Source organism: Maylandia zebra, linkage group LG4 (assembly GCF_041146795.1).
Source record: "Maylandia zebra isolate NMK-2024a linkage group LG4, Mzebra_GT3a, whole genome shotgun sequence".
In the NCBI taxonomy this organism is placed as follows: domain Eukaryota; kingdom Metazoa; phylum Chordata; class Actinopteri; order Cichliformes; family Cichlidae; genus Maylandia; species Maylandia zebra.
Window position 1 is genome coordinate 24,481,886 of NC_135170.1, and position 267,703 is coordinate 24,749,588.

Consider the following 267,703-nt stretch of genomic DNA (forward strand, 5'->3'; position numbering starts at 1 on the left):
ACATCGTACCGTGCTCAGCTGTCTCTGAATGATCAAATGATATGAACTGAAACATTTCCATTAAAAACAGCAGGTCCATTTTATTTTACAGGGAGCTTATTTGCCATTTACTTGAGTTACTAAGACCTGCAGGTGCATCCTGGAAACGAAGAAACAGAAGCACAGAGAGGTGATGCTTCACTAACCGAGAGTGAAGATACATTTGCAAATCTACAACCAACATTTTAAACCAGTGACACTTACCTTCTCTCTTACTCTTATGAAGAAATATTAAATGATGCTCTCTAGTGGTCAAATATTACTTAGTCTGTATGTCAGAATATACTTGTGTTTTAACTATGGGAGCAAGAAAATTGAAAATTTTGTGCTTATGAGTGTTGTTTTCCTCGGTGTGCCCCTCTCTAAAATGTAACAGTTCATTTCAATCACCTTAAATTTATGTTAGTGCAAAACAGTGGCACAATTTCCCATTTATTCACAAAAAAAACACATTTTTAAATCAATGCTTTTATTAAGTTAATGCAAAACATGAATTCCTGAAAATACTTGTTAAAAACCAGCTAATGAATACATGACTTAAACCTTTTGCATTATTTTGATTTCTAACACGTAAAGACTGTAATGAGCAAACAGCACAAGCAGTAAAGAAGCAGATTTTAAATGCACATTCTGATCCTCGACTATTCAGTGGGACATTCTGACTTCTTGATGGTTTTCTCTGAAGTCTGTGAGCCCAAAGACACTTTACATGTATAAACCTTATCCATGTTCCAGTCTGATGTCTGGATGGTCAGAGAGCTGCTGATTTGGTAAGTCTGGTCTGATCTCTGAACAGCAGTGCTGGTAGAGATCCCACTGCTCACTGGACTCCCACCAGCCAACCAGCTCACATCTGCAAAAGGCACAGACTGACTGGACAGACAGACCAGAGAAGCTGTGTCGGACTGGAGCTCAGCACTGGACGGAGGGAAGACTGTCAGGACAGGAGGAGAGAGGCTGGAGCCTGAAAATACATGAAGGACAAACAAAAAAAGAGAAATGAAAGGAAAGAAGGAAATTGGACATGAAGTCATAAAACCAGAAGAAATCAAGAAGACTCAATATGGAATAAATATAACAATTGTTATGAAGTTAGAAGAAAACAAAACTAATGTATAAAATATGAACTAAAATATATGGATCCAACATATCATTTGAATTTCTTTTTGTATTTTTACAGTATAAAATATGATCAGTCACTGTTTAATTTTCCATGTAAGATATATTTGATTTAATTCTACACATTTCTGCATAACATGTCAGCTAATGTGGGTAATTTTCTTTCATATCAAAGAAAAGTTCTAATCACTTCAAAGTAATTTTGAACTTTAGTAACAGTGTTAACTACTATTCAAGAAAGAGAAAACGGGCCTATGTATGTTTTTGAAATTCCAACCTAAACATAAATTAAAAGCAATAAGAACAGAAAAACAACATATTTCACACCATTTTCATAGAACTGGTTTGACACCATTTCACATTTTTTAAACATAAGTCATTCATGTCTCCTGTATATGTGACAACCTGAAACTATTTCAGATTGTACAAAATCGTAAAAAATTATGCAGAACAAGAAACATATTGATTTAAGTAGTCATCAGCAGATTTTTGCAAAATCTCTGTTGTTTTATGATCAGTTAAAAAGTACTTACTTGTCACAATCAGCTTGGTGCCTTGTCCGAATACCACAGTGATTCAGTTTGTATACATGGCTGTACAAAAACCTCCTGACTGTCACTGATGAGGGGAGAGGAACTGAAACATCCTGTAGAGACTAACTTTCACTGTCAACATCTCATTCACTTCATCTGTTTGTATTTTATAACTGTGTCTCTCTCTGTGTAGTCATGTTTATTCCTTCATGTCACTTGTTTTGTGCAAGATTTAATAAAGTTCTCATTATTGGCCAGCATTAATCAAAGCTGTACTGTCTCTCAATAAGATTTTGGCCACAGTCTGCTTCTCTATGAACCAGCTTTCTTGGGAGAGTCTTCCAATGTCTAACAGGAACTCACTGCAGAGTCTCCTGTCTCTGCATGATTGATAATAGACTTGAAATCAGTGTTTGGTCAGGATTTAGATATTAATCTGTCTGAGGAGAATCCTGCAGAAAATGCAGTTGACCTGTAAGAATGATGAAATCTCAGAACTGAGAACTGGTTAATTGGGTCAACACTTTTGCTGAATCCCCACCTCTCAGAAAATAAAAACAGATTAAATAATTTTATTTAATGTTTTTTGTCTTGTACAGGCTATAAAATGAAGTAGACATGTTCTAACATGTAGGATCCACCATGTTAGAGCAGATAAAAGAGAGCATCGGTCGCATAGTGTTTGACAACCATGTCTTACAAAGAAATCAAAAGTTGTCCTAACATTTCTTCATTTCCATTTTTATAAATGTGTTTCTGATTAATCCAAATTAAGCTTCTTTAAATTTTCTCAATCTAGAAGCTCTAATCAGAGTTTAGTGTAGGCTTAATTTTAATAGCTGCATCTTATTAACGTTCTTATTAAGTATTAAGTGTTAAACAAAGTGTAACAGTGATCAAATTTGAGTAATCTAAATACTATTACATTTACTCTAGCTATTTTTAATAATGAAGGTTTAAAATAATTTTTTAAAAATTTGATAGCCGTTGTTTAATAACGGGTTATTTGAAGGTTATATGTTACCTAGAGTTTTCTTGATGGGACTGTGTTAGATTTGTATTGTTGATTGTCATTTATGCTTAGAAATATTTACTTATATGTGCTTAGAGTTTTGTAATTAGTTGTAGATTGGTAGAGGTTTTGATCCTTGATAGTCTGCAAACTTTGTGTGTATTAGACAGCACTTTGGGAGCATGAGAGGTCATACCGTGTCTTATTGTTTTATGGTAGGATTAACGTAGCTACGTCTGTTCTAGTCTAAGTGCTCTTTGTTTAGATGAACTGCAGGACTTCCTCACCGTGTTATCTAGGATGAACCATCTAGGGTGAGGGGGAGGCTACCCTCTTCCTGACCAAGGATGTTTAACCCTTTGATCAGCAACACACACACACACACACACACACACAGGCAAGGTACTCTTTGTTTGTATGTAGACGTCGTATGTTAATGAACCTATGCATATTCATGTAACCTCAATAAAAGGGCAGTGTTACAGGAGGACGGACGAGACCAACTGGAGTCAAGCGGTTGTCCGGTTCTCTCCCGTGCACGAGTAACATGAAGAACTTTGCCTATTTGTGTCTTGCTTAGCAGTGTAATTATATTGTCTTAACGTTCCAGCGAATAGGTTTATGCTACAAACCTAACAGACTGTCTTCAAGTAAAAGATTCAAAGAAAGCAAAGACAATGCTGAGGAAATTTTTTCCCACAATGTAAATAACTGATATGGAATCATCAGCAGAGTCATCCCATGTCTGACATTAATGCACTGCTCCTGTTTCTGTCCGCTTGATATTTTAGTGATAATCAATAATTCATTAGGATGTAGAGTTGAATCTGTCTGCATCTTGTTTCAAAGCTGTGTGAGCTCTCAGAATAGTGAAATCTTAAAGCATACCGAGGAAGCCCTCTAGGAACTTGTTTATAGCAGCTAACAGAATTCCTATCATCTCTCTCAATGTTGCAGTTGACAACAGCTTGTTGACCTGAAGAAACTGTGTGGACAGCAGCCGTCTGGGTCAACGCTATCACTGCATCAACATCTGCCAGTCACTTTCTTAATTCCTCATCCTCTTCTGTAGAGCTAGCTAGATTCTGTAGTACCTGAAGACACCTGCACTCCTTCCAGCCTATAGCGTGAACGCTATAAATGAACCAAATGCAACAATTCTGTTTTGAAAATGTACGGAGTAGAAAGTAGATATATTTGTGTTAAAAAGTACAGCTCTGGGGATAGAGGTTCGGAAGCCAAGTAAGCTGCCATAATGACTTTGACAAATGCTGCAGCTCGTCTTCTGACCCGAACCAATAGACATGAACATATTTCCCCGGTGCTTGCCTATCTTCACCGGCTCACTGTTCACTTCAGAATTGATTTTAAAATTTTATTGTTGACTTACAAAGCCCTGAATTGGATATTTGTCTGACCTCTTACAGCCTTATGTGCCCTCTAGATCTTGTTGATCAAATAATCTTTTGCTTTTAGCCATACCAATGTCAAGGCTGGTTCACAGAGGCGATCGAGTGTTTGGGGTTGTAACGCCTAAACTGTGATATAATCTACACCAGGGATAGGCAACTGCAGGCCTCGACGGCCAGTGTCCTCCAGGTTTTAGATATCACCCTGGGTCAACACACTTGAATCTAGTGATGCACGAATCATGAACGAATCGTTCAATACTCGAGAATCACTTTACTAACTCATGAATCATGATTCACAAGCCCAACTGACTCACTGACTCATCCCTGTTGCTGTTAGCAGCAATGTATCTAGCTTATAATTAAAATTGTGGAGAAAAACACAACATCCAGTATCTTTACAAAAAAATTTCTGCTCTGAACTGGAAGAAAAAACCCTGAGTAGAAGCTCACATCAAGAAAATAGCTCCTCGGTTCACAGTAGCATCGCTCTGCTAACATGCTAACAACACATTTGCGCTACTCACCCCCTCCCTTCCTGTGCTGAATCGTAAGCTTAAGCAAATCACCCAGGACTCGCTCACCCCCTCCCAGTGGCGTGTCCAGCGGCCCCAACCAGACTGGCCACCCCAGGTGCCACCCCGAAGCTAAAACAATAAAATTTAATGAAATATCAAATGTACGATTATGGTTTCACAGTGAAGCTCAGATATCCGAGGGTAAGTGAATGCAGCACCGGCTTCTGCACTGTGAGCATCATGTTAGCAAAGGTAGGAGAGCCAAGCACGAAACACAGCACCGCAGAACACATTTTTTCGGCGACTAGCCATCGGACATTTGCACGGTGGGCTGATGACTTATTTATTTTTATTTTTTTTGTAACGGCATGAACAATGAGAGGTGGTGGATTGGCCAGATGCTGGCCGATTTGTAAAAATAACTCAGTTGTTTGGTGGTGGCTATGGTGGAGCTTCCACAGAGCCAACAGGTGGATGAGGGAAGGGGAGGCAGGAGGAGGAGAGCCACGAGGCAGCCGCCGGTCCGAGTATCAGGTGAACTGAACTTAAGGTAAAAAGTTATGACCTGCAGTCTATCTCGGTCAGATATAAACCAAGTTTAGGTGGAGTTTATATTCGTTGTGCTGACTTTTTACAGTCAGTTACAATAACTCGTACTGCGTGAGCTAGCATGACGAGTTTATACAACTGTTCGGTTGCTATGATGTTACTGATAGTGAACTTTATTTTATTCATAAGGTTAGTTAGTAGAGTTGCCAACGGCTCCTTAAAAATGGAATGGTCCCTCATTCAGAGAAAATATTACGCGTTTCGTATTGAGCTGAGAAGAGACGCAGTTTGTCTCGTACTTTAGCTAGAATGGAAAAAGACACAAAGCTGGAGTTATTCTGTCGTTATGCTGCACAGCTGCCTCTTCTCTCCCCCCCCCCCCCCGTCTTCTGTTGCTACTTCAATCATGAAACTGATCAATGATCAGCTGATCGGCTTTTCTCCCTTGTTTGTTTATTGCCCACTTTGCGCCAGAAACAGGAAACCAGCGGATGTCACGCTAAACAACAGCAGCACGTTTAAGCTTGATCAGCTGTTGTTAGAATTTATTTAATATTAATTTCTAGTATCAGCTGATGTTTGCTGGAGCCACAGCTGTAAAGCTGCTGGTCATGATATCGGTTTGGATATGTGGTGAGAGGGAAACATGAAGATGAAACCAGGAGATGTCCTTACTGAACCATCAGAGCTGAACAGGTGATGGAGAAACAGGTTTACCTTTTAGGTGACATGAATGAGTTGAAGTTATGAACTATTTCAGAGAGACAAATAACACCAGGATCCTTTTCTAAGTAGCTGACAGCTGGTAACTGTGCAGGGGCGGATCTAGCAAAGTGTTGCCAGTGGGCCAGGTAGGGCATTAATGGGGAGAGGGGGGCACAAAGAAATACTTTTCTTTCTTATTCTCATTTAAAATATCTAGCTTTTATTAAATAATTATCTGAATCTTGCGAACAAAGTTTTTATCTGACGTAAAATGTATAGAAATCATACATATACCAAAAAGACAGTGTACATCACTGTCACAACAGCATTTGTTTTCATTCAAAGGCTTTATGGCTTTAATACCTGGTGGGCCGGTCTGTAGTGAAAATGCCCAATTTTTTGTCCCAGTCCATCCCTGCAGGTTAATACTGGCAGTGTCACCATGCCAGCTGACTGTAATTCATCATCAGCCAGTGTTGTTCTTTATACATCAATATTACCAAAGTTTACCATAAGGCAGCATATAAAGTATTTACTTGCTTTCAGGTTTTATTCAAATGTTAGTCTTTTCATTTGTTTCCCCACTTTTTTCCTGTTTCAAAATCAAACACCAGATTGTGAGAAGATTAACTTCTTTTTTTAATAGGCATTGGTTTTGCATAGACATTGGCTAATTTGCCAATTGTATGTTAAAAATGTTCGTATTTTGATATTCAAAAATGATTTTGCCCAAAACATATGTGCACTACATGTCAGTAAAAATACTATGCAAATATTGATGTCCTTGACTGCTGAATAAACACTGACTGATTGTATCTCTTGTACTTTATCAACGCAGTATCTAAACACTTTGCACCGTAGTGGTTAAAATCTCATTCTAATAAGGTTACGGTTATTAGGTTTATAGGGTTATTGAATTATGGTTAACGGTTGGTAGAATTGTTTTTAACATTATCTGCCAATTACATCTGCCACCCTTCTCCAAATCTGTGCCCCTACCTGGCCCCCCCAACAAAAATTTTCTAGACACGCCACTGCCCCCTCCCTCCTGTGCTGAATCATAGAGCGAACGAATCACTCACTCACTCACTCACCCCCTCCCTCCTGGCTCACAACTTCTTTTTCCTCTTGGTTGGCAACCAATGTGAAGGCGCATTACTGCACCCTGGCTCACAGCTCAGTGGACATTTAGATGAGAAAATATATATTTAATACATTTAAGGAAAATGCTAATAAAATAAAAATAAACAAAATAAATGTTTATTAAGCAATTTTGATAGGAAATTGCTTAATTTTAGAAATGTTTTTGGTCTTTTTTGCTCTATAAAATAGTTTTTTTTTTTTTTTTTTTTAGAATCGTTCATCTTAGCAGTGGGATTTACATGAAAAGAGAAACAAATTAAGTTTGAGTGAAAATGTACATTTTTTGCACTCTCTGGTCAACTGACTCAGTGAATCAAATGACTCAAAAAAGCCGATTCACTTTGGTGAGTGACTCATTAAAACTCGATTCAGTAAAAAGAATCAAATTTACCATCACTACTCGAATCAAATGATATCTAAAACCTGCAGGACACCGGCCCTCGAGGCCTGGAGTTGCCTACCCCTGATCTACCCTTACACATCAGACAGGCTCCTACTGTCAATCTTTTTAAATCTCATATTAAAACACTTTTGTATTCATTGGCTTTTAATACAGTAAGAGAGTTATTTGATATTTATTTGGTGTTTGGTACTAGTTATTTTGTATTTTTATACAGCACTTTCGTCAATTGCTGTTGTAATTAAATGTGCTATATGAATTTAAAAAAAGAAACTAATGTTTAGACCATCTAACATAATTCAACCATTTCTCTGTGTTGCAGCTGAGAACACCTTCTTTACCTAGAGTGGACAGCAGGTATCTGAATAAACACTAACACTGCATTAGCATCTGCCAACAAACACATAAAGAACATGTGTGAAATGTCTTTCTCCAAAAAGATGGGCTATGAAACAGATGAGAAGAACACTCTCATCTGAATGGGTCTTTTGTCAGCTTGTGAAAAAAATGAGCATTAAAAAGCAGAAGTATCAGTGAGGAGGTTTTTGTCACAGTGTAAATCACTGTGATACAGCAGAGTTAGAGCTGTCAAATGTCTTACAGTAATAGACTGCAGAGTCTCCCTCCTCCACATTTTTGATAATCAAACGATAATCTGATGTTGACTGATGAGTGGATGTGAATTTTGGAGAGGAGAACCCAGAACCATAGCTTGGAGAACTATATCTATGAGAAAACTTCAGTACATACTGAGGAACTCCTCCTGGAATCTGTTTATACCAAAAGACAGTGTTATCAATAGTCCCCAGGTTACAGTCCATGGTGGCTGTCTCTCCTTTCCTCACTGATAAAACAGGAGGTTTCTGTGTCAGCACCGTCACACCACTCACACCTGCAAACAACAATAAGACATGGAGTCAAGAGAAACACAAACATTTATGAATCCAACAAATAACTACTAATCTGAAATATAAATGAGGTTCCATACATGTTAGAGCAGTGACGAGAGCACAGAGAGTCACCAGCATGTTGTCACTGTGTGTTGAGACTTGGAACTTGGAAAGTGATAGAACTGCTTCTGTAGGATGAGGAGAGGAGGTGTGAACCATTAAATATGACACTGAAACTCAGAGAGACTGACAGGAGGAGGAGCTAAACCTGCACAGTGTGTGATGTTTTGGGTAACTTGTCTTTAGTAGAGGTTAATTCAGTTTTTGTATTAATAATTATTGGTGATAGTGATGTCTCCCTCCTCTCCCTTAAAATTGTGGTGTTATATTTTATTATTATAAGTTGGTTTCTATGTTCTTAAGATTTATTATTGATGCTTTAACCATTACCAGTTTTTATATTTGGACAAAAACAGAGCAGAACCCCACTAACTGTTACAATTAATTGTTATAATTAGTCAACAAACAAAATGCACAACCTTTTGTGTAACATCACATGAAACCAGAGTGGTTAGGGTTAGGAGAACATTTTATAAAAGGTTACGTCATTAATGAATATTGAACAACTGAACAAAGAGTTCAAATACAGATCACTGTGATACAGACATTTTATTATAGTTTCTCTCATCTACATCTTGAGAGTTAAACAATCTGATTATCACTGTGACACATATTATTGCAAACTGATGAAACTGAGCACCACTGTTACTAACACTCAGGATGTAACTCTTCTAATCCTGGTGCACAATGCTGGTGGTGAATACCTGTTTGCACACAGGTGAGTACAAAAAGGTACTCACAGACATACACCATTGATTGGCTGCTGCCTCTAAACATATTGTGATTTGTCGGTCTTGTGTGCTGCTCAGTAACATTCATTATTTATTGTTTACTGTTATTTATGCTTATGTTGGTTGTTGCTGTGGGTTCCATACTATGTTGTTCTCTTTTTGCTTGTTTTTTTTTTCCCCAGCAGGTGATCAAACAGATTTTTAGTGTCTTTTCTCTCTGTCTCTCTGTTTTTCTTTCCCTCTCCTTCTCTTGAGCCTCTTCCCAACTTCTCTTTTCTTCGTCTTTCCTATCCCCTGGTTCTGTCCATTTAGATTGTAAGAACTTAAAATTAAAAAAAGAAATCAATACATAAATAATAAATATCGAACAAACTGTGACAATCAAGTGGACCATTATGGCAAAAGCTGTAACGATCAGCTTGCAAAAAATACATCTGTTGGACATTTTCCTTGGCCTTGAGACAATACAAAAAAACCCCCCAAAAAAACGAATTGAGTCTGATGTCTATTATATTACTTATAGATAACAGCATACAGTATTGGTCTCCTGTTTTGTATATCATTATTTGAGTAGTTTTGACTGAATAGTCCCCTCTTGGCTTTTTTCATGATTTTCCTGATTAATATTAAAATAAAAAAACAAAACAAATAACACAGTATTTGAAGGTGGTGGGGTTTCAGTGAGTTGTTGGAGGAGTCTTATTAGGATACCAAAAAGCAGAAGTATCTGTGAGGAGGTTTTTGTCACAGAGTAAATCACTGTGATACCCCACTGCTAGCAGAGTCATCCCATGTCTTACAGTAATAGACTGCAGAGTCTCCCTCCTCCACATTTTTGATGATCAAACGATAATCTGTTGTTGACTGATGAGTGGATGTGAATTTTGGAGAGGAGAACCCAGAGCCATAGTTTGGAGAACTCCAGCCATGATAAAACCTCACTACATGCTGAGGAACTCCTCCTGGAATCTGTTTATACCAATAAGCAGGATAGTTATCAACAGTCCCCAGGTTACAGTCCATAGTGGCTGTCTCTCCTTTCCTCACTGATAAAACAGGAGGTTTCTGTGTCAGCACCGTCACACCACTCACACCTGCAAACAACAATAAGACATGGAGTCAAGAGAAACACACTGACATTTAAATGTAACATGAGGTCTTTTCTTCAGTATCTTTTAGACTCTTTACATGTTAGAGCAGTGATGAGAGCACAGAGAGTCACCAGCATGTTGTCACTGTGTGTTGAGAATGGATTTGTAATTTGGAAAGAGATTTGACTCCTTCTGTAGAGGAGAGGAGGTGTCAACCATTAAATATGTCACTGAAACTCAGAGAGACTGACAGGAGGAGCAGCACTGGATCCCCCCCCCCCCCCCTTTCTCTAAGCTGTATTATTAACATTATTTTCATGAACACTGATGTTGGTAATGTCTTGTTTTTTTCCTTCTTTTTTCCCCTTTGTTCATTTATTTATTGTTTGTTCGTTTGATTGTTGTTTTGAATTTTATAATGGTTACTTTCTCCACATCTAAAATGAGACAGGATTATAGTTGGTTATATTTTACTTAAACTTGTGTTTTATTCAAAAAATACGCCAAGATCTAAAATTTGCTAAATTTGAATTCATCACCATCTAGAGAACACTGTTAGATATTTTTAATGATGCTGAGTGTTAGATTTGTATTGTTGATTGTCATTTATGCTTAGAAATATTTACTCATATATGCTTAGAAGTGTATATAATCATTGGTGGATTGAAAGGATGTTTCATCCTAAAGTAACAGCTCTGTGTGTTAGGGAGTGCATCCGTTCTTCTAGAGTGTCCTTGGTATAAATCACATACTCCCTAGGAGAGTTTCTCTTTTCTTGTTGATTTATGGTATAGCAAGCACACGTATATCTGTTTAAGTATAAGAGCCTTTTGTTCAGATGGACCGCTAGACTCCTGGCACCAGCTTTGGGGAGTCTTCACAGGGTCACATCTGGACACCACACACACACACACACACACACACAGTATTCTTTGTTCACATGTATACCTATGTAAGATGTCATATGTTAATGACCCTATGCATATTCATGTAACCACAATAAAAGGAGTGCTATGGGGAGCCTGGCTGAGAGTCTGACGGAGGTCAAGTGGTGGAACGACACTCGGCTCCAGCCAGCTTTCCCTCATGCATGAGTAAAACCAGCCTGCTTGTGTCTTGCTTTGCAGTGTAACTATATTGTCTTCAACGTTCCAGCGGATAGGTACAAGCTACAAACCTATCACTGAGGTTCTTGTATATTTACCTCACTAAACGTTACGTTAGTGAATACTTTCACACTAACTTGATCAGACTGCTTTTGCAGCTTTTTCTCCCAGCACAGCTCTCTCCTCCAGTCTGAGTCACCTCCTGATAGAGGGAGAGCCTCATTAGCTGATCAGCCCCAGCTGCAGTTAAGTAGCAGAGGGGGTTGTTAATCAGCACAGGAGCACAGAGGCTGCAGCCAGAAAATACACAGTGTTCAACAGCTATAAATGCCATAAAAGTCTAAAAGTCTAGAAAATGACAGTAATGATATTAGCATTATTTGTAGAAACATTAAGTTTTCAGCTTAAAAGTTCCAAACTATGAAAAACCATTAAGAACATCCAGTGAAAGGGAAGCACAGGAAATATATGGTGTTCCAAAAAAATTAAAGAAACACTTTTTAAGAGTATCGCATCAAGTATGTTAAATTTCTGGTCTGATCAGTCAAGTAGCAGAGGTTTGTTAGATTGTTAATCAATTTCAGCTGCTTTAGTCTTAATGCAATCAACAACAGGTGCACAACACAGGCAATGGTGAAAGAACAATCAAAACAAATGATTTTACACGTGGAAGTCACTGGCATTTTCCCCTTTTACTTTTTCTGAGTGTTTCTTCACTGGTTTTGTATTTGGTTATGGTCAGTGTCTTAGCTGGTAGAATGAAGAAAAACATGGACTCCAGCTCCTCCAGTACGGTGGAGGAGTGTGTGTCTCTGGTCCAGTGGATTCTGAGTTCCTACTGGTGCACGACCAGTGTTGGTCAAGTTACTTGAAAAAAGTAATCAATAACTAATTACTGATTACTTATTTTCAAAAGTAATTAATTACTTAGTTACTTAGTTACTTTTTAAAAACACGATTTACAACCTGAATAGGTGATAAAGCGATAGATCTTTCAGCCCAATTCTACTTTTTCTACATAATCCATCATACAAAATGTAATCAAATAGAAAAGTCTCTTTTTTTAACTTGTTTTATCAGTTTTAATCTTTTAACTTTATGCATCAAGCAAAAATTTAATTATATGCAACATTCTCTGACTGGAAGAAATTTGTTTAACATTTAAACTATTTTCTGCACATTCCAGCACATAAAATAAAATATTTTTTTTCGTGTTTACACTCACTCTTTCAAATAGATGCAAGTAAAACACAGCAGAAAATAAATAAAGTCAAAGACTAGCGGTCTATTTTCACCTGTAAAGCAGGAGTGCGGTAGGCGGAGGTTTACCTTGGTGCAGGTGTGCCGCAGCGGTCAGTTGAGGAATCCGCGAGTTTCTCTGTGAGTTTCCCATTACGTCGTAGTGCACTCGGTGCTTGCTTGGAAGTTTAGGGGTTTTTTCGCTGTAAAAAGAAGTTTTCTTCCCACGCACAACTGACGCTAATGTTTTTGTCACTTTTTATGGAATCAAACTTAAAATAACGTCAGTACTTCCACGCTTTAAACGCTGCACGCTCATACCCTCTCCCGCACTGATATATTATCCACTGTTGATCTGCACACAGCTGTTGTCATGAACGTCGCACTTGCTTACGTCACTGTCATGAGACATTCTCGCAAAAAAATCACGGTTTTAGTAACGCAGTAACGCAGCGTTCCTACGGGAAAGTAACGGTAATCTAATTACCGTTTTTGCAATAGTAATCCCTTACTTTACTCGTTACTTGAAAAAAGTAATCGCGTTACAACTAACGCGTTACTGCCCATCTCTGATCAAGACTAATGTGATATATTAGATAATTTCTATATTGGTTACAATTAAGATTATTTTTACTTTTCCAGTTCACGAGGACTGTTTTCTTGGCAATGCATAGGGCAGCCATATGGGCTATATTCTTTTCTGTAGTGACATAATCTAAGATGCCCAACAAGCACACTAAAGGGGAAGTTGAAATGTAACATTTCAGACACTTTGATAAGTATTCACATATCTCGCGCCAAAACTTCTGAACTGGTGAACAGAACCAAAGAGCATGGATGTAATTGTCCGGTGTATTGGCTTGACAGTGTGAACAGTTGTTGGAGAACATAAAGCCCATCTTGAACATCTGATGACCTGTATAGTGCACTGTATGTAATATTTTGTAGTATTGAAGTAATTGAAGACTGGGATTTCTAATTAAATAAAGGGTTTTTATGCATACCTGAGACCAGGTCTGGACTGGGACACCGGCCCACCAGTTATTATAAGGAAAAGCCATAAAGCCTTTGAATGAATACAAATGCTGTTGTGACAGTGATGTACACTATCTTGTTGGTATATATGTATTAATCCAATAAACTTAAACCTACACCATCCTCCCTATTCTGGTATTTTAAACAGTACTTAGGGGAAATATCAAACAATCTAATCAATATTTACATATACCTAACTAGCAGTGTTGCCAACTCCCAGCAAGAAAATAGGGAACAACCCCCCACTCTCTGCCTCATGATGCTTAATTGACTTAATAGACTGTAATTTATTGCCAGGGTAAAAAAAAAATGCACAGAAACCAATTATTTTTCTACAGTAATTAAATACATTCAACATCTTTCTTCAACCGAATTGTAGACTGCACACATGGTACCTTCCCAAAGGAAAAAGTACCATCTGTATTATTAATAATAATAATAATAATAATAATAATAATAATAATAATAATAATAATAATAATAATAATAATTTAACTTAATTTAATTTAATAATTTAACCCATTCACTCAGTGAAGCAGTATATTCCTCTTTCATAACAACAAATTAGATACATTGATTATCTAAAAAAAAGAAAAAAGAAAAAACAATAGGCATACACAAACACAGTTTGTCTATCTATAAATGTTTACATTCTCTTTCTACCTCACTAACATGCTTCTTCTCTCTGCAACTAGAGGCTACAGCTTGGAATCTGATTCAGAAATAACATGTTGACAATGTTTTTGATCAAACGTATTTTACACCACAATGGTATTGAAAGCTGAAGATGTGAGACTTTATGAGTGAATAATGTGTGTATATTTTGGTGCTTGTTTTTTAATTTAAAATGAAAGTGCAAATGAAAAAAAATTACAATGAATAAATTCAATAAAGCAATGTTTAAGAACTAATTGTGTGCCTTTGGTGCACTGAGTTTGTGCACAAAAAGCAGAAGTAAGGAGTGAGGAAGTTTTTGTCACAGTGTAAATCACTGTGATACGTACTCATTAACAGAGTTGTCCCATGTCTGACAGTAATAGACTGCAGAGTCTCCCTCCTCCACATTCTTGATGATCAAACGATAATCTGTTGTTGACTGATGAGTGGATGTGAATTTTGAAGAGGAGAACCCAGAGCCATAGGTTGGAGAACTATAGTCATAACGAAACCACAGCACAAACTGAGGAACTCCTCCTGGAATCTGTTTATACCAAAAGACAGTGTTATCAATAGTCCCCAGGTTACAGTCCATGGTGGCTGTCTCTCCTTTCCTCACTGATAAAACAGGTTTCTGTGTCAGCACCGTCACACCACTCACACCTGCAAACAACAAGAAGATATGAAGTCACGAGAAACATATTGACATCAGTATACATGTGTGCAATATAAATCAAAGTGTTTACATGTTAGAGCAGAGATGAGAGCACAGAGAGTCACCAGCATCATGTCAGTGTGAAGTACGAACTGATTTGGAGAAAAGCTGCTGGAGAAGCCATTTAATAGAACTATCAGGAGGAGGAGCTGTGCCTCCTCCTCTCCTTTTTTTCTTTTGTCTTAATTTGTTTTTTTATTAGCAACATAATGTATATATTTTGATTGAAGCGTATAATCAGAATAATGAGAAAATAATACCAAGGCCTCCAGAAGAACAAAGGGACTAATACTTACATTAAAACAAAATGGGGGAAAAGAACTAGGCATACAAATAGCAAAGGAGGATTGGTCATGTGGGTGACACACAAGCTCAACAAATTGAAGAGAACTTACTTGGGGAAAATTGAATTTGTGTGTTTCTTAGACCTTAAAAGCAAGGAATGTGGGTGACAACAGCAGTAAACGAAATGAATGCCACCCACTCACAAAATCTTTGGGTAGGCAACAAAATTCAAATATACTGGGACAGTGCATGTCTAACACTAAGAAAAAAAACTAGACTGTGAAATCCCTGTAGATGCCATTGTGCTGTATCTTGATCTTGTATCAGCTGAGAACAACTTCTTGACCTGGAGAAACCTTGTGGACAGCAGGTATCTGGATAAACACTTCCGCTGCATTAACATATGTCAACAAACACAGAAAGAACATGAGTGAAATGTCTTTCTCCAAAAAGATGGGCTATGAAACAGATGAGAAGAACGTCTTACACTTTAGAGAAGTGATGAGAGAGCAGACAGACCCCAGCATGTTGTCAGTGTGAGGTGTAAACATCCTTTAATATTCAGCTGAGATGTGAAAACGATTGTAGTGAGAAGAGAAGCAACAGATAAAATGCAATTTAGCTGCATTTTCACTTCATATGAAACATTTTTAAACCTATTATGCAACTTTATCAGTATCTGTTTAGGTTGATTAATGTCATTTACTGCAGCTAGAATGTGACAGTTATCAGAGTTTTAGGAAACCGTTTGTCAAATTGCTGTTATTTAAAAACACACACATAATAGGTTTAATTGTGTTAGATGCACATAATTTAAAATGCACATAATTGTGTACATATATATGGCAATTTGTGTTGTTGGTGGTCATTATACTCCTCAATATTTTATACTTTCAGTGATGAATGTAAAAATATATCAAAACAAGTAATTCAGTATTTATTAGCAGACTGTCTGAAGTGGATGAGTTTTCAATGATGAACATTAAAATAAATTAAAAAAAACAAAACAAAACAAATAACACAGTATTTGAAGGTGGTGGGATTTCAGTGTGTTTGTCGGATGTGTCTTTTTTTCAGCATGTGAAAGAGCATCAAAAAGCAGAAGTATCTGTGAGGAGGTTTTTGTCACAGTGTGAATCACTGTGATACCCCACTGTTAGCAGAGCCGTCCCATGTCTGACAGTAATAGACTGCAGAGTCTCCGTCCTCCACATTCTTGATGATCAAACGATAATCTGTTGTTGACTGATGAGTGGATGTGAATTTTGGAGAGGAGAACCCAGAGCCATAATATGAAGAACTGTAGCTGCGATGAAACCTCAGCACATACTGAGGAACTCCTCCTGGAATCTGTTTATGCCAGGCAGCAACATAGCCAGTAACAGTCCCCAGGTTACAGTCCATGGTGGCTGTCTCTCCTTTCCTCACTGATAAAACAGGAGGTTTCTGTGTCAGCACCGTCACACCACTCACACCTGCAAACAACAAAAAGACATGGAGTCAAGAGAAACACACTGACATTTAACTGTAACATGAAGTCTATTCTTCAATATATTTTAGACTTTACATGTTAGAGCAGTGATGAGAGCACAGAGAGTCACCAGCATGTTGTCTGAGTGGGCTGAGAACTGAGTGGAGAGGCGATGGTGGAGGAACTATTTAATACAACTAACAGGAGGAGGAGCTTTGGAGTTTTCTTTTTTCCGCTTGCCTGTGTTATTAATATTAATAACAATAATAATATGTCTTGTATATATAGTTTTTTTTTAAAATTATTTTGGAATGGTTAATAGCCATTCTTTTTCCATGGTTGGTTATATTTTATACTTTTAACTTGTATTGTATTTATAAACTATAATTAGATTAGCATATTCTGAAGCAACATAAAGTTTACAATTTCAGCTTTAGCTCTGTAAAAAAATCATTTTCACAGAAAGTTATTCTCTCACATGTCAAACTTTGTGGTGACTTTGCACAACAGTGGGATCATCTAATTAAATAACTAAATATCTGTAAATAAGATGGGCCTGTTTAAAATGTGATGTATAAAAACAGTTTTTTAAAAACAGAAGCAGTTTGCTGCTTGAAATTCCCACCCTGTGATAAACTATTAAGATTCAGCAGCAAAATAAAAATTATATAATTATCTCAAAATTTCTCACAGCAGTTGCATCATGACAGCTGACGGCATTTTGCTGTGAGACAAAACTGCAGATTCCAGGGTGGCCTTTTGTTGTGGGCAGTCTGAGGTACACCTGTGCACTACTCATGATGTCAGATCAGCATCCTGATGTGGCACACCTGTGAGGTGGGATGGATTATCTCAATATGGCAGATGTGCCCAATACCACACATTTGGACTGATTTGTGACCACTGTTTGGGAGAGATGGTTATATTGTGTATCTGGGATGAATTTTAGGTCTCTACGTCCATCCCATGGGGAATGGGAGCAGTAACAAAGGTGTTGCGTTTATATTTTTGTTGAGTGTAATAATGAGGAGGTTTTTGTCACAGCCTGAATCACTGTGATACGGGTGCGGAAGCAGAGTCATCCCACGTCTGACAGTAATACACTGCAGTCTCCTGTCTCTGCTCGCTTGATAATGAACTGGTAATCAATATTTGATGAGGATTTAGAGTTGAATCTGTCTGAGGAGAATCCTGTTCCAAAGCTGAGTGAGCTGCCAGAATGAAGAAATCTTAGAACATACTGAGGAACCCCTCCAGGAACTTGCTTATACCAGTTAATATAATTCCTGGCTTGAAATCATATTCACAATTAGCATGTTTTTGATCAAATTCTAAGAAGCTTGGAAAGAAGATGACCTGGATGACTGAGAACCTTCACAGTTTTTGATCAGACATATGCTACAGTACAATAATAATAAAAGCTGATGATGTGAGGCTTTGTGTGTGAATAATGTGTGTGTATTCTGGGGCTTTCTTTATTTAAAGTGAAAATTTAAATGAAGATAAAAATAATATCAATAAAAATAACAGAACAATGTTTAAAAATTAATTGTGTGAGTCTGGACCAAAAAAAGCACAAGTTGCTAGTTTTGAGTTGCTACTAGATATTAGATATTATATTATTAGATATTAGTCATATTTCAATGACTGTCTTTATAGGGTGGTGAAAAATTTACATTCATTCATCCCAGAATTGAAGTGACTGACTTACTATTCATGTTTTGGCGAATGTGAAAAGGTTGTTGTTGTTTTAATTGTTGGGGTGTCCTGTGCACAGGTCTGTGTCATAAAAATGCCCTAACTGCTTGTCAGAACTGCATAATGAGTGTTATGATGATTGACAGAGAAAAACTACAAAATATTATCTGCATAATGTGTTGCAGATAATGTAAACCCACCACTTTATCTTGGTGGGTTTATACTGAGTTTGCTTGATCTCTCTGTTATCAGGATGTGGAAGAGTGTCAAAAAGAAGATGAAGAGAAATAAAAAAGGAAGAAAGAATACCAAACGATGGGAGGGGGGGATCACTGTCCCTAAATAACATGAGTGAAATATGCATTGGGTAGCTTTTGTCTGCTGCTTCTTTCCTGTCTGTCTTTTGGATGTGTTTGTGTTTGTGCTTTAAGGCTCTACACCCCGGGGTTGCTTCGCTTTTGTTTGTGTTGATTGCTATGTGTTATTTTTGCTGTAAATGCACTGTTCTGCTGTTCATATGACAATGTTTAATAAACTCTGTTTTAAGTCTGCTCTGCTCTTTTCCAGAGAATCAGCACGAGTGATTTGATTTTAATTGTATTCAAAAGCTTCAAAATTTGTGACCTGACAAAACCTTTTTCTCCAGTTTAGGTTAGGGAGACAGGTAAGAGGCCAGTATTTTCTTTTGGGTTTCTCGTTATAGGTAGGTCAGTTCTGTTTCATTTCTAGACTGTTTTGCTTGTTGTTTTGACCATGCCCATCTTGATGCTTGCTACCTTTTGAAATTAACAAAATATCTGGTTGTTGTGAAAGCGCAACCCTGTGGCAGCATTGGTCTTTCTTTGGGAGATTAGAGCGGGGGCGTTATCTTTCCTTTTTTATGTGTTTTGGGGTGTAACACATTTCATTTCATAACTGGACTCTATTTAGTGTTCCATAACAGTAAATAAAGTTGTGTTTAGGCAAAAATCAAACAGGATTCAGCTAACTGTCTCTGAATGATCAAATGGTAATAATTAAAACATTTCCAGTAAACAGCATTTTCATTTTATTTTACAGAGAGCTGATACTTCATTTACATGAGGTTATAAGACCCGCAGGTGCATCATGGACATGAAAAAACAGAAGAGCAGAGGTTATGCTTCACTAACTGAGTGTGAAGATTCATTTGCAACATTTTAAACCGGTGACACTTGCTCTCTCTGTTACTCAGGAAGAATTATTAAATGATGCTCTCTAGTGTTCAAATATTACATAGCGTGTATGTCAGAAAATACTTATGTTTTAACTATGGGAAGAAGATATTTTAAAAAGTGGTGTGCTTATGAGTGTTTTTTCCTCTCTGTGCCCCTCTCCAAAATTTAACAGTTCATTTTAATAACCTTAAACTTATGTTATTTATAATACAGTGATACATTTTCCCATTTACTCACAAGAAAACACATTTTTTAATTCAATGCTTTTATTAATTTAATGCAAAACACAAATTCCTGAAAATACTTGTCAAAAACCAGCAAATGAATACATGACTTAAACCTTTTGCATTATTCTGATTTCTAACATGTAAAGACTGTAATGAGCAAACAGCACAAGCAGTAAAGAAGCAGATTTTAAATGCACATTCTGGTCCTCGACTATTCAGTGGGACATTCTGACTTCTTGATGGTTTTCTCTGAAGTCTGTGAGCCCAAAGACACTTTACATGTATAAATCTTATCCATGTTCCAGTCTGATGTCTGGATGGTCAGAGAGCTGCTGATTTGGTAAGTCTGGTCTGGTCTCTGAACAGCAGTGCTGGTAGAGATCCCACTGCTCACTGGACTCCCACCAGCCAACCAGCTCACATCTGCAAAAGGCAAAGACTGACTGGACAGACAGACCAGAGAAGCTGTGTCGGACTGGAGCTCAGCACTGGACGGAGGGAAGACTGTCAGGACAGGAGGAGGGAGGCTGGAGCCTGAAAATACATGAAGAACATTCAGGAAATTGAAAAATCAAAGGAAATGAAATGAAATAATGAAAACAGAAGAAATCGAGACATCAATAAGAGTCAATATGGAATAAACATAATATTTGTTATGAAATTAGAAGAAAACAATACTAATGTGATTTGGAAAAATATACAGACATAACAACCCAACATATCAATTGATTTTCTTTTTAAGTTTTCCTAAAATAAAATATGACTAGTTACTCTTTAACTTTTCATGTAAGATGTTTTTGATTTAATTCTGGAGGTTTCTGCATAACATGTCAGTTACTGTGAGCAATTTTCTTTCATTAAAAAAAAAAACTGTACAGCCCGTTTCTAATCATTTAAAATTAATTTTTAACTTTAGTAACACTGTTAACTACTACTGAAGAAAAAGAAAACAATCTTATATATGTTTTTGAAATGCCAACCCCAATATTAAATAAAAACACTATGAGAATAATAAGAACAGAACATATCATATTTCACATAATGTTTAGTGAACAACATTTATATAAAAATATACAAATTTGGTTTGACACCTTTTCAATTTTTTTAATATAAAGAATTCATGTCTCCTGCACATACAACAACCTCAAACTATTTCATGTTGTATAAAATCATAAAAATTATGCAGAACAAGAAAAATATTGAACTAAGTAGTCATCAGCAGAGTTTTGCAAAATCTCTGTTGTTTTATGATCAGTTAAAAAGCACTTACTTGTCACAATCAGCTTGGTGCCTTGTCCGAATACCACAGTGATTCAGTTTGTATACATGGCTGTACAAAAACCTCCTGACTGTCACTGATGAGGGGAGAGGAACTGAAACATCCTGTAGAGACTAACTTTCACTGTCAACATCTCATTCCCTTCATCAATCTGTTTGTATTTTATAACTGCATTTCTCTGTGTGTAGTCATGTTTTTTCCTTCTTGTCACTTGTTTTGTGTAAGACTTAATTAAGTACTCATTACTGATCTGAATTAAACAGAGATTCACTGTCTCTCAATGAGATTTTGTTTAGTCTGGTTCACTATGACGGAGCATTTTTGGGAGAGTCTTCCCATGTCTGACAGGAACTCACTGCAGAGTCTCCTGTCTCTGCATGATTGATAAAAGACTGCAAATCAGTGTTTGGTCAGGATTTAGATATTAGTCTGTCTGAGGAGAATCCTGCTGAAAATGCAGCTGACCTGTGAGAATGATGAAATCTCAGAAATGAGGCAAAGAACCAGGAACCTGCTTGTACCAGCCGACATAAAAGCTTTCAGCTTTTTTGATGCTGTATTTGAGCAGGTTAAAGGTAAAAAAAAAAAAGGATTTAAAAAAATGAGCAATCCAATGTTTAATAAGACATTATCTGGAGGTTGTATGTTACTCTGCATTTTCTTGATTAGACTATACTCAAGTGAATGAGTCTAAGAAAGCATATGTACTGCCAAGAGGTTTGTAACACATTGTGATAAGTACAGTGTCTTCTATTTCTGCGAACTTGATAGTTAAATGATAATTAATGTTTGATGAGGACGTAGAGTTGAATCTTTCTGAGGAGAATCTTGTTTCAAAGCTTTTGAACTGTCAGAATGGAGAAATCTTAGAACATACAGATGATCTTCTCTAGGAACTTGTTTATACAGCTAATAGAATTCCTCTCAATGTTGCAGTTGAGAACAGCTTGTTGAAAACTTTGTACTTAAGTACAGTAAGTAAGTATTTGTACTTGGTTACTTCCCACCTCTGGGGACAGAAACCTGTTCCAACGCCAAGTGAGCTGCCAGAATGAAAACTGAGGAACCCCTCCAGGAAGTTGTTTAGACCATCTAATATAATTGAACCATATTGCAGCTGAGAACGACTTCTTGACCTGGAGAAACCTTGTGGACAGCAGGTATCTGGATAAACACTTCCGCTGCATTAACATGTGCCAACAAACACAGAAAGAACATGAGTGAAATGTCTTTCTCCAAAACGATGGGCTATGAAACAGATGAGAAGAACGTCTTACACTTTAGAGAAGTGATGAGAGAGCAGACAGACCCCAGCATGTTGTCAGTGTGAGGTGTAAACATCCTTTAATATTCAGCTGAGATGTGAAAACAATTGTAGTGAGAAGAGAAGCAACAGATAAAATTCAATGTAGCTGCATTTTCACTTCATATGAAACATTTTTAAACCTATTATGCAACTTTATCAGTATCCATTTGGGTTGATTAATGTGATTTACTGCAGCTAGAATGTGACAGTTATCAGAGTTTTAGGAAACCGTTTGTCAAATTGCTGTTATTTAAAAACACACACATAATAGGTTTAATTGTGTTAGATGCACATAATTTAAAATGCACATAATTGTGTACATATATATGGCAATTTGTGTTGTTGGTGGTCATTATACTCCTCGATATTTTATACTTTCAGTGATGAATGTAAAAATATATCAAAACAAGTAATTCAGTATTTATTAGCAGACTGTCTGAAGTGGATGAGTTTTCATTGATGAACATTAAAATAAATCAAAAATAACAATAAACACACTATTTGAAGGTGGTGGGTTTACACTGAGTTTGCTGAATGGGTCTTTTGTCTGCATGTGAAAAATAGAGCATCAAAAAGCAGAAGTATCAGTGGGGAGGTTTTTGTCACAGTGTAAATCACTGTGATACTGCATTATTGCTGTCCCATGTCTTACAGTAATAAACTGCAGAGTCTCTCTCCTCCACATTTTTGATGATCAAACGATAATCTTTTGTTGACTGATGAGTGGATGTGAATTTTGGAGAGGAGAACCCAGAACCATAGCTTGGAGAACTATCGCTATGATAAAAATACAGCACAAACTGAGGAACTCCTCCTGGAATCTGTTTATACCAATAGACAGTGTTAATAACAGTCCCCAGGTTACAGTCCATGGTGGCTGTCTCTCCTTTCCTCACTGATAAAACAGGAGGTTTCTGTGTCAGCACCGTCACACCACTCACACCTGCAAACAACATGAAGACATGGAGTCAAGAGAAACACAAGCACATATGAATCCAACAAATAACTACTAATCTGAAGTATAAATGAGGTTCCATACATGTTAGAGCAGTGATGAGAGCACAGAGAGTCACCAGCATGTTGTCACTGTGTGTTGAGACCTGTGACTTAGAAAGAGTGCACTGCTTCTGTAGGAGGAGAGGAGGTGTGAGCCATTAAATATGTGACAGAAACTCAGAGAGACTGACAGGAGGAGGAGCTAAATCTGCGTAGTTTGTGATGTTTGGGTAATTTATGTTCAGTGGAGGGTAATTCTGTTTTTGTATTAATAAATATTGGTGATTGTTATGTCTCCCTCCTCTCCCTTAAAATTGTGCTGCTGCATTTTATTATGAAAAATTGTTTGCTATGTCTCCTGGGTGAGGTGTTCCAGGCATGTCTGACTGGGAGGATTCCCCGGGGCAGACCCCGGATATGCATCTCTCTCGGCTGGCCTCAGAACACCTTGATGTTTCCCCAGAGAAGCTGGAGGAGGTCTGGGGTCCTCTGCTTAGGCTGCTGCCCCTGAGACCCGGCCCTGGATAAGTGGAAGAAGATGTATGTATGGATGGATGGTTGCTATGTTCTTCAGGTTTATTACTGATGCTTTTACCATTACCAGTTTTTATGTTTGGACAAAAAAAAAAAAAAAGATCAGAATCCCGCTAACCCTTACAGTTACCTGTTATAATTACATAATCAACAACCTTGAAATGTATGAACTTCTCTGGAAATTCACATGAAACTGGAGTGTTTAGGATTAGGAGAACATTTGATAAAATGTTACGCCATTTATGAATATTAAACAACTGAATAAAGAGTTCAAAAAAAAGAATAATTTTAGTACTAGAACTGTGTGGGCTCCTTTTTCAATGCAAACTTGAGCCACATGAGTTTTATGGTATTTCTCACAAATGAAATCACTGTGATACAGCCGTTTTGATATAGTTCCCCTGATTCACAAAAACAAATACCAGTGTCGCTCATCTACATCTTGAGAGTTAAACACAACAATTAGAGGACTGACTAATTTGCGTTTACTAAAACATTTTGGTTTTAGACACTCAAATTCATTTTTGTATTCATTTGTTTTGTTCTACAATTAATGGTTGGAAATGTTAACTCTTCAGAATTCATAAAAGCTGTAGTGTCACTCAGTTGTGTTTTGTTTGTTTTTTGTCTCAGTATTCATGATTGTGTTATGTTCTACGCAATAGAGTCTATGTTTCAGTGCAGTACAATGCTTACCCTCCTCCTTTTAACTCTAAATCCAGGTCTAAGAATGATGTAGAATTTAGTCAGTCTGAGGAGAATCCTGTTACAAAGTAAAGTGAATTGTCCTCATTTAAAAACTCTCCATCAGCTCCATCAGAGATTTGAACCATTACAGGCAGTTCCTTGAATGGTTTTAGTTTAAATGCAAATGTCCTTATCGTCACACATCACACATTTTCTTCTTTTCTTACATTTAATGATGCTGAATCTATGTTTATAACTATTTAAGAGTTGAGTCTGGTGTCTAAATTTATATTACTTATACGTACATGCATAAAATGTAGGTCTGCTTTTTGTATATGATTTTGCATATGAGTAGTTATTGGCTGACAGCTGGGATAGGCTCCAGCGCCCCCCGCGACCCTGAAAAGGATAAGCGGAAGCCAATGGATGGATGGATGGATGAATATGGATTTTCCCCAGTTTTCTTTGTTCATGATTTCAATGATAAATATTTAAAAAAAAAAATGAACAAACAAATAACACACTATTTGAAGGTTTGTTTGTTAGAGGTGTCTTTTACCAGGTTGTGAAAGAGTCTTAAAAAGCAGAAGTATCAGTGTGGAGGTTTTGTCACAGTGTGAATCCCTGTGATACTCCACTGTTAGCAGAGTTGTCCCATCTTACAGTAATAGACTGTGAGTCTCCTGTTTCTGCCTGTTTAATTATGAACTAGGAATCAATGTTTGATGAGGATTTAGAGTTGAATCCGTCAGAGGAGAATCCTGTTCCAAATTCAAGTGAGCTGCCAGAATAGTCAAAACTTCGACCAAATACTTATTTTCCACCCTGATTTACGAATAAATTCTTTACAAATCCTACCATGTGGATTCATGGATTTATTTTTCACATTCTGTCTCTCACAGTTGAAGTGTACCTCTGGTGCAAATTACTGACCTCTGTCATAATTTTAGGTGGGGGAACTTGCACAATCGGTGGCTGACTAAATACTTTTTTGCCCCACTGTATATGTCACAGTACTGGGTCTGCGACTCATATTTGTCTTTCAAGTTTTAGATTTATAATCTTTGATTACTGTTGTTCATGATTTTGGTTTCCTTTTAAGTTTTCAGTGACCTTAGTTCTCCCTCAGTGTTTATCTCAGCCTGTGTTTAGTCTCTGCTGCTGTGTTTTCTCTGTGCTGTTCCTGTGTTCACCGCTTCATGTCGAGTCACCCTTGTCTCTGTGTTCGTTCATCTCCTGTGTCTCCCCAGTCAGTCATGTCTCTCTGTGAGTGTTAGTTACCCTTGTCTCTGTGACCCATGTTCGCTCTGTCTTCGCTGTCAGTTGGATCTTCGTGTCAAATCTGTGTCTTTTACTTTGATAGTCTCGCATCCTTTGTAAATATTTCCAGTTTTGCTTCCTCCATGTCCCTGTGTGATTGCTCCCAGATGTGTCTGATCCCTCGTTACTCCCTGTGTATTTAAGCCCTGTGTTTTCCTCCGTCAACAAACAAAAAAAGCAATAGAAATAAACACAGGGAAATTACCTTATCTGTATATGTTTACATTCTCTTTCTACCTCATTAACATGCTTCTGATGAACTAAAGCTGATTCAAAATAATAAATCTCTGCAACTAGCTGATCTGATCTGAGTCTTGGTTTTTTTTTTTTGACTGAATTTTAGTGAAGCATGAATTAGTGAAATTATTGAACTGTAATATAAAGAGGATTTGTGTGGTCTCATTTTTCTTCGTACTGTGGCTTGAAATCAGATTAACCAGTTAATATGTTGAGAATGTTTTTTCATCAAACATGTTTTACAGTACAATAACATTAAAAGCTGATGATGTGAGGTTTTATGTGTGAATAATATGTGAATATTCTGGTCCTTTGTTTATTTAAAGTGAAAGTGGAAATAAATAAAGAAATACAATAAATACATTTAAAAGAGCAATGTTTAAGAACTAATTGTTTATATGGTGCACTGAGTTTGTACCCAAAAAGCAGAAGTAATAGTGAGGAAGTTTTTGTCACAGTGTAAATCACTGTGATGTGTACTCCTTAACAGAGGTGTCCCATGTCTTACAGTAATAGACTGCAGAGTCTTCCTCCTCCACATTTTTGATCATCAAACGATAATCTGTTGTTGACTGATGAGTACATGTGAATTTTGGAGAAGAGAATCCAGAGCCATAGTATTGAGAACTCCAGTCATGACGAAACCTCACTACATACTGAGGAACTCCTCCTGGAATCTGTTTATACCACCAAGCAGGTTCATTAGTAACAGTCCCCAGGTTACAGTCCATGGTGGCTGTCTCTCCTTTGCTCACTGATAGCACAGTTTTCTGTGTAACCACTGTCACACCACTCACACCTGCAAACAACAAGAAGACATGGAGTCAAGAGAAACACACAGACATTAGTATATATGTGTGCAATATAATTCAAAGTGTTTACATGTTAGAGCAGTGATGAGAGCACAGAGAGTCACCAGCATGATGTTGACGTGAACGAAGAACTGATTTGAAGAAAAGGTGCTGGAGGAGCCATTTAATACAACTAACAAAAGGAGGAGCTGTGTCTCCTCCTTTCACCCTGTTACATCATCATATTTTTTTCTTTTTTCTTCATTTGTTTCTTAATTGGCGCCATAATCTATATATTCTAATTGAAGCATAAAATCAGAAAAATGGGAAAATTATGCCAAGGCCTCCAGAAGCACAAAGGGAATAATACCTTTATTAAAACTTCATTGGAAAACAACATTGACATTTCTCATTGACTTTGACAAATGCTGCAGCTCGTCTTCTGACCCGAACCAATAGACGTGAACACATTTCTCCGGTGCTTGCCTATCTTCACTGGCTCGCTGTTCACTTCAGAATTGATTTTAAAATTTTATTGTTGACTTACAAAGCCCTGAATTGACAGGCTCCGGGGTATTTGTCTGACCTCTTACAGCCTTGTGTGCCCTCTAGATCTTGTCGATCAAATAATCTTTTGCTTTTAACCATACCAAGGTCGAGGCTGGTTCACAGAGGTGATCAAGCGTTTGGGGTTGTAACACCTAAACTGTGATATAATCTACATCAGTGGTAGGCAACTCCAGGCCTCGAGGGTCGGTGTCCTGCAGATTTTACATATCACCCTGGGTCAACACACTTGAATCAAATGATTAGTTCATTACCAGCCTCTGGAGAAGTTCAACACATGTTGAGGATGTAATTTAGCAATTTGAATCAGCCGTATTGGATCATGGACACATCTACAACCTGCAGGACACTGGCACTCGAGGCCTGGGGTTGCCTACCACTGATCTACCCTTACACATCAGACAGGCTCCTACTGTCAATCTTTTTAAATCTCATATTAAAACACTTTTGTATTCATTGGCTTTTAATACAGTAAGAGAGTTTTTTGATATTTGTTTGGCATTTGGTGTTTGGTACTAATTATTTTGTATTTTTATACAGCACTTTCGTCAATTGCTGTTGTAATTACATGTGCCATGTGAATAATAAAAAAAGAAACTAATGTTTAGACCATTTAACATAATTCAGCACCTTCTTTACCTAGAGTGGACAGCAGGTATCTGAATAAACACTAACACTGCATCAGCATCTGCCAGCAAACACATAAAGAACATGTGTGAAATGTCTTTCTCCAAAAAGATGGGCTATGAAACAGATGAGAAGAACATCTTACACTTTAGAGAAGTGATGAGAGAGCAGACAGTCCCCAGCATGTTGTCAGTGTGAGGTGTAAACATCCTTTACTATTCAGCTGAGATGTGAAAACGATTGTAGTGACAAGAGAAGCAACAGATAAAATGCAATGTAGCTGCATTTTTATTTCATATGAAACATTTTTAAAACTATTATGCAACTTTATCAGTATCCGTTTGGGTTGATTAATGTCATTTACTGCAGCTAGAATGTGACAGTTATCAGAGTTTTAGACAACTGTTTGTGAAATTGCTGTTATTTAAAAACATGCACATAATTGTGTTCATATATATGGCAATTTGTGTTTTTGGTGGTCATCATATTCCTCGATATTATATACTTTCAGTGATGATAGTTAAAATGTATCAAAAAGAGAAATTCAGTGTTTATTAATAGACTGTCTGAAGTTGTTGAGTTTTCAATGATGAACATTAAAATAAATGAAAAATAACAATAAACACACTATTTGAAGGTGGTGGGTTTAAACTGAGTTTGTTGAATGGGTCTTTTGTCAGCATGTGAAAAAAAGAGCATCAAAAAGCAGAAGTATCAGTGGGGAGGTTTTTGTCACAGTGTAAATCACTGTGATACAGCAGCAGAGCTGTCCCACGTCTTACAGTAATAGACTGCAGAGTCTCCCTCCTCCACATTGTTGATGATCAAACGATAATCTGATGTTGACTGATGAGTGGATGTAAATTTTGGTGAGGAGAACCCAGAGCCATAGTTTGGAGAACTCCAGCCATGATAAAACCTCAGCACATACTGAGGAACTCCTCCTGGAATCTGTTTATACCAATAAGCAGCACTGCCAGTAACAGTCCCCAGGTTACAGTCCATCGTGGCTGTCTCTCCTTTCCTCACTGATAAAACAGGAGGTTTCTGTGTCATCACCGTCACACCACTCACACCTGCAAACAACAAGAAGACATAGAGTCAAGAGAAACACACTGACATTTAACTGTAACATGAGGTCTAGTCTTCAGTATATTTTAGACCCTTTACATGTTAGAGCAGTGACGAGAGCACAGAGAGTCACCAGCATGTTGTCAGTGTGTGTTGAGAATGGATTTGTATTTTGGAAAGAGATTAGACTCCTTCTGTAGAGGAGAGGAGGTGTGAACCATTAAATATATCACTGAAACTCAGAGAGTCTGACAGGAGGAGGAGCGTTGGATTCGTCCCCCTTTCTCTAACCTGTATTATTAACATTATTTTCATAAACACTGATGTTGGTAATGTTTTCTTCTTCTTTTTCCCCTTTTTTCATTTCTTTTTTGTTTGTTTGTTTGATTGTTATTTTGAATTTTATAATGGTTACTATCTCCACATCTAAAGTGAGGCAGGATTATAGTTGGTTATATTTGTGCTTTATTCAAAAACTATGCCTTGATGTAACTCTTGATAAATTTGAATTCATAACCGTCTGAGGTTCTTGTATATTTACCTCACTAAACTGACTACTTTCACACTAACTTGATCAGACTGCTTTTGCAGCTTTTTCTCCCAGCACAGCTCTCTCCTCCAGTCCGAGTCACCTCCTGGTAGAGGGAGAGCCTCATTAGCTGATCAGCCCCAGCTGCAGTTAAGTAGCAGAGGGGGTTGTTAATCAGCACAGGAGCACAGAGGCTGCAGTCTGAAAATACACAGTGTTTAACAGCTATAAATGCCATAAAAGTATGAAAGTCTACAAAATGACAGTAATGATATTAGCATTATTTACAGAAACATTACGTTTTCAGCTTAAAATTTCCAAACTATGAAAAACCATTAAGAACATCCAGTGAAAGGGAAGCACAGAAAATATATGGTGTTCCAAAAAAATTAAAGAAACACTTTTTAAGAGTATCACATCAAGTATGTTAAATTTCTGGTCTGATCAGTCAAGAAGCAGAGGTTTGTTAGATTGTTAATCAATTTCAGCTGCTTTAGTCTTAATGCAATCAACAACAGGTGCACAACACGGGCAATGGTGAAAGAACAATCAAAACAAATGATTTTACACGTGGGAGTCACTGGCATTTTCCCCTTTTACTTTTTCTGAGTGTTTCTTAACTAGTTTTGTATTTGGTTATGGTCAGTGTCTTAGCTGGTAGCATGAAGAAAAACCTGGACTCCAAATCCTCCAGTACGGCGGAGGAGTGTGTGTCTCTGGTCCAGTGGATTCCGGGTTCCTACTGGTGCACAACAATACTCATGAGGAGAGAGCATACAGGGACTTCCTGAAGACCAAGTGAACTGTAAAGGAGTAGAGCTGCAGTAAAGATTAGTTACAGAGCTGGACTCCATTTAGTTTATTTTATTATGAGAAGTTCAAAGACCAAACCAAAGAGGTAAACTGCCTTTAATTTACCAAATTATAGTGAAATGCAGCCTGAAAATATAATAATACAAATCACATTTTATAGTCAGGGAAAGTCTCATCTAATGTTACAGAGAGCTGACACGACTTCATTTGCATGAAGTTATAAAAGATACCGAGACCTGCAGATGTATCCTGGACAGGAAGAGAGGGAGGAGTAGATGTGATGCTTCATTAACTGAGTGTGAAGATTTATTTGCAAATTTACAACCGATGTTTTAAACGAGTGTCACCTTTCCCTTTGAGTTTTCAAGCAGAATTGTGTAATGATACTCTCCAGTCTACAAATATGGAAAAACAGGCACTTTCAGAGCATTTCTTTAGAGTAAAACAGTTAAATGTGGTTACACATTGATTATGTTCTCATATCTACACCTTACTAAAATGCAACAATTTCAGGTTAGTCATTCTGAATTTATGTTAGTGGCTACTTTGAAAGTGTATTCTTGCTCACTAAAAAAGTAAAACAAATGTTGTATAGCCAATGCTTTTATGATATATGAAAAATAGCAGTTTCTCTGAATATCTGCAAATAAACACATGACTTAAACATTTTGCTTTACTGTGATTTCTAACATGTATCATATCAAATTATAACAAAATTATGTGTATAGTACATTTAAAGACCAAAGTACACCAAAGTGCTTCCCAGTAATACCATAACACAGAAAATCACAAAATAAAAAATATAAATTACAGATATAAAATAATTACATAATTTAAATGCAGAGCCGGATGAAAATCACTCTAATTAGCCTCGGATGCTAGGTTAAACAAGTAAGTTTTTAGACATGATTTAAAAGATTGAATAGAATCAGATACGCAAACGTCAAGAGGAAGATTATTCCATAATTTGGGTGCGGCAACAGCAAAGGCACGATCTCCTCTAGTCTTCAGCTGAGATCTAGGTTGCACTAAGAGCAGTTGACCCGATGATCTTTGTGCTCTCTAAGGGCTATACTGACAGAGGAGATCAGCTAAGTAATTTGGCGCCCTATTATTTCGAATTTTATAAGTAAACAACAAGATCTTAAAATCAAATCGATATTTAATAGGAAGCCAGTGTAAGTTGGCTAGAACGGGGCTAGAACTTCAACATGTTTTGAAGTTCTCCAGGGCTGGTAATGAACTAATCATTTAATTAACCCACCGGGCCTTGAGTCCTGGAGTTCGACACCCCTGGGTGTGTACCTGTACCTCAGGTGGCAGAGCAGGTCAGCCACTAACCAGAAGGTTGGTGGTTCGATCCCAGGCTGCTCCAGTCTGCATGCCAAATATCCTTGGGCAAGATACTAATCCCATGTTGCTCTCCGATGCGTCCATCGCAGTGTGAATGTGTATGAATGGTAGATACTTAGCACTTAAGAGCTCAGAAGAAAGTGCTTGTGTGAATGGGTGAATGAATTAGTTGTATAAAGTGCTTTGAGTGCTCAGAAAGAGTACAAAAGCGCTATATAAGAACAATTTACCCCTGGTCTATTGTGTCAGCTGTTTCCTCACGTGTTTCCACTTCCCCTAATCTCCCTTCTTTATATTTAGTCTGTGTGTGTCCTTTCAGTCTTTGTCGGCTCATCTGTGTTACCTCCCTGCAGGTATTCATAGTTACCATATCATAGTTGTCTTAGTCCATTCATAGTTCCTCTGTCTCATCTCTGTCTCAGTTATTTCAATTCTTCCAGTTTAGGTTTTCATTTAGCTCTCGGCCCTGTTTGCCTTCGTTTGAGTTCATGTTATCAGCCACAAAAAATGCTTGCCTTTTGTTTACCTCTGAGTTCCATATCCCTTTGTGTCTTCACTTGCGTCCATTCAACAAACACACTGGCATAACCGGCATAACCTGCCATGACAATTACATTTATTGGCAATAGTTTGTTGTAAAATAATCCCATTCAACACAATTCTAGAACTGTATTGTATTCTTTTTTTTCTTTTTATTTATCAGTCATCAATAATAAAGTATGTTTTGTGGGGCTCCATCAAGCTTGGTTGTCTGTTGTCTTTGTGTGTTTGGATTAAAGAATGTTAGCTACCGCTCACCGCTCGTCTGCAGGCTTTATTTAAGTGGAAAACTTCCACCTGGACTATACTGTTATGCGTTTTCTTTGTCTGTTTTCTCATGCATAGAGTTTGACGAGTATTATTTTGCTCTTCTCCATTTCATCAGTTATGTAAAGTTTCAAAGACATTCTTCACATTTCATTTTTGTTCTACATTAAGCTTACTCTCTGCAGAACTCTATCAAAGGTCAGTAATATTTTGAAGAAAAACAAAAACTAAACACTTTGATGACTCTGTAGTGTAGTCAAAGTTTTACATTCATTCATCACAGAGTTTAAATAATTGACTGACTGTTGATGTTTTGACAAATGTGAAACAGTTTCATTGTTGAAGTGTCTTTTGCACAGATGAGTCTGTGTTATTAAAAGTGTCCTAACTGTTCTGAGACAAGCATGCACAGTGGGCTTTTCTGCTGTGAGAACTGCACCAAATTGATTGACAGAACATGTAATTTGGTTTATCTGATAATTTGTGAATTTGTTTCACTGTTTTCCTTTTTATATTTTTAATTAAAGAACAAAAACTAGAAATCCAGTATTTAAAAACACAGTATCTGAAGGTGGTGCGTTTTCTTTAGAATTTTCTTGATGGATCTATAATCTGTAAGTTACAGAGTCTCAAAAAGCAGAAGTACTAATGAGGAGGTTTTTGTCACAGCCTGAATCACTGTGATACGGGTGCAGAAGCAGAGTCATCATATGTCTGACAGTAATACACTGCAGAGTCTCCTGTCTCTGCTCGCTTGATAATGAACTGGTAATCAATGTTTGATGAGGATTTAGAGTTGAATCTGTCTGAGGAGAATCCTGTTCCAAATTCAAGTGAGCTGTCAGAATGACGAAATCTTAGAACATACTGAGGAGCCTCTCCAGGAACATGTTTAATACCATCTAACAGAATTCCCATCATATCTCTCTATGTTACAGTTGAGAACAACTTCTTGACCTGGAGAAACTGTGTGGACAGCAGGTGTCTGGGTCAACACGATCACTGCATCAACATCTGCCAGGAAACACAGAAAAAAGTGAAGATAAATTTTAGCTCTAAATATGGAATAAAAAAAATAGGAATGAGAAGAAGATCTTACATGTTAGAGCAGTGATGAGAGTGCAGAGGGTCCACAGCATGTTGTCAGTGTGAGGTGTAAATGATCTTTACTGTTCAGCTGAGATGTGAGTGGGATTGTGAGAAGAGATACTGGAGCTTATAAAGACACAGAGGAAACCAAAGGAGGAGGAGATTCAACAAAATTACTTTCATTCATAGATCAAATGATTTATGAGGAGTTTCATATTCATCATTTACACTCATGTTTGTCATAAGAAACTACTCTTGAAAAAAGTTGTTGTAAAAGAAACAAATGTTTATCACTGATGTCTTTATGCTCACACGTTACATTTTCTTTCTACCCACAGGTGTTTATGATTGATTACCAACTAAACTTTAATTTAGCTGCATTTAAAACTTCAATATAAAACGTTGTCTTGACAGTTGACAGTTCTTCATTTACATGTATCTATTTTACACAACATCATTGTGTAACAAACACTATCCTTGGAATGTAACAGTTATCAGAGTTTACCACTATAGACTAGTATACATCAAATTTATATTATTAAAACAAATCACATACAGCAGCATACACATTTTTGTGTTTGTTAGCATTGTGTGTATGATCATTTGTGTTGTTGTAGATGAATGTGCATATTATTGCAATTCCTTGCTTATTTATACGCTCAGTGATAAACGTTAAAATGAGTCACAAAAAAGTAACTCAGTGTTTATTTCAGTTTTTTTCTCCTGCATTTGGGTCGTAATCCTGCCTGTCACAGCCATAACATGACATTATATGGTTTATAATAATAATAATAATAATAATGTATACTTTATACTATTGATCCCCATGGGGAAATTCCTCTCTGCATTTAACCCATTCACTCAGTGAAGCAGTATATTCCTCTTTCATAACAACAAATTAGATACATTGATTATCTAAAAAAAAAGAAAAGAAAAAAAAAGAAGAAAAAACAATAGACATACACAAACACAGAGAAATTCACTCAAGGTGAAGGTAGAAAGAGAATGTAAAGATATTCTCTTTCTACCTCATTAACATGCTTCTTCTCTCTGCAACTAGAGGCTACAGCTTGAAATCTGATTTAAAATTAATTTGTTGACAATGTTTTTGATCAAACATATTTTACACCACAATAATATTAAAAGCTGATGGTGTGAGATTTTATGAGTGAATATTTTGTGTTTATTTTGGTGCTTTGTTTATTTAAAGTGAAAGTGCAAATGAAAGAAATACAATGAATAAATTTAACAGAGCAATGTTTAAGAACTAATTGTGTGCCTTTGGTGCAGTTTGTGCACAAAAAGCAGAAGTAATAGTGAGGAGGTTTTTGTCACAGTGTAAATCACTGTGATACCCCGCTATCAGCAGAGCTGTCCCATGTTTGACAGTAATAGACTGCAGAGTCTCCCTCCTCCACACTCTTGATGATCAAACGATAATCTGTTGTTGACTGATGAGTGGATGTGAATTTTGGAGAGGAGAACCCAGAGCCATAGTATGGAGAACTCCAGCCATGATACATCCTCAGCACATGCTGAGGAACTCCTCCTGGAATCTGTTTATACCAATATGCAGGTGCATTAGTAACAGTCCCCAGGTTACAGTCCATGGTGGCTGTCTCTCCTTTCCTCACTGACACAACAGGAGGTTTCTGTGTCACCACCGTCACACCACTCACACCTGCAAACATCAAGAAGACATGGAGTCAAGAGAAACACACTGACAATAACATATATGTGTGCAAAATAAGTCAAAATGTTTACATGTTAGAGCAGTGATGAGAGCACAGAGAGTCACCAGCATGATGTCGACTTGAACTAAGAACTGATTTCGAGAAAAGTCGCTGGAGGAGCCATTTAATACAAGTCTCAGGAGGAGGAGCTGTGTCTCCTCCATTCTCCCTATTACATCATCGTAATGTTTTTCCTTTGTCTTCATTTATTTCTTTATTAGCATCATAGTGTATATATAAAGACTGAAACATATAAACAGAATAATTGGAAAAATATACCAAGGCCTCCAGAAACACAAAGGGAATAATACCTACATTAAAAAAAAAGAACTAGACATACAAATAACAAAGGAGAATTTATCTTCTATGTGGGTGACACACAAGCTCAACAGACTGGAGAGAAATTAGTTAGAAAAAATTGAATTTGTGTCTTTGTTACACCTTAAAAGCAATGTGAGTCACAGCAGCAGGAGGCAATGTGGTCACATGAATGACACCCACTCACAAAATCTTTGGACATGAAAGTTCAAACATTTTGGGACGATACATGTTTAACTCTAAGAAAGGAAATAGGTTCTAAAATTCCTGTAGATCCCATGATGCTGTATCTTGGAGTAATTAAAGGGTATATAAAGGATATCTGTATGAGAGGATGGGTTTCTTGCAAAGGTCTAAAGGAGATGCCTTTTCACAAAAGTGGAAGGAATGGATTGCATTCATGCGTCATGGTCCTGGGTCTTCTGCACAGTGTTTTGTGTTTTTCATTCAACTTCTGTTCTTGTTAGATATTACCGACTGGTTATATGTAATGGTTTTAATGTTCAATGCAAAACAACAAATGACAGCAGAAAGATGCAGAAAGGCTTAGTTTCATAACTGGACTTCATTTAGTGTTCTTTAACAGTAAGTAAGTTAGGTTTAGGCAAACATCGTACCGTGCTCAGCTGTCTCTGATTGATCAAATGATATGAACTGAAACATTTCCATTAAAAACAGCAGGTCCATTTTATTTTACATGGAGCCTATTTGCCATTTACTTGAGTTACTAAGACCTGCAGGTGCATCCTGGAAACGAAGAAACAGAAGCACAGAGAGGCGATGCTTCACTAACCGAGAGTGAAGATACATTTGCAAATCTACAACCAACATTTTAAACCAGTAACACTTACCTTCTCTCTTACTCTTATGAAGAAATATTAAATGATGCTCTCTAGTGGTCAAATGTTACTTAGTCTGTATGTCAGAAAATACTTGTGTTTTAACTATGGGAGCAAGAAAATTGAAAATTTTGTGCTTTTGAGTGTTGTTTTCCTCGGTGTGCCCCTCTCTAAAATGTAACAGTTCATTTCAATCACCTTAAATTTATGTTGGTGCAAAACAGTGGCACAATTTCCCATTTATTCACAAGAAAACACATTTTTAAATCAATGCTTTTATTAATTTAATGCAAAACATGAATTCTTGAAAATACTTGTCAAAAACCAGCAAATGAATACATGACTTAAACCTTTTGCATTATTCTGATTTCTAACATGTAAAGACTGTAATGAGCAAACAGCACAAGCAGTAAAGAAGCAGATTTTAAATGCACATTCTGGTCCTCGACTACTCAGTGGGACATTCTGACTTCTTGATGGTTTTCTCTGAAGTCTGTGAGCCCAAAGACACTTTACATGTATAAACCTTATCCATGTTCCAGTCTGATGTCTGGATGGTCAGAGAGCTGCTGATTTGGTAAGTCTGGTCTGGTCTCTGAACAGCAGTGCTGGTAGAGATCCCACTGCTCACTGGACTCCCACCAGCCAACCAGCTCACATCTGCAAAAGACACAGACTGACTGGACAGACAGACCACAGAAGCTGTGTCGGACTGGAGCTCAGCACTGGACGGAGGGAAGACTGTCAGGACAGGAGGAGGGAGGCTGGAGCCTGAAAATACATGAAGGATGTTCAGAAAACAAAAAAAGAGAAATGAAAGGAAAGAAGGAAATTGGACATGAAGTCATAAAACCAGAAGAAATCAAGAAGACTCAATATGGAATAAATATAACATTTGTTATGAAGTTAGAAGAAAACAAAACTAATGTATAAAATATGGACTAAAATATATGGAAAACAAAAACAAAACTATTGTACAATACAAAATATATAGATCCAACATATTGTTTGAATTTCTTTTTATATTTTTACAAAATAAAATATGATTAGTTACTGTTTAACTTTCCATATAAGATATCTTTGATTTAATTCTACAGGTTTCTGCATAACATGTCAGCTAATGTGGGTAATTTTCTTTCACGTCAAAGAAAAGTGTACGGCCAGGCTCTAATCACTTCAAAGTCATTTTGAACTTCAGTAACAGTGTTAACAACTATTGAAGAAAGAGAAAACGGGCCTATGTATGTTTTTGAAATACCAACCTAAACATAAATTAAAAGCAATAAGAACAGAAAAACAACATATTTCACACCATTTTCATAGAACTGGTTTGACCCCATTTCACATTTTTTAAACACGTCATTCATGTCTCCTGTATATGAGACAACCTGAAACTATTTCAGATTGTACAAAATTGTAAAAAATGATGCTGAACAAGAAACATATTGAACTAAGTAGTCATCAGCAGATTTGTGCAAAATCTCTCTTGTTTTATGATCAGTTAAAAAGTACTTACTTGTCACAATCAGCTTGGTGCCTTGTCCGAATACCACAGTGATTCAGTTTGTATACATGGCTGTACAAAAACCTCCTGACTGTCACTGATGAGGGGAGAGGAACTGAAACATCCTGTAGAGACCAACTTTCACTGTCAACATCTCATTCACTTCATCTGTTTGTATTTTATAACTGTGTCTCTCTCTTTGTAGTTTATTCCTTCATGTCACTTGTTTTGTGCAAGATTTAATAAAGTCCTCATTATTGGTCAGAATTAATCAAAACTGTACTGCCTCTCATCAATAAGATTTTGGCCACAGTCTGCTTCTCTATGAACCAGCTTTCTTGGGAGAGTCTTCCCATGTCTAACAGGAACTCATTGCAGAGTCTCCTGTCTCTGCATGATTGATAATAGACTTGAAATCAGTGTTTGGTCAGGATTTAGATATTAATCTGACTGAGGAGAATCCTGCTGAAATTGCGGGTGAGCTGTAAGAATGATGAAATCTCAGAACTTAGGAGAAGAACCAGGAGCCTGTTTGTACCAGCCGACATAAAAGCCTTCAGCTTTCAGCATTTGAGCAGAACCTTTTGTCTGGAAGAAATTGTTAGGAGGTTGGTTACTTGGGTCAACACTTTTGCTGAATCCCCACCTCTCAGAAAATAAAAACAGATTAAACAAATTTAATGTTTTTTGTCTTGTACAGGCTATAAAATGAAGTAGACATGTTCTAACATGTAGGATCCACCATGTTAGAGCAGATAAAAGAGAGCAAATGGTCGCATAGTGTTTGACAACCATGTCTTACAAAGAAATCAAAAGTTGTCCTAACATTTCTTCATTTCCATTTTTATAAATGTGTTTCTGATTAATCCAAATTAAGTTTCTTTAAATTTTCTCAATCTAGAAGCTCTAATCAGAGTTTAGTGTAGCCTTAATTTTAATAGCTGCATCTTATTAACGTTCTTATTAAGTATTAAGTGTTAGACAAAGTGTAACAGTGATCAAATTTGAGTAATCTAAATACTATTACATTTACTCTAGCTATTTTTAATAATGAAGGTTTAAAATAATTTTTTAAAAATTAGATAGCCGTTGTTTAATAACGGGTTATTTGAAGGTTATATGTTACCTAGAGTTTTCTTGATGAGACGGTCTTCAAGTAAAAGATTCAAAGAAAGCAAAAATAATGCTGAGGAAATTTTTTCCCACAATGTAAATAACTGATATGGAATCATCAGCAGAGTCATCCCATGTCTGACAGTAATGCACTGCTCCTGTTTCTGTCCGCTTGATATTTTAGTGATAATCAATAATTCATGAGGATGTAGAGTTGAATCTGTGTGAGCTCTCAGAATAGTGAAATCTTAAAGCATACAGAGGAAGCCCTCCAGGAACTTGTTTGCAGCAGCTAACAGAATTCCTATCATGTCTCTCAATGTTGCAGTTGACAACAGCTTGTTGACCTGAAGAAACTGTGTGGACAGCAGCCGTCTGGGTCAACGCTATCACTGCATCAACATCTGCCAGTCACTTTCTTAATTCCTCATCCTCTTCTGTAGAGCTAGCTAGATTCTGTAGTACCTGAAGACACCTGCACTCCTTCCAGCCTACTTTGACTCTCGAGCATAAATGCTATAAATGAACCAAATGCAACAATTCTGTTTTGAAAAAGTTAGGAGTAGAAAGTAGATATATTTGTGTTAAAAAGTACAGCTCTGGGGATAGAGGTTCGAAAGCCAAGTAAGCTGCCATAATGACTTTGACAAATGCTGCATCTCGTCTTCTGACCCGAACCAATAGACGTGAACACATTTCTCCGGTGCTTGCCTATCTTCACCGGCTCGCTGTTCACTTCAAACTTGATTTTAAAATGTTATTGTTGACTTACAAAGCCCTGAATTGACAGGCTCCGGGGTATTTGTCTGACCTCTTACAGCCTTGTGTGCCCTCTAGATCTTGTCGATCAAATGATCTTTTGCTTTTAACCATACCAAGGTCGAGGTTGGTTCACAGAGGTGATCAAGCGTTTGGGGTTGTAACACCTAAACTGTGATATAATCTACACAGTTTTGGCGTGTAGATTATATCTACACCCCTGGTTTTAGATGTGTCCATGATCCAATACAGCTGATTCAAATTGCTAAATGACCTCCTCAGCATGTCTTGAAGTTCTCCAGAGGGCTGGTAATGAACTAATCATTTGATTCAGGTGTGTTGACCCAGGGTGATATCTAAAACCTGCAGGACACTGGCCCTCGAGGCCTGGAGTTGCCTACCCTTGATCTACCCTTACACATCAGACAGGCTCCTGCTGTCAATCCTTTTAAATCTCATCTTAAAACACTTTTGTATTTATTGGCTTTTAATACATTAAGAGAGATATTTGACATTTGTTTGGTATTAATAATAAAGTAATATTATAGGTTATTTGGTACTAATTGTTTTGTATTTTTATACAGCACTTTGGTCAACATTGCTGTTGTAATTAAATGTGCTATATGAATAAAAAAAAAAAAAAGAAACTAATGTTTAGACCATCTAACATAATTCAACCATTTCTCTGTGTTGCAGCTGAGAACACCTTTATCTAGAGTGGACAGCAGGTATCTGAATAAACACTAACACTGCATCAGCATCTGCCAGCAAACACATAAAGAACATGTGTGAAATGTCTTTCTCCAAAAAGATGGGCTATGAAACAGATGAGAAGAACATCTTACACTTTAGAGAAGTGATGAGAGAGCAGACAGTCCCCAGCATGTTGTCAGTGTGAGGTGTAAACATCCTTTACTATTCAGCTGAGGTGTGAAAAGAATTGTAGTGAGCAATTAAATTTGATCTGTTGCTTGCTTGCAACAGATCAAATTTAATTTTGCTGCATTTTCACTTCATATGAAACATTGTGCAACTTTAACAGTATCTATTTAGGTTGATTAATGTGATTTACTGCAGCTAGAATGTTACAGCTATCAGAATTTTATCACATTGCTGTTATTTAAAAACATGTACATCATTGTGTACATATATGTGACAACTTGTGTTGTTGGTGGTCGTCATATTCTTTGATATTTTATATACTTTCAGTGATGATTGCTTAAATGTATCAAAAAGAGTAATTCTGTGTTTATAAAAACACTCTCTAGAGTTGGTGGGTTTTCATTGATGAACATTAAAATAAATAAAAAAGAACAATAAACACACTATTTGAAGGTGGTGGGTTTACACTGAGTTTGTTGAATGGGTGTTTTGTCAGCATGTGAAAAAAAGAGCATCAAAAAGCAGAAGTAACAGTGGGGAGGTTTTTGTCACAGTTTAAATCACTGTGATACGTACTCTCTCACAGAGCTGTCCCATGTCTTACAGTAATACACTGCAGAGTCTCCCTCCTCCACATTTTTGATGATCAAACGATAATCTGTTGTTGACTGATGAGTGGATGTGAATTTTGGTGAGGAGAACCCAGAACCATAGTTTGGAGAACTATGGCTATAATAAAAATAGAGCACATACTGAGGAACTCCTCCTGGAATCTGTTTATACCAGCGCGCCTCACTATTAGTAACAGTCCCCAGGTTACAGTCCATGGTGGCTGTCTCTCCTTTCCTCACTGATAACACAGGAGGTTTCTGTGTCACCACTATCACCCCGCTCACACCTGCAAACAACAACAAGACACGGAGTCAAGACAAACACACTGACATATGAATCCAACAAATAACCACTAATCTGAAGCATAAATAAGATTCCATACTTGCTAGAGAGCACAGAGAGTCACCAGCATGTTGTCAGTGTGCGCTCAGAATGGACTTGTAACCTGGAAAGAAATTTCAACGCTTCTTTAGGATGAGGAGAGAAGGTGTAAACCATTTAATATAACACGGAATCTCGAAGAGGCCGATAGGAGGAGGAGCTTTAGTTTGTGCTCCTCCTCCTGCATAGTTTGTGATACTTTTAGGTAAATTATCTTCAGCGGAGGGTAATTCTGTTTTTGTTTTTATAATTATTGGTGATAATGATGTCTCCCTCCTCTCCCTTAAAATTGTGGTCCTGATGTTTATTGTAATAAATTTCTTCCTTCTCCAGTCCTTCAGATGCAGTATTGGTGCTATAAAGTGCTGTCTTATGTACACTGGCCTCAGGATAAATGTGTCAATGGAAAAAAAACCTCCCCAAGCTCATCACATAGAAACTTAGAACACAGAAGTTATGATCCACTCCTCAGGCTGGAACATTGCAGGAAAACATGTATCACAGTTTTACAAGCACCACAAAAAGGACAGCTCTCCCCATGGTCCCCTTTGAGTTTAGCTGGGTGAAAAAAGATATTTATAGGTGAATAGTTTTCAGCTATAATACTAGGACTGACTGAGTTATGTTAGCTAAAACATTTTAGGTGTAGACAACTGTAATCATTTTTGTATTTCAACGTTTTGTGTCACACTGAATGACTGAAAATATTAAATCTTAAGATTTCACAAAAGCTGTAGTGTCACTCATTCAAGTTTTTTGTTTGTTTGTTTGTTTGTTTGTTTTGTCACAGTCCTCCCATTTAATCCCAATGCAACAATTGTTGCCAGTGGGATTAAATGTGTTAATAATGTCACTCAGTGTTTGAGAGTCAGAAAGCAGAAGTATCTGTGAGGAGGTTTTTGTCACAGTGTGAATCACTGTGATACCCCACTGCTAGCAGAGCTGTCCCATGTCTGACAGTAATAGACTGCAGAGTCTCCCTCCTCCACATTCTTGATAATCAAACGATAATCTGATCTTGACTGATGAGTGGATGTGAATTTTGGAGAGGAGAACCCAGAGCCATATCTTGGTGAACTCCAGCCATGATACATGCGCAGCACAAACTGAGGAGCTCCTCCTGAAATCTGTTTATGCCAGGCAGCAACTTTATTTGTAACAGTCCCCAGGTTACAGTCCATGGTGGCTGTCTCTCCTTTCCTCACTGATAAAACAGGTTTCTGTGTCACCACCGTCACACCACTCACACCTGCAAACAACAAGAAGACATGGAGTCAAGAGAAACACACTGACATTTAAATCTAACATGAGATCCATTCTTCTTCGTATATTGTAGACTCTTTACATGTTAGAGCAGTGATGAGAGCACAGAGAGTCACCAGCATGTTGTCAGTGTGGGCTAAGAACTGAGTGGAGAGATGATGGTGGAAGAGCTATTTAATACAACTAACAGGAGGAGGAGCATTGGAGTTTTTTTCTTTTCCCCGTTTTATTGATATTATTATTATTGTTGTTATTATTATTATTAATATTATTATTATTAAGTTTAGAATGCTGTGAAAATTATTTTCACGGCAGGTTATTCTCTGGCACCTCAACATTTGTAGTGACTTTGCACAACAGTGGGATCGTCTAATTAAATAACTAAATATCTGTAAATAAGATGGGCCTGTTCACAAATGTGATGTATGAAAACAGTTGGGGTTTTTTTAAACAGAATTCCCACACTTTGAAAAGACATTAAGATTTAAAAGTTAAAATAAACTGTAAAAATAAAACTGATAAATATGTCAAAATTTTTTCACAGCATTTAAATTACATCATGTCAGCTGAAGGAGATGCTATCTTTTTGTAAGTGACATTGTTACCAACAATCAGTTTAATCAAAATTTAAAAATTACTAAATAAAAAGTAATAAATAAATTAAAAAAAACAATTGTGATTGGTTTTATTTATATTTGGTTATTTTAAATTAGATTGCAAATTTCCTCAACAAGTGATATTAAGTTTAAATTTCAGCTTCAGCGCTCTGTATGCCTGCTCTCTGTACATGAACATTTTGGGGACAGATTTCATTTGGTGCCATGCTACAACAGCCAGAAGCTCTGCAAGTTTGATTCGGTGGGGGGCACTGGATGCCCTTCCTGATCCCACCCCAAAGGGATTAATGTGATGTCTTAAGCGGTTAATGGAAATTCACTTGTTACAGCAGCACAAGGTTCAGAAAACAACAGAAAAATGAATATAGACTTTATTACTTTATTTAGACTTTCTTCACAATACATAAAGTTATGTTTGTCCAAAAATAAAACAGTTTGTGAATGACCAAATGACTGCAACTGAAATTTTTTTCAGTAAGCAGCAATTCACATCGTAGGATCAGTTTAGTTGACAGAAAGCTGAAAACATGAAGTTATGAATGAAAAACTAAGACCTGTAGTTGCATGCTGGGCAGGAAGAGAGGGAGGAGTTTAAAGGTGATGCTTCACTAAATGTGAAGATATTATTGAAGCTTACAACCAACATTTTAAACCAGTGAGACTTGGCCTCTCCTACTTAATAATGAAATCTAGTGTTCATAGCATGTATTTGAGAATATACTTATGTTTCAACTATGGGAAAAATACATTTTAAAAATGATGTTCTTATGAGCGGATTCTTTTGTAATGAGCAAACAGCAAAAGAAGTAAAGAAGCAGATTTTAAATGCACATTCTTGTCCTCAACTATTCAGTGGGACATTCTGACTTCTTGATGGTTTTCTCTGAAGTCTGTGAGCCCAAAGACACTTTACATGTATAAACCTTATCCATGTTCCAGTCTGATGTCTGGATGGTCAGAGAGCTGCTGATTTGGTAAGTCTGGTCTGGTCTCTGAACAGCAGTGCTGGTAGAGATCCCACTGCTCACTGGACTCCCACCAGCCAACCAGCTCACATCTGCAAAAGACACAGACTGACTGGACAGACAGACCACAGAAGCTGTGTTGGACTGGAGCTCAGCACTGGACGGAGGGAAGACTGTCAGGACAGGAGGAGGGAGGCTGGAGCCTGAAAATACATGAAGGATGTTCAGAATCTCCTACCTCTGCCCACTTGCCCACAGATCGCATGAAGCGAGGTGTGGACCCATGCACAGACAACACAGGGAAACAGGAAACTTGGAAACAGAAGATGAGCCATTTATTTTGGGCTGAACACCAGAATATAAAATAAAGAGAAACCAGAATGCAAAAATAGCCTAAACTTGGAAAACTACTGAGACACAGTCAGAGAGTCGGATGAGGGACAAGGGACGACTGACACAATATATACACAAAAGTCTGATAAAGAAAATTGAAGCAAAGCAGGAACAAATTAAACATGACATCACAGCGAAAGCAAGGGGCCATCAAAATAAAACAGGACGTGGCACGAGTGTGATTAACCCCGTCTTTTCCCCCTGGATTCCCCGGAGCCCCTACCCCTGCACATTTGTACATAGCACTTGGTGTTTGTAAAGATAAAATAAGATTAAAATATTGTGTTGTTATATTTCTTGAAAGTATCTGGATTTAGATCAGCAAAAGAAAATCTACTGTTAACTTTATCATTTTATATTTAATTGTACTCTCATTTTCTCTCACGTTCTCTTGGTGGTTTCTGAGCACTAGTAATAACCATTTAGAAAATAGGATTAGGTCATTCTGAACAACATTCAAGTGAGGTTAACAGAAATGCATCTAGAAGAGAAGAGATATGAAAGCTCCTGAAGACACTGGGTATAGAGAAAATCACAGGGAAGAGTTTCAACAAAAAAAGCTTACATTCACAGGTCAGATATTTCAAATATTGATTATTAGATTAGAAAAAGCCTCATGAATGTGTTTCTGATTAATACACACTAAATTTAGAAGACGATTATCTCACTATGATCTATAGTCACTATAACATTGTTTTTGATTAGCTGCATATTAATGAGACACTCTTTTGTCACAGCTGCTCTTCCAAATTTCCTTTTCAAGCATGTTTCAAGGTTGTTCTACTGGACTGAGATCTGGTTACTGCAGTCATTCGAGTTCAGTGTTTTTCAGTCTTCTGTTGTTTAATGTTGGTGAAACAGTGCAAATTATAGCCCCAGTTTCCTGTTCCTAGCTGACAGGTGTAGTCTTCTGTTCCTGTAGCCCATCAGCTTCAAGGTCAGATGTGTTGTGCTTTCAAAGATACTCTTCTGCATAGCTTGCTTGTATTGAGTGGTTATTTGAGTTTCTTTTACATTTCTATCAGCTCAAAGTAATATGGTCAGTCTTCTCTGACCTCAGCAAGGTATTTTCACCAAAGAACTGCTGATCACTGGATGTTTTCTCATTTCAGTGCATTCCCCATAAACCCTAGAGGTGGTTGAGCAGGAAAGTCCCAGTACATATATATATATATATATATATATATATATATATATATACACCCAGCACGCCCCTGCGGGCAGTTTATCCTTCAAGCTCGGGTCCTCTACCAGAGGCCTGGGAGCTTGAGGGTCCTGCGCAGTATCTTAGTTGTTCCCAGGACTGCGCTCTTCTGGACAGAGATCTCCGATGTTGTTCCTGGGATCTGCTGGAGCCACTCGCCTAGCTTGGGAGTCACCGCACCTAGTGCTCCGATTACCACGGGGACCACCGTTACCTTCACCCTCCACATCCTCTCGAGCTCTTCTCTGAGCCCTTGGTATTTCTCCAGCTTCTCGTGTTCCTTCTTCCTGATATTGCTGTCATTCGGAACCGCTACATCGATCACTACGGCCGTCTTCTTCTGTTTGTCTACCACCACTATGTCCGGTTGGTTAGCCACCACCATTTTGTCCGTCTGTATCTGGAAGTCCCACAGGATCTTAGCTCGGTCATTCTCCACCACCCTTGGGGGCATCTCCCATTTTGACCTCGGGACTTCCAGGTTATACTCGGCACAGATGTTCCTGTACACTATGCCGGCCACTTGGTTATGGCGTTCCATGTATGCCTTGCCTGCTAGCATCTTGCACCCTGCTGTTATGTGCTGGATTGTCTCTGGGGCATCTTTACACAGCCTGCACCTGGGGTCTTGCCTGGTGTGATAGACCCCAGCCTCTATGGATCTTGTGCTCAGAGCTTGTTCTTGTGCTGCCATGATTAGTGCCTCTGTGCTGTCTTTCAGTCCAGCTTTGTCCAGCCACTGGTAGGATTTCTGGATATCAGCCACCTCCTCTATCTGCCGGTGGTACATACCGTGCAGGGGCCTGTCCTTCCATGATGGTTCCTCGTCTCCCTCCTCTTTCTTGGGTTTCTGCTGCCTGAGGTATTCACTGAGCACTCGGTCAGTTGGGGCCATCTTCCCAATGTATTCTTGGATGTTCGTTGTCTCATCCTGGACTGTGGTGCTGACACTCACCAGTCCCCGGCCCCCTTCCTTCCGCTTAGCGTACAGCCTCAGGGTGCTGGACTTGGGGTGAAACCCTCCATGCATGGTAAGGAGCTTTCTTGTCTTTATGTCAGTGGCTTCTATCTCCTCCTTTGGCCAGCCTATTACCCCAGCAGGGTACCTGATCACGGGCAGGGCGTACGTGTTGATGGCCCGGATCTTGTTCTTACCATTCAGCTGACTCCTCAGGACTTGCCTGACCCTCTGCAGGTACTTGGTGGTTGCAGCTTTTCTAGCGGCCTCTTCATGGTTCCCATTCGCCTGCGGGATCCCCAAGTACTTGTAACTGTCCTCTATGTCTGCAATGTTGCCTTCTGGTAGTTCAATCCCCTCAGTTCTGACTACCTTCCCTCTCTTTGTTACCATCCGACTACACTTCTCCAGTCCGAACGACATTCCAATGTCATTGCTGTATAGCCTGGTAGTGTGGATCAGTGAATCGATGTCTCGTTCACTCTTGGCATACAGCTTGATGTCATCCATGTACAGGAGGTGGCTGACAACTGCTCCGTTCCGTAGTCGGTATCCGTAGCCAGTCTTGTTAATGATCTCACTGAGGGGGTTCAGGCCTATGCAGAACAGCAGTGGGGACAGAGCATCTCCTTGGTAGATCCCGCACTTGATGGTGACTTGTGCTATGGGCTTGGAGTTGGCCTCTAGTGTTGTATGCCACATCCCCATTGAGTTCCTGATGAAGGCTCTTAGGGTCCCATTGATCTTGTACAATTCTAGGCATTCCAATATCCAGCTGTGGGGCATTGAGTCATAGGCCTTCTTGTAATCAATCCAGGCAGTGCACAGGTTGGTCAGTCTGGTCTTGCAGTCTCGGCTGATTGTTCTGTCTACCAGTAGCTGGTGTTTTGCGCCTCTGGTATTCTCGCCAATTCCTTTCTGTGTCCCGCTCATGTATTGACCCATGTGCCTGTTCATCTTAGCCGATATGATGCCTGACAGGAGCTTCCATGTAGTACTGAGGCAGGTTATTGGTCGGTAGTTGGAGGGGACCGGTCCCTTCTTGGGGTCCTTGGGGATCAGGACCGTCCGGCCTTCAGTTAGCCGTTCCGGGTGTATCTCGTTAACTAGCAGCTGGTTCATTTGTGCTGCACAAATATATATATATATATATATATATATATATATATATATATATATATATATATATAAAATACTCACACCAGCTCATCAGACATGAATAATCATGCCACGTTCAGTCATCATTCTTCCTTATTCTGATCCTATGCTGCTGATGTGAAATGCCGGTTATTTGGATTAGAGTGACAAGCAGTGGAACAGGCTTAGCTAATAAAGTGGTTGCTGAATGTTTGCACTTTACTCGACTATAAAGTAGTTGGTGCTATATTCTCAGATTGTATATGCATCCCACTTAATCCCACTGACACGTCTTCCGAGGAGGAAGCAGAGTCTGGGGATGAGGGGAATGGCCCGCCAATTTCCGGGGGCGAGGTCACTGAGGCAGTTAAACAACTCCTTGGTGGCAGAGCCCCTGGTGTTGATGAGGTCCGCCCCGAGTTCCTGAAGGCTCTGGACGTTGTAGGGCTGTCCTGGTTGACACGCCTCTGCAATGTTGCGTGGAGATCAGGGGCAGTACCTGTGGACTGGCAGACCGGGGTGGTGGTCCCCATCTTTAAGAAAGGGGACCGGAGGGTGTGTTCCAACTACAGGGGGATCACACTCCTCAGCCTCCCTGGGAAAGTCTATGCCAGGGTGTTGGAAAGGAGAGTTCGTCCGATAGTCAAACCTCAGATACAGGAGGAACAATGCGGTTTTCGTCCTGGTCGCGGAACACTGGACCAGCTCTTTATCCTCTCGAGGATACTTGAGGGTGCATGGGAGTTTGCCCAACCAGTCTACATGTGTTTTGTGGACTTGGAGAAGGCATTCGACCGTGTCCCTTGGGGTGTCCTGTGGGAGGTGTTGCGGGAATATGGGGTGTCTGGCCCATTGCTACGGGCCATTCGATCCCTATACAACCGTTGCAAGAGCTTGGTTCGCATTGCCGGCAATAAGTCGGACTCGGTCCCGGTGGGTGATGGGCTTCGCCACGGCTGCCCTTTGTCTCCGGTTCTGTTCATAATTTTTATGGACAGGATTTCTAGGCGCAGCCAAGTGGCGGAGGGCTTTCGCTTTGGTGGCCTCAGAATCTCATCTCTGATTTTTGCAGATGATGTGGTTCTGTTGGCTTCATCGGGTGAAGGCCTCCAGCTCGCACTGGAACGGTTCGCAGCCGAGTGTGAAGCAGCGGGAATGAGGATCAGCACCTCCAAATCTGAGGCCATGGTTCTCAGCCGGAAAAGGGTGGAGTGCCCACTCCGGGTCGGGGATGAGTTCCTGCCACAAGTGGAGGAGTTCAAGTATCTCGGGGTCTTGTTCGCGAGTGATGGGAGAAGGGAGCCGGAGATCGACAGACGGATTGGGGCTGCAGCTGCAGTAATGCGGACGCTGCACCGGTCCGTCGTGGTGAAGAGGGAGCTGAGTGTAAAAGCGAAGCTCTCAATTTACCGGTCGATCTACGTCCCTACCCTCACCTATGGCCACGAGCTGTGGGTAGTGACCGAAAGAACGAGATCGCGGATACAAGCGGCGGAAATGAGCTTCCTCCGAAGGGTGGCTGGCCTCTCCCTTAGAGATAGGGTGAGAAGTTCGGCCATCCGGGAGGGGCTCAGAGTAGAGCAGCTGCTGCTCCACATCGAAAGGAGCCAGCTGAGGTGGTTCGGGCATCTGACAAGGATGCCCCCCGGGCGCCTCCTGGGTGAGGTGTTCCAGGCATGTCCCACCGGGAGGAGGCCCCGGGGCAGACCCAGGACACGCTGGAGAGATTATATCTCTCGGCTGGCCTGGGAACGCCTTGGTATTCCCCCGGACAAGCTGGAGGAGGTGGCTTGGGAGAGGGAGGTCTGGGCCTCTTTGCTTAGGCTGCTGCCCCCGCGACCCGGCCCCGGACAAAGCGGATGAAGATGGATGGATGGATGGATGTATATAGTTTGTATTAAACAATAAAAAAAGGAAGCATCCAGTATTTAATAACACACTATTTGAAGGTTGTGGGTTACACTGAGATGTCCTGATTAATCTGTAATCTGAATGTGAAAGAGTCTAAAAAACCTGAACTGCAATATCAAGAGGATTTTTGTAGTCATCATCACCAGCGAGTACTATGAGGGTCATGTTTTTTGACTTTTCCAGTGCTTTCAACACCATCAGGCCGACCCTCCTGGGTGATAAGCTGACAGCGATGCATGTGGATGCTTCTCTGGTGTCCTGGATTGTTGATTACCACCACAAGGGACTGTCCTCTCCCCCTTCCTCTTCACCCTCTACACCACAGACTTCAGCCACTGCACAGAGACCTGCCATCTTCAGAAGTTTTCTGATGACTCTGCAGTGGTTGGATGCATCAGCAGAGACAATGAGTCAGGGTACCGGGCTGTGGTCGACTCGTTTGTCAAGTGGTGTGAACAGAATCATCTGCAGCTCAACGTGGCAAAGACCAAGGAATTGGTTGTGGACTTGTTGAAGACCAGAAAACACTTGACCCCTGTTTCAATCCAGGGGGTCAATGCTGACATTGTGGATGACTAAAAATACCTCGGTGTATACATTGACAATAAACTGGACTGGGCTAAAAACACCACAGCACTTTACAGGAAGGGCCAGAGTCGACTCTATTTTCTGAGGCAGCTGAGGTCCTTCAACATCTGTTGGACAATGCTCAGGATTTTCTACAAGTCTGTTGTGGCCAGTGCTATCCTCTACACTGTTGCATGCTGGGGCAGCAGGTGGATGGTTGCTGATGATAACAGACTCAATAAACTGATCTGCAAGGCCAGCAGTGTTGTGGGGATGAAGCTGGACTCTCTTAGGGTGGTGATGGAGAGACGAATGTTGTCCAAGATCACGACAATATTGGATAATTCCTCCCATCCACTCCATGACATGCTGGCTAGCCACAGGAGCACGTTCAGTGAGAGACTGACATTACCAAAAAGCACCACTGAACGACACAGGAAATCACTCCTGCCTGTGGCCATCTCCCTGTACAACTCATCCACCTAACACACTGTACACTGCAATAGCTACACCCTTTTTGGACATGCTCTTCTTTCTTATTCAGATATTTATTAGTAAGTGACTTATATATATGTATATATTGTATATATTGTGCTATTTCTTATTTCTTGTATTGTCTGTTTTTGTTACTGTTTGTACTGGAGCACTGTAACCAACACAATTTCCCCCTAGGGATCAATAAAGTATTCTGATTCTGATTCAGAATCCAGAGCCATAGTCTGGAGAACTCCAGTCATGACGAAAACTCAGCACATACTGAGGAACTCCTCCTGGAATCTGTTTATACTAACGACCAGCATTACCAGTAACAGTCCCCAGGTTACAGTCCATAGTGGCTGTCTCTCCTTTCCTCACTGATAAAACAGGAGGTTTCTGTGTCACCACCGTCACACCACTCACACCTGCAAACAACAAGAAGACATGGAGTCAAGATAATACAGATGAATATAACATGGGGTCTAAGCTATTTTCTTTGGCTCTCGGAGGCACTTTTTCTCCTCTCCCTTATCTTCCCTGCTTATGTCCTTGTCTAGTCTCGTGGGTTTTTTTTTTTTTTGTATTTTCCCTGGAACATTCTCTCACAGTCTGTTCTCTAAAACCTAAAAGAGGAATTATGGATTGGATCAACTGGTCCCTAAATGCAATTGACACCCCTTGCTGAAGATATCTACCTATTCGGAACCATGATAACAGGGTTCTTGCTGATCAGAGCTGGCTTGGCCCTGACTTATCGAAGAATTAAGAAAGCGGAACCGGCTGTTCAAACCCCCACAAGGCTGCCCGCTGGGATTGGAACGATGGGAGAGGCGTGAGTTTCTCAAAATGGGCTCATTGAGTCAGCACGGATAAGATCTTGGAGAGGCTACGGCTGCTGTGAATACTCAGAATAAGATCTCTGACTGCAGACTGGATACATCTCGGAAGGGCTAGCCCAGAATAACATCTCTTGGCGCAAAATTGGAGGACATCTCGGGGAGGCACACTGCCGTGAGTTCTCAGAAATCGGCTCCTTGAGCACAAGAAATGACAACATCACAGAACGCAAGTATGGCGAAGCTTGCGGCTCTCCAACGGGACCAGTGTTGGACTGTAGAACTGCTTTGAAATTCATATGAGCTGTTCGCACTAAAGTAGAAAAATAACATCACTTCATGCGGATACCCTCTCGGCGCCAGCTGCAAGGCCGGAGCTGAATAAAACACCCTAATAACGACTGTGTTTAGTCTGTTCCTTCCCATTCCCTACAAGGCCACCTGGGTTGGCTGGAAGACTGTTTACTTAGCCTGGCAGGGCGAAGGACACTGTCTCAGCTGAACTATGGACACGCACACACATACATATACTGATACTGATAAGCACTCACGGACGCATCAACATCCCTACCCCGGATCCAACGCCACCTCCAACGCTTACCTCCCCTCTGATGTGGACATCGGGTCAGTTGGAGGCGCAGTCGAAAGATTGCAGCGGTCCCAGATCAGATGTACACACTGGATCTCTTTCCCATGTTGCTTGTCTGTGTTTATTGTGCTATGGTGTGTTGATATCTGTGCATTCCTGTATTATCCTTTTGTGTTACACATTTCGATGTTTTTTTCCTCGCTACCTAGCCTGACCTGTCTCCCCAATGTGATGTTTGTGTATTGTATGTACGGTCGGCAAGGTCTGTCATCTAGGTTGTGGGCAAAAGACCTGCAACTGACAAATAAAGGCTATCTCATCTCATCATCTCATCTATACTGTAACTCAGACTCTTTACATGTTAGAGCAGTGATGAGAGCACAGAGAGTCACCAGCATGTTGTTCATTTGAGCAAAGAATTGAGAAGTGAAAGATTTGGAAGAGCTATTTAACACAACTAATGGGAGGAGGAGCTGTTGGTATTTCTTTGTATTTCATTGGTTACTTTCCTTTCTTCTTAATCATCCATCATTTTTGATTGTTTATATATACTTTTTTCACTACTACTACGACTACTACTACTATTATTATTATTTTAAACAAAAAGTGAGTAGTTTTCTGCTACCATTCAAGGGAGCTGGACTGACCAAATTATATTACCTAAAACATTTTAGGTGTAAACTGTCACATTCATTTCAGTATGTCTGTGTTTTATTCCACACTGGGTGTTTGGGAATGTAATATGTTCAGATTCCACAAAAGCTATGGTGTCACTTAGTTTGTTTGTTTTTCTTTTTATGTCCTCCCTAATGTCTCTCCATGTTTCACAGTAACACATTGCTGAGTGTCCTGCTTTTAACTGTTAATTAACATCTGCTTGTCCCCACTGAAAAACTGTGTGCATACTGAAGAGCTCCATCAAAGATTCTTCTCTAATCTCTTAATTTTGCAGCTAGCAAAAAAAAAAAAAAAAAACGCTATTTGAAGGTGGTGGGATTACACTGAGTTTGTTGGGTGTGTCTTTTATAAAAAAGACCATCAAAAAGCAGAAGTGTCTGTGTGGAGGTTTTTGTCACACTGTAAATCACTGTGATACTATGTGCTCATTAACAGAGGTGTCCCATGTCTGACAGTAATAGACTGCAGAGTCTCCCTCCTCCACATTGCTGATGATCAAACGATAATCTGATGTTGACTGATGAGTGGATGTGAATTTTGGAGAGGAGAACCCAGAGCCATAGGTTGGAGAACTCCAGTCATGACGAAACCTCAGCACATACTGAGGAACTCCTCCTGGAATCTGTTTGTACCAACGAGCAGCACTGTCAGTAACAGTCCCCAGGTTACAGTCCATCGTGGCTGTCTCTCCTTTCCTCACTGATAAAACAGGTTTCTGTGTAACCACCGTCACACCACTCACACCTGCAAACAACATGAAGACACAGAGTCAAGAGAAACACACCGACATTAGTATATATGTGTGCAATATAAGTCAAAGTCTTTACATGTTAGAGCAGTGATGAGACCACAGAGAGTTGCCAGCATGATGTCGATGTGAACTAAGAACTGAAGAAAAGGTGCTGGAGGAGCCATTTAATACAACTAACAGGAGGAGGAGCTGTGTCTCCTCCTTTCACCCTATTACATCATCACAATATTTATTTTCTTTTTTCTTCATTTATTTTTTATTAACAACATGATGTATATATTTCAGTTGAAACATTAAAAAAGAATAATGGAGAAAAGTATACCAAGGCCTCCAGAAGCACAAAGGGAATAATACTGATATTAAAACAAAATGGGAAAAAGAACTAGACATACAAATATCAAAGGAGGATTGATCTGCTATGTGGGTGACACACAATGTGAAATAATTGAAGAGAATTTACTTCGAAAAAATTGAATTTGTGTTTTTCTTACACCTTAAAAGGAATGTATAAGTTACAAAGTCAAGAGACAGTCTGGTCACATAAATGCCACCCACTCACAAAACCTCTGGAAATGTAATAAAATCATAATATTTTGGAACAATACAAGTCTTACTCAAAGAAAAAAGCTATAGACTGTGAAATCCCTGTAGAGACCATGGTGCTGTATTTTGGAGTAATTCAAGAGGCTGTTGTGATTAAAAAAAGATCAATACTGTATTCATGCTAAATATTGCTCATTGTTTGGTTACAAAAAATAAAATAAAAGCTAAAACAAAGAACTGGAATATAAAGGGAAATCTTTATAAGAGGATGACCTTCTTGCAAAGGTCTAGGCGACTTTTCACAAAAGTGGAAGAAATGGATTGCCTTCATGTGTCATGGTCCTGGGCCTTGTGCCCTGTGTTTTGTTTTCATTCAATTATGTCCTTGTTAGATATCTATAGATAATATCTTATATTAATGTGTCATTATTCAGATCAGATCAGAATCTTTATTGTCACTGTCACAGGTACAACAAAATTAAAAATGGTCCCCGATCAGTGCATCATCCCTAACAATATCAAAATATAAATAAAACAATAAAATTCAATAAATAAAATACTTTGAATACTTAAAGTGCTTATAAGAAGCATCAGCAAACATTTACATACATTCCCACATACATGCTTCAGTCAGTGCATAGATTTTTTTTTTTTTTTTTTTGCCTGTCCCGTTTGGCTCTTTTGCCATCAGAATTGTTGTCTAAAGGCAAAGAAAGATGCCCAACGGATTTACTTTACCAAATTGACCATCCCAGCCTTGCCGTAATGGTCCATTTGATTCACCTTTTATTCTTTCTTTTATTTTCACTTACTGAATACGGGACAGACTTGACTGGGGGAAAGAAGGGGAGAAAGAAAGAGGGAAAGAGAAACAGCTGAGAAGAAGGACGGGGGAGAAGGGCAAAAGACAAAAACCAACAGAACGGGCAGAGAAGAAAAAAATGCATATATCAATCACCTGGGTCACCTGCTGAGAAAGAAAAAAGAAAATAAGCAGAAGAGAACAAGAGCAACAGAACAAACAACACCACAATGATACATGGGAATACGACAGCAAATACCAAACACTAAACACCACTGTGCAGCACACAAGACCAACAGAACACAGTGTGCCCTGAGGTAGGAGCCAAAAAGGGTGTAGTTTGTGGGTGTGATCACCCGTGTGTACAGTGCATAGATTAATACAAGAGTGGCGTGATGGACTTTTTTTTTTTTGTAGCATTCAGATGTGTTATTGCAGTTGGATAAAAGCTGTGTTTGAGTCTATAAGTCCTTACACTGATTGCTCTGTACCGTCTGCCTGAGGGCAACAGTTCAAACAGGGAGTGGCCAGGATGTGAGGTATCTTTTATGATGTTTTGGACTTTTTTAAGACAGCTGATGTTGTGTAGATCTTCCAGTGTGGGGAGAGGGCAGCCAGTGATCTTCTGGGCGGTGTTAAAGAACCCTTGGAGTGCTTTCCTCTGAGTCACTGTGCAGCTATTAAAGTTAATGATGCCATGACAGTGGGAACATCTAAATAACTAACAGAATAAATAGCAGAAAATGAAGAATACAGTTTATAGATAACTAAAAAATAAAAATACTGTTTGTAAAAAAAGCTACATCTGGAATGAGACAGACTTACCTACTGGTTATATATAATGGTTTAAATGTTTAAAGCAAAACAGCAAATGACAGTAGAAAGATGCAGAAAGGTTTAGTTTCATAACTGAACTCTACTTAGTGCTGCTTTACAGTAAATAAGTTATGTTTAGGCTCAAATCAAACAGTATTCAGCTAACTGTCTCTGAATAAAACAATGATATGAATTGAAACATTGCCAGTAAACAGCAGTTCCATTTTATTTTACAGAGAGCTGATACTTCATTTACTTAAAGTTATAAATGAGTTACTAAGACCTGCAGGTGCATCCTGGAAGAAACAGAAGAGCAGACAGGTTATGCTTCACTAACTGAGTGTGAAGATTCATTTGCAAATCTATAACCAACATTTTAAACCTTTGACACTTACCCTCTCTGTTACTCAGGAAGAATTATTAAATGATGCTCTCTAGTGTTCAAATATTACATAGCGTGTATTCCAGAATATATTTATGTTTTAACTACGGGAAGAAGACATTTAAAAAATAGTGTGCTTCTGAGTGCTTATTTAACACTTCATTCCAGTCATCTTACTGAACAGTGACGCAATTTCTTATTTACTGAAAAGAAAACACTTTTTTTTAAACCAATGCTTTTATTAATTTAATGCAAGACATGATTCCTGAAAATACTTGTTAATGACCAGCAAATTAATACATGATTTAAACCTTTTGCTTTATTCAGATTTCTAACATGTAAAGACTGTAATGAGCAAACAGCACAAGCAGTAAAGAAGCAGATTTTAAAAGCACACTCTGGTCCTCGACTATTCAGTGGGACATTCTGACTTCTTGATGGTTTTCTCTGAAGTCTCTGAGGCCAAAGACACTTTACATGTATAAACCTTATCCATGTTCCAGTCTGATGTCTGGATGGTCAGAGAGCTGCTGATTTGGTAAGTCTGGTCTGGTCTCTGAACAGCAGTGCTGGTAGAGATCCCACTGCTCACTGGACTCCCAGCAGCCAACCAGCTCACATCTGCAAAAGGCACAGACTGACTGGACAGACAGACCAGAGAAGCTGTGTCGGACTGGAGCTCAGCACTGGACGGAGGGAAGACTGTCAGGACAGGAGGAGGGAGGCTGGAGTCTGAAAATACATGAAAGATGTTCAGAGAAAAGAAAAAGAAAAATCAAAAGGAGATAATGATAAAAGAAGTAATAAAAACAGAAAGCAAGACATCAATAATAGTCATAATGAAATAAACATAATAATTGTAAAATTTGAAAAAATTTGAAAAGAAATGTTAATGTTTAAAATAATTTAAATCTGCAAAACAATATAGAAATAATAACCCAACATATCATTTGAATTTCTTTTTGAATTTTTCTGAAATAAAATATGATTAGTTACTGTTTAACTTTTCATGTAAAATATCTTCAATTTAATTCTAGAGCATATTTTCTGCATAACATGTCGGCTACTGTGAGTAATTTTCTTTCATTTAAAAAAACTTTTAACTACTATTGAACAAAGAGAAAACTTGCCTGTGTATGTTTTTCAAATTAACCTAAATATAAATTAAAACATTATGGGAATAATAAGAGTGAACAACAACATATTTCACATCATTTTCAGTGAACAACATTTATATAAATATATAAAAATTTAGTTTGACCCCTTTACACATTTTTTTTTTAAATAACGAATCCATGTCTCCTGTACATGAGACAACCTGAAACTATTTCATGTTGTACAAAATCATAAAAAATGATGCTGAACAAGAAACATATTGAATTAAGTAGTCATCAGCAGATTTGTGCAAAATCTCTCTTGTTTTATGATCATTTAAACAGCACTTACTTGTTAAAATCAGCTTGGTGCCTTGTCCGAATACCACAGTGATTCAGTTTGTATACATGGCTGTACAAAAACCTCCTGACTGTCACTGATGAGGGGAGAGGAACTGAAACATCCTGCAGACACCAACTTTCACTGTCAACATCTCATTTCCCTCATCAGTCTGTTTATATTTCAAAACAGTGCTGCAAATGAGTGGAAATTTTATTAAATGTTGTTCAGTGTCCTTAAAAGCTTTAGTATAACTCAGGTCCTGACCACAGTCTGAATCACTCTTCCATGTGAGGAGGAGTGTTAGTGAGACAAGGGAGGTTACTAGAGCTCACAACTGGGTAAATACATTTCCCCCAGACTAGTAAATGTTCTTCCTGTTTACCTAGCTGAGGCAGCTTTTACTCCTCATTTTATGGCAGGCAGACCCCCACTGTCAATAAATTCCTCAAACTATACACTTACCCATCAAGGTTTATACCTACACCCACTGATTTGGGATGTCAGGGGTCAGGGTTCAGCAACATAATCTCATTCTGGAGAGCTTTAAGGTCACATGAAATGCTTTGAGAAAAAAATTCCACTATTGTCCTTTAAACAGGGCTTGACAAAGTTATCCTAACAAAACACACGCTTACGAATTCCTGTTCCTCTGATCTCCAGCTGCTCCCTATTATCTGAGCAAACCTAAGCACATTCCATTCTAATCGTTGTTTAATTCTACTCACACATGTTACCTGTTTTAAGGGGATAGAGAGAGAGAAAGAGAGGGGTCTGGCTTACCTTACTTAAAAAGAAGATCACATCGTCCGGTTTTCTGAGATGCAAACATGTTAATCACCCTGTCATTGAAGTCAAAAGACACCAGGTCCTGTGCTTTCTCAAAGCGAGCCTTTGACTGCTCCATCATTATGTCACAGCACTGTGACTGCTACTGACACACTGTCAGCCCGCCGCATCTTGCGTGGCCTTGCTGTAGCTTCAGCTGCATCTGCCTCTGGTTGTGACGGTCACCTTGTTCTTCAGTTCACCTATGGAGTAGGAAAACTTCTCCTGTCTGCTTCTGAGAGGATCCGAGGTCAAAAAACACAACTTAGACATCCACATTACTCACACTCTCATAACACATACATATAGGGCCTGGGGGTGGGCAAGTTATACGGCGTCCAGAGAACGGTCTGTGTGTTCAACCTCACCTCTGGCACCAGTGCCCACCTCGGAGGGGCTGGGAGGAGGTGTTGGCTGTCCGATTGGGGTCTGGGATGCGGGACCTCCCTGCTGCTGCGGAGGGAGGTCCCGCAGGAGTAACATCTCCTGGGTCTGGGTGCGGTTTCCCCCTCTGGGGGCGAGGGTACCTGGACCTGGGGTATAGAGTATGTTTGGGGAGTATGATTGTGTGTACATAATGTGTATTTGTGTCTGTTATTACGTTGGGTGAGTGCTGAGTATTTGTATATGTGTGTATGAGGGTGGGAATGCACGTTTGTGCCTGTTTGTCTGTGTCTATATGTCAGTTCGGGTCTTAGACTCCACCTCTCTGGGAACATCTTAGGCCCTCCAAAGTATGGAGGCCTATCTCCCCTCACCAAACTCCCTGCTGGTGGCTGATGCCCTCAGGCATCAGTGCGTTGGTGGTTCTTGGTGTCCGGGGCTGGGCGCTCAGGTATGTACCGGCTCACTCCCAGTGGCTGCTTGACCGGGTCTGGCACTCGTGGCTCGGTTGGACCTCTTCCGGGGGGTGGGGGACCTTCAGGCACCTGACGGATCTTTTTAGTTTCTTGTCCGTAAACACTCTGCATACTATTTCACGTAATTCAGTTTATTTTGAAAAATCTCAACAGGATCTTCAGCTTCAGCCTTGACCATTGTCAAAGGTTTATGTGGAAACTAAACATGCGGCCCATGTAGATAAATCCTACATGCGTTTAAGCAGGTCTTTATGTAGCTCTCCAAAAGTGGTCCTTGGCTCTTGGAAAAGTCGTCTGATCATTCTTTTCACTCTTCTCTCTAAAATCATCCTGGTTTTGGCCAGTTTATCGTTGAATGATGTTCTTTTCACTTCTGTATTATGGCCCCACTGGAACCTTCAGTAGTTTAAAAATTTTCTGTAACCAATGCCGTCATTATGTTCTCTGCCAATAGGCTAAGAAAGGTGTAGAGGCCTCACTGGTTTTATGCATCCTGACCTTTTTTTTATTGTACTTCATTTGGGGAATGGCCTGATCCCCGTACATTTGGAATATGAAACAAAGTAAAGAGATAGTCTCAACGGGACAGACAGAGGTGGCAAAAGTACACACTTTCCTTACTTAAGTAGAAGTAAAGATACCCAGGTTAAAAAATACTCTGATTCACTCTTGATACTACTGATTCAAAAGAATCACAGTACAATAATTTCTAATATGAGCTTCAGTAGATTTTCTTAGAATACAGACTGTGATCAGCTGACCTGCTGCTCTTTGTGGATTTACACAACTGAATTCAACAAGATGCCATCAATTTCACAAGCTATAATGCCCATCCCCTACACTGAAACTACACTGCTTATACTGTCTTCGTACTAGAAAGTTAAGAGTCCAATAAAGTTGGAATTCAATGGGTTAATCTAAGCATCAAAATCTTAAATTCAAATTCATCTCAGCTACACTTGGTGTAACCTGCCTCTGACAGCGAGCACCAGAGGTGCCGTCTCTTTTCTTTTGTGTCCCTGTGAAATACAGCAGCTGGACCTTTAGCTAGTAACACACTGTGTGACAAACAGCACACAAAGAGTTTGTGTGTTTCCTGATGTTTATTGAGCTGATAAAAAAAGTTGAATTTGATATTACCTGTTACTTCTTTCACCTGACACTTCATTCTTTCACTTTCATGCCTGCTCCTCTTCTGTAGAGCTAGCTAGATCTGAAGTAACACAAACACAACTTACCTGCACTTCTTCCAGCCCACTTTTACTCCTGAGCATAAACTCTACAAATGAACCAAAAGTAACAAGTCAGTTTTGAAAATGTAAGGAGTCAAAAGTAAAGATATTTGTAATAAAATGTCAGGAGTGAAAGTAAAGAGTTTAAAAATAAATTCTAATTAAGTACAGTAACAAAGTATTTATACTTGGTTACTTCCCACCTCTGGCAATAGAGATCATGTTCCAAAGCCGAGTGAGCTGCCAGGATGACAAAACTGAGGAACCCCTCAAGGAATTGTTTTACACCATCTAACATAATTCAACCATTTCTCTCTGTTGCAGCTGAGAACAACTTCTTGACATGGAGAAACCATGTGAACAGCAGGTATGTGGAGAAAACCTACCGCTGCATTAACATGTGCCAACAAACACAGAAAAACATGCATGAAATGTCTTTCTCCAAAACGATGGGCTATGAAACAGATGAAAAGAACGTCTTACACTTTAGAGAAGTGATGAGAGAGCAGACAGACCCCAGCATGTTGTCAGTGTGAGGTGTAAACATCCTTTACTAGAATTGTAGAGAGAAGAGAAGCAACAGATAAAATTTAATTTAGCTACATTTTCACTTCATATGGAATATTTTTTTATCCTCATTGTGCAGCTTTAACAAAATCCATTTAAGTGTATTAATGTCATTTAATAGAGATAGAATGCAAAAGTTATCAGAGTTTTAGACAATTGTTTGACAAATTGGCATTATTTAAAAACATGCACATAATTGGTTGAATTATGTTAGATGCACATAATTTAAAATGCATATAATTGTGTACATATATGTGACAATTTGTGTTCTTGGTGGTCGTCATATTTGTCAATATGTTATATACTTTCAGTGATGAATGTTAAAAAATGATCAAAAAGAGTAATTCAGTGTTTATGAAGAGACTGTGTAAAGTTGGTGGGTTTTCATTGATGAACATTAAAATAACTCAAAAAGAACAATGAAAATAATATTTGAGGGTGGTGGGTTTACACTGAGTTTGCTGAATGGGTCTTTTGTCAGCATGTGAAAAAAAAGCATCAAAAAGCAGAAGTATCAGTGAAGAGGTTTTTGTTACAGTGTAAATCACTGTGATGCGTATTCATTAACAGAGTTGTCCCACGTCTTGCAGTAATAGACTGCAGAGTCTCCCTCCTCCACATTGTTGATGATCAAACGATAATCTGATGTTGACTGATGAGTGGATGTGAATTTTGGAGAGGAGAACCCAGAGCCATAGTTTGGACCACTATCGCTATAATAAAAATAGAGCACATACTGAGGAACTCCTCCTGGAATCTGTTTATACCAACGAACACCACTGTCAGTAACAGTCCCCAGGTTACAGTCCATGGTGGCTGTGTCTCCTTTCCTCACTGATAAAACAGGAGGTTTCTGTGTCAGCACCGTCACAGCACTCACACCTGCAAACATCAATAAGACATGGAGTCAAGAGAAACACAAGCACATATGAATCCAACAAATAACTACTGATCTGAAGTATAAATGAGGTTCCATACATGTTAGAGCAGTGATGAGAGCACAGAGAGTCACCAGCATGTTGTCAGTGTGTGTCGAGACTTGGAACTTGGAAAGAGATGGAACTGCTTCTGTTGGATGGGGAGAGGAGGTGTGAGCTATTAAATACGACACTGAAACTCAGAGAGACTGACAGGAGGAGGAGCTAAACCTGCATATTTTGTGATGTAGTTGGGTGACTTATGTTCAGTGGAGGGTAATTCATTATTTGTATTAATAATTATTGGTGATAGTGATATCTCGCTCCTCTCACTTAAAAATGTGGTGTTATATTTTATTATTTTAAATTGTTTACTATGTCCTTCGGATTTATTATTGATGCTTTAAACATTACCAGTTTTTATGTTTGGACAAAAACAGAGGAGACCCCACTAACTGTTAAAATGAACTGTTATAATTCAATAGTCAACATCCCTTAAAATGTATGAACTTTTATGTAAACTTACACGAAACCAGAGTGTTTAGGGTTAGGAGAACATTTTATAAAATTTTATGTCATTAATAATTATAGAACAACTGAACAAAGAGTTCAAATATAGAGAATAATTTTAGTACCGGTAATAGAATTGTGTGGGCTCCCTTTTTTGCTGCAAGCTTGAGTTACAGGGGTTTTTTGGTATTTCTCACAAAGTAAATCACTGTGATACAGGCATTTTGATATACTTCCCCCAATTCAAAAAAACCCAAATACGAGCGGCTCTCATCTACATCTTGAGAGTTAATCAGATTTTTACTGGTGAGTAGATAGAAGAAGAAGAAAGCAGAGCCATCTGTTGGAGGGTTACCACTGTGACACATATTAGTGCAGACTGAAGAAACTGAGCACCACTGTTACTAACACTCAGGATGCACCTGTTCTAATCCTGGTGCATAATGCTGGTGGTGAGTACCTGTTTGTACACAGGTGTGTACAAACAGGTACTGACAGACACACACTATCTTGGTTGGCTGTTGCCTCTAAACATATCGTGATTTGTCGGTCTTGTGTGCTGCTCGATAACATTCAGTTATTTATTTTTTACTCTTATTTATGCTTATGTTGGTTGTTCCTGTGGTTTTCATACTGTGTTGTTCTCTTTTTGCTTGTTTTTTTTCCAAGCAGGTTATCCAACAGATTTTCAGTGTCTTTTCTCTGTTTTTCTCCCCGTCTCCTTCTCTTGAGCCTCTTCCCAACTTCTCTTTTCTTGGTCTTTCTCTTTCCTTTCCCCTGGTAAAAGGGGATAGGAAAGAGCAAAAGCCATAATGGTCTGGTAAATCTGTTGGCCTTCAGACAATAATTCTGATTGCTTCAGTGCCAGACGGGACATACAAAGAGTTGAGTCTGATGTTTATTAAATTTATATTACTTATAGATAACAGCATACACTAACAGTTTCTTTTTTTGTATATCATTATTTGAGTAGTTGTGACTGAATAACATGAGAATATTCCCCTGTTTGCTTTGTTCATGATTTTAATAATAAATATTATAAGAAAAAAAAATAAAACTGTATTTGAAGGTGGTGGGTTTTCAGTGTTTGTTGGAGGAGTCGTTTATCAGGATGTGAAAGGTCATCAAAAAGCAGAAGTATCAGTGAGGAGGTTTTTGTCACAGTGTAAATCACTGTGATACGAATTCATTAACAGTGCTGTCCCATGTCTTACAGTAATAGACTGCAGAGTCTCCCTCCTCCACATTGTTGATGATCAAACGATAATCTTTTGTTGACTGATGAGTGGATGTGAATTTTGGAGAAGAGAACCCAGAGCCATAGGTTGGAGAACTATTTCTATGATAAAAAAAAAGCACAAACTGAGGAACTCCTCCTGGAATCTGTTTATACCAATAGACAGTGCTACAGTCCCCAGGTTACAGTCCATGGTGGCTGTGTCTCCTTTCCTCACTGATACAACAGGAGGTTTCTGTGTCAGCACCGTTACACCACTCACACCTGCAAACAACAAAAAGACATGAAGTCAAGAGAAACACACTGACATTTGAGGTCTATTTGTCAGTATATTTTAACTTTACATGTTAGAGCAGTGATGAGAGCACAGAGAGTCACCACTATGTTGTCAGTATGGTCTAAGAACTGAGTGGAGAGGCAATGGTGGAAGAGCTATTTAATAACAGGAGGAGGAGCATTGGAGTTTTTTTTTTTTTTTTGTCTTGCCTGTATTACTAATATTGTTATTATTATCACTAGTGTTAGTAATGCCTTGTCATCTTCTTCTTCTTTTTTCCCTCTGTTCATTTTTAGTTTGTTTGTTTGATTGTTGTTTTTAACAATCTAACAAAGCTCTGCTACTTAACTGATCAGACCAGAAGTTTAACTGACTTGATGCAAGTGTTTCTTTAATTTTTTGGAACAGCATATATTTTCTGTACTTCTCTTTCACTGGATGTTTCTAAATGATTTTTCATAGTTTGGAAATTTTAAGCTTAAAACTTAATGTTGTTGGAAATGTTAATGTTAATGTCATTGCTTCACTTGCTACATTTTCAGACTTTTTTGTTTTTTATGACCTTTATAGTTTTTGACATTTTTATGGCATTTATATTTTCTAAATGCCCTTTGTGTATTTTCAGGCTGCAGCCTCTGTGCTCCTGTGCTGATGGTCTTTGCTCCACCCAGCACTGATAAACAACCCCCTCTGCTACTTAACTGCAGCAGGGGCTGATTGGCTAATTAGGTTCTCCCAATAGGGCTTTGGAGTTGACGTCACGCCGCAGTGCATTGTGGGATCGCGGCGCCATGTCAGTAGGCCAGGAAGCAGAACAAGCGCACAGTGTTGGAGTGTTGGAATCGGGACTGCCAGAACCATGCTCAAAATCAGCGCAAAAGACTGGGGCTGTAAGGGGGTGTATCGCGACAGATTGCGCCCAGACGCCAAGAGACGGTACTTTGAAAAAATTGCGTGCATCGGTAATGTGGACCCGTATGAAATAAGGAAGTGTAGTGGAAACCCAGATGACCACTGTGACCTCGTTGTGTGGACACAGAGAGACCTTGCTGTGATACGCATCTTCCCTGATGTGGATTTCTGGGAACCGCGTTTAAGCCAAGCACAAGATTTCTTTCTTAAAGTGTGCCTTCCTGAACTTGTTGGGAAATACTTCTCCAAACAATGTGCTGCTCTAAATAGCCTGTAATGTTTCATTTTGTGGTTCAAGATTAATGCCAGCTGTGTGTTGCCATGCAAATAGTTTGCATTTCATTTTTATGTACTTGCTAAGTACATGTGAACAGATCAAGAATAAAAAAAAAAACAAATATACTATTCTTTTCTGTTTTATTGAAACCACTTCACACAAAGTACAATTATTCACAATGAACTACACATGCAACACAACAGCTTTATGAATACTCAACAAGAGCAGGTTTCATTTTGCACTGGTTTGACAACCACACTGGGGCACATATTCACCAAAACACAGCAAACCTTAACAATCTTATCAAGCAGTGTTGTGTCTTCACCCTCACATGATATGAGTAATCGGATTGGCATTGTAGTGTGTAGCATTTTGAACTTGTTGCGCAAACTACCTATTACTCGCTCAACATGAATTCTCAGGTGGGCAATTGCTCTCGTTTGTTCAAAGTCCCTTGCATCAAGTTGACAGTAGCCTTTTGTGAAAGCTGGAATCTTGACCTCCGCACACATCATTCCTACAGCATCTCTGATGTCAAAGCCTCTGTCAGCCAATACTACGTCCCCTGGTAACAGCTTTTGAAGAATGCCACATTCCTCTGTGATGTGTTTATCTGATGCACGCCCCCCCTCTCAGACGCATTAGTGTGAGTAAGAGCATTTGGAAACCTGTCAGTTTCTTCGATATTGGCAGGAAATCTTTGACAGTGTTGAAGAGGGACATTAAGACAGCATAACAATGTAGTCCAGTGTAATATCTTACTTTTTCAGTATCATCCTTTAAGAAATGTTCATTCAGCTCTGTCTTTTGCAACTGTGATTGAAGCAGTCTGTTCTCCTCCAACAGCCAGTTTATTTCTGCTCTGCCCTGTTCATTGCTCACACAATCCTTCGTCTGCCCTTTAGCTTCTGTGACGCTGTTTGTCCGATCACCACTGTCCACATTTGCAGCTGGTACCTCAACCTCCACTTGTCCAACACAACTGCTGTCCACTGCCTCCATGACATTGTAATTTTGTTGTTGGTCTTCTGTCAGATCTTCATCGATCACTTCTGCATGGGGCACACCTTCAGACTCTGCAGCTGCATAACGAAAGCCTGTAAGATAAAATTAGACATAAGGTAAATGTACACCAATATTCCAATGACAGGTGTGTGATTCATCTGGAAGTTATGTGCGGATTAGTGTACAGTGATAGCAATTTAGTATGTTTTTAGAGGGGGGGGGTTGTTGTTTACCTCCGATGGGTGCTCTTTTTCGCTTCCGTTTTGTACGCCTTGAGTGCCGGTCCGAGTCTGATACAGGTATGTCGTCGTGCCCCATGTGCAGTGTTGGTGCCCAGTCTGGATTTGTTACATCCATTTCATATGCTGGTTTGCCTGCAATAATGCCAAATCGTAAGCTACTCAGTCGACATGACGTGGTTCTGCAGCATCACACATTAGCATGTTTTATCTCATTATCTATGACCTCAGCACATTGAAAATAACACTAAAATCCTTTCAAGAGTGATATGAATTAATTTAGAACTCACCGGAAAGAAAATACCGTGAGAAAACCAAAAAAAAGCTGGGGATTGCAGAGAACTCGATATCCGCTCATCTCACCGCTGCAATCCAAGCCTGACGTCTTTGTTTAGTAATATCGGATACATGGGATCCCTCACGTTGCCTCCAGGACGGAAAACGATGAAAAGAGAGCCCATTATCCAGCTTCTTGCCTTCACGATCGTGTGATCTAACGTTGCAACCGACAACACAACACGTACGATCCATAGCTGAAATGGTATCCTTTGGCTGGCCTACTGTCATGGCAGACGGGGGCGTGGCCCATCTCCCGTGACATCACGCTCCAAAGCCCTATATCACAGGGGTGGGCAACTCCAGGCCTTGAGGGCCGGTGTCCCTGCAGGTTTTAGATGTGTCCTTGAACCAACACACCTGCATCAAATGATTAGTTCACTACCAGGCCTCCGGAGAATTTCAAGACATGTTAAGGAGGTAATTTTGCAATTTAAATCAGCTGTATTGGATCAAGGACACATTTAAACATGCAGGACACCGGCCCTTGAGGCCTGGAGTCCCACCACCCCTGAGCTAGACAGCTGAAAAGCTGCACAAGCAGTCTGATCAAGGAACTCGAAGTGTAAACAAAATGTCACCAACCCTGCAACATTGTATGCGTGTCAGGTCCTTTCAATAACATGGATTACCTGAATAAAAGCACTGAATTAAAAACATTCTTTTTCCTTTTTAGTGAACAGAATAAAGTTTTCAGTTAGTGTGAAAGTAGTCACTAATGTAACCTTTAGTGAAGTAAATATTCAAGAACATCAGCATCATCCAAAAATGTCAAAATGTCACATTAACAATATCTAACAGTGTTCTCTAGACAGTGATACATTTAAATTTAGCAAAATTCAAATCAAAGTTTAATTTTTGAATAAAGCACAAGTTTAAGCATCAACTATAACAACTATAAACCATTCCAAAATTAATCAATTTCAGCTCCTTTGGTGTAAATGCAATCAAAAACAGGTGCACGACACAGGCAATAATGAAAGAACAATCAAAACAGAAATGATTTTACACCTGGAAGTCACTGGCATTTTCCCCTTTTACTTTTTCTGAGTGTTTCTTCACTAGTTTTGCATTTGGCTATGGTCAGTGTCATAGCTGGTAGAATGAAGAAAAAAATGGACTCCAACTCCTCCAGTATGGCACATCAATATGTCCCATTGTCAGAAGGTTTGTTGTGTCTCCCAGCACAGTCCCAACAGGATGGAGAAGATTCCAGGAGACAGTCAGTTACTCTAGGACAGGTGGACGGGGGTGCAGAAGGTCCCTAACCCATCAGCAGGACTGATATCAGTTGTTTGTGTAGGGAAGAACAAACAGGATGAGCATTGTGAGAGCCCTGCAAGAAGCCTTTAAAATGTTAAGCTGCCTGTAACATTGTTCAGGATGACCATTTGTGACCACTCGTGTATATCCAAATAGTGACACACAGACCTCTACAGGCTAGCCAACAGCACCCTGACTGTCATTAGGTATCAGACATAATCCTTGGACACATTGTCGAATCCTGCACTGGTGCAGTCCTGTACCTACTAGTACTTACTGATACACGACAATACTCATGAGGAAAGAACAAACAGGCAGTTCCTGAAGACCAAGTGAACTGTATAAGAGTAGAGTTGAGAGTAGAGCTGCAGTAAAGATTAGTTATAGAGCTGAACTCCATTTAGTTTATTTTATCATGGGAAGTTAATGGACCAAACCAAAGAAGTAAACAGTTAACTGCCTCTAATTTACCAAATTATAGTAAAATGCAGCCTGAAAATATAATAATATGAATTACATTTTATAATCCAGGAAAGTTCCATCTCACTTAACAGAGAGCTGACATAACTTCATTTGCATGAAGTTATAAAAGACATCGAGAACTGCAGATGTATCCTGGACAGGAAGAGAGGGAGGAGGAGATGTGATGCTTCATTAACTGAGTGTGAAGATTTATTTACAAATTTACAACCAACGTTTTAGACATTTCTCTTTGTGTAGCCAGGCAGAATTGTGTAATGTTACTTGCCAGTCTACAGATATGGAAACACATACATTTTTGGAGCACTTATTTAGAGTAAGAGTGGAAATTTTACATATGTGGTTACACACTGATTATGCTCTCGAATCTTCATCTTACTTATATGTAACAATTTCAGGTTAGTCATTTTGAATTTATGTTAGTGGCTACTTTGAAACTGTATTCTTCGCTTTTAAAAAGGAAAACAAATGTTGTATATCTAATATCGAATGCTTTTATTTGATGTATGAAAAATAGCAGTTCATTTTAATATCTGCAAATAAACACGTGACTTAAGCAGTTTGCTTTATACTGATTTCTAACTTGTAAACTTTGCAATGAGCAAACAGCACAAGTAGTAAAGAGGCATATTCTAAATGCTTTGTCAACATGTCATTTCCCTCATCAATCTGTTTATATTTGCTGCAAATGAGTGGAAATGTTAAATGTCGTTCAGATTCCTTAAAAGCTGTAGTATATCTTATTCAGGTCTTGGTCACAGTCTGAATTACTCTTCCATGTGAGGAGGAGTGAGACAAGGGAGGTTAGGGGTGGGTTTTTATAATCGATTTATCAATTAAAATCGATTCTGGCTTGGATAACGTGAAATCGATTCATTAAAATCCTGAGTCTAAAAATCTGTTTTCTGCATTATTCGCTTGCTTGTTACGCGCAAGTCTACCATTGTTTACAGCCTGTCGGCTGTTGTTGTTTCTTTCCTTTTACTTACTTCCGAAAAGAAAACCTAATTTCTGCCGTTCAATATACTGAACAAATGTAAACTTTTTAAAATTATGCTAAATGCAAAACGCTTAGCTCTCTCTCTAATAAAACCGCTGTAACGTCAGAGGTAATGTTCATATGTTGATTAATGGTTTTCTTTCGTTTTTGATGTACTGCAGAATATTTTTATATACATTCATCCCAGTTTTGAAGTGATTGAAATGTGAAAAGGATTTTTTTTTTATTGTCGAAGTGTGTTTTGCACCGGTGAGCCTGTGTTATAAAAATGCCCTAACTCTTTTGAGAACTGCATAACGAGTGTTATAATGATTTTCCTGTAAGAAATGAGCAAAATCTTGACTGAGAAAAACTGCAGACAACACATTATCTGCAGTTGGTGGGTTTACATTGAGTTTTCTTGATCTCTCAGTTATCAGGATGTGGAAGAGTGTCAAAAAGCAGAAGTATCAGTGAGGAGGTTTTTGTCACAGTGTAAATCACTGTGATGCGTACTCATTAACAGAGCTGTCCCATGTCTTACAGTAATAGACTGCAGAGTCTCCCTCCTCCACATTGTTGATAATCAAACAATAATCTGATGTTGACTGATGAGTGGATGTGAATTTTGGAGAGGAGAACCCAGAGCCATAGTCTGGAGAACTATAGTCATGACGAAATTTCAGCACATACTGAGGAACTCCTCCTGGAATCTGTTTATACCACCGAGCAGACTGGTCAGTAACAGTCCCCAGGTTACAGTCCATGGTGGCTGTCTCTCCTTTCCTCACTGATACAACAGGTTTCTGTGTCACCACTGTAACACCACTCACACCTGCAAACAACAATAAGACATGGAGTCAAGAGAAACACACCGACATTAGTATATATGTGTGCAATAATAGTCAAAGTACTTACTTGGTAGAGCAGTGATGAGAGCACAGAGAGTCACCAGCATGATGTCGACGTGAACTAAGAACTGATTTGAAGAAAAGGTGCTGGAGGAGCCATTTAATACAACTAACAGGAGGAGGAGCTGTGTCTCCTCCTTTCACCCTATTACGTCATCATAACATGGGATGGAAAAGCATACCAAGGCCTCCAGAAGCACAAAGGGAATAATACTGACAATAAAACAAAATGGGAAATAAAAACTAGACATACAAATAGCAAAAGAAGATTGATCTGCTATGTGGGTGACACACAAGCTCAAAAAACTGGGGAGAATTTTGCAGGAAAAAATCAAATTTGTGTTTTTGTTACACCTCAAAAGCAATGTAGGTCACAACAGCAAGAGACGGTGTGGTCACATAAATGCCACCCACTCACAAAATCTTTGGACGTGCAATAAAATTGTAATATTTCGGGACAATAACTTTAAGTCTAAGAAAGAAGCCAGGCTGTGAAATCCCTGTAGAGACCATGGTGCTGTATTTTGGAGTAATTAAAGAGGATGTTGTGATTAAAAAAGGACTGGTACTGTATTCATGAAAATATTGTTCATTGTTGGTTACAAAAAAATAACACAAAGAACTGGTATAAACTTGTACTGCCAAGTCTTGAACAATGGATGAACATTGTAAAACAAGTCTTTATAAGGGAAATCTTTATGAGAGGAGACGCCTTTTCACAAAGCGCGAAATGGATTGCCTTCATGTGTCATGGTCACAGGTCTTCTGCCCAGTGTTTTGTGTTTTTCATTCAGTTTTGTTCCTCTTAGATATCTATGGATATCTATGGATAATTGCTTATATTACTGTCATTATTAAAGTTAATGATGCCAGGACAGTGAGATCATCTTATTAAATAATTAAATAAATACCAGAAAATGAAAAATACCATTTTTAGATGAATAAATAATAAAAATACAGTTTGTAAAAAAGCTACATCCTGAATGAGACAGACTTACCTACTGGTTATTTGTAATGGTTTTAATGTTCAATGCAAAACAGCAAATAACAGAAAAATGATGCAGAAAGGTTTGTTATGACCCAGGTCATGATCGTGTGTTGTTTGTGCATTTGTAAGTTCCAGGTGAAGGCGGATCATTGGCGGAGGATGGACTGAGGCTGGCTATAAAGTGGGACCTGTCAAGACTGGTGGCCTGTCTACTTCCTGCTTCCAAACAAGCTGTGCATTTAGCCCTGTGTCTTGTGTAGCGTGCTGTGTATGTGACCATTTCTGTAATGAGAAGAGCTTGGTTGTCTTGTATATATTGGAAATAGTGTAAATAGACCTTTTCTTGTTGATCTGGTAGCTGTAGGGGTGGGAAGCCTTTTTCTTTTAAGACCTTTATCTCCTGTTTAGGTTAGGGAGACGGGTAATAGGCCTGCATTTTCTTTCGGGTGTCTCGTTATAGGTAAGTCAGTTCTGTTTCATTTCAAGAGTGTATTTTTGTTGCTTTGGCCATGCCCACGCTGATGCTTTCAACCTTTCGAAATTAAAAAACATATCTGGTTGTTGTGAAACTTCAATACTGTGGCAGGATTGGGAGCAGGGAGCGGGGGCATTATAATTTCTTCTTTTTTTTTTCCCATAGGCCGGGGTGTAACAGGTTTAGTTTCATAACTGGACTCCATTTAGTGTTCCTTAGTAAAGTAAATAAAGTTATGTTTAGGCAAAAATCGAACAGTATTCAGCTTTCTCTGAATGGTCAAATGATATGAACTGAAACATTGCTAGTAAACAGTACTGTATTTTATTTTACAGAGAGCTGATACTTTATTTACTTGAGGTTATAAATGAGTTACTAAGACCTGCAGCTGCATCCTGGACATGAAGAAACATCAAGTCTACAACAATCATTTTAGACCAGTGACACTTGCCCTCTCTCTTACTGAGGAAGAATTATTAAATGATGCTCTCTAGTGTACAAATATTACATAACGCGTAATTCAGAACATACTTATGTTTTAACTATGGGAACAATACGATTAAAAATTGTGTGCTTGTGAGTAATTTTTTTCTTCTTTGTTCCCCTCTCTAAAATTTCCCAGTTCATTTCAGTTACATTAAATGTCTGCTGACAGTGACACAATTTCTTATTTACTCACAAGAAAACACATTTTTCAAACCAATGCTTTTATTGATTTAATACAAAACACGAATTCCTGGAAATACTTGTTAATGGCCAGCAAATGAATACATGACTAAAATATTTTGCTTTATATTGATTTCTAACATGTAAAGACTGTAATGAGCAAACAGCACAAGCAGTAAAGAAGCAGATTTTAAAAGCACACTCTGGTCCTCGACTATTCAGTGGGACATTCTGACTTCTTGATGGTTTTCTCTGAAGTCTACGAGCCCAAAGACACTTTACATGTATAAACCTTATCCATGTTCCAGTCTGATGTCTGGATGGTCAGAGAGCTGCTGATTTGGTAAGTCTGGTCTGGTCTCTGAACAGCAGTGCTGGTCGAGATCCCACTGCTCACTGGACTCCCAGCAGCCAACCAGCTCACATCTGCAAAAGGCAAAGACTGACTGGACAGACAGACCAGAGAAGCTGTATCGGACTGGAGCTCAGCACTGGACGGAGGGAAGACTGTCAGGACAGGAGGAGGGAGGCTGGAGCCTGAAAATATATGAAGGATGTTCCAGGGAAAAAAAAAACAGAAAAATGAATGATAGGAGGACATTTCAACCTTTCTTTCTGCCTTTTAAATGTGTTTCTGATTAATCCAAACTAAATTTCTATAAGTTCTCTTGATCTAGAAGATCTGAAGTCAGGGCAGCCTTGTAATTTGGATTAGCTGCATCTTATTACTCTACTTTAAAATGTTAAACACACCGTAACAGTAATGTATATTTATATAATGTCAATACTATCAAATTTATTCTGATTTATGTTTATTTATGTTCTTAGGGATGCGCTCTTCTGGACGGAGATCTCTGATGTTGTTCCTGGGATCTGCTGGAGCCGCTCACCTAGCTTGGGAGTCACCGAACTGAGTGTTCCAATTACCACTGGGACCACTGTTACCTTAACCCTCCACATCTTCTCGAGCTCTTCTCTGAGCCTTTGGTATTTCTCAAGCTTCTCGTGCTCCTTTTTCCTGATGCTGTGCAGGGTGTACCCCCGCCTCTCGCCCTATGACAGCTGGGATAGGCTCCAGCGCCCCCCGCGTCCCTGAAAAGGATAAGCGGAAGCGAATGGATGGATGGATGAATTTCAAATAAGCTCAATGTTTATTGTTTATTGTGCTTTAGTTATTTGTTGGCATTAGTTTATTTGTAAAATGATCCCATGCAATACAATTCTATTGTACTGCATTCTTTTTTGTTCTTTTTATTCATCAGTCATCAATAACAAAGTTTGTTTTGTTTGATTGGGGAATGTATTTTTTTGATCTGTTAGTTTTTGCAAATAAAAAAACTTTTAGTTTTTGTAATTTCTATTTCAGATAACAGAGAAGCATATTTTTAACATACCTGCTGTGTACTGTAAACAGTCGCTTTCAAGCACATTCACAGATCATTACGTTGTGGTTTATGAGCACTAGTGCTAATCATTTAAACAAGTAAAATACTTAAAACGCATTCACATATTCTTGACAGAATTGCAGTGTGCAGAAAAGACACTGAGTAAATACTGTATATTTCCTTCCCATGAGTATTATGTCAGTCAGTTTGATCGTCATCATTTTTACAAATGATAGAAAAATATATACCATAATAATACAATAGCTACAATAAATCACACCATGTTCTTAAAAATGGTTGTAAAAGAATCAAACATTTGTCACTAGTGTCCTTATCCTCACACTTCTATATTTTCCTTCTGCCTTAAAAATATGTTTCTGAATAATCAAAACTAAATGAACATGGTCTAGAAGTTCTAAACTAGCTTCAGTATAGCTTTATATATATTTTTTAAACTGCATGTTAATTACACTTTATTTTAAATGATAAGTTAAACTGCTGTTGGACAGTTAGACCTGTGAGTAGTGTCCATAAAATTTCTGTTATTAAAAATAGCTTGCAGCAACATATAATACTATATGTTGGATAGTTTGATTTATGTGATCTGTTCGGGTTGATGTGAGTAAATGAGATGTACATATTTCAGTGCTTTCCTCTTTATGCCTTTAATAATGAAGATTAAAAAGGATTTAAAAATGGAGGATTTACAGGGTTTTTTTTATGGGTCTTTTTTTTTTTTTTTGCATGTGAAAGTTTCTCAAAAAGCAGAAGTACTAATGAGGAGGTTTTTGTCACAGCCTGAATCACTGTGATACGGGTGCAGAAGCAGAGTCATCCCATGTCTGACAGTAATACACTGCAGAGTCTCCTGTCTCTGCTCGCTTGATAATGAACTGGTAATCAATGTCTGATGAGGATTTAGAGTTGAATCTGTCTGAGGAGAATCCTGTTCCAAAGCTGGGTGAGCTGCTAGAATGATGAAATCTTAGAACATACTGAAGAACCGTTCCAGGAACTTGTTTATACCAGCTAACATAATTTGCATCATATCTCTCTATGTTGCAGTTGAGAACAACTTCTTGACCTGGAGAAACTGTGTGGACAGCAGGTGTCTGGGTCAACACGATCACTGCATCAACATCTGCCAGGAAACACAGAAAAAACAGAAGTTTAAAGTTTAGCTCTAAATATGGACAAAAAATGGAATAAGAACAAGATCTTACACATTAGAGCAGTAATGAGAGTGCAGAGGATCCACAGCATGTTGTCAGTGTGAAGTGTAAATGATCTTGTTTGTTTAGCGATATGTGAGTAGGAGAAGAGAGCTGGAGCTTATAAAGGGGAGAGGCAAACTAAAGGAGGAGGAGATTCAAGAAGACTACTTTCACTCATAGATTAAATGATTCATGAGCAGTTTCACATTGTTGTTCACATTGTTTCACATGTTTCTGATTCATATTCATCATTCAGGCTCAAGTCTGTCATAAAATAATATTCTTGAAAAAGTTGTTGTAGCTGTTAGTGTGGCTCTCATTTTGGCCTTCTGTTGCTGTAGCCCATCTGCTTCAAGGTCAGATGTACGGTGCTCCCAAAGATGCTCTTCTGCATAGCTTGTTTTGAAACATTGCACCAAAAACTGCTGCTCGCTGGATATTTTCTAATTTGAGTCCTCCATCCCTGTAAACCCTAGAGATGGTTGTGCAAAAAAATAATCCCGGTACATTAACAGTGTCTGAAATACTCACGCCAGCCTGTCTAACATCAATAACCATCTCATGTTTAGTCATCTTTCTTCTTTATTCTGATGATCGGTTTGAACTTCTGCAGTCTGTCTTGACCATATCTAGATATGTACATTGCTAGCTTCAAGTTACTAGATATTAGATATTTGGATCACTATAATAAGCACTGGAACAGGTGTCCCTAATAAAGTGGTTGTTGAATTTATGTACCGTGACTGTACTGGACTATACATTAGTTGGTGCCACGTTCTCAGTTTTTTTATATTTTCTTTGCCTGCTTTCTGATACATAGAGTTTCATGAGTAACAATTTGCTTTTCTCCATTACGTTAGTTATGTAACGTTTCCAAAAGTTCCTTCATATTTTATTTCTAAAAAATGTTTGCACTACATTAGACCTGCATTAATGCAGAACTGTTTCCAAAGTTAGTAATGTTTTGAGAATTTTTTTTTTTTTTGATGACTCTGTCTTTATAGGGTGGTGAAAGTTTTACATTTATTCATTATCATGTTTTTTAGAACTGATTGGAAAGTGCTATGACTTTTCTCCTTTGAGAAATGAGCAAAAATTGTTTGAGAAAAACTGCAACACATTATCTGCAGTTGGTGGGTTAACACTGAGTTGCTTGATCTCTCAGTTATCAGGATGTGGAAGAGTGTCAAAAAGCAGAAGTATTAGTGAGGAAGTTTTTGTCACAGTGTAAATCACTGTGATGCGTACTCCTTAACAGAGCTGTCCCATGTCTTACAGTAATAGACTGCAGAGTCTCCCTCCTCCACATTGTTGATGATCAAACGATAATCTGATGTTGACTGATGAGTGGATGTGAATTTTGGAGCAGAGAACCCAGAGCCATAGGTTGGAGAACTAGAGCCATGATAAAAATACAGCACAAACTGAGGAACTCCTCCTGGAGTCTGTTTATACCACCGAGCAGCACTATCAGTAACAGTCCCCAGGTTACAGTCTATGGTGGCCGTCTGTCCTTTTCTTACTGATAAAATAGGTTTCTGTGTCACCACCGTCACACCACTCACACCTGCAAACAACAATAAGACATGGAGTCATATGAAGCACACTGATATGTGAATCCAGCACCTAAACTAAGATTAGTCTGAAGTATAAATAGGTCTCATACATGTTAGAGCAGCGATGAGAACACAGAGAGTCACCAGCATGTTGACAGTATGAGCTGAGAATGGACTTAGAAAGAGATTGCACTGTCTAAGTACGATGAAGAGAGGAGGTGTGAACCATTTAATATATAACTGAAACTCAGAGAGACTGACAGGAGGAGGAGCTTTAATATTACTTTGTTAATGTCCTTTAGCTGTATTGTTGATGCTATAACAATTACTTTTTTAAAATTATGGATTAGTGTCTTAGTATGTTTGGACAAACACAGAGCAGTATCTAGCCAACCGCCTATGTTTGACCAACTTAAAATTAATGAAATATTTCTAGGTGTGGGCAGCACATTCTTGATACTAAAAAGATGGAGCAATAGATTTAAAATTAGGACACAGTATAAATGTATGAACTTTGAGGAGACAAAAAAACAATAATATAAATAAAGAGTTGTTATCAAATAAAATAGCACAAACATATGAATGTTTTTTTTCATGTTTCACTAATTACAAGACAGAATAGTCAAAGTGCTATGCCTTACTACAGATCAATGGGATTATTACATAATCCAAACCACTAAAATGCCAGAACTTTTCCTTGAAGTTTCATGAAAGTGGAATGGTTAATGTAGTAGAATATTTTATAAAATATCACTTTATTTAGAAATACATACCCATATGGAAAAGAAATAGTAAAAACTTGCATAAGATGTGGCCTACTTCATATAGTGAATCATATAAGGCTTATATGATTAGTCATGAAAGTGGCCACTTTCTCATTACTTTCATATATTGTATTAATAAGTATCCAAAACATACAAGTTTCATTTATAAATTTTTTCAAGGGATCTTATATCTGTTTTCACTCTTGCTTTTCATACAAGTTTCACACAAGACAGATACAAGATAAGATTTATATATATCTTTTCCATATGGGTAACAACTGAACACAGGGTCCATACAGTATGTACACAGAAAAATTAGCTAATAGAGTCCCAGCTTATATTGTCACCAAGTTGTTTTATTTTCATGAGCAGTTACAGAACCAAAAAGAACGGCTAATCAGTAGATATGGGAGAGGCCCAGCCAACTGGTTGACACTGAAATTTAATTTGGCCTGTCCTCCTGCTTACTTTACTAAGTCATAATAGACTTGAGTAGAATCATTTAATTGATAGCTTAGCTTGATCCACTTGAGGTTGAGGAGTTACACTGAACTCCTCTGGAACCAATATCAATAACCATATACAGTCTGACCTTAATTCACTCATCAATACCTCAGGATGTATAATGTAATTTATCAGCTTTATTAAATGTAATGTAGAGAATATTTACAGAAAAATATGTCAAGCTTGGATAATTATTGAAAATAAAATGTGTGTGGACAGGTGAAATTGTATATTTAAAGAGAAAAATCATTTAATGTCTACGCTTTTCCTAATTAGAATAGTTTAAACATGTAGAGTGTTACAGAGTGCTGACACTTCTTCATTTACATGTACTGTAAATGTAAATAATAAATGAACTCTTGCAGGTGCATCCTGGGAAAAAGGGGATGAAGAAGTAGAGAAGTAATGCTTCACTGACTGACGATGCAAATTAATTCAGGGTCAGAAACATGTAGTTTCACCGTAACTTTGACCTTTATACATTTAAACCTATAAACCCTTGCTCACTAGTGTACAGTTTGTATATTATATAGTGGCAACACATGTTTTTCAAACTGTCATGACATAAGTTTTTCTAACAAAAATCTCTTCAAGCGGCTGGCCCAGGCTGTGAGTCGTTGCTTGGCAGTTTCCAAGCCTCAGGTATGGACAGGTTCCTGTACTTCTTAGGCACCTTCTTCATCACACCTTTCTGCAACTCCACTAACCTCCCTCAGTGCTACCTTGATGTTAGCCTTTAGCCTGCTTCTCCATGGAGGGTACTGCCCCTTGTGGCTGTTCAACTTGTAGATCAGCTTGTTAGTCTCGGTAATGGTAGCTGTAGGTATTGTCCGTAGTGCTGCATTAACATCATCTAGCAGACCTTCTGAGGGTACTTCACGTAGTCTTGGTAACTGGCTACAGGGGATCGAGGTTTCAAACTTGGCCATGATCCTATCTTTCAAGTCAGTTCCTCTCACACTGAACGATCCTTCTCCTATCGCGCTTGGGGCTTGGTACCCAATCTTGGGTGGGGGTGATGATATCTCGCCCCTGACCTGGCGTCCTGGCTCCCCATTGCCATAGCATTTATGTTGTACCTCATCAATCTCTAGCTGTGAGAGCAGTCCCTTCTTTCAAATATTGGAACACTGAGCTGCTAGTTGTTTCACCGTCATTTTGGATGTTGGGTATCGAAGAATCCATAGGTCCCTCATCCTATTCATGTAACCCCTACCGCCAGGGTTACATGGTTGCATACTAGCATTACAGCAACCCTATTTTCATCTCTTGCCCACTGATGCCTTCTTGTCAGGGTGCCCTGGTTCCTCAACACACTGATTTTATGTTTTTTGTCTGATTTTACATCAGATGTGTTAAGTATGTCAAAATGAAAAAAAAAGCAAAACAGTAAATTCAGACATGTGAGGTTGTGGTGAAAAGAGCGATACCAAACAAGGCAAGATAAATAGTTTTTAAAGGTGAAATATAGAGGTAAAACCAAAAGTAATCAAAAACAGCCAATTATATCCTTATTTTCTTCACTGAGCTGGGTCACATTCTCAGTTAGAGACTTGACCGAGTCCCACAGTGAGGCATTTTCAGCAGTGAGGCATTTTCAGCAGTGAGTGTTCCAGCGGTGCCTGCCGGGGAACTTCTCTAGGAAGATGGCATCTCGTTCTTGGCTGGGGAAGAGGAACTCTCAGCCTTCCTCAGGTCTACAGTATTTAGGCACCCGTCAATGTATCCCTGGAAAGCATCTCCTTGCTGTCCTTCGGGGTGTTGGAAATGATTTTGCCGTCTGTCAAATGTTTGGTGTAAATTAATCTTCAAAAAATGCTTGTTTAATTCTGAGCCACCGTTCATTTTTTATCTGCCAAGTACAGTAAGTCTGTCATCACTACAGCATTTTCGTTCTGCTCCTACTCATGGTCTTTCATGACTTTATATAAGATGGTGCTGTTGCCACAGTAGAGAAAATCCTTCCAACATGTACCATTTTCATTTACAGGTGTAAATGATGTCTCTTTCAATCGCTGCAGCATGTCACTGCTCAGTGGCACAGAGTCATGTGAGCATGGTGCAACTAAACACAGAACAACATGTTGTGCTTTGCCCTTCCTCGGCATGTGCAGGGGATGGGCAAAGCGTGCCTGCATGAGAAGACCAGACAAAGGAAAAGGAAAGGATGAAAGTAAAGTATCAATACTATTGATATCAGATCAATCTGCCAACCCCTTGTCTGTGTATTATTTGATGCATAGTGTAGTTAGTAAAAGTGAAAATAAATAAGTGAAAATCAAAAACAGCAATTTTTTGTTTGTAAATTGCAGCTATGGAGATATTACACTGAGTATACTTGACAGCGCTGTGATCAGTATAGAGTCTAAAAAAGCAGAAGGAAAAGTAAGAGGTTTTTGTCACAGTGTAAATCACTGTGATACATCCTCTTTGGCAGAGTCGTCATATGTCTTACAGTAATAGACTGCAGGGTCTCCCTCCTCCACATTGTTGATGATCAAATGATAATCTGTTGTTGACTGATGAGTGGATGTGAATTTTGGAGAAGAGAACCCAGAGCCATAATATGAAGAACTGTAGCTGCGATGAAACCTCAGCACATACTGAGGAACTCCTCCTGGAATCTGTTTATACCACCGAGCAGACTGGTCAGTAATAGTCCCCAGGTTACAGTCCATGGTGGCTGTCTGTCCTTTCCTCACTGATACAACAGGAGGTTTCTGTGTCACCACCGTCACACCACTCACACCTGCAAACAACAAGAACACATGGAGTCAAGATAAACACCCTTACAGATGAATATAACATGAGGTCTAAGCTATACTGTAACTCAAACTCTTTACATGTTAGAGCAGTGATGAGAGCACAAAGAGTCACCAGCATGATGTTGATTTGAGCAAAGAATTAAGAAGTGAAAGATTTGGAAGAGCTATTTAACACAACTAATGGGAGGAGGAGCTGTTGGTTTTTGTTTGTTTGTATTTCATTGGTTACTTTCCTTTCTTCTTAATCATCCATCATTTTTTATAATTTATATATAATTTTTAACTACTACTACTACTACTAATACTGATACTACTACTAATAATAATACATTGTTGTTATTATTATTATTATTATTATTATTATTATTATTATTATTATTATTGCTACTACTATTATTATTAATATTTTAAACAAAAAGTGAGTAGTTTTCTGCTACCATTCTATGATTCTAGGACTGACCAAATTATATTACCTAAAACATTATAGGTGTGGACTGATACATCCATTTCTGTATTTCTGTGTTTTGTTCCACACTGTGTGTTTGGGAATGTAATATGTTCAGATTTCACAAAAGCTGTGGTGTCACTTAGTTTGTTTTATTAGTTTTTTTGTCACAGTATTCACCACTGTGTTATGTCCTCCCCAATAAAGTCTCTCCATGTTTCACAGTAACACTTTGCAGAGTCTCCTGCTTTTAACTGTTAATTATGTTAAATATCAACACTTCACCAGGTTCTTTTGATTCCTCATAGACATCCGATGGAAGACAACACACTGCTCATTCTAGTCTAAACAACAGCATTTCAGTAACTTTCCACTAAAACACAGTTCCCCATTATCTACTCTCTACAAGCAAACGTGGGCGAAGGTCTACTACATTTCTATCCCCTAAGGACACATAGTCTAATGCCTTTATTTTTCAGGGCCGTGTCCACTTAATACTACACTATATGATTTTATGGCATTTTGGTTAATATTAGATTAATATAAGGCTCAGCATTAAAGCACTTCAGGTAACTTCATTCGAACAATTAGCATCTGATTGTCCCCATTGAAATACTGTGTACATACTGAAGAGCTCTATCTGAGATTCTTCTTTAATCTCTTAATTCTGCAGCTAGGAAAAAAACACTATTTGTAGGTGGTGGGATTACAGTGAGTTTGTTTTTTGTGTCTTTTATAAAAAGAGCATCAAAAAGCAGAAGTATCTCTGTGGAGGTTTTTGTCACAGTGTAATTCACTGTGATACGAACTCATCAACAGAGTCGTCATATGTCTTACAGTAATAGACTGCAGAGTCTCCCTGCTCCACATTGTTGATGATCAAACGATAATCTGTTGTTGACTGATGAGTGGATGTGAATTTTGGAGAAGAGAACCCAGAGCCATAATATGAAGAACTGTAGCTGCGATGAAACCTCAGCACATACTGAGGAACTCCTCCTGGAATCTGTTTATACCACCGAGCAGACTGGTCAGTAACAGTCCCCAGGTTACAGTCCATGGTGGCTGTCTGTCCTTTCCTCACTGATACAACAGGAGGTTTCTGTGTCACCACCGTCACACCACTCACACCTGCAAACAACAAGAACACATGGAGTCAAGATAAACACCCTTACAGATGAATATAACATGAGGTCTAAGCTATACTGTAACTCAAACTCTTTACATGTTAGAGCAGTGATGAGAGCACAAAGAGTCACCAGCATGATGTTGATTTGAGCAAAGAATTAAGAAGTGAAAGATTTGGAAGAGCTATTTAACACAACTAATGGGAGGAGGAGCTGTTGGTTTTTGTTTGTTTGTATTTCACTGGTTACTTTCCTTTCTTCTTAATCATCCATCATTTTTTATAATTTATATATAATTTTTAACTACTACTACTACTACTAATACTGATACTACTACTAATAATAATACATTGTTGTTATTATTATTATTATTATTATTATTATTATTATTATTATTATTGCTACTACTATTATTATTAATATTTTAAACAAAAAGTGAGTAGTTTTCTGCTACCATTCTATGATTCTAGGACTGACCAAATTATATTACCTAAAACATTATAGGTGTGGACTGATACATCCATTTCTGTATTTCTGTGTTTTGTTCCACACTGTGTGTTTGGGAATGTAATATGTTCAGATTTCACAAAAGCTGTGGTGTCACTTAGTTTGTTTTATTAGTTTTTTTGTCACAGTATTCACCACTGTGTTATGTCCTCCCCAATAAAGTCTCTCCATGTTTCACAGTAACACTTTGCAGAGTCTCCTGCTTTTAACTGTTAATTATGTTAAATATCAACACTTCACCAGGTTCTTTTGATTCCTCATAGACATCCGATGGAAGACAACACACTGCTCATTCTAGTCTAAACAACAGCATTTCAGTAACTTTCCACTAAAACACAGTTCCCCATTATCTACTCTCTACAAGCAAACGTGGGCGAAGGTCTACTACATTTCTATCCCCTAAGGACACATAGTCTAATGCCTTTATTTTTCAGGGCCGTGTCCACTTAATACTACACTATATGATTTTATGGCATTTTGGTTAATATTAGATTAATATAAGGCTCAGCATTAAAGCACTTCAGGTAACTTCATTCGAACAATTAGCATCTGATTGTCCCCATTGAAATACTGTGTACATACTGAAGAGCTCTATCTGAGATTCTTCTTTAATCTCTTAATTCTGCAGCTAGGAAAAAAACACTATTTGTAGGTGGTGGGATTACAGTGAGTTTGTTTTTTGTGTCTTTTATAAAAAGAGCATCAAAAAGCAGAAGTATCTCTGTGGAGGTTTTTGTCACAGTGTAATTCACTGTGATACGAACTCATCAACAGAGCCGTCCCATGTCTTACAGTAATAGACTGCAGAGTCTCCCTCCTCCACATTGTTGATGATCAAACGATAATCTGTTGTTGACTGATGAGTGGATGTGAATTTTGGAGCAGAGAACCCAGAGCCATAGTCTGGAGAACTATCGCTATGATGAAAATCCAGCACATACTGAGGAACTCCTCCAGGAATCTGTTTATACCAACAGACATAGCTATCAACAGTCCCCAGGTTACAGTCCATGGTGGCTTCCCCCCCCTTGCTCACTGATAAAACAGGAGGTTTCTGTGTCAGCACCGTCACACCACTCACACCTGCAAACAACAAGAAGACACAAGGTCAAGAGTAACACACTGACAAATGAATATAAAATGGGGTTTAAGCTATACTGTAAGTAAGACTCTTTACATGTTAGACAAGTGATGATTGCACAGAGAGTCACCAGCATGTTGTCAGTGTGGGCTAAGTATTCAGTGGTGATGGTGGTGGAGAGGTTATTTAATACAGCTAACAGGAGGCGGAGCTTATTTATTTTTTTTGTCTTGCCTGTATTATTAGTACTATTACTGTCACGGTCCTGGGTCACTTTGACCCAGCATTTTCAGTTCTTACATTCCTTTGTATTATGGTTTGGTATTCTGATCCTTTTGTTATGCTTTGTTTATTAGTATTATTCTATGTTCTTTGTGAGGGGTTAGTTCTTGGGTTGTGTCAGTGCGTCTAGCTTTGCTCCCCGTGTCTCGTTAGCCCAAACCCTCTCAGCTGTGTCTCCCTCCTGTTTCTCATTTCTTGATGACTCCCTCAGTGTATTTAAGCCCAGTGTGCCCTTGTGTCAGTGTCGTGTCGTTAATGTCAGTTCACCCTCAACCTGCTGTGTGTTTTGTCTCCCACGCTGGTTCTTTTCCAGTGTTTTAGTCCTTAGTTCCTCAGTCCAGAGTTTTGTTTGTCTTTTGGGGAGTTTAGTTTAGTGAGGTTTTTCCCCAGCAATAAAGCTGCACTTTAAGTTTTACTTCTGTGTCTGATTCCTGCATTTTGGGTCCACTTCCCCTACCTGCCTGCCACACTGCACAACATGACAATTACTATTATTGGTGCTGTTTTGTGCTTGTCTACTTAAGGCAGGCAAGATCATCCATTTTTTTCTATGTATTTGTTTGTTTGTTTCTTACATTGGAATGGTTACATTCTCCACGTCCTAAATGAAACAGGGTTATGCTTGGTTATATTTGATCCTTTTTTTGTGCTTTATTCAGAATTTTCAATTATATGTAAAATTTTTGAAGCAATGTAAAGTAGACAATTTCAGCTTTAGCGCTATTCTCTGACATCAAAATTTATGGTTTCCACAAAAATGCAATCATCTAAATATTTAAAAATGAGATGAAACTGTAAGATGAAAGAGAAATCTGCACATCTGCAGCCATTTCAATAGGAAGAGGTTGTTAGATAGAATGGGCACAATTAATAGGTGAACAGAATTTAGATGGAGATATTTGGAGGAGTAAGTACAGATCTTGTTATTGAACTTTATTGAACTGTTGAAATCTTCATAAGTCAATGAGACCAGACTTATTGTAAAGGTGATGCCCAAACACAGTTGATGGTCAAGATCCAGTGAAAGCAAACTCTGAAAATACAGAAAATATCTACAGCAATTCAAAACTTTCAAGCTATTTTCTGCTTTTATAGATAGTTGATACTTTATACATGAGATACTGAGGCCTGTAGGTGCATCCTGAAAAGAAGTTACAGACCTGGACTCAGTTTAGTCTTTCTTAACAGTACATGAGATGTGCAATCAGAGAAAAAATGTAAACGGTATTCAGCTAATTGTTTCAGGATGATCATAACTGAAGCATTTCCAGTAAGTAGCAGCTCTGTTTTATTTTACAGAAAGCTGATACTTCTTTATTTACATGAGGTTAGAAATGAGTTGCGGAAACTTGCAGGTGCATCCTGGGCAGGAAGAAACAGAAAAGGGTCGAGGTGATGCTTCGCTAACAGAGTGTGAAGGGGTTTTTTTGTAACTTGCAAGTCTGCAACCAGCTTTTTAAACAAGTGAAACATGTGCTTCATGTACAACAAATTATGAAATGATGCTCTCTAGTGTACAGATATTATTATAATATTTATTCATTCAATAATTGTGAGAATGGCTGAAAGACTTTCAAGAGTGATGTGATTACAGTTAAACTCCAAAGATAGAAAAGTATTTTCTTATTAAACTTTGCAATAATGCAGAAATGGTGCACATGTTGTATATTAAGCCTTTTAACTTGCTTTTATATGTAAATAACTGTAGTTTCTGTGACAGCACTAAATAGGTTGACAACAGAAATCAGCAGGTTGTCTTTGTGATAGTGATAACTCATATTTCCAGATGACATACAACTAGAGAACAGGAAGAAATTGTTCTCTATAATATGAATACTTTGGAAATGTAGTTCATCCAATTTAGGTCTTGGCAATTATATGTGCAGATTTCTTTCTAAAATTTGTTTCAATCCAAAAATTTAAACAGAATTGAGTGAGAACTTAATAAATCAGGTGATTACCTGAAGTTGAATCTTTCAAACAAGAAAAGAATCCATCAAAACTCTGCACAACTGTGGATCAAGGGTGTCCTGCAAACTCTTGGTCAATGCTGCCATCTGTCTCCTATTAGTGGAGGTGTTCTCCATCAGTTCTTTGCTGGCTTTAACCCAACTGAACAGCATTGGAAAGTAGTTGTGCAACTGTTGAGCAAACAAAAAAATTCCATTCAACACAAATCACCAGGTTATCAGATATGCTGTGCTTGCATTTTTAATTACAGAAGACATTTGTATGACTAGACATGGCCTCATTGCTAGATTAATACTCCTAAGTATGATAAAGTTGCCAATCCTGAGATATCATTTTATTATTAGTTTTGGATTTAAGGAAAAGGAAAGTGAAATCATGTTGACGGGTATCAATTATATGGTGATATGGTGATGATTCTGCAAATATTTTGTGATGGCTAAATACTAGCGGCTTGCATGTCTTCTTTTAACATTCTGAATTGTCCCACTGCCTAAACGAACAAACATTAGGAGCCTCAATGACTACCAACCAGTTGCTCTAACACCTGTTAAAGTGTTTCAAGAAGCTGGTTCCACACCACATCATGTCCTGCCTGCCACCTACACTCGGCCCACTCAGATGCAAAGCTAATAGATCAGCTGAAGGTGCCATTGTTACAATACTCCACACCACCAAAACCATAAGAAAACCCTGGAAAAAAAACCTCCAAAAGGTTATAAGCATCGGGATTTACAGCAGGAACTATGAAGATGAGGAAAAGGAAAAGGACAGTAAAAAGCAGGCACAAATGAAAAGACAAATTAGTCTTTAATCTAATTAGAAACATGTAAAGTATGCATTTTACTCTGTAATTCAGTCCACATTAAAGTCAAGATTTTCACCCCTAAAATAACCACTGCAAACTTATTACAATGTTACCGTCACTAACTGCCAAGTGACATCTGTGCTGTGGACAGGATGCACCTTTTTTTTCAATTAGGAACTAATTTCAAACCATCAGGTTTTAATGTTGTCGATAGAGGAAAAGAATCCAAAACAAGCCAGAAAGCACTAGAATATCCTCAGGGACACAGAGCCACATTACACACAGCAACAAACTTGCTGTGTGTAAAAAGACTTGACAAGGTGTCCTGAAACTTTTCGATGTGTCCCTGCTGCAACACACCTCAATAACACGAGTAGGTCATTAGTAAGACTCTATAGAACTTGACTGCATGCTGAGGTTGTAATTCACCCATTTGATTCATGTTACAGCAGCTCATGAGTTAATGAACATGGTGCAATAAAAGCACGTTTAGAAGTACATTTTTCAACGAGTCTTTACTTCACTTTAACTTACTTGAGTAGGGTTAGGGGTTGCTGCCTCAGCATGCAGCCATGTGAAGTTCAAAATGGCCAAGGGCCAAACCCCCTCAGTCATTGTAGGGCATTTCCCATCCATCACTAAGTGCTTCTCAACCTTCAGCACACCTATCCAAGTGGGACTGAAGACAAAACTTGTTAAATTCTCCTCAGCATACTGGTCCTTTGTTTTCCAGGCCCTCCTGTCAGTAACAGCATGTTTACATGGATACCTGCAGAAGGAGAAGTTTGATCGTGTTCAAGCAGTGACACACTTAGGGCTCCCCAAACCTCACTTTAACCGGTGACTACCCTACATTAATGTAACAGAAGGTTTAGTTACATTTCAAAGCCTGTACGTTTTCCACCTGAATCAGTACTTCAGATTTTGACTGGGTATTTTTTACACAAGTGTCTCTACTTCTATTTGTATAAAGAATGTCTGTACTTTCGCCGCCTCTGCATGAATGCAACACAGAAACACTTTTACACAAAGAAGGAACAGCGTTCACCTAAAGCGGCCATGAAACTTTCTAATAGGAGGTCAAGGACATGGACAACAAACTGTCATGGTGCCTCTGTCCTCTTTGTCTCCCTCTTGAGCACTCTACCTCTCCTCTGTTATCTGTGGGTGTGGGTGTGCTGGTCTATGTGCAATAGTGTGACTCATCCTAGTTTCCTGTCTTTTGTGTGCCACCCTGCTATCACCGATAACTTTATTGGAGATGCCACTAAAAGGAGTGGTTAAGCAATGGATTTAAAAAATAAATACATAAATGATATATATGTATGCATATAGCTGGCAACCTGGATTAAACCTGTAGAGAGAGACTTAACTGATATCTAAACACCAAATGAGTGACGAATAGTCCTGTTTAAATAACCAGCTAATGATAAAGTGCTAACTGAATGAGAAGAAGTGTATATATTGAATAATTTGTTCATTTAGAAATACAAATATATGATTAATACAGTGTGTTTAATGCAGACTTTATAAAATTGTTTGTTTGGTTTTTTGCAGGGTCCTATAAGTGAAGAACTTCAAGTCAGAGTGAAAGTTTTGTTTAGGAAATAGAAATGCTCCTGACAGTGGACGTGCTTGTGTATGTGAGGGGAGAAGGAAGGATTAAATGATCTCAGACTGGAGAAAATGTTCTTTCTCTAAATGGTTCCGTTGTGTAGTGGGTGATGATGAGCCAAAAATGCAAACACACCACTTCCTGACACAGCAGCTATATCAGTCATGTGATTATTTTATTTAGTTATTTAGTTATTTTACAAAAAAATACACTCACCGATACAGGGTTTCGCTCTTTGTGCTTGATGAGACCTGTGGAGAAATCCTGTGAGAGTTCTGGAGAGACTTTCTGTGGAGAAGCTGAATCTGGGAGAGTCACTGAAACTTGGGAATTGGGATCATCACTGCTGTGGATTTTGTGTTTGGATTATTGTTGCACTACACTTAAATAAAATCAGTGCTTCGCCTGGTGACACGTTGACTGTGGTGGCTAATTAATGTTTATTTCTTCATGTATTCTAAGTGAGAGGATGAGACCCACAGGTGCATCCTGGGCAGGAAGAGGTGGAGGAGTAGAGAGGTGATGCTTCACTGAAGTGTGAAGATTTGCAAGCTGCTGCACAACCAGCAGTTTAAACCAATTACATGTGTGCCTATGTATACTTAGAATTATCAAATGCTGCCACCTAGTAGACAAATATGATAAAGCATGCATTTTCAGAATTTTACTTATGTACTTTATGTGTTTTATATTGATTATACGAATAAGACTACTTGCATAATTCAAAAATGATTAAATTAAATTCTCCTGTGTGTGTTCTCTTTACTAAATTTAACTGAATCTCTTCACTGGTCTGAAGCTCAGCACTGGATGGAGGGAAGACCGTCAGGACAGGAGGAGGGAACCTGGAGCCTGAAAATTAATAGGTGTTCAGAAACCAGAAATGAGGTCTGAAGTAACAGTAAGTGATGTAGACAATAATCTGAAAAATCTATAATAATAATAAAAATAATAATAATTTCATCTAGAAAATCTGGTGCAGCAGAATTTTTTTAATTATGAAAAGGAAAGACTTTTTTCCCAAAAGCATCAGTTCTTTTTTAAATCATTACTGATATTATTAGTAGTACTCTAAAATTATACAGTAACAGTATGATCGCTTCGAGACCAATAAAATACTTCAGACACAATCAGATTTGATGTAAAACTTGGCCATATTAATAAGGTCAGATTGTAATGTTTTTACTTCATATATTAACGTCAGTAAACCACTTAGCAATGGGAGTAGATTGAATACAAGCATTTTTTTTCTTAAAAAAACAAACTAAACTTGAAATTAAATAATACAAATTTTTAAGACAAATGATATTGTATAAACGGTTCCAAATCAGTTTCTATGCACTTTAACTAAGTATCTGCAGATAAACGCACTCAAAACATTTATATTTTTTAATATTCAGTCCCGATCAAAAGATCACTTGAAAGATGGCAAAAAATCATATTTTGCCTGGATCTTAACAAGGTTTCCAGCTTCAACATCCAACAAGGATAAATGGGAGTGCGACAAAACATTTTTTGAACATGCAATTTCTTGAAAACAATGCTTAAACTAAAAGAGGCTGTTTTACAGCTGATCAAAAGTTTAGGACCACATGCCTTTAACAGGCCTAATCTGTGCAAAAATGTGGATTCATTGTCATTTTCTGTCAGGTTGTCACACTGTCATGACGTTCTGATGGCAAAGGCCAAAATATTTTCCCTTTTTGAACGTGGTCAGGTTGTTGAACTGCATAAGCCATAAGCAGGGCCTCCTGCAGCGTGCCATCACTGCTGAGGTAGGACGCAGTAAGACAGTCATTTGAAATTTGTTAAATGATTCTGAGGGTTTTGGAACAAAGACGTCAAGTGGAAAACCCCAAATAATCCCCCCTAGCACTGAGCTGGAGGATACAATTGGCTGTCCGTCAAGACACTGGACGATTAAGGCCGTTACTGGTGCCGAATGCCCCCCCCCGCCCCCCCCCAATAACCATCAGGCGGCATCTGAGACTGAAGGGCTTCCAAAACAAAAAATGTCTTCAATGTCCTAGTCTCCTTGAACACCACAGAACTGACCGTTTGGACTTTGCAAGAGAGCACCAAACATGAGACATTGAAAGATGGAAGATAGTTTTAATCTCTGAAGAGAAAAATGTAACCTTGATGGTCCTGATGGTTTCCAACGTTACTGGCATGAGAAGCAGATCCCACCTGAGATGTTTTCTACGCGACACAGTGGAGGGGGCACCATAATGGTCTGGGGTGCTTTTTCCTTCAGTGGAACAATGGAGCTTCAGGAGGTGCAGGAGCATCAAGCGCTTTAACTAACATTTATATTTATTAACAAGTTGTCTGTTTTTATTTTGATGCTTTTGATAATTAAAAAAGTTTCTTATAATGTCAATCTGCTTTAAAACCAACTAACAATTGGAATAAATTATCATAAATCTCTTCAACATATTGTGAAGATCGCTCTTTGCCATCTAGTGGTGAGAGAGAGAATTAGGCTGTGCATGCGGCTTGTATATAGCTGGAATTAAGTATGGGGCAGCACAACCAGTTATTAGGTTTAGGGGCAGTTCCTTGCACACATAGGGTCAGGCAGGTTTAGATACCGCCCCCCCCCCCCCCCCCCCCCCCCTCCTTTTTAATAAATGAAATCATCACTTTAAAACAGAATTTTGTATTTTCTTGCATTATCTTTATCTAATATTAAAATGTGGTTAATGATCTGAAACATTTAAACAAAAAAAATATGCAATAAATAAATATGGACGAAGGGGGATAAAAGACTTTTATTTTACTAATTAATTCTGGTTTTGGCCACAGTAAAACCAGCCTTTTACCATTCTGTGCAAAAATAATTAACATGTGACTTCAATTCCCAGCGCATTTTAACAGTTACAGGGCCTAATCATGAAACCATGATAGACCAAGCTACTACCTTCTATGGAGTGTATGGAGGCTGTTGAGCGTCTTTTCTTTGCCTCCTCCTGGGCATGCCTTGTTTCCAAGGCAGACAGTAAGGTAATGCAAATGACTTCAAATTAGGCTAAAACGTTTTCATTTAAGGTTGATCATGACCCAGTGCACGAACGGTCGCGCGCTTGCTCTACCAGCATTTTTTTTTTTTTTTAATTTAAGAAACGATTTTGTCAAGTGCGTCAGAGAACCCTTGGTCATTACGGAAGTCAAGCTAATTCCGTCATTAAAATAATTATAAAAATAGGTCTCTTAGAGAAACTATGTGATTGACTTCTTATTGTGAAAGTCTTAAACGGAAGTAGTTCTACAAACCTGGTCACTTGACAGTGGTGCAAGATGTCGCTCAGTCTTTCTTTACCGAAGCTGAATCCCAAATGCGCGTCGCTTACCGTCGCATCTTTTTAAACCCAAATCAACTGTTTTGCCATTAACTGGCATGTTACATGTAGTACAAGGCAGGGCGTTTAGAAGGTTTTTATTTTGAAAGAAACACACATGGGATATTTCCAAATTTTTTGGAACAATCCAGATTTTAGAGTGTATAAAATCGGTGTAAATAACAGAAGGCTTTCACTCGGTGACCGAGTAGATGAACTGATTCTGTCAAAAGATAGCCGAAAATAGAAAGCGCGTGGCATGATTCATGATTTTAGTGTTCAAAAAGTCAACACACAGATGTGTTCAAATGGAAACGACTGTCAACATCTGTCTCCAGGTCTGCTCGAGCTGAAGGTGAAGCAGGATTTTCGGGGGGCTCTCTATGAGGTGTGCTGGAATAAAATGCTGCGCATTATTGCTTCCGTTAGAGGTTAGGCTTCTTAAATTACACACGCACCTGAGTCAGGAATTTATTTTCTGACCCTTGTTTTCGGTTAGGCATTTGCTGTCTTCTGAAAAGCGACGAGGAGGATGGTCTTTGCTCTACATGTAATTGTCATGTCTTCGGCTTTTTTCAATCCCAGTTTTGCCTTCAGTTCTCACTTCGACACAGGTAAGGGTCAAAGGAGGATTTCCTATTTCTAATAAGAATGTTTATCCATTCACTGGAGAGCTGCTCGTTATTTATGTGCTTTTTATGATTTGCTTGAGTGATCACTGTTGGTAATATGTCATATATCATATGTACATGCATTTTCTTTCTTATCCAACAGTAGCATCAATAATATACCAGAGTATGTCGTGAAAAAACACAATGATCCTAAACCCTTACAGTCTATATATGGGTGGTTTTTTTCACTGTCATATCATAGCTTGGTGAAAAGAGGGTTAAAAGTTATACCTGCACTGAACCTGCATAATCCTACCTACACATACATCCCTGCAGTTGTTGTGTGCATGCATGTAGTGTATGTCTGTGCTGTGATCAGGGTGTGCGCCTGTAGGCTGACTAATACATTACAGCTATGCATGGTTCTGCTGTTTGAGGTTGCAGTTTTTGGTCCTCATTTGGATGCAGCATTTAATCGTCCCCAGCATGTCAAGTGACGGGATCTTGGCAAAGGTGAGCCCGTGTGCTGCTGCAGTGTTTTGTGACAACTGAGCAGAAAGACAAGCCCTCACACAGGATGGCAGGGATTGAATTAGAGCAGAATAAATAACTGTGTACAAATGTAAACAGGACTAAGAGAGTCCCTGCACTGGGTGCAGTGTGCTGAGCATACAAATGACAGCACTGAGCACAGTGGCTCTCAAGTTTCAGGCTCTATCTGTCCTCCCCACTCTGGACACTCTCAGTGATCCCTGATCCATTTCTGTCCAATTATTCCACCCTCTTCTATGTTCCCGTGACTCTCTCCATGTCTTATTTGGTGTCTCTAAGCTCTCTTGTCCTTAAGTCCAAACGTAGCACAAAAAGGGGGCTTCCATTTAAAATGAGGTTATATGTGATTATATGTCTTTCTTTTTGCATTTGCAAAGTTGTAAAATATTACATGAAGAAATTTCTGCCTTCATATACTTGAAAAATAAGTGGTGGGTGCTGATCTGGCCATCCCTGGGAATGTTTAGTGCAATATGATACAAACAAACCAAAAGAGTTCTTTTAATTTGGAAAAATGATAAATAGTTCCCAATTAAATTATGTGTAAAATGCCTGCTAAAGCTCTTGTGGGCCATCTGTAATATTGTTGCATTTGCATTTTTTCCCTACTGGAGAACACAGGTTTGTAAACCATTCCATCAGGATTATTCAGTGAAAAATATTTTCTTTCATCAGCTTGAAGCGGGAGAGCCTCTCTTACAGCTTTACATATATGAAGATTTCAGCTTATATGAGGTGGAAAGGGTGGGGTATGAGTGGGACTGTGAATGTGGCTTGTATATCACTGGAATTAAGTATGGGGTCTGGACTGTCACTCCTGTCAAAATGATCTATATTTCTCATGAGAGGAGGCCCTCACCACCGATCTGATTCCTTTCTAGTAATTGGACTGAGAATCAATGTTGCCTAGGAGATGGAGGGGGTGTGTTTTAGAAGGAACCAATCATTTCTGCAGCCACTGCTAAGGACAGAAAAATGCTAGAGACCCTTAAAGGGGAGGGACATACTCAGAGAGGAATTAGCTGTAGTCGCTGAATATGCTGTTTGCAGATTAATTAAACACACTCTCATTTTGGATCCACTAATTTGAGGGAATGGGGCAGTGAAATGAAACGATAGCCACACATACAAACTACTGGGAGGATGTAAATGTCAGATTCTCCATCATTCCACCATTTGGAGCTTTTCAAACTGACCATTTTAACAGTGTAATCGACTGTGCATGCACACACAAATTCAGCACACCTTCACTCACACAAACACTTGGTTAATTTGACATCAAAGCTAAAATTCAGGCAGCGTTTGAACTGCAGCACCCCTCGAGCCAACCTCCACAGCTGCATTTTGTCCCTATGCCCCGGGCTGTATAAGAACACGGTGTGCTCTACCTCTGCACGCTTTCACGCAAACAGTGACACATGTTCAAAAACACACATCCAGACATGAAAACAACCATGAGGCCAAGTCAACTGTCACATTGGCTGGCATTATATAAGCCATCAGCCAAGACAGACACACCGTAGCAGGTTTGAATTCATCAGCCTTCACATGACTGGATTGGGGTTCGGTCTGAGTGCAGCCAGGGGTAAAGTAGCACCCGGCTGCGCTCAGTAGAGTGTAGCATTCTGCACCAACAACTGCTGCCAACACCTGGCCTACTATTGCTTCAGCACCAAGGAGAGCGCTCCCATCAGGAGCGGTAGCAGATGTACGTGCGCGCTAACGTTTAGACCTGGCTGCATCCTTGATACAGACTAAATCTGCAGCGCATCACTGTCACTGCGAACAGACAATGGATTGATATGGAAGGAAGCACTGATACACCAACAAGCTGACAATGCAGCACTGTGGGAGGCTGTCTTTCAGCACTCACCTCTAATGCCTGGAGGTGGCAGTGGCATCGAGTGTACATGTTATAAATAGTGTCTTGGTGTACACATGTTCCATGCATGTTTCACATTGAGGAAAGCTTTCACGTGACCCACGTGACACATGGACACACTGCTGCAGGCTGTAACCAAGGCGTTGGTGATGCTGAAGGGAAGAGATTTTAAAAATGGTTTCTGTGTTTGCTCTCGAAGCTCCTCCCACTGACTGGGTCAGTACAAGCCAGTCACCGCGGACTATTTGATTATTCATCTCTTCATGTGTAACACCAAGCACTTTGGTTGCATAAGTCTTCCTCTGGGGGAACTAGAATAAGAATGAAGTGGATTTCAGCACTGAAGGGAAACCATCTATGTCTCCTCTGTGTGCTCTCTGTGTGATGATGTGGTGTGCCACAGTTGTTTAAAGCTCTGTGTGTAGTTGTTTAGGGAGGAAATACAGTGTTAAATTTTTCTGTGCACTGTAAATGTCAGATTGCACTGGTGGCAATTTAGCAACATCTCACATAACAAATGAATAGCGCTAGTTCAAAAACAAGGTTGATGTGTAGTCAGTTTTTAGAATTGTGTTATTATAAGATGATGACTAAACAGCTGCTGCTGGAATTTGGGTGTAAAGTGTGCTCATTGTGTGCTAGTGTGTTCACTGCATTTGGGTCAGAATAGGCACATGTTTAATAGAAGCAGACAAACACGGATGTACACGAGAACCAGCTTAACTCACATTAAATTGTTTTGTACGGGAATATTTGCATTTCAGCTTTTACATTTGCACACAGTCAAAAGCTATTGGGCATTAACTGCTGTGGTATGCATCACAAGACTCAGGCTGACTCTGTCATATAAAGTGCATATGGTTTGCACATGCATTAAATTTGTGTTTATCAGCCTGAGGCCTAAGTATACAAGTGTGGTGTCATGTGAGTGCAGAGTTGCGCTCTGTCAGGTCTGCATGCAGACAGCGCTGTCACTGATGACAATTTATACAATTCAGTAGCTGTAAAAGTTGTTTGACTCTAATCCTGCCATTTTTTTTACTAGAGTTTAGGAAAAACTGCATTGTATTCTCTGTATTGATAAAGACAAATGTAATTTAAATAGTATTGTTACTTGGTGTAGAGGAATAATCCTCTAAGGTTTTGTTTGACAGCTTTTGCATAGAGGACATACAATAATTTTCTTTCTGATGCGTCTTCTTTTGTGTGTAAAGCAATAGTGATGTTAGTTTAATGTTTCTAAAAGGCATTGACTCCTGTTTACATCAATTCTTCATTTCAGTACTTATAGCCTAGAGAGCAGTGAAATAGAAATGGTCAGATCATATCCACAATTGAACTAGATGATTACACCTATATATTTATCAATGCTAAGCCAATAGGAAAACATAACCTGGCCACTTTGTTGAGTCCAGAGCTGTTAGAGCTTAAATGAAATATGAGCTGTGTAGAAATTAAGTATCTTTTATATTCTCTTTCTCTGGCTAACAGGAAGAACTATTACAGTTTGTATCACTAAGCACAAAAACAGGCTTGTATACATACATGTCATAGAGGGGTTCGTGTGGTTACTTCATGATACTCTCTGTCCATTTACCTCAATAAAATCTCCGTACTTGAATATATGGCTGAGTGGAAACACATGCATCACACAATCCTCTGTTTCCCACTCTAGTGGACTCGAGAGGATAAACATATTTTCATCTCATTCATTCACGCAGCTCTCTGTTTGCCAGTTAATGATAAACTGTGAACAGCTTTTGTTCTATTTGTGAAGAACATCAGCTTTGATTCTATCGTGCTGCATAATAATTACCCCAAATTAGCAGTTTTCCTTCAAAATCTCAGCCATCAGCACACATTATAAAGTGCAGGGTAAAGGCCAGCAGAGGCTGCTAGTCCCCTCTGCAATGGTCTGTACATAAATCATAATAATGGCTCAAATAAATGAATTATTAATGTTAAATGTTGCAGCTAACACTTTTTCATTCAGTGCCCTGGTCTTGTAATTAGTCTGTCTTAAAAGATCCATCCATTATAAGCAGAGGTGATATTCAAACCCTTTTTTACAGTAGTGTGCCCTTGCCTGGGCTGTAGGCGGATGGACATGGCAGGCCTATAATGCAGATCCATAGTGGTCCTCCTGGGCTCTCACTCCCAGTTAATGACAGTTATCATGGCTCTCTGCAGGCCAGCTCATCCCTCTGCTATCTGCAGTCATGCACAGACAGTGTGACTACAGAACAGCAAAGAGGATGTAAGATGGTGGAGGATACCATATCCTGCCATTAATCATGTCATTCTGCTCCCTCTGCTCGCAACCCTTCCTTAGTCTGACATCTGTGCACATGTGTATTTGTTGCTTTCTCCTCTGTATGTTCCTGTGTTCATCCCTGTGTCATTACAGTCTTGCGATCCTCTAACTTTCTGATTTAACTTTTCTTGTTTCTTCAGAGCATTTTTATCTCTCTCAACTTGTCATTTGGTTTTCCCTTGAGAAGTCAGTCTGTGTCAAACTGCTACATCCCACTAGATGAAAAAGCAGGAACTAAGTCCAGCAACTTTTCATCCCCACATAAGAAGTCTCAAGTTGGTCCTCACATTAAATCTTGACATTAACTTGAAGAAAAGCAGCACAGAATGATCATATATTCACAAAGGCAGATCTCTGTTAATCACCTGAAACTGGAATTTTTCAGCTATTGCAATTAAAATGTCTTGATTGGTGATTTGCCTGTCACTGCTTTCAAATGCAGATGCCTCATGTGCATTTTTCTTTCTCTCCGCTATGCGATTTATGTGTGAAAGCGAATGGTATTATTGGATGCCACTTGGTACCGCCCAGGCAGGGCAGATGGAGATGCTTGTTTGGCCCTCCAGCATTGTCCTAAATGTAAATTTGGACTGTTTTCTGCTCTCCTGTCCTGTGTGTGTCTCTTTCACAGATTTTCAGCGTTTCCTCTCCGTAGAATTGAGCGACAGTAGAAGTGCATTAAGGGTGTAAAACTGGAAGAAACTAGTCTACTCTTGCATAAGTGGTGACACTTACTGCCACAGTCTAGGACTTGCTGCATTATTTTCAAAGCATACTAATATCAACTTAGTCGTTCGTACCTTTTAGAAATGTTCCTCTGTAAAATATTTCATTGTCATCCAAGATCATTTAAATGTTCTCTTTAATATCAAACGAAGTTGCAAATATTATTTCTTAATATAAGCTTCTGTATAGAAGGAATGGCTATAACATGCTGTGCTTAGGGCCTTCCTAACACTCACAAAACGCAGTGCTTGGCCACTGACCACACACAGACTTAACACACTATTTATTTAAATTAAAACATGCCCGATCTATTGAATTGCAGCTGAAACTGTATCTCACCCCGCTCTTTCTGGAGACAGTTTGATTGCAGTGGTGTGTAGTCTGGCACGCTGCCCACCCTGCAGGCCCCTTGGTAAAATAAATAAATAAATAAAAGTGAGAGCTACCAGAGAGACCAGCGAGAGACTGAAGCAAAGCGCTAAGCAGAGGTGCACAGCGATGAGACACGGCATCTCGCAGAGGGCGAAGCCCGCAATATTGTTTGTGTGTTAGTGCTCCTCCTCATGGACCTCATTAGTCCAATGTTATTTTATGGCGCTTAGTGCGCCACCTTTACTGGATTTTCTGCGTGGGTGCAAGTTCTTATGTCTGCATGCGAATATGAACACATGGCTCAGCTCTGGCCTTCATATGAGTGTGGGAGGGAGATCTTAATATTCTCACTCTGTCCTGAATAAAATACCTCGTTTGTCCCCTGTGTGTCCCGTTTCTGTCGATTTGGAACAGATTTTTTTTTTAATGCATGATGAACATGAGCACCGTGTAGTTACCCAGAGTTGCATTTAGGCAGCAGTAGATGTTTTTTAGCTGGTGAAGTGGGCCGTATAAGCTGCACAGCAACACAAGGCTCTACCTTATTGGTTTATTTATAATATACTGTTAAAAGCTCAGTGGTTGTGCTTAACACATCGTATCCTCATCCTTTGTATACATGCATGAACACACACACAGCCACATGTACATATGCTGAGCTTAGCTTTTCTCTTTACTTCGTGCTGTGGGCCTTGAGCTTTCTACATGTCTATTTTTCTTGCTCACTCTTTATTACTTGGTATCATTGCCCGCGGTATTTCATGGAGCACGGTCAGACAGTAAGATGGTTCATCTTGCTTTCATTACTATTGGTAGACCTTATTCCTGCACTGACACTTTGAGCAGTCAACTGTTTCTGATATAGCCAGTCTGCTGTTTGTATTTCATGGCCATTATGTAGTTTAAAACCTGCATTGTCAGCTCTATGATCGTGAAGGACTCAGCAGATTTTCTTTAGCCACTGATGTGACATGTGCACATCAATCCTAAACCTAGTATTAGATTGTTTGACCATCAACTCACAGCACAAGCCAGAAGAAACACTGAAGGTTTCCCACTATTGGGAAGTGCAAAGCAATGCAGATGGCCTCATTCATTCTGTCTTGTTATGCCACTACATTGTTTTTCTCTTTATCCCCCCCGTTATCCTACTGCATCCTTGCCATCATCAGTCTGAATTGTGGGGGTGGCATGGTGGCTCCATCACTCCCCCTCCTGTGTTTCAGGACATTTCTCATCTCTCTTCAGTCCTAAAGACAGCTTTTTAATAAAGTGGGTATGAGCATGGATTTAAGTGCTTTATTTTCATTTTGCTGTGCAGCTGGCGAAGTAATGTGTGCTTTTCTAATATTTATGAAGAACCACGAGTTGTCGCTCAGTTCGCGATTCCTCCAAGAGGAAGTGAGACGGCTTTTCAAATGTTGCACTTTCATATTTATATTTATACCTCGGATTTTCTTCTGGGTGATCATATTTGACTTTCTGGTAAAGAAGGAAGGCTTAATAAAGAATGATCCAAATGACTTAATTTTGGCTAAATATTGAAAAGTATCCTAGAATATGACTGTTAGATTCCCAACTGGGAAGAGGGAAGCTAAAAAGGGAGTCTGCAGTCCCCTATTTACTGACCCAATTTGAAACTCCTCTTTGGCAGAGTCCTGGTGGTGAAGGGATATGCAAAGAAGTACAGACACCACTTGCATTTGGGGATTCCCCAAACTCTGTGTGTGTCCTAAAATCTCCACCTTGCCAATCATGCACTTATACATACTTATAAGTTAGCAACTTGCACTCCATTGTTCAGGTAAAGGTGGTTTGACATTGTGAAAAAACTTACCTCTACTGTCAGTATTTGGAATTTTCCTTTAATTGATTCCCAAAGCTTATAGAAAGGGTAGTAGTTTTTTATTTATATTTATTTGTTGTTTTATTTATTTGTTTTTTACTAAAATGTTACAGAAACTTGATCCTACAGTTAGTTGGTCGATTGTTTGCCCTGAACCCAGACCAGAGTTTCAGGCATACAGCAGAATTTCTTGAAAACAAACAAATAAACAAACCACAATATTTATTTGAGGAATTGCTGTGTAAAAACCTCCAGTAGTACATAGCTCACCATCCAGCAAACCTTGGACTTCCTGGATATTTCATGGTCTCTCTAGTACTGTCTCGCTAGTTTTATGTACATAGACTGTACATAAAAGATGGATGTAGCCTCTAGCTCTGGTTGCAAAAATAAATCTAGTATTGTGAGTTAGTATCTCATGAGTCCAATGGCTTGACCACTAGTTCCAAGTCTTATTTAAAACAACATAATATTCATTTTTTCCAAATTTTAGTAGAGTAATTTTTTTAGAGCATAACTTCTCATAAAGTAGGACACACTGTAGAGCCAGGCTGACATGTTGCTACATACTGTACAGAACCATGCAGTGCCTTTCATTTCGCATTCGGATTGCAGAACCCACATTTCCAAACTCAAGGCTTCAAAAGAGGAGCCTGCATAAAAGAGTTTAGGATTTGTATGTCCATAGAAATGCTGATCTTCATTCTGATTGCCTTGTGCAGCATCATTAGTGAATACTAGATACTGCATCCCAGTATCTAGTAAGGAGAGAACTGTTGGAATTCAATATACATGTGAACCTTATTTTTGCAAACAGAAGTCCCAGTTGCAACTGTGAAAGGAAAAGAAATCTCCTGTCTCAAAGCTGTGTATGAAGCTGGCATTTAGCTTCTCTGAAACTGCAAAATTAGTTAGTTAGTAACAGTTGTCAGTGACATCAGCTCTAGTGAACTAAATATATATATTGTGGGACTGGGGACTGTAACCAACTGTTTATTGGTAGCAAGCAGAAACAGGACCAGTTGATCAGCTCCTGGGCTTGTACACGATGACAGGCAACTAATAGTCTTCTTTAGAAGTGACAACATGTGTATGTCTATTTTATGTTGTGTCCTTCAGTGGGCTCTGAGTCACCGTGCCCTCTGATTCAGCATGTATCATTGCTGTTTCTGGCACCATCTGCACAGCATGGTTCCTCCCCACTCCCTCCTCCTTCCCCACATTCATCCATCAATCCAGCCCTGCCGGCACCTAAATTGTGCAGCAGTAACTTAACGCAAAATGCTAACTCTTATTCTTTTTAATATCACTTGACATTTTCATGTTGCTTTTAGAATATTTTATTGCATTTTTCTTGCATTCTAATGCACCCAACATTTTATTCCTATTTGATATAATGGGTTGTGTTTGTTGTTTTGTAATGAGGAGACAGCAGGAAATTCTGTGCAAAAGGATTGAGTAATGAATCAGTGCATGTACATATGTTTTAGTATACAGTGTAATCCTTTGGAGTAACTGTTGAGCAGATACAAATTCTGCCATAAATGTGAGAATAACAGGTGAAATGTTTAATATTGTGTTAGAGAGGGAAAGATTGCATGTTTCCTTTACTTTTATGGTTTGCTTCTTGATACTTAAAACATTAGAAGGCTTGAAAAGATGGCATTTTAAGGATCATCCCCTATTTCCCTATCAGCCCCCTCACAGGCTGTGTGTTGTGGTATGTGGTGGATCTAGAAAGGGCGCTGCTTTGTTTAGTTTCATAATCACCTTCTTTTCCACTTCACAAGCTCTCACATAGTGAGACACACAGACACACACACCCTCTCTCAGCGGGCAAGGCATCAGCAAAAAGGAAGGGTCATGAGGTTTACCGCACTGTAAAAGCCAATCAACTAATATGTGTTGGCCATCAGGACGTTACCATGGTGATGTGTTGGCGGGTCAGTGCCCACACATATACACTCATGCACTGCAATTCTCAAAGCAGGCTTTACATAGGAACCCTGCCTGTTTGCACTGTCCACTTCCATGTATATGTAAATGGAGGGTATACAGGGCTTTGTGGCCATGACCTCAGGGTTAAACTTTGGTTGGAGTAGTTCTGTTTGGGTTGCAAAAGCTGTCAGAGCCGGAAGAGGATGCTCCCTGCAGCCGAATGGGTCTGGACTGCTGGGTCTTAGTCATGGAGCTGTTAAAAACCCAGGTACAAGAATCACAGACCACAGCAATCCCAGTCAGCACTGGAGTATGCTTTTGTGTGTTAACATCACAGTTGTAAAGTAATAAAGGAAAATGGATGGAATACAGTTAAATACAGTTCTGCTCCTTTTCTTGAACCAGCTGATGAATTCATCATTTACATATAAAGAAAAGCTACAGGGTTACTGTAAATAAACTACTGTAGATAAAATTATAAAGCCATTTAAAGCAATGCATTATCAGTGACTACAACATCTAATCCTTTTACTGAATATATAATATCTCTCTATATATATAATCTAACTATAATCCTTAATTTAGGTTGTGTGCTTATATAATTTATATTTTTATGATAAGTTAAGTTTTTTCAGCCTCAGTAGGAAATTCACTATTTGAAAACGTTATTCTGAGTCACATCATAATGATGTCACCACGGTCAGTTTAATAAAACTTTCTAATGCAGAGACATTAGAAAGACAGACTCTGAAAGACATTTATTCATCTATTGCAAGGAATAAAAATCTTATCATTACAGCGTCTGTAAACCTGAAGGTTATCACCAAAATCTGAGAATTGCTCTTTAATACAGAAAATCTCTAGTTAAGAAAATGCAAGCAAGGTGCTCTTTAAGAAATTGGAAATTATAATTATTATGGACAGAGGAAATAACATATATGTACAACACAGTATAATATTGGCATGTTTTGTCCTCTGATCAGTAGTTTGAACTGAAGGTGTATAAAGTTTTGTTGCTGTGTGTCTGTGTAGATGTCATGAAGAAAGATTTTTAAAAAAGAAGAAGAAAGTAAAAAATTATTGAATAAATGTCTTGAGCTATGTGGAAAGAATACTGCTAATTCATGCCTGCATGTTTGCATCTGTTCCAAGCCTTCTTTCACAGACTCTCTGTCTCTCTTCCTCTGTCTCTCCTTCTTCCTTTGTCTCTTCCATCTGTGCTGGCAGCAGGTTTAACGCTGTAAATCAGCTTATGTAGATGCGCCAAACTCTGACATCTGGCCCCTCTGGCCTTTTCTAAGTTACTACAGGCTGAAAGACAAACTGACACATGTGTGCTGCATATATGCATACAGGAACAACACAGCAGATTGTGGCCACATACAAACCAAAAGAAAACATTTTGCCGTGGAAATCAATTACTTACAACTAATTAATTTTTAGTTGTACTTTAGTTCCAAACACTCCTTTGAGAGCAGTTTGGGCGGTATTGAAGAAGTCGCAAAGTGCATTAAAAGTACACAGTCAGCATTTTCATCATCGTTTTTTACACTGAAATAGAATGAGCCATTACTCCTACTCTGCTGCCGCTTTATTCATTTATTTAGCAGTAATTGTTTTGGTGGGCGGTTTAAAACTTTCAGCTTCTATGACTCAGAGTACATCGTAACCACTGTAATTAATCTACGGCAGCCTGCTTTCTACACAGTCTATGGAGATGAATATGAAACTGAAGAAGAAATGCTAATGAGGAGTCATGCTTCTTTCATCAGGCTTGCCCATAAACATTCACAAATCACCTCTATCTGCACTTTGGTTTTAATTTCCTGTATGACTACAGTTTACCATCTGATCTCTGGTTCCATGCTTTTAACACTCGCTTTATCTTCTGATGTTGCAGATGGGGCTCCACTGAGCGAGCTGTCTTGGCCTTCATCTCTGGCAGTGGTAGCTGTCTCCTTTTCTGGCCTCTTCACCTTCATCTTCCTCATGCTGGCTTGCCTCTGCTGCAAGAAGGGAGACATTGGCTTCAAGGTGAGCTCCCTGCTGCCCCCAACTGGACGTAGTGAGAGTAACACAAACTCTATGGAGTCAGTAGATGTCCAGGGAATATGATGATCTGCGAGTTAGCCGAGTAATAAAAAAAAGAAAGGAAGTGGGGGAAAAAAAGGAAACTTGCTTTTATATCTGCTGAAGTTTGTTAGATTTTATGCATTTAAAATAACACACTGCTAGTGTCCACACACACGGACACACATGGAATCCATTCTAAAGGAAGGGAAACATGAAGAAAATGCTTAGATAAGCCAAATGACAAAAGAACTAGGCTCAAAATCTGTGGTTGATGGACTAATGAATCCAAATTTGAAATTTTGGTTCACATCACTGTCAGTATATATGAAGAGGGTCAGGAGAAAGGTACAACACTGATTGTGTACAGCCATCAGTAAAACTTGGTGGAGACCCTTCAGCCAGGGGTTTGCGGGATCTTGTCAAAATTGATGCAATTCCGAACACAAAGATTTTGATCCAGCATGCAATGCTGTCTAGAAAGCATTCGATTGACAGCAGCTTTGTTTTTCAGCATGTCAGTTACGTACTACCCATGCAGTAAAAGCATACCTGGGTAGAAAAACAGCCAGTGGAATGCTACCCATCATGGAACACAAGGCAGCCAGTGCCTAAAGGATAGCTTTGAATGTACTTTAAGAAGCCTGTATTCTCTGCATTATTGTAGGGTCTTTGCCTTACAATGTAAAGCCCCTTGAGGCAACTGTTGTGATATGGTGCTATATAATACCACTGAATTGAACTGAATTTTTCCTGAAAAAAACTGTGATGACGAGTAAAATGGTCCTAACAATTATTGACTTCCAAGCTTGTTAGAATTTATACAAACTGTGTTTTTGCCTTACATCTATGTTGGCATGTGTGTAAACAAATTATTGTTCCTGTTTCCCTTTTTCCTCAAAAAAAAAGGGTTTAATTAATTGAAGTGAATGTCTCTCTCTTTCTGCATCAGTAAAGCACACCTTAAGTGTTTTAGTCTTGCTAATGACTATTGTCTGATTGTATGAAAGTGGAAGACTTACCAATTCCACACTGGCACACATTGTCTGTGTGTTGCCTTTGGCTGCCAGCATGACTCAGTCATGCTGTGTCAAACATCAGCGCTGAACTGAGCAGCTGATGAGGGCTAACAGTGACTGACACAGGCAGGGGGCATATGGAAAGAAGGAGAGAGGGAAGAGTAACTCTCGAGTCGCTGTCGTGCCTGCTTCTTGCCATTACTAGTTTCTTATGAGCATGCTGTTTGTTTTATGGAAGAAGTGTTGCAATATGTTTTCATTTTGTCTATGTATATTTGTCTGTAACTGTTTTTAGCTAAAGACACTGTTGTCCAGCCCTGACTGGACAACAGTGTCTTTATTTGTAATTACTTGAGCAAATTCAATTACAGTATTCAAATGGGAGGATGAAACCTGTGTTCGACATTGCTGTTGTTGATTAGATAGCTGTAGAAAGCAGAGGACAGTGCAGGAGTGGGGATTAGAGCCGAGCTGCTTGTTCCTTGTGTATGTACTATATGTGATGAGAATCAATGGGAACTGCCTCTAGTAGGTACATGCTGCAGGGACAACAGTGTCACTAATGAGCACTGCATAGAGAGGTACCTTTAACAACTGCAGAACTTTTCCTATTAGTGGATAAGTGTGTTTATGTGTGTGTTTGTGTGTGTGGCAGTCTGTCTCTCCCATGCCAGATCGCCTCAGCCTCATTATGTGAAAACATAGTTTAATAACCAGCAGGAACAGCGGAAGCCTCAGTCTGTGTCTACTTTTCACTGGCCCTAATGACACAAAGATGGCTTAAGCTGCTAAAACACCATCATACAATAGTTGATTTGTTTTTCTTGACAAAGCAAAGCTTCGTCTTTCAGCCGGGTTGATAAACCAGTATAGAACTATTGATTCCTGCAGGGATATTGTCTTCCAGCACCATGTCATCAGAGTTCAGGATGGAAATAGGGCTACTAAACAGCCGTCCTAACGAGTCAGTGTCTTGCACAAGGACATAACAGACACTGCATATGAAGACAAGCCAAGTTCTTGTTAAGGGAGATATATTTCGATTTTAGAGCGCAGATGTTTTCAAATATTTATCTCTGTTTCTTAGGTTAACACCAGGTATCACATCATGATTAAGCGGTCCCCCTGTCTGTCCCTCTCAACAACTCGCTTGTAAGGTGTGCAGTGTTGTGGGACTGCAGAGCTGCACTGCTGCACCGTCCAAAAAGCTTCATTATTCCTCTTCATCGCAGTGTTCTTACTGGTGCATGTAGTGCGAGGCTGGGTATTAAGTGCTTTCTAAACTGAAGGCTCTCAGGGGAGCTGTGCAATGCTCACTCACAGCCAGGTGCTCGCTTTCACACTTCACTCTGAGGAGAGTGGCAGATGGTTCTGCTCAATGAGAAAGACACACACATTCCTATGTACATATTAGTGTTTTATAACACATGTTGAATAACACACACACACACACACAGCCATTCAAATATTCAACCTGCAGCTTAATATCATCCTTTCTAATTTCTTCCAGCTCTCTCTATACTGTTTCTTTACATCAGTGGTTATTAACCTTTCAGAGGTTGCTGTTAGGCTGAAACTGCTGGAGAAAAAGCTCTGAACAATAAATTAATGGAACACACGTGAGACTCTTGCTTTATTCAGTTATTTTTACATATCCTGATGAAACCAATTTTTCCTATTATATATATTAGATTACAGTTTTTCTACTTTACTGTTTATTTACTGTTGTTTGTTTGGTTGTTTTTTTTCACTCAGTATTTTTAGCAATTGTATCAATAATGGTGGTCCTTATTTGTAAATTACCAAACAATAAATTCTACCTACTGGGTGAATGAACACAATGCATATTTTGAAACTATATGCATGCAGCAGAAGGTGAGGAGAGGCAACTACATGTAAACGGCAGTGCAGGATTTGTCATTTGCAAGTGCTAAGTGTTCCTACTGGCCAGTAAAAGACAAGTAGTCCATAGAGATCTGCCTCTTGGTTTAATATCAGCAGTATTTATGCATACATTTTGGGAGAGAGCATGGACAAGCTACAGCAGCTGAAGTGCAAGGACACTGCAGCAGACCAGAGAGTCCATTTTTAGGATGAAGTATAAGTGGCAGAGTGGAAGATATGGGATATGGTGTATAGCAAATGGAAAGAGAGGATCATCATCTTCCATGAGTTTTGCCTCTTGGAGGAGGGGATTAGCATTTTGTTTGTTTGCTTGTTTTTTATAGCTGATTATATTTGCTTCCTTTTCCTCCTAATGTGCTATAGTGGCTCAGTGTACACTGTGTGAATAGCTTTTTTGTGTGTAGTGTGCAATACAGACTGCGTCGCATAAAACTGTGCAGACGGAAACACCAGGGAAAACTGAGATCATTCAAACACTGTAGTGGCAGATGTAATAGCACAGTTTAAATCTCACAGCTATCAGAACACAGTTGTTTCCCATGAGGCCTGTTAGTGCGAATCCTGATGTAATTTTCAAAGTTAAATCTATTAGAACAAGTCTCTATGAGATAAAATGTACTCAACAACAAAGTTTCTTTCTCTGTGAATAAAAAACAAAACAAAACCTGAAAATAAGAATTATGTTTCTGATGTTCAGCTGTGTAAGAAAGTAAATACACTGGAGGGAGGAAATAAAGACAGGCTTTGTGTATACGGTTTGAATAGTGGCATGCATTTATGTGTTCCCCCACAGCGTCCCACACAATGCACCCTACAATGTACATGACTAATGTATATGGGTAGGTGGAAGTGCCTCAGTGCATTTGAATGTCTTCACAGTTGAACCATTGTCTCCCACTATTTCAGTGGAAGGACGACTGTGAGTGGATGACTAATCCCAGCGTGTTTCTTTGCGCCAGGAGTTTGAAAACACAGAGGGAGAGGAGTACCAGGCAGATCTCTCCGCCCTGGCCTCGCCTTCCTCCCAGAATGGCCCCGAGGTTTACATCCTTCCACTCACCGAGGTCTCCCTGCCTGTCTCCAAACAACCTGGCAGATCCAGTAAGAAACTGCACAACAGCATACACAAATAACACTTCTAGGTGATGTATTGGAGTATTTGAACTATTAACTTGGGTTTGCTTGGTGTTTTTTTTTCAGTCCTCTTGACCTCCATTACTTCTTTTAAGCCATTCTAAGAGATGTAACAAAGGCTACATTTCTCAAGTGGATTGTGGAACATCTCACTGGTTTTATTCGTGTAGAAGATATGAACTGAGCTAATTCTGCCAAGCTCAGTTGGCCTTCTTCATTTTTAGTCTTTTATTTGTTTCTTCTCCCTTACCCTGTGTCTCACTAAAAGAGCGATATGTAACTACTGTGCAACATATATAGAAATTGACCTGCTGCATAATTTCGCAAATGTAAAAAAAGGATCTGACCTAACCCCATTGCATGAGACTGCTACAGCAGTGTTTTCAACCCTCATCCTGCCAACATATTTAACATACATGGACTGATGTGACGAACAAACAAAGACGAAAAAAACCCAACAAAAAACAAAAACCCTGCAATTTACTCCAAGAGGCAAATATAATAGCAAAATAATGATAATATCACACCTTATTGCTACTCAAAGCATTATTAGTTATATAAACAGTCACTGCCCAGAGCTCATAACCATACGAGAATGTAGGAACTTACACTGACCATTAAACTGATAGATTCACTAATATGCTCAGTGCCTGCAAAGAATTCTCCTATCTGTCAGTCTCCTCCTTCACTCTCCCTTCATTCGTGTACAAACACTAAGATACCTTAAACTGCTGCACTTGGGGCAGCCGCTTGTTCTGAAGTGGAGTGGGCATTCCACCCTTTTCCAGCTGAGAACTATGGCCTTAGACTTGGAGCTTCTAATTCTCATCCCAGCCATTTCACACTTGGCTGCAAACAGGCCAAGAACAAACTCAAAGGTGATGGCTCAATGAAGCCAGCAAAACCACATCATTTGCGAAAAACAGAAACGAGATCCTGAGACTACTGAACCTGACACCCTCCACCCCCCGGCTGCACCCAGAAATTCTGTCCATGAACAGAATCGACCAACACCCACTGAAGCAAGTCTGACTTATTGCTGGAAATGTAAACCGACTCTAACTTCAGTTTAACAGAGACTGGAACTAGCAAAAAACAAACACAAAATCCAGGCAGTTACACTGTAGCACCCAATTAGCCTCATGCTTTGCTCAGGGCATGTTGGCATGTGACAGGGGAAGCAAACAGTTTCTGCTTTCAGCAGCAAAGGTAACACCTTTTAGATTGTCCAGCCTAGCATTTGACAGTCACATCAGCAGATGGAGTTTTGCCCAGGGGGGGGGGTCATTGCTGCTCAGATTGAGGCTTGCAATGCAACAGTATCAGCCCTCCTTTTCATATGTGGCAGGACCAGGGCATCTATCTGTCTCAGGTAGACATGTAGACGGCGATGTCTCCAATGTTCTGATAAGATTCCATCTGGCAATGACATCTGAGTTTTTCTTCTTTAAAATCACTGCTAGAGTGCCTCCGCCTCTGTGAAAACTGTGTGATACTCCCATTTGAGACTCATGGCAAACATTGACTAAATAAATAGTTCTATTTAAAAAAAAACAAAAAACTGCTTAGGTGTAATTGGGGTCTCCTGAGACCCCAGAACATATGTATTTTTAAAAAACACTAATTAAAGCAAAAAAGGGAAAACAGGGGCGTGGAATCATTAGGAACAAATTGCCTAAAAAAGTCATGAAAATACGAGAAAAAGTGAGATATGTCAAAGATTATGCTCTGTGATCTGCATGGAACCCAGGCAATGAGATGAGGGTTAAATCCATGTTCCAGCTCATGAATGCGGTTTGTTTTTTTCTGTTTTTATCATCTTATTTTAGAACAGTGTTTCATGTTATTTTGGTATTTTTAGTTGATAATTCTATATTTGTGTTATTTCACGACATTCTACCTCAGACGTGGGATGCTCAAGTGCGGTTTCGCCTTGATGTGACGTGTATATATTTGTCGATCTCAGTGCAAGTCAGATCCTGGGTGCTCAAAGTGCCTCACCCTGTATGACTCACTGGCTGTGTGCGCTGCACTGTGCTCAGCTAGAAGGGAGGTGAGTTGCTGCTCAGCGTCCCAGGATGTAAGCGTCAGCAATGATTGGACAAGGCAGCCTCAGGCTCACAGCCAATCACTATTCTCGCCTCTTTCCCCCATAGCTACTGCTGTATGATTGGTCCAGGTGTTGCAGGGTGAGGAATGGGTAAATGGCGAAAGGCGAGATCGTGAAAAGAGTGATATTGACTCCTTCCAGTGATTCAGAGGGAGAACACTCTATGACTCATTCCTCTTTATAAATAGTTGAACCTTTTGTACTATTGGATTTACTTTTTTACATGTATATTTCACACAATTAAGCACTGAAGATACACAGAATGTATATTTCCTTTAAAGTTGATATTTTCGGTTTTTCTGAATATATGTTTTACATTTGTTGTTACCCATACATAATCATCAGAAGCTCCTTCACGTGTCATAAACTGCCTACCCTCACACTAGCATGCATGGGGTGAATGAATTATCCTCACTACTGGTAAGAAAATACCAGTAGTATATTTTATACACCAGGCATGGATGATATTTTCTATATGAACCCATACATCAGTTTGAACACACAGCACAATGTTTGCCTTTAACCATCTGAGAGTTCTTCTTTTCCACTTGTTGCTCTAATCTTTTGTCTAACAGATCATGTCAAACTTTCAGACTCCCTATAGAAGCTCAAAGCTGACTCAAAGTCCATGTTTAAAGTGTTAGCATGTATTTTCAGTTGCATCTTTTCAAGAAATGCCAATAGTAGGACAAGAATGCACACTCACGCTCATAAATTCCACATTTGGAATAATATGACTTCTTAATTTCTCTCTCTCTGTCGCTCTGTCGAGCAGGGGTAGTGGAGGCTTGGAGGCTGGGGTGGAGAAGTGTTGTTCTGTTATCACTGTGACACAACCTCTGTCCAGCGATCCAGTGGAGAATGGGCCTTGTGTGCCACTTTTGTGTGTGTGTGTGTCTGCAAGTGTGTGTTTGGTGCACTGGGTACCAGGAGACACTGTGAATGTGTGTGTGAGTGAGCGAACCAAACAATGGGCCTGTTTTAAACCGGCTGGGCAGTGGGGGAGCATAAGGCCTGGCTAAAACGTCCATGGAACGCGCAAGCGGAGGACTGGCATTATGAGGAGAATACAGTGAGGGGTCTGTGACAGAATGAGGAAAGACAGGGGAAGGGTGGTGGCATGCACCAGGACCTAAGAGCAGAGAGATAGGGGTGGTGAATGCGTATGACAGAGGTCTTTTTTTGTGGACAGAGCAGTGTTTGTGTCATGTTTGGCTGAGGAATGCTGCTGTCCTGGGTGATAGGGGGGCATTATGGGGGCCTTATGTCACTCCTGGGTGTCTTGAAGCTGCACATAGAGGTGGCGTGTCAAACGGCACACAACCAACATACATGACAGTCACATCAGGCGGGATACATGACCAGAAGCAAGGGCAGAAATCTCATCTCATCTTTTTTTTTTTTGTTCAGTAGATCGGACTTAAAGATTGTCTGCTCTTCTGTGTACTGTAGCTGGAAGCCTATATAGGAAGCAGGGATTTCGGCCTTTGCTCGACAGCTGGAGAGCTTTAGATGAGGACAGTATGTGTTTTTCTATGTGTCCCAGTTGGAGGATGAGCTCGGTGGAGACGGGGAGAGGCAACGCGGTGAGCTTGTTCAGCTGTGCAAGGGCTCGGAGGGTTAAATCCTGCCGAGGCGCTCACACACACACTGTGACCGTGGGCTCCTTCTCACATACACACAATGAGGCTAAGTTGCCTGGGGCTGGGGCCGGGGCCACGGGCTCTTGGTTCTCACACTCTGAACCAGTACTTCATCTCAGCCTGGGACTCGGACTCAGTCGCTGTGACGGTGCTCAGAGTGGCTGGCCGCTCCGCTGCTCCATCATCATCGTCCTTTCAACATCTTCATACTTAAAATATGAAGATCCATGGAGGTATTTGATTTTGTGCATAAGATGGATGATTTGTAGAATTATGGTGTTGCTGCAATTTGTGTCGTGACAAAAAAATTCTTTGTTCTTAAAGGACACTTTAATTTATATGGAAAGTAAAACATTTATTTGGCTTCAGGCAAGCTTCTCTTCAGTAAATGTGACATTTTATTTAGGAAATGTATTCTTTTGCTCAGAGAGGTTTCTGTATTTTTGCCTTATCTGTGTTTTCAGTTTTCTTTTTCTCTGCTGTGGAGCTCAGCTTCTTTTTGTTTCTGCAGAGAGCATTCTTAACTTTCGATTTTTCGCGTTTACCTCGTTCAGTGCGTTGAAAATTGTTCTTGTAAGATTCCTTTTCTTTTAGTCACTTCCTTGATGCTAAAGCCGTCATTTTCTTCCTGTCTGAGAGTAATCTTACTGTATGTCTTTCTTATTGCTCTTTTCCAGTCCAACTGCTGAAATCATCAGACCTTGGACGCCACAGTCTGCTCTATCTGAAGGAGATTGGAAATGGCTGGTTTGGCAAGGTAAAACTTTTATTTAGTTCTGAAAGCATACACTCAGTCAGTTTTTAGATAGAGGGATTTTAAACACCTTTGCACTCAATATTACTATTTTAATATTCTAGTTTAAACAGCAGCTTCCTTACTATAATACGTGGTTTTTAAAATGTGTTCTACTCTTATATTGAATGCTCCAGTGAGGCTAATTCGATCGGGGAGTTTATTCCACAGGGGAAGAGTTGAAATACACAGCCACATTAGATTCCCTACATTTTACCTTGCTTCCTGGATTGTTTCGCACACTATTTCCATTCCTAGTTTATGTTTACTTTGGTTTCTAAATCTACAGTTTATCGATGCTGGCTAAATCTTGCAGGTTCTGCTGGGCGAGGTCAATGCAGGCCTCAGCACCACGCAGGTGGTGGTGAAGGAGCTGAAGGCCAGTGCCAGTGTCCAGGACCAGATGCAATTTCTTGAAGAGGTCCAGCCATACCGGTCAGTTTTATCAAACTTCAGAAACTCCACACGTTTTTATTTTATTACCGGTATGGTTTTTGCACAATCATACCTTCTAAAATTGTCTCACAGGACCCTCCAGCACCCTGCCCTCTTGCAGTGCTTGGCACAATGTACAGAGGTTACTCCTTTTCTGTTGGTCATGGAGTTTTGCCCTATGGTAAGACACATTTTAATGACCAACTTTGTTTGTTCAGTCCTTCATATATATTTTTTTAAATTTCTTTGTTTAGTTTTGTTTGCAGAATTAAAGAAAAGTCAGTGTGTCTCATGTTCTCATATTTTTTCCCCTCTTAGGGTGATCTGAAGAGTTACCTCCACAGCTGTCAAGTAGCTGATTCTGAGACACCTGACCCGTTGATCCTCCAGAGAATGGCATGTGACATTGCTTCAGGGCTTCTGCACCTTCACAAAAACAACTTCATCCACAGGTACGTGTGTCAGTCCCGCTTCCTTTACCTTCTGCAATTTGAGCTTTAAAAGGAAGAATCTACTTGAATGGTTTGTGCGCCACCTGTTGGTCTCTCCTGGCAACAACATCCTGGTGCTGCCTGAGTAGTTGTCACAAACTCCAGCATCAGTGATTTTGTTGCTGGGGGCGAGCCCCTCTCGCTCTCACTCCACCATCCATGCAGTGGTGGTGGCCATAGCAACCAATTAGTGACTGCCAGGCTGAAAGCTCCCATTGTGGAGGAGGTGAGATTCCACTTACTGACTTAATTGTGAGTGTGTTTACGCACTTAGGTGATATGTATGTTACTCTAATTGTATAATTCTGTCATTTATCACTGAATTTTAACTGACAACATTACTGTATGTTGCTGTAAAAAAAGAAGTGCCAACATTCTAGTGCAGGTTAAAAGAAAAATCACACAGACTCTTCTCAAGACACTTCAGCTGCAATTTTTTAAACTAGATCGGATCCCAAGAGAAACATTTTTTTAAACATAAAAATACCAAAAAGTTAAATTATTAAGGAACAGGCTTAGACTGTAACACACACATGGACAGAGAGTTAATTAGGGGAAAACAATAACAACTACATTGTTGCACATAGTGCGTCTTTCTGAATAAAAGTGGCATTGTTTTATCTCTCTATTTAACAGTTTTGGGGGGTTGGTTGTTTTTTATTTTCAACAGTGACCTGGCCTTGCGAAACTGCCTCCTAACATCAGAAATGTCAGTTAAGATTGGAGACTATGGACTTTCCCACAGTCGGTACAAGGTCAGTCTTTTGAAATATCTGTAATTTTTAAAGACTGCTAGTAATGCTCCTAGTACTCAATATCTCTTTTTAATTCTGTAGGATGACTATTATATAACACAAGACCAGATTTGGGTACCCCTGCGCTGGATTGCACCTGAACTCATAGATGAGGTCCATGGAAATCTGTTGGTTGTTGACCAAACCAAAAGCAGCAACATATGGTGAGTTATGTAAAGGGAGAGAAATGCAAGCTTTTATTGCAGATTATCGAAGCTACAGTTCGAGTTCACACATACTTAAGGCAAGCCGTCTGAAGGGTTACCGAATGAGTGGAACAGTTTGTTTGGAAAGTTTTTCTATCTGGAATATGTGAAGTGACCAACCTAAAATATTTCTTTGTGTGTTTCAGGTCATTTGGAGTGACTTTGTGGGAGTTGTTTGAGCTGGGAAACCAGCCGTATAGACACTATTCTGACAGACAGGTCTTGACATATGCTGTGAAGGAACAGCAGCTTAAACTACCCAAACCCCAGCTCCAGTTCCCCTTGGCTGACCGCTGGTAAGACATCCACACATAACTACACTCAGGAGAACCTACTGTACATACAGTGAATACTGACACTCAGAAAAGACTAGTAGCTTATACATTAGTGATGCCACACAAAATAGATTCTAGATGCTGGTAAGCCTTCAGTTCAAACTGACCAATGAGTTTCTAACAACCTTATTTTTCCCGTTTTATATCTTTTTTATTTATTTTGATACAAGTCCATTGTAGCAACATTTGTCTTTGCTACCAAGGGCAGATGATCAATACTCTCCCTATTCTTTATGATCCCCTTGGCATCGACCAGATCCGAATCACCTCATTCATCTTTACCTGGGAAGCCTGCCAGATATTGTTTTTTATTTATTTTTTATTTCAAAACTGCTCCCTAAGGAATTAAACTATTTGGTACAAACACTGAGAAGCCACACAGATGCACAAAGAAAAGCATAAACATCTTCTAACTGTGTCAGCATCTCCACTGCACCTCCTTCATATACTATGCTGTATATGCTATTGACTAGTGCAGTAAATAAGTGCTAGGTGTTGCTATAAAGTGCTGACTTTGAAGTTCTCCTTATATTACCTTTTTTTTAAATGTTGCTTCTGAACTTTTCTCCTTTTTTTAACAAAAATATCTTAGGATACCAATAAGTGTTTTCCAGCCTGAAGGTGTGTGTGGTCTTTTCGGTCCCTCTTCTCCGTTCAGGTACGAGGTAATGCAGTTCTGCTGGCTGCAGCCAGAGCTGAGACCCAGCAGTGAGGAAGTACACCTTCTGGTCACATACTTGTGTGCCAAAGGCTCCAGTGAAGCTGAGGAAGACTTTGAGCAACGCTGGAATGCCTTGAGACCCAATTTGCTTGGCAGCACCTCTCACACAGCTACATCCACAGCTCTAGTTCTAACCCCTACACCAGCCTCAGCTGATGCCCCTAATACAGACCAAACTCAAGCAGTGGAGCTGGCCTCCTCTGCTTCATCCTCCTTCCCCCTCTTGGAGCACTTCTCTGACAGCTTCCACTCTGACACAGGTGATGACCTACTGACTGTCACAGAGACCAGCCACGGTCTCAACTTTGAATACAAATGGGAGCAGGCCCGAGCTGAGCAACCCTACTGCTCCTCCTCCACCAGTGGTCCACTGGGCCAAGGGAACCCACATTACCAGGATATCTACTATTCAAGCAAGGGAAGCACCACAGGGGGCTGCAAGACTGATAGCCTTACCTCAAGCATGTCCCCATCCTATTATGAACCCCAACACCCGAGTGTGGTTCCAGTATTGAGTGCCCACAGCCCCTCAGTCAGCAGTGAGTACTACATTCGCATAGAGGAACCAGTAGAGTGTAACATTAACCTGGATGACAGCATTGTGGACTACAGCCCAGGATTAGAAGTCAGTGACAGCAGATTGTTATCTGAGAGTGAAACTTGTTCAACCACAGCACAACCCAGCGCATACTGGTCTACTGCTGATAACATCAAATCCACTGCCTATGACTCTGATTCAAGTCCCACTAGCCAGCTAACCAGGGAACCACTGCTCAGACACATATACAGCACCAGCCCCCCACAATTAGGCCACTCCCAAAATTGCCTTTCGTCCAATCTCAATGACTCTGCAGAAAGGCCAGCAGAGTCTAAGGAGCAGTTAGAGAACCCACGCAGTTTATCACAAGCAGTCAGTAGCCCCAGCTTAGGGTTCTGTGATCCCTACCTTGAAGCAAACACAAATCATAGCACAGTTAATGAAAGCTGCCATAATATGGTAGGTCATCTTAGAAAGAGACCATCTATTGTTAACCACATCGGAATTGATGCAGGAACTGCTGACGGCGTGCTTTTGGGTCAACAGAGAAGTGGAGAAATCGAGGATGACCTTTTCTCCGAGGGAGAGGCCACAAACTGGATCTCAAACCATTCTGCAAACAATAACAGCCTGAGCTTTGACACAAGGCAGACAGGCAGTGGAAGTGACAGCTGTCTGGATCTGCAGTATACCAGTCAGTCAAACACAACTGAATTATGGTCTTTAACCAAAGTTTCCACCAGAACTTTCCACAGCTCCAGATCTTGTGATGCCTCAGAAGGAGGAGGAAGAGGATCTGACTGTAATAGTTGTAGCAAACCAACTGATTTAGGCTCATACATTCACTTATGCCACCAAGAAAAAGAGGAAGATGCCTTTCAAGTGGAAAGGAACACAACTAAAGATAATGTGCAAAGTACCAATTCTCTCACAGATGCAAGAATAAATACCAGAGATAGAGAGGGTGGAAAATATGAAACGCAATCATTTCTTTATGGAGAGAGAACGTATCCTGCAATGATACCTGAGGCAAGCCACATAAAATCACCATCCTCTTTTAGGAAGCCTCAGGCTAGTCAAGCAGGGCAACTGTCAGATAAGCAGAGAAGTAAGATGTGGGAGGGCATTTCGACAGGAGTATCTTTTGATCTGAGCGACAAGAAGCTAAACTATGCAGAGACACCTGAGAGAAGCAGAACATTAGATAGAGGAGTTGGCGTAAGAGACTCCAGCATATGCCTGGTTGAACTTGGTGACTACAGTGAGGAAGAAGATGACATTACAGATATTACTTCAGGGATCTTTGCAGACTTCAACCTCGACTATGCTGAGATAGAGGAGGAAGAGCTCAGCCCGCAGAAGAAGCCAGAGACAGCTGGTGACTCTTTAGACACCAACAACATGTTTTCATCAATGGCAAGCCCCTTAAGCCCTGATCCCTTCAATATCCCAGTCCTGCCCAAATCACTGGATAGCGGCTATGACACAGAGAACAACGAATCTCCAGAGTTTATTTTTAAAGAGCTTGGAGATCCCCTGGGTGGTGAGAGGAGCCCTAGGCTGGGCGGAGAATCCGAGCTTGTTTTGCAGGTGGGTTTAGGACAAGGGGTCTGCACTTCCACAAGCAACTCAGAGGTACAGTTAAAAAGTCTAACCGAGAAGAACCCCTACAGGGACTCAGCCTATTTTTCTGACTATGATGAGAGGAGTCCCCAAGAGGACGGCAGTAAGTTCTTTGCAGGTCCACGTAACTGTCACCCCCCTGCTGAGAAACCAAGCCTTTTAGGAAATAATCATGCTGTAGAAAAGAAGTTTGCTAATGGGGAAACTTTAACAAATCTGAGACACATCAAAAGTTGTGCTTTGGTGAATCTCTCAGAGGCTGACAATAGTTCACCCCATTCTCTTCCCACCCCTGGGTTGTCTATGCTGTCACCATTTCCTCCACAGATGGGTGGCTGCCTGACCAAAGAGACCGCCCCTGCAGATGATGATCTTGGGTTGGAGACAGAGCACTCAGAAGACGAACCTTCCACAGAGCTTAACCCCGCCACTGGATCTCAGCCAAATTCCACTGTCCAGGATGCCCGGGAAGACGGGAGCAGGAGAGAAGACTGCTCCAATTCCCAGTCATTGCATACTGGCTCCACCATAACCAACAATGACAATGACGAGTCCCCCAAAGAAAATGAACATGGTGATGGCTCCACAGAGGAGGAGGAGCTACCCGAATTCAGTCATGTCAACGAGGAGACAGACGACAGAGGGGATGGTGTGAGAATAAATGAGGAAGAATTTGAGGACATAGATGCAGAGGAATGTGACTCACAAGACAGTTTGTGTGGAGAATCCAATGGTCCTCTTGACCTGTCCACTTCCTCATCATTGCTGGAGCTTTGTGGAGAGAATGTAAGAGCTCCACTGGAGGAGGCAGAGGATGAAGATGACTCGGATGATAGCGATTCTGATGAAGAGCTGAGGACCTACAACATTCAAGATGAAGACAGTGAGGAGAGTGAGGAGGATTTCACCACAGTGCCGGTGGTGGTGAGTGACTGCAGCAGGGCTAGACACCTCCGCAGCCTCCTGAAGATGCCCGGCCTGCTCACCGAATCCTTCTGTGAGGAGTTGGAGAGGAAGAAAAAAGCGGTGTCTTTTTTTGATGATGTCACAGTGTTCCTTTTTGACCAGGTACAATATTTTAATAGGTCAACGTTGTACAAACTGGGGAGATTATTATATTAAATTAAATCACTTAATTGGTTTTCATGCCTTCCAGGAGAGCCCCACAGGAGAGCTGGCCGACTATTCCTTCTCAACAGAAGTAGAGGCCAGTGGAGAGGAAACATCAGAGACAAAAAACTTTGACCAGCAGCCCCAACCTGACCCTGAACTTGAAGCTCAGTCACATGAATCACCCTGTGTTTCTAAACAAACAGATGGAAACAAATCAGAAGAGGGTGAGGATGTAATATGTTGCAAAGAATAAGCCTCACTTTTTTTCTCACTGCATTTAACAAAGCGATTATGACTTCCTGTGTGCATTCAGGTGGGAACTGCGAATTGGAAGATGACCTGTCCTTTGAGCCCTGTCCATCCTCACCTGTCACCACACTTGAGCCCGCGTTAACACCCACTTCTCTCTCCAACAGTCCCGAGGCACCTAAACCAGCCGCTGTAGCACTTAATCGTTTTATGGTGTCACGATTCTCTATCACACATGTTTGCGACTCCCAGATGAGCTCAGCAAAAGGTAAAAATGCCTTTTAGTCCAACTTGTAGTAAAAGTTTCACTAAAATTGTGACACTCCACTAAACGTCACCTCAGTTTAAAACACTGATCCTACTTTGGCTATTGAAAGATGGCTTCCATTGTAATGTTGTAAGCAAAGATCCACATGCAGCTAATATAAACAGCTGAAAGACAAAGTGGATTTAAAGATTCCTAAAATCTAATATTTAAGTGCTAATATTTGCAGCGATGTGGCTTATTACACAGACAAAGTAGATCTAGGGCATTCCTGGTTAAATTGTTTTTGTTGTGAAGTTGGTAAATAAATAAATATAATATTTTTACCTTCTATTTCCAATCTCTTGTGTCCCACAGGGAACAGTGACGATAACCCAAAAGACTGAGAGTGCCGTGCCACCACGATGAGAGAAGGTCGATTCCAGGTTCTTCTCAACACAGAAAAAGCAGCATTATTATATCTAGATGTTTTACAGAGTTTTATTTTTTAATCGACCTTTGGGGCATCTGACCCTGGTGACCCTTTATGAGACAGTGCCTCATATTGTAGTGAAGTACCCCGAATGATTTGCACACTATTATTATTATTTTATTTATTTTTTATGACGAAAGAGCAATAGCTGCACGGATAGCAACCTAAAGTGGATACAAAGCGAAGTGTTATTGTCTGCAGAAATAGAAATGTTAGTTTTGACACGCAGTATTTATTTGCTAAATGCGGCATCAGTTCCTTTTCGTGACCTTACAGTTCTTTTGATTTGTGAATTATAAAAATAATCCCCCCAAAAAAGGAAAAAGAAAAAAAAAAGCGAAATGACAGACATAGCTGCTCCTCTCATTGGCTGCCTTTGTCCATCTGCTTACCATCTGGCATTTTCTGGCAACTTAAGACTGTTACGGCTCTCATTGTTGGTGCCAGAAAACAGTGCTTGATGGTTGTTACATAAGAAACTACAATGGATTTTCAAACAAAATATTTGACTTCAATGAAAAGTTATATCTGGTGATGATGGTGGAGCTGGAGGTGCTTCATCCTAATTTCTCACGTTATCCAAATCACCATTGTGGGACTTTGTGGATTTAATGTTAATGGCAACATAATACAGAAAACCAGGATGTTACCACTACCATATTCTCCACCACTCACTCTAGTTAATGACAACCCACGGCTCTCCACACCTTTCTGAAGCACTTTGTGTTCCCCATGTTGCTCTTCGTGTCCACATTCTGCAACGAATCAGCTGAACAATGAGATTCCCCCCATTAGTGTCCATGTGCCGTTTATAGATTTAGGGTTGTTGGGTTTTTTTTGTTTTTTTTAATAAATTTGATCATCAGTAGAACGACTTTAAAAGGGACTTAGATGTGTCACCACTGTTGAGTGGTGTCAGTATCAACATGCCAGTTATAAATGTTGAATGTCAGTTATCATTTCCGAGCATCTTTTCTACATCTAGGTCTTGGTCTCATCCATTATGCATCTGTTATGTTAGTGCTGAATGAACCGGGTATGAGGTGATAAGGGAATGAAAAAAAAAAGACATTCAAAATAGGACAATTGTATGAATCCTATATCAACATGTAGCAGGTAGCTTGACTTGAATTACTACTGCTGTATCGGCAGCTCACTCCCCCCTCTCTATCCTCCTGTAGCTCCAAGTGCCAATTCAGTTTCCTCTTTCCTTGCCTTTGAAGTTCTGCAAGAAGAGAAAACATTGCTAGTATTTTTGTATAGAGAATTTGAAGAAGATGCAATCCAGGATGATAGTCTCTCAAATTTGCCAAAGAGATATTTCAAAGCCCATTGGCTAAAGTGGCAGACGCCTTTGGAGAAGGTGAGGTGGGTTGTTCTATGCACCGGTAGTAACATCATTGCTGTTTCCATTCATCCCTCACTCACGGCTGTTGTACTATCCAAAACAAATAAATCCAAATACTTTTCCCCCTCTTGTGTCTGTGATATATTTATCTGCATTAATGTCAACAAGTGCAAAACAAACAAAACACAACACATAAAAGTATGAAGTCTGTGCCCATATGGATTTATTTTGGACAAGTTAATTTACATGCATGCTCTGCACGGTACAGATATAATACAAACAGAGAGACATGGACGAGGTGAGGGCTATATAAAAGTTAAAAAAAATGCATTTGAAACTTGATTCTTAAATGAGCTATGTAGTAAAAGCATGACCGCAATTCTCAGTGGAAACGACTCATCCACAAAAGGTGTTTGTGACGTAACAGTTTATTTCCTGGAGACTAAGAGGCATTTCAGCTCATTCATACAACACATTCTTACTTTTCAACCACACTTTCAGCACTAACCCCATACAGCATATTGTAGAAAAGAAAAACATGCCTCTAATCTTGTGTCCCAGGTGAGTGTACTGCAAAATACTGAGAACAAATGATCAAAGCTATGATAATACTGTACCTTATCTGATAAGCTACCACCCCCTCTAAGCTGAATATAAATATATATATATATATATATATATATATATTAAAAAAAACAAACCTCCTGGCAATCTGGCAGCTTAGATATTACTGAAATTTGAACATAAGGAAAGAGTAGCAGTTTATTCCCGTGTTATACCTGTGGAAATGCGCCTGCACTGTACGAAAGCTTGCTCAAGCCAAAGAAAGTGAAATAATCCCATCAACGTTTTCAGTAATATAAAAATACAAATAGAACTGTGATGCATATTCCCTCAAACCACTTTACAGAACAAAATGGATATCGCCATATGTATATAAAGAAAAAACAAACAAAAAAAAGAACACCTAGAAGGCACAGTTCCCACATTGAAAATCTGGGTATACTGTATCACAACTAGTCAATATATAATTCTATACTATTACCTAACAAAAGCAAAATTATAGTTTACTCATCGCCTGTCAGGGTTCAACCATCAGTCTGAGTATTCAAATTACTCAGTTCACATTACAGCAATGTGTGGTAGACTGTTTACAACCATCCTTTTCTCGTTTTCTCAGCTCATGTAAGCAACTATTGCAGTGTGCCCCTCCACTGATACTTAATTCAAATAATCCTCCAGTGAAAGTTACAGTGTAAAGTGTTGCAGAAACCAAAAAAATAGCATAACAGAAGTACAGATAAATATTAATGTATTGGCATCACTAGTAAAACTTATTAGCAATACCTTATTCACAATTGGTATGATCTAAATAATTAAATCTAACTGTCACACTGTTCTGACTAAAACATTCAATGTTTCGTGAAAGCATTCGCAAAAAACATTGATGGGAAATTCTTTAAGTGAATTTCCACAGCCACTGGGCCCTCTTGCGATAACGTTATACAACTGAAACCTGCCAGTGTTGGCCATTATCTCTTGCTTTTTAAAAAGGAAAGGCCCGCGAGGGTAAAAAGGGGGCAGCAGGCTGCTAGTAGAAGATGGGTGCAGCTCGGTCATCAGAGAAGGAAGGCCGGAGGTAGACCTCCAGGGAACGGTCACTGTGGGGAGAGGAGGGGTGAGACAAGACTTATAGTTAGCTTGAGCAAAGTACAAGATCTAGATGGTTAATTATGTAACCACACCCAAAGACTTCTACCTTCCTAAAGTTTCCAACAGTAAGTTGAGCAAAAAGTTGCAGTTTTGTGAGATTTAGCAAGCATATGATGAACAAATTCTAATTAAATAGCGTGTTATAGGCATGCATGAAGGGTTAGTGTCTTCTCTGTATGATGTTGGGTTACACACAGAAAGAAAAAAAAAATACATAAATTAAAATATAAAAGTACTTCTTTTACAACCCAAGGCCTGCTGGATTGACAGAACCAAGTGATGCCAACTCCAAAGAGGCCAAAGGACAGAAAAGACCAGCTATTCCCCGCGTCTTAACTGCAGCCAGACAGCCAATGACAACAATGAGAACCAGACAGTAATAGAGAGCAGAAGATAAGAGACTGCTTGGCTGAAAGGCGATGGAGACTGGTGGACTTACGGAGGTCCTGTTCCCTCAGAACCGGGACAATTCTGGACCCAAACTGGAAGGTAAAAAGAACTTTTGGATTTGAATGGCTCATCTCTCAGATCATGCATGGGTCACATTTTGTAAGGACACTGGTTAGTCTGGTGCAATGCATACATACTGAAACTGATAACAGTACACGACTGAAATGGGGGATGCAAAACAGAGGTACGCACTTCATGCTCAACATGCCATACTGTATACAGCACTCTACAATCCTTTCAAATTGCAAAGCTCACTGGGAACAAATCTGACAGTAAATAAAAATAAATAAAATCAACCGCACGTCTGCAAAAAATGTGTGCACTGCTGTTTATATGACCCAAATACAACTCAAGCACAAGTAAGTCAAAATCATATTTAAAAAACAACCAAAGAGAAGGAAAGCAGGCAGGCAGAGTTCAGGTCAAAGTGCACACAACACCACCTCACACACCAACAGGCTATCAAGAGCAGCACAGATGTTACAGGTGCTTGGGGGAGTGAGTAAGGATGAAACCGCATGCACCGAACAGAGTTGTGGCTTGAAATGAGTCACAGGTAGGTGTTGGTTTTGAGAGGGAAAAGTGAAAAATAAAAAGAATCAGTTCTGAGCCGAACAAGGAAATTATCATCGACAGAACAGATTTCTCGTTAGACCACACTGTTTATTAATATATAGATGTATGTTTTATTTAGAATACCTTTGTAAAAATTCACCATACATTCAAGGTCAAATCTCAATATTACATTTTCTGGTTTCCCTCCACAGCATGCATAAGATAAACACTTCAACTAATCAGCAGGTTTCATTGTTTCTGGAAATATGTAAATTTTTTAATTTAATAATAATATTTATTATTATTATTATCATTGATTTGATTTGATTTTTTACAAGGACAATATATTTTTTAAAAAAAAAAAGAAAAGACCAAAAAAATAAATTAAAAAAACAACAAAAAAAACTACATAGCCACTCAGGGAATACAATCATAAACACTGAAAGCTGCAGAAGCTGTGGTTATTATTTAACCTAAAACTAATTCACAGCTGTTATTGGGGATACTCAACAAAAGATCATGGACCCTTCCAAGCTAACTGTACCTTCAGGATTAGAAGAAAAAAAGTGGGGGGGGAAAAGGAAAGAACAAAAAAGAAGACAAAACTGAAGGTTACAGGAGTGAGGCGTTTTATTTAAGTAATAACTGTGGCAGCAGGTTCAGGAAAGGATGGCAAAAAGAGGGTTTGTGTTGACAAAAGTGGGAATTTTAATTTAATTTGCTTTTCTTTTTTTTTACTATACCATGTGATGACCAAAAATACAGTGCAATTTAGTGGACGGACAGAAACAATTTATATTTAGCTATATATAATGTTTAATATTGAAGCTCAATTAAAAAAAATGCTTCATCGCAGATAAAATCTGTATTAAATAGAAAAAAAAAAAGCAAAATAAGGCATATATGACACACCCTCTGGGCGGCAAATAAAATCTAGCACTGACACGAGGAAGCACAGCAGGACGTAGGGGAACTCTCAGAATGGAAACAGAGTAATCTGCCGTGCAGCCTTACTTTGAACAAAGCTTTTTGAGCGTGTATGTGTTTGGTGGGAAATCAATAATATTGGGCCCACTTGTGCTTAAAAAGGCCATTCAGTCAGTGGCTTTAGTACATCGACATTGAAGTCTTTTGGCACTTGTACAGTACATGAATGTCCTTTAGTTTGACAAAATGACACAACCATGTACATGCATGAAAGATAAGCAGTAGCAAAGGCAGTCTCTTGCGAGATCAGTCCGTGATGGTGGACTGTGATAGCGAATTCAGAGTCCATATCGCTGCATGCCGAGCAGGTAGGCCCCGCTCTGGCTCTCTCGCTCAACGCAATCCTCCACCCACCAACCGCTACTGTCCACACCGACACCACCACCAGCAGCACCCCAGGACGGACGGAAGGAGGAAAGGAGGGACCCGGGGAGGAAGAGAGGACAGAAAGGAGGGATGAAACTGGCCTCTTCCATTCGGAGAAGGGGTGTGTGTGGAGGCAGAGGAGAAGAGGTGGAGATAATTGGACAGGAGGGAGGCTAAGAAGGGGGAAAGATGGGGGGGAGGGGGGGGGAAGAGGCCCCTGTGCTATCCGGAGCTGTCTGTTTCTGTCTGTATGTCTGTTCTCACACAGTCGAAATCAATTTGCCATCAGGACTGTCACTGTGGAACAAAGAGAGAAGGAAGCTTGCCAGGTCGGACACACTCAGAGAGAAATGGAGAAAGACAAGACAGGCACAAGGCGGCAGAGTAGAGTTTAGGAGAAGGGCAGGTGGGGTCAGGAAATCTATTTTGCCCCACCCACAGCTACAACTCCAAACACACCTGCCATAATCAAGAAGATTGGACTTCCAATTCCCTCATCAACACTTTTACGCAGATATGTTTGCTGATATTGTTGTGCATATTTTGATTGTGTTTGACTCGACCAGTCTTTGAAAAACAGACAAACCCAATATGTTGCTGTTGATGAGAAAATCATCAAGTCATCTCCTTAGCTGGAGGGATGCAGTATTAGTCTGTTGGGGTGAATACACCCTGCAGGACAGAGTTGTCTCAAAATACTGATACAGAAAGAAAAATACACACACATTTAGAGCAGACAGGAGTATGTAAAACATCTTGACACTGGTGCCCAAAGCCCCAGGCTGACAAGCAGTGATGACTGAGATGAAGTCAGCGTGATGTCTACTGTCACAACATGTAATCCACCAAACACCAGGACATTTCTCCTCCCTCCCACTCTCACACGTACACACATTTACAGACAGGTATATACGCAAAGATGCACTCCCTGATCGGACAGAAACAGGCACAGCATAATTCTGAATCTTAACCTCACATTACCCTGACGAGTCAGCAAGGACTTGTTTAGAGTTAAAACACAATGGATCAAAAAAAAAAATCACTTTGTCAATACACTGATACTGACCCTGCTCAACTTTAACAAGCTACTTAAAAAGTAAAGAAGAGCAAAGAGGAAAGGATAAAGACGACACAAGAAATAATATTTAAAGCAAACACTGCATACATACAGTATGGCAAAGTTGCAAATTTTAAATTCTATGGCAGAGCAGGACTTTTGTTCTCGTTAGTTTAGAAACAATTAGTGGATGAAGAGATCAGTGGCCTACTGTCAAAGTTGTGTCAAAAAAAAAGAAAGAAAAAAGGCCAAATTTATCCAAGATTGACAGTTTGAAATCAGTAGTGAACTACCGTCTTTGGGATTATTGGCAAAAGATGAATAAATAAAATAAAATAATAGTATAAAATAGATAAATAAGTAAATAAAAACACTCCTGCACATAAAAAAAAATCAAAAACACACTAAATAAATTAAAAAGAGTAATAAAAGTAGATTTACAGAACAATTGAGCTTTGTTACCACTAACTCGGGCATCACACTTCGATCCATACTGACTTTGTGATGACCCCAGTACTAGTAGGTTTTTTTTCCTCAGTAAAATAAATTTTATCTGTTTAGAAAGCAGTGAAAGTATGCTACATTTAAATTGGGATATGCGCATGTTCAGCAGTTGCCTTGCTGCCTCGAGTGTCAAGTGTTTCAGATGGCAGTAGCAGTCATACATTATCGATCAATACTTAGTAGGTAGGGCAAAAAAGGCACTTACCTTGTGGCAAAGCGACCATCATAATCCTCAATAGCAGGCTGAAAAAACAAGTGTTAAGCAGTCATTGTGTGCTCATAGACCCACTACTGAATTATCTGCTGTATTTAAATACAAACACTAGATGGCAGAAAGTGAGCAAAAGTCAGATTTTCACTTACTGCAGGATTACTCATTTAATTACACAACATAAGACAAACTCAGGTGGGAGCTACAAATTAATTTAGCAAGTAACAAGTGCAGAAATGGTACTGTTCACTAAAAGGTACAGCGACAGTACCTGTGTGCCAAAGCCTGCCATGCTGTAGGGGCGTGGGCGGGGCTGTGCTAGGCTTTGTGCCAGCAGTCGGGCAGTCAGGCCGTAGTCCGGTGTGGGCACTGATGCATCATTCTCCAACAAGTTCCCTGTACTGCTACTTTTCCCATGGTGCAGGCTGGAGGGGTAAGAAAACAATGGCCTCAGACTTGGTCTCATTCAGAATTATTAAGTGTGGCAGTGTTTATCCTGCATACTTCACTCTGAGCTTCTCACTGTCACTGTCAGGAAGCACGCGTGTGTAGGAGAACGGGAACCAGCCACGCCTGTTAAAAGTGCAGAGTTTGTTAAATGTACATGTGCCTATGGCTGCTCCTAATCGACAAACATTTAGCTTATTTTACAGTTTGGATTCGGGCAAAACAGAATAAATTATACATTACTTACATCTTGTTTTTCTCATTCTCCCCATAGTGCCAGCCATCACGCGCTTCAGGCACTAGCAGGGTGATGACATCTCCCTCGGAGAAACTAAGCAGGGTGCTGTTGTCACCTGCAGCGTGGGAAAAGATGGCCTGGACACGGGAGCGCCCGTTCTTTTCCAGTCCTGCCGCCATCGAACTGGATCTAGGCAGGGTTCGTGTCTCTCCTGTTGGGTTTGAAAGCAGATATATGTGAGCAACATGATTAACATCAGGAACTGTTCATAGACTACTGGAATGACTTGAGCTGAACAAACTCATGGAAGAATCAGTCAACAGTCAGACATAACAACATTAGCAGCTTTTGTTATACAATTCTGTACTTAACTGAAATCTTGCATATGATCATATTATCAACATTTTAAAGCAAACTTCACCTTTTCTTTTTTAACTCCATATTCAGGTTGGAACGTAATGTTTCACCGTTATTGGAAAAATATTTGCAATGATAAGTTTTATGCTCCTCAATGAAGGAAGAGGTTCAAACATTCTGCCCATTTTCCTCTTTCGACAGTTTTGTAGTATTTGGATAACATCTTACCCACTGGGTTTTTATTCTTGGCGGGGGCAGGCCTGCGGACAGGTAGGGTATTGGAGTAGACGTCGCTGACCTGTCTCTGGGGCTGGACCTGGGACTGTACCTGTGCCTGGGTTGAAGGGGATGAAGGCCTAACTTGGGAAATAGACATTGCTGCTTCTTCTGCCCAGTATTCCTCTCCTTGGACTCCTGTTGTCCCATTGACCATGGACATGCCATCGGGACCCATCAGTCTCTGAAATAAACAAGCATAGATTCACTAAGAACAATAAAAAAGGCTTACAGTGTGGAATGCTGTAGCGGCAGTTCATCCTAATTTTTTGGATTAAGATGAAGTTTGGTATATACAGAATAGCACTGGAGCTGTAGACCTACAAAATACATTTCAAAGTGACTGATTAAGTCTAGTAAGTTCATCTAAGTTTACTTTGTTGCTGCACTGCATGAAATGAAGGCTTAACAGCTCATTAACTTGAGTGCCATCTTTAAAGAGAAATGTTTGTTTGATTTGCTTCCTTATGGAGGGCCAAAAGCACATGAGCCGACATAAGGAGAGCAGTGCTAGCTCTTACTCAGTGGTGGCCTTGAGGAAATGGAGTGAAGAAACTCCAGTTAAATAATTTCATTTTCTCTATAAAAATAAGCCTAAAGTATATGTAAAATGCCAGGAATCTTAAATCTTTGACATCATATTTGAGAATTAAATTACAAAAGTAATATAAGGATCACTATCTGCGGAAGTGCACTGTGGGATCAAGCACTGGGGCAGAAGTCCCTTTGAGTCCTGTGGGTTGTAGGGGTTCTGGGGAGACTGGAAACCAGATAAAAATTTTGGGTTGGTCCGTGTGCTCTTCTAGGCCTTTGTCACTGGAATATTCTTTGTCTGAACAATGCTGGTGTGGGTGTGCATGCCAAAGCCTTTACAGGAATGCAAGGACTCATAGGTTTCCAAGCAGAAAATCAATGCTATTAACTAACATAATAAACAGCAACTCACTTATTAACATAAATAAATATTTTCTAAACTTACCGCTGGGTGTCCAAGGCCACTACCCATAAAGACAGCCAACTCTGGGGGCACAGGAAGTGGCTGTGCCCCAGGAATGGGGTCTGAAATGACCAGATTGGATTTGGAGGTATGCAGAGGACTTGCACCCCCAAGGGCAGCAGAGCCCATCTGCTGGGCCAGGAGCATGGCCCTCTCCGGCAGCTTGTTTGGATCTGAGCAGGCCTGTTGCCACACTGGGATCTTCTGGGTCAGAAGGTCTTTACCCTGATAGGAAAAAGGAAGTGATTTGGGGAAACCAGAAAAAACACATTTATGTTAAAAGCAGAGATACTGTTGTGGCTGCAGTGTCACCAGAGAAAAAGCACTCAGCTAAGCAGCCCCCCCCCCTTAAAAAAAAAAAAAAAAAACACAAAACAAAACAAAAAAAACAAGTCAAGTCCTCAAAGATATTTCCTTGCAGAGCATCCTTGACCACTGCCCTCAGTGCAGCTTTGATAATGTGCTGCGTGGGTGAGGCAGGCTAACATACAACCAAGCTGCCCACTGCAACATCTCACAGCCCGTGGACACGGCTGTTCTTTTTTAAAACTACCAAAATACTGTGCAGTTAAACCAAGATCACGTTTGTATGTCTGTATGGTACCTACACACACACATGTATGCGCAAACTGTATTTTGTCACTGTGTATTGACCAATCTGCAGCTCACATCATCTCTTTTTTTTCTTTGTGTTACACACAGGCAAACACACACTAGAAACCCTCTGGGAGAGGGTTCTTCAGGTTGCTGAAGGTGAATTCTTCCCACGTACACCCCCATCCTGATTAATGACTAGACTCCATGATGGGGGAAAAAAGCAGCAGGAGGATAGCTGGCACGTGCACGCACGCACGCACGCACACACCTCCAGCCACATCTTCAGGCTGACGGTTTACACCCACCAGTATTCCCTGGAGACAGATTTACTCCATTACACATGAATTTGATATCCTTGAAAAATGGATAGGCTTGTGTTTGCAGTTCACACAAGCTCACAGAAACACACACACACACACACACACACACACACACACACCATAAATATATAAATTGACTAAATCCTTCTATAACAACTCTCCACTACCTTTGATTGTATGCTATGAGGGGATATTTGCTTGGATTCAAAGGTTCTTTGCTTCAAATGTCAGCACCAATGTGAAAAATAACAAGCAGTTAAACATTCTCTAGTGACTGCTGTTGTAAACAATACAGGCAAAAGGCTGTGTGCAATTTATTTCAATCCATCTTACTCAAGGTTTGGCTTTTTAAAGTCTTTTCCTATTAGCCTTTAATAAACTGAAAAAGCGAAGCCGTTCTCCACATAGAAAAAGGCAACCAGATGCATGCAGGTGCACTGATGGATTACAGCTTCAAATATACCTGTCAGCTTGGCACCGTCTACGATGATAATCAATTTTTTAAAACCAAAGCGGCCCCTTTGAGCGGTCAAAACAAATGCAACTGAATTATATATACAACAGTGGTTCATAAACTTAAAATGACTCTGAGATAACAGATGGGGAGTAGCTGTTTAGACTGACTTTAAAAGCTCTGCACACGTCCCTTTTTGACCAGATAATACAGACAACATGTTTCAAATTATCTAAATTAATACAACTGCTGAAAACAGGCTAGGCTCCACATGGAGCTGAGCCTTGCCTACAAACGCTTGATAACTGAACAAATTATTACAGGAAATACTAACCATACAGGTATAAAATATTGTCTTAACCATTTATCCTATTTGGGGTCACCAGTGGGAGCTGTCATAAGTAGAAAGGTAGACAGACGTTTGCAGACAGACAAACATCAATTCAGGCTTGCATTCATATCAACGGCCAATTTAGAATTACCAATTAAAGTATGACTGTGGAAGAAAGTCAGTATCTGGAAAGAGACCGTAGTCTCCACCCAGAACGGTATGATAATTTAGTGATCTTACCTTGCCATGGTAGGCGCTGCTGTTCTTAGCCACAGCACACTGACGGTCGACTAGGAAGCAGTACCTGCGGCGCTCCTCAGACAAGGCCGTCTTGTATCCATCAGCAATGAAGGTGTCCAACTCAGTCTGCTTGCTGCTGATTGTCTCCACATACTGAAGGAGAAAACACAATGGACAGGACAATTACTGAGCAGGACATCATGATTACATCTGCAGATTTATAGAAAGATTCCCAAAGATGTTTATGCAAAAAAAATAAAATAAAATAAAAATAAAATAAAGAAGAAGACCTTTCACTATTGCTGCTACAAATTCTACTGCTGAGACAGCCAGGAAAGAAGTTCTGGTTATTGGTACACTGTGAACTACAGATGCTTCATAGGTATTGTAATTAAAGAAAAAAAAAGTAAAAAGACAGATTTCACATTTAATAAGTAAGGCCAGTGGACGGAAGATCTGTCTAGAAAGGGGTCCTTGCAGCTGGCTAACACCTAAGTACTTTTTTTTTTTCAAAATAACACCCTACTTCACATTCATGCAATTACACACATTCACACCAAGGAGCTGCTCAGTGCTGCACAATCTTATACTGTCAATCACTTCACAGCTCCACTGGAGCAATTAGGGGTTAAGTGCACCTTGGCAGTAATAGTTGTGCAAGGAGAGAGCCTTACTCAGTAACTTTCTCTGGCAAGATTTTCCCTGCCGAGTGCTATCGAGGCACAGCAATTATGACTGAAGATCCCGCAGTGTGGAGGAGGAACTGCTCACAAAGACCCACTAATCCATTTTACATATTGGACAATAACAAATAACAGGTGTGTTAATGTCTGTACAAGAGTGAGTAATGTTAAAACAGCAGGAGGGAGAGATCCCAAACTTTAAGTTTGTCTAAACATGAATTCTGTAAAATGGGAAATGTCAGCGGGGACGGCACACAGACATGCACACGCATCGAAGGGTCAGTAAGTGGCGAGAAGCTATAGGGAGTCTTTTTTTTAACAAGATGAAATGGCATTTAGGTGTTTTTGTGACCACGTTCTTCCAAAGTGCGTTTACATTGCATTGAGTTTGCATTCAAATAGCTAAGAGTTTTGCAGACTATTCTAAAAGTAGGTCAAATGAGTCAACTTTCATGGCTTTAATACTGTACCATCTGCTAATAAATACTGACCTAGAAGAGTGTGTTATATTTACTTGCATTGATTTTTAACTAGAGTGAAAACTGGGGTTTCTTTTGGTTGAATGCTCTGTAAATATACTTCATTCAGGTCATCTATGTTAAACATAAATACACTGTTGCAAGAATAAGATATCGACAATGCACATTATTTACATGAGCACTTAAATCCATCATAGGAATTTAAGAAATTTAGCCATACATGCAAATTTTAATCTGTAGTCCCGCCAGGTTTATGATAAATATTCTTAAAAAGTAAAGTTTGGATTAGTCTGAATCTAATATTAGCTAAATTCGGCTGCTTCCTTAACATACGGGGTCACCGCAGAGGTTACTTTAGGTCTGCTTCGAATGACCTTCTGGTGCAACCTGTCATCTTTCAGGGCCGAACTTGGATCTTCTCTTGTTCGGTGAAGGTGTAAACCACTGCATAGTAAAGCCACAAGTCTGCATCAAACATGATTCCTGGGTATTTGAATCTTACTGGCTGAAAAGAGAAAAATAGTTCATAACTTATGCTGCTGTTGGATCTCAGTGTGATTAATAGGTCCTAAGTTCAGTGTTCTTAATTAAAATAGAAATTCGAGGGTTCCACATTGTGGCCCATTAAGACTGATGAAGTTGATCAAATTCCTCCCCGTAGGCAAATCTAAGATCCCACGGTGAGACCACGCAGCGCCGATGTACTGCATTTCATTGAGTAACCACCAGAGCACACTACTTCCCCACTGCCAGCAGTCAACACAACACTGATTCCATGCGTGTAGGAATATTTAAAGTGGCTAAATGATAGTGAACACAAACATTTTGAAAAAGATGCGTCCAGCCATTCGTTTGCTTATCTAATTCAGGGTCACAAGGGGAGAGGTGTGGGACTGTAGCCAGTACCCCACTTAGAAGCGGGGAACCGCTGGACAGGTTGCCAGTCTGTCTCAGGGTTAACACAGGAAGACAAACAACCATTCACACTCAGGTTCACACCTACTGCCAATTTATAATTAACCTAACATGCATGGCTGTCGATTGTGGGAGGAAGCCGCCGTACCTGGAGAGAACCCACACAGGCACAGGAAGAACATGCAAATTCGACAGAAAAAGGTCCCAGACGGCCGGTGGATTTGAACCCGGGACCGTCTTCCTGTGAGCAAACAGTGCTCACCACATTTTGAATTCCAGCCTTTTGTCACAGGAAGAAATTCACCTGCACCATTACACAATTCAATGGAGCCAAGTTGCAAATCAGGAAAGAGAAGGATGGAAGAATGATGCACATATTTTAGTCTACTGAGAGCTCTTTATTTCTTTTTCTTTTTTTTACTACATTTTAATTTGGGGCATTCCTGCTCCCACCTGTTGCTTTCTTATTAAAGACTGCAATTTTGTTTTGGTATGAGTCATAGTCTACATTGCAGAGAGAATAAAGAGAGGGGGCAGAAAGCAAGAGAGAAATATGTCATACATCCGCCCCAAAGGTAGACAATTCAGCTTGCTAAAATGTGTAAATGGGTCTTCAGTTATATCAGGGAAGCCACAAAATGACCATTTAAAGATCTGCTCCTCTTCTTCTTCTCATTTCTCTGTTGGAGTGACCCTTTTTTGTTTCTGCAGCCTGTGACTCACAGTCTGCTAGCCTTTCTAGCACTTCTAAGCAGAGCTAATAGGAGCAGCTCAACCAGTGTGCCCTCTCCACTTGTCAAATTCACAAGCCCCAAATTCTCAGTCATTCAAAAGGTCACCAAAGTAACCCAAGACAATGATGCAGTAAGAAAAAGCCTAAGCAAACACCAGCCACTATTATAGCTTAGGGACCTCAGGCTACATCATAGATCGAATGACTTGTTTTGCAAAGGTTATGAACATGAATGGAACCTGCTACAAGTTAGTGCAGTTCTTACATTCAGAGTTCACTGGATTAGCATATCTGCCTCTCTCTTTTTATGCCTCTTTACACTGACATATTCAGGACGAAATCCTAATAAGACAGCAAAAACTGCATGTGGCATTATGCACTCTGTTGCACTGTGTACCAACAGGGCTTTCCATAATTGCACGCAACGTGGAGGGAGGAGCGTTCACATCCTTCAAAAAGTGAAGAAAACTATAAGATTCAAAACATCAAAACTGTTTATACTCCGTTTATTCCTGTGGGGATTCGAGAGCATCTCATTGCACAGCTCAGAGCTGCTTAGGTCTGCTCTTCTGTTCTTTCCTCATCAGTACTCTTCGGATTCAAGAACTGTATTGTAATGCTTCAGGGCACGACAGAAGGAAACTACACATTACAGTGTCTTTGTCAAAGCTCATATCTTGTGCCTTTTTCGAGCTGTGCATGAATGTGAATGAATGTACCCACAATTCCAGGTTGGGATCACTTTTCATTTTTTTTAATGACACAGAGCTGAAGAAGCCCAGAGCTTATCAAACATCTAATGACATTAATTCTTAATCATGAACTCTTCTGTCTGTGACTGTCTGGGCTCTTATTAACAGCCTCTACAGAGCAAAGGAGTTTATCTAGATGAAACACCTTTCTATAGTACCTTTGTCCTCTCCAATGAACTACATAATGAACTGATTAGTATTCTAGCAGGCTTTGACCACTGAAGGCAAGAGAGAATGAGGAAGGGAGGAAATACAAAGGCACATATACCGAAGCGGGAGAGACAGTGGAGTGAGAGGAGAGGAAGGCGATCAATAAGTTTGCCAGACTGTTCAGACATACTTTACTTTTTAATGAAAAGAGAGGCCACGAAAAAAAGGAAATCTTTTTGCCTCTCATCTGCTAAAATAACAGAAATTTGGCCTAGGAGAAGGAAATGGTGAGTGCATCTTAGCAACTTTTAGTTGTGCTTTCTCAGTTGCTGGAGAAAGAACCATTTTCTATCTGCACAAAGTAAGCTGCGGACTTTATATCTGCAGCCGGTCACTTTCTATCTCTTTCTAGGTGGATGGTTGTCATTGTGCAGCGCAGGTCTTGTGGGAGTGCAGGGCTCTTTCCCTCTCTGTGTGTCGTCTTCCCTGCGGGGCTCAGGCACAAACGAGTTGACTTTTCTCTCACACGCCCACAGACATGATATGATCAGGGAGAGTGAGCGGGCTGAAAATGAGAAAGGGAGATTGATTTTTGCTTTTTTCTGCTAACTGACTGAACATTGTAGGTCCAGAGCTTTTCTGGTCATACAAACTCAGAAGAAGAGCTTCAGTTCTCTATGCCCAATAAGCAAAAGGTGTATTTTTTGATTATTGGGTAGTAGCTCTGTGATATTAGTCAGTTTATTTGCCCAACTACTGTGGCAACTACTTTCCTCTTGCACAGCCATTAAGAAAAAAAAAGATGGATTGATGCCCCCAGGGGTCTTTTGCAATCCTATTACAACTCTGAAGTCTATAATAAAGCTAAACTGTCAGTAGAATGTAAAGACAGAAAGCATTAATCTAAGTTGGCCTGTCATCGGGAATTTAGACCAATATTTTGAAATTTTACATCATTAAACTACTATTTGCACTTCTTTATTTCTGAAAGTTGCAGTTGCTGTTATAAAATTATGCCATGGGAACCTTACCACAGGTCTAATTATGTAGCACACACTTCAGGTAGCCAGATACATGTAGCAACTTGCCATTCTTAGCTGAGCTTTATTGCTGTAGTGCCCTCAAACATCCGTCTCAATTCAAGCAGTGGTCTGAACAAAACCGGACGGCTACACACTGCGAGCTTTGATGCTTTATGATGACACTTCAGACGGCGTCTCTTCATGACATGCCTGACACCGTGGAACAAACTCAATGTGACACAGCAGTCAGATCAATCCAGCACTGCCATACTGCTCCAGACAGGATAGGGCAGATGTGTGACTAAGTGCGTGTCATAGCATGTAAACTGATCAGACAGAGGAGGAGCCTATTCTTCAAGAACCTGAAAAGCAAAGGAATGTTTTTAAACCCAGAGAACTCTGGAAGACAGCGCTATGCTTAAGTGAGGCTAGAATCATCAATCGGATTCTGTCATGGACGGCCACACTTCACGGCAAAGACCAACCCCGCAGTAATTACCCTACAAGTCTTGACCTGTTAGTTTGACATTTTTCCCTCCATCAGACTCAAGTTTCCAGCCTTGTGAAGGAACAGCAATCACACTGTTGACATTCTCTGCTGTGTCATTTTTCTCAGTTTGATATTGACACTGGCTACAGGACTAAACAAATAAACAGCATTTGAATAAAGCCTGACAATGAGAAAAGGAGTGCCTTTGCAGGAGCGTGTTTTCTGCTGTCAAGCAGGTGGTCAAATGCTAGATAATGAACTATGAAAGATAACTAATTAAGTTATGTCTAACAGCAAAGAGTCTTTTCAACTCGTCAACATTCGTTTCACTTGAAGGACTCCCACAGATGCTGCTTTCCTATGGAAACAATCACGAAATGAGTGCAAGCGGTGCTTTGATCTCTTCGTGGATCCAGTTTCCATAATGCATGTAAACACTGAGTCAGCATTGTTTACAATTTGATTGCTTTGTTTTTTTAAAAATCATTTTCTTTTAAGTGATGATTAAACATTTGTTCTATACTTCACAGCAGGTTATAAAGTAAATGTTGAATTTCTAATAACTGTGCAAAAGACACACAGTACTGTGCAAAAGCGTTGAGCCATTGATCATTCCTTTATATTTTATTTCTAAAGGAGCTAGATATTCTGCTGTTTTTTAAAGTGGTCTTGAGCAGCATTTCTCCAGGCTGTCAGTATTTCAAACATTTCTCTTTGGATATTTCCTGCTTTAGCACTCATTTTTTTTTGACCTATGAATGTTTGAAGCATAAACAGGGACCTAAATCAAGGGATGAACCACTTTTTTGTCCACACGTAAAACACATCTTGGAAAAGAGCCAATTTTAGGTTGTATCTTTAGGCGTTTTGTAACTGGCAGCCTGTCACAGAACATGTAATCTGTTCTGATTTCTTGAGATGAATCTGCAAAAAGATGCCAAAGATAACACATTTTGACAGGCATAAAAAAAAAAATCTTTTTGCATCAAGGTGATTCCTAGAGAGCTATTAGCTTAAAGATTGGCATATACCAGCATGGTGCACAGTGTTACCTTAAGAAAATTGAGGAAACCGTAGAAGTGGAGTGCAAAAGTAGTGGCAGAGTTAATAAAAATATTAATAGCAGATGAACTGTGTCTGAAAGTAATGTCTTTAAGAAATTTGGAAAAAATAAATAAATCACGATTTGATACAAGATAAAAGAGATGAGAAATGAGTGTTATGGAGTGATAAATCTAAAGCTGAAGTTGTTGATTTAAACATATGCACAGGACGTCAGGAGAGAGATACAACAGTGAGTTTCTACCCAGATTTTAGATTTTGATCCAACATGCAATCCCAACTAAAAAGCATCTCTTTGCCAGCAACGTCATTTTTCAGCATTACCACACACACTGCCAATGATTTAAAAGCATACCTGAATAGAAAGCCAAACAATGGACCACTATCAGTAACTAATTATCAGTACTAGATAGGACTATCAGTACTAACACTATCAGAACACATGTACTGGCCTCCCAGGAGCCTGGACCTCACCATTATCGAAGCAGCGTGGGAACTAAAGGTAGCTAACATCCAAAGCAGAGCTTTGAGAAGCCTGGTGAACTCTTCCTGAAGATTACTTAAACTACAAGAAAGCTTGGCTAAGACAGTTCAGGCTGTGATACGCTGTAGTATTATTAGGATAATCATTTTATTAAGCAACTAGAACACAGAAAAAATTGGATAAATAGTATACTTAGATAACATCCGGCTATGACTTTTTTTTTTTTTTTTTTAAACCATCAACATTTGATGTATAACATCCTCAGATTTCTGTCATCGTATCTAGCCCATTTTTGATAATTGAGTCATCTATTTTGTGTCACATTTGCAGGCTGTGCTTTTACTCACCCCATTAAAACGTTGATCAAAGCTTTGCGCTGTAACATACTGGCTGAGTAAAGTGCACACACCTCGGTACATGAATTAGTGTAGTTATTTCCTCACGCATGTTCTTGTCAAAGTGCTTGTCATACATGTCTCAATGTAATAAAGATTGTTAAGGGTGCACAGTTCATAATCAAACCTCCACTATTTGCCTTCCCACTCAGGACAACTCCTCATCACCACCACATCCTAGCTGTTTTGAGTCTTATAAGTCACCCAAATTCATGGAAATCCTGCTGAAACTAAGCACAGCAGTCCATCTGACTTGAGAAACTCAAGATTTGGTTTGTTATTTCTGAATTTTGTTCTTGTCATTTCTGTTCTTGGGTGCTTTGCATGCTTAAATGTTGCCCTTTCATTGTAATAATTGCAAATGTTTGAAGACATGCAAAAACTCTCAAAACAGGCTCACCTGTATCTCTTTTTCTCCATACTTGGAGGGGTTCTTGCTGCCCTGGCTCTTTCTGCGCAGCTTCTTTAGTTCAGCTTGGCACTTCTCCAGACTCTCCCCTTTGCTCTTGTGTTCCATCTGGTATTTCTTCAGGGCAGCCTACGTGGGGCAGCAAGTGGTGCACAACACAAAATTAGACTTCCTAAAACAGGGCCGCAAATTAAATAGTCTGAGTGAGAAAAAAACAAAAAGGCAGAGAAATAAATGAGGCAAGTAACAGGAATGAAAACCATTTCCCAAAGGTTTTCAGGCAAGTTTGAAGCTCAGAAGAAAACTAAAAAACAAAACTCTGGATTCCACCCATAGCACAAAAGCACAGAAATAATTTGCTAGAGTTCTGAAACATGCTACAGTTTTATGATACACCAGAAAATTATTTTTTGTATGGCACTGATGCTGCAAGATAGGATAATTTAAAAATGTCCCAAAGCAGTCTTTTTTAATTAATGCAATTTACATAATCTTTTATAAGCTCTGGGACTGCTTCTTTTTGACTGATTTAACATCTGCACTGCTTGCGATTGTGTCTCCTAAAGCATTTGCTGTCACTAAGTACTTTCTCAACCTGGTTAAAATTGATTTTCATGATGTAAAATGGGCAACAATCAGTGAGATCCAACAATGTTTAAAAAAAAAAACAAAAAAAACAAAACAAAAACAAAACCAATGCATGATTGCTTGTAAAAATGATAAAAGCTATTCATTAGTGTTTTTTTTTTAAACCAGAAATGTACTTTGATTAATATAATTTGCTTATTTATTCATTTATAAGCAAAACAACTTTGTTTCCAGGCTTTACCAGCTCTGTTGCTATAGAAACAGTGCCTAGTGTGACAAAGCTCATGTGGTTTCAGTACACGGCAAAATTGGAGAGCTCATGCATGAGGGTTCAACACCCACATTTGCATACTGTAAGTCACTGAAGATGCAGGTAGCATATTCTAGGTATTCTGAAAAGGCACAGAAAAGAAGCCGCTGTTGTCACCAGGAATCTAGCAGTATGACACATGCGGTTTTTCAATTTCATAGCTGAGAAAAGGGTGGCTTACTTCTATAGGATTGAGCTTGACTGAAATCCTGTAAACAGCACAGACCTCCCCAACACCACACTTAAAAAAAATGGCTGGGATTTTTTTGGCCACTACTAAATAGTTTAACATAAGAAGTCCCTCTGTTTAATATGTTTTCACAAAAGAAAAATTACGTCTGTGCACCAGTTATCCAGTTTGTAACACAATAACAACGAATATGAATAACCCATCCTTTCATTACCTCAGTCCTTCCAGAAAAGCAGTGCACACAGCATTTGCTGTTCTGCTATTTACATTTAATTTAAGTCCTGGGAGCTGTGGATCTATTGTGAACACACTTTAGCACATAAATCATAGCAGTGAGTAGAAACAAAACAATTGACTATTGAGTAAGTTTGCCCTGCAGGGTATATAAAGTAATATCCCAAGCATCCTCTTTGTTGAGCTGAAATTCACCCCCTAATTAAAGCTAAAGCCAGTACACTTTCATGCGTTTACTACACAACTCTCCATCATTGGGTATTATTCCAGACAGATAACTGGTTTGTGTGCTTAAAGCAGATTAGAAACAGAGGGGTCAGATGGTGAACTTTGGTATGCGTTGAGAATTTGACCCTTGTTTTGAAGGCTGATTTGACTGAGATGCTTCTCTTTGCTTCTATTTGCTTTTTGGAATTCAGTGTTATTCAGTCCAAACTCTGATGTGGATTTCATGGAGCACAAGCAAAATAGAAGAAAAGAGAGAAAAATCCCCCAGAGGAAACACGCCAGTCTTTCTGAACTCAGTCAAAGTTTCAGATGATTATTTCAAAAAGTCTGAGGTAAAGTGATCACTATTGTCACTGCAGCAGATCAGAAAGGCATCCATATTAAATGATGGTTGTTAAAGGCTCGGGGAAATTCCCAGAAATAAATGTCTGAAACTGCAGAAGAATGAGAAATTTATATTAGATGTATAAGAGAGTCAGCAATTCAAGATGGTTTCTAACACATCTCACGGCTTTAATATTAACTCAATATAACACCATCTGAGTTTACTGATAGGTCTCCCTGTTAAATGACACCCACCCTCCCAATTAAAAAGCAATGTTATATAAAGAGTGTGTGTGAGTGAGTAGCTGGGTGCTGAAGCAGCTCATAACGTGGTCCTTCCAACAAAACCGTACAATAATGGTAGCGTCCCATCCCCCAAAACAAGGCACAGCAGTACTGCTCTACACTCAGGCTGCAACCCACTCATTCTAAAGATATCACATGTAGACCAGCTTCACAGCGCTTACACACAACACACTCCAGGAGGGGTTTATTATAATCAGTCTACCCTTGACGGGGTGAGTAGACTTGAATGTTATTATTTTATTTCAAAACATCTCCTTTCCCAGACAGACCCTTTAATTGTCTCAGACTTTGAAATAGTTGAGAACACACACACACACACACACACACACACACACACACACACACACACACACACACACACACACACACACACACACACACACACACACACACACCCCTTTACCTCCATCTCTGTAATCATTTAAGGTCAAATCAAGCCGTAACTAATTCGATGCCACATTACATGAACTGTTAAAATAAGCTCACATATGGAGTGCACTTATGAAGTGGCGCTCTCCTCTGGATTTGGAAGCACAACGTACAAATACTCACAGTCAAATAACGAGCATCCAGGTCCACCTTCTTCTCGAGCTCGGACAGGAGCTCATTGTGGAAGGATTTCAGCTGGAGAAAAAACGCAAAAGATTTAAGTTAACATGTCAGTTCTTGTGTGGTAAGTGAGATAACATACAGAAACAATATTGTCCTGTGATGTCAATTTAACTTAATGTTCAAAAAATGGGAATTTAGGTAAAGCTCTGCTAATATCCCATATATGTATTTGTCTAAACCACAACAATGTTTCCAAAAAATTTGGAATGCTATATGAAATATTCATAAACCAAAAGGCAATGGCTATCAAATCATTTAAACCTTTAAAAATTCATGTAGCACTCAAAACAAAAGAAAAAGGACAGAAGCAGCAAAAGACTGAAAATGTTATATAATGAATGGAAAGGGAAAAAAAGAATCTAATCTTAGACAGGAAAAATGTTTGGCTATAACAAGAGCCTCTGGGAGAATGCTTGAAAAGTGAAGATGTGGAGGGATTTACTACTTTGAATGAGAATGTGGGCAAAGAGTTTAACAAGTCTTAAGTCTAAAACTGCAACAAATTTTGGATTTTATCATGCATAATGCCGTGTATTAGTGGTAGACTAAACCCAGGTGCTCCTCTCTTAAATCAAATTCAAGATGGTACCCCACAGATAGTCGCACATATACACTATAATGCCAAAAGTATTTGCTCGTCTGTCTTCACACACGTATGAACTTGAGAGACCTTCTTAATCCATAAGGTTTAATATGACGTTGGTCAACCTTTTGCAGCTCTAGCACCTTTAACTCTTCTGGGAAGGCTTTCCACAAGGTTTAGAAATGTGTTGATGGGAATTTATGACCATTCTTTCAGAAGCAAAGTCAGATACCGATGTTAGACAAGAAGGCCTGGGTCGCAGTCTCAACTCTGATCGTGTTGAGGTCAGGGCTCACACCAAACTAGCTCATCCATGTCTTTATAGACTTTGCTTAGTACAATGGTGCACATTCATGTTGGAACATGAAGGGACTGTCCCCAAACTGTTCCCAACAAGTTGGAAACGTATAATTGTCTAAAATTTCTTGGTATGTTGAAGCATTAAGCGTTTCCTCCACTGATACTAAGGGGCTGTGCCCAACTCCGAAAAACAGCAACCCCCCACTCCATAATCCCACCTCATTGCATTTGGTGATGCCTCGGTCTACGACTTTGTGGCTGAGTTGCTGTTGTTTTCAATCGCTTCTCCTTTGTTATAAAACTACTAACACTTGATTGTGGAATATTTATTGGAAGGAAATTACTCAACTGGACTCGTTGTCCTATCACGATACCATGCTGGAATTTACTGAGCTCCTGAGAGTGACCCATGTCTGTATGCCTTAATTTTACACCACCGTGGCCATGAAAGTGATTGGAACACCTGAATTTATTTAAATGCGTGAGTGAAAACTTTTGGCGATATAGCATACATCCAAAATAAATGACTAAAGGGCAGCAATGAGGGCAATGACATTTTTCTATTATTTTTCTGTATTAGATGCACAGCAGTAACTTCTGGATAATGCAGCAAAGAAGAAAATTGCCCAGAGCGCCATACTGCGCAATTAACTCACTCGACTTTCCCAACCACCTCCTGTGTTAGCAATGTGGATGATATAGCCTCAGCAGGCCTATTCATTCAATACCAGTTTATGTTCATTTAACATCACTTATCCCATACTGTCAATAGCTCCGGGCAAAATTTGTGTCATTACTGGGCAAATTGTTTTGGGAGCAGAGCCACACCACCAAACTAATACTGATCTACCGTTAAAAGATTTAAATTGTATCCATGTAGTGTTGAGCTGCACAGTTAGAAACCTTTTGAGCTCAGAATACAAACCATCTCCTCTAGCTGCACTTGGATCTGTCTGTGGACCTCTGCCATCTGGAACAGCACATCCCCTACACAGAGAGAAACAGGGAGACAGAGAAGAAACACATGAACAGTGCTCCACAACATGAGCAGAAAACAGAGAGAACGGGGAACCACAAGAAAAACAAAACAAAAAAAACTTTGAAACAAGAAAGAGATTAAACGAGGAATGCAACAGAGAAGAAACAGAGAGACCCCGTCTTGCAACGCCCATGCAGTAGCAATACAAGACGCACAAACATACAGGACAAGTGACTTGCAACTGGGACGATGAAGAATGTTATGAAAGTTTGTTTTTTGGCCCAAGATAGCAGAAAACCGAGGCAGGGAAGCAACATCAAGTGATGGGGAAAAATGAAAAGAGAATGAAGTGAAAAACAAAATCTGGGGGAAGCAAAAGGCTCAAATTAAATCTAGTTGTTCAAGGGTAAAAATACTGATGTCTTGTGGAGATCAAACATAGTGCCTTTCTTTCTTTGATTACTAGGCAGTGTAATTTATAGTGCAACAACAACAAAAAAAGAAACACCTAAAAGAAAGGTTAAACTCTCCACAGAATAAACAAGTTAAACAGCCAAAACGTAGAGATAAGGTAGGGTCATGCAGCTACTGAGGTTTTAATGTTTATATACCTACAGACTGCCTCTTCTGACTGTGCAGTGCATTGTCAAGAAAAGGAATACAAAGAGCAACATTGAGCAAAGGACACACATACAAACATACAGAGACAGGCCTGGTGTAAAGACAGTGTGAGATATACATGTACAGAAATATGAGACACATATTTTCCAAAGCCCCTTTAGATCTATCAGACATGCTACATGCTCTATATTTAATGACAAGAGATTGAGAACTTCAGTAAGTGGCTACAGCACTGAGATATGAGTTTAGTTTTGGTTTCATCTATAAAATAAACAAAAGTTTTGTCATAGCATTACGTATTGAAACCTTCAATTAAAGGTTCCAAGAAATTAAAAGCATGACTGGAAAAAAGTTAAAGATGAAAGTGTGGGTAAAAAAACAATTCTCTATTACTCTGTCTCCGCAGACATTAATGTTGCGACCATTTTATAAAAGCATCAAATAAGGACAAAGCACTTTATTTCCTCTCCTGTTGCAGCCTCTTTTTGAAAACTGACCTAGGAGAGCACATCTCAACCCACCTCAAAATGCTCCATAAGTAAAACTCGCTACTCGAGCTGAAGTGGTTTCAGAACAAACTTTTATTCTGCACCAAAGGGCTTTGGAGTGGTCTCCTTCGCAACAAACAGCAAGCGCGGTGCAAACCGGTGACACTGAAGTGACCACGACAGAGCTGACTTTGACAGTTCAAAGAAAAACACAAATCCAAAGTTTATACAGAGCTGTGAAACTTGAGCTTGGTGTTTACACCGTGGGGGGAAGGAAACTGCAATATGCACTCAGCATTCTGCAAGAAAATTGTTAACAGTAGCATAACGTGCAGTGAATGAAACGCTTTTCTAGCACAGCTACTTTTAACCCCATCCAGCATCTAGAGGCAGCATATAGATGCATATTAAATTGCACAAAACACTGCATACTGTAGTTTATTAGGATATTTATTACTGCATTTGCCAGCAATTCTGACTTATAGTACAGTAAAGTGACAGAATTAAAATTCCATTTTTACAATTTTGCTGACCTGCTTATCACCAGAAAACCTGTGTGCGCAGCAAAAAAACTGATATCTTATCAAGATTTTTTTTCCTCCTTCATCACTTGCTAAATTTACTGCAATCAATGACACTACAACGCCTGACGAGCTCATCACCGAATGCCCTAGACAGCAACGCCTTTTGCTCATGTTGCAACCTGCCTGCTGATCTTGCGCCTCACAGGGGTTGAGAAGGAGGCCAAAGCATCCTGTCAGTTCCCAGCAAGCCTGCTAAGCAGCTTACAGATACTCATCCCTGATCACAGCCCTTCAGGCTTAGAAACTGTCATTCTGTTGGTGGCTTCAACTAGCTAGATCAATTAACTAATGAGTATCCATCACCCTGCTGCTGACAAAAGTACACTCGCACATCATGTACAGTGGCAGTAAACAGGCAAAACAGGGTATTTGGAAGATGCCAGAAAAGGCACAAAAACACATTTTCAAAAAGATATCATCCTGTCATCTGTAGTTTCATTACTGCAGTACGTACAACGTCAAAGCATATTTTACAAGCGAGAGAGAGAAAGAAAACACACATTTTGGGGATACAAATTGCTACCATGGCAACTTCAACATCACATAAAAACAGCAACAGCAACGTGGGCATCTTTCAATAGCAGTTAACATCAGAGCATTACATCTAAAATTAATAAAGAAGCAAAAATGAGAAAAATCGGAATGTGTTTTGCAACGCTATTGGTTTCTACGGAAAGCATGTGTCATGCACGACAGCTAGTGACACTTGGTGTTTAGAGCAACCAGCCTGATAAGGATATCCGCATACTATCAAGGACTGACATGACAGGTTGCTCACCATAAACTCAGATACAGATACACACCTACGTATGGGATATGCAGAAAAACACCGGTAAATAAACTTTCATGGACTTGTCATTCTAGTATCAATATTTCCCAGCGCACTTGAACCTCGCCTGTGTCCCTGGCTCACAAAAACAATAGTTTCTTTGTTGTGAGGTGATCTGGTTTATCTGCACCTGCAGCTCTGCAACAAGCAGCCACACGCCTGCTAGCTTAAACCACTGAGTCAGAGAAGGAAGCATGCCTGCAAGACTCCAGTGCATGCATATGAACAGACTGTCCCCTGAAGTATGACATCAGCTTGTGTAGATGTATTGACTGCTTGTGTAACAGCAGCCATGATACACCCACACAGGTGGAGATAGAGAAAAAAAAAAAAGTGAATAACAGAATGTGGGCTATGGTGAAGAAAATATATATATATAAAAACTGGAAGTTTGCAACACGAGAGACAGAGATGGAGAGAATGGAGGTGGATGGAGAGACACTGAATCACTGGTGAAGGTCAAACCAGATTCACTAAGGGTTGTCATGGAAGCAGGATAATGCGAGGGTCGTTGCCATGGAAGAAGCTACAAGATGAGGAGCAATGCTGGCAAAATGTTGTGTTACAAAACACAGCTGAAAGATCTCCATCCTTACAATCAACCATCATTGCATCCGCATATAAAATCTCCCGGGGAGGAGAGTGGTGTGCGGCTTGCCTGGGGAGTCTGAGTAAAGTACAATGTGTGTGTGTGTGTGTGTGCACACAGTTTCTGTGACTAAGCAGGGATGTAAACGCTAGCCTACCTGGCAAGCCAAGCCACAAGGGAAACAACTACACTGTAAGTAGGCAAGTATAATGGGACAGCAGTATAATGTGTGAGACACAGATAATAGCTGAGACTCTGGATGGCCCAGGGTGTATGCTGCACATGTGTAGTACACTGTGGAAGCACAGCTTCTGAGGCCAGCTTGTATTTAAAGTTCATCCATCTCCTTCTCTCGTAAAGACGCAGACACACACCCGTGTACACGTAGGTTCTGTAAACTCAACGATAAACTCTGTTTGAACTCGTTTCCCCACTTTGCTCATTCATGTAGCCTCTCACAGGAGGAGAAAAAAATACTGATGCATGTTTGACATCTGGCTTAAATTAGAAGCTTAGCAGTCACAGCTGTTCAACCTACTAGCCTGATATAAGTTTGCCCAGCAATGGTGTCATGCATGTAGGCCATAATAAAGGCTTAACAGGGAAATATGTAATGGCTGAAGGGAAGTGAGGCAAAGTTTAAAAATGTATATCATAATCTTGACTTTAATTCTGAGGTAGAGGTAGACAGCACATTCAAATGATCAGGCATCATTAAACCAAAACCTTTATTTTTTTTGACTGCTGACCTAATAATTTAAAACCAAAAATATGCATATTTTCAGTTTCACAATGGCCTTTTTTGAATATTTAATGCTACCGCAGGGGCAGTAGAGACTGAAAATTTTGCATCTTTTGAATAATAATGATTTTTCTTTTAAGAAAAACAACTAACACTAAAATTATTTTAAGTAGTGGACTATGATCTCACTAAGTCATGTATGTAAAGCTAGGGGTTTACATGCATGACTCAATACATTTATGACAACGTAAACTTGTGTGGGGTGCCGATATAGTTCACTGGGTTGAAAAGTCACCCATATGCTAAAGGATCACTGCAGGAGATCATTTCCTGTCTGTCATTCTCCCCATACATCTAAACTGTTATATGTGTTTTGCGGGGTCTCCTCTGGGAGTATAAGAGCTGCATGTACTTTAGTAAACTAGTGGAAACCTGCATAAAGCTGAACAAAGTCTGGCACCATGACTGATACTTTGATTGCTGCTGCACAACCCCCCTTGTGCAATAGCAACATCGAATACTGTTTATCTGCCGTAGATATCTTTTTAGACCTCACACTTCTTTTGTCCTCCACTTGTCCAGTTGGAGCTTTTTAAGCTTGAATGACTTATAGGTCAAAGTTAAGTGGCTTAACAAATGAAACCTCCCTCCAAAAATGATCAGAGGATTGGACTGAAAGTGAATAAAAAAGCAGCTAAAATCCACAGAAAAACTTTGAGACTTTCAGAAAGCATGGAGAACTACAGTATTGCTTAAGAACACTCCAAAAGTTACAAGAAAGTCTGACTCATTGAAACCAAAATATAAAGAAATACACAGTACTGTGTTTGTGATGTGGAATTCTTTTGTCTCACTGTCCTGACACAAAGACGTCTAAGAATCAAAAGTATCAACTTCAGAGTGAAAAAAAAAAAAGTTCAACACAATCTAGGGTAAGTTAGGCAAAGAGACACCAGGAGGTAGGACAGGGAAAAGTGAAGAGACCTGGAAAATCCCTGAAGAACACAGCTGTCATGTCACACAACAATGTAACAAAACAAAAAGAGCATTCAAAATAAAAGAGCAATAGCCTTTATCTCACATTACATTTGAATCCCTAATACAGCATAGTTTTATCAAATGCTATAAGGCTATAAGAAAAACAAAACAAAAAAAGAGCACAGTCATGTTGAAATAAGAAAAAGAAAAAAAAGAGTGGTTGCTTTGAAAATCTAACTAAGCTCTTTAACCATGAGAGTGTGTGTGTGTGTGTGTGTGTGTGTGTGTGTGTGTGTGTGTGTGTGTGTGTGTGCGCGCGCGCTACTTGACCCTGAAAGAAAGCTCTATGTAAACCAGGGCATCTAAACACAACAGAGTACACTAATGCACCACTGAGAGGAAACAACAGCAGACTCACTGGGGCTTCTAAAGTGCATTGATCTGTTTTGTATAGGCTACACCCTAAGAGTTGCTGCTAGTGGATTATTTCCCATGTACAAGCCCAGACCTACAAATACACACACTCTTTTGGATCATGGCATAGAAATAGTAGACAAGGTTTTAAATGATGACATAAAAATCTGATTTGCATAAATAGATGTTGGATGTGGACATACTGGTTTGATCACACTTTCACACTGGCATGGCACTAACTGCTGGTTTTCATTGGTGGCAGTCTAACCAGCAGAATTTAAATGTGCTGTAGCAGTCATTTTGGCAGTGGAGCACTCTGCAGCAGAGAAGAAGCTGCTCCTGGCCAGTTGAAGGCAGAGCTGTTTCTGTAAAAGATACATTTTTAAAAAATGTATACAGCAGAGGTGTGGACTCGAGTCACATGACTTGGACTCGAGTCAGACTCGAGTCATTAATTTTATGACTTTAGACTTGACTTGAAAAAATGTTCTAAGACTTGTGACTTGACTTGGACTTTTACACCAATGACTTGGGACTTGAATTGGACTTGAACCGGTTTACTTGAAAAGACTTGATATTTTACCCCAAATATAAAATTTAGCATGCATATTATATAGAGATTGAAAATGTGACGTCATTCACGGGTAGAACCGCAAAGGATTCTGGGAACTCGTGGCAAGCGGTACTAGCGCACGCAGGCTTTCAATTAAAATCAGTTATACAGCGATAAAAAGAAACACAAAAATGTCAAGAAGCTGTTGTATGATTAACTGCAATAGCCGGTCGCATGACAGCCACGGGAAGCCGACGGGTAAAGAGATCGGTTGTTATCGGATTACGTCGTTGAAGAGAAATTGTTCATGTTTCCGAAGTAACAAAGACGCGACGGATGGCCTGGATTGCAGCCATTCAAAGATCAAATATAACGTCCCAGAACACTCCAGCTCACATGTTAGTCTGCTCCAAGCATTTACACGAAGGTCAGTGTTTTTTAGTAGTTAATACGTCATTTTCATAACATAATTGGTGATATAGGTTACAAGCAAGTCTGGCGCTGAACAGAAATTGTCGCGCTATGCTCCTTTGTTTATTGTGCGTAAATAGTGAATTGTCCTGACACAATATTGCGTTTCGCTTCTGTTATTATGGTACATTGACAAAAATATATACTTTTATTCACAGGATAAAACAGGTTTTTTGCATCACTAATTGCCCAGTACGATTACAGCATCCAATATTATTGTCACTGCTACATTTCTGTGATGCTACCAGAAATTATTTCCACTACTAATTAATTACCGTTGAGCTCAAAGGTTATATTAATAAATGGTTAAGGAATGTGTATTTATGAAGACGATTTGTGAGACTGGTAAACTTATGATACGTACGATGGTCTTTCGTTCTACACGGTGCATTTCAAGGTCCTGTACCCATCCGTCGGTAAACTGTACCTGGGCTTGTTGCAGTGACCTGAAGTTACTAAACTTCATGAGTGTATGCGCTCACTCCAAGAACCGTATGATTATAAATATGCATATAAATATGCTACGATGAGATAGCTGACTTCATCTAACTAGCAAATGTTGTCCAGGCTACGTTGGTGATACAGTTTTTTTTAATGTGTATGATATTTTTGTCATGCGATTTTAAAGCTGGTCCTACAACCGCATCCAAGAATAACATGCAGCGTATCTCAGAACTGTCGGTGAAAATTATTCTTGGAGCTAGGTTTAATTGAGCTGCATTTTAAAGAGGTGCAATTTCACAATTTGTGTATATTTTCTAAGTTCACTATTTTGTCATGTGTTGAGAAAAACACAGATTTAAAAATTACATGGTCTAATATTTACATTTAGCATAACTGCAACATTATTTTTTCGTTTGTTTTTTTTAAAGACTCGAAAGGACTTGAAATTCAAAGTTTCAGACTTGTGACTTGACTCGGACTTTTACACCAGTGACTTGAGACTCGACTCTGACTTGCCTGACATTACTTGAGACTTGACTTGAGACTTGAGGATAAAGACTTGAGACTTACTTGAGACTTGCAAAACAATGACTTGGTCCCACCTCTGGTATACAGCACCTGTATGTTTCCCACTTCCAGCAGAGATCAGGGTTAGCAGCTTGCGAATATTGGAAAGCACAACAACCCAACAGCATTAGGTCACTATGCTGGTGACGTTTAAGATTAGAATTACTTCATCTTAGCATCCAATTGGGCTAAGCTATATGATATGCTGAATATTAAAAGGCTCAAGGTGGCTCTATCAGCTTTTACCTCTTTACTCACTTAGGAATATCTACCCTCAACAAAGTGTGCACCATCTCTTTAAGAGGGCACTAAGGTACACTTTCCATGGACTATCTGTATTTGGTAGAATAAATAGGTAGATTTGCAGATGGCTGAGCCTACATTTGAGCACAACAAACATATTGATTGCTGTAACTAATCGTTCAGATGAGACTATCAAGAACCACCAAGTTGCCTAGCAACATAGTATGTATACGTGTGAGTATATGTGCTAATATGCATTTTTGTGGACAGCTGCTGTGTAGTTTATATTGATTATACATCTCTGCATTGTCTACCTTAGTGACCTTTTATTAAAGTGACAGATCTACACAACCTCGATTTTGCGTAGGATTACTTTAACAGTAACCTTTACACTGAGCCTTGAGTAAAATTGTCCAGTACTATGCCGTTTCCTGCCATGAACAAATGAAGGGCATTGTGAATGTGTGTAGATGGAGACTGTAGGGGCCACTAGCTTCCCAGCATGCAATGCGTATCTCAGAAATAGAGCAGGATAAGGCAGAGACCCCTGGGATGGTGGCACAGAGCTAAGAAAAGAGCTCCTCTGCTCTCATTTAAACAGGGACAGGTGCTGGAGGAGGAGAGAGGTAGGCCACACTAAAGACAGACAGAGAGAGCAAGCAAGACAGACAGACCGTTAAAGAGACATGCATGTATAAAGTATGTGTATTCAAATACAGCATGTCAAAGTTAACTCCTCATGTCCCAGTATTTACTCTCAGCAACAACCATGTCATTTACTGTAGTCTTTTAGACAGCATACAATTACAGGCAGATATTTAATGCCTGTGTCCCAGGTCCATTAACCTAAAAAAGACAGTTATGCTACATCAGTTTGCAGCCTCATTTTCCCAGAATGTACCACTTTTTTCTACAATAATTACTGGGAGGAATATGAGTTTTTGTGTGCGAGTGTGTGCTTTTAATATTTGCCTCCCTTTTTTTTTTCCTAATGCATGTTATTTCCCGAAAGACATGTCTTTGTGCTGAATCATGCAAGATGTTATTAAAATTTAGCTATTAGCAAGGCTAGAGAAGCTGATAAGAGGGGATGAAATATATTTGATTTCCTCTGGCTGGGGAGTCTAAAGTGTATGCATTTCACATTCTTGCCCGGGTTGTTGAAAACAGAAGAATAAATCAAATGGCCAAAGGGGAGTTTGTTTTATTGTTAGCCAGAGACAGGGTAAATGAAAGTCACAGCAAATATAAAAACAATATGATATCTACGAAATTTCTGTGCTTGCACAGGTTTTTAGAAAAAGCTCTCACTGAAATGCTGACATTTAGGACAGCATAATGGAACACACCCAGCCAAGCACAGGCAAGTTTTAAAGAAGAACAGACTGACCATACTGAGTCTTAAAGAGGCCAAAACATTCCAGCATACCTTCAGTGAAAAGTCAGTCATGCAGATCCATGATACTCAAGTGCACAAACTAATGTGCTGACTTTCACTGGTTAGAGGGAAACCACCAAGTATACATCTTGAAAGCTACTGGCATGGACAGCCGCAATAAATCAGTGTTTTCAATTGTGCATCAGGAGATAGAGCAGGTCATCTACTAATCAGAAGGTTGATGGCTAAGTCTCTGACTGCTCTCGTCTGTGTGTCAAAGGCCAAGATACTGAACCTGAGTTGCTCCTGATGCGTTCAGCAGAGTAAGAATGCATGTAAATGCTAGACGTAAAGCACTTAGGCATAGAGAAAAGTGCATGTTCGAATGTGTGTGTGAACTGGTGAATGGGTTGTTGTGCAATGTGCTTTGAGCGCTCGAGTAGAAAAGCACTAGTCTATTTGCAATACACATAGCCCATGTTATGCAGCAAGAAAATGCAGACAAGACAACCGATTCAATCTACCATGATTCAGGCAATATTTCAGACATGCAAAGTTATGTGTAGACTCTTAATTCTATTTAGGTCATATTCATTTGAACTCTGAAATCAACTGAGTAGAGCAAGAATAGCCAACACACCAGACTTTGAAGCAAGACTTTTTCTGGAAAAATAGGGAAACTTAACTGACTGGCAGAAATCTAACCAACCAGCCTTGAGAAATTTAAAAGAGGGCTTGTTACAGTGACGAATCAAAATGCTTGAAATTTCCGGAGGAGTTTAAACCTGTAAACTGCCTTAGCTACAGGCGTAGTCGTAAATAACATGCCTCTAGCTTCAAATGGATATAAACACAATGAAGAAGGGCTGGTTGGTTGGTACTGTTGTAAATACCTCCAGCCCCACAAACACCACATTTCCCTAAAAGGGTTGGAGAGCCCCACAAGCCTCACTGAGGTTATAATTGCTCACTCCCTCCAGACCTACATGAAGAGAGAGAGATAAAGTAAGAGTAGGATGGCAGACACAGCGAACGAAAGAAAAGAAAAAGAAATGAGGGAGGGAGAGCAGGTGTGTGTGTGTGTTAGTGTGCATGTTCATGCATGTGTGTGGGTGGCAAAGTGACAGGCGATGATTAGCCCAACCAGAGGAGGATATGTGGGAGGGAGTATGTGGGAGTAGTGGGGCTGGTGAGAGAGAGACTCTAGGCAGAGATCTACACAAGTGGATTAAAAGAGCTCTCATACTATAGAAACACATAGAAATGGCACATGGTTTATGTACAAACACACAAAACGATGTAAAGTATAAAAGGCATGAATGCACATGGAGTACAGCGCACACCAGGGTGGATTCCTGTGGGAACACGCTTTGTTGTCAAGGTGTTGTAAAGAATCAAGCTAGGCTACACTGTGTGTTGATTTGATAATGAAAACAGGCAACAGAGGCAATCATTTTCACAAAGTAATTTCATCCCTCACTGTGCAAGTGTGTGTGAGGGGGTCAAAGATGACAGGAAAAAATAAAAAGCCAGGAGAGAGGAAGGAGATGGTTAGCATCTGCAGACTCTTAGGTGTGTAGGCGGGACCGTTTGCGCCCATCTCTAACTGAGCTTTTAACAGGCTTTAAAGAGGTGCAACAAGAGCTCAAACTCATACGTGCATGTGTGAACATGCGCAAACAAAAAGAAAACGGGGGGAAAAAGATGCAGATTACCTTTAAAGGACATTGAGCCAGTCAGCTCAAACACAGCTAGTCCACAGAACAAATCAATCCGTTTTAATGGATTCTAGCTTGCTAAGGTAGAATCCATTAAAGCACTCACATCAACTGCATTTCTTACAAGCCTGATTTTACACTTTTGTCTGCTTCTATACTTCCATACTGGAAGCAGAAATTTTGTGTGCTCTCAATTTTAGCACACAGAGGCTGTGGTTTATATGGGTAATTGAGATGCTCCCGGTCTGTGGATATTTTAGTGTTCTACCACCAGCCAAACAGGAAACCCACGGCTCTGGGGCCTAACCCTGTACATACAGTTGAACTTCAGGTCATTATATTGGACGTGACCTCAGGGTGGGGACTCTAAAATGTTGCAAGCAACCGGTTGGAAAACAAAACACTAATTCTTCCTGTGGAAAACACAGAAGCACGTAGAGAACCGCTGGGTGTAACGCACACATGATATAAGAAACAGACAACAAACAACAGGATGCATTATATTTAATTACATCACAATCTTTTTCTTTTTTTTTTTTTTTCAAACTTAATGAGTGAGAATCTCAGTCTTTGCTGTGTCTAGATGGGCAGACAAGAATGGGCAGATATTAAGACAGAAAGGTTTAGTCGTTTAAATATCAAGTTCTTTTCCAAATCCTCCTTGAGGCATAGGTTTTCAGTTGTCTCATACACACGGAAATATCCTACACACAATGGTCTATGTACAATTTCCAAATTTGGCAGCTTTATTTCCGTTATGAATAGGATTTAAATCAAATCCCAGCACACACAGAAACTTCAAGCACATTCAATAATGTGTATTTTTAAGAATAAGGTAGAATTCAGTGCTGTTACAGTCCAAGTGGTTGGTGGTGCAAGAGGAGATTAGACCAGCTGTCAGTTAGACTACATATATATTCTTCTGTCTTTGTGACAACTTCAACCGAGGTTGTCTGGTCACAAAGAGCCAGCTACTGTAAGCAAGGCCAGGTTCAGCATGGAAGTACTGCTGTGAACTTTGGAATCAATAGAAATCCACACAAACGCTGTGAGATATAGAGATAGAGAGAGCGAGAGGATCGCTTGCTGAATAAAACATCCTGAAAGCACTTTCATGTCAGTCCCTGTTGGCTGGGCTGGAGGAAACCCAAACTGTATCTCAGCTCCACAGCAACAAAGGCCCCATCAAATCAACAGCTACTTCTGCGCAGATCAAGCAGCCGAGTGCACAATCAGTGCAAAAGGGAATCTCTTCAAACATGAGCTGATTTCCCCTGGGCTGGGGACAGCAAACACACGCACAGACGCACACGCACACACACACACAGAAAATCACTGATCACCTAGGAAACTACTCACTACGAGAGCACCAGGTGTTGCTTTTCCAATTGACCTCTAGGTTTGCAACCAGAATGCTCACATCCAGACACAACTAATTGACATGACATAAGCACTTAATCTAAAGAGCAACACGTCCAGTATACGCATACATTTTTCCACAAAATGAAAGCATGCCATGCAGGAAATGTATCAAACTGGCACTCTCCTACCAAAAATCTAAAAAGACTTTATACTTTTCAGCTTGGTTGAAAGCATCTAACTATGTATGCTGTTGAAAATGACAATGTTCAGCCCGAGCCTCACTGTGCTGCTGATGATACTGCACTCATCATTGTTTTGTTTTTCCTTCCTAGAACATTTCCCTATGAAAAGGAAGCCCGTGTAGTGAAGAAGTCATTTCCTCCATGAGTGAAATGACTAGATTAAAAAGACTAATTAAAAAGCACCTTCTCTATCAACCCACATGTTTTCTTCTTAAATGCTACTCAACTGTCACATTATTTTATACACAGAAAGATAATGCGGCTTCTCTATAAGGCCAATGTAACCAGAAAAAAGGAAGGAAAAAATATAACCCTCCAATAAGATGGAAAGAAAGAAGGTAGGGTCATCATATATACATCACTTACCCAAGTCTTTGGATCCTTGACTCTCACTGGCCAATTCACCCATTCTGACCAGAGCATCAAAGTAGCCTTTGGCAGCAAATGTCACATCTAGAAGAAAATAGGAGTGAGTACAAAAAGAAATAAAGGGGTTATTAGTTTAAAGGTTACAGAACAGTCCACTTTCCATTCTGAAAAAAACCTCACAATGCACAGTTTAGCTTTGTGTAAATACAGGTGACAGCTTTCTATACAGTGATCTCTAGTTTCTCTTAGAAGTATTTCAAACAATAAATCTCCTTTTTTTCCTTTTATGTTCTGTTTCTAGTTTCATATGAAAAATAATAAATGTTGCACCTTTGAGTCAGAATAAAGTATGTGAGCATTTTTTGGGTCACTTCAGATAAATTCATTTTGCTATGAAACCACTCACTCAATATTTTGTAACACCTGGAAACACTTCCTTTGTCCATGTTTTAACAGCTTTTCCATGTCAATTTTTTGTGCCATACCCTGCAGAAGCCTTTTTTAAAACAAGTTTGCAAGTGTGCTTTATTTTCTCCCCTATATATCAGCGGTCCCCAACCCCCGGGCCTCGGACTAGTATCGGTCCGTGAGTCGTTTGGTACCGGGCCGCGAGAGTTGAGGCTCAGGTGTGAAATGTATGGTTTTCAGGGTTTTTAAATTGGTTTTCAGCGTTATTTTGTTATCGTTTTTATCGTTAAATCGGTTTTCCTGGGTCTTTTCACGTGTGTTATGAACAAATCTTTTTTTCGGTACCGGTACTAGTTTTATTTTGTTGTATTTATCCACGACACCTTAAAGGCCGGTCCGTGAAAATATTGTCAGGCATAAACCGGTCCATGGCGCAAAACAGGTTGGGGACCGCTGTTCTATATCATACAGTAAAGAAAAGCTAAGCATTTATTATATATAAATATAAATAAATGTATATAAAATGCACAGGGGAATATTTATCTCAGGCCTCTTTTTGATCCATGGCCAATAGGTCACATACATACGAAAAAAAGAGAAATCAATAGCTCCTTGTTTCACAAAGGAAAGAGTAATTGTCATGCTGTAAACCACATGCTGATAATCGCCACTGCACTTTTGCTTCTTCCATTCCATTTAATCTTTTATGTCAATATGTTTGAACACCCCACAGCAGGGTGACACAGTGACTGTGTTGGCTGCTGATTGACAAGCCTCGTACACCTGTATAGACAATGATTCCACAGGCTCCCCGCTAGCACTAATGCAAGGCATAAAGCATACAGTGTTTCTAAAATTCTCACATGACATACAGTGAATGCACATGGCTGTAGGTCTCGTGACCAATAAGGGGCTACTGGTGCACACACAGAAAGTTTGACTTTTGCTCCATGCATGCACAAAAACAATCAGTGAAGTTAATCCAAATGTGCAGTCGTTCTGCTTGTATTTGCTCTGCAGCTAAATAAGGAGTCGTCCTGGCTGCACAAATCAATATCCGCCTCAGCCACTATCATTTCAACTGCACCTGACCAGGCTAACAGAGGTCACACAGGGCAGAGTCAGCTTCCAGTGATTTCTGCCTTACTACCATGCAGTCCTCCACCAGTCTGACAATCTCCAGCAAATAATGGCCAGTGCTTTTTGAGGTGAATTCAACAGCAGTCCAGGTGACAGATGGGCCTTTGCCTTTCAGACAGCTCCCAGGTGAGAGGCACATTTACAACAATGTCCTGGCAGGGGCAAGCTATTTCTAGCAGACAGATGCAGCTGCCCTGCAATAAGGGAAGTCTCCTAGGCTGGAAGCCTCGAAGCTCTGCTCCGAGGCTGAGGGACATATGCTAATGCTAATCCCAATTACAGCTGAGTCAATGGCAGGAGATGGCCTGTGCTTCCTTCTTTCTCTACTGCATGGGAAAGACCAGAGAAATAAGAGCAGAGCCTTCAGAGCATCATAGCTGAGTCCTCTTCGTTATGTCAAACAGGCCTCCTGCCTGCCTTGATGTGGAAAGTGTGAATGTGTGAGTGTCAGTTCATGTGAGTTTGCACATGTGTGGTAGGGGGGGTTGTGAGAGCTCTTGCAGATCTCCCAGCAACAGACACTTTCTTTTTGCTGATGCTGCTGCAGCAGCACGTGTGATAGTGTCTCTGTAACTGAAGAATGGCTGATTAGATAAGCTGGATCTATACGGGTGGGTCTATCTAATGAAATGTGTGATAAGGGGTTCAGAGAGACAGACGGAGAGGATTATTGGATCTCTGATTGCACGGCAGGCAAATGGTAGGGGAGGGGTTTATTTGAGAGCTACTGATCCTTCACTCATCCTTCACTCTGAGGAGGGATAACACATCTTGATCGAGACAGTAAAGATTTTCTGTAAGTGTGTCAAAATCATCATATTGTCAGGGGACTTGTATAAAAAATTACAGGCTCTGTTGGCTTGGCAGTTAGACTCGGTCAGTCGCAGCATTTGTTGCTTTTACACTTACCAGCCACTGTGAAATTCACTGACTGAATGCTGTGTTGGAAAACCTGTAATACTCTAATACCCAGACCAAGCAGGCCTATCAGTGAAGGCTTTTGGCATTTCTGGTGTGGGATAATTTCAGTGATTGCACCATATGGATATGGTGTGCGCTCCCATCCCCAGCCCCCTCAAATGAGAGCTGCTTAGTCCTTTGGGTTTAGCCAATTCTGCAAAGTGGGTCTTTAATGGCTCTGTGAGAGCCTACCAGTCTGTTTCCTACTTAAACCAAAGACAGGATTAGTTATTGTGCATCAACGGAAAGAAAAAGACTTGTTAGAGAAGAGAACATCCTTAATGGTAGGATGAGTTGGACTGGCAGAGGGAGGTCTTGTTATGGTTGAGGAACACATTGTATGACAGTCTTTTTAAAACTAATTTTTCACACATGCCCTACAATGCCAAATTTTTCTAAACAACGCCCAACAAGGATTTATGTGAGAATGCAAATGCTGGACACAGTCAGATTGAACATGAACTGGTCTTTAAGCTGCTACCTCCCGCAAAGTCCATGTGATGTGGGAATAATGCCTGCACAGTAACAGTTGTGCAAATTCACAGCCAGCAAGTGGTCATCCTGCACATCCTACCTTACCTTGCCTAAATTAAATACAATACAGTACAGTTTCCAGCAGTGAGATAACACTGCTGTGTGCTACATGTGAGAAAGGACAACTCTGTACAATGTCCTGACCTGATTTTCTAAAAGCAGCTCAAATCAGGAAGTAAATTCAAAAGGCATGGCTGTAAGTGTTTGGGATTCCAACAAACAAATGCACAAGCACATAGCCACACAGCCACACACACACTTGTTTTCCTTTGTAAATCTGACTGCTGACAGTGAGCTATCCTCGCTTTTGAATTAGATTAGAGGTCTTTTGTGTTGCTCTGACTACACCTCTATAACCATGTACAAGCAACGCCAGAAGCTCTGCACCAGATGATTAGGTCTGCCTATTTAACATAAGGATAAATTTTGTAGGGTTTTTTTGTTTTGTTTTTTTAAAATGCACAAAAAAGGATATGTAGCTAGATACATAAAGCAAGGGAGAGAGAGAGAGAGAGAGAGAGAGAGAGAGCGAGAGAGAGCGAGAGAGAGAGCGAGAGAGAGCGAGAGAGTGTGTGTGTGTGTGTGTGTGTGTGTGTGTGTGTGTGTGTGTGATAAAGAAAGAGAAAGAAACAGAGTGTTTTCTTGGCTAAGTGCCTAAATCTGCAGTGAAACAGGAGCATGAAAGAAAAAAAGAAAGGACTTACTGGCAAGGGCCTTCTCATAGTTCTTCCCCATGGCAACAAAGTTCCGTAAGCAGGGATTGAACTGCTCCATAATGGTCTGAAAAAGAAAACAAGAAATAGATGGGAGGTTGGGCAATTACTTATCATTAGACTGTAAGTCAAGAGCAAAGACTTGCATATTGCTTTATTTATTCGCTATTCCACTTTTTGCCTCACATTCTCTTTATATGCAAAGCTTCTCCAGGTGCACAAAAGCAGTTTTCTATAAAGTAAACAGCTATATACAGAACACATACCAGTGTACAGACCAAGAGGCAACCTCTGGGGCTGAAATATGGAGCCAAAGACGACGTGCCAAAAAGCTGCAGTTCCTCAAATGATTACTGGAGGCTTGCTCCGAAAGCGAGTCGGTCCCCATAGACTGCCATGTTAAAATGCCCAACTTCACAGTAGAAATAAACATGTTTACAGCATAGTGCAAAAGGGGGTTTGGTGTCTTAACAAATTCAAATGTAATACGTCTTAAAGTTTTATCTTATTAGGGGTAGGAGTTACTGAACTATAGCTCTCGACCGTGTTTGTAGGGTTGCTGCCTTTTGAATGCCTGACAAAACATCCAGCTTACAGTGTGATTAATTGTACTAACAGCCTTTCCAAGAACTGTGTGCTGCAGTACTGGTTCAGTGAAATTCAAGCATTTTATTAATGGGTTTCTCATTTTTATAATAACCAGTCGCAGAAGTCATATCTTTTGTTTTGGCTGGATCAGTAAGCTACACTGTTTTGCTCTGGAAATACTGTATCCCAATACACTCCAAGGTGCAGTGTAAAATGCTGAGAATGCATGATTCTTGACACTTCTCAACACCACCTCCCTTCTCCTCCCCTCCTTCCTCCTGCACTTCTCCAGGGCTTCCTCCAATTAGCCGGTCCCTAGTCACATAGTCAGGAATAGCCAGGGGGGAAGAGAGACAACTACAACACTGCTGCAGCAGCAGCAGTCTCCACCAACCATCAATACTGCTGGAGAACACTTTATAATCTACTTCTAGCCTGAATCCACACAGTGGCAAAATAATATGGTAAGGTGCCACTAGTGTCAAGCTAAAACCCCATCAGCCCATCCTGAAAATCATGGGCCTCTTATCCTCACTCAGACTTCAGCATTTTTGCTTTTTCCTTCATTTTTCAGCCAGTTTTTTTCCTTATTGCTTTTTTAAACTGTGCCAAAAGTTGAGCAGCACCATATATGTATGTAATCCATCTATAGTGAAAGTCCAAATGAGTAAGATATAAAGTGCCTATTATTTTTCTTTATCATAAGTAATTAAATTACTACACCTTTTTATGACTCTGCTTACAAAAAAAAAAAAAATTGTAAAACTGGAGCAAACTATAAGTAATAACGTCAAAATGCCAAAAGACAAGTCACCATCAATGACTCATTTACTCTGATTTACTGGTTTAGATCTATACATCTATAGGCAAATGCAATTTAAAAGGTATCAAACTAGGATATAGTTTTAAGTATTGGGTTAGACATTTTTTATTGTCTGTCAACAATATTCTTATAACCAATACCTGATAGACTTTTGCCCTATAAAGGAAAACCATAAAGGCTGAGGAGTTTGTAAAGTTAGAAAGGCAAGGCTGGGATGGATAGGACATGTGCAGAGGGAGGATAGTGGATATAATGGAGAAAGGATGTTGAAGAGGAAAAGAGAATGACCACAGAGGTTCATGGATGTAATGAAGTACGACATGCAGTGGATTGGTGTGATAAAAGAGGATGCTAGGGATGGGGTGCGATAGAAGCAAATGATCTGCTGTGGTGACCCCTAAAGCGAGCAGCCAAAAGAAGAAGTGATGCTTTATTGTAGAGGATTTACATTTTCAAAATGGTCAAGAGAAAAGAGAAAAATAAAAAGGTTGTTGTTCATTCATTATATTAACTAGCAATTTCACACCACTGCCTTCAGAGCTGTGCTGTGCATGTTTTAAAGACCTTGCTAGACCACTGTAATCAATGAAGTCACAAGTTGGTTTGCAGGACAAATCATGTGATGACACTATTCCTCAATTACCCAAACATCTTCTTCTGCGTTATATTATAAACTGGATATAAATACAACTTGTGGGCCACTACTGTGTATATATACTGTTAGTTAAATATCTGTGTAGGTTTGCAATCATCCATGTCATGAGAGTCTTGAGTGCTTTAAAAAGCAAACACCTCCAAAGGGGCCAACCCCCACTAGGAGTTAAATACCTGAGATTCTCCACCATTTTTTTACATAACTAAAGAAGCTCTGAAGGAAACCAGCAAATGTTTACTACCAATGCTTAAACATTGCTTGTGCTGTTAATTATATTTCAAAGAAACACATCAGATTAATAGTAATTTAGTCTTTGCTCTTGTTTCAGTATTTTGCTTTACAGGGATGTCCCATATCATATTGTCCCTGCTAATGCCAGTAATAAATTTGCCTTTACGTTCTAGCACACTCGGGCATGTCTGAGAGTCAGAGCCATGCGTCCATCTCAGGTGATGATTTAGTACCTAAACAACCTCCAAGAGAACGAAGTACTTTGCAAAACATGCGAGAAAAATGTTCCCGCTAAAACTGAAAATAACAAACTTGTTTCACCACTTGAGACAAAAACACTGTTCGAGACAACCAGGCTACAAAAGGGGGAGAAACTAGCTAGAGATAAGCGACTCACACTTAAACAAATGCTCCACTGAGTACCGCTGGAATGCTCACTAGTTGTGCTCCATATACCAGGGAAAGAGGGCGGTGGATATAAATTCCTTGCTACTTTTGTGTTTATGTTTGACTTGACTGTGTCATCGGATATATTGCTGTATCACTACTACTGCACTATAAACCCGCTGCAGCTGGCACCTTGTTTAAGAAAATTCACACTTCAAATTAGGTAGTCTGACATCAATGACAGTAGCTCATTGGAAAAAAAAAAAAAACCCTTTACACTACTGAGGTTACATTGCTCAGTAGATTAAATATTTTTCTTCCAAATTTTCTGGAAATATTGTAATATAATTTTGAAGCTATACCCCACTCCTATAGCTTTATTTTAGAAACCCACAAATCTCTGCACAACATATGAAGTTTTTTAGCATTTGCTGTGGTCAGAGCAACACTACCAGTGTACCAGTAAGAGTTGTTCAGGATCCTATATTGTTTGGCTAAAATCAGAAGTCACAGCCTTTTAGAGTCCTCCTCCTCTTCTGTTGACTGAGTCTAGCTGTCAATTAAAATGGACTCATGGTAAGTCTACAGTGCACCGTGGAACAACAATACAGTGAGAAACTTTGTTCTTATACAGATACAAGCACACACAAGGCAACAACGTCCTACAGACTCTTCAGTGGTCTGCTTACTCTTCAGTCTGCTTACTTATTTTATTTTTTAATAAAAATAATTGTTTTAAATAAACTTATTGCAAAGTTACGATGAAACAATAGTAAAACGCATATTATAAATTATTCTAATGTTCTCCCCCCGGCTCTGTTAGACTAACACACTCAAAGGATACAAATATAATTGGTTGAGAACCTTATCTCAAGTTCACATAGCACCTCAATACAAATTGTATCCCTGCTTGTTCTACCTCTGGGAAGATAAAAGACAACCCTCAGGACCTTGCTAAGAAAATATTTATTCCTAAATTATTCAGTGCATCTCATTGAAGAGGTTACACAAACGTGTGTATCACAAATTCACAAATACATGTGTGTGTACTCGTGCACACACCTACATTGATACAAGTGGTTATAATGAAGAGTGGTGGTGTTTAAAACTGGTGGGAGGATTACATAAAAAAAAAAAAGCTAGGCCCAGTACAGCATCATTACAGAACATTCTCCCACTGAAGAGGCCAAAGGTATGTGACACAAGCCTAGCTGCCTTTTCTTCCACGTTCCGAACACACACACACACACACGCACGCACGCACGCGCACGCACTCTATAAACAGACAGTAATGCATGCAGCTCTGGAGCCAATTTACAGTATTATGCGATTAGCTACTGATATAACTATTATATAAGAGACATGAATTACAATAGAACTTAAATGACATGTAGTTAAGGGAAGTGAAGAAGTGAAAAAAAAGTGAGGTAGTTTCTTTCTTCATCTCTTCCCATTGTTGCTAAATTTGTCATCCCAGTTCTCTTGTGCTACATTGTTACCCTAATTGTGACAGCTAATTGGGAAATGGGGCCAGGAGACACTTAAGGTTGTGCGACAGAGAGGCAGGGAGGGAGAGAGAGAGAGAGCTATCAAGTAGATGACTGAATAGAAAACTGTGAGGATGAAATATTCTATGAATTACGAAGAAAAGGTGTATAATCGGCTACTGTATCCCCCTCTTTTCAAACTCGTTGTATCATCTTCTAATTAAAGAATTCATAAAATAAGAAATAAGTCAAGGCTCGAGTCATTTTCTCCTTTTCTGAGAGGAAGAGTCTGCTCATTTCGTCACTGCCTACACGAAGACTGATTGAATTCATTATCAGCACTCGGAGCAAAAAATTAAGGGAGACAATCAAAGGAGGGCAGACTAATGTCTCCTGCAAAATTAATCAGATCTCTTTGACACCCAGCTGTGCTGCAGAGGTGAGACAGGGAGAATACAGAGAACTGTGGCGTGCATGAGTGCATGTATAAAGGAGGATTAGAGGAAAACTTTATTAGGCGACGTAAAAAATGATTTCTTTCTGCGCACTAAACAAATCAATGTTTCCCCTCACCATAGCAGCAACAATCGAAACAAGGTCGATGCATCTAGATGGCAGATTCAAATTATGGGACATTCATTCATCTCTGCTCACTCTGTTCTCCTCTGTCACACACACACCTACGCACACAAACATTGTAATGACATGCAAAGGGGGCAATTTGAAACTAACACCAGCTGATTAGAACCAGGGGGAATCACGCGCAATCAGAAGCCAGGAAGCCATCATCTGTTCCCTCTCACCCTCCCCTCTCTCATTCCTTCTCACTTCCTCTTCAACATAGCAACTTGTCACAGGCCTAAAAAAAAATTTAATAAATACATAAATGCCCAGATCACATGAACGCTGAATCTGCCATTTACTGCATTTGTGAGGACTGTAAGGACCTATCACATGATGAGAGCCGAAAGAAGCTGCCAGAGCTGCTGATGTTATTAGGGAAGAATGTTAAGAAAGTGGATACTGTGTGGACTGACTAGTGGCAAAAATGCCATTTGCCTTTCTCTTTCTTAATAATGAGGGTGCATAAGCAAAGAATGAGTCTCAGCTGGAGGGCAACTGATACCTGAACTAATTAGTGTACTAGGACCAAATATTTTGGCTCCAGTGTGATCTCCAGTCTAGCTGAGTGCACTGACTGATTATTAACATGATGGGCTCAAGACCGTACACCTCAAACGGGACCTTGACTAAATCATTTCTTGGGAGAAAACCCCTTGCTGGCCAAACGATGTCTCTACAGTGTGGTCACGAAACTCAGACTGTTTAACAGGGATTTTTCTTTTCATATACGTTTCCTTTCATTGTCACATCGACCCATGAATCAAGGTACAAATGAAATCTTTAGACAATTAAGTTAGCTAAAAATTTAAAAAAAAGAATCTGTGATTGTAGCAGTGGTGCTGGATTTGAATATATCTGGGTACCTGTCAGAGGGTATTCTGGTTGTTTATGCTATGCCATCCTGGGTTTTTCTCCTAAGCCAGTCAATTTGGTGCTAAGGCTGGTCACAGCTTATCAGAAATCATTTTTTTGGTGTTAGAACTAATGAGACAGTTGGCATATTGGAAATAGGACACATGTCTAAGGGAATGCATTCCAAACTTCATCACATTTCACTAGAAGAAAGTAAATTCCATTTAAACGTCACACTTAAAATTAGACAACTGAGTGTTTTGACTTCTTGCGTATACTCAGATAGGATGGGCAGTTTTATCATTTGATTTAAAAAGAAGTTAAGACTTCAAAGCATCAAAGCCCTACAGTACAGTGACATTCCCAGCACTTATCAAGAGACTGTGAAGTACAAGGACTCTAAAGACTAACTGAAGAGCTACTGTAAATCTGAAACACAGTAAACTGCAAACAACAATGCAAATCATGCGCTTATGTCAGAGGTATACGCTTTGAGCAGATGCCAATGGCCAGTTCGCAGTTTCGCATACTTAAAGCTTTACTAATGCTGCAGAAGGTACATCATGTGCTCTCAGTGGAAGCCAAGGTAAAAATCAAATCTCAGAATACCACATGAATGCGTGTGTCCTTTCCAAGTTCTCTTGAAGGGAGAAAACTTTAACATTATGAGCAGAAAAAAAGAAAAGTTTGTAGACTTCAAAAACAGCTCCTCCATTCCTTTGTTATGGAAGCGTGCACACTCAAGTGTTGCGCATCACTCATGTCAAACACAGGCATCGATATAAAATAGAACAGAGACGTTCTTCCTATAACAATGTGCTTTGGTTGCAACAACTCCTGACAGTTTCAGCGCTGGCTTTTATGTCACAGATAATGATGTTGCTGTGCCACACAAGCCGTTTACCTTTTCTAAAAATTTCAAATGTAGTGAAACAACCCAGTGCAGGTTTAGACGCTTGTATTAAATGTCATCCAATTTTTTGAATACGTTTTATTTTTATTGTGAACATAAACAGTGGAAAGGGTTTCGTGCAGGTCTACAGTCATGGTCATTAGTCCAAAAAGACTCATGTCAGGAACTATGTAAACACTGAAAATAAACTGTTGCAAAAAAGCCTATAAATCATACATCGCTTCTTGCCAACAGTAGCCTACTTTCCATCCTCTGTCATGTAAACATGCTCCTGGTAAGATGGGAATAAAACGGGGAATTTATGATTTGTACTATACTCTTATTAACTTGCAGCGCAGAGGGTAAATATCAGCAGTTCCTGTGTGCTGTATTTGTGAACTCAGTCAGGGTTTGCAACAATTCAATGATAATGCCTTGCATGCTACACAGAAATAAAAGGGTTTGTCAGGTTGGAGATGGCCCCTACTGTAAATATCAGTCACGAAAAGGCACTTTGGCAAATTTCAGTATAACAGAGCAGACATGAGTTTTTTTTAAAGACTCTTTTGGGGTCCATAATTGTCTCTAAGGGGTCTCAGATTGAGTAGGAAAAACCAAGCCCTCTACAAACAATTACTTTATCTTTTCCTCACCTTTAAACTGAAATGTCCCCTTCTGTCTCTGCCGGACAAATAACATACACACCAGAGACCAACAATTTACTGTGTTTGTTTGCTTTTCTGTCATCTGCAGCTAGTGTGACCCCCTCATCCACCTCAGCATCAACCATTCAACTAACTCAGTGCAGACACTGGTTACCACAGCAACCGAGACCAGACTTATTTGCTAGCTTTATTTCTTTTACCAGCAAAAGATCCTTTTCCTTTTGTGGAGGAAAGGGATGCATTTCCCACAAATCCCTCAAAATATGATTTTAGCTTTCAAATTGAAAAATAGAAAATGTTGAATCTGAGAAAATCTTTCATTGTATTTTAGGTTACGTCACTGGCTGGCTGTATAGGAAATTAACATTTTTGCACATCAGTTTGAAAGCTTGCGGGCAATTCTATAAAAATGAAGAAACAAATAAATACAATGAAAAACATGTGTTGTACTGTGCAAGCATCCTACTGCTACAGAACTACCTGTAACACTCCAGTTTCTCCACATTCCAAAACAGAAAGAAAACACCTAAACAAACTGAAACTGCAAATTTCCCATTTAAGCTTCCCACAGTGTCAGTCAACTAAGTGCTTGATTAATTTGAAAATAACATGTGGGTGGCATTGTTTTGCCACAGATTTTTTTTTGGTTTTGTTTTGATGCTGATTCATTGAGATACATGTACATTCTGAGATATAGATGGATATAGATAAAGGTCTTTTGAATGCTACAAAAAAAAAAAAAAAAAAGAAAGTTTACAGTGGCAGAGCAGCAAATCTGCTGCATTACTCATTTTATATCCAAATGGCAAAATTTGGCTGCGTCAAAATGTTCTCACCTAAAGGAACATTCAAACCATCTGGGTATCCATGCAGCATTACTGACTTTCTGCTCATAAGTACAACTGGCTTGGGGCTCAGAAGAGCACTGTGGCTGCCTGTTGAGCTGGCCTTGTGGGTGTAGTGTAGCCAATCCTACTGAAAGTAGCAGCATTTGCCACAGATGCATAGAGTAAGAGCGGCCACAGGCATGTTAACTCTAGTTCATGGCCCATCAATGCAAGACCATTGTGTCCATTGACACAGTACGAACTGAAATTTTCTGTCTCTGTGTCTCTTTCTGTCTGTGTAATTACAGCTTCACCCTCCACAGTAATTAGGGACTATTTCAACAAGGATGTGGAATGTCTCCATCTATTTTTCCTTCTCTTCATCTCTTCTTCTTCTTCACTGGCAACACTTTAACGCTTTATTTTTCTAAAATAAACAAAATCCTTCTATATTCTTTTACATTTTCTTTCTATCCTCTACATTCGGGAGAGTAGCCATGCTAACAGGGTGACTTCAAATCAACCTTAATGATCAGTGATTGTCATGAAGCATGTTTGAGTCACTGGAGTGTAGCTTTGGATTTAGCAGTCAGCATCGCCAGTCTATGCCCTTGGAAAAAACAAAAAAAAGCAATGATGAGTAAAAGAAAAGAGAATGTCTCTAAACCATCCGCCCCCAGACGTGCAGAGAAGGTGGGTGTGTGGAGCAATAGTCCTCTCTCAGCATCGCAGTCAAAGGCACAGGGAACAAATCTGCTGTTCCAAAGGCAATGAATGTTATGATATCTCCTGCAGTGCATAATGCAATCTTTTCAAGGCCCTAGGCACCACAGGAATAAACTTGTTGAAACACTATATTCTGGGGGCAGATGTTCAGAAGCACAAGTCATTTTAAACTCCTTTAAATTGCATTTTATAAGACAAGTGGTGCCTTATTTGACGTGCGGCAAGGAAAAAGGCAAATAAAACAATGTATGGCATTTTCACTTATGCAGCTCCAGACAACTTCTTATTGTAAGACCACACAAACGACACACAGCACTGTATATACATCAAAGAGGCTGGTTTACACTAGATCCTTTCTGGGGCTTTTAGTAAGCATTTCATTAGCTCTATATCTCCTTTTATTCCCTTTCTGAAATAAACATGTCCATATTTGAAAAATAAAATAAAATACTATCCTTCTATCGCTATTCCTCCCTCTCACACGCCTTCTCTAGCCCTTCACCAACTGCAAGTCTTTTAGCACAATGATATGACAGAAACACATAAGAATAATGGCACGTTGTTGCTAAGAGACCACCTGTTCAGATCTCCCACATGAGATTGTGGTGAAACTGTAGTTCTCTTATCATCACCAGAGTAACATTCATTTGAGTGTAGTGAATGTCACGACAATATTGCAACTGAGAGAGAAACCTATTACATAACAAGATGTCTTTTAGGCAGAGAAACTGCATTTCAGATGAGGGTTTTTTCTTTAATCAGACATACTGCAGCCGCTATCAGGCAACCACAAAATGAAGATCAAATAACAAGAGCGCACTGCAGAACGCGCTTGATCCACTTAACGTCAAACGACTATTTTGCCACATTCATAACAGACATTTGAGAAAATGGCATCTACTGGCTTCCGGGCTGTGTTGACATTTAGGGAGTGGTGTTCCATGGGAAAACGGCGCTGTCCTGAGGGCTAGTGGTGATGAGCCACACCCTTTTATTTCCTTACCTGTCAGGGTGTGTTCAAAACCTGCACTGCATTGTATCGGGGGCAGAACACGCAATACTTTCTGTGACAAAGGGTGAAGAAATACAAGAAAAAGTTACATTCTTCCACGGGGCGTTTAGCTTTGATGTAAACGTCCATGTTATTTATTCTTCAGGAGAGCAGCATATAATGTTAGCAGTTAAGAGGTTGCACTATTGACTGGCTTAGCACACAGCTCTGTTCTTTCGAAGCTGCATTCAGGCTTGCTCTAACCTGTTTATTCACTTCATCTTGTCCTCCCCTCCTCCCGAGCCAGGTCAGTCTGAGACTTGATCCAGCGGCATGCTAAGAGGCTTGATCTAGGCCACCACCTTTCACAGGCAGCCGGTGGCATGACCAGCTGGTGGAGATGACAGCAGTGCAGACACAGACGTTCTCAAACATGCAAGCGCTGAGTGTCAGTCTTAAGTATCTGTCTCCCTGTGTCAGCACAGGAATGACTATATACCAGTCACCTCGTCTGGAACTGCCAGTCTACGTGAGGGAGGAGAATTGAAGTGAGTCATGGAGGATCATGCAGGGATTGCTGGGTTTACAGAGTTGACTCCCTTGTTGATTAAGATAAAGTCATCTCTGGAAAGTAAGGAGTGTCTCTGCCCTTTGCTGAAGGAACAATACTCAGAGTGAGATGCAGAATCCCCACTCTTGCTCTCACCATGCCTACAGTTCCAGCCCTGTTAAACACACACTCTCAACTGGGCTAACATGACTCACAGCAGCGCAGTTACCCCCCTAACCTCCCTAGTGATTACTCGGTATCTGCCCAGCTGCTGACTACAATGACTTTACAGTCTCTGCATATTTTTTTAAACATTTTCTCTTCCTCAGGAGTTGTTTGCTTGCAAATCAGACAAACAACTATTGTCTGCTGTCTGATATGTACAGACCAGAGAGATAAGCAGGGTTACAAGGTTTTGGAAGTTAAAGCAATTATTTTTGTGTTTATCGCTTGGAGGTGCACAAAACTATTCATGTTCACTCACCACAGGCAATTAGCACAAAAAAGGTCTAACATGAAAAACAACAACTTGAGATTCCAAGTTTGACTCTTACTCAGCAAAACACAAAGAAATATTCAATCATTATGTATTTCTTTCCAAGCCAGTGATCATACGGTGGATGAAATTTCCATTTACCTCTGTGCACTTTCAGGCATCCATTTTCTATCATTTTAATCTAATCCTGTAACAGAAGCCATGACTTGTACTGTTTCATCAGTTTGGCTGAAACTCCCCTGAAATTAAAGATGACAGTCTGCATTTCAGCCTCAGACAATGTGTAATTTTGCATCTTAACTCATAACAGTAGATTCAAGTGCTGAAACATGCTGATTACTGCATTATTTTGAGTGTAAACTATGGTTAATAAAATTTTTATAACTGATCCAACTCAATTTTTTGTCTTGATTAAACAATGATTGTGCCACATATACAGTCAATGGAATAATTATTTGACCCCCTGCTGAATTAGGAAGTTTGCTCACTTTCAAGAAAAGATAAGTCTCCAATTTTCATAGCAGTTTCCTTTAAATGGGGAGACACAGAATACCAAGCAAAAATCTAGAACAAAACCCCACATTAAATTAAATAAATGCTATAAACTGACTTCTCTGTCATTTAGTGAAATAAGCATTTGATCTCCAAGCAACATATGACGTACCACTTGGTGGTCACTGGGTTTTCACATGTTTCAGGATGGATTTTGGCCCACTCCTCTTTATAGAAACACTCTAAATCCTTTAAGGTTCTTCAAAGATTTTCTACTGAGGAGGACTGAAGTCTGGTAACTTGCTAGGCCAGTCCATGATTATGATGTGCTTCTAAGCAAGCCACTCCTTTGTTGCCTTGGCAGTGTGTTTCGATTGTTGTCATGCTGGAAGACCCAGCCACGAAGCAACAGCCCCAAAGCATAATGTTTCCATCTCCTTGAAGTTGGTGTTCTCTGGGTCATACACAGCACTTTCTTCCAAGCCTTCTCTGAATCATTCAGATGTTCACTTGAAACTTAAAATGGTCCTAAACATGTGCCTTCTTGAGCTGGGAGACCTTATGGGTGCTGCAAATATGAGTCCACTAGGCATAATGCATTTCCAGTGGTGTTCTTGGCGATTGTGGTCCCGACTGCCTTCTGTGTCTGCCGGCTTTCTCAAGATCCTCCTCACCTTGTGAGGCAAGATCTTCAGACTGAGGGCAATTGACGGTCATTTTGTATTTCTTACATTTCCAAATAGTCACAGCAAAACTTGTCACCTTCTCACCAAGCTTCTTGTTGATGGTCTTTTAGACCGCTGCAGCCTTGTGCAGGTTTACAGTCTTGTTCTTAATATCCTTTGAGAGCTCTTTGCTCTTGCCCATACTGGCAGAGATGTTGGACTGGAAGAAGCTGATTCAGAGGACAGGTCAGCTTTATACTCATAAAAAGTTTAGATCATTTATCGATTAATTGTAATCCGTGTACCACAAAAATAGCACATAGCTATCTGTATATTAGGAGACATAATTCTTTGTGGGTTGCACTGGATCAAATACTTGCTTTTTTCCTGGATTTTTGGATGATATTCTGTTTCTCACAAAAATTAAACTACTATAAAAATTTGAAACTGCATTTCTTTGTGAAAATTAAAGGTCATAGGACAGGATCAAATAATAATGTCTTAAAAACATGCAAAAGTGTCTGTTAACATATACCCAAAGCTAGTCTTAATCATCTTATAGAGAGGCAGACAATATCTAGAGTTGTGTTTCAAGGATGACCAGAATAAAGACAATAACACACAATAACACAGATACTTGTGGAATAATTTCTGACTGTTAACTCAGTTCATCACTGCAGCTCTACTGCATTAACAACACGCAGTATACAGTAAAAGACTCGTGTTTCTCCCCTCACTGAGATATGGGTCACACTGAACTCTTGAAATATTAAAGAAACAGTACGAAACTTGCTTTTATGCTGCAAGGTTTGGTGAAAAAAGCATGACAAAGTGCCAAAGAAGCAGTGACTATAGATAACACTCACTCTCTGACCTCCTGGCTTTTGCCACTGGGTCAGTTCCCCAGTGTTGGAAGTGGGACTCTCTTTCTCCACTCTACTGCCCATCAGTGTTGGACTGTCAGGGCTTTGACAGGGTTTTTTCACCCCAGAGACAGAGACTCACTGCTGGGCTTTTACTTGAATGAGCACCAAAATCTGCAGAGGGGTCTGTTCTCTCCAAAGAACTCGGGAATCTGGAGCATTTCTTTCTTCCCCCTTTTATGGAGGGACTGATTTACCAACATTTGCAGGAAATAAGCACTTGTATAAACCCCATATGATAAAGGGCATTCAGGTAAACTTGGAACCAGTGCTGGGAACATTTACTTCAATTTATGGCTCTAAGAACCCCTAGATGTCTGCTCATTTCTGGTACCTCAATTCCCTATAGGTATCAGAACAGCTCGTCTTGACTCATTCATGGGTTTCGCAAAACTTCTGCTGGCTTATGCTTTGCATGGAAACAGCTAGCGATAGAGTATATTTAGGTTATTACACGTATCAATACCTAGATATATATACAGATATAAGATAGAGACCACCTCAAGCAGGCCTAAGTCATTAAGGAAACCCAAGAATATTACAGAGCAGACACAGGAGCAAGCCATCATACGGTGAGATTATGTTGACATTCCATTACTGGCTGCAACTCTAAACCATGGCAAAGGTTGTTAAACAAAGCCTGCAGTGAGGTTTAATAAATTATAAAGCAATCAGCACGAAAACAAGCGCATGATTAGGGCATTAGCTCTTTTAAGTTATTCATCAACCACTTCTATAATCAAATGAGCATTCCAGCCATGTATACACCAACAGGGGAAAGCACTGGTAGATGATAAATGGCAAATTTCCTTATTATTCTGTCATCAGGTGCTCTTCTTTAGTATACAGCTGTAAATCCAACCCATTGCTGTTTCTACAAAAAGAATTTGAAGACAAGTTTTGCATTAAAAATACTGAGACATGAAAAAAGCTAAAAAAATAAATGGTGGGCTTAGATGGTGCAATCGCTTCCATTCATTTTTTACCTAGAATGTGTCTTTCCCAGAATTGAGGCTTTGCAATCAAACGCAGTTCACATGGAGTTTTAAGAAGAACAGGTTTGAAGAGGCAAATATTTACTTGTTGCAACAGGATGCTTAGGCTTTTGTGCCACTCGAGCACCGACTTCTGGAATGCAGTATGTTAATGTTTCAGCAGGCTGTGCTCAATAACCAGTAGTTAACCAACGAACAGCTCACACTACCTTCAAGCAGACCGCTATAGGTGTAGGCTACTCATGCAACAGGCCAAGGAGCAGGAATAGCAAGAGTGAGTGACTTTGATTTTGCAGTTTTGATGGAAAGGTGTTGCCTTAAGTTGTGGTGGAACGCAAAAGTACAGGGAGGCGGAAAATACATTATTTTTGATCAAGTGAAAAATAAAAAATAATAATAATAGTAACCTGCTGCGTTTCGGCGCCTCTCCCTTAGGGATCATCGATGATTTAAAAAAATGGGTTTTGAATGCATCTTGACCAAAACTATACAAAGATCAAATTCATTTTGCCGCTGCAGTGCTTACTTTGCGGCTGAAATTACATGCTCGTATATACCTCCGAACTTTATTAATTAGTTGAACCTTACCTTGTAGACATTTTCCGTCAAACGGTGAACCTCGTCTGTGCGAGACATGGTGAAATCTTCAGCCAGGACCATAAACGTTGTTTTTTTACTTTAAACGTGTATCCGCGGAGAGAAAGGGAAAAAAAAAAAAAAAACAGGGGAGAGACGGGTAAATGCACGAGTGCGAGCTAACAACAGGCGAGATAAGACACCGAGTGGCTCTGCGCTCCCGAAACCCACTAACTAAACACACCTTCTCTCTCCACAGCTGACAGTCCGATGCTGCCTTTACGGTCTACTCGGAAGTTCTGATTTTTGTTGGGCTTCCTTTATTTTATTTTATTTTTTTCGCAATCTCTTAAACACTGTGTGCGATGCGAAGATTTAAACAAAAGAAGTATAACATAGTATAACATTTTCCAGCTTTTGTTTACAAGTTTAAAAGTAAAATCTAATACATTCGGACGTATAGATTAGGGGTAAACAAGAATGAGAAAATATGAAGGGAGGGCTTTTATCCCCCAAAAGTATAAAATTTAAAAACCCAAACAATTATTAAAGGCTGTCATGGTAGCCTACGTTATCATGGCAATGAAAGTCACATAACGAAATTTCTACTACGTTGCGCGACGTGTTTTTGTTATACTAAACGGTTAAAAACATTATTTCCCACGGTAATAGAACGCAGCACCATCTTGTCAAAATGCAGATTTAGAGCCCGCCCCCTAAATCTCTACCATTACTAAATATTTGAGGCAAATTCGTTCTCGTAGCCACAAATTCCATGTATTTTAAAATATGTATGTTTATCTATTCATATCGCTCCAGTGTTTACAATGATAAGCTTGGTAGAGTTATGCACAATAGGACCTAGCATATACCTTAACCTATAAACATATGTGACTAAGCATGAACAGCTGGTTAAAGTAGTGGGATCATCCTGCCAGTTTATCTCCATGCGCACCAGTAATCAGTAATAAATGATAGAGTCTCAGTGTGGTGAATTTAAGCCATATTCCTCCGATTAAAGCCATTATACACCACGTAAATCTGCCTCAAGTATGCCTACTATTACATGAGGCTTTAGGGAAGTCGCACTGTACCTGTTACACCATAGGTGCTGTTTTTCCTCATAGGATAATTTGTGTTAGCTGCATTGTACATGCTAATTAGTGTCTAATTGCTGCTTAGTGTCAGATTGTAAATACTATATTTTCTTCCTTGTCTAAACATCACCCACATATTAGCAACATGAGATTTTGATTTTCTTTCAACAAGTACACACTAAGGGCACTCTAAATGAAGACACCTGTTATGTGGAGTGTGGTGTAGAAAAACACAAGTGAGGAGTGCCCCCTTCTGGAGAAAGTATGGTGCATATTTTCACTGGTATTTATTATTTTTATTAATTTTTCATTTTATAAAAATTACAAGAAAGACAAAAAATAATCAGTTGTGGACAAATAAAGACAGGACAGCGTTTGTTCCCACAGCTCAATTTAATATGTAAAGCTGTAAATAATGTGTAAGACATCTAAAAACTCCTGTTATTCTACAATAACAGCTACAATGCAACACTTCTCTTCCTAACCAAATCAGACACAGAGAAATAGAATATTTCACTTTATGCATGACTTAAGTGGAGCGGTGAACCAAGTACAGACAGTGCTGATGCTGTAAATTGTGTGAAGATGCACTGATGTGTGCAGGTCCCGTGTTCACATACCAAATCCCAGAAAAAAAAAGAAATCCACCTCTTTATGCAGCTTAACACTGGATACAGACCACACATTCAGTCTACTAGGCTGCCAACAGCTCTCTGTCTGGCTTGCTCTTTGCTTCTCGCCTCTCTAGAAAACACAAAATCAAAATAAAATAGTGTGATGTCAAACACTAATTTATGGTTGTTTAAGGAATGATTTGTTGAGTGAAAGATTAGATGTACCTGGCTCTGCTTTAGCTGCTTCTGACACCTCTGGTATTGGTTCACTGGGGACCTCTGGAAGTGCTACGTCTTCTTCCTGTTTCAGAAAGAGAGATTACGAAAGCCAGCTGACATATTTAGTTCCTGAAAAGCTGAAAAATTTGTGGACTTATTATCAAAGCAGTACTACAAAAAGTTGCACAACGATTTTATTTTAATTTTAGTTTAGGTGCATAATATATTGGACAAAGACAGTTTTTGACATTTTGGCTCTGCACACCAGAACAAGGGATTTTAGATTTTTTTAGAAATCAATTTGTGATTGAAGTACAGCAAACAGTATGCCATTAACTAGGAATTACATCCATTTTTATGCACAAACCTCCATTTTCCTAGACTCAAAATTAGTCACATAAACCAACATAATTTTAAATATAAGGACTGTTTCTAATACTTGTCTAAAAAGCCATTGCAGCAAAAGACTGCCTGAAGTCTAGAACCCACGGACATCAACAAAATGCTTTGTTTCTTTCCTTTAAATCCTCTGCTGTGGCATGTTCTGCATCCAGGTTTGCATTTAGTAACTGTAAAGCTATGTTGTGGTGGGATCAGGTCACACGTTTGGTCATTGAAGGATATCTCATTTCTTTGCCTTGAGAAACTCTTGTGCTGCTTTTGTAGTAAGCTTGGACATATATGCTCGAGTCATTATCTATGTGCTGCAGTCAGTTTTGCAGTATATGCCTGCATCTGAGCAGAGAGTACAGCGCTGTACACTTCAGAAATATTCCTACTACTTCAATCAGCAGGCACATCATCAATTAACACTAGTGGCCCAGATCCACTGACACCCCTACATGGCATAACATTGTCTCCTTTTCGTATGTCTGATAGATTTATTGTGTTCTTTTAGCCTGATGGCCTTTCTCAGTTTCACCGATATTTCTTTTGGCCTCATATTAAACCTTCTAAAAATCTTTTAAAAATCCACTGTGGTGGTGTTCAGAGGCAAAACTGCAAAAAATAGTTTTCTTTGCTCAATAAATGATGTTGTTTTTTCCCCCAGATGATTCTATTGATTTTCAGATATATTCATTTTAATTGCCCCTCTTACAGACATTTTCTGGGAGGTCTCATGTTGTTTCCATGCATTACCTCTTTAGGTTTTTTTTTTTTTTTGCATTTACACCATACTTCACAGTTTCCAAAACACTATAGCTCCTTCAAAATAAAATAATATTCCTCTTTTTTTTTTTTCTAAAATCAATTTCTGCTTCTTGTTGCTTCAGGTAATTTTTCTTTTTTCATCTTAAAACAACTTGTTAATCTTTATAATGAGCTTTCTATTCAGGAGTTGTTTTTTGTTTGTTTCCTGTTTGTAAAGATAATCTACAGAGAAATTTGCACTGGTGTAATTCATGCAGTATTTGGGTTTGTATAACTGATTTCATTGTACAATAGTGAGGTCTAGCAGTGTGGGAGGATATTTTTGTATGCATTTAAAAATTGTCTTTAAGAAGAAACACATTTAATTCAGCTTCAAATACAATAATATCTACTGCGCTACAATTTTATTTGCATAATTGTGTCAAACTGATTCTTAAAACTAGTCTTTGTACAAATGTGAAAAATAGTAATTTACAGCATGTAGTTTGACAGACATGTGAATGTGTAATTTAGGATAATAATTACATCATAAAAGAATAATCTTCTGAGGTTTTAATCACAATGAATTAACCAAATTCATACCCACAGTTGTTTCATATTCACTGTGTTATTATGCTACATTTATATTGTAATTAGCTTAAAAATTCTTCTTCTAAGTTTGCAACACAGTTTTCTTCTCTTCAAAAACCAGATTTCTATAGATTTAAGATTAAATGGCAACGTTCAGTTTAGGTGTGATATCCCTGCATGAGTCAACCGTGAATCACAGCTTTAACCACATAATTGCTCAAGTGGAAGCACTCAGTGGCCAGCAGTTGAATGCTGCGGTCACGCTCGGAGCCTTGGTGGGCGTAACTATTAGATGAAGTGGGGCGATAACAGCAAAAGAGCATGCATGCTTTGGAAATATTTTTAGTAATAACAAAGGTTTACAATGCAGTGTAACACCCACCTGAGTGATAGCTTCCAGCTCTGCTAAGACAGCATCCTCATCCTCTTGTGTCAGGACTCCAGCCAACATTTCATCTATTTGCTACAGGTGCATAAATGAAGCAATAAATTAAAAACAAACAAACAAACGAAATCGTTGATTTAAAAAATTCTCTTAAAGTGATATGTATCATCCCAGAACATACACTACAATATGAAGGAAATAATTACTATTGGACATGTAGTTTAATCAAACCTCAGCTGATTTTTGGCATACATGCAGTACCGGTATTAATGATAGTTCTGTGCAGGTATATTTGATAAACATCAGGCATTTTACCCTTTGATAGTCAGTCGATTCCTGTGTCTCATCCAGGATTCTCTCCACATCTTCTATTGACATGATCTGTCATAATGTTACATTATACACTCATGTTTATAACTCTTAAGGTGGTATTAAAATATTTTGAAAATGCATAGTACAGGAAAAACAATGGAAAGCACTACCTCATGCATGCTCTTCAGACAGTCGTTGCCAACTTTAAGTCCCTCAATGACTTTCATTTCAATTTGCATGAACTCAATGTCTTGAACCTGTTGACAAACAATTACATTGTAAAAATAGTTACATGAAATATAAATAAACAAAACAACAAATCAAATAGTATTTGTCCCTTTTATTTTCTCATAAAATAGTGATTAAAGAGAGACTGAGTTAAAACAAACACTTTACATTACACTATTTTTTGGTTTGGATTAGCATGAAATATAGTAACAAATCACAAGTAATCACAAAACAGTATTGTATCACAAATGAATTTAAGGCCACAATGGACTTCTCAACTTTGGACCAATTTGCATTTAAGCAATCATATTATTAACAGTTATTTTGGAAACTGTTAAATACTGCAGAATTGAACTGGTCCACTCTCCCTTGGCACTGAATATCAAAGCCTGGTGGACTGATGCTATGAAACTTACCATGCGCTCGAGATTTGAAATCTGATTTTCGGTCTTTTCTAGTAACTGATCCTGGTACCGTTTTTTCTTAAGAAGCAACAGCGCTTTTCTGCAATAACAAATGAAAACACAAAGCATCATATTGCAAAGAATATCTTTTGTTTACAGTACGAATACAGTGTGTACCGCTGCATGCTGAATAAAGTAAATTGAATTACAAAAGAGAAAACGGACTCTGTGCAGGAGTCATTAACTTGGGAAATTTTAAGTAGCATTATCCATATTTAAGTAAACCTCATTTGTTTACATTGTTGCCAGTATTCACAGTAGTGTAACTACATGCTGGTAGATATTGTGTAAAATCGAGACTTGTGCTTACTCCTTCTTGCCATCTTGTAGCAGCTGCTTTGCTAGACGTCGCTCTTTCTCCAGCTGCAAGGTGATTCTCTTTTGGTACTGCTTCAGCTTGTCTCTCTGCTGCTTCAGTTGCTGGACAAAATCCCCAACGAGAAAATGAAAAAAACAACAACAACAACAACAATATAATATACACATTCCTTGCCATTTTATTGGGTACACCTTGCTAGCCATGAGTTAGATAAATATGTTGGTTCATACTGACATGACAGCATCACACAGTTGCAGCAGATCTGCACCACCCGTTACACCAAATCACAGTGCTGACTGTGAAGGCCATTTGAGTACAGTGGCTTCATTGCCACGATCAAACAAACAGTTTGAGTTGATCTGAGCTTTTGACATGGCGCATTATTCTGCTGGAACTAGCCACGAGAACAAGGATAGACTGTGCTTAGAGTCATGGATATAGTCAGCTACAATACTCAGGGAGGATGCAGCATTTAAATGTTGCCCATTTGGTACAAGATGGGGAGGGTGGATCAATGCTTTCATGTCGTTTACAAATTCTGACCCTACTATCTCAGTGTCTATGGTGCAATTTTGGTGAGCTCATGTGAACTGTAACCTAATTTTCCTGTTCTTAGCTGCTGTACCTCACCTGCTTCAAGGTTTGCGATGTTGTTTGAAACTTGCAGAAGATGTGTTTTTCTGCATACCTTGGTGGTAATGAGTAGTAGTTACTGTTATCTTCTCATCAGCTCAAAGGAGTCTGCTCATTTGCTTATGAACTCTGTCATCATCAGGTCATTTTGAGAGAACTGCCTTTAGGAATGTAACAGCAGATCTGCCTCCATAGACGATCTCTTGCATCCTCTTCCGCTCTCCTTTCATATATCCATAATTGTGGTCTTTCTCTTCGCCTCCTGCCTGACAGCTTCATCTTTTACATCCTTTGCTACCATGTAATTGGCTGATTAGATATTAGCCTTAAGCAGCAGTTAAACAGGAGTACCCAATTTTTTTTTTTTATCTACTAAAAAAGTAACGAAGAAATAGACACAAAAACACAAGGAAGAGGTCCATAAACTGATGTCGCATATTATAAATAGATGTACTCATTCAGTAGATATTTTATGAAACCAATTCTGTGCTAAACGGAGGAGGGGAATACAGTTCTCACGAGATACGAGTCGCAGAGAAACCCAACAGTAAGCACATCGGGCGATATTAATTCATCTCGCCGTGTGACCACAGCACAAGACCGTGCAACCCCTAACAATAGCCCGATAACGGGGATGCTATAACCGCTATCAGCTCACCAAAATGGCTTTGTCCTGCTCCGTTACACGAGAAGGTCGACTCTTTCTCCCAAAGACGTTTCCCATTATTCAGCCACATCCCCGCCACATTCTCCCGTATCAACACAAAAAATATCACTTTTTGCTAAACATTTTGTACGATAGTAATTAGCCTAAAATGGCTAACAGGCTAACTGACTACACCATGCCCTCAGTTCTTTTTGTTTTCCGCGTTTCCTACGGCAAGCAAGGCAGGACGTATAATCCGAAGCGTTACATTACTTGATTATTAGAGCTCGTTGTTCTGATATTCATTCCTGTTATATTGTGACATGGTACGTGCGGTAACAGCTGCGCCTATTACTATGATAAAATGAATTCAACTGCAGATTGTATAGGGGGCACATGTTAAACACTCTCGCCGGACTGTTGGTACCTTGGAGAGCTTCCGCCTCTCCGGGGGTTCCAGGATCAGCACCATGGAGAGCAATCAAGAAACGTTTCCTCTAAAAATAGCAGATTTTGCTCAACATAAAGGCAGGAAATTAACAGACAGCTCTTGTATTATTTCACATTAGTAAGGTTAAGCAATGTGATAAGAGGACAGCATTCTAAATGACTCAATATTGTGCAAAAGTCTTGGAAACAGAGACAACTCTTATTTATTTTTAGTTTACTTCCAAGGAGCCAGACTAAGTTTTTCATTAGAGTTTGCCGTTGTGTCTACACATAAGAGACGTTTCGTGAAGTGCACATTTTAAACGGCACCTTTAGATACTTTTGTTACACCAGTATGTTGCGAAAAACATTTAGTTCCCATTTCTTTAGTTGAATCTACAAAAAATATCAAAGATAAAACGGTTAAACAGCCATAAAACTGTATTCTTGCACCAAAATGATTCTCAGCTATTAGACAAAAAATGTGACATACCAAAGTGTATATTTATTGTGTCAGGTTATGCCAGATTACATGAGAACTAGGCTGAAAATCATTGGCAACAGGCCTCATGGAGTGATGAACTCAAATGTGAAATTTGGGTCAATACTGTATGTATGGAGAAGGTCAGGCAAGTGGTACAATAGTTAGCATCCATCTGTCAAACATAGAGGCTCTATCATGATCCAGGGCTACATTTCAGCCAGTGTTGGTTGTTGGGGGATCTTGTCAAATGTTGATATTGTTGGAATTATGAATATAGATAAGTATCATCAGATTTTGATCCAACATGCAATACTATCTGGAAAGGAACTGGTTGCCTGCAGCTTTATTTTTCAGCATGAAAATGATCCCAAACACAGCAAACACATACCTGGATAGAAAACACACAATGGAACAGTATCAGTCATGCCCTGGGCTCCCCAGTGCCCGGACCTTAACATCACTGAAGCAGCGTGAGATCAGTTTGACAGAGAACAGAACAAAACACAGCCATAATACAAAGAAATGATCTGAAGACTACTTAAAGAAATGACAAGAAAGCTTACCTAAGAGAGTTAAGGCTGTGCTGAAGATTAAAGGTGGTCAAAGCAAATATTGACTTTTAAAGTTGTTAAACTGAGTTTATTGGTTTATTTCAGTTCAACTTATAACACTACATAGACTTACAGGTGCACTGCAGGACACAGCAGCCTCTCCGATCAATGTGTTACAGAAAACATTTCTGACCACACTTTTCACCAACACTGACTACAGCCAGAAATGTATCAAGTTAGGGATCTCTGACGCAGTTTATTCTATTCCCAAGGTGCATAGAGAAGAATAAGATTCTGAAGTGGTCAAAGTCTTGTAGCATAAAGAACAATTTTATTATATTGAAGTGAAACAGGTGAATACTTCAAGGACACTGGTTTGCAGTTGTGTGTTGTGCATTTTTTGATTCTTGAGAAGTCTGCTCTTTCGAAGAGCTGACAGAGAACCATGCCTCTAAGACTCCCATTGCCCCATACTATATCTCCAGGTACAGGTTATCACACCAAATCCCAGCCACACTAATGAAATTACTGCAGCAGGTCTTTCTAAGCCATCAGTGGAGAGCTAATAAGTAAACAATGGATCAACAAGTCTGAATATAGCATTTAATCATGAGACTTTCTGTACACATTAGCAAACATGAAAAAAACCCAGACATAACACATTTATTTAATAAAGTAGAGAATGTTCCTTGCATATTCAGTTTATTCTTTAAAAGCTAACTAGTAGCACTGAGTTCTGCATTCCAAAGTTTCTTTATAATTACTTGTATGGCCAATTTTGCTTTAATAGTGATAACAGTCAGTTATTATTTTATCATCTATGCCCATCTGACTTTTTGTTAAAGGCATCTTTGGCTAATGAAAACAAAACTATAATACTTGGTATTTGTTTTATTAACTCATTCATTTTTTCCTGTATCCTTTCAAATCGCACCCTTGGAAATTACAAAAAGGACAAAAAAGAAACGATATTGCTGCCAAACAGAAGGATAAAGCAAAAAAAATAAAAAATAAAAAATCAAATGCCATGATGGAAGCCAGCCACTCACTTTACATCAAAATACTGACCGATGATTATATCCATGCACACCACCAGAATACTGAAAAGAGTTCAAAGACTGCGGATTTTGGTTCATAGAAAAGCTTACATTTGAGCAACAGTATTTCCATAAACCATGATAACGACAACAACAACAGCCTTCAGATGAAACTGAACAGTCCTCTATATTAAAAACTTTCAGTGCTTTCCAGGGACTGCATTAGTGTGTCAGTGAGGCAACTACCTCATATTGCCTGCTTTAATGTCTCAGATTGGGACGGCGGGCTGTCACTCCTGCAAACAGAGTTATACCGTGACGACAGCCTTGTCGGTTGAAGCTTAGCATCTCAGATGAAGTACTGAAAGGGATTCAGTAGACAGCAGGCTACACCTGAAAATCAGTCCCAAAGTGTCTAATCTGGGCATCAGTCATGGATAGATAGGTAGCTCTCATGCTGGGTGAATACTGCCAGAGAAATATATGAGAAAAAAATCAGTTTAGAACATATGGACTTTAAAAAAGCACCTTTGATAGCATATGACATATTAATATGTTATTAACAGATCTAAGCTTGCAGAACACCTGTTTTAATTATAAGCCAGTCTTTAATCAAGAGTTGTGGAATCAGGGGATAGTACTATAATGATGCGAGAAGTTAAAAAGCAGGAGGGCATAACAAGTTAGAATAAGTTACACTCACATGCAACACTCTGTGGGTTAAACAGTGCCAGGAAGCTGAGGTACTATGGAGCTTTAAAAGGGTCCCTGAGCTTTGAGATACAAGTTATAAACATTTTGCATAGCAACCATCATTAGAAAGGTTTGCAGGGGGGGAAACATACAAAAATCAAACAAATTAAGTCAGACAAGAGTGAAACAATAAGTCAAAGAATGGACATTTTAAAAAGGTGGGTAGAAAACATTGGTTAATATTCAATATTTAGATGCCTTATTGAGAAACTGATTATATAAAGGATAAGAAAATCACAGAAACGTCACAGAAAATTAAATAACAACAGAAAAACAAACGTACTGCAAATATGTTTTCCAAAATAGCAAACATTTAAGTAACAGGAACAAATAACACATCTTGATGCATGCTGAAAATGTGATTTATAGAGGAAAGAATAGGTTTGAGCATAGTCCACGTTCACGCTCTCACACCTCAAACGGTGTTTCAAGTCTTTGGCACACTGTGAAAGCTGTTGAAGCACTGAGTCAGCCACACAAGCAGAAAACTTAATATAAAAGAAAACCAACCAACAGAGACTTTAACTGTGGATTTACAAGTGTTCTATCTATTATTTATCATTTAGCCCCAGCATTGGATGCACACCATGCACTTCTAGACTATGAGGCCCCTCCTTTAAAAATAGATACATGATGTGAGATTGAGCTGGCAGTATTGCTTGTTTCATCTTTAGATCTCTAATCTGACCTAAACTATTCCTTTTTGAGAACCAGAAATACAGTCCAGTGAAAACCGCCAAATGTAAAAAGGATATATGACTGTAGTTATAGATTAGTAATGCACTAAAAATGAACACACTTCAGTCAACAGCCAGTAGATGTCAGTCTTCCATCATTTACAGAGCAACATAACTCCCTTCATTAACTGTTGAGGTTGTGTGCAGTGTATCAACATTGCTACATTTCTGGCACATGCTTCTTGTTAGTACTGTAGTGGGGCTGAGGCCAACTATGCCATCACTGCCATTAAACTAGGGACACTAGAGCCCCGTAGGGCCAACGCACCGAGGGAGGCGGGGATCCTCTCCCTATCAGTGGTACATTCTCATACCGAGGGGTTCCTCCAAACAGCATGGACTGATTCCTGTGAAACAAGGGGAAAGACATTAGACAGAGGTGAAACACATACATTAATAAAACAAGAAAAAATAAGCAGCGTCATCATTTGCTATTAAACTTACATGTATTCAGGGGGTGACACTACACTAGAAGTTGACTGAGGAGGTGGATGAAGGCTGGCCTGGCTGCCAAGGCTTGTGGTATAGCTACAGAAACTGTGCGTGTTGGACCTTCGGGGGTTATAGGATATCCGACGAGCTTGGGGGTTGAATGGATCCTCCTCATCTATGTCATCGTACTCTTTTTCCCTGCATGAAAGTGTACACCCGCGCACAGAGACAGAAAGAGAGAGTGCATGCGTTAACACTTTGCAGAAGTGCACTGTAGGCATTACTAATGGGGTAACGGGGTCGCTCAGCACTGACCTGCTGCCCATTAGTGTCCACACTCGGAAAATTACACACAGCATGGCAGAGAGTGCGCAGGCAGCCAGAAGAGAAAACAAAGAGAGGTAGAGGAGCCCTTCCACCCCATCATAGCACACACCCATGAGGGTATCAAGATAGTCCTAGAAGGATATATACATGCACACAGTCAATACGGTGAGTCACTAGCGGACATACTGTATTACCTTTGACAAATGACACCTGTGCAAATAATATTAAATTCCTTAAAAAGGCCAGATTATGTCTATGTTTAGACCATGAACAATGTTACAACTGAATCTGAAATTTAACCACCTCTCTGAGGAGGGCAGTAGGGCTGCAGGATTTCACAGCAGAGGTACCAAAAGGCAGAACTGAGACACGCAGACAAGCTCATGTTACTCTGATGATATGCATTACACAGATGCATTCTCATTTCGCATTGCTCGTTATATTTGACTAACAAGCTCTGAGAAACAGTCTTTGAATTTGTCTGGCATGTGTACTCAGTTACTGCATAAGCCTATATTTGCGGATCCTCATTACTGATGTTCATTACACATAACTATGGAATGTTTGTAGCCCTCCATTAACCATCATTTTGAGTAAGTCCCCAATCTGAACCTGATCTAACAATAAGGCAGCCCTAATATCTTAGCTTATCTTTATGGATTTGTTTAATCTCTGATAGGAAGGATTTAATAGAATTACCAGAGACTCTGCTGATCCAGAAACCTGCTTCTTGGGTTCCCATTACCACAGCAGACTCGTATCACAGCAGATGAGATGCTATTTTCATTAAATGATAAAACTCTGACAAAATGAAACCTGCAAAAGCCATTTCATTCCTTTTTCAGTCTGGAAAAACTGGAGGCGGCAAATAGTCGGTCTGTTACATACGCGGTGACTGACAATTTGAGTGGTGTATATAAATGTCAGCGTATGTGAAGTACATAGAGATAACGTTTGGAAAAATCAGTCAAGCTGGCCCTCTGAGTGGCTTTGAGCTACGCTACAAAGCAGTCCCATTAAAAAGTGTCCTGGTCAGAATCTGACCTTACCTTATGTAGCCCACGGCAGTCCAGCAAGGCTGTTAGCTTGTGTAGACTGAACTCTGTTGAGTTTAATAGTCGTTGGATTCCCAAAAGGTCTCTCTGTACAACAAGGTATAAAAGGGGAGAAGATGATACACACATTTCCACAGTCTAGTGTGAAAGTCTGTTAGCCAGCTGCGTACCTCAGCAGTGGGAAAGACCCGCACAGAGAACTGCAGCAAGCCTTGAATCTGGATTTGCATGGTAGTCAGGGAGCGCTGGCAAGTTGTCAAAGACTGGGAAAACATAATCACTCCAGCATCACACACATAGATATCCACCACAAACAATAAGAGGATCTTAATAAAGAGGGTATTGTTTAAGAGCAGCATGTCAACAAGTAATTTGGTGTTAAGTAAGGCTTTATCATGTGCTTAACAGAGGACACATTTGTTTCCAGACAGATTATCTTTTGCCACCAACCGTCTCGCCCACCACTCTCCCACCTCCCATTAGCACCACCAACCCATAGCACAAACAAAAGAGTAATATTTATACCAACTAGGCCATCAGAGAAAGGATCATCCTTACCTACTTAACAACCATCAGTTTAATCCATAAATGGGTACGATGATAACCAAGCATGTAATGCATGTAATAATTACTGGTCATGTATTTATCCTCCACAAAAATCAGTGAATAGATGTCACACAGATGCAGAATCACTCATGCAAAAGAAATCCTCAGACTATACAAATAATACAAAACATAAGAAGAAGCACTAAATTCTCTGAAATGTTGCCAGGAAAGTGTGTGTGACAGGAAAATGGATATAACTTGAATCTGGGCATCAGATTTACAATTAAAGCAAAAGAAAACACACAGAGAGCCAAACATGGATGGATGTTTATTAGACGAGGCTATATGTCTAAGTGAGTTCTGAATAGCAGGAGTTAAGTGCCAAGGTTGTGTTATTCAAACTGGTTTTATTGAGACTGTATGACAGCTGTCTTTCTGCAGTTTCTCTTCAGAAAACAATTTATCTGCATTTCAGACACCAATAATTAGCTTGTTTGGAACATGCAAAAGGTTCTCAATGTTTCTTTGAAAAGGCATACAAACAAAAAATGATGATTTATATATTTAAACTCAAAAATAAACCAACACAACTTGAGTGCTCTATGAAGAGCGGCTGGCTTAATGCAGGATGTCAGAAAATTGAATAAAAATGTTTCTAGCAGGAGTACCAAGGGGAAAAAACTTTGCACAGGGTATAAGATGCAGATAGTTTTTATACACCTATACAAAAAGAAGCATACTTTATCAAACTTTAGCATTTTGCATGATTAAATCAGGCTCACTTTGGCCTCCAAAAAGATATAGATGCTTGGCATCTAATGGTAAATAAATGAATAATAAGAGTCTGCAGTGTGCTAACACAAAGCTAAGATTGGACTTTTAGTCAGTACCTGTTGAAACGGGTTTGGTAGATTCGGACTGCAAAACAAATAATAGTGTGCAACATCTAGAAGGTGAAAGAAATAGAAAGATTAGCATTTTGTTTAAACGGCCATTGACAGAGAGATGTTTTCAGTACAAATCTGTCTGTGGACATTAATTACCTGCACTTAGAAAATCCTTGGTATGGTTGACAATAAACTTGTCTGGAGACACACAAAAGTCACTTATACCCTGTAGGGAAAAAAAGGGAAAAAAACAACCTCCTATTATATACACCAGGAAGCACATATAAAGTGCAAAAACTGTGTTGTATAGGAACAGACTTTAAACATCATTGACCGTGTAGAGCATGTCACACTTTGCTGACCATGGGTGAAATCTACTAAATATTTCCACGCGTTTTAATTCTTCCCCAGAGAGCTGCTAATGTGCATGCATAAACAGTTAGGGGTCAAGATCATGCAATTGCTGCACACTTAGTACCCAGAACATAAAATAACCCACACAAAGCTATTATAAAAAAGCAAATATAACAAAAAATAACCAGAATGCTTTGTCATATGCATGGATAATTCACAGCTGGGGAAACAAGATACTCTTTAAATTTATTAAGTTAAAAGCGAACAAAGAATCTGTTATGGTGAAGGATCCAACATCAGTTTTATATCCGTTCTTATTTTATGACATCTCCAATAAAGAAAAGTATTTCTAGAGCTTCTCAATGTAAATGATAACTCAAAAGACAATAGCCAATCAAAAGTTAAACAGTACAGTATGAAATTACAAATAAAAAAAAGAAAGAAAAACTTAGGCTTACACAAAAATCAGTTCTACTTCCTGTTCTAGCCTTTCTACTTACCCCATTTTACTTTCAGATGTTCAACACACCCTTAACTCAACTGTGACCATGTGACTTTGTTTTCTGCAAAAACCGTACAGCACCATGCGAGGCACCATTATCTCATTATACTATCGGGGACATTTTGTTTATGCTAAGCCTCATCAAATATGTATAAATTTATGAATATTTTCTAGGACACAACCATCATCCACCTTCCTTTCAAAATGCACCGTGTTTTTGCACATGCAGGTTTTTCTCTCTCTTTTTTTTAATAATGATGTGCAGGTGCAATATGTTTTCTAGCTTGTTTTGCATGCTGTCCTACATTTCAGCTTCAATCATTCAAGACTGTTTTTTGATAAACAACTGTGACTAGCTTTCCTATAACAAGAGCTAGTCACAGATTGCATTGAGAGTACCTCAACTTAAGACAAAACAGAGTTGGAGGGAGAGCTGCATGCTAGAACAACAAGCGTTAAGCCTGAAAGGTCAGAAGTTTTACTGCAGAGTCCTTTTTCAACTATAATGAGGGGAGCAAAGCAACAGACGCTGTCCAGGATTTCGCACATTTGGCTTTACATCTGCAGAGAAGCTCACAGAGAACCACAGATGTCTGTGAATCGCACACATGTAGTTAATTTCAGGTTAAAATATGCTATCTTCCCCGCTCTGTTTCACCCTCTCTTTTACTGCCTCACTTAAAACAGCTGTCCAGATGTCAGATCCAGCAGGATAATCCACAGATGTTTGGTTTCTCGGTGTGGGGGATGGAGGAATGCTGGAACAAACGGGTTATTATTATTTTTTTGTACCCCAGACACTGTCCCTAATAAGAGCACCATTAAACACACCAAGTCCAGATGCTCCGAACACATGGTGTACAACCAGGAAGAGAGAACAATCTTTCAGAAATAAGGGGAGCCTGAAAGATAAAATGAAACTTTGGACGATCACAAAAGAGATTCTGAAGAAAGCAGAGGCAGCAATTAAAGGAACAAAAGTTCTTGGTTTACAGGAAGGCTAAGGGATGATGGACCTAAAAAACTAAGGATGTGTAATCAGCTTTACTGCTTGGGTGACCTTGGAAAGCAAGCCATTGTAATCTAGACAAACAGACACAGACACTTTTTAAGCTGCTAAGATGTTCATGTATTGTCCAGTTTTACTGGCAGGCACTTGTTTGGGGTTTATTTAGAACCCCAACAGTCTAATTTCAATATTTCTAATCAAAGTTTGAAGTGTACTTCAGAAGTAGCAGAAGTATAGTTTTCTTACCACGGCTGTAGCAGTGTCAACTCCCAGTGAGGCCCAGCTCAGAATCAGAGACAGTATAACAAAACCAATGATCCTAGTGGAAAACAGCACATGGGAGTGAGGGTGACAGATTAAGAGATATAGGGAGAATCACATAAATCACAGAATCAGATGAATCAGTTTTCCTTTGTGCCACTGATATTCAGCCCCATGTTTTTACCCTGTTAATTTAATTAAATCTTTCCAGTTTCTCTGCTTCTGTTTTGGGACTTGTTCTCCTTCTGCCTGGAGACAGAGGCTCAGCTCACATGGTGCATTGTAAGTGATACAAATATAAATGAACTTGTAATTCTTTGCATTCTTATCTTAATATCCCTATATTTATTTATTTTTAAAAAGCTTTAGCAAAAAGAAGATTAAAAAAAGAAAACTAAGTAATATGAAATTTAGTAACTGCTCAATAGAACACTTAATGCCAAAACAAAGGATAATACCACTTGAGATTTGTTTCTTTGGTCATTCGTGCATTCCTGCTGCATTCCAGCACTTTTATTCCCTGTATTTTCTATCAATCATGTTACATAAGCTGCCAATCACTACAAGGTGTCACAGTCAACCAAAAGCTCCTGCAACCTTTGCTTTCTCTGACCCTTCTTTTATCCGATTCCTTTTGTTGAAAAAGAGTGACAAGTTCAACAAAGTCAAGTAAACACTGTGGAAGAGCTCACAAGTATGAGTTTTACAAGAGACCACTGGCATAAGCTTGAAAAAAAAAGAAGAAGAAAGAAAGAGGCTATGAACATGAAGTAGACGAAACAATAAAAAGGAAGAGGATGCTTCCCCCTCACCCAGATGAATGTAAAAAAAAATAATAAAAAGGCAGAAGAGGGCTTTGCTTCTCAACTCACTCCACGGACCTTCTTGAAAGCACCAATAAAGTAGGCTGAGAGCACTTAATAATTAGTTAAGGGAGCAGATTCATCCTACTCAGCCGATCAATAGGCATTAGTGAAACCCATCAGAGAGGGATGTGAAGAGCGAGCCTGAGCATCATCTGCTAACACTGACACGCAGGTTGCAATAAATTGGGCAAATGGGAAGGGAAGTCTGAATTGTGGGTATGCTGGTCAGACATCAGTGTTGGTTCAAAATACCTGTGGCAATTCACTAAATCAAATGTTCAACTCTTCTTTCAGAGGTTTGCATTTTACTTCACTTGGTTTAATGTGTGTGTGTGTGTGTGTGTGTGTGTGTGTGTGTGTGTGTGTGTGTGTGTGTGTGAGACAGAGGTGGCCTTCACCTGCATGTGGAAATAAGACAATTCACTGAGGAGAGGAGTAAGGCCCAGTGCCTTTGTAAGTGCTATTTGAAGAAGTAATGCTATCATTTTTGTTGTTAATGGAGTGACCTATACGGTGCCAGAGAAGCTGACTGGCGCCCTGTCTGTCTGAAGTCTGTGAGAAAAGGCAGATGAAAACAAAGATGTATTGCGAGGGGGGTGAAAAAAGAGAAGAAAAGAACTCACACAAAAGACGTACAGTACAGAGAATACCTTCACAGAAACAGTCAGGGTACCTACATGATCAGCAGATACTGAGAATGCTTGGCCATACCCAAGCACATGGCCAAGCAGATAACCAGATCCAGGATCAGTAGCAGCAAATAAATCAGCCATCTACAAGACATGAAAAATAAGAATTTTATTTACAGACGGCATATTTCATGCAAATTTACAAGCACCAGGAAGTACTGGCTGAACATATGTCTGCAACAGTACTCGTGAGAGCTTTGTGTAGTTTATCAGCATTCATGTCGCATAGTTACAGCCCATCTGTTTCAGGTAATTTCCGGCTTGTTGGTTTAATAATTCAACACCAGAAATCTATATACATTAATTTTTAATTTTCCTTTGAAAATGTCCTTCACAGGAATAGAATAGCCAATGTTTGTGTGTGCGTTTGTGTGGTCTGACCAGCCAAACACAGAAAAATGACTGACTATTTGTTAGCTCCACAATTCCAGCATACTGGGAAAAAAAAAAATCTATAATTTCCAAGAATTGGACATTATGGTCTTTTAGCGGCATTGTGTTGAACATGATTACGCTTTACGGTGACGCAATATACTCTCCCAGCCCTTTTTACAGTTTGACTTATGACCAACCATAATTAGCAGGTTCAAGTAAGTGTTGGGATATTTCAGTCTGAAAGTCAACGAGTTCACAAAACCATCACTTTGATTATAACTGTGAATATTTTGTCTTTTTGTTGTCTTGAATATTGACATTTGCTGTTTGCACTGGCAAAACAGGAGTCCAAGCTCACAATCCAATAGCTGCATGAAACTCGATTATGACCCAGAAGATTGGTGTCAAATATCTGCAGTCTAAAAGAAGATGTGGTAATAGGACACAAAGAACAAGTGAGTATAGGAGTATGGATGCATGCAATTAATGGAACGGATATTATGTCTCTACCGGTGGTACAATGGCAGCTATGTTTGAACTTTTTCAAATGTCATGAATAATAGACATCAATACTGTAGCTGATATAAAGGAATAGATGAAAATACAGAAACATGTACATCCCATTCAAAGGGAATTCCATAACCTATACACATATTTAACAAAAAAAGAATAATTATCTTATCTTATCACTCAAGTTCAAATAGATGAAAGAGTTATTAAGGTGTTCAAACACGTAGAATGAAGTTTTATATAAGACAGTTATTACAGAGGAGCTCAACTGCATCAAAAACCTTTAGTATGTGGCACAAACACCCAAATCCTCTGTAAACAAACTGAATGCATCTGATGCTGTCTAAAACTACCTACTCTGTACATAACTATGGGCTAGGTGACTCAAACAGCTTTCCACAGAGACGGAGAAATGAGCCTGAAATAAATGGTGCTTTTAACTACCTTGGTGCACTCGGCTACACATGCAGGAGGAATGCATATATTCACAACTTTAGGGAAAGTGATTTAATTTAACTGTGTATACTGAAGCACTTGTAAGAAATGTTTGCAATAAAATACCTCCATAATGTACAATTTTTTTTTTTTACCTTCATCAGCATAAGTAGTATAATCTTTCATTTTTTTCAATATTTCACCTTTCATCCAGCTTTTACTGGCTGGTGTATTGGAAAATATGTTGGACCATTAACATAAACACCTAAACAACCTACTTCTGGCATGCAAGCTGGGAGAAAAGTGGTCTGAGTACTTCAAATAACCACTCATTATAACAAAAAGATATGCATGAGAGCATCTCTGAACACACAACATGGTGTGGTCTTCTGCAACAGCAAGTCCACAATGTAAGGCAGGAACTGAGTTTATAATTTGCATGAGCTCACTAAAATTGGACAACAGATTATTGGAGTTGCTACCTGACTGGATGAGTCTTGATTTCTGCTAAAACATTTGGATGATAGGGTCAGAAGTTGATGTTGGTAGTAAGAAAACACGGAGTCATCCTGTTCTATATCAACAATTCAGGTTGGTTCTAGTAGTTTGTGGCATATTTTCTTGGCATACTTTCAGCTCCACAGTCAGGGCAGTCTGAGTATTTCAAATAACTACTCATTATACCACAGATATGCAGAAGAGTATCTCTGAACACACTGAACACAGTTGCATTAGCTCAATAAAATTATGTAGCATATCAAGCATATCAATGGGATGGCTACAGGTTGAAGACATGAAGCTATTCTGTATCTATAGTTATGGGAAAGAAAAGCAAGTCACCAGGTCTCAGTCCAATAAAGCACCTTTGGAACTCTTGTGGAACCAGAGATTCGCATCGTGGATGTGCAACAAAATCTCTGAGGAATGTTTCCAGCACCTTACTGATTATATGATGCAAATAATTAAGGCAGTTCTGAAGGCAAAAGGGTGTCAACCTGGTACTAGTAAGGTGTAATGAAGTAGCTGGTGAGCGTATTCTATCAGCTGAACCTATAAACAGCACTTTAGTTAACATCTAAGATGACAATTATATTGTATGATCCCCCACACTGACACAAGATAAACCCTAGCTCCTGAGTGGCATTAGGCAAGTGTGACTCAGGAGCCTCTTGTGTCACTAATAAATGAATTCCTACAGCTGAAGCTACCACATCACCCTGAAGGAACATATTTTCATCGATTCAAATCTATGCTTAAAATAAAGTGGGCAACAGGCTTGCTGGAAACCTTAGTGCACAGCATGATCTGTCTTTAAAGTCTTATGCACCTAAATATAAAAAGAATCAACAGAAGATCATAAGAATTGATTCACAGTTTGTTACAGCAGCATTTTAAGCTTTCTAAATTAGTCTCCACTAACAACCGAATATTTTTTTATTCATTTGGAATAATTTATTACTGATTGAGTTTAATATTTTTTTCTGTTTTCTGATTTGATTCTTTTTATCCCTCTTAACATTTTGAAATGAACACATTTCTTAAAAAGAAAACAGCATCAGTATTATAATTGGAATGAATGTGAGCACAAGTCTGCAGGTAAGGAGCTCATTAACAGCCTAATAGTCACTCTGCCACGTATAACGTTTTATGAGAGCAATTCATATTAGAGTTGAACCCGCACAGTGGGGGGAAAAGCTCAATTTCAGCTTTCATTTATTTAGCAATTAGGAAAAATAGCTTTTCCGGTCTGTGTTCCGGATGGGAGATCAATAAAATCCCATCTGCTGTGCCTGTTCTGGATCACTTACAGTCCCATTCTGAGCAGTGCATTTACTTCATTCACATGCAGATAAAAAAAAGAAAAGAAAAGTGAACTACCCAGGGGATGTATTAAGGCACCACCTACCTGTAATACTCAATGAAGGCTGTCTGGTCTGCAATGGCTGCCAAGTCGAAATTGGTTTTGTTGATGTCTGGAAGAACAGTCAGCTCACGGATGACATTGTTGACCATCAGCTGCATAAAACGTAAAGCTTGAAGGTAGTCAGGCCTCGTAGAAAAGATCTCATCCAGGCGTTCCAGGTGCTGTTTGAGTGCAGTTTCCACATTGCCCAGTGAGCCTGCAACCTAAAAAACAAAAAGCAAAGAGAAATAAAAAACATAAAGAATGAATAGAAGACCACGAGGACAAAATAAAAAGGCAAAAGGGGTCAAAAGAAGTAAAAGAGAAAATAGGGTCAGAATGAAACAGGAATATAAACTCATAAACAAATATTCTTTTAAAAGCTGATTGAAAATATAGAGAAAGGTGAAAGAAACAAAGAAGCACTCACTCGAGAAAAGATTAACTTTTCTCCTCAACCATGTGTTTTATTCAGATAAACAATGTTAGAGTAGAATACTGATAAGAAAACCGGGGAGACCTCTTATCACACAGGTCTTTGATAGTGAGAACAGAGTGGGTGGAAGCATGGAAGAAAAGAGCAAATACATTTTCCTTTTTTATTTGAACAAGAAAAAAAGAAAAAGAAATAAAAAAAAATGTGACACAGCAAATGCTTCTACTTTCACAGCAGCAACAGAACTAGAAACAAGTAGATTTAAACACTAATGGGAAACAGAGTTAAAACCACAATATCTTGACCTCATTATGTGTATTATTCTCTTTTAAAGTGATATTAGTAACTGGAGATGGCACGATACCACTTTTTAAATGTCCGATACCGATATCATAAATTTGGACATCTGCCGATACCGATATGACTCCGATATAGTGTGTTTTTTAATCAATAAAACTGTTTTTTTAATATCTTGCTGCTTTTTGTATAGTTCAGGGGTGGGCAACTCCAGGCCTCGAGGGCCGGTGTCCCTGCAGGTTTTAGATGTGTCCTTGAACCAACACAGCTGATTTAAATGGCTAAATTAGCTCCTGCAGTTCTCCAGAGGCCTGGTAACGAACTAATCATGTGATTCAGGTGTGTTGACCCACGGTGAGATCTAAAACCTGCAGGACACCGGCCCTCGGGGCCTGGAATTGCCCACCCCTGGTATAGTTCATACTCAAGTTAAAAAACAAACAAACACTAAAGCTATTCTGTTATACCTGTATGCAAAAAATACACTGCACCCAAAATATTTCCTAGTTTAGCAACACTGATCAATCTAATAAAGTTAAACCTCCTCCATCCTCCCTATTCTGGTATCTTAAAGAGTACATAGCAGACATATTAAGCAACCTAACTAATAGGGTTGCAAACTCCCAGCAAAAAAAGGGAACCACCCACCCTCCACCTCGTGATGCTTAATCGACGCAATCAACTTTAATTTGATGCAGTGTGAAAAAAATGCACAGAAATAAATTATTTTTCAAGAATAATTAAATAGATTCAACATCTTTCTTCAACAGAACTGCAGACTGCACAGATGGTACCTTCCCAGAGGAAAAAGTAGTATAGCTTACTAGGGTATATTAGACTTAATAGTTACTATATCCAGTAATGGACTTCTATACATTTTACATCAGATTAAAACTTTGGGTGTAAGATTCAGATAATTATTTATTAAAAGCTAGACATTTTAAATGAGAATAAGAAAGAAAAGTATGTCTTTGTGCCCCCCTTTTCCCTGTTAATGCCCTATCGGCCCCCTGGCTAAACTTTGCTAGATCCGCCCCTGCACAGTTACCAGCCGTCAGCTACGTAGAAAAGGATCTTGGTGTACAAAGTAATATTAAATAAATTCTAACAACAGCTTAAGCTTCAACGTGCTGCTGTTGTTCAGCTGCTGGTTTCCTCTTTCTGGCGCGAAGTGGGCCAAAAACAAACAAGAGAGACTGACTCGTGACAGAAAAGCCAATAGGCTGATCATTGATCTGTTTCATGATTGAAGTAGCAGCAGGAGAGGGAGAGAGAGGCGCAGTCGCTCCATATATCGGTTGTTAAGCTTAACACGGGGATGCTTTACAAACATTCAGAGATGAACTTACACACTTGCTTTACTTCTCTCTGGGATCACTTCCTCAGAGATGAAATGCCAGATTGGTAGCGAGGCTACAAATACACACAGCCGCTCTATCACGTGACGCATACTGCTCCGACGTGCTACGGTTATGAGCCGAGTTAGGCCATGTCACAAGTTTTGTGAGGTGCTTTTTTGATATTTAATGGATCGGATTACATTTTTTATTTCTCTCCGATATCCGATCAGTAATTTACGTCAGTATCGGACCGATACCGATATGTACCGGTAATATCGGATCGGTCCATCTCTATTAGTAACACAATCTGCTCTGCAAATGTGAATGGAAGGGTAATCCTACTGTTGAAAGTGAAAATATAACACCAAAGCAAGCACATCACAATGTTTTTTCAGATCATCTCATCTCAGGTCATCTCATTCTGGTTTCCTAACAGACAGTGAGTTCACTGTACTCAAATGGCCTGTGCAGTCACCAGAACTCAATCCAATAATGCTACTCTGGGATGTGTGGAGTGGGAGATTCACAACATGGATGTGCAGCTGACAAATCTGCAGCAACCATGCGATCATGTCAGTGTCTGGTGAGTGCATTGTGGATACTGCACTAGTTAAAATTTGGCACGTTTCACCGATTTCACTGACCTGCATGAAAGGCAGATACTTTTTGAAAGCAATAAATACGAACACATTTCATATCTCGTCTTTCTAAAACTGGAATTTGGTTGGAATTTGCAATGTGTGGCCTTCTATTTTTACTGATACTTTTACACAGGGATGGAATAGGAAAGAAATTGGCCAGATTGAGATTATCATCAGTCGGATAAACAACAGGGAGCAACATGTTCCTGTCGGTTTAACTTTTGCACAAAGACTAGACACTGGGTAAAACAGCCTAACATCTGTTATATTACAACCTGGGCTGTGCCCAGCTGCATCTAGCTCTAAGCGGGGACTCTATGCCAATCTCTGTTGCTAATAATGGTGAATTATTTTCAAACCGTTTAAAAGAATATCGGTGGATCTGTGTATCTTTAGATTGAGGCAAGTTTGCAATTTCCAGTCTTTGTGCTGGACTATTTATCTGTTTAAGGAAAAACCTTCAACAATGATTAAAAAACAAGCTTGATTTTTGGCAAAAAATTATGTACTTTTAGATATTTAAAAAAATCCCTTCGAGATCTCCAAAGCTCAGTTTAGTTTGACACCCCCACCAAAATGACTTTGCTAGAGCACTTAACGTTACAGTGAGTAGGAGGCCCCACTAATTCTGAACAGATGCTACTTTCTGTATTCTAATCTGTGACAGTATGCAGCAGCTCTGCTTTTGTTATCTATTATCTTTCCTCCATTATAACCACGGCTTCTTCAACACATTGAAGAATTCTGAGGAAGCCTGTGTATTCTCACACTATGAAAACTCACCACAAAGATAAACACGTATCTACTTCTCCTTGACACTTCAACTTTTCAAATACTTCTGATTAAATTTTACTGAGCTGAAGTGCCTGATGGTTTGAGTAAGACCTTAGAAAGTTGATCCATGTAGAGATGCACCAAAGATAAAGCCCATTTTCAATCCAGCTATCCCAAGGGGTGGAGCGTACGATTGCCAGTAAAGTGTTCTCACTCCCACCTCTATGTTCATCATCCCTCACAGCTCCTGCCACAATGCCTCAAATCTTATCTGCAAGCCAGTCTGCCTGCCTGTGAGAAATTGGATCAATCAGCTAGCTGCTCTGGGTGATCCACATTTCCCTAATCTCGACTGTCCCGTCTTTCTTTAAAATGGATTATAGCTCGCTTTTACTGAAAGCGGGTCACAAGGAGGAGTCTCCATTTTGGACATGGCTGTTAAATGAGACCGATTTGGGGCTCAGAGCGGCTCTGCTCAAAAGCCCAATTTAACATGCAACCGAATTGTTCTGCTTAATGCCTTCAGTGATTTTTATATAAGATTAACTGTATTAGGTGTGACAATAAAACAAAATATAGCACTTTAAAGTGAAGTGAGGTTATACATTGAGAAATAAGACCCTGAGGAGAGACATTTAAAGGGAACTGATGTATGGTGCAGGAAGCCGCAATCATTTTGTTCCAAGAATCACAAGCCAGCTTTCACTTTCAAAAGAAGAAGAATTATATGTAAGAGAGTTACCACTGCTGTATATTGGAGGCACACATTTTTATCGAGTATGGCTCCCATGTTTTCTCATCCATAATTTTGCGGAAGCACTGAAGAGCCCTTAATATTGCAACCTGAACACTGAATATAAGGATGAAATATAGATTGCTGTGAACATTCAAAGCCTTAATAGCAAAGGGAAAATTGTCTTCCTTATCAAATATTTCCTTCTATGATGCATGATAATCCCTCGCAGAGTGTAAGAGTGCATATTTTGTGATTAGAAGAGCCTTACAAAGCAATCAGTAGAGCTAAACAGCTCCTACTGTAAATCTCAACCCTCACTGGAGCCCCGGGGAAGTAGAGATTGGTTGTCCTCATTCCCATTTACTTTACTCGACAGATATGATATTAACTCAGAATGTGAAATGCAAAATAGAAAAGGAAAATAGTCTTTATATTAAAGCAAATTACTGAAATAATTAACTTTAATCCAATAAAATATCAATGAAAGGTCAAGAACACAACCAAACACAAGTTAAAGCACCTTCAGATTTGCAGGAGTACCCGTCAGTAAGCTCATCAGCTCTGTAAGTAGAGTACACTGCATCAAACTATAATTTTACAGAGAATGCTTTTGTATCCCCGGGGGAACATCTAAGCTTCTCATGCAGCCATAGTATACAGTACATCATGCTCTAGGATCAAATCAATACCAAGATACCTCAGAGAGCATCAGTAGCAAGGATGCAGAATCACCAAAGCCAAATCCCATTTACTTCCCACAGCACAAAAGCACTACACCCTTTTCCAGGTTATTTGCTCTACCAAGCTCAAAATAATATAGTACAACACAAGGGCCCAGAAATATATACAGCCTATTATGAAGGCCATAATGTTTTAGTTTGTGTGTGAAACTGCTTTAGAGAGGTGTCGATCCAACCTCATTTTTGAGGCTACAGTTTGTGATGCTGCTGAATATTGCATGACAAAGAGAAATGTTTGTGGTGATAAATGTTGTCAGGCACATTTATATCAATGAAGGTATAAACTAACAGAGCTTTCCCTATGACCATTACACCAAATCAAGACCTTACTTTCTAACCAAAAATGAGGAAATATGCATCTTTTTATATTTACATGATCACTAATCTGTTTGTGTTCATACATTAATACAATATGTGTGCACATCAGGACTTTAAGAGCACGTGTGATACCGACACCACCATGTACACAAACACACACATATAGTGGAGATAGTGAGACTGAGCGTGATCGAAAGAGCAGAAGCTTAGCATCCATTAATGCACTGCAGATGGGAGTTAATCCTCTCCCTGCTCATTGTGATTATTGCTTCTTGCAAGGCCCTTTTCTGATGCCTTTGCACTCCTTCCTCTTCCTTTCCCACATCAACCCTAAGCCTCCCAAACAACTTCCTCGAATGCAGGTCAGGACTTGTACAGAAATAATCCCTATTTACAAATCCTGAGACAGCAGGCACCTCAATTCCTTTACTGTGACAAAAAGTGGATACAGACCCCCTGTGGGGTGGTGCTGCTGCATTGAGACAGATGCACGGCCCGTTAAAGTGGAGGAGCTGCGGTGTTTATCAGCTGTAAAACAGAGCTTTATCGTTATGCTTCTGCCATCATCAGATTGTTGGTAATTGGCAGTAATATATGAAGCATTTTCTCTGCAGAATTCTTTTTCGTATTTTTACACAACTCTGATACACACTTTGCCAGTTCATCCCACAATTACTCAGCTGTTATAAACAAAGCATTTGAGAACACAACACGTTTGATTTTTATGATTCTACAATTGCAGAAATATAGAGCAGAGTTTGGCAGGGTTCTCTCACCAGATTGTTGATGTTACCCAGTGTGCGATTGGCATTGTAGAGTGAATAGTTCATCTGGTACACCCCATCGTTGGTTTCACTGTTCCCATAGAAACCCACTCCAACAGCAGAACTGGGGAAGACAGAAATTCATACAAAATAAATCAATAAAAGAAAATATTGGTATGTATGGGGTCATTACAGTGGAACTAAGATGAATGCCATTAAGTTAAAAAAGAAAAAGAAAGGGGATGTAAGTTTTAAACAATGCTGCATGTGTTAATGTAATATTATCAAAGAGTATAATTTGTTCTGCTTTGATTTGTTCTTTTCCCTCACTACATTATGTGCAGAAAAAAAAAAAAAAAAAAAAAAAAAAAAAAAAAAAATCGCAGCAGATTATAAAAGTGCATTTTATATTCTTCCTTTCTTCAGTTTCCATCTGCTTTGCTTATTGTTATCTTTACCTTTTGCACTTTACCTGAAAATGACTTTTCAGTACAAGTAAAAGCTTTTCAACTAAATATACAGTACTGTGCAAAAGTTTTAAGCCCCTGCTTACATTTTGCTAGCAAAGCAGGAAATGGGTGCTGTGATTTGTTAAAACGTGCAATCACAAATGGAAATACAGTATATAAGGGAAACAGACTTTCTTGTAATTTCTCTAAGCAGTCTTCAAGAACAGTTCTCCAGGCTTCTTGAAAGACATTTAAAGCTCTTCTTTGGATGTTGGCTGCATTTTGTTCCATTGTCTGTCAAGATGATCCCTCACTGCTTCACTAATGTTGATGTCTGCATTCTGGGTAGGCCAGGCATGCTTCTTCTGCATTGGGAGTGTGTTTAGGATTGTTGTCAATTGGATGCTTTCCAGACTGCATTGGGCATCGGATCAACATGACGGTACTTTTCCGCACTTGCAATTCCATCAATTCTAAAAACTGTACTGATGACATAAATACTGATGACTAATTAAGAAAAAAAAATTCAAATTTGGATTCATCCCTCAGCAAGGCCCAAGTCTTACTGAGCTGTAGATATGTTTTTCAGTCCTTCTACTTCTTCTTGTGTCTTCCATTTGTTCAGTTACCTCGAACTTTTTAAAGACACATTACATGCTATGCCAAGTTTTTGACCAATAGCTCTTTGGGAATCAAGTTTTCTGTTATGTGTAGACACAGCACTAATTAATCCCATTAATTCATTGCAAAATATTACAAGAAAGTATGGCTCCTTTGAAGCTATATATGTGTAAAGAAAATGGTGGCTGACTTGTACAATATAATGAAATGTTTTGTTTGATATTCAAGCAGGTATGTAAATGGAATATAAAATCCCTTTTTCTTACCTACATTTAGCCTTTTGAAACTACGCCTCAGCCCCTGTAATAGGGAGGATTAGTGTCCTAACCGACAAAGAAAATGCACCCCTACTGCTAACAGTCTACAGTTACATGAGCAGTGTTACAGTTCTCCAGTAGGTAATAGTAATCCCTGTATATAGACATGAGTAACATGTCCAAATACATTTTGGGGGTGCATGGAGGGATAGAGTCATCAGTCACACCACAGACAGCACAAGTGCAGAGCTGGACTCCTTTCTTATATCATATGCACACACACGCACACGCGCACACACACACACACACACACACACACACACACACACACACAGGTAAACGCAGTCCTTGTTAACTCTCACAGTGACTCATCCTGAGAAGTTTTAACACAATCTGTGCTGCAAAATTACAAATCACATAAACAAACAGTCAGATAGGCATATGGCACGGCTAACAGCCTCCGCAGTGAGACAAAATTAAGTCAGAAGAAGTTAGTTAAACTTCTGTGACTTCTTATTTTATCTTACACTCTAATGCATCTTGTCAGGTTGGGCATGTGAAATAAATCATTACGTGCATGCGCCTGCCTCCAAAAGTGTGTCATTGAATGTTTTGCCATTAATGTAAGTTGTGTAGTGAGTTTTAAATCAAAAAGTGAGTATCAAATAAAACAAGCAATTTAAAATAATGATCTTCACATGAACGCGTAATTTTGCCATTTCACATGAATGGCTGTCCTGTGTCGATCTTCACTGGTCTTCAGCACTGTAAAAGTAAGTTAACCGACTGGTTTTTAGTCTTTGCCTAGGTTTTTTCTTTTTTATAGACTGTTCACAGACAAAAGCTCAGTAGGTGTCTAGCTTTCATTTACTGCAACTAAAACCAGAATGTGTTCTCACAAAAGCACAAAGAAGTGACAATGACAGAAAAAAATCTCTCTTCTGCACAAGGACAAAACTAACAAAAAAGGAGTAATTTTGAACAGGAAATAGATATTTGTAGAACAATAGCGTGGGGAGTTCTGAAAGAAAAACCACTCATTTAGGTCCATACATTTTTAGACAATGAGATTTCTCTTTGTCATTTTGCTCCTGTACTGTACACCACCACAGTACATCACCTGCTGGGGAGGAAACTGAAGACTTCTCATAACATCCTGAAAGACGCTGCTTTGAAAGGCTGGTTATGCATTTCCAAATGAAATTAGATTTAGTTACGTCAGTGGACTGAAGAGCCTTTGCATGAAAAGAGCAAAAATAATTAACGTCATTAACTTCTTTCATTTCATTTGACATTGTTCTCCTAACTTAGTTCAGTACAGGTTTGAAAAGGAGATTTAACATTAAAACAGCTATTTGTACAATATAGTTAACACGTGTATGAAAAGAAAAGCTCAAACATAAGCTTCACCTTTGTCTCACTGTTGTTTTGATCGAATGGCTGACTTTAAATGACTGAAGCAACAAAAACATCAGATTTCATTCAACTGTGAACAGACTTTTAGAGGGCACTGTTTCTTTTTGTGTTTGCCAGAATCCTGCTGCTGTTATATTGTAAGTAATAAAACCCACTGCCTGTTTCTTCGCTACTAAACTAGCTCCCTCTGGTTAGGACAGGGGGCACTGGGGACACAATGTGTAACAACCACAATCTGAAATGGTGTCGATGTTGTTTAGTGAATTACAACATTTTCAGCTGTTTTTTTTTTAAAATAAATAAATAAATACAATTGAATGACCTTACTTCAGACTTTTCAAGACATCTGTGTTCCAGCTGATGTGTAGTGGTCTGGACAATAAGCACTTCATTAACCCCGTGGCCATCCTAGTGTCACATCAGCCACAATAAAGGGGCGACTAATGACACAGTAATAAAACAGTAATGAGACAGGACATTATGGGGCAGTGAATCCTCCAGGGAGGCATTTGTGTTTTGTGGTTGTGGAAAAAGGTTCTCTGCAGCAGTAGGTGTTTAATAGAAACCAACACACTAAGATATAAAACCATAGAGAATGTGCACACCAGGATATTTGGCTTTGTTCCTCTAAGAACGGCTCACGTCACAGACCGTACAGCAACTAAACGCTTGTACATTAGTATTCAAAGCTTAAGCTGAACAAATGGTTGGACTGGATGAACAAGTAATAACAGAACAATGCCTTGATTCTGGAGAGACCAGCACACTGCACCTATAATAAAGTGGATAACGGAGGCTAACAACGGAGGAAAGGGATTTTTCAATGTTAGATTTATTTTCTAACCATAATTTACCCAATTCATCCTCCTGGGGTCAGGAATAATCATCCGCAGAGGTTCAGCAGCTCTTAAATCCCTTTTTTCTATTTAGGTTCTACAGCACAACTGAAATCTAATTCATTGCGAATATCACGCCAAGTTAAAAGCTGGAAAATGAATAGGGTTCTCATGAAATATAAATAGCTCTTTCTGACATGACATGAAAGTACAATGAAGTCTCTATTTTATGTAATAAACAACCCATGATATACAGCAGAGGACAAAAAAAAAAAAAAAAAAAAAAAAAAGCTGGACAGTTAGTGCCTTTTTAAACAAGGGGTTTTTCTGTCTCACTGCGTGTCTGCCTTTGCTCTGAAATATGTAGCAAACACGCTCTCAGATGAAATGATCATGCCACAGCTGGAAAAAAATGACTGCACCATAAAACAAAAAATACGTCAAATAGAACATCTTCATAATCTCTTATTTGCAAGTACAATTTGATGTAGAATAAGTAGAGTTCACTGAAAGTGCACTTTTACTCTGCTCAATCTAAAGTCATTTCAATATCATTTTTATTCATGGATATATTATTTAACTGGATGTCGTATGCAGCACTCCCTTTGTTAAAATGAATGTAATCCACTGTAACGAGCTTGTATACACCAGAGCTTCTTTGCTAACCCGTGTCATGCCCAGTCACTTAGTATTGCAGAACAACCGTGTGTGCTTTGGTAGTGGCTGGATATGAACAGAGAAAGTTAACAAAGTTAAAAAACCAAAACTGTCACAAGCTTAAGTGGATCTTTACATAAATTCAATCAAGCTTTTTAGAGAAGTCATTTGATTACTGCCAAAACATCTTTTTCCAAGTGTATTAAATCTTGTGCAAAAGGGCAATTATGTCAGGGACGGTGGCTCTGCAGGTCTTCTGGATGCTCCCTGCCTGTTAATGCTTGGCAGTACAACCGAAAACTAAATAAGAGCCAAATTCTTGGCTGCAAAAATCTGGTAAGGTAGAATATTTAACCGTACCTGCTATGACGTTGTCACTCAGAAACTGAGCAGCTAAACCTGTTGTGTTTGTACACCACACATGGAAAGAGCTGAAACTTTGCAGCAAGCAGAATCAGTGGGGCTCTTGTTCCTGCAGCCTGCAATACTGTCAGTTTTATCCTAACCTCACAAATCAATAACATAATAAAAATGCATGAAGCTGCTGAAAGTAATTTAAAGCATATTAGAATGTGAGCATAACTTCCTTTACTATTAGCTACATATTCAACAATAGCAATGCAGTTGTTCTCAGTTCATTTTGACTCACCATATGATGAGACCTGTGATGACGGCAACCCAGGTGACACAGCAGGTATCAGGCCTTTTGGTGTCTTCATCGATGTCCCTGCGGCAGCAGCACAAGCACACCACGTATACTGCCAGAACCAGCAGGCTCACCCCAAGACCAACTGCACCAACACATGCTAGAATTATCAAAGACTGACGCAGAAGTGTGGAGAGGAGGAAAAAAAAGTGCCAGAAAAACAGAGATGCCATCTGTTAAAGTCATGATTAAGATGTGATTTCACCCTGAAAAATATGTCAAGAGCTTTTCAGCAGACTGCTTCTGCAAATATCAAAAGAGTCAAACAGTATGTGTGGTCTGAGAATGTCAGACTAGCTGACTCTCAACACCCGAAAGGTCGCCTGACAGCCCATCAGTATCAACCAACACTTGTGTGTAGAGATATTTCTAAGGTGGAGTTTAGCCATCTCACTTATATCATCAGCATTAACACTACTGATTGCTGCATGCAGCAAAGAGGGCTAAAGAAACTGGGTAAACCTTGATAACCTTGAAGTGGCATAGCAAAATATGGACTGTGGCTCAGAGGAGAACAGAAATGATTCAAGGCTGTAGGGAGGAGGTGTCATGTGACACAAAAGCCTTTCATTAAGTCTTGTGATTTCTGAGTGAACAAAATATTTGAAGCCGGAAGGACAGATAGAAAAGGGAAACCACTGATGGAGAAAAAGCACAAAACTTTGTTTTTTTAAATTTTGTTCCCAGTTTACAGGCACACTGTAGATGAATCAATGCATATAGCATCTTAGCATTGTCAGTCAATCCGTCTATACACCACCATCATAAAAACCCCTAAACATTTTAAAGTCTTTATACACTACACAATAGTACTGGGATTGACAAATATTAGCAGTCTTCTCTTAGTGTTAGAACAAAAGTATTAAGCCCAGAAAATCTCCAGCGTTCGTCACTGCTGAGAACATTTTGCAAGTTCAAAAGCATAACATCTGAACTCTTGGTTAGTTTAAAACAATCACAAGAAAAGCAAGACCTTGATTTTACTTGCAAATATTAAGTGCTGGAAGTTTTAATGCCCACAAGTTCACAATGTCTCTTTCCGGCTGACTAAGCAGAGCTATTCTATGACTACAATGTCTGTGACTAATTATTCCATTTGGAGGCACTGACACTGTAACCGAATTTAAATGATATTATTTTGCATATTCTACCAAGGTCCTTCATTGTTCAAACTCTGTTCCGAGCAAAGCCATTCTGAACCCTATTTGGGGGTTTTTTCTGCAAACAAGTAAGCTAGCATTTGATACATTTCATTTACAAACTAGGTTATCAGATATTCAACCTGACATAGAGCAACTTGAATCATAACAAAGAGGACCAAAGAATTGCAGCACAATAAAAATTTTCTGTAGCTTATTGATGCAAACTACTTTAAAGCCTTCATTTAAAAAAATAAAATAAGTGACTCCAAAGCAAACCAAACACTCAACACTGTAACATTATTTAAAGTAAATAGGCAGTACAATAACGGTGCCAGCTAAGCTGTTCCACCTTAGCTCGCTTCCTGGCTGAGCATTTAATCCGATAATGTCCTTCTTGTTTTTGAGGACACTGTTGGTGAGTCCTGTGTTGCTGTGTAGTCCTTGATGGTTGGCTGTCACTAGAACTCAGTTCAGGGCCCCCATAAATATGGTGCTGCTAGTTCCACTCATTCCTCTAATTTTCCACTCAATTGTTTTGTAATTAGACATTTAGGCACATAAATTTCCACTTAATGCATTGCCACAATAAGGCAACAGATGCATTAGAGGGGGGAAAAGTGAGACAGAAAACAATTATGGTACGGTCATTCATCACAAGGTCATTTATCTTTTATCTTCCAAAAGGAGTGTTTGTATAAAGTAGGTGTAAGTGTGCCTGCTTAATTTAATTAAAAAAAGCAGACAAGAAGCCTTTAAAATGCATTTGTAGCTGCTCTGAATTTTCCACTTTTCCCTAAAAAACAAAAAACTAAAACTAAACAAAAAAAGGCAGACCAGCGTGTCAAATGAACACTGGTAATTACTTCCAGGTTCCAAAGAAAAGACTCTGCAAGAGCTTTAGACTATCTATGATTTGTCAGTGTAATGTGACACTGCTGGGATTCAATGATGGACCTCAACAGAAGACTATAGTGAAGGACCAACAGGGGATGTCTCTTGGTGATGAATTTTCAACTCATAAACAACCCGGGGTCAAAGGAGGATGTAATGCTAGTTTTGGAGTGCTTTCTGCATTTGTTTTAGAACACGGTGCAGGAAATAAGTGGTGTAGGAAGCTTGTTTTTATATGATAAACTAATATGTTAATAAATATTATTTTTAATTAGATCTGTAAAGAGTACTTTTTGCCACAAAAGAAATTAGCCGACCACAAGTTTTTTTTTTGCTGTCATAAATTAACTAATGCAACGTTCATTGTCTGGCTAATATGAATTCATCATGAATTATTTGAATTAAAATCAAATCTGTCAACCCATCCTCACTGCAGTTGATAGGAAAAACGCTGTCATCGCTCTCGTGGTGTTGCTTCTACTATAGTTTTCTCCATGTTTTTTAAGAGGTTATAGGAGTCCAAACATACAGCTGATTAAATGTACAAATGAAATTGTATTGGACCAGTATGACAAAAAATATAATCTATAGAACCTGTCTTAATTCTGTATCACACAGAAAACACACATACCGGAATACTGTTGTTTACTACATGAGCCAGCTTAGTTAATACAGGTCATGTGTCCTATCATGTGAGAACTGCAGGACGACGTCGGTTCTTAACGCTCCAATATCTGGATCAAACATTTGAGGGAGACACACTGGTGGCTCTCAGAGAGGGTCAATAGAAAAGCTACATGTAACCGAAGCAGACTGCCTAGTTTTTGTGTAACGGCATATCTAAATATGCCTACTACTGCTTTTGAAAGTCTCTGATGGACAACAGCCCTGATTTTCTAGTGAGATTATTTTGAAAATACGTGCGCCTCTACCCACAACTACAGTTACCAACCTGCTGATAGCTCGCCTCCTCCGGTTTGAAAGTGCTGTCGACCGTCTGGAAAAAGAAATTGAAGTGAGGGAAATTGTGCAGCCAGTAAGTCCACCATGGAGCAACATAATCAGTCCTTGCAGTAGCCATTGCTACTTCGTGGAAAAGTCAATCCGCCAAAACCACTGACGACGGGCTTCCTTCAGAGATGTTGGCACTGAAATATTCCTGGGTTTGATGAAAAGCAAAATAATGATAATAAAAAACTGAAAATAATAAATAAACTAACTAAATAAATAAAATATAAAAGATGCACTACCCATAGACTTCCAATCTGTGAAATTACCACAAAGTCTCAAAGCGGAACTTCTTCTTTTGGCTGAGTATCACTATTTTCCACCTCGGCTCCCATAGTTGTGAATGAACTGCTGTCTTACAACTAGAAAAAAAAAAACATATACACTGTGGGCCAAACATTTGCATCCCAGACAAGGGATCGTGTGACGACATAAACCTGCCTCCTTCAGAAGGCGTGACAACTTACTAAGTCGAGTAGGAAAGGCCCACGCCCTTAACGCACAACACTTAAGTATCCCGTTGACCTCCAGCCCTGAGAAACGCACTGGGGGAAGTTTTATGAACTAACAGTGCCAAATATGTGTTTGATGAGACAGAGAGAACACGTGCATGTCTCAGGATGTTCAATTGCAATATTAATACCCCGCAGTGCCCCCACCCTGTCTCTTTACAAATATATATATATATATATATATATATATATATATATATATATATATATATATATATATATACATATATATATATATATATATATATATATATATATATATATATATATATATATATATATATATATATATATATATATATATATATATATATATATATATATATATTAAAAGCAGCTTCACAGAAGGAGGAAGCTCTGAATTCCATCGACCCTTAACTTGTGACTGCTGGTGAGGATACACAGTTAGTCACTGCACTATTTATGACTTCTGCTGTTAATGTCTGACCTCTTGTGGACAATGAGGCGCACTGAGGTGAACGAAGTAACGAGCACGGTAATGAGCTGCTGCAGCCACTGCCACAGACTGTTGGCTTCAGCTTTTATTTACAGTGTGATAGGTTTTTTTTTTTTTCCCCCTCAGTGGTGGGAGCTACATTTGCACCTCTATCTGGGCAAAATAGATATACATTTGCAGGGATTTGTTTTAAAGTGTGGTTGGGAACAACTGCGGGAACTACTCATTTGAATAAACAAGCCTGATTTTGTACAAGGGGGAAAAGAAAGGCATAGTATACCTCATTTTCTACTAAAACACAGAAATAATCAAATACCACAGAGGTAAGGCATCTCTAAGTGTCTCTTAGAGCACGATTTGAAGATTGTGGATTAGGATCTTACATTGCTTACCAAGGTTTTTGAATTGGGATAAATGTGTTGAACATTATGTGTGATGTGTATGGAAGACAGCAGATAAACAAAAATTAAGGAATGGCTAAAAACATTAATTGAATAATCCGATCAATATGCTTGAATTTTGAAATGCAGCACATGTAGACAATGATATTCCCTTAATTGCTTGTTTGTTTTTTTAAGTAAGCCTTTTTTTTCCGATTGTGAATATTGCCAACACAACAGAACTGTGTGCAGTAGCATCACTTCACGGTTTAATGTTTAAAAGCCTTGTAAATTCACCCACATAAAATCCGTCTTTGGCAGATGAAAGGGAAGATTAAAATAAGTCAAATGCATTTTGCTCTGAGGAGCACTTGTTTTATCAGCATGGTGTACAGGGCGGTTTGCTTGCAAGCTAAACCATCTTGGTATCATATGGCCACTGCTGTAATTATCTGGATGCTTTGATGCACCTCCACGACCACAGTGCCTAGAGAGTGTGCTCAGAGTCTGAATGCTCCGAGTAGGTGACACTTGAAACGCACCGTATGAATATGAATTTTTGACTGTGCTCTGCATTTACAAATAGTAGGATTTGGTTCCAGGAAAGTCTCCAGTGATTGCCGTGCCAATCACTCTCAGTATTTGAACCAAGGGGAAAGGAATGAAATGCAAAAAAAAAGCACCTCTGCCTTTGTCTCTGGCTACATATATGAAGCATCAGTGTCTGCAGTTCATTTATCCTTGTTATTCTGGTGCAGGCAAAATATGTCAGACCCACAAATGACATGTATGCCAGCGTGAAGTAATATATGTTATGAATGTATGTAGTCAGGCCAAGAAGCAACAAAGTCCTATTTTATGAAAAATGTTGCTTCAAATCAGCCAACTTTGTGATCGGAGTCTTATTAAAGCCAGCTCACCTAAAGATAGAGGTATTATGTGAGTGCAACTTTTTCAAATCACTGTGGAAAATACTGCATACATATTGCTGGGCTTTGATTTATGGATTTACTATACTGTATAAATGGAATGAATATGTGGGGAAAAAACACATAGCCAAGAAAATGGTTAAAATCCAACTGACAGCTAGTGAAGCTAAACCATTAGGTGGCAGCCCAGCACTTTTCTGCAGGGCTCAGGACCTCTTGGCTCCATGCTGTCCAGTCGTGACCTTTCGTTATACATTTTGAAGAAAATCTCAACTCATCACTGCACAGAGCTACTTGTGCATAATGCCGTCCACGAAGTTCTAATAACGGTCTAATATAGATCTAATTTTAATGAGGTGCAGTTTATAGATCAGATCTTTCGCTTTCTTGGGCCTTTCATCCGAAACAGTCTCTGCGGTCAGCAATTTGGGCACTGATGTAACAGGAAATACATATCAAAGAGAACTTTGAAGTCAAGTAACCGAACAGTAAATGCAAAAAGTGTGAAGGAATAAAGTCTTATTGTCAGTGACAACTCTGAAGGTCAGTAGTATTTCAATAACTCTATTGTAATGGTGTGCCAAGAGTAAAAGAAAAAAAAAGTCAAATAAATGAATAAATAAATAAGAATGAATAAGAGTGAATTTAAAAATTACGGCCCACTATATTCCTGCAGGTTATACTGTAGCCTTGACTTCTGTGGGCAGCAAAATTTCACCGGGAGCTCACTGGAACTGCCTTGAGAATAATGTCACACCCTTGACTTGAATCACAGAAAAGTCCAATTGAACTTTCCTATGAACCTGCCTCTTCTAAAATCTTGATACTGAATGTTGTAGGGTAAGAAATGCATGAGATGTCTCAGTGCTCCTAGACACAGCTTGGCTGAATTCAGTGGTTTGCAGATTCTATATTCATGGGGGAGAAATACTCTTCTTAGTCCTTGTAGTTATATAGTTGTTGCCTCTTCCTCATCATGTGCTCAAGTGTCCTTAGTGAGCGCTGGATTTACGTCCTGATTGACTGTCTCCATAACAATCAAAGGGATGATTGGTTCATTTAAAAGTGTTTTGAAGAGCCTTGTGTCATGTCTCCTACTCTCTATACTACTGGGATCCTTCCAATCCTTTACAGTTACTGCTCAGTGGAATGTAGAAATATGTTGTACTGGACTTTTCCTCCTTCATGGTTATTGCTTTTTTTTGGATTTGTGACTCAAATCCCTTGCTCTATTTTGAGTGATTTATACATATGAATGAAGATTTATGCCTGTGAGCTCAATGTGCCAGTATTATCCAATCAAACTGGGCTGCTCACTGGCTCCTGAGATTGCATTAAAGTGTAATATCAATGCAGCAATCCCTGGGTTATTGCCACTTTGAAATACCCGGTAACTCCGATACTGTAGCCACGTGTTATGATCAGGGGGGGATCTGTCTATTTATGTGAGGTTTCATGGGCGATTGCTGTGGTAAATTAATCAGAAGTTGCCAGCCATGTTTAATTCATTTGATCAATGACTGGATGAGGCTGGGGGGGAAAAAAGAAAAGTGTCAGTGTATTCGGGTGACCACAAAGAAGTAAGGCACACAGAATAACCAGACAAGACCTAGAAATTTAGTATTACTTATTTCCTGAAGTGTTCTCATCGGAGAAGACGCCGCTATCATTTTAATGCCTCACCTTAGGTTTCTTAAGTCTTCATAAACATAATTTATTATTCCAGCAGCTTGTAAAATTGTAGTTTATAATTTGATGACATTGAAGGCTATCCTGCGGAATGTTAGAAAATAGTGCCAAGAAAGAGAGGACATTAATTCTTGGGTAGTATTCTGGCTCTGCAAAGTGGTGTGCGGGAAATCACATTCCATAACTTTTTCTTATTGTTCCTTCACAATTTATTAATGAAGGAGTTTCAGTTTATTTGGGAAAAGAAGATTGCCTTGAACCCCAGTCTTTAAATTCTTCTGTTTAGTGTGCAAATACTATAAAGCCCCAAGGACCTGTAGTGTGCAAAACATTGAGAATAGTCTGCCTGAGAATCTATCCCCCTAGTGATTTACCGATGTTGACTGTCTATTCTAATCTGCTTGCTTTTTAAACTCTCTGTGTGGTTAAGCATTTAAAACGAGAAACTTCTTAGTCCTACATGAGACAGCAGCTTTGATGTCATGATCGCACTATTATTTTATGCAGCGACCCAGTGCTATAAGGGCTATTTCATGCAGTAATGATTTTTGTGAGGAGAAAAACCTGAACTGACATTGGCACATTTTTCCTTTTTTTCCCCACTCCCCTGTAGGAAAATGGCTTTCTTAGCCTGCAATTTATCCAATTACGGATTTACAGCAGTGCAAAGTCAACCATATGATACAGCCTAAGTCTATTTTTCAGCCTTTGGAGCAAATCCAATCATTCCAAATGGTTGCTGATGGTAATAATTGCAACAGCATCACATTGATCGAGTGGGTCCACGGGGTGGAAACAAACAAAGCACACTAAGAAAAGGAGATGGTGTTTTTGTGTGTGTGTGTGTGGGGGGGAGGTTTGTTATTATGGCCCTTGTAAAAAAAATAATACTGAGGCATTAAAAGATGGACTTTAGACTTTATCGGTTGCTGATAAAGAAAATGCACACACCAATGTCCCAACTTTATTTATTCAAGACTTGAACGTAAAGGTAAAGGGTTACTGCGCTTTCTAAGATCAGAAGGACTTATGGGAATGACACGGAAAATTTATAGATGATCCCCATGTAACAGCTAGGTACACGCATATCATAGTTCTTGGCTACTCTTTGTATCCTTATAGAACTTTATTAACAGTTTCAAACAACACCAATGATTAGTTTACAAAATGCTGAGTAATGAACTTCTAAGTAAGAATTCAATAAAGAACTAAACAAAAGGCACACAAGTCTAGTCAATGGCAGTACAATGACCAGCTAAACAGTTTACTCTAAAAAAAACCTGCTTAATGGAAACTAATTTGAAAAATCTTTCAGTCATCCTTTATAAAGTGTGTTATCCAGATCACTTCTAGACTGTTTCTGTATCTGTGTTTACTGTATGTTCCACAGCCCTGCCACAGATTGGCGATCTGTCCAGGGTGCAGCCTACCTCCAACCCTGTGACAGCTGGGGTGAGCTCCAGAGGCTTAATACTTAATTGTATACATACTGGTGCTGAGAGCAGTATTAGAAAAGATGATTGAGTCATTGTGACTGTTATTGCTCTGCTGCAGAACAGCTTGCGGCGAGGCTTTTGGTTTTGGTGGTGTCAAAACCAGCATTTATTTTGCCACCTACTTGATAGATGTACTCTACAGCACTTGCTGAGTTTATCGTTATTCTGGCTGTTAATTCATATCGCTGCGAAGAATAACAGATCTCTCTTGTCCGTGCTTATTTTGGCTAAAGGAATGCCTTTTTTCTTGCACACGTAATCCTTTCCATTAATCTCAGCACGTCTCTTGTCACTCTTGCGTCACCTTTACCTTGTTCTCCATACCATACAGTCCCTATTCAGTTAAGCTCTGGAGAAATATTTCAATTCACAGTAATATGTGATAGCTTGCTCTGCTCGTATTCATATCATAATTACATCTTAACTGTTGAGCTCCGGTCCCATAGTTTATGCTGCTGCACCTCTCAGCCACACTCACTGCACACCTTAAGCCTATATCCATGAACTGATGGTCATCTGCTTCTTATCGGTGCTACATAACATTTGGTGGAGAGAGATTATCTGCTCCAAGCCATTAATTTTTGAGAATTTAATATGCTTAAGTTAATAATTATCTGCTGCATAGCTGATGTGTCTCTGCCTGATGCTGCATATCAAGTGGCCCCAGTATTTAGATTTATCCATCTAAATTCATTACACACAGCTCCTTACTCCTTAGTTAACTCCTCTGGAGTTTTTTTGTATGGAAATTGTTTCTCAAAATGACTTCATAAGACGGCGATACACATGTGGGTCTGCTACCATTTTCACTCCTTACTTACTTACTAAGACACTTTGTGAGTACTTTTGGTTCATTTAAAAAGGTTTCTGAGAACACATCTCACACTTGTTGCCAAATTGCCATTTTAATGAAGGAAGTGCCATAAGATTTCTCGGAGCACTGTCCTTGTTGATGCTGATAATGAGCCATCTTCTAAGAAGGAACTGATCCAGCTTCATGCAAGGCTAACTTTAGAGGGCTATAACAGATAATCATATTCTCTTTCTGTCTGTGGCATCTTGTAGAGTTGCTTCTTATAAAATATTTTTAAGAATAGCAAATACTGTAGATATCCACTGAGATGGCCCCATTTTTCAGTAGGCAGTATTTAATAAGATGAGACTGTTCATGCTTACACTCGAATGCTAAACTTGGCAAGGATACAAATCATTTCAGTGGGACATGGGAATGCATTCCAAACAGCTGACAACCATTACACATAATGGCCCCTGCTAAGGGCAAGGTCTCAGATTCATTCTCATGTTAAGTGCCTTGTCTGAGTGACTGATAAGGATGCATTAAAGAAGAGGTTGTGATACATGTGACAAATGTTACTGGCAAGCCAGTGAAGAGAAAGTGTTGTAGTGCAGGTGTGAATGAGGGTAGATGTCAGGTAGATGTAATGAAAAGAGTGGGGGAGGCAGCAGTGGCGTGCCTTCTGTGTCTGTACCACGAGCCTGGCATGTGGGTCTAAATTATTCCATAGAGGGTCTGCACTCTCGAAACTGCTGATATGATAATGAGTCTAATCACTGAATTTTAAGAAGTTTTGCCATTGTTTAAAATGCATTGTATCCCTTGAAAAGCTTAGAATTCAAATTAATAGTGTTTAAAGTCAGTGTGTAATTACACAGATAGGGTTACTGATCGAATTATGTCCAATTGTTTTTTGGGATGTGGTTAGAATATATGAAGCCACAGTTAAACTCTGTATCTATGAGGAATGCCACTTATCACCTGTCTTACGACAATCAATATAAAACACTTGATGAAAGCTGTCCTTTTAATCTCTGCATGTCTTGAAGTCTTGTCTAGCTATTGCATTGTGGAAATTTGTGAGTCTTGATTGTGAAAACTTAAGGTCTCCAGCCTTAAAGCCACAAGGTCATAGCATGCAAGCGGCATATTTTACATTATATGACATATTTTACGTTCTGAGGCTTCGCACTTCCCTGGAAAAGGTTGTACTTTTTATTTGGCAGTGCAGGAGCTGGAGAGTGGGGGGAGATTGATTTAGTGTGCTTCAGGTACACGGGCTGCTTTTGTGTCTGGAGTTGCAATTTAGATTTAGAAGACAGAGCGGCTGCAATCAGGAAGAGGTGGTAATCAATTTTTCTTGTTTATGTGCACTTGTGTGTGTGTGTGTGTGTGTGTGTGTGTGTGTGTGTGTGTGTGTGTGTGTGTGTGTGTGTGTGTGTGTGTGTGTGTGTGTGTGTGTGTCTACAGCTGCAGAGAACAGATCCACAGCCATTGGCAAATAAGAGGAGCATGTAATGATAACCATTCCACTTTCCTTACTGATACACAGATACTGCCCTCGCTCTTCAGCACATTCAACCTCTTATTACATGCTGGACACGTTTGCTTTTGTTTTTTTTCTTTACACCTGATATACTTTTCAGTCATTTGCTTTATGATATATATATATATATATATATATATATATATATATATATATATATATATATATATATATATATAGTGGTTCTTGCTTTCTTCTACACAGGCAAACTAATTCAGAGACCTCAAATATATATATATATTCAACAAAAAACAGCAAACTGTTTCCACTTGTTATTTTCCAATGCATTACATTGGTCCCTGAATTTAAAAAAAAAAAGAAAGAAAGAAAGAAAAAAAAGAGGTTTATACTATTTACTACGCTGTACATTTGCCCTTGCACACCACAGAAGAAGCACATAGGAAAGTGTTACCAAGTACTTTATTACAGCTTGAGGACAGTTGAGCCTGCTGGGTCTTCATTAGTTTTAAACAACAGGACTGCTTTTTGGCAGTGCAGAACAGGTTTTCATGGAGCACCATAGTCCTGTGAATGAGAGAAGGAAGACGGATGAGCAAACGCTAAGGAGTTAGTTTTCACCTTGAACACACCATCACTCTTTTTGACTAATTCTCAGGTTCTGTCTATACATGCAGTTAAGGTACTGGTGCCTGACAGAGAGGCAACAGTGGTATATCTGGCATACAACAAAAAGATCAATCACTTTATTGCTATAGCGTACTACTGAACATTAAACAGAGCATTAAACAGAGCATAACAGAACAACCGAACACTCTTGAAAGGAATTATCATTGCATCTTTGGCCAAAGTGAAATAAAAATGGATATTTAGAGAGTTAAAAGGTAGGTCTTCTTGTCTAACAGCAAATTAATTAGATGCTGTGAAGGTAATGATTTGGTTTCCTGTTTGCAAGCTGAATGAACAGTTGTAATTATTTCAAAGGCTGAATGGACATGCCTGGTGGAAGCTTCTTGAATATGTCCTGTGGGCAAGACAGCTGAAACCAGGAGCGCTGGCAGCCCCACAGTACCTGTCTTCATAGTGAGTGAAGACTGAGGTGGCACTATGAGCCCCCAGTCTGCTATTAATTCATGCAACTGTCTGGAAGATGAGCTGTGGTGTGAGTGAGAGCACAGTTCTTCCATCTTTACACCTGTAAAATGGATTGACTGAGCACACTGCTGGGAGAGGACCTTTTTTTAAATGAAAGTTACCATGCCATATATTTCTCTCGGCATTCATTACTGGTCGTTTACTCTGTAGGTCCCAATCACCTTGGTGATGTCCAGTCTAATGTGATGGGCAGAACTAATACCGGAATAAAACCTCTATAGGCTATATGATGCAAGGACAATAATGTGAGCCCATGATGCCAAGGCTCCCTCTCCTGCTTCTCGTTATAGCCAATGTGTGTACACACACACACAGGGAAAGGACAGGACAGCAGTGACAAACAAAGCAAATAAACTGGACCGTGACATAGGTGGGGCTGCCTGAAAATTGTGTAGAAATGATGGAAATAGTTTATTGTGAGATTTAATGACCAGCTGTGTGATGTGGAATAACTCAGAACCCTCTAAAAACACATTACGGAAGTAAGGAGCTAGAGGAGTCGTCGAGGCAGGTAGCTGGGTGAGAGTCATTCCGAACACTTTCATTATTCACTGTCAATGTTAACAGAAATATGCAAGTAGAGTTCAATAATCAAGCAACAGCAAAGCAGTCTGACTGTAAAAAGTAATCAAAATTCTTTCTTCATTGTTTCTGCATCACTTTCTCCCAGCTTATTTCCAAGGCAAATTTTTTTCAGCTACAACATGACCACATCAAATGTAATGCAGATCAATGACAGTTTTGTTTGAATTTGTTTTGCTACGTTTGTAATTTTGCATCTATGCAGCGCCACAGGGGAGTTTAAATAAAACACTTAAGATGTGAATGAAGTTCAAACTTTCACCTTTGATTCAAGGGCCTTTACAAAAAGTTTGCACAAGCTTAAGAATTATAGCCATTTTTGTATATTTTAATAAATTTTTCCAAGGTTCAAAAGTAAGTGAACGAACTATCATGATTTTAAATACAAAGATTGCTTTTACTGCCTGGAAGAAAGTCAGTGACTACTATCTAAGACCCACTGATCTCAATATGCCGTGTTTACCTACCTGAGATTCTTTGCCAGGTCTTTAACTACAGTCACTTATAGTTGCTGCTTGTTTGTGGGTCTCTGCATTGAGTTTTGTCTTGAATGTTTTACATGCTGTCTGCCCTTCCTGTTCTTGAGTGTAACCAGTGGTTTGCACCTTGTTGTAAACCATCTGTATTTCTATTCATCAGAACATCTCTTGATTGTAGACCTTGAAAATGATACACCTACCTCATCTGGGGAGTTCTTAACTTGGCAAGATATTGTTCATACAGTTTGCACTTCAAATTAATTTGATACATTTTGTAAACTTGAAAACTTTCCACAAACTCAAAGGCACTATCCTGCAGTCATTGCTGCCATACAGCAGCCTTGGCCTTGGCACCGTTTCTGATTTTCACTGTGACACAGACCCACAGTAGTTTCCGCTTCTTCCCACAATGTTCTGTTCCCTTTCCACTCACACTTATACTCAGTTTAAATTGATTCATTCATGATCCATTCATGATCCATTTTCTTAACTACTTAGCTAACTTAATGTTCAGAGGGGGCTGGAGCCTCTCCCAGATGACACAGGGCAAAATGCAGCGCACCAATCTATAACAAAGATAACAAAGAAACACGCTTTCATATTCATACAAGTGGCTGATTTAAAAGCAACAATTAACCCGGAGCACTCAAAGGAAATCCATGCAGGCACAGTGGGGGACATGGAAAAAAGCAATAGAAAGACAAAAAAAGATAAACAAGAGACTTAAACCTAGACCCTTCTTGCTCCAAGGTGACAGGGCAACACCATGCCATCCCAACTGATTTACATAGTTGTAATAATTTACATAGCACACGTCATCCTAAAATAATAAGATCAAACACTGGCATTTACGGTAAGCACTGGGCCATAGGTTTAATAACTGCATTTGACATGAGTGATGGTCTCCAATTTGCTGCTCACCTTAACCCCTGTTCGCCTCACCTTGCATTCATGATCAGTGGAAAAATATTGCACCATAAATACTAGAGCTATCAGTGAAAACTAGAACAAAGTGTTACCATTTTATTAAATATATAAAAACAACTTTCAGCTACTTGTGGGCAGTGGAAAAACTTGTAAACACAACTATGGTATATCACCGCCCTTCAAGCAAGTATAGTAAAGTTGCTTATTTACACAGTCAACAGTTAAAATATTATCTTCTGTTTAGAGTGTGTTTCTAAATCCAATATTCATTCTTTTAGCTCCCGAGGAAAATATCTGACAGTTTTGTGTGCTAAATGTTCCGCTAAGTTCACTAGCAGATCTTTAATTGTTTGGTTCTGGGGTAGATATGTGCACTGTGAGTTTATCAGAGCTAGTTTGATGAAAACACATGGGCTGCTGTGGTCAAAAACAGTGCTATAAGCAGAGTACTGAACCGAAACGGTAAAGCTGTTGGGACTGGCAGCTAATCATTGGATGAAATTCACTTTCAAGATCCATAAAGCCAAGGCCAGCTTCAGACCCAGGTGATGATTTTCTGTGTGTTTATCACTCTAAGTGACTCCTTTGTTTTCTCCTTTTCACTTGATACAGTGTTATAAAAATATTGAGCCACTTATGAGCTATTGATCATGCAATGGTTGTATTAATGCAGCTATAATAGCTGAATAGTGCTACATGTTAAGGAATGATATTTATTCTTTTCTTTTTTTCTTCAAATTAATTTTGGAAAAACTGTTCTTTTAAACTTAGTATGTCTAACCTTACTGGCCCGAGTACACCCTGTTAACGACCCAAGAAGACTGTTCATTAAAAAGGCAATTGAACTTCATCATTCTCAACTTAATAACATTAATTATAATTCTGACCTTCAAGAGATGTTTTATTATTTTTGCTACATCTGCTCAACTCATGTATTAAAACAATTATTTTGAAGAATGGTTTGTGGATCGGCCAGACTTTTTTTTTTTCCCCTTCCAAATGCATCGTGGTTTTATTATTGATAAAGATTCAAGGTTGAGGTCATGGTTAAGGTTATGGTGATTTTGTACTGTGCATAAACAAAATCCTGCAGGGCAATGCCAAGGCCCACAGATAAGATAAATACGATGCATACAAAAACAGTACCCTCTCATAACAATCTTTACAAGTCAGCATAGAGCTTCAGAGTTAGAAGTGCAAATGATGTTTACTGAAATGAATGATTAAAAAAAATAACAAGATTAAAAAAAAAAGAAAGAAAAGAAAGATGCCATTTGTAAACAGACTCGCATGCCCGATGATGCCATGTCATAGCTGACAACATCTTAAGAGATGCAAGTTTACTGATAAGGTGTATTTTTAACTCTGCTACAGAAAATATTAACTTTAATTGTTTTGCATTCGTGCTGAATAATGACAGCAGAGAGGAAACAGATATAACATAACTACGTACTCGCCTGTAGAAGGCTCAAAGAAAAGTAAAAGTTAAATCAAAGCTTGACAACTTGCATCTGTGCAAATTAAATTTCATCTAAAAAGCCAAAAAAATAAGATACTATGGTTCCCATCAATCTGAGTTAGGGAGCAATGTTGTCTCCTTATCCCTTTACAATAGTAATAGATTTGAGTCTTAAGGCAAAACGATCAGCCTGCATCCATTTCTTTTTTTAGGAGAAAAAATAAATGACTGTCACCATTGACAAAACAGACATCCCAGCTAATCGGTTATTGCAAAAATCAACCACAGGCCTTTATTTTTGCTGTATTTCCTCAGTTTGTCATACTAGAAAAAAGGCTGCGACCCTCCAGCCCATCTTAACCCTTTCTTTATTGACGTGTCAACAAAGGCGGTATTAAAATCCCACAGCAGCAACTTGTTTCAAGTTAAGGTTGACAGAATCTTCCAATTGAAAATCAATTAATGGGACCCTCCCCTCTTCCTCTCATGACTTCTCTGTTCAGTTTGTTAGATTGTACACCATCAGACAGTGGCAGTGGCTGTCATTGCAGGATGACACTGTCCTGACCTTAACTCTTTTGAAGACAGTGCCTCCAGGTCTTCCCCGGAGGCTGTTGGGCATGCTGAGGTGTGCCATAGGTGGTGGAGCGCTGCAGTACCTCAGCTCATTTTGATTAATGGACCTCTCTCTGCCCCTGAGTGAGCAATTATCAGAGGGTAGGCAAAGTCGTTCATCACTGTAACCAAGCAGCAGGTCGCTTCCACTGTCGAAAGTCATACCTGCAGGGCGAAGGGGTCTACATCCCCCACCTCCTCCTCCCTATCAGCCAGGCAGCTAACCCATGTTTGACCAGGAGGGTCTGTCTACGGAAGGTCAGAGAGTTGAGGCTTAGGCTGTATGGAGTCAGAGCATGCCGCCTGCAAGCAAATTAGAGTGCACCCAGTAATTGTTTAGCTGCTATCTGGGTTCTCTTGCATTCATCAAATTCAAGTCTGTATTTTAATGTGAGATCAAGTTTGTAATCAGTCCTGTAGCACCAAGCCAACACACTCATTTAGAAAAACCCCAGTCTGTAGCAGTTAGTGGATGTGTATAACATATGTAAACCTCAGGGACTGAAAGAAAGTGCCACACATTTATCCAGTGTCCTAATAAATGTTGGTGCAACAATCAGTTATCCTTTGTTACAGTTTATCTGAAAGGAGTACTTATGAATGCATTTCTTCAGGGGCTCTGCTTGATTCTGTTTAATGGCAATAACGGTACATTTTTATTCATGGAAAATTTTTTCCAACAAAAGGTGAATTAAGCACAGAGAACACTGTGGTTTAAATGCACACTGGCACTACAAATATTGCTCATGAGTGTGTCTGCTCAGACAGATTAATGGGACCTTGATCCTTGACAATGATTTGCAAGAAGCTTGACCATATCATGGTCAAGAATGGTTATCTGTTCATACCTAACAGGCTAATGTCAGACACAACCGTGAAAAGTAAAAGACTCTTTGCACACGTGCGCACACACACACACACACACACACACACACACACACACACACTCACACACAATACACCATAACAAGCATTGACCTTACTGTTATTGTCCATTAGTGTGACTGACAGTTAGCTCCTGAGGTTTTGTTGCCATCCAGTGAAATTACATTTTATATCTAGCAAGCAAACTGCCTGTTCATTCATGTAAAACTCATAACTAGGCCTTCTTTACTATCTATGTGTTTTATTCTGCTCACCTTTTAAGGCTCTTGACTTCTTCCGATGCAGAATCAGAATTTGCCACAACAGTTTTTCATTACTTTGATGTTTGCATTAGTGCTAAGGGGAGATGTGTTTACAGAAATGTAAGTAATAGTACTGTCTAATTGCTGGGTCCATTACAGCACTGTCATTGCTATTATGCACCTGTAATCCCTTCATCCGCTGTTAAAAATGCAATTAACAAAATTGTTGTTTCTCTCAGGGACCAACAATTTACCTGAATCTATTGGTCAATTACCGGTTTGTCTTCAGGCTGACCCCACTGGCTAATGGCTTTGGAGGAAGGCCAGAATCTGATTTCCTTTTAATAGTGTCTAATGGGCTGTCAGCCTATACATTATGAATGCAAAGTAACTGCGCACAAACCATCCCAACACACTATTATGGCTGGGTTCTATTAATTGATTCCACTCTTTAGTTTTAAGCTAATGGTTTCCTCTTCTTTTTAAGCAAGCTGGTGAATCTGTTAAATACGTTCTATTGTTAAAATAGGATTGGGAATGCATTTGAAGTAAAGCGATTTTGTTTGACCGCCCTGTTATCAAATCACTGTGTGTTATGCATCCAAAATGAGCAATGTCTCTGTCACATTAATGAGATAGTGTCTCTCTTGCTCACTCTGTCCAAATGAAACGAGGGGGAGAAGGGGTAGTAGTAAAAGGTGGGGGTCGTCTGTGTTTGGTTTTGTCCACGTTTTGAATTTCAAGTGGCCAAAAAAAACAAAACAAAAAAAACCCAAAAAAACTGTTATGTCAGTCAGGCTTACTATTAATTAACTGATCATTTTTACACTGCTAATTTCTTATGAATATATTTTTTATACACAGATAAATATATTTTTAGTTGTTTCTATTTTGAAGGAAATCCTTTCGCTGAGTGTGCCAGCAACAGAGTGTGTTTCCCCACTCGAGTAAAAGCTATCATAAAAAAATCTGGTCCAGACATTTGCTGCTGTGCTCTGGAAATCCAGAAATCTGTGTGCTGCTACCTTGTCTGGCCTCGATCTCACGCTTTCCCCTATATCTCACTGTCTCTATCTTTTGCCATTCCCTTGCCCTCCTTATTACCATCGCTGACTGTCTTCTCAATCTGAAGCTCACATCTTTATATCGCTCCAATTTTCACACGGTGAGATGGAAATTGAGTGGGAGGACTGGGTTGCAGGATAAGATGGAGGTCTCGGAGTGGACAAAAATAAAATCCAATTTCAGCAGGAAAAAAAAAAGAAAAAAAAACTCATCGCCCCCCTCCTACCAGCTGCCCATGCCCATCTTCAGAAAGTCTCACCTGTACATCTATGGAATCTCAAAACCTGGCACACAGCAGGAAGGTAAAGAGAGAAGGTCTGTGCACTACTCTCTTGCAAGTGAGCTTGAAAACACACCACTGGCCCTTTTTTCAACTTTTAAAGCCACTACTCACTTCATAGCATAATAGGAGATTTACCAGGTGACGCTGCGCTCTGAAGAATTTCTAATGCTCAAAGCTGCATGTCCAGACCCAAACCATCCAAACAATTTTGTGAGTGAAAAGAGGACGCCAGTACTTTAAAGGGCTTATTTTTTATTTATTTTTATTCTAACTGAGCTTTGTGATGGGCAGAGGGTTTGATTTGGACAGATTAGGAGCAATAATCTTTTATCAGCTGAGATCCCTTTCCAGGCAGTAAGCCTTGTGCATCTGTGGTACTAAGGATGAATGAAGGGTTTTCACAGAAGTAATAGGCATCTCTCAGTTAAGGAGGGGTCAGCTATAAGGTGAAAGCTTAGTCAGTGTGGACAAGTGAACAGAGAACCAACTGTTTGATGGATAGCAAAACAGAAAATGCCTGAAGGTTTAGATTACATGCGCCTAATTATCTTCTGCTTATTAGAGTTGAGGATCTGTCCGTATCTCAGGCTGGAATGCATCATAACAGCTTTGCTGAATCAAAATCAAATTTACTCATCCAATTCTGTTTTTCATGTTGACTTTTTTGTTTCACAGCCTTCCAATATGGGGAAAAACACAGACATCTTCAGATATATCTGGCCAGCAAAGTTAGGCGCCATCTACTTATTTTTGGAGTCTGAACAATGAGGATCCTCTAGAGCTGTAATCTAGTTGACTGACAGCAGCACACAATGCCTTTCTCCACTCCTAACCAGAAGACTTTCAGTAAAAGCAATGCAATTCATGAGAAGAGAACATAGACGGGTGGGGTGAGAGAAATGTGCTCAGCCACAAAGAGATAAGACAGAGGGAGGAAGAAGGAAGACAGCAAAGGTGAGAGAAAAAAAAATAAATCACAAGATCTTAAAATTTCTTCCTGCTGCACATCTCCGAGGTAGATCCTCAGTCATTTGTGGGCTCAACCTCACTTTCTATCACTGCTACCATGTTGTGTAGACACATTCTACTATTTGCAAACAATAAGATATTTAAAGATCATCACAGGGCAGAAAAATAAAAGAGGAAGAACGAGAAGAAGATTCAAAAAAGCTTAGAAGAGCACAATCATTCACTAAGAGTATTTGGCAATTTAAAAAATGATCAAGATCCACACAAAAAAATAATTAGTTCTTGCCCATGTTTCAGCCCTACGCCAAACCGAATGAATGTTAAGCTTGCCAGTGTTTTTTTTATAGTTTTCCTGACAGGCAATGACGATGAATAAGAAATTAGATTTACCAAAGAATCTTCTCAAAGGCAGCAATTTGAACATCTTTATGATCTTAACACATAACTCATTAGCTTATTCCGACTTAGATTCTCAAATGTTTCAGACTGTTAGGAGTTACTTTTACAAACATCCCGTAGGGAAAAGTGAGTTTAAAGAGCAAACTTAGCCTGCATGCTTTATCCAGAGGGGCAGAGAGGAGGATGAAACGAGAAAAGATATGAGTAAAGCCGGGTACACAGTGCAGCCCATTATATTGTGTGATGTTAGCTTTTCCTCATGAGGCCTTACTCTAGGCTTCTTTTTGCTGCTTGACATGGCTCACTCACAATTCCTAAACATTTCCATAAACTCGCAGTTTTGTGGAAGATAATAAAAAGGTCTAATTCAGCAGAAGCAAACAGCACCTGGTGGCCTCAGGCGCCCTTATCTCGCACAGAGATATGAGATTGTACAGTGTGTGAAACCAAATTATATTTTTGTTTGCCTCAAAGTGCAAAACAATCTTGCCAGCATCTAAGAAGCGCTCCGAAGTAGGCAGAGAAGGGTAATATTGCAGATATGAGGCTATTTCTACAGTTTCTCTCATGTGAAAAATGCAACACTTAGGCTGTGATGATGTTAGGGATTCTGTTTGACTCTCAAAGCCTGTATTGACTGAGCTGGGAAAAAAAAGAAAAAAAAAAGAAAAATCCTCTGTAAATCGAACATCCAGTCACAAAAGAAATGAATCTCTCCACATGAACTGATCTGCAACAAAAAGAAAAAAAAAACAAAACAAAACAAAAAAAAAAAAACAACCCGTGGTGACATGAGTCCAAATTACAGTCTCTGATAACACATGGGTGTGACCCAGGAGGAGGAAAGCTCTCAGAACAAAATATCACTTTTGTTCAGAGAGCTCTTTTGTTCAGACGTGATGGTAGCGATAATGCTAAGCTCGTTGTCAGGGCTGCTGTTCACAAAAAAATAAATAAGAAGAAGGAAACACTTCTTGTGAGAGTCCTGGCCTTTTATCTTATGTTACATCATTTGTCCTTTATGAAGATTTATAGATTCTATTCAATATCTAACTGAGAAAATAAATAATTCCCCATAGTTCGACCTCCCACATAAACCACTTACAAATTCGCACATGAATGCATATGCAAACAATCGCTAGATGCTTTTTTTTTTTTTTTTTTTAATGTATACCTGTTGTCAAGGTTTCAGCATTTCTTATTTCTGCCTCAGATCTGCAGCCTGTTGCTTGGTTTAACAGCTGGTGGGGGAGGAAGCCATCACTCTTCAATACATGCATGTCAATCAATCTGATTTAAAGAACAAAATAACATTTCTCTGACCACTCAGTTTTGTGCAGGGTGTACTGCGGGTCAAGCTAACAGAACGTTCATTCTCTCAGCCGTTTATTACTGGCAAGATGGAATTTACGGTACTTAACAAGTATAAACAGTATAAACATGGAAAAGTACTCACTTTATACTGCTCAGGAACAACTCTTGTTTGATAGACTTTTGTAAGAAATGTGTAATGTTATTAAGTTAGCAATATTAGGCATAACTGTAGAGTCCATTGGAAGCTAAAAAGCTTATGTTTGACTTCAATTATCAAATAAGGTAACATACCACCGCAGTTTTATCAGCATATCAATCAGCTTCACATTCAGTGCTTTGAGTCAGTTTTACCTTGCAGTTTATAGCAATGCTTCTCCAAAGAGATGATCTATGTTTTAACTCTGCTCATCCTTTTCGACCGAGTGTTTAGCATAAATACTGCTTCTTGGCATCTTTTCTAATCACACATGCAGTGTTCTCTGCTGTCTCTATTATTGTTGTATTCAAATTGATGCATTGTTTTATGTGTACTGAATGGCTTATTTGATTTTGCATACAACCTGCATGTTTGAGACCAGTCTCACATCATATTACATGCCAAATTTTCCCCTCAAGCACAACTCAATCACATCCTGGATCTCTCTCCCACCATTCTTTCGTGCCATTCCTTCCCATTTTAAAAACTGTTCCAAATTGGTAAATGGAAAACTACTTATATTGACCACTCAAAGCACTTTCACACCATGATTCACCCATTTGTACAGTCTTATTCTATGCACCTCAAGCAGTTTATTTATCTCTTACACAGTGAAAGAAGGCATTCGGGGTAACGTAGGGTTCGACTTCCCCGAGGACAATTTTATATGGCCTTGAAGAGCTGAGATGGCAAACGTACAGACTTTCTGTACTTAAGTGGAAGGATAGATATCCATGTATAAAAATACTCCAGTAAAGGTTGAAGTACTGAAGCTACTTTTTTACTCAAGTAAAAGTAAAAAAGTGCAGGCTCTGAAATGTACTCAAAGTAAGAAAGTAAAAAGTAGCTCCTTGTAATGAAAATATGTAACTAAATTTGGGACTGCACACAGTAACTGTGCTGTTTTTATTGTATTTTATTTGGGGGGGGGGGGAAAGTAGCACTGTGAAGGACAATTCTACTAACCATTTTTGTAAAAAGATAACTGAACTTTGCGCTATAATAATATAATATGATATAAAACAATATTAGTACATGAGAATGCAAATATTATTCCAATCTAAATTCCAATTCACCTGAAAGCTTCAATCTGTTATGTAGATAGGAAAAAAAACAAAAAACTATGTTCTGTTGTAAAGGGTGACTTTGCCTGCACACTTAATCAGTAAGATGAGTCCAGCTTGACTGATGTCCATCTCCTGCACTGACACTATACTGTTTATACTGTCTTTACACTAGACAGTATACAGTTGATATAAAGTTAAATGCAAATTAATCTCTGCCACACTTGATGTAACCTGCCTCTTACAGTGATCACCAGAGGTACTGTGCAGCAGTCCAGCATAATGTTTTACTGTGATTTCAGCACATTATTGTAAAGTAACTTGTTTATCTGGGGCAAAACTATCTAGTATTTTCATGCAACATTTCAATAACAAAAAAGTTTGTGTAGCTGAAATTATTTTGCAGGATGTTTCCCAATATGAAAATACATAATTTATCAAAACACACCATATACAAATATAGCATGTGATTAAAAAATTATTACATCTAAAAATTTTATTTCACTTCATCAAGTGTCACTGAGGTGCCCTTACCTTTAAATCTAACCTCTCTTCTTCTCCTGCCTGTCTTTTCTTATATTTTTCTCCATCTCAGAGTGAACTTTTCTCTTTTCTTTTGTCTCCCTGTGAAATACAGCAGCTGGACCTTTAGCTAGCAACACACTGTGTGACAAACTGCACACAAACAGTTTGTGCGTTTGCTGATATTTGTTGAGGTGATAGAAATGTTGAAATTACCTGCCACTGAAAAACGTCACTCCTTTCATACTTCCTTCTACGGAAGATGATTAGGGCCACTGGAAAAAAAAATTGGGGACATCTTTCTTTTTTATAATTTCCCAGAATTCTAACTTCAACCTGACCTTTTTCCTCAGAATTCTGGAGAGAGAAAAAAATGCCCTCACTTTTTTCCTCCCCAGTGGCCCTAATCCTCTTCCGTACATTTCCTCCTCCTCTGCAGCAATAGCTAGATTCTGAAGTGCCGCAAACACAACACCTGCACTCCGTCCAGACCACTTTAACTCCTGAGTATAAAAGCTAGAGCTGAACCTAAAGTAACAAGCCTGTTTTGAAAATGTAAGGAGTTGAAAATACCAATGTTTGTTTAAAAATGCAGGAAGTAAAAGCAAAATGTTGTCCGAAAAACAACTACTCAGGCAAAGACACATGAAAATTGTACTTAAGTACAGTCTTCGTTACTTCCCACCTCTGCTGACACGACAGTAATTGAACCGCCAGCCTTTTGATTAGTGGATGACTCACTACACCTCCTCAACCTCAGTCACCCAGGATTAAAACCTAAAACCAGTTTTACTCATATAGTAATAGGATTCAAGTTTCAATCAGTGATGCCTCCAGAATTTATTTATTTATTATTTTTTATAGGAGTGGTCATATTTGGGTCACTAAAAATATTGGGGTGGTACACCAAATAAACTAAAAGGAATAAATAAATAAAATTTTCCATTTTTATTATGCTGTTGTCAAATATAGGTTACTTGGAAAATATGGCAAAAGAGAGAAAGAGAAAAGACTTATTTGCCTAGTTAATTCCAGCTATTAAAGTTCACTGAAAGTAGGTACATATGAAAACCAAATAAGATTTTGAAATCCATATCTATTTTAACCCTTTAAGACCTACCATAGAACCAAGTCCGCCAGAGCTTATCTTTACATTTTTACATGCTGTAGTCCCATTTTTGAGAGCATTTCAAGTTGCTATACATCAATACAACCGTTATAGCCCAAATTGTAATATATGCAGTGTTGGGAAGGTTACTTTTAAAATGTATTCCATTACAGATTACAGAATACATACCCCAAAATGTATTCTGTAAAGTATTCCGTTACGTTACTCAATGAGAGTAACGTATTCTGAATACTTTGGATTACTTAATATATTATCATGCTGTTTATAACTACGTGAATGTACTATTGCTGTGATTTATTACTGTTACTGAAGGTTCCTGGCTCCGAACTGTGGTAAAGGGACCTCTGGCTAATACGTCGGGTTCCGTGTCGGGCTCGTAGCCGAAAAATAGCTTTACTTTATTGTCTGGGTCAACTTTTCTTGCGAGAGACAGAGAGAGGCGTTGAAAGGCTGCTCCAACGGAACTTATTGTTTCGGAGGAAAACACGAACACAGCGTACAGTTGAGTCTTAATAGCTTACTTACAACTGGGCTCGTCAGGCACTCTTCTTGGCTGCAGTGGTTATTATTATATTTACATGCTTCCAGCTCCCGTTTTTGCTCAATGACAACTCGTACTTTTCCTTTTTCTCCCTCCCTCGCTCACAGACACATAACGAGTATGGCAGTCCATTCTCCCTGCAGCACAGACTACACTGCCTATGATGCTACATTCTTTAGAGCTATACCTGTAGCATTCTGCCTATTAGCTTAGCACAACAACAACAACAACAAAAAGGCGCTCTCTCACCCAGGAAACACACAGAGAGAGAGAGGGCGTCACACTGTAACCATGGCAACCATAACGCTGCCACCTGGAACAACATAATGTAGCTGTCAAACAAAACCCAAACAGTCCTGACCCGCCATAATATGAAACAGGGAAGTACCACCGTGTAATCAATTTATTTTAACAAAGTAACTGTATTCTAAATACCACCTTTTTAAACAGTAACTGTAACAGAATACAGTTACTCATATTTTGTATTTTAAATACGTAACGGCGGTACATGTATTCCGTTACTCCCCAACACTGAATATATGTATCTCCATAGTAACTACATAAATTGCAAATAAGTGCAATAAACTACAAAGAAAATGAAAATTGTTTGTGGGCTTTTGTTTTGTTTTGTTTTTTGTTTTGTTTTTTTTTACATAAATTTCTAGTTTAAGAGGTTTATCCCTCAAAAATAAAATACAAAAAAGTTGCACAAAATAGTTTCCAACAACAGGAAATATATTTTGAGTGTCTTCATAGTTTTATTTTTGAGATACACCAATTTTTATATACTGCAGGAAAAACTAAAATAAATATTATAATCCAAATTTGCAAAAAAAAACCCAGCATGTGCATCAAAATAAACTATTTCCAGCAGTGCAATTTGAGTTCTAAGCATCCCAGAAACTATACAGAAAAGGATAGAGTCAAACATGACTTTTAAAAAACACCCGTATAGGCTTATAAGGCCCCGTAATGGCGGACATGCGATAGTTTGTGCTGACGTCTATTCCAACGTGGGAAGTGTTTTGAACAGCTGATCGGTTCGGCAAAGCGTGTTTCTGGAATATGTTTTTGATGCTGCAAGTGCTTTTTATGCTATTTTTGCAAAGCCATATGTGTAAGGAAACCGTGACCTAGGTCAAGCTGATGGCATAAGATGTAAGTACAACTCCTCCGGTTTCATATGCAAAAAAAATGATTGCGCTAACTTACGTGGTTCTGGTTCTACAGGGATTTAAAAATAGTTACAAAAAAAAGAGTGTGCCCTCTCTGACCGGTTTTAAAGGGTTAAGCAGTAATAAATAACAAGTTAGTGTTTCATTGTAGGGTGTTTTTTCCTCTCTCTTGTGGCCACGTTTATTAGAATTATTACTGACATACAGTGTTGGGGAGTAACGGAATACATGTACCGCCGTTACGTATTTAAAATACAAAATATGAGTAACTGTATTCCGTTACAGTTACCGTTTAAAAAGGTGGTATTCAGAATACAGTTACTTTGTTGAAATAAATGGATTACACTGCGGTACTTTCCTGTTTCATTTTGTCGCGGGTCAGGACTGTTTGGGTTTTGTTTGACAGCTACGTGCTGTTGTTCCAGGCGGCAGCGTTACGGTTGCCATGGTTACAGGGCGACGCTCTCTCTCTCTGCGACTGTGTGTTTCCTGGGTGAGAGAGCGCCTTTTCGTTGTTGTTGTTGTGCTAAGCTAACAGGCAGAATGCTACAAGCATAGCTCTAAAGAATGTAGCATCATGGGCAGTGTAGTCCGTGTTGCAGGGAGAATGGACTGCCATACACGTTATGGGTCTGTGAGCGAGGAGGGAGAGAAAGGTACGAGTTGTCATTGAGGAAAAACGGGAGCTGGAAGCATGTAAATATAATAATAACCACTGCAGCCAAGAAGAGTGCCTGACGAGCCCAGTTGTAAGTAAGCTATTAAGACTCGACTGTACACTGTGTTCGTGTTTTCCTCCGAAAACAATAAGTTCCGTTGGAGCAGTCTTTCAACGCCTCTCTCTGTCTCTCGCAAGCAAAGTTGACCCACACAACAAAGTAAAGCTATTTTTCGGCTACGAGCCGACAGGGACCCCGTTGTATTAGCCAGAGGTCCCTTTACTACAGCTCGGAGTCGCGGACCTTCAGTAATAGTAATACATCACACAGCAATAGTACATTCACGTTTTGTTAAAATCATGATAATATATTAAGTAATCCAAAGTATTCAGAATACGTTACTGTCATTGAGTAACGTAACGGAATACGTTACAGAATACATTTTGGGGTATGTATTCTGTATTCTGTAATGGAATACATTTTAAAAGTAACCTTCCCAACACTGCTGACATAGGACAATCTTCCCAGGGGGGCCCACTGGAGGGGCCAGCAAATTTTAGGGGGTGGCCAGTGCCCCCCCTTGGTGGCGCCCCTGGTTTCAATAACAACTGTCCCTCTTTGCAACCGTTTATGTTCCAAGTGATCTGAGTCGATCCAAAAGTGTGAAAGTATTTTTTTGGGGAGTTTGTTTTGTCACACTTACATGTTTCCCTGACGAAACCTACCTGGCCCATTGTGGGAAAGTAATGGCACTATCCAAAAAGACAATCGCGGGGTCTCTCCAAATTTAAATTAGGTATGGTTTTTAATTTTTAGGTGCAGTTTTAATTACAAATGATTGGTGCATTTAATTTTATATTTTTGAGTCAAACATATGGAAGTGAAACTGGTTTTATGCATATATCCACAATCTCTAAATGAATAGGTGCAGGATTTGAGACTTTTCAGCAATGTACAAATCTTTCTCAGGTAAATAAAGACTAGAAATAGGAATTTTGACTTTGATATTGACTGACTACGAACAGACAGCTAACATACTGTAAACAGACCTGATCTGAACCATTTCAGTGTTTGTAGTTCACCCTGTGAGGTCTAAGCCATTCATGATGAGCTCAAATCTGGACTAAATGTCATGTTTTGGACATAAGAAAAAGACTTTACTGGGAAAAATGTAAATACTTTGTGAAGCGTCTGTTTGATTGTTATTGTTGTTATTACCCCCACCACCACCACCACTCTCTCTTTCTCTCTGTGACCCTGCAGTGGAAATCACTGCATGAACTCAGGAACACTGTCAGTAAACACAGTTTGTTGAATCTCGATATGCAAGTGTGTGTTGCTACAAAGTCTCTCCATCAGAGAATCTGTTGCTTATCTCAGCAAAACAATGCCAAACAGAGAGTGCTAAAGTGGCCTCTTTGGAATTCACACTTTGCTGCATTATAAAATGAAAAATTCAACAAAGGAGGCCTCAACAGTGGAACAACTGAAACTCTATTTCAAGCAAAGATGGGAAAAACAGCCTAATAACTACAGCTATTAGTCTCCTCAGTTCCCAAACACAGAGTGTTAAAGAAGGGGTGATGCAACACAGTGCTATATGTGCCCTGTCTCAGCTTCTCGAAAATGTGTTGCTGTCACCAAACTCAAAATAAGATCTAGACCTTTTAAAAAGAAAAGGTCTCTGTTTCAGCATTCGGTATCTTTTCTTTGTACTAGTTTCAATTAGTTACTGGCATAAATACATTTTGCAAATAATTACTTTCTACATAGTGTACCAACTCTTTTTGGTGGTGATAAGGATTGGGGTATTATGTTATAGTAAATCTAATTACTAGGACCCTTGGGTAAAATTTCAAGACAGACAAAATACCTCAAATAAAAAGTGCAGCACACTTAACATTGCCTTGGACAATCCTCTTATTAGCAAAATTAGCAAATAAAATAAATTATCCGTTCCTAACTGAAACTTACCTTGTAAAGCTTTCTTTTTCATTTTCATTTTCTTTTTCTCTAAGTCAGTTTTTTGCATTTGGTTTGTCAGACAATCGCTTGGCATGCTGTTGTGGACTTGCTACTGGTTCTACAACAGATAAAACATCCAAGTTAAATTTAAGGAAACTGAAGTAAATGCACAGGTAAGAATTATTACAGTTGAATTATCACCATTATACTTACTCTGTCTCCGTTATGCTTCTGTTTGTTTGCTGGAAAAAACCAAGACAGTTCTGTACAAATGTAAGGCAGATATAGCAGAAGGAATAGCTGCAGTCTGCAGGACAGAGGCCAGTGCACACATCCATACACATCTGGCAGCAGATGTCACAGCAATGGTCAGAGCAATATCTCCAGTCCTCGCACATACAGCAGCAGCCACAAGACGGTTTGCATTCCTCCTCACTTTGTAGGCAGGAGCTGGAAAGCTTGCAAGACTGTAACCCCATGGGAGTGCCTGCCTGCCTGTTAAAACACACAGAGACACCGAGAGATGAGATATTGGAGGAAATCACTCTCTAGAAAAATGGTCTCCTTTTCAAGTCCAGAACTGGAATTGAGGATGTATATAAAAAGGAATTCTGTGGAGACAAAGATGTTGATAATTGGCTGTCAGCCTGTCCTGAGCACTGTACAAGCTACATGCTATTTCGAGTTACGTCCAAAGTTCCTGCCGCATGCACTGTTTTTGTGTGTGTGTGTGTGTGTGTGTGTGTGTGTGTGTGTGTGTGTGTGTGTGTGTGTGTGTGTGTGTGTGTGTAGGAGAGAAAGAGCAAGAGAGAGAAAACAGTTTGGCCAACTTTTGGATATAATGCTTGATGTCACGCTTTATCCCCTGGGGCTTTACTCCAGTCTGTGCCATCATCTGTGACGTTCATAAGACAAGGGATGAAGTCTAACCTTCAAAACACCATGACAACCTCAAATGTCACTACAGAGAAGTTTTCTGTTTTCTGAAAAATCAAAAATGTCCATAACTAATTATAAAAAACAAGCCCTTTGTTAGGCCTACTTGTCATGGGGCCTACAAGACAGATTCTAATAAACAAAGATAATGAGCAATGCACTACGAATGAGGAAACAATTAGTGATTAGAAATATAACATTGGTCACACTAAGGAAGAAAAACATTTTTTTTTTGCATTGTTTTAAAATTAGAACTCTGTTTCTGGCAAATAGAAAGAAAGAAAACTCAAAGCTGATCCCTTATTTCTCAAGAGATTGCCACAGTGCCACAGCAGAGGGATCCACATGTTTGCTTTGGCACAGATTTAGCACCAGATGCCTTTCCTGACACAACCCTCCTATTTATCCATCCTTGGGGCCAAAAAAAAATGAGTACAGTAGCTTGTGACAACCCTGAGGCAAGGACTGCATCTTCTCCTGATCTCAAACTGAGGTTCTTTCACATGTAAGGCTCTGCTGCTATACACAATGGGGTCACTTACATCTTACAATGTTGTGATTGTAGACATTCCCAAACTATCTATGAATGGTACTCAAAGATCACTGATCTTTGATCAATGGTTGGTGACCGATGGCCATGACCTCCCAGCCCATTGTTCATTCAGTGGGCTAGTTTCAGTTTTTGTGCAAATGTACTGTTTATAAGGTTGGGGAAACCTGCAGTCAGCTGAGACTGAAGAAGTCACTTGGATACGTGATGAAACATTTCTCCCACTGAAAACGCTATGCCCAGATGAACAGAATCAACCTTTTGGGATTTACTTACCTGGATGACTGAGCATGCACCAAGACAATGGGGTCACTACTCTTGCATTTACTAAATAAGATGTTTTAAAAGTAAGGAATGCACAAATGTATCATTTAGATATGAAAAAGAGAGAGATAGAGACGAGAGAGAGCAGGAGAGAGACACTTATTTGCACAGTGAAGGTTGATAAAATCAGAGCTCCTCTGTGTCACACTGATAACACCCGATGAGCATTACAACAATCAAGAGTCAATCACATTAATGTCAAAACACAGTGAAGCAAATCATTTGTGCAATTTTGAAAAGTGCAGTTTATGTTGCTGTTCAGTTGTGTTGCATTAAGAATTAAAGAAGCCTTTTTTTTTAATATTTTGAATTACATGTCCATGTATTTCATTCATTCATCAAATGCCTCCCATCTGGTCATTTTGGATTTGCCTGAGTATTTTCCAGGGGAAAGGCGGACTTCTAATAATAATTATGTTAAAATTCAGGTGGCTGCTGTCATTAGTTTACTTTCTTTTATCAAACTGTTCTCCCACTAGGAGCTCAGTCTGAGTGGAGTTTTTTTTCTCCTCCTCTTACCTCATGTAGTGTATTTTCGTTGTTTTTTTCCTATCAGCCTACCTTCTGACATGTCTGCCCAATGTGATGTTTGTGTAAAGTTGGTCAGAAGGTTCCTTTGTGAGTGCACATGCGCCATTAGCGTGCTGCCTGCTGTAACCCCTAATTTCCCTCGGGATGAATAAAGTATTCTGATTCTGATTCTGAAACTATTTAATGAAATCACGGCAGGGTTGTTTTTAGATGGGATTTTTTGTAGCTTTATTTAGAAAACTACTTGAGCTAGGTGCTTCAATTTTTTTAGGGTACATATCTGTACTATCACTCTTTGAATATAGACTGTCAGGAATATAGCTCAAGGTAACATAGAATGATGGATGCTTGATGTTTCTGAAATATTAGATTTACAGTCTCTGAAAACAGATTTGGAGGCTTGTAGCTTTTTTCTAAGTAGGGGACTTATACTTTATATACAGCTTCTTATACAAAATGTACATAATATTCTTTAAAAAAGTCAAAATCAGATGAATGATTTCACAGATAATAAAACTTGAAAAAGAAGAAATCCCTGCCCTGAACAATAGGCCATGCAGAAAAATCCAGTATGCAACGTAGGAATTACCATAACAAAGCCAGATACGCAATTCCCGACTTTCTGTAAAAAAGAAAATTGTGCGAGTTGTTCCTCAAGCTATTAGCTAATAATCGCCTTTTTAACAGAGCTTCACCTTTGAAAATGTCTTTTGCTCTTCTTAATATCAAATCATTCTGGTTTTCACGACTCCTTCTTTCACTGATAATTGGAAAACACACTCAAATTGTACAAAAATGAAATGTCTCAGCATTAAGTTACCCACAATAACTTAAAACATAATTTTGCACCCTTTGTGTTCAGCAGTCAAAAGAAAAAGCCTTAATTACCTTGTTTGCAAAAACACACTTCTTTCACAAATGCAGTAAAAATGTTTTAAAACTCACCAAAACCTCGGGTTAATTTTAATTCAGTCCTGGACAGTTTCCTCCACCTATCACCCATTTGTGTTTGCACTTGGAGCCATTATTAAACTGAACTTAAAACATTTGGTCCAAACTAAGAATTCCAGCATTCTGTGGTACCTTAAAAGTGAAATTTAATGATTTTAACTAAAATACTAAATGTTATCAGTATTTTTACCAGAAGCTCAAATGTGTAATTTATCCATTGATATATGAAAAACTATTCAGAAAAGTCTGATTGTATACACATCAGACTTAAACATTCATCTGAGATTTTGGACTGGCATAGAACGCTAACAACATCATCATCAAAACACCAAATGAGGAAAAAGGCAATGCTAAAAATTAAATTAGAGACCACTCAATCTTCACAGTATAACACAAACTTTGTTTAAAAAAAAAAAAAATCAGTGATATCAGTTTATCCAGTTAGGAAGGGTTAAGAATTGTGAATGCATTTCAGCTGCTTTGTTTAAAATACCGGTAAGTGAAAATAGGTGCAATGGAGAGGCAACAACAAGACAGCCCCCCCAAAATGACATGGTATTTGCAGTTAATTCAGCCTGCACAGGTAGTGCAGCTTGTCCAGGTTGGCAAATCCATATTTACCATTGCAACATGGTTTGCTTTCTCTCCCAGCGCAGTATTAAAATTCTAGAGGAGGGCAAGCAGAGTTGTAGAGGGGCATCAACCCAGTTGAACAAGAAGGGACAGGAGGAGCACTATCAGAGCCATAAAAAAATTACCTTCAGAAGGCTATGCTGGAGTCTTTATGTTTCTGATCAAATGATGAAGATCAACAGCAAAAGTGGCAGATCCCCTACTGATGTACTATTCTCTTCACAGATGAAAGCAGGTTAAAAGTGTGTTCCTGTGACAAGCATGAAAGGGTTTGGAGATGCCATGGCTACTTACAACATCAGGGGCAGTGGGTCAGTGATGGTCTGAGCCCTGTGCCGTATGCTTAGAGAATTACACAGACTTCTGCATGGTAGCCACCGGTACCCTGACTGGTATACAGGTACAGGGATGAAACCCTCAAATTCATAGTAAGACCTTATGCTGGTTCAGTGGCACCTGGGTTTCTCTTGGTGTAGAAAAATACCCAACCTCATGTGAACAGAGTGTGTGGCAGTTTCTGCATGACAAGATCTGAGACCTTTGTGATATGTATTGGTGCATTCTCCACCAGTTGTGGAGCTTACTGATATTAGACTGAAGTCTTGGAGGGAATCCCACAGGACACCATACATTGTCTCCTCAGGACCATTCTCAGTGGCTCTCAGCAGTGCATACAGGCTAGTGGGTCCATACGCATTACTGAGAAACTTTATTTGACCGGTTAGATCAGTCTGTGATTTAAATTTTCAACTTTGATTTTTCGTATGATTTCGAATCAAGTCCTCAAAGAGTTGGCGATTTTAGTTCCCACTGACCATATCATTTTCCTCTCAAACTACACAATCAGTAAAGGATTTCAACTTTTTTCTTTTGCAGCAGTGCATTTGCTCAGCACACTACCGCAGTCTACAGAAAATTAATACTATATCAGTCAATTCATCAAAGTTAGAATAGCTTTCTCTCAGTTTGTCCTACCACATTTAATTTGAACAAATCCTCAAGGCTCTTAAAATTAATCATTTCCCTCCTAAAACATTGACTCTTTGATTAAATATTCTCAATAGGTAACATATCGCCTTTATATTTTTACTTACACATTATACCCTCTTAGGAGCTACGCTCATCACGGTTAATCAAGGACAACGAACAGACTACATCTGTTCACAGGGTGAATCTCCTGACATTTTATTATTTGCCTTCCTTCTCCTCTGTCATTCTGTCTCCTTTTCTCTCTCTCTTTTTTAGACGCACACACATTCTTGTTCCCTATAACACAAATGTCAGCAGGCTGAGTCTGACAAGTGAACGACAGTGAAGTAGATTTGACCTTGAACGCTCTGAGAATGAAGTGACAGTAATAAAAGGCTGTAGTGAGCTATTGTTGGCCCTGGGGCATCCATTAATGAATGACATGAAACAGCCGTGAGATTCGGGGACAGGAAGGGGTGGTGGAATGATGGAGGACAGATGACAGCAACCCACACACGGCCCTCACCTGTGATGAGCTCAGCTAGCACCCTGCACAAGGTTCACACTTGCTGATGTGCATGCAAGCGCACAAGCAGTTGGGTGTTAAGAGCACACAGCCACCCTCCAACATGTGCCGCATTCTGTCAAAAGGATGTTTACTGTAGAATAAATCACCAGCTATTTCAATATATTATTCATGTTCTAAGCAGACCCCTCTGCACCCGAGGGCAACTTATTTTTTTCTGCTCTCACTCATGCCTGGATCATACATAGATACAAACCCAACTGAAAATTTTACACATTTGCCATATCATCCTGAGTGTGGAAATAAGGGATCCAAGGATCTTATATTCAAAACTCTCCAAGCGTAACAATAGTTAGAGTTCCTAATATCTTGAGTTGTTCTTTTTTTATCAGCATATCAGGATAATTATAGATAATGAATTGATGTGGTGGAAGTGTCAGACCACTAATGGAATGCAGTACTTAACCTCTATAATCCCTCAGTGCCCTTCACTTAGTGTCAGGATAATTAAATTGCTTCTAGTGATACCTTTTTAACTCACAAACACCATCTTATACACAGTGATAGTACAAAGAAAGTAAACCCTGTTTCAGTTCTAAAGTCATATTAAGACATATGACCCCAATTCCAAAATAAACTTGGGAAACTGTAAAAAAATCCGAATGCAATAATTAGCAGGTCTCATAAGCCCATGTTTTATTCACAACAGAACACAGAAGTGCTATCAAATCTTTAAAGTAAGAAAATGTACCATTTTAAGAAAAATATTAAGTCATGTTGTTGTTGATGGCAACAACATATTTAAAAAAAAAATTGGGACAGGGGTGACAAATGGGTGGAAAAGTGAGTGGTGCTAAAAAGAAAGAGCTGGAGGAGGACTGCAACTAATTAGCTTATCTGGCAGCAGGTCACTAAAATGACTGAGGTATAACAGAGAGACAAAGACCCCCAGCAGCACACATATACAGAGGTCCACCAATCTGCAAAAAAAAAAAAAAATCTGCAAATTGTAGAACAATTTTGGATAGTATTCCTGAATGTAAAATTGTAAAGTAATTGAACTGAATCATCCACAGTCCTTAATATCATCAAAATATTTTAGCAATCTGGAGAAATATCTGCGTGCAAGGGAGCAGGCTGAAAAAAAGTTTTGGACTCCACAATTTTGCTGTCCTCAGAAAGCATTGCATTAAAAACATGTATGATTCCATCTTGAGAATCCTTGCGTGGGCTCAGGAACAATTTCAAAAATCCACAAACGCTATTAACCTGAGCTTACTGAATGAAAAACTCCATTGTTATACTTTGTCTCCATATAATCCTTAGATATACCACATGTTGATATACAAGTTATCTTATGCACACAACGTATTCTGTGACCCTGGTAGATAACTTTTACTGATAAATATTCTAGTGTTGAAATCTCTTTGTTATAGGAACCAAACAAACATGCACAGTTGTGTCATACTGTTTGCATTGCTGCTTGACTCCTTTGCCAAGGTAAATAAAATTCATAAAGACAACATTGTTGTGTGCATCTCCATTTATTTCAGACTTCCACAACATATTCATTTATGCTGAGGTCCCACAACAGCAATTCAGTGGACTTGTGCTGTGGACTCTCACTGGGCCATTGCTACACTTGATTCTTTTCATTTTCAGCCATTCTGTTATAGATTTGCTGGTGTGCTTGGTTGGGATCATCATCATGTTGCATGACTGAATTTTAGCCAAGCTTTAACTGTTGGATGGATGGCCCAGTTAATTCAAGAAAACATTGCTATACAGAGGAATGACTCAGGGTTTTGTTTCAGAAGTCTTGTGGTTTGTTCAGATGAAACTTTGCAAACCTAAGCTATGGTGTCACCTTCTTTTTAGAAAGACAATACATTGTTTTTCCTCATACTTTTTCCAGTAACTCCTACAAACAAGGCATACTTTTTCAGTCTTTTCCTAATTTTACTGTCATGAAGATTGTCATTCGACATGCCAACTGAGGCCTGTTGAGTCTCAGATGCAACACTTCTGTATTTTGCATTTTTATTGTATGGTCTGACCTTGGAAAATGTCCAGGAAAATTTTTTTCCTGGACATCTGCTTCTGGGAAAAAGTAGATTTTTATTACAGAGATTAGCATCCAGCACCAATTACGTCTTCTTCAAACACTTTAATTAGGATTTAATTAGGGAGCTGCACAGGTTTCAGTACTAGGATGAATTGTATTTACATTAGACGTGCTTCGCTTAGCCAGTATCATTCAAAGACATATAATACATTTGTGCTTCTTCGCAGATGATACCCAGCTTTGTCGATCTATGAAGCTAGATGACGCCTACACATTCCTGCAATTTACTGCAGGAATGTCTTCAAAAACCTGACATACTGGCCTCCAGCAACATTGCACAGCATCCTGAAGTCATTTTGACCTGGATCTATCCTTCAATGTGCATATTAAACAAATTTGTAGGGCTGCTTTCTTACATTTGCACAATATCTTTAAAATTAGACACCTCCTGTGTCAGAGTGATGATGAAAAACTAGCTGCTAAGTTGGACTATTGTAATTCATTATTATCAGGCTGTCCTAAAAACAACATGAAAAGGTCTTCAGTCAACCCAAAATGCTGCAGTGGGAGAATTGGCAGGGACAAGAATGAGAGCGCTTTTCACTGGTTCCCTGTTACAACCTAATATTAAAGACCTCACAGTACCATGCCACCACAGTGAGCACCTATCTCTAAGACTGCTGGCTTACTTGGTTTCCTAGGGTGTTTAAAAGTAGAATCTGAGGCAGAGCCTTCAACTTTCAGGTATCTCTTCTGTGGGACTAGCTTCCAGTTTGGATTCAAGAGACAGACACCATTCTCTACTTCCAAGGTTAGGCTTAAAACCTTTCTTTTTTGATAAAACATATAGATATAACTGGATGAAGTGGCCCTGAACGCTTCCTTAGTGACTCTGCTAGGGGATTCCCATGGTATGCTGAGTGTTTCTTCTTCACCACTATAGGTTTAGACATCAGCTGGGGGTGCCCAAACCAAATGGGGTGATGGAAGGTTGCCCTGCCCTGAGCCTGGAGGTTTCTTCCTGTTAAAAGGGAGTTTTTATTTCCCACTGTCTTTAAGTGCTTACATCAAAGGGGCTCATATGATTTTTGGGGTTTACTCTGTATTATTGTATAGTCTTTGAGTTACAACATAAAGTGTCTTGAGGCTATTTGGAACTACATAAATAAAATTAACCACTTAAGCCCCACGTCCCGGTACCGGGGGAGATCACGTTTAATCGGTTATAACTAGTGGTGCAGTGGATCACGGTTGATCCGTAATCCGAACCGATCCCACTCCACGGTTCGGCACGCACGTGATCCGAGGTTGAAAAAGAAGGAAAAAAAGTATGTGTATGGTGCGTAAGGTGGGTCTGTCAAGCGATAGTTATGGCCAGCGCTAGCGGTCCAAGTGGAGGAGCAGAGGAGTTTGCGGTATTTAAGTAGCCCTTTGCTGCCCAATCCGACCGGGCTAAAACTATTACAAAAGCTATTGGGGGTATTTAGCTGCAGACGGGAGGCCGTATTCCGTTGTGCAAAACAAGGGGTTTAAACTATGATGAACGTGCTTGAGCCACGCTATGATATCCCGTTCGCGTCCACTTTAGTGGCAAGATCGTTCCAAGCATGTATGAGCAGGAAAAGATTTAAGTTGTGGCTGAACTGTCCCAGGCATCTTCTGTTGCCCTAACTACTACAAATGGGTGGACCTCCAGGGCAACGGAAAGCTATACGTGACCGTGACAGTAGGGCTGCTCGATTATGGCAAAAATGATAATTATTTTCACTGAAATTGAGATCTCGATTATTTGACGATATTTATTTAACCCTTTAAGACCTACCATAGAACCAAGTCCGCCAGAGCTTATATATATATTTTTTTTGTTGTAGTGCCATTTTTGGGAGCATTTCAAGTTGCTATACATCAATACAACTGTTATAACCCATATTTTAATAATATGTATGCATTAAGTCCATAGTAATTACATTAATTGCAAAAAAGTGCGATAAACTACAAAAAAATTGAAAATCGTTTTTGTTTTGTTTTTTACGTATATTTCTACTTGGGGAAATTTAAGAGGCTTTAAATACAAAACAGTTGCAAAAAATAGTTTAGAAGAACAGGAAATTTATTTTGAGTGTCTTCATAGTTTTATTTTGGAGATACAGCAATTTTTATATACTGCAGGAAAAACAAAAAACAATCTGTCGCCCGGATCAACAAGGTCCGCGTCAGGTGTTGAGGAACCAGGGCACCCTGACGAAAAGTGGGCTACTGGAACAAGAAGGCATCGGTGGGCAAGAGACGAAAACAGGGCGTTGTTGGAATGCTACTACGCAAGTAACCCCGGCGGAAGGGGCTACATGAATAGGATGACGGACCTATGGATTCTTCGATACCCAACATCCACAATGACGGCGAAATAACTAGTAGCTCAGTGTTCCAACATTCGAAAGAAGGGACTGCTCTCACAGCTAGAGATTGACGAGGTACAACACAAATGCTACGGCAAGGAGGAGTCAGGACGCCAGGTCAGGGGGGAGATATCATCACCCCCACCCGAGATTGGGTACATAGCCCCAAGTGCGATAGGAGAAGGATCGTTGAGTGCGAGAGGAACTGACCTGAAAAATAGGATCAAACCTGGATCCCCCGTAGCCGGTTACCAAGATTACGTGAAGTACCCTCAGAAGGTCTGCTAGATGATGTTAATGCAGCACTACGGACAATACCTACAACCACGATTACCGACACTAACAAGCTGATCTACAATACGGCAGCAGTGATCAGTGAGATGCTTGGCTACAAGTTGAACAGCCACAAGGGGCAGTACCCTCCATGGAGAAGGAGGCTAGAGGGCAAGATCAAAGTAGCACGGAGGGAGGTTAGCCAACTAACGGAGTTGCAGAAAGGTGCGACAAAGAAGGTGCATAAGAAATACAGCAAGCTGTCCATACCTGAGGCCTTGGAAACTGCCAAGCAAAGACTCACAGCCTTGGCCAGCCGTTTGAGGAGGTACACCAGAGAGATAGAAGGCAGGAGAATAAACCAGCTGTTCTCCACAGAACCAGCAAAGGTGTACTCTCAGTGGCAAGGGAACAATAATAAGAGAACAGCACCACCAAGGCTGGAGACGGAGCAATACTGGAAGAGCATATGGGAGAAGGACGCAACCCATAACGGCAATGCTCAGTGGCTAGTGGATCTGAGGGCAGACCACAGCGACCTCCCTGAACAGGGTCCAGTAACCATCACAGTGGCAGATATCCAAGAAAGGGTCTCCAGTATGAAGAGTTGGACAGCACCAGGGCCCGACATGGTTCACGCCTACTGGCTAAAGAAGCTGACTGCACTCCACGAGCGTCTGGCAGCACAAATGAACCAGCTGCTAGTTAACGAGAGACACCCGGAATGGCTAACCGAAGGTCGGACGGTCCTGATCCCCAAGGACCCCAAGAAGGGACCGGTCCCCTCCAACTACCGACCAATAACCTGCCTCAGTACTACATGGAAGCTCCTGTCAGGCATCATATCGGCTAAGATGAACAGGCACATGGGTCAATACATGAGTGGGACACAGAAAGGAATTGGCAAGAATACCAGAGGCGCAAAACACAAGCTACTGGTAGACAGAACAGTCAGCCGAGACTGCAAGACCAGACTGACCAACCTGTGCACTGCCTGGATTGATTACAAGAAGGCCTATGACTCAATGCCCCACAGCTGGATACTGGAATGCCTAGAATTGTACAAGATCAATGGGACCCTAAGAGCCTTCATCAGGAACTCAATGGGGATGTGGCGTACAACACTAGAGGCCAACTCCAAGCCCATAGCACAAGTCACCATCAAGTGCGGGATCTACCAAGGAGATGCTCTGTCCCCACTGCTGTTCTGCATAGGCCTGAACCCCCTCAGTGAGATCATTAACAAGACTGGCTACGGATACCGACTACGGAACGGAGCAGTTGTCAGCCACCTCCTGTACATGGATGACATCAAGCTGTATGCCAAGAGTGAACGAGACATCGATTCACTGATCCACACTACCAGGCTATACAGCAATGACATTGGAATGTCGTTCGGACTGGAGAAGTGTAGTCGGATGGTAACAAAGAGAGGGAAGGTAGTCAGAACTGAGGGGATTGAACTACCAGAAGGCAACATTGCAGACATAGAGGACAGTTACAAGTACCTGGGGATCCCGCAGGCAAATGGGAACCATGAAGAGGCCGCTAGAAAGGCTGCAACCACCAAGTACCTGCAAAGGGTCAGGCAAGTCCTGAGGAGTCAGCTGAATGGTAAGAACAAGATCCGGGCCATCAACACGTACGCCCTGCCCGTGATCAGGTACCCTGCTGGGGTAATAGGCTGGCCAAAGGAGGAGATAGAAGCCACTGACATAAAGACAAGAAAGCTCCTTACCATGCATGGAGGGTTTCACCCCAAGTCCAGCACCCTGAGGCTGTACGCTAAGCGGAAGGAAGGGGGCCGGGGACTGGTGAGTGTCAGCACCACAGTCCAGGATGAGACAAGGAACATCCAAGAATACATTGGGAAGATGGCCCCAACTGACCGAGTGCTCAGTGAATACCTCAGGCAGCAGAAACCCAAGAAAGAGGAGGGAGACGAGGAACCATCATGGAAGGACAGGCCCCTGCACGGTATGTACCACCGGCAGATAGAGGAGGTGGCTGATATCCAGAAATCCTACCAGTGGCTGGACAAAGCTGGACTGAAAGACAGCACAGAGGCACTAATCATGGCAGCACAAGAACAAGCTCTGAGTACAAGATCCATAGAGGCTGGGGTCTATCACACCAGGCAAGACCCCAGGTGCAGGCTGTGTAAAGATGCCCCAGAGACAATCCAGCACATAACAGCAGGGTGCAAGATGCTAGCAGGCAAGGCATACATGGAACGCCATAACCAAGTGGCCGGCATAGTGTACAGGAACATCTGTGCCGAGTATAACCTGGAAGTCCCGAGGTCAAAATGGGAGATGCCCCCAAGGGTGGTGGAGAATGACCGAGCTAAGATCCTGTGGGACTTCCAGATACAGACGGACAAAATGGTGGTGGCTAACCAACCGGACATAGTGGTGGTAGACAAACAGAAGAAGACGGCCGTAGTGATCGATGTAGCGGTTCCGAATGACAGCAACATCAGGAAGAAGGAACACGAGAAGCTGGAGAAATACCAAGGGCTCAGAGAAAAGCTCGAGAGGATGTGGAGGGTGAAGGTAATGGTGGTCCCCGTGGTAATCGGAGCACTAGGTGCGGTGACTCCCAAGCTAGGCGAGTGGCTCCAGCAGATCCCGGGAATAACATCGGAGATCTCTGTCCAGAAGAGCGCAGTCCTGGGAACAGCTAAGATACTGCGCAGGACCCTCAAGCTCCCAGGCCTCTGGTAGAGGACCCGAGCTTGAAGGATAAACCGCCCGCAGGGGCGTGCTGGGTGTTAAGTATATATATATATATATATATATATATAATGCGTCATTCATGTTCTGCCAAGTTCATGTGAAATATTTATCTAAAATGAAGACCTGCTAAGATTTTTCTATTATGTCCTAATATGTAAAACTGAATTTAATATGATTTACTTACTTTTTTTATCCTAACTGTATGCATGCTCCTTATAGCAATAGCATGTTGGCACATTCAGATACATGGACATAGTATGCGCTTCTGGTTTATGTCTTTAAAGCACTATTTCATTACCTCAGTACTACTGTAGGACTAACAGTGCTTGGCATCTTGTTTACAATTTGCCTCCACTACCTGCTTTGGGTGTGTGGCTCAAGAAAAGCAATGAGTAAGGGTTTAAACAGTAAAAATGGTGAGAGATTTACTGAACCTGTCAGAGAAGATGTGGCAGTGCTGTTATGAATTACTGTGGTGGGGAGGGCACAGCTACTCCAACATTTCATTGGGATTGGCAGTACACTCATATTTTACCTAAGCCCTCCCCCACTACCTACTGGTTTGTGCTCCAGCATCCAGCATCGCACATCTCTTCATCACTTCTTTAAGTAATTCAAGTCTCAATACTAGCTTACATGTATTTTTACTTTTATTTTCGATCTTAATTAGGTGAAAACATGTACAAACAAAGTTGCTAAACATGATAATTATTTTTAGTTGGTTTGCGGTTGCACCCTAGCACCCTACATGATGCTTCACAACCTCATCCAATCCCTCATGTCCAAATGATACAGGAACAATTTCACACTAGCATGTGAAGGGGAGCAAAAATTGAGTGACCAAACCAGTTACTACTGAACAGTTCACTCATCCAGTATAACTACATATTGTATATCTTTTGAGCAAAATATTTTTTTTTTTTAAAAAGAGTTGACATCTTAATTAATCAATTTCTAAAATAGATTTAAGTGTTTTGTGAACCATAATCAACCTTTTGAAAGTTGACAAAATAAAATGGACACTGAGCAGTCTGAGAAACTATGTTTTGACAAAACATAACCTCCATCCATCCATCCATCTTCATCCGCTTATCCGAGGTCGGGTCGCGGGGGTAGCAGCCTAAGCAAAGAGGTCCAGACCTCCCTCTCCCCAGCCACCTCCTCCAGCTTGTCCGGGGGAATACCAAGGCGTTCCCAGGCCAGCCGAGAGATATAATCTCTCCAGCGTGTCCTGGGTCTGCCCCGGGGCCTCCTCCCGGTGGGACATGCCTGGAACACCTCGCCCAGGAGGCGCCCAGGGGGCATCCTTGCCAGATGCCCGAACCACCTCAGCTGGCTCCTTTCGATGTGGAGCAGCAGCTGCTCTACTCTAAGCCCCTCCCGGATGGCCGAACTTCTCACCCTATCTCTAAGGGAGAGGCCAGCCACCCTTCGGAGGAAGCTCATTTCCGCCGCTTGTATCCGCGATCTCGTTCTTTCGGTCACTACCCACAGCTCGTGGCCATAGGTGAGGGTAGGGACGTAGATCGACCGGTAAATTGAGAGCTTCGCTTTTACACTCAGCTCCCTCTTCACCACGACTGACCGGTGCAGCGTCCGCATTACTGCAGCCGCAGCCCCAATCCGTCTGTCGATCTCCAGCTCCCTTCTCCCATCACTCGCGAACAAGACCCCGAGATACTTGAACTCCTCCACTTGGGGCAGGAACTCATCCCCGACCCGGAGTGGGCACTCCACCCTTTTCCGGCTGAGAACCATGGCCTCAGATTTGGAGGTGCTGATCCTCATTCCCGCTGCGTTACACTCGGCTGCGAACCGCTCCAGTGCGAGCTGGAGGCCCTCACCCGATGAAGCCAACAGAACCACATCATCCGCAAAAATCAGAGATGAGATTCTGAGGCCACCAAAGCGAAAGCCCTCCGCCACTTGGCTGCGCCTAGAAATCCTGTCCATAAAAATTATGAACAGAACCGGAGACAAAGGGCAGCCTTGGCGGAGCCCATCACCCACCGGGAACGAGTCCGACTTATTGCCGGCAATGCGAACCAAGCTCTTGCAACGGTTGTATAGGGATTGAATGGCCCGTAGCAATGGGCCAGACACCCCATACTCGCGCAACACCTCCCACAGGACGCCCCGAGGGACACGGTCGAATGCCTTCTCCAGGTCCACAAAACACATGTAGACTGGTTGGGCAAACTCCCATGCACCCTCAAGTATCCTCGAGAGGACAAAGAGCTGGTCCAGTGTTCCGCGACCAGGACGAAAACCGCATTGTTCCTCCTGTATCCGAGGTTCGACTAGCGGACGAACCCTCCTCTCCAGCACCCTGGCATAGACTTTCCCGGGGAGGCTGAGGAGTGTGATCCCCCTGTAGTTGGAACACACCCTCCGGTCCCCCTTCTTGAAGATGGGGACCACCACCCCGGTCTGCCAGTCCACAGGTACTGCCCCTGATCTCCACGCAACATTGCAGAGACGTGTCAACCAAGACAGCCCTACAACGTCCAGAGCCTTCAGGAACTCGGGGCGGACCTCATCGACACCAGGGGCTCTGCCACCAAGGAGTTGTTTAACTGCCTCAGTGACCTCGCCCCCGGAAATCGGTGGGTCACACCCCTCATCCCCAGACTCTGCTTCCTCCCCGGAAGACGTGTCAGTGGGATTAAGGAGGTCCTCGAAGTATTCCTTCCACCGCCCGACAATTTTCTCAGTCGACGTCAACAGCGCTCCGCCAGCACTATACACAGTGCAGGTAGAGCACCGCTTTCCCCTCCTGAGACGCCTGACGGTTTGCCAGAATCTCTTCGAGGCAGTCCGAAAGTCTTTTTCCATGGCCTCTCCGAACTCCTCCCACACCCGAGTTTTTGCTTCAGCCACTGCCCGAGCCGCATTCCGCTTGGCCTGTCGATACCTGTCGGCTGCCTCCGGAGTCCCACAGGCTAACCAAGCCCGATAGGCCTCCTTCTTCAGCCTGGTGGCTCCCTTCACCTCTGGTGTCCACCATTTGGTTCGGGGATTACCACCACGGCAGGCACCAACCACCTTGCGGCCGCAGCTCAATGCAGCAGCTTCGGCAATGGAGACGCTGAACATGGTCCATTCGGACTCAATGTCCCCAGTCTCCCTCGGAATGCTGTTGAAGCTCTGCCGGAGGTGTGCGTTGAAGATCTCGCGGACTGGGGCCTCTGCTAGACGTTCCCAGCACACCCTCACTACGCGTTTAGGTGCACCAGGTCTGTCCAGCGTCCTCCCCCGCCACCTGATCCAACTCACCACCAGGTGGTGATCAGTTGACAGCTCAGCCCCTCTCTTTACCCGAGTGTCCAGAACATATGGTCGCAGGTCTGGTGATACGATTACAAAATCGATCATCGACCTACGGCCTAGAGCATCCTGGTGCCACGTGCACTTATGGACACTCTTATGTTCGAACAGGGTGTTCGTTATGGCCAAACTGTGATTAGCACAGAAGTCCAATAACAAAGCACCGCTCGGGTTCAGATCAGGGAGGCCGTTCCTCCCAATCACGCCCCTCCAGGTCTCGCTGTCGTTACCCACGTGAGCATTGAAGTCTCCCAGCAGGACAACAGAGTCTCCAGGTGGAGCACCTTCCAGCACCCCCCCCAGGGACTCTAAGAAGGCTGGGTACTCCGAACTGCCACTCGGCGCATAAGCGCAGATGACAGTCAGGACCCGTTCCCCGACCCTAAGGCGCAGGGAACAAACCCTCTCGTCCACCGGGAAAAACCCCAACGTACCGGCAGCAAGCCGAGGGGATATAAGAATACCCACCCCAGCCCGCCGCCTCTCACCAGGGGCAACTCCAGACTGAGACAGAGTCCAGCCCCTCTCCAGGAGACTGGTTCCAGAGCCCAGACAATGCGTAGAGGTGAGCCCAACTATATCTAGCCGGTACCTCTCAACCTCACGCACCAACTCAGGCTCCTTCCCCACCAGAGAGGTGACATTCCATGTCCCTATTGCCAGTCTTGGCAGCCGGGGGTCGGTCCGCCAGGGCCTCCGCTCCTGGCCGCCACCCGGCTCACAATGCACCCGACCCCTATGGCGCCTCCTGCGGGTGGTGGGCCTGCGGGAGGATGGGCCCATGTCTCCTCTTCGGGCTGTGCCCGGCCGGGCCCCATGGACTAAGGCCCGGCCACCAGACGCTCGCCCTCGGGCACCCTCCCCGGGCCTGGCTCCAGGGCGGGGCCCCGGTAACCCTATCCCGGGCAGGGTAAACTGTTCCCTCGATATTCTTTTCATGGGGGTCTTCTGAATCGCTCTTTGTCTGGTCCCTCACCCAGGACCAGTTTGCCATGGGAGACCCTACCAGGGGGCAAAAGCCCCCAGACAACATAGCCCCTGGGATCCCTGGGACACACAAACCCCTCCACCACGATAAGGTAGCGATTCAAGGAGGAGCAAAACATAACCTTGGTAATGTAATTGCTCCTAAAAAAGAAATTTAATGACCGTGATGGTGATGTTTCAAAAGAAAAGTGATACCAATTAATGATTTCTGTTTTACATAAATGGCCGGGGGACGATCTTCAGGGGGTCATGGGAGGGCAACCATCCCCCACCTCCCCACTTGCACCACCCCCACCCCCTGAAACTTGTAAAATTGATTGTTTGTTTGTCCAAATGCCTCTTATATCCTTTGTTTCATTGGAAGAGATAATACTGCAATAGATAGTTTAAGTATTTTGACTTCACTGAAGAGGTATGTGATACCCCCCCCCCCCCCCCCCCCCCAATTTTATACCAATAAAAAAATTAATAAATCACCCTTACAATAGTTTGTTTACATTTAATTTCAAATATATTAACTGTGTCAAATCATAAAATAATATGCCATCCAAACAAAACGAGGAGTTCGTAAATCTTTTCTTCAAAATGAAATTTAAACCCATTATCTGATCTCGCGTCCCCATCATCAAGGTCGCATTGTTTCTGTCCTTAGGTATATCCACAAAACAGACTTGGATATGAAAAAACAAACAAGCAAAAAACCTCCAAGGCACTGCCTTTTCAAAGCACAATTGAAATACTTTTTCTTTTTCACAGAGGCCATGGACACACTCATGGACACAGTCTTTTCTAGTGGTGTTACACTAGCATGTGTCTTCCACATATGGTGTTCCACCAATAGCAAGCTTCCACCTAAGGGTGACTGGAATATTTCATCAGTAAAGCTGATGATGGCAGAAGAATATATAAAACCTTGGTAGGTGAACAAGCCTAAAAATAGTAAAATAGAAATCTTGTCCAATTTGGGCTTTTTCAACTGCAAAACAAGAGGATAAAAATATGAAATAAGAGGATTTTATTGAAATGTGAATTTGATTCATTATGGCATGAACGGAAATTAGTAGTTCATTAAGGTTAGGAAACTTCCCTTTCATATTCACCACATATTATTGCCTGATATTGTTTAGTTCAACTAAAACACACTAAAATGCTGGCTGTTCCATTTTTATTATATTTTATTTGCTTTATTAACAGCAAAAATTAACAGTCCTTTAAAATATCACAATGAATACTGGTACTAACCAGCATTAGTGTTAGTTCCCCAGGTTCAGGTCACTTCCAAATATAATCATGTCAGGTTTAAAAAGAGAAGAAGAGAAAATAATAAGGAAAAGAAGACAGCAACAGACCACACAAGAGCTGAAGACCTGAAGTCCAAGAACTGTCTGGGTTACTCTTTCCACCTTTTATATACACTTAATGTCTTTGGGCAGGGGAACTGTGTTCTTGTTCACTTTTCAGAACCCCCTGCCTATAATAAATGAAGAGCCTTTTCAGAAGCCTGCTTCTTTAACTTTTATTCTGGGCACTCAAGGACAGACTGACCATCTGGAGTTGCAGACCTTTGGGCCTGTGTTACTTCAGCAGCATTGATAGGAAGAAAAAAACCCGGCTCATTCTGTTTGGCTATCCTGATTTAGCCTGGCACAGTCTGTCCACAGAGGTGCCTGTGCACAGCAGTCATCAATTTATACCATCTCAGGAGTCACATCTCTCTTTCCTGTAAATTTTATTTGAGGACATTGCGTTCATGTGGTATCGCAAGAAATAAGTGGTTATATAAATATGAGTATACATAATAGTTATTATTCATAGATACCTACATCCTAAGTTCCTGTTAATCTTCTGAAAGAAACAGAATGAATGTGTTGTTACAATGGTAATGCCAGGAGAGGCAGTATTAGTTCTGTGTTACATTAATGTGTAAGGAAGTGGAAGAAGAGTGTGTCCTGTAGGAGGCAGTAGAAAATGGATGCTCATGTTCTGTACATGCCCTGAAAGTAAGGTTCAGTAAACCAGTGCAACGATACCCCGGTGTAAGGCTCAGTTATTGTATTTTTATTTTTTGAAGATGCAACATCTTTTTGGCGACGAGGACGTTTAGGGGGAAGGAGTTTGGGCGATCGGACTGAAAGAAAAGAGAAGAAAATAAAGTGATGGAGTCGGCTACAGGTTTGGCTAGCTTTTCAAAGAATGCAAAAGTTTTCGGCTGGAAATAGAAGGCAGTGACCTCGAAGCGGAAATGGCTACAATTGGTACGCTAGTAGCGTTCGATCCAAAGAATCAGACTTGGGATGAGTACACGGAAATACTCAAGCAGTTTTTCGCAGCTAACGGGATCGACGATGCAGAGAAACAAAGAGCGATATTAATAAGTGTCGTCGGAGCAGCGACGTACAGCTTGATGCGAAACCTTCTCAGCCCGGCCAAGCCCAAAGACAAAACCTTCCAAGAGCTGGTGCTTCTGATGAAAAATCACTTCGATCCGAAGCCCAGTGAAATTGTGCAAAGGTATAAGTTCGACTCTCGCTCCCGCAAGCCGAATGAAACCGTCATGGAATATGTAGCGGAGCTGCGTCGCCTGGCACAGGATTGTAACTATGGCAACACGTTACAACAGATGTTGAGAGATAGGATCGTCTGCGGAATTAAGGATGACCGAATTCAGAGACGTCTCTTGTCAGAAATAGATCTCACTTTTGACAAGGCTCTGTCAATTGCAGTAGCCATGGAGACTGCAAATAAAAATGCACAGGATCTGCAGACCTCAGGGGCGTCAGCAAAATGTTTCAGTCTCGCTAGAGGACAACAGGAGAGTCGTACCTTTAAAGCAGAAAATAAAGAGTGTTATCGTTGCAAAGGAACCAAGCACACAGCAGCAGACTGTAAGTACAAACAAGAAAAATGTCATGCTTGTGGTAAAATGGGACACATAGCTAGAGCTTGTAAAAGCAAGACTAAACTGAACCAGAAAAAGTATGGATCGACATATGTAAAGAAAGAAAAAAAGCAGAGTTCACACTACAGTACTCACAATGTGGGCGAGAAAGCAGATAACAACAAAACTGATAGCTCTGAAGATGACTCTTTTATGTTGAACTGTGTCAAGTGCAGTCAAGGGCACAAAAGAAAACTGTTCAAGTTAGGGTGTGGCAGTGCGGTACACTTAAGAAGAGTAGACCCCTACACTGTGGATATGCAAATTGATGGAAAAAAGGTGAACTTTGAAATAGACACTGGATGTTGCCTAACAGTCATGAACGAAGCAACATTCAGAGAAACAGGGAAAGACAGCAAGCCCCCCAGCCTGCAGCCCATCAAAATCAAGCTCGAAACTTATACAGGGGATCCTGTTAAGGTGATTGGTGCAACACGAGTCAGCGTCAAATACAAGCAGCAGAAAAAACATCTGCCCCTGGTGGTGGTCGAAGGCGACGGCCCCAGCTTGCTAGGTCGAGCTTGGCTCGAGGAAATTAAATTGGACTGGGGTGAAGTGAAAAACAGTCCTAACAACAGAAAGCTGCACCAAGTCAAAACAACAGAGAAAACACTTCAGCAAGTGTTAAGTAAACATGAAAATGTGTTCAAAGAGGAGTTGGGCACCCTGAAAGGAATGAAAGCTGCTATTCATGTGAAAAGTGATGCCACCCCACGCTTCTTCCGTCCGCGTTCTGTCCCCTTTGCTATGCGAGCAAAAGTCGACGAGGAAATAGACCGACTGTTGAAAGAAGGCATCATCTCGCCAGTGAAATATGCTGAATGGGCGGCACCAGTAGTGCCACTCCTGAAGCCCACAGGGACAATAAGACTGTGTGGGGATTACAAGCTTACTGTAAATACCGTGGCTTCACTGGAGCAGTACCCCATACCCAGAATGGAGGACTTGTTTGCCACACTGTCCGGGGGTAAGCAGTTCTCAAAATTAGACATGAGCCACGCTTACCAGCAAATCCTCTTGGATGACGAATCGAAAAAGTACGTGACAGTAAACACATCGCGGGGGCTGTTCACGTATAACAGATTGCCTTTTGGAGTGGCCTCTGCTCCAGCAATATTCCAGAGGACCATGGAAAGTCTTTTGAAGGGGATACCTCATGTAGCAGTGTATTTAGATGACATCTTAGTGACTGGAGTGGATGAAGTAAGCCATCTACAGAACCTGGATGAGGTGTTGACCCGGTTGGAGGAAGCTGGGTTGAGGTTAAAGAGGTGCAAGTGTGCCTTCATGCAAGAGAAAGTGGAGTACTTGGGGCACATAGTGGACGCCCAGGGGCTCCACCCAGTGGAAAAGAAAGTTAAAGCAATCATGGACGCACCTACCCCCACAAATGTCACTGAACTGAAAGCATACTTAGGTTTGCTAAATTACTACAACAAATTCCTTCCAAACCTGGCAACCCGGTTGGCACCCTTACATGAACTTTTGAGACACGAGGTACGGTGGACATGGCAAAAGAGACAAGAGGAAGCATTCCAGAAATCTAAGAACCTGTTGAACTCAGCAGAGGTGTTAGTTCATTATTCTGCTGACCGTGAGTTGGTTCTCTCATGTGATGCATCCCCATATGGCGTAGGCGCCGTATTGTCACATAAGATGGAGGATGGAAGCGAGAGACCTTTGGGGTTCATGTCACGCACACTCTCTCCTGCTGAGAAAAAGTATTCTCAGCTTGACAAAGAAGGTCTAGCTGTGATATTTGGCATCAAGAAATTTCACAAATACTTGTATGGCCGAGTTTTCACGATTTACACAGATCATAAACCCCTAATCTCACTGTTCAATGAAAAGAAGCCTATACCTCAGATGGGCTCACCAAGAGTACAAAGATGGGCCGTGACATTGAGTGCTTACGAGTACAACATCAGGTACAAGCCAGGAAAACATCATGAAAACGCGGATGCGCTCAGCCGGTTGCCGGTACCAGACTCAGCACCTGAGCGAGAGATGGCTGAGCAGGTTTTGATGATGGATGTACCGGATGACACATTAGTGGACACTGCACAGATCAAACGATGGACAGCTAAGGATGTCTTGTTGTCGCAAGTCCACGAGTACACCTTAAAAGCCTGGCCAACTGAGACCGACACCTGTTTAAAGCCGTATCGACAGAGAAAGCTGGAACTGAGTGTGAGGGATGGTTGCGTGCTCTGGGGAGCCCGAATAATTATTCCCACCAAAGGCCGAGACAAAATATTGAAACTCCTGCACCAGACTCATACAGGCATGTCGAAGATGAAAGGCTTGGCAAGGTCGTATGTATGGTGGCCAGGGATGGATGAGAACATTGAAAGAGAAGTCCAGGCATGTGAGGAGTGTCAGAAACACTCCAAGTCACCACCTACTGCACCATTACACCCTTGGGAGTGGCCGGAGTCACCATGGTCCAGAATCCATGTGGACTATGCAGGGCCTTTCCTCGGGGAGATGTTTCTAATCATTGTGGATGCTCATTCCAAGTGGATGGACATTTACCCTGTGAAATCCTCTACATCACAGGTAACTATAGAGAAACTGCGCCAGAGTTTCAGTGTGTTTGGACTACCTAAAATGTTAGTTTCAGACAACGGAACATGCTTCACAAGTGCTGAATTTGAGTCATTCATGAAGCAGAATGGAATTGACCATGTAAGATCAGCACCTTTCCACCCTTCTTCAAATGGGCTGGCTGAGAGGGCGGTCCAGACCTTTAAGGAGGGGATGAAGAAAGTCAAAGGTGATACCTTGCAAACCAGACTGTCCCGATTTCTGTTCAGTTATCGCATCACACCGCATGCCACTACTGGTTTATCACCTGCAGAGTTGATGATGTCACGGAGACTCAGATCAGTTTTGGACTTGCTCATGCCTGATGTGAAAACAAAAGTGCAGCACAAACAATCGAAACAGAAAGAAAATCATGACACCAAGAAAAGACTGAGAAGTTTCACACCAGGAGACAAGGTCTTCATCAGAAACTACTCCTATGGCCCGAAGTGGATTCCCGCAGTCATTGTGAGAGCATCGGGTCCAGTGTCTTACATTGTTACCATTGGATCAGGTCAAACTGTGAAGCGGCATGTGGATCAGGTGAGAGCAAGAGTGGCTGACACTGTTCCCAGTACACCAGACAGGGAGGTGGAGCCATTGCTTGACAAAGAATCAGTGCCTGAGTGCTGCTGGCCATCAGAGTTGGACACATCGCCACAACCTCCGGCAATGGAGTTGCCTTATGCTCCGGAGACTCCAGCTCCCGGAGACTCCTCAGGGACACCCGTGTTGCGACGTTCCCAGAGAGAGAGACGTCCACCAGAGACTTTAAAGGACTTTGTTAGGTAGTGTGAGATCTTCCAGAAATAGAGCAACAATGCGCTCTGATCTCACAGGAAGGACGTACCTTCCTAGTTAGAAAAAAAAAAAAAGAGAAACATGGAAACCTATGTACAGTTGTATGGTTGTATGGTTACCTTAATTACATGTTGATTGTTTGTTAAGCATTCTTTAGATAAACAGTTATTTTGTAAGTCAAGGGAGTTGTTGACTTAAGGGGGGAGGAGATGTGGTATCGCAAGAAATAAGTGGTTATATAAATATGAGTATACATAATAGTTATTATTCATAGATACCTACATCCTAAGTTCCTGTTAATCTTCTGAAAGAAACAGAATGAATGTGTTGTTACAATGGTAATGCCAGGAGAGGCAGTATTAGTTCTGTGTTACATTAATGTGTAAGGAAGTGGAAGAAGAGTGTGTCCTGTAGGAGGCAGTAGAAAATGGATGCTCATGTTCTGTACATGCCCTGAAAGTAAGGTTCAGTAAACCAGTGCAACGATACCCCGGTGTAAGGCTCAGTTATTGTATTTTTATTTTTTGAAGATGCAACAGTTCATCATACAGACAGGTAACTTAGATTTTGATGAATTGATTTTTTAACAGCATATTATACTGCATCTAAATTATCACTAAAATGTGACATCAAAGCTTTGGATCCTTTTCAGAACTCATTTAGAAACTATTCTTACTTGAAATGGCTAAAATAAAAGTCCCGCATACAAAATCCTAATGTGTTATTTATTTCAAGTCAGAAAACAACCTTTTCTCCTGGAGACCATTCTCATCATCACCTGTAAAGTATTAGTTTGACTTGATATTGAGATCTGCAAAGGACAAGTGCCATGACGGGCTTTTCATAATGACTGATGTCATCTGTCACACTTTCATTTACTGTTCAAAGTGATGGACAAATGCCCAGAGCGTGCCATGGGATTGCATCATCAAGATGCCTTTTTGAACGAGCGTGACGAGCCAGCAGAGTTTCTCTTTCTTACTCACAGTGAGTCAAAGGGATCAATTATGATTGGTTTCTCAGCAAGTAGTCAAGCTGTTTGATTGACTTCATAATGTGTGTTGACATGGAGATCAACTGAGCCTACTCAGGCAGCTGGTATTAATGAAGCACAAATTAACAACTGTTTGTTCGCTGGTGGCTGTGCAAATCCTTATTCCCTTTCCTTGAGCGCAACACCCACTCACGGATTCACTTGTGTGGCAGCAAACAAATCTTTTCCACCAAGCTAGTCTTGACTCATGTGTTGTTATGGCAATTAGATGGTCCACTGTTGTGCTCAGTCAAGCCAGAACCTTGATCATAATGCTATCCTCTACATTTGACTAATGAACTGAATCTTCAGAACATGACTTTTTTCACCCTTTTAGTGAATTAATTGCTTGTAGCTGTTGGGTTATATGGTTTTATTTAACATGCAGGTTATTTTACTCCTAAGATAAAACACGATTAAACAAAATACTTACAAGTGTGTTTAAAATACATTATGGTGCAGAATTGTCGAACCAACCCTTGTGTCTTTATATTTTGCTCCCAGAGAGGCAGAGTTTTTTTTAAGTGCTCTTGAGGAATAATTATGTATTATGTTATTTTATTTTGTTTTTTGTTTTAATTTTGTTAAGCCACTTAACATTGACCTATGAGTTATTCGAGCATAAAACGTTTAAATGTATCTTTAGATACTTTGTTACTAGCAGTCTGTCACAAAAAAACACAACTTGCTCCAATTTCTTCAGTTGAATCTATGAAAAATGCCAAAGATAACACAGAATGACAGGCATAAAATAGTGTTTTTGCACCAACAAAGTGATTCCATAAAAAGCTGTTGGCCAAAAACTTGACATATCCCGGCATGGTGTTCAGTGTTTCCTTAAAATGTAAGCGAACTGGACAAGTGGAAGACAAATGTAGCAGGCCTAAAAAAAGAAACCTAAAGCAGATGAACAACATCCGAAAGTCATGTCCTTAGGAAATCCAGCTTAGACCTGACACAGCACCTGAGAGATACAACTGGCCCTTCAGTTGAGCCATCCAAGGATCATTAGTAATGGTCTCAGTGGAAGGGTGACTGTCAAGCAGCCATTCTCAAGGAAGGGAAACAGGGAGAAAAAGCTGCAGTCAAATTGCCCAAGAGCTGGGCTGAAAATCAGTGGCAACAGGTCTTACGGAGTGATGAATCCAAATTTGAAATCTTTTAGTTCAAACTGTGTCTATTGCCATCTGGGAAACACAGTGGTAGCTCATGGTTTGTTGCTGCATTTCAGCCAGTGGTTTTGTGGATTTTGTCAGAATTCTGGGAAAAGTGTTTTGATCCTGATTTCAGATTTTGATCCGACATAAAATACATGCAATACATCTGGAAAATATCTGGTTGGCAACAGCTCCATTTCTCAGCATGAAAATGATCCCAAACACACTACCAATGTACTAAAAGCATACCTGGGTAGGAAAACTCACAATAGAACCCTATCAGTCATGGATTGGCCTCCCTAGAACCTGAACCTCAAAATTAATGAAGCAGTGTGTCATCTTGATAGAGAGCTGAACAAAAGGCAGCCATAATCCAAAGAAAAGCTTTGAGTGTCCCTCAAGAAGCCTGGAGAAGTATTCCTGAAGACTACTTAAGAAATTATAAAAAGGCTTCCCTGAGGGAGTTCAGGCTCTGTTGACCAATAAAAGTGGCCACTTGAGCTAAAAGTCAGCACTTGTAATCTAAAGAATAAAACAGACATTATGAAAGATCAAACCAAGTGTAAAAGAAAGATAGATTTTCCATAGCATCAAATAGGTAGGGTGATACATTTATTGAGATGCTGGAAAGATTTTCTGCTGCACAGTTTTTACTGTTGAATCTCTGCTGTCTGTGGTTGTGTGTACTATGCGCTCCACTGGAGTTCGCTTGGTATCCAGTGCTTTCTCTGGCCCATTCGTCAAAAGGACCAGTGCTCTTGTGAGTAAAAAGATTTATACACCATCGAAGAGAGGTGGAGAATTAGCACAGATTTATGAGCACAGACTGCAATGGCAGGGCCCAGGCAGCTGCTACTTGACATTTGAACAGAGAACGTGAAAGAAAATTGGAGACGGGGGAAACAGGAAATTGGAACAACAGAGAGGTGGGGAAGGAGTGAGGAATGAATAAGACACAGTCTGGTCCACAAAAAAAAAAAGAAAAACGTTAGGGGGAAGCCATTTATGACTGAAAAGGTTAAAGAAATAAAATTCATTTTACATTCATCAATTAGCTACTTTTTTGCAAATCATTAGCCTTTATCTACTTAAGGTTCAAAAAGTGAATGAAAATTAATTTTAGACAACAGATTTAAATTGATTGCTAAAACAAGCAGGTTAGTAATGCAAATCTTGCTTTGAATCAAATCAAAACACCACAGCAGCTTTCAGGTCATCGATTTATTTTGTATAATTGAAGAGATTCTGTTCTGACCTGCAGAACAAAGGTCTTCAGTTGACAAATCTTGTTTATTTTCTCTTCTTTTTCTTCTGTGTGAGGTGGACATCCAAAGGCAATGTGATGACCCATGGCAGATCTCAAAGAATTTGATTACCATACCCACCTAAGAACTTTTTCCACTTCATTTTCTTTGCTACTCACACTTTCCACATTTATCTAGTTGATAATGTGGCTCCATTTCCTTACCAGCTCAGGGGCACTGGAAGCTATAATAGGTGTAGAAAACATTAGGTCAGACATTGGAACACACAATACAGCAAATAAGTATTGTTCAGAAAGCAAAATGGTAACTGGTAATGCTTCAGTAAGAACCAACAGCCAGTTTGTTTTTGAGAGGGGACAAAAAAGGGGAAGATAAAGCACATATTAAAAAAACAATAAAAAGAAAAAAAAATACAGAAATTCAAGTAATAGTAGACTTTTCTGCTTTGTAATTGAATAGTGAAGTAGCAAAATATAAACAGGTTTTGAGCTGACTATAATTTCTACCATACATAGTTGTTATTGAGCTAGATAGAGTAGACTTTGATTATTGTGATAATTATGTTATATTATACAAGTAAGGTGGTTCACAATTTTCATGTATACTCTGTTGATTTCAAGATTTTAAAAAACCACTAATAATACAAACCAGTAGTAGGGCACAATATTAAACACATCTTTGTGCCAGAATTTGGTAAACAGTACTACTGAACCTACAGGGATGCTGTGAGTCAAGTTCTATTTATTCATACGAAAAGGGGGGAAAAGCAGTTATTTTCTTGCTAGGAGGTAAAAGTAGACAAAGCATGAACGCCCTGAATGATCCGCAAGGGAGAGGGAGGTCAGCTTCCTCACCTGAATTTAGAAAGCACGCTGGAATGGTTGTAAGATCTGACAGAGGTGACAAAAAGCACAGAGAGGGCTTTTTTTTGGCTGTGGAGTGTATGGAGTCACATCTACTAAAGGTGAATTGTCATGAGGTGACACTGAGATGCACAGAGGCCAGTGGGGGCATTGCCTCAAGGCACGCATCCACATCCAAGTTGAGTCAAAATCTGACTCACAACGTCAGTGTTCAGCTTCCATTAGTCTGCTGGTGACCTGCACTCTATCCATGACTTCATCTTGATTCTCCCACACCCTGTTAGCAGTGTGTGAGCACAAACACAAAAGGAGGTTACTCTCAGCTGGGGTCAATCCCTGCCACAGTTAGTCATGTCTGTCTTGGCTGGATGGAAAACACTCCAAGAGTGTCTAGTTGGGATTTGTCCACCATCTTCACCATCCAAGAGTTACTCCAGACACAATTCATAGTTATGGTTGACAAGGCTGCAGCTGAAACTTGTGAAGAGCCTGCAGACTGTCTTCATCATCACATGCTCTGGAGGATCAGGAGAGGAAAAATAGTAAATTTCTGGCTATGATTTGGTGTGTGTTTATATCCTTGGGAGATTGTAATGTGACAGAGAAATATAGGGGCTATGATATGTAGCAAGGCACACAGACTGACTCATGACCTACTTAAATTAGGTCAGATCTCTGACACCAAGAATACAAAGCTTTATCTTTTTCTTTACACCTGAACACTTCATGTGACTGGACATTAGTAGTAGTAATGTACTGTTCTCCATTTGATGCAGTTTTTGCAAAAGATAATTGCATGAAATAGTAAACATGAGAAGAGGACCCCAAGATAGGCAACAAGAATGAGAGTAAGTGCAAAATCCACATGTTTTACCACACTAGAGGTCACAGGAGGTCACTCAACATGGCAGGGAAACCAAGCAGCGAGCAGTTGGGAGGGTAAAAAACCCCAAAACAACAACAAATGGCTACAATGCTTGGCTTACAAAAATACAACACAGGTGGGCTAGTAAACTGGTGGGAAACTAAAGAAAAAGTTCAATAGGAATTCAAGAAAATAGCAGAAACAAAGAGAAAATGACTGAATTAAGATCACAAAAAAAGCTCATGCTTTCTTAATCTTACCAATTACAATTACAATTTACATACACCTATAATGGGCATAAATGTCAGTGTAATTTGGAGGGTTTTAATTATTTCTTTCAGCTTTTCTTTTCTCAGGTGAAATGATCAATTTTGAATTTTCCCACATACAGGCTCAAATATACACAAACACCCCGACTAATATTTTTTTGTTACAAACAGCTTGTAAGCAGCAACAAAAATTGGAGTCACACCACCAACTGAATAAGAGTTACCAAAGGTTTATCCAACTGAATAATGTATATGTAAGTATCAATCAGTGGTCTAGAGCAGTGCATGGAGGAGGTGGAAAGTGTGAGACAAACTTATTGTACGTGCGAGAAGCAAATTAAGATAACCAGATGGAGCTGTCGAGGCATGGAGGTGGCACCAGACCAGAGCAGACTGGAGCCGAACAGAGAATGGGAAGTCCTAGAAAAAGTAGGATTTAAATAGCCCAACAGATCACTGGCAAGGTGTTCTGCATTTCTGATCATCTCCTGACTCTTCACCCAAGAACACAAAGACCACACAGAGCAAACCTGCACAAAGTCAATGGGGCTGTAACAGTCCCTTAGCAAATTGCACCTCAGCCAGAGGCTTTGGTAGCCATCAACAACCATTTGGCATAATTCTTCCTAAATACTTGACTGTTGTTCTTGGAAGAATTAGTAGAGTTAATTTAAATTGGTTGGTTTTCTTTCACGGACCTGAATTTAAGTACAGTCCACAAATTTTCAATAGGGCTGAGGTCAGCTTTATTCATTCCAAAACCAGTTTTGGTATGTGTTTGGGATAATTATTCTGTTGGAACACCAAGTGTTCAACAACCAAGTTTCAACCAAGTTTCAACCAAGTTTGGTGACTTTAGGTGAAGCTAAAGAGTTTAGATATAGCCCCTCAGTGTTTATTTCATTGGCTTTATGTAATGTAACAGTACCACTGGCTGCAAAACAATGCCTTAGAGCATGATGCTACCACCACCATGCTTGGTGCAGAGTTCTTATGTTTGAAAGTGAGTACTGCCAGTGACTACCAGCAAATCCTTTTTATGCTGGCAAGGAGACATTATCAGTGGTAGTCAATTCTGATCACTAATGAGAAGTTAACAGGCCTTGGTGTTGTCAAGTTGAAAACATTGTAGAAGCTTAAGCAATGCTTATTAAAACATTTAAGTGAATGTATTTAAATGTATGTACCTGTGTACTCTGATAAATGGACTATATAGCAGTTTTCTACTCCACCTGAGCGCTCAAAATTACTTTGTACAATTAGCCTCATTTATCCAATCACCTTTGCTTTTTCTACAAGTGCTACTACAGTGCTTTCTATCTAACATTCACACATCCATACTTGGGGTCAGTATTTTGCCCAAGAGCACAAGGTTTTTATTTAGGAGAAGAAAAAGTAAACAAAAAATAATAATAAGATAAAATTGTCCAAGATCTGATCCCCTGACAGTGGTAACTCTCAATCTGAAACATTAAAGCTTAGCTTTGGGGAATAGATGGACTTAGTGTTAGACTTTTGAAGCTGCTGAAGCCCATAGGCATTCTTCCTGGAGGTTTGGATTTCTGTATAAACTGATGGAGGTTGTTGCATCATGAAGGGATAATATCTGACTTCCCTGTCTTATTGCTTGAGGAGAAAAATATATGTGAACCTGAAATGCACTCAGTCTATTCAATCTAAGACTATCGTCAAAAAGACAACCAGAAGCTTGCTTAGTGGTTAATGTTTAATGGACTTAAAGGACATGATTGCCCGTTGGCACTGAATCAAATTTATTGAGCAGCTATATTCGGTTCCAGGATGAAAGGTTTAGCTCCATACTCTAAATGACAAAATGACCTCTATCATAAGTGCATGTCTACTGAAGTTACTGCAGCTGTCCAATTTTAAACACGACATCTTGACGTCACAAGGACACCTATTATGTTTTTGACATAATCACTTCACAAGAGCTCTCTATGATTAGCTCTAGTGGCTTCTCTAATGAAAATGATGACTTGCTTTGTTAACCTTCTGTGGCTTTAACACTCAGATGTTAAACACTTCAGGACGTGGGCTGCATAATGAAAAAAAAAAGACAAAGAAATGAATATATACCTTTACCCCGAGCAGCTCCAACAAATCTCATCAGCTTTAATGCTGTTATAACTGGGTTACGGTTGGATGTACTTTACAGCTTACTTTGTTGTTGCTTTATGAAAATCAATACGTCAGTTTATGGCAAATCCAGCAAATGCCATCAATAAATTGTTAACGGGTCCTCTAATCTCTTGTGGCCAATTACATATTTTTTTAAAAAGTGTAAAGGAGCAATTTTTCAAGCTTCGTTTGCAGGACAAGATCTTGTAGCTAATGCTTTAATTTCCCACTATTGAGAATAATTTCCTGATTTGTGTCAGCAAATGCTCTCGCAAGACATCTGTGAGAATCATCTTTGTCATTACTCTGTCTAAACAAATGCTTGTATGTCAAGGCTGCATGCTGCATGATTTGTAAATTGTAAATATTTCTGACACTGGACAGCTCATGCAGCTGAGAATCTATTGTCTAACTTGCTGTGCTGCATAACAAAAAAATGAATCACCCCTAACCCCATTTACAATCTGATTGTGTTGACTAAAGGAAAGAAGAGATGCAGTGCATTTGAGCTGAATCCTAATTTCTGTGTACACAGAACCCTTTTTTATACTTCCTAGACAAATAAACCCCAAAGCCTAACCCTCAGGGGTGCACGCTATAGCGCTACAATATTCATTTACATTATACTAAAGTCAAATACCTGAAAACTACATAAATCACACTGTCACACTCAGGCTATTGTGGCAATTCAATTGGCTAAAGTTTATCCAGCTTATGCGATATAATAGTATCTGTATGGTGCAATAATTCAAATCCATTGATCTGATTACAAGCATTCTCCCCCATAACTCACTGTGTGAAAATACAGCTAATGTATTCAGCCCGAGAAGACAATAGTTTCATCTCTGTGGGATCGACACAGCTGGGTCAAGCATGCTGTTTATGTTTTAAAATTCTGCCCATGCTTGCTGTGAATATACTAGTGCTGGTTTTGGTAATGGTTAGGTTTTAAAATCTGCGATTGTTGCCACTCTCCCTCCTGCATTGCTTACGGACAAATTGCAGCAATGCCAAGGTAATAATAAACACCTGGAAGCATGCACCAAAACCAGAGAGACTCTTAAAATGTTAACCAAAAT

General features: G+C 39.7%; 8 protein-coding genes, 2 long non-coding RNA genes and 2 pseudogenes across 28 annotated transcripts; 1 reads left to right on the forward strand and 11 right to left on the reverse strand.

Moving 5' to 3' along the window:
* Positions 1-510: 510 nt before the first annotated feature.
* On the reverse strand, positions 511-16,916 carry LOC111500677 (immunoglobulin lambda-1 light chain). The gene is made up of 4 exons (XM_076883233.1): positions 16,864-16,916; positions 16,442-16,771; positions 1,692-1,721; positions 511-1,003 (listed from the first exon to the last, which is right to left on the reverse strand). The coding sequence occupies exons 1-4, from the start codon at positions 16,901-16,903 to the stop codon at positions 681-683; spliced, it is 723 nt and encodes a 240-aa protein (XP_076739348.1). The 5' UTR covers positions 16,904-16,916; the 3' UTR covers positions 511-680.
* Positions 16,917-19,915: 2,999 nt separating this feature from the next.
* LOC112434747 (immunoglobulin lambda-1 light chain) lies at positions 19,916-35,707 on the reverse strand. Of its 3 annotated transcripts, none has more exons than XM_076883230.1 (4): positions 35,659-35,707; positions 35,246-35,575; positions 21,159-21,188; positions 19,916-20,422 (listed from the first exon to the last, which is right to left on the reverse strand). In XM_076883230.1, exons 1-4 carry the CDS (start codon positions 35,696-35,698, stop codon positions 20,100-20,102), a joined length of 723 nt encoding a protein of 240 aa, XP_076739345.1. In that variant the 5' UTR covers positions 35,699-35,707; the 3' UTR covers positions 19,916-20,099. The 3 variants fall into 3 exon arrangements, with proteins under 3 accessions (XP_076739345.1, XP_076739346.1, XP_076739347.1); XM_076883231.1 differs by lacking the exons at positions 35,246-35,575; positions 35,659-35,707 and adding exons at positions 28,985-29,308; positions 29,403-29,486; XM_076883232.1 differs by lacking the exons at positions 35,246-35,575; positions 35,659-35,707 and adding exons at positions 23,096-23,416; positions 23,513-23,584.
* Positions 35,708-37,049: 1,342 nt separating this feature from the next.
* Positions 37,050-43,420, reverse strand: LOC112434743 (immunoglobulin lambda-1 light chain-like). Its single transcript, XM_076883236.1, has 4 exons — positions 43,381-43,420; positions 41,615-41,940; positions 38,301-38,334; positions 37,050-37,555 (listed from the first exon to the last, which is right to left on the reverse strand). The coding sequence occupies exons 1-4, from the start codon at positions 43,418-43,420 to the stop codon at positions 37,233-37,235; spliced, it is 723 nt and encodes a 240-aa protein (XP_076739351.1). The 3' UTR covers positions 37,050-37,232.
* A 1,344-nt stretch (positions 43,421-44,764) lies between these two features.
* Positions 44,765-54,555, reverse strand: LOC106675062 (immunoglobulin lambda-1 light chain-like; annotated as a pseudogene). Its single transcript, XR_013098372.1, has 5 exons — positions 54,458-54,555; positions 54,041-54,374; positions 50,758-50,776; positions 49,327-49,330; positions 44,765-45,083 (listed from the first exon to the last, which is right to left on the reverse strand). The product of XR_013098372.1 is annotated as an immunoglobulin lambda-1 light chain-like (transcript).
* Positions 54,556-57,056: 2,501 nt separating this feature from the next.
* LOC101476747 (immunoglobulin lambda-1 light chain) lies at positions 57,057-71,239 on the reverse strand. Of its 5 annotated transcripts, none has more exons than XM_076883237.1 (4): positions 71,196-71,239; positions 70,786-71,112; positions 58,371-58,400; positions 57,057-57,656 (listed from the first exon to the last, which is right to left on the reverse strand). In XM_076883237.1, exons 1-4 carry the CDS (start codon positions 71,233-71,235, stop codon positions 57,334-57,336), a joined length of 720 nt encoding a protein of 239 aa, XP_076739352.1. In that variant the 5' UTR covers positions 71,236-71,239; the 3' UTR covers positions 57,057-57,333. The 5 variants fall into 5 exon arrangements, 1 of the variants encoding a protein (XP_076739352.1); XR_013098374.1 differs by lacking the exons at positions 70,786-71,112; positions 71,196-71,239 and adding exons at positions 59,142-61,325; positions 61,762-62,311 and having other exon boundaries at positions 57,545-57,656; positions 58,371-58,552; XR_013098375.1 differs by lacking the exons at positions 70,786-71,112; positions 71,196-71,239 and adding exons at positions 59,142-59,421; positions 59,555-62,311 and having other exon boundaries at positions 57,545-57,656; positions 58,371-58,552.
* LOC143418523 (uncharacterized) lies at positions 66,919-67,829 on the reverse strand. Its single transcript, XR_013098509.1, has 3 exons — positions 67,510-67,829; positions 67,214-67,354; positions 66,919-67,072 (listed from the first exon to the last, which is right to left on the reverse strand). It is a non-coding gene; the product is annotated as an uncharacterized LOC143418523 (long non-coding RNA).
* Positions 71,240-73,531: 2,292 nt separating the features above from the next.
* On the reverse strand, positions 73,532-77,650 carry LOC101476460 (immunoglobulin lambda-1 light chain-like; annotated as a pseudogene). The gene is made up of 3 exons (XR_013098190.1): positions 77,583-77,650; positions 77,160-77,483; positions 73,532-73,887 (listed from the first exon to the last, which is right to left on the reverse strand). The product of XR_013098190.1 is annotated as an immunoglobulin lambda-1 light chain-like (transcript).
* A 14,982-nt stretch (positions 77,651-92,632) lies between these two features.
* Positions 92,633-122,311, forward strand: aatka (apoptosis-associated tyrosine kinase a). Of its 5 annotated transcripts, XM_076883238.1 has the most exons (16): positions 92,633-93,067; positions 93,179-93,293; positions 104,821-104,954; positions 108,874-109,015; positions 113,479-113,558; positions 113,911-114,029; positions 114,123-114,210; positions 114,348-114,481; positions 115,191-115,275; positions 115,357-115,478; positions 115,667-115,816; positions 116,514-118,704; positions 119,065-119,805; positions 119,894-120,074; positions 120,164-120,367; positions 120,722-122,311. In XM_076883238.1, the coding sequence occupies exons 2-16, from the start codon at positions 93,212-93,214 to the stop codon at positions 120,748-120,750; spliced, it is 4,482 nt and encodes a 1,493-aa protein (XP_076739353.1). In that variant the 5' UTR covers positions 92,633-93,067; positions 93,179-93,211; the 3' UTR covers positions 120,751-122,311. The 5 variants fall into 5 exon arrangements, with proteins under 5 accessions (XP_076739353.1, XP_004559520.2, XP_004559518.2 ...); XM_004559463.3 differs by having other exon boundaries at positions 92,633-93,110; positions 93,265-93,293; positions 116,514-119,805; XM_004559461.3 differs by having other exon boundaries at positions 116,514-119,805.
* A 72-nt stretch (positions 122,312-122,383) lies between these two features.
* Positions 122,384-175,537, reverse strand: baiap2a (BAR/IMD domain containing adaptor protein 2a). 5 transcript variants are annotated; one of them, XM_004559470.5, is made up of 15 exons: positions 175,317-175,537; positions 160,851-160,926; positions 157,102-157,188; positions 144,459-144,520; positions 142,591-142,662; positions 139,850-139,987; positions 132,285-132,437; positions 130,325-130,567; positions 129,298-129,529; positions 128,722-128,923; positions 128,532-128,600; positions 128,299-128,452; positions 128,022-128,059; positions 124,337-124,379; positions 122,384-123,845 (listed from the first exon to the last, which is right to left on the reverse strand). In XM_004559470.5, the coding sequence occupies exons 1-14, from the start codon at positions 175,386-175,388 to the stop codon at positions 124,352-124,354; spliced, it is 1,626 nt and encodes a 541-aa protein (XP_004559527.1). In that variant the 5' UTR covers positions 175,389-175,537; the 3' UTR covers positions 122,384-123,845; positions 124,337-124,351. The 5 variants fall into 5 exon arrangements, with proteins under 5 accessions (XP_004559527.1, XP_004559524.1, XP_014264386.1 ...); XM_004559467.3 differs by lacking the exon at positions 124,337-124,379; XM_014408900.3 differs by lacking the exons at positions 122,384-123,845; positions 124,337-124,379 and adding an exon at positions 125,010-126,252.
* Positions 175,538-176,775: 1,238 nt separating this feature from the next.
* Positions 176,776-182,308, reverse strand: LOC101480991 (charged multivesicular body protein 6). The gene is made up of 8 exons (XM_004559472.2): positions 181,956-182,308; positions 180,656-180,765; positions 180,298-180,385; positions 179,824-179,910; positions 179,657-179,722; positions 179,339-179,419; positions 177,241-177,316; positions 176,776-177,145 (listed from the first exon to the last, which is right to left on the reverse strand). Exons 1-8 carry the CDS (start codon positions 182,019-182,021, stop codon positions 177,096-177,098), a joined length of 624 nt encoding a protein of 207 aa, XP_004559529.1. The 5' UTR covers positions 182,022-182,308; the 3' UTR covers positions 176,776-177,095.
* A 1,165-nt stretch (positions 182,309-183,473) lies between these two features.
* On the reverse strand, positions 183,474-210,546 carry LOC101481470 (protein tweety homolog 2-like). 3 transcript variants are annotated; one of them, XM_004559476.5, is made up of 15 exons: positions 210,384-210,546; positions 210,059-210,265; positions 207,017-207,189; positions 202,144-202,255; positions 196,089-196,309; positions 192,851-192,946; positions 191,293-191,365; positions 189,338-189,407; positions 189,185-189,240; positions 187,919-188,011; positions 187,743-187,835; positions 186,682-186,824; positions 186,379-186,564; positions 186,203-186,281; positions 183,474-184,912 (listed from the first exon to the last, which is right to left on the reverse strand). In XM_004559476.5, the coding sequence occupies exons 2-15, from the start codon at positions 210,185-210,187 to the stop codon at positions 184,832-184,834; spliced, it is 1,605 nt and encodes a 534-aa protein (XP_004559533.1). In that variant the 5' UTR covers positions 210,188-210,265; positions 210,384-210,546; the 3' UTR covers positions 183,474-184,831. The 3 variants fall into 3 exon arrangements, 2 of the variants coding, with proteins under 2 accessions (XP_004559533.1, XP_004559532.1); XM_004559475.5 differs by having other exon boundaries at positions 210,357-210,546; XR_013098377.1 differs by having other exon boundaries at positions 185,148-186,281; positions 210,059-210,546.
* A 7,572-nt stretch (positions 210,547-218,118) lies between these two features.
* On the reverse strand, positions 218,119-236,156 carry LOC143418524 (uncharacterized). Its single transcript, XR_013098510.1, has 3 exons — positions 235,716-236,156; positions 235,512-235,620; positions 218,119-218,444 (listed from the first exon to the last, which is right to left on the reverse strand). It is a non-coding gene; the product is annotated as an uncharacterized LOC143418524 (long non-coding RNA).
* Between the last annotated feature and the right edge of the window lie 31,547 nt (positions 236,157-267,703).

Coding starts and splice junctions, on each gene's coding strand:
- aatka (XM_004559461.3), top strand. CDS start 93,212: ATGGTCTTTGCTCTACATGTAATTGTCATGTCTTCGGCTTTTTTCAAT. Junction 113,559..113,910: donor GAAATGGCTGGTTTGGCAAG/GTAAAACTTTTA, acceptor TAAATCTTGCAG/GTTCTGCTGGGCGAGGTCAA. Junction 120,368..120,721: donor CCAGATGAGCTCAGCAAAAG/GTAAAAATGCCT, acceptor TGTGTCCCACAG/GGAACAGTGACGATAACCCA.
- LOC112434747 (XM_076883230.1), bottom strand. CDS start 35,698: ATGCTGGTGACTCTCTGTGCTCTCATCACTGCTCTAACAT. Junction 21,189..35,245: donor CTCTGCTGATAGCGGGGTAT/CACAGTGATTTA, acceptor TCACTGTGGTAT/TCGGACAAGGCACCAAGCTG. Junction 20,423..21,158: donor CACCAAGCTGATTGTGACAA/GTAAGTGCTTTT, acceptor ATGTATTTTCAG/GCTCCAGCCTCCCTCCTCCT.
- LOC112434743 (XM_076883236.1), bottom strand. CDS start 43,420: ATGCTGGTGACTCTCTGTGCTCTCATCACTGCTCTAACAT. Junction 41,941..43,380: donor TCTCATCACTGCTCTAACAT/GTAAAGAGTCTA, acceptor TGTTGTTTGCAG/GTGTGAGCGGGGTGATAGTG. Junction 38,335..41,614: donor ACAGCTCTGTGAGAGAGTAC/GTATCACAGTGA, acceptor TGAATCACTGTG/GTATTCGGACAAGGCACCAA.
- LOC101476747 (XM_076883237.1), bottom strand. CDS start 71,235: ATGCTGGTGACTCTCTGTGCTCTCATCACTGCTCTACCAA. Junction 71,113..71,195: donor TCTCATCACTGCTCTACCAA/GTAAGTACTTTG, acceptor TGTTGTTTGCAG/GTGTGAGTGGTGTTACAGTG. Junction 58,401..70,785: donor CTCTGTTAATGAGTACGCAT/CACAGTGATTTA, acceptor TCACTGTGGTAT/TCGGACAAGGCACCAAGCTG.
- LOC101481470 (XM_004559476.5), bottom strand. CDS start 210,187: ATGGCTACTGCAAGGACTGATTATGTTGCTCCATGGTGGACTTACTGG. Junction 186,825..187,742: donor ACTGCCGTGGGCTACATAAG/GTAAGGTCAGAT, acceptor ATATCCTTCTAG/GACTATCTTGATACCCTCAT. Junction 186,282..186,378: donor GTGTCACCCCCTGAATACAT/GTAAGTTTAATA, acceptor CTTGTTTCACAG/GAATCAGTCCATGCTGTTTG.
- LOC101480991 (XM_004559472.2), bottom strand. CDS start 182,021: ATGGGAAACGTCTTTGGGAGAAAGAGTCGACCTTCTCGTGTAACGGAG. Junction 179,420..179,656: donor AATCGACTGACTATCAAAGG/GTAAAATGCCTG, acceptor ATGCACCTGTAG/CAAATAGATGAAATGTTGGC. Junction 177,146..177,240: donor AGCAGCTAAAGCAGAGCCAG/GTACATCTAATC, acceptor TGTGTTTTCTAG/AGAGGCGAGAAGCAAAGAGC.
- LOC111500677 (XM_076883233.1), bottom strand. CDS start 16,903: ATGCTGGTGACTCTCTGTGCTCTCATCACTGCTCTAACAT. Junction 16,772..16,863: donor TCTCATCACTGCTCTAACAT/GTAAAGTCTAAA, acceptor TGTTGTTTGCAG/GTGTGAGTGGTGTGACGGTG. Junction 1,004..1,691: donor CACCAAGCTGATTGTGACAA/GTAAGTACTTTT, acceptor ATGTATTTTCAG/GCTCCAGCCTCTCTCCTCCT.
- baiap2a (XM_014408900.3), bottom strand. CDS start 175,388: ATGGTCCTGGCTGAAGATTTCACCATGTCTCGCACAGACGAGGTTCAC. Junction 129,530..130,324: donor GTGGCCTTGGACACCCAGCG/GTAAGTTTAGAA, acceptor TGTTTATTTCAG/AGACTGATGGGTCCCGATGG. Junction 128,924..129,297: donor CAAGAATAAAAACCCAGTGG/GTAAGATGTTAT, acceptor CAAACCCAACAG/GAGAGACACGAACCCTGCCT.